The sequence below is a fragment of the Anabrus simplex genome, chromosome 1 (genome assembly GCF_040414725.1).
Source record: "Anabrus simplex isolate iqAnaSimp1 chromosome 1, ASM4041472v1, whole genome shotgun sequence".
In the NCBI taxonomy this organism is placed as follows: Eukaryota; Metazoa; Arthropoda; class Insecta; order Orthoptera; family Tettigoniidae; genus Anabrus; species Anabrus simplex.
The window spans coordinates 588,840,781-589,107,241 of record NC_090265.1 but is presented as its reverse complement, the minus strand read 5'-3'; the positions used below and the strand labels follow the sequence as shown (position 1 = coordinate 589,107,241).

Below are 266,461 nucleotides of genomic sequence, written 5' to 3'. Positions count from 1 at the left end.
TGAATTCCAACTTTATCTTTATATTGTGATATTTCCTACTTTTAAAGACACCACTCAAACTTATTCGTCTACTAACGTCATTCCACGCATATCTCCACTTACAGCTCAGAACATACCACTTAGTCGAGCAGCTCGTCTCCTTCCTCCCAAGTCTTCCGAGCCCAAACTTTCGAATCACTACTATTTTGTCGGAAATCACCCAGAACAAATCGAGCTGCTTTTCTTTGGATTTTTTCCAGTTCTCTAATAAGTAATCGTAGTGAGGGTTCCACTTACTAGAACTATACTCTAATTGGGGTCTTACTAGAGACTTCTATGCCCTCTCCTTGACATCCTTACTACAATCCCTAAATACGCCCATAACCATGCACAGAGATCTATACCTTTTATTTACAATCCCATTTATGTGATTACCCCATTGAAGATCTTTCCTTATATTAACACCTAGGTATTTACAATGATCCCCATAAGGAACTATCACCCCATCAACGCAGTAATTAACATTGAAAGGACTTACCCTGTTAGTGAAACTCACAACTTGACTTTTAACCGCGTTTATCAACATGCTATTGCCTGCTGTCCATCTCACAACACTGTCGAGGTCTTTTTGCAGTTGCTCACAATATTGTAACTTACTTTTTTACTCTATGCAGAATAACATAATCTGCACAATGCCTTCCGTTCTTTTCTCGTATCATTTATATATGCGTAAAGAACTGGAATCAGAGATAAAGCTTTTGGCGGATGATGTTGCTCTGTACGAACATAAAGAACCATGTCCGCACACCACTACTACAGATTGACGGGTAACTTGAAGCTACATTTTAAGAAGTCCATCCACATGCTGCTTCTTTGTTCGTCCCTTTACTAATAGAAGTCGTACGTCTGTCAGTACTGTAATGCGGGCATCTGTCCGTTACTCGTAACCTTGATCGATGTTTCAATCGTTGTGAGTGAACCCCAAGAAGTAGCTGATTCGTTTCAATGGTGACCCGCAGTTAGGACTGGCAGTGTTAGACCCTGCATTGTAGGGTACGAAATTGGAAAGAAATTGTGCTGGCGGGGGGAGGGGGGGAATGATCATAGTGCATAACTACTAGTGTTTATTTCAGGTAATACCCGGCGGGGGAGGGCAGGGTGCGAAATCGCGGGAGGGAAGAAAGGGCTTTTTCCCCTTCGACGATTTTATCTCAAAGGTTCCTCCCCACTAAAATTGCTTGGGGAGGGGGTGGCGCGGTATTCTTTCATTACAAAATAACGAGGAAAACGTAGAACACATATATTACTGAAATAATGTTTTACTGTGCATATTTTCATAAAAACATCACCAATAATAGGCGCCTAGTTCGGAGTGCCTACTGGTTACTAATACTTTTATTGAACTGTATAGTGACTAACGGCAATTAGTGACTAATTGCCTACAAGGAATAACTTTCCAATGTTTATCATTCTTGTTATAAGTACAGAATTCAAACAAAGAAATTTAAAAAATTACATTTCTTGGGGGAAGGGTGTAATTTACTTACAGGGGAATTATATAACCCCTCCCCCTGAATGCGAAAAATCATTCAATGGAATGAATGAAGTAATGACGAAGTAGAGAGTGACTGTACATGGGAGAATTTATGGGGGATCCTATAGTAAGGTGAGTAAAATCAAATAATTTATCCCTGCTAAATCACTGGTACTGGAACACCCTATCCTGATCTGTTACAGAATGGTATCCAACTTTTGGGACTATTTGAGAAGAATCTGGATCTAGGTAGAGGAGAATTTGGAACCAACGTGTTATTTAACGCATACAGTATCATTTAAAATTGTCATTTCGTCAAACGGTTCCAGATAAATGAATAATTTTGTCACCAGCCCCCACCCCAGTCAAAATCCCTTAGGGGTATATTGTTTTAAGGCCACTTCTTATTTAAAATCTAACACATCGAATGTTGTGTATATAGAAGGCAGCACCAATTACTCTGAGGATAATCGAAATGAAACCTCCTTTGATTTTTATTGTACCGGGAGGTACACCTCTACGCCGCACATTTAAATCTTGCTCCAATTAAAACTCCTCTACAGGAGAAACACGGAACTTGAAACTAGACCTATTTAAACGTTTCCTCTGAAGATGTCACTACCATAATTTTGTGATTATGAAGTTGCCAGTACTGAGTGAATTTCAACTTGTTTTTGTTTTCCGTTCATCAAGAAATTTGGACATTCTCTCAGAGAGGTCACTACAAAAACTATGATCATGCACCCTGGTGCGAAGTGAAGGAATTTTATTTGAATAAATTTTGTATTCATAAGTTTTTTCCTTTACTAAATTTCGGTCATTCATTTTTGGGTTGGCAATATTTATCCTTCTTTCCGCCTGTTTTGAATGTAACCAATCAAGAATTTCTGTAATTAATTTCCAACCAATCACGTATTTCTTCTTCGATTTTGAGTGCAAACTTTGTATCCTCCAATAAAATTCTGTGGGTGTGTCTTGATTATTCATGAAAGGTCTCGAACTTTCCCCGAGGGTTTATAAACTGCGGATTTTCACGGCTCTTGGCCACTTGATCAACATCTAACTAAGTGTGTGTATGTGAAGCAAGATTCGGGAGGTGCCACTTTCATCAGGCAGCAGGTCTTCAGAAAGGTAATGGCCGTTTAACCTCTTTATTTCTTGCTAGCTCCGCAGTTTAACCCGAGGGATAGGTCCGAAACTTTAACGATGTAACCTACTTATCTGTAATGTAATTTTCTGCCGGCTTATGTAAATATCTTTAACTGTAAATCGGGGACAGAGAGTGCTGTACCCTCTCGAGCTCCCCTTCACATTAGTTTGAGGTGACTACGTTTGTAACTGGTCTTTTCCTTTTCCGTAATGTCTTAAATTATTCTTATACGAGTCACCTCCATAATTTGGGAATAGCCCCTGTTTCATCGGCCGAGTGCCTTTTATGTTTTAGAATAAGTATCTAGGAGTTCAAGTACACGCCTCCATTCATTTTGGTATTTCGGGCCATTTACTTAACCTGTTCTTTTTCTAAGGCCCAGTAGGTTGGGTACAAGATACCCCCGTGTCATGTTTGTAAGTTGTGCCTTGATGGAAATTAATTGTAAAGTCTGGTATTGCCTTTAAGAGCCTTGAAAAACTAAGAGCGTGTCAGCTCTTTTTCAAGTGTTGTAAAGGTTCCTCTGGGAGGCTTGACATTGACATTTTGGGAGCATGTGCTCCAGGCATTAGGGGATTTCTGCCCTTAAGTAAGGTTATTAGGTTGAGCATGTAGCTCAGGAAGTGTAAAGTGAAGGCTTGAAGCCCAAGTTCTGTTTATGCCACCAATCTTGTCTTTCCTAGACTTGTTTTTTTACCTTGTTACTTGTTGTTTGTTTTAAAAAGGGAGAGAAAAAATATAATCTTGTTACAGTTTTAAATTAACTTTGATTTGGTAGTTAGACCCATTCCCCCCGGCACCTTCTTTCACCTCTGCTGATCCACTAACCACGGTAACATTTATTATGTGTATTAGGCTGGTGGAAATTTGATTAGTAATTTGAGAGTTTTAAATCTTTCAAAATATAGACATTCAGTGTGAACAAGAATACGTAGGTACCATTGAAGGTATAGAGTCTCGAAAATGTTTCTTCCAGTTGTGTATTAAGTTTAAGATTATTTCAGTTAAACTCCTCAGTTTTACAAATGTGGGGCTTGTTTCCAAAATGTATCAAATCCATCTCAACATATTTAACAGGAAATTAAGGAAACAAACATTGCGAAGTTCATACAATTAAATTGATATTGATAATTCATCCCTTACGTGCTGTTACTCCTAAGAATCATACTTACATAAGCCACTAAGATACTCGCTCGTTATTATGCCATTTATCAATTAATAAGATGGATTTTGTATTTTTTGCAAGCAATTTGGGATTTACTGGCGTGAAAATGTCAATTTCAGGAATAGTTACAACTCAAAACCAGATTAAACCGTAACTCTAATTTATTGGATTACTTAAGTATACTACACTGTGATACACATGTTACCGTATCCAAAACAAATATGATCTGACCTTACATACATTGAAAAAGAACAATACAAAACTATCAGAATCAACTTTCCGGAGCCTGTATTTGCTTTTCATGCACAGTAAAAACATCACTCAGTCATAATAAAAAACAGAAACATTTTCATCGTCCTTTCCTTCTACTTCATCAGCTGTGTTGCAGTCTAGAACGCATTTGTAAATTGGCAACTGATTTTAATCTTCGTACCCCATTGCTGCTAACAGTGCCACCATATCTGTCTATTTTAGCCTCTTAAACTAGACTTCTTTTAGTCTTCCTACTATCCTGTCATACCTCAAACAGATGCTGGATTATAAGCAGCATGAAGTCCAACCGTACCCGACTTTGTCTCAATTGTTATCATATTACCTTCAATCATTTTGAACGTCTTTGTTTTTGGCACTGAATAATTTGGTGTCTCTTGCCAGTTCAATAATTTAAAATGAGGTCGTAGAACTTGAACTAATCTCATAGTTGCAAAAGATTCACCACATTTCTCAGGTAATAAGACAGTTTTATTTTCCTTACCTTTTTCTCCACATTGCCAAAGGACCTATCAGCAGGCATGTAACTGTGACTACCGACAGGAAAGATCCACTAAATATGTAAATCATACAGGGGGCAGGGGTTACACAGAACATGATTAACATACAATAGTTTTTATACTGTGAGCCACAACTATCACAAAACACTCTAATGACTTTGGTATTGTTTGCATCAAAGTATGGTTTCAGAAAGGAATTGAAAGCATGCCATACACAATAACTAATTTCTGTAGGACCTCTACCACGTTTACACTCAAACCATCTGTAAGAGAGTTAGTAATTATTGCAGTATGGAAAATTGAATACACATTACAAGAACGCACTGATATTAAACTATGATTCTGCACACGTTTATTGCACTTAAATTACAGATTCCTTAACATGAGACACAATTACACACACATGCCGCCATTTTTCTTATTTTTTTCACAGAGATTATATACATCCTCCCACCTTGCAATTTTAAAAGTAACACAAAATTGCAACCTTTTCCAGTTTCCTCACAAGTTCAGTCTGTCAGGTATTTTCACACAACGCCCCGATCTTGTAGTTGTACATATCTTCCCTCCAACCTCAGACACCTCGGAATCTTTTGGCTGGACGTTCAATGAAGAATCAGGTTCCACAAGCAGTGGCTTCATTGTTGCACACACCTCCAAAGGATAAAGCCGCTGAAGTGGCCTAATCCTTTCACCATGAGCAGTCCTTACCTTTGCCACTCTTACGTTGCCATCTGCTCCTGGGTAGGTTTCTAACACCAGACCGAGGGGCCAGTTGAATTTCTTCACCCCATCTGACTCGATCAGCACAATCTCTCCCACCTGTAGAGTTCCCGGCTTCTGCACCCTCTGATGGACCAGCATGGCCAAATATTCATTGCGGAAACGCTGACGGAAGTCATCTCGGAGCTTCTGAAGATATCTCAGCCTTCTGTTCAGGCTGCGGGTATCCATTTCATCCAAGTCTACGACATCATTTCTTGGTAGACCTTGCACAAACATAGCTGGAGTCAATGGGTTCAGTGTCTCTGCCGTGTCTTCTATGAAGATCAATGGTCTAGAGTTTAATGTCGCTTCACAGTCACACAGTATGGTTTCCAACTCTTCAAAACTTACAACCTTTCTGCCTAGGATTCTTCGCAGGAGTTCTTTTACCATGCGGATTAATCTCTCCCACCATCCCCCCCACCATGGTGCGGCCGGAGGGTTGAAGATCCACTTGATTTTCTGTATGCAGGACATAGCAATTATTTCCTGCCAATTCAGTTGTTTCAGGCTGCTGCTCGCACCTACAAAGTTGGTGCCGTTGTCAGTGTATATGACCTGTACTCTTCCTCGTCTGGCAATAAATCTTCTCAAGGCCATCATGAAGCACTCTGTGGATAGGGACCTGGCAAGCTCAAGGTGCACTGCTCGGTAGACAGCGCACGTGAATAGTACAATCCATACCTTATCTCCCGAACTCAGGTATAAGGGACCTGCCATATCAAGGCCAGTCACTTCAAATGCCGCTGCACATCTAACGCGGTCTTTCGGTAATGGTGCAGAAGGGGGTTCCACTGGTTTGCTTTGATATCGTCTACAAATTACACATTTCCTCACTATGTTCCGTACTAATCTCTTGATGCCAATAATCCAGAACCTTTCCCTGATGTTGGCGATCATTATCTGGCATCCAGCATGCTGCATTTGACAGTGTTTCTCAAATACCATTCGATGGATTATGATGTCTTCCTGTGGTAGGAGTATTGGGTGCTTGAATTCCTCTGGTTCATCGCTAAGCAATAATCTTGTTCTGACTCTAATCAGCCTATGTTGGTCTTTGAATGTCTGGAGTGCCTTCGGGATTTTGGATTCATCATCTCTGAAGTGCTCTAACTGGATGCATTGTAACAACGTTATTTCAGCTTTCTCTACTTCTTCATAGTGAAGTTCTCCTGTCCTCTTGCTCGAACTGGCACAATTATGTCGAAATCTCAGTATCCAAGCAATCATTCTTAGAATCTTCACATAACTGGAAAAATAATGGAGATCATCACTGAAACTTGAGTTGCCGCTGGAAACAGTGCACAAAGTCGTCTTCTTTCTTTCTTTATTCACATCTTGTTCTGGAGCAAGTATCTCTAATTGTGGCCACTGTCCTTTCTCTTCCTGAAGCCATGCAGGACCTTCCCACCATCGGCTGAGGAACAAAACCTTTGCATCGCACCCCCTGGAAGGCAAGTCGGCCGGGTTGAGAGTACCAGAAATGTAATACCATTCATCTGGAGAAGTGTTTTGTCTGATCTCTCTGCATCCATTACTGACAAAGACATTCCAATCATCTTCTCTCCTTATCCATGCAAGAACGACCGACGAATCACTCCAGCAATATGTCTTGCATCCTTCTATTCCTAAGCTCTTCTTCACTTCACGGCACAACCTCGACGCAATAAGGGCTGCTATCAGTTCAAGTCGAGGGATAGACCAGTCCCTTAAAGGTGCCACTCTTGCTTTGGCCTGTGCGAGACGCACGGTTGCCTTCCCATCATGCTCTGTACGCAAGAAAGCACAAGCAGCGTATGCTTTCTTACTGGCATCACTGAAAACATGTAGGCTAACTGTTTCTGGCTTGATCGTGTCCTCTGCTAATCTTCGTTTTACCCGACATTTCCCAAGCCAATGCATATTTCTCAGCCATGCCAGAAATTTGCCCAATATCTCTGTCGGCAATTCTTCATCGCAAGTGGTATTTAATCTCCATGTTTCCTGTAGGAGTAATTTCGGCACTAACATCGTTGGACTAGCAAAACCGAGAGGATCAAAGACTTTCTGAGCGATGGACAGCAGCATACGTTTTGTAATTCGGTTACTGGTGAGCCCTATAGTATCGACATCACAGAAGATCTCATCCGCATTAGTTTCCCATAGTAGTCCCAGCAATGATACTGTACTGCTTCCAGTCTTTTCCACATCCTTATGAAGTTGTGTGCTAGTCCATCCTCGGAGCTCAAATTTGGCAGTGGACATCAGTTCCTTTGCTTCTTTGATGAATTTTCTCAACTCCTGCTCAGAATCAACACTTGTAACGCAATTATCAACGTAGAACGATTTCTTCAGTTTTTCAGCTGTTTCCTTCACTTCCTCTTGTGCCTGTTCCAAGTGATGGCGCAGAGTAGCACTTAGCAAGAAAGGACTTGGCGCAACTCCGAATACCACCCTACAATGTCTTAATGTTATCACTTCCCGCGAGTCACAGCTTTTCCACCAGAGAAATTTCAAAAACTGTCGATCCTCACGTGCCACGCTGATCTGTAGAAATGCTTTGGCTATGTCTGCAGTAACTCCAATTGCATTCTTTCTAAACTGAAGTAGTAGACTCGGAATCAATTCTATTAAATTTGGTCCTGTTTCCAAGCACGAATTCAGCGAGTTGCCTCGAGTATCTCGAGAAGAGGCATCAAATACTAGGCGTATCTTTGTTGTCTCACTAGATTCCTTGATCACTGCATGATGTGGGAGAAAGTATCCTGACCTGCTGTCTTCTGCGTCTGGAACTATCTCAATGATGCCATCCTTCAACCAATTTTCAAAAACTTCATGATATTCATTAAGCTTATCAATTCTGGAAAGATGTCTTGTCACCGACAGTAGTCTTTTCTCAGCTGTGGTCCGATTATCTGTTAACTCAGGATGTCCTTTCTTCCATGGCAAGCAGACTTCATATCTGTTGTCTTCAGCTGTAGATAGCTGCAACAATTCTGAAATCTCTTCTTCTTTTCGCATCTTAGATTTCAGCTCTGCCTGGTCTTGAATTCCTATGACATCTAGTTCCCACAGATCCCGCAAACTGAAATTCACATTGGTGAGCCCAACCACTTGTCCACCTTTTATATTCTTCCTGCATCCCATGATGGTCCATCCTAACCGTGTCTCAATTGCCATAATATCATCATCAATTTTCATGGTATTGCCAGTCCAAAGTTTACCGAGGACATCTGCTCCTAATAGGATTTCAACGTCGGGTGCATTGTGACCTTGATCTGTGAGTGTGATGTTTGCCTCTTTCAACTGTGGAAATATTTTCTGATTTTTCAGTCGAGGAATAAAATTACATATTTTACTTTGATCTAATACCGTCACTGAACACTCAAATTTCTGGTCTAAACTTCGTAATTTGATATCGTAGACCTTATGTTCCCGCTCCCTTAATTCGCCTCCACCAAAAAGGTTATGACTTAATGTCTCTTCCCCTAAACATTTCAAACTGAGTTCTCTGGGTATGTGATCCACAATGTATGATCTCTGTGAGCCGGAATCTAGAAGAACCCTTGCCAAGCGTGTCGTCCTACCAGTGACTATAGTTACGATAAGTGTCTGTAGCAATGTCTGTCCTCCCTGCTGAGATAGCAAACTGTCTGTTCCGTTGGTTTGTGAATCCCTGGGTGTATTGTTGGACACTTGTCTTACTTCCGTACACAACTGTGGACACATTATTGTAACATGGCGCTTATCACAGATCAAACATTTCACAAAACATTTACATTTCTTAGCATTGTGCCCTGCTCTAAGACACAAGTAACATCTTGCCTTTTGCTTTAGCAAATTCTTCCTGGCCTCTAACGTTAACTTCTTGGCACTAAAACACTCTACAGAAGTATGAGATGATTTATCACACCATAGACATGCATCCTTAGTAGAACACTTACTATCACTCGCTAAAATACATGCAGCAGTGGGTACTTTATCTATCTTTGACGCAGAACTCTTAGCATCAAAACTTAAGCTGAAACCAGATCTAGCGAGCGCAAAGCGTTCTTCACTTTCAACTTCTAACCTCAAAAATGCCAGTAGGCTAGCTAGAATATCCTGATCATCTGTTTCACTCCTGTTGTTTCGTGCTCTTTCCCAGGCTAACATTACATCTTCTGGCAATGAAGATTCCACTAAAGGGTATAACATGGCAGCATATTTCTCCCGGGTAACTCCTAAGGTTTCCAAAGCTCGCAGCTGAGTTTCCAGTTTATCATGTAAAGTGCTCAGTGCCATACTTTCCCCCCTAGTAGCTTGATTTAAAACAAGGGACAAAAGCTCACGTACATAAATTTCAATAAGGAGTTCATCCTTTGCAAGGCGAGATTTTAACTGTTCAATAGCATGACGATAATTGGCGCCTGATGGAGGGAAACTTTCCACCAGCTCCCTAGCTTTCGAACCTGGTACCATCGATTGCAAAAGATACTGAAATTTATCATCGTCGTCTAAAGATTTGTCGGCATCAATTTTATTAAACTGACCCCAAAATCCAAGCCAGTTCTTTACATTTCCGTCGAATTTCGTCAGCTCCAGTTTCGGCAGACGGAAATTTCTGTTAGGTGACTGTACTATGGCACTATTTATCTCGTAGACCTGGTCTGCAGCTACAGAATGAACTTGAATAACATTTTCATACCTTGTTTTGATGATAATATACTCATCTCTGTAGGCTTCTGCGTCATCGTAGTCTTTCTGGTAGGCTTCCTCTTCTGCTTTGTTCTCACATAACCAAGATTCACGGATTTCTTCATCCAGTTTGAAGAGACGATTTGCCTTATCTTCCAATATGTTGAACGACGACTCCAATTCCACTTTATCTACGATATTTTCCTGTAGATTTTGTTTCACTTGGCCGATAGCCCGCGTAAACATGCGTCTCACATGCGATCTTTCTTTCTTCAATTTTTCCCGTCCTGTCACCGTCGCCATTATGTAAGAGAGTTAGTAATTACTGCAGTATGGAAAATTGAATACACATTACAAGAACGCACTGATATTAAACTATGATTCTGCACACGTTTATTGCACTTAAATTACAGATTCCTTAACATGAGACACAATTACACACACATGCCGCCATTTTTCTTATTTTTTTCACAGAGATTATATACACCATCTGTAGAAATGCGTTCACTCATGATAATTTTTGTCCTGTTTATGCCATTATATAATACCAAACCTAAAATCTAAGGCATATAAGAGTAACCATCATGTGAAATTTCAAAGCCGCATGTCAAACGGTGAAAGATAAATGAACATTTTTGTCGTAAAGCCTCCCCCCAGTCAAACCCCCTTGGGGGATGTATTGTTTTAAGACCACTTTTTATTTAAAATCTAAGACATATAGGAACAACCATCATGTCTAATCTCAACCTCGAATGTCAAACAGTTTCAGAGAAACGAATACTTTTGTTTTCGGGTGTTGGCCTCCATGTAACCCCTTGAGGGATGATTTTTTTCTAAACATGTCTTATTTAACATCTAATAAATAAAGGAGCAATCATTGAGTGCAATTTCAACTATGTCCTATGAACGGTTTCGGAAGAATTAATAGTTCGATTTGCAGGGGTTTACCCCCGTTTTTGCCCTTAGGGATGGGATTTTTTGAAGCACTTCTTTAGTGAGCACCTACACTGTAATTGAAAAGTATCCCCAAAATTTAATTCGTTTATGTCCTGTATTTTGCCTGGGTGTTGGTTGACAATCAGTCAGGACATTGTATAGATGATGAAGAGTACTGTTCGCCTTGGTTACAATGGTGAAAAGTGATGTCGCTAATTCCAGATTGACCCTCAGACTAAACCTTTGGCGGCAGGTTGTCACTCTTGTAACGGCCGCGGGGTTTTGAGGGTTTCATAGACTTACTTATTAGAAATAAAAGACAAATAGTATGTGGATAATAGATTTTATTCAATAGAACGCGGTGTACTTGGATTATGGTGATAACTCGGTGTACCGTAGGTCTGTGATATAATTTAAGACTTACTTATTGTAAATTGTTTCGCTGTTTCAGTTTAATAATAATAATAATAATAATAATAATAATAATAATAATAATAATAATAATATTGGCTTTACGTCTCACTAACTACTTGTACGGTTTTCGGAGACGCCGAGTTGCCTGAATTTAATCCCGCAGCAGTTTTTTAACGTGCCAGTAAACTTACCGACACGAGGCTGTCGTATTTGAGCACCTCCAAGTATCACCGGACTGAGCTAGGATGCAACCTGCCAAGTTGGGGTCAGAAGGCCAATGCCTCAACAGTCTGAGCCACTCAGCCCGGCCTGTTTCAGTTTCTCATACTAACGCCTATTACGCTCTTTTTGTTTCATTTCTTTTATTCCTTCATCATTCACTTTTCTCCTTTCAGCTCTTTCTTTTGGACTTTTTGCCGAATCCTAATCAAACCGTTCTTTTCCGTTATTAAATTTGTTATTCTATACAACTGATCACGATGTATTCATAACGACAGCTAACCTCCAACTGAGTGCGCGAGTCAACACAGCGCCATCTTATAATAGAGTAAGCGTGTGACGTCACACATTTAGCACACATTTTGATTTATTTTAAACACTGTTTTTTGAAAACTACGTATCAGATCTTCATTTTGTTTTGCAACAAGTAGCCTTCTCCTTTACCTGTCAATTGAGACATTAAACATAATTAAAATACTGTCGGTGATATACGCATTCTACCCAAACACTAAAAGCGTCTTAAATTTTTTTTTTCATGTACCCGTTGTTGAGGGACGTAAGTCTACGTTAAAACATATCCATGTTAAAATAACAAAGAGGTATTTACGTATCTTTGAAAACTAGATTCAGTAAGGTTGTGAGGGCTATCACTTAATCAACACAACTACGGTTCGGCCTGAAGCCAGCTTGCTCTAATGAAATGATTTCATTAAGCATGGATTGATTCTATTGTAAATCCCTCAACCTAGTTAGTTGGTTTTTCAGACTTCGGAATCACAATGATTTTAGTTTCCTTGAACTCAGGTGGTAATTTTCGAGTTGTTAAGATATTATAAAATCCCATTTTGACGTCTATAAGAGCAGTATCTAACCCCAGCTTCGTGGATGGGCTGAGAAAGATACGGTGCTTGGAGATGAAAGCTGCAATAGTTTTTTAACTTAAACAGTGTTTCTAATCAGGATAAACGCCAGGGCTCAGCTCAAACGTGGTCGCCAACCCACTCTCCGAAGTTGAGAGTCCCTAGGGTCCCTTCTAGTCGCCTATTACGACAGGCAGGGGATACCGTGCGTGTTATTCTACCGCCGCACCCACAGAGGAATCCAACCTGTTAGTGAGAGAACATTGCGGCGGGAACTGCATGCAATGAACGTTTGGAATCGGTCACCTGGCAAAAGGCTATTGCTCACACAGGTACGTAAAGCTGCGCGTCTTCAATGGCATAAATCATCGATCGTGGACAGTAGCTGACTGGTGGAACGTATTGTGGTCTGACGAATCACGTTTTTGCCAGCATTTCAATGACGCACGTCGTCAGGTGCACTGAAGGCCAAATGAAGCATTACATCCTGCATCTGTGCAAGGTCAGATTCAAGCCAGAAGTTGGTACGTGATGTTTTGGGTGTGTTTCGTATCATGGACTGGGCTCGCTCGCTGAGGTGACCACTAATAACATGAACCAGAATGTTTATAGGTGTTGCCTTTCAGCAACATCTGCATGATGAGTATGCTATTGACACCCCGATTTTTCAAGATGACAACAGCAAAGTTGATCGGGCTGGGCAAATATGTGACTGGTTTTGTAAACACACCCTCCCCTATTACATCTCGATTGGCCTGCGAAATTACCTGATTTGAATCCCGTTGAAAATCTGTGGTACATTTTGGAACAGCGGCTAAAACGCCGACATCAATATCTCCGCAATTTGGTAGAATTGCGCGATCAAATCCTCAGCGAATGGCTTAACCTGGATGCAACGTCTGCACAACCTTGTGGACTCGCTTTCTAACCGAATACAGGCGGTTATCAAGTCCAGAGGCCGATTTACACGGTAATAAATTATGCTTGTAATGATTTCTCCAGGGGTGACTAAATCTTTGTCCAGTGAGCTTACTTGTTGTATAAAATGAAATGGCGTATGGCTTTTAGTGCCGAGATGTGTCCGAGGACTTCGGCTCGCCAGGTGCAGGTCTTTTGATTTGACCTCCTTAGGCGACCTGCACGTCGTGATGAGGGTGAAATGACGATGAAGACGACATAGACATCCAGTCCCGTGCTAGGGGAATTAACCAATTATGGTTAAAATTCCCGACCCTGCAGGGAATCGAACCCGGGACCCTTGTGGCCAAAGGCCATCACGCTAACCATTTAGCCACGGAGCCGGACTACTTGCTGTCAGAAATCGGGGTCAATTCGTCAGATGTTTGTGGTCTATAAGGGTCCGTATATTAGTTGACCAGCCAAAGTACGGACCTCCGTTCTACTGAACAGCGCTGGGAAGAACTAGAATGGCGACTTTGGTCCAGACCCCAACAACCCATATCACTACTTGTGACTATAGCGCTGCTTGAGTAATGGTCTGCCATCCCCCAAGAGACGTTCAGACGTCTGGTAGAAAGTGTTCCCCGCAGAGTTCGAGCTATAATAAGAGCTAAGTGTATCCACTACTGGGCAGTATATCTGAGAAACACTTAGAGGATAGTCTCGAGTAGGTGTATGGATATTTTCGATCAGACAGTATATACCCATGTGGGCTACTAAAATAAGCTATGGCTGCTATTCTCATGGAACTTCAGCAAAATGTTCGTTCCTTTGATGGAGCGATGGAAGCGTGTCACTCAGCCCTTATCATCATAGATGCCTATTCCGAGGAGCTTCGTGAAATTTATCTACAGTAGACCTCATCATCATCATCATCATCATCATCATCATCATCATCATCATCATCATCATAATTTCCCTTTATCCAGCTGTAGCCGGGTAGGGGCAAATCTGGTTCCTCTCCACTTTCTTCGGTCTTTCCACCACTCCTCCTCCAACACTGTGTCCCATTCCTGGTTTCTTTCTATAATACTGCATTGGATTGTGTCCTTCCAGCTCAACCATGGTGGTCCTCGTCCTCTCCTTCCTTGCATTTGCATTTCCATCGCCTTTTTTTCATTCTTTCGTCACTCATTCGCTTTATGTACCCAAACCATCTTAGTCGGTTCTTCTCTATTCTATCATTCATTTCTTCCACTCCAATTTTTCACCGGATTTTCTCATTCCTTATTTTGTCTCTTCTGTTCTTCTGTATCATACTCCTCAAGAACATTTCGGCTGCCTGTATTCGATTCTTGTCCTTCTTTGTCACTGTCCAAGTTTCTGCTCCGTAAGTTGTTATGGGTACGTAATACATCTTGTACATAGCTTCCATTGGCACATCTTTGTCCCATAACATGTTTCTTATCCTGTGATAGAAACAACTTCCCGCTTGAATCCTCTTACGAATCTCAGCATCCAGGCGAGCATTCTCCATTAATTCACTCCCCAGGTATTTGAACGTTTCCAATACTTCCAGGGGCTTGTCTGCAAGTCTAATCTAACCGTTCCCTTCTTTCTCCTCTCTAGTCATAACAAGAGTTTTACTCTTTTCTACACTTATTTTCAATCCACATTCTTTGATCTTCCCATTCACCACATCCAACTGTTCTTGAACCTGTCGTCTTCTCCCCAAATCAAAATATCATCTGCAAATAACAACATGTTATTAGCATGTAATAGTGTGTTATTGGTATATAATTCTGAACGTATTTTAACCTTTCAATGACGTCGAGGTCGAGAGTAAAGGATTCATTGAAAGTTATAAAATAAACAGATTAAAGAGAACGGCACAGAAATACGTGAATCGCCGAAATACGGCCAACTTATGCGTTCCATCACGTATAAAAACCGATACAACTCGCATAGTTATGGGATCTTACGGAATAAATTGGAAAATCAAGCTCAGAACCCCGTGGTATACAAAAGATTTAGTTAAGAATAATTCAGATATAAGCGGAGATCAGTAATGAAAACTATGTCAACAGCTGTGAAGAGAAAAGGTCATACATAACATTTAGTCCGGGAAACGTCATAGCGGAGGCCATGGAATGAATTAAAATCATGCACGACTAACCATCAAGAAGGCGTGTGCGAAGTGACGTATCATATGTGCTGGAAGAGTAAATAATTGGTAGAATGTTTTCCTTTGCGAAGTTCTGCGAGTGAAGAGAGTGACTGTAATGTCAAAGTTCCTCAAATGTCAGAAACAGGTGTAATGGAGATCATAAGATGGTAGTTCCATGAGTCATGAAATGTGAACCGATTATTATTGTAAGATAATTAAAGTGGAATTTTGTTTTTTCGTGGTCATTGTATAAAGAAAAAGCAGAGAGTAGGTCGACATTGGAAATAGCTCTGGTGTGTACTAAAAACTGAGGAGATCTATAGGATATTAAGAGAGCATATCGCTTAAATAAGATTAGTAATTGAATATACGACACCGATATATTGCAGGGGAGTGTTATTCAATGAAAGTGTGGATATAAAAATCTAATTAAACTCTGTCTAACAAATTTTGTACGAGTTTTAGGATTGGAATCCAGCAAGATTACTGTCTATTATGATCCAGAATACCAATAACATGGAGATGTGCGCTTAAAAGCTAACTGGATCCCTGATGGATCCGAGCTCTGCTGGAATGACCGGAATAACGTAAAACAGATGTCCAGAAAGCTGATAACCTGAAGGATGGGATGAACGTCTGTGTCTTCAATGATAAGTACCCCTATATTGTCTTTCCTTGTTCTATTTGTAGCAGCTTAATGTAGAGCTAGGTTTTGTCATCACATTCAGGTGACTTTAAGAAACGACTTGCATAACCTAACGGGCCGGTTGTTGTTATTTTGTGAAGTGTTGGTCTGGCCGTCTATGAGATAGGATTTCAGCTTACCGTCAGTGTTTGATAGGGTTAGGCGTTTATAATTCATTAGTTGCTCTTACGCTAGTGAACTAATTGTGGAAGTTAATCGCGGTAAGATAATGTCGAGTGTCTACAGGTAAGTTCTCTGAATGCGTGTGTGTAATATTATTAATGTTGTGATCCTCTTACATGACTTGTTCCGCAGAACGTTGGTGAAGTGTTTATTAAGTAGGAATTGTGTGATATTCATATGCGCGGAATTAAGGCTCTTCGATGCCTATGCTTGTTTATTCGAGTGTTAATGTTGATATGGTGCGCATTTTTGATGAAGTGTGGCGAGCGTAGAGTCGTCAGATATTATGATTTGATGCGGTAGTGATAGTAGACGAGATTTATTGAATTGCATGCTACAGTGGCGCGTTTGATCTTTGAGATGGTCAATGAGTTAGGGTAATGTTGTTGAATGAAATGTTCGCTGCATATTTTGAGTATTGGATGGACAAGCGATGTATGCAATGTTAGAATTTGAAGGTATTTCGGAGAAGTGTCGAGCGCATAGGATTTGTCATGATATGTATTATGGTACAGCATTAAAATAATGAATAGACGTGCGGATGAATAGATAGGATCTTCAGTAATTAATACACCCGAACAGTAGACAGATGTGTTTTAGGATCAATGTCACCTGATATCGTGTATTGCATTCGACATATTGCTTTATGTAGTTGTTTGAGCATTAGAATTATTTTTAGCAGACATGGAGAAGAAGCTGATGCATCGCAGACCTTCCAACATTGTATTATTTGATCATGTCAGTAGTTAGCAGATATTATTTTCCAGGTACGGCAATACTGAGAATCCAGACGAGAGTAACGACACCGTGATATTTATTTATGGAATTATTTGTGTCTTGTTGATTAATAGATATGATTCTGTGTCATATTAGATAAATGACCGTTAAGGGAATTCAAGTTGTTCATTAGCTAGGTAGGTGTTTGAATGACGACATAGATAGAACAGGGAAAGCAAGCTACAGGTAAAAGTGATTTTTTAAGATGAATGAACAAACAAGCAGGAGAAGTGAAAGACTTCCGATTGATAGATGTTTCTTGTGTGATTATTTTTTTTTCCTTCATAATGGAAGTATCAGAAAGACAGTTACGATTTCTTTTAATATTTGAATCTAATGTTAAATAATGCCTCAAGAATAGATTTTTAGAGCCAACAGAGTGTGATAGGACTTATATAATGATAACTCTCCATGATGTTGCTTATTCAGATTATTATTATTATATTTTCCCTAGGATTATTTCATTAAATTTAATATTCTTCCAAACTTTTATTGTGGTTATCATTTCTTGAATGAGATTTAAGAGCGTAGATATAATTAGGTAGGATGTTGAATCATTAGGTTTTAGTTATCATTTTGATGAGCTGTGACCGGTACTCGTCGAAGGGCCATGCCCTTGTGTGGATTTTCACACGAACCGCTGAATTCTAGCCGAGGCCCAACAGAAGAAAATTATCATTCTCCAAACCATACGCGTCCACGAATGGTCACAGTATACGTATGTAAACCTATGTACAAACTTCAAGCCATTTCTGCTTGAAAAACACGGATTAATGAATGTGTTTGTTGTGTGTTTAATGTCACATTAAACATACCGAATGTTTGCGGCGATGGAAGGATGGAAAGGGCTAGGATTAGAAATATATCGGCCGTTGCCTTAACTAAGGTGTGCCTGGTGTGGAAATGGGAAACCACGGAAAATTATCTTCAGGGCTACCGACGGTGGGATTAAGGCCCACTATCTCCCGAATGCAAGCTCACAGCTGTGCGATCCTAAATACACGGCCAACTCTCTCAGTAGTTAAAAGGATGTACTACAGAACGTATACTCTTCATCCTATGAATATGTCTGTACATTAAATGAAAGTACTGGAAATGCTCTCCATTACCTTGTGCAGATAAGCGTTATAACATGAAGTGATATTCCGGTTTACCCTCTGATTTTCGGCACCCGTTAGTTTCAAAATTTTACTGTGGGTCGTATGTTTCAGTTGCTATTTTAAGTGATACTTACGGCACTTTTGTGGATTTCGTCTTTTAAAATACTTCACAAACAAAAATCACAAAGTATAAAATAAGGAAACTAAGGAGGCCATACACTTATCTCTCTCTGATAACACTGTGCAATTCAGAGACGAATTGCGGTGCCATCTGTTTATTCCAGTGTCCTATTTCTTCAGATAGTTACAGGAGAAATTCATTATGAATTAATTTTAAATTATCTGTGTTACCTTGTAAAATTTCAGCACCATTTTAATTACTTTTTTATTCTTGCAGTCTGTGTCGAAGCATCTGAAGTGTTAGCTTTACCGACAAATGTTCTAGAGAACCGATCTAGTCTTTTGCAAATTGGCTCCAGATTTCCATGTATTAATACTGTCGGATTTGTAACAATCCTTTAATTTAGCATTGAACCCATAGTTTAACCTTTGTTCACATTTTTAACAATTCCTTCATTGATTGATAGTCGTGTACAGGAAAACTGATCACGAAATTCCCTCCTAACACATTTCTGCTTTAATATATAGCACATGTTGAACAGTAGTTAGACGATAACTCCTCAGTCTTAAAAGGTACGAAACGAATCACTTAATACTTTTCAAAACGCAACCACCATTTACAGAAGGTTATGTCAGACCTATGAATCACACGGCTTTGAGATGGCGGTTGTTGCTGTGTCAGTCATGTGGAAACCTCTTCACGCACGACTAAACATTACAATAAATGCTTTTACAGAGTGCCACATGGGATGCTGGCTAACACAAGAATGGGATCTGGATGTAGAAAACAATACTAGAATCGGCACTGAAAAAATGTGTTCCTGAAATTAAAACATCTTGAGGTTAACCGTGACCTCCACTTGCTGGCGTGTTATGAAGTGTTGTGAGATACCGATGCTGTTTAAAGATGTCGAAGGGCGGGCACTAAAGGCTTCGTCAATGGACCACTTGCATGCCTTTGAACTGTGGATGTAAAGCAGAATGTTCAAGATCCCATGGATAGACTACGTCACTATAGTCCAAGTATTTTGTAAACGTTCTGCGCGAGAATCGGCTGCGCATGAGGGGAGGGGCAATCGAAGGTAGCTGACTCGTCTCCTATACCTCTCGCTGCGCAGTCTTCATCTACAGATCATGCTAAGCACTGTACGCAATCGCTGAACACAACGGGCCGGTTGCAGAAACGATGAATAGTTTTAAGCTTTAGACAACGTGTACCTAAACAACGTCTAAGTCGAACACGATCTTCAATTGCACAAGCAATGGCCAGCCGGTGTTTAGCTAAACGTCGTTTAAACTTTCAATATTGGTTCGAAACTGGAAATACCTAGAAGTATCCTCCATGCAATTCTTTTGCTTGTCGCAACCAATGAAATTCGTTGGTGCGTGCGCAAAACGTTAGTCAGCTGGCGTCTTCCTACACATTACTCAAATATAGCTAAGCATGAGCATGACTTGCCCACAGGTAAGAATATCGCTTTCGGTGGAAATAAAATCTCATAATATTATCAACACTAAAGCGATACGCCACCGGACGAGGAAGTGTAGCTTTGATTATAGTGTTGTTACGGTGAGTGTAATCTAAATAGCTTCTGCGAAGGGAAGATGAAACTATATTACTGTATAACCAAATGAGTTGTACGAGCCATGTATATGTAGCTTTCATTCAGAGATCATAGGTTTGAAACTCACTATCGGCAGCCCTGAAGATTGTTTTCCGTAGTTTCCCGATGTTTACATCAGGCAAATACTAAGGCTGTTATGGCTACAGCTCTTCCTTCCCAATCCTTGCCTCTTTCTATCTCATAGTTGCCGAAAACTTATCTGAATTAGCGCGACGATTATTCGCAAAGAAAAGGAACCCCACCCACACACAACCTACTTTTTAGTGCCACTATTATGTGTATTGGCAGTAAATGTAATAACTGAATCCCTTCCGGTTGATGTTTGTGACAGCCCTCTGACGATCGGGACAAGTTATTCTGATAAGGATGTAGTCGAAGTGACCTATAATTAAGGGAAAGTATCCCAAATATCTGTTGCCAAGAGTTGTAGTTAAGTTGGCAGTTACCGGACTGTCCCTTGTGTCATTTTTTTCATGGTATATAACCTCGGGTTGTGATTCACTCCTAAAATTTGAGGTCAAACAGTGTTTAAACATGGCCGGTTGAACATCGGTGTTAGACCGTGTCTAAGTGATAACGTTTTTGCAATGCGGCAGCCATACTTACACGTTGTTTTACCGTAAAGATCGTCTAAATACCGTTTCTGCAATTGGCTCAATGTGTCAACAAGCGAGTTAAGAGATAGCGAACCGAGAAGAGAGAGAGAGAGAGAGCTAAGCAGACTTCCCACACTACCTACGTGACCACGTCCCGCCGGTCAGTCAGGAGGATGCTTACGAAGTATTTGGACTATAACGAGGAGGCACATGATGGTGTCGGGAAATCATTGAAAGCCTTAAGCCTTGCTAAACGGAGGAGACTGGCCTGTTTTGAGCACATTTCTCTAAATGACAAATACAGCCTGATATAACTGATCATGAAAGGGAAACGTGGACATGGGCGGAGAAGATTATCCTCGACGCGTAATCTCCGACAGTGCTTCGACATCCACAATACGGCATCTCTGATGCGGGAAACATAAAATAGGAGGACCGACTGCATGATGGTCCATGAGGAGGTGGCATCAGAAGAAGAAGAACAGGAAGAATCCAACCAAATATCCTATCATACTACGAGGGCTGTAAATAAAGTAGTAGCAACGTAGTCTAGACACTCTCAGGAGATCGGGCATGCGCAAATAGGATATGAGAGCGGACAGGTGGCGCTGTTGTCGATGTGTAGTGTGTATTTCATAGGAATCCAGTTGGAAGTGTTGGTGCTGTGTGGCGTTGAAGTGAATAGTGTCGATTTCACCGCTCTAAAGCATGTTTTTAAAAGGTGATGAGTGTTCGTGGATTAAAATCGAGATTGCCCGTGGCAGAAATGCATCAGTACGTTATCGAGGATTACGTAACGCCTGTGGTGAGAATGCATTACCGTATAGGACGGTTGCACCATGGGTCAAGGCGTTTCGTGCGGGTTGGAATGAGACTGCGGGCTTGCACCGTACAGGTCGGCCGTCCATTTCGCAAGATCAGATTGACATCGTGAGTGGTCTCGTTTCCGTAGACCATCGATGGACTGTCCGGGAATTATCCGTAGAAGTTGGTCAAACGGTGTGTCACATACTGACTGAATGTCTTAACATGAGGAAACTTGCGTCCCGTTGTGTTCCACATCAACCCATCGACGTACAGAAATGGCACCGGTATGCACTGGCTGGTATCCAATTGGACATATACCGCAACGACAGAGATGCATTTCTGCAGCTTATTGTCGCCATTCATGAGATGTGGGCACGAGCCTGCGAGCCTGAATTAAAGCGTCAGTCGAATGAATGGTGTCACCCAGGTACGCCACGTCCACAGAAATTTCGACAGGAACCCAGTCGGGTGAAGCTGTTGCTGATTGTGGCATACAACTATGAGGGTGTTATTCTCACGCATGCTGTACCCGAGGGACAAGCCGTCGGCAGTGACTTCTATTTCCTGAAGCGACATCTGCGTCCGGCTATGCGGCGTGAACGTCCACGTGTATTGCGAGACGACCGCCCTATCATGTTGCATGTTAACGCACGTTGTCATATCGGCAAACAATGTCAAGCTCTTATTCTAACGGTGGTATTGGGAGGTCTTGGAACACCCTCCGTACTCGTGACATGAGTCGTTGTGGCTTCGACCTGTTTCCGAAGTTGAAGGAACTCCTTCGGGGCAGCCAATTTTCTGATGTGGCATCTGTACTCGGCGCAGTAGGGTGCTCCATCGCTGTCATCAACAGAGAACGCTTTCCCAACGGTCCCAAACGGCTTCCCGACATTTGGCAAACGATAATAATAATAATAATAATAATAATAATAATAATAATAATAATAATAATAATAATAATAATAATAATAACATTGGCTTTACGACCCACTAACTACTTTTACGATTTGCGGAGACGTCGAGGTGTCGGAATCTAGTCCCTAGTCCCTCAGGAATTCTTTTACTTGCCAGTAAATCTAACGACACTAAGCTGACGTATTTGAGCACCTCCAAATACCACCAGACTGAGCCAGGATCGAACTTGCCAAGTTGGTTCAGCAAGACAGCTCCTTAACCGTCTGAACCACTCAGATCGCCGTAAAAGGTAATAGACTTTGCAGGTAACGACACTGAAGGAATGTAATGCAATTCTACTTGTTAGCGATTTAAATATTGCGTTCTATCAATGTTGCCAATACTTTTTATATAGTCCTCGTAGAATATCCACAAAGTTAATATCATCAAAAGAGTAAAAAAAAATTGCCACCTTAAAACCACGGAACACCATCTTCAGGGCTGCCGACAGTGGGATTCGAACCCACTATCTCCCGGATGCAAGCTCACAGCTGCGCGCCCCTAACCGCACGGTTAACTCGCTTGGTAAGATGAGATTTGAACCCACCTGTCTCCAGATCATATGCACTTATTACACTGAAGTTCCCTGAACACAGATGGTCCTCAGTAGAATCAACATTTTGATTTGTTTTCCCCTTTTATTTTGAAAAGCGCGCCTTCCTGATCAAGTATATATATATATGAATTTACAAAAATGTTAAGAAAAAATACGAAGCCTTCTTCTGAGACGGGTGTAACACAACCTTTAACTTCAGTGCATGACAAACTCACTTGTTTCAGATTTACTCTCACATAGCATGTGAACTATTATACGCTTATCCAGATATATAAAAATTATGACTGTAATTTATCGCACCGAGTAGCAGTGCGTGTTAACTTGCTACGCCTATGGAGCCAAACTCAGCATTTGTGAGACGGGTGGATTCGAACTCCACCGTCGGCAGTCCTGAGAATACAGTAGTTAGCTGTGGTTTCTCATTTTCACTTGCAGGAAACGCCGGCACAGTTCATATTCGTAGGCCACAGCCGAATCCTCCCACCTCCTTACTCAATTTCATTCACCATCATTCATCTCATCTTCATTAGCTCCTGAACTGAGGTCGGCGTCAGAAAGAGCATCCGGCCGTAAAAACGGCCACATAATTTCATCTCGCTTCATTCCCGACCTCGTATAGAGAAATGGGACTGACGAATGATTACACTGTGGCACTAAAGCTGCATAACTTTTATGGAATTCTAAACTATTTGCTTTAACGTCCGACTATTTTGACGTTTCGGTGACGTCCAGATCTCCGATTTTAGTCCCGCAGGAGTTTTACGTGTCAGTAAATCTACCGACACGAGGCTGATGTATTTGAGCACCTTCAAATAGCAGCGGACTGAGCCAGGATCGAACTTGTCAACTTGAGGCCAGTGGACCAGTGACTCAAACGTCTGAGCCACTCAGTCCGGCGAAATTATGCTACTTCTTGAAATAGTGTCAAAATTTGTAGTGAGAATGTGAAGATCCGAATTCAAACTCAAGGCCATTCCAACGGTCATTTTTGGTGGGAAGCCCTGTGATTGGTTGTTCTTGGCGGTTGTAGATCTAGATCAAAGTCACGTGACTGCTCTTGGCCAAAGAGGGAGCAGTGCAGGAAGATTTAGCAGGGAATGCTGAGGATGGAGGCGTGGTTAGTCGTTTGGAGGGAAAACCGTGAACGGTGACTGGCCGCTGTGGGAGTTCCCGGCAAGCGTTGGCTGTTTGCTCCCACCAAGGCGCCATGTTGGGCGTTTGTTGCTGTTTCCCGCCAAGGCGCCATGTTGAGCGTTCCAATGGGAGGGCAGCGCGGGAAGATTTAGCAGGGAATGCATTGGATGGAGGCGTGGTTTGTCGTTTGGCGGGAATATCGTGAATGGTGTTTGGCCGATGTTTCCTGCCAAGGCGCTATGTTGGGCGTTAGCTGTCAGTTCCCGCCAAGGCGCCATGTTTGGCGTTGGCTGTCGGTTCCTGCCACGACTCCACTTTGGGTGTTGTCCAGCGGTTTGTTGGACTGAGCTGTTGAGCGGAGGCATCGTTATGGTGGGAAAGGCTTTGCCACGGTAGCGAATGGTTAAAAGAACAACTTAGACATTGCAATGAACTGTTGGAAAATAAATACAGTTGGTGATATTTGTATGAGCAATTCTTGATTTTAAAAATGTGTTACAGAGTATGCTTCTGTTACTAGAGGTATATATATGCAACGAACAAGTTACTGAGGGACAGTGTTTGAGAAGGTATTGTGAGTGGTAGATGTGTGAAAGCTTCTGCGAATAACTATTTTGCAAGCTACAAGTCTAAACAAGAAAAATGGCAAGAACATTGATTGTAGATATACAAGGGTTTAAGGTGAATGGGAACACGTTTGTACTGAAGAAAGTTGCTGTTGTATATTGTACGACGTTTTGGTGGCCAAATATTAGAGGTGTTTCTTTTGAAATACCATATCCGCTGCGTATGCAGTGTGAAGAAGGTAGAAAACAAACAGCATGCCTAAGGAAACATCTAGGATTGAGATGGGAAGACGGAAATAGTCCCTATAGGTTTACGTTAAGATTATGAAGGCCTATTTTTTGGTTCTCATGTAATATTTGTGAAAGGTAGCGAGGACAAGTAATGGCTACGTCCTTATTTGCGAACATCGTGTCTGGTTGATTTACCTGATTTGGGATGCTTTTCACTACAAACGCTTGGTCAAGACATTTGCGGGAATAAAAAACGTTCATTACTACGTATATGTGTGGAAGTTATTTGAATGGTAGTATTACAATACATGTCGGGAGTTAGGTAAAGCGGTTAAAACATAGTGTGGGAGCGCAGAACAATATATCGAATAAGATAGTGGCGTTGTGTAAAGACGAATTTGTTGTTTGTGCGAGAAAAAGAATCATTTGCGCTGCATTTTGTTTGATGACTTCCACAGTATGGATGTTAGTGGTACTGAGAAAATAATAGTGAAATATTTTGCTTGTAAGAAAAAGTTGCATACGTTTACCGAAAGCAATAAGACCTAATGAAACAGGACGCTCCCGCTAAGATAGATATGCACAATATGACATTAATAATTAATAATTTCGTGTGGCTATTTCTAGCCGAGTGCAGCCCTTGTAAGGCAGACCCTCCGACGGTGGGCGGCATCTGCCATGTGTAGATAACTGCGTGTTATTGTGGTGGAGGATAGTGTTATGTGTGGTTTGTGAGTTGCAGGGATGTTGGGGACAGCACAAACACCCAGTCCCCGGGCCATTAGAATTAACCAATGAAGATTAAAATCCCCGACCCGGCCGGGAATCGAACCCGGGACCCTCTGAACCGAAGGCCAGTACGCTGACCGTTCAGCCAACGAGTCGGACAATATGACATTAAAAATAGGTGAATAGTGGCATGGAATTAAATATTAAATTACCTAGATAGAATGTAAATGTGAAATGTACGTAGCTGCTAATGCAGTAAAAGATATTTGAGACAGTGTATCTCATGAGTGGAAAGAGGATCCTATGCTTTTGGAACTACAGGTCTGCACTCAACACCAACACCATCATGAAGTGACATCGGTAAAGCAGCCTTTTGTGAGACAGTGTCGTTCTTTCCAGTTTATCAAACTTTACCACAGGGGTAATAAAAGCGAGTGTACAGACTATGTGACATCATACTTTGGTTGTGAAGCGAAACAGACGAGCAAGGCGACGTTCAGCGAGGAGGATTTTTGGTGGTCGTCGAATCATTAATACAGTGATTGTCAGGCTTCCTTTTTAATTGCATTTGCCAATTTTTAGTACTGTGTACCTGGTACAAAGCTTGACCTCCAACTGGCACGAGGTGATCAGGGTGTTAATGCCATAGATGTTGCCTGAAAAGAGCATTATTTAGCGTATCGTGCTAGTAAACGTGACAACCCAGAGCCATACCCCACAGATCCACAGTCCGCCGCCTCCCTGCACGTTCGTCTGTCTGAAAGAACCCATGATCACACATACGCCCCAAAAGGGCTTGGGACGTTGTGTGATGTGGTTGGTGTCTGTGAGGGTACTTCTTTTGGTATAGCCGTGCTGCCTCTCGACCGTTTCCATTGGTTTTGCCGTACACAAACAACATCTCGGCTTGTTCCCGACATGAATACCGGACCATTCTGCTTCCGACAGTACGCTGCTTCAATAACACCATCTGCAACAGAAGAAACACACTCCAAGTAGTCAGATAAAATTGCATTCGTCAGTGTCATCTATCGTCGCATTTCCGGATACATGTTCATAGGACATTTTTCCCCTCCATTTCCAGTCAAGAATAAGTCCCTGCAGTTTGTCGGTTTTGTTAAAGTTCACCCTGTATATGCGATAGTGTTGTAATTTATTTGTATTTATTAGTGTTGCACAATCGTTTGGCTGTTGTTGGATTGCGAGATTTCCAAACCTCCGTCTTATGCCCACGATATCGTGTATTAGAATCAGTGTTCTCTTGGTGGTTTAAACTTAGGGCCAGTCCCAAACGAGGTGTTCCTTTCTTATGATGTTTATATCCGACAAATACGGAATTAGTGCAGTTAGGACAATATTTGAATCGATCATTATGTATTCATGGAAGAGATGGCACTTAATCGCAGCCTGCGGGCTAATCAAAGTCGAATTATCTCGATCTCCGTCACAAATAGGTAGATTTCACGTTTCCGAATTTATTGAACTTTACATTGTAAATTTTCTTTGTTGTATATAATTTGGTGTTTTCATTCGGGTTTAGTTTTTGTTTGAATTTGAACTTTATGTTTTAATAATAATGTTATTTGATTTACGTCCCACTAACTACTCTTTTACGGTTTTCGGGGACGCCGAGGTGCCAAAATTTGGTCCCGCAGGAGTTCTTTTACGTGTCAGTAAATCTACCGACACGAGGCTGACGTATCTGAGCACCTTCAAATACCACCGGACTGAGCCAGGATCGAACCTGCCAAGTTGGGGGTCAGAAAGCTAGCGCCTCAACAGTCTGAGCCACTCAGCCCGGCACTTTATGTTTTAGACGGAATAAATTATGCTTTTACCTCTTTTGTCTTGCTGAGTTCTCATTTACGAATATGTATTCTAGATCCTGTCCCGATCTTATAGTATAATTTTTGTTAGACATATGTGTTTTACGAAAGCACCACGCAGTGTCTCCGCTGAGCTAGGCCATCTGGGATAGGGGAAAGGTGCACTATCCTTACGAGAACATGGAACTAAAATTCGTAAAAAGAAAATTTAAAAAAAATCAGATCACTATAAGCTATGTTCTGCAATTTTCAGTTCTCATACTATGAAAAAGAAAATCATGCTCTGTTTTCTCCAGAATAGTTTAAAACTCAAGCACCTTTGGTAGTAATAGACTGTTCGTGCCTAGAAACAGCTATAAAGCATCCCAAGTAGACATTCGTCTCGAATTTGAAACTGCAGAAAACATTCCTGCAAACAGAACGGTTTACTGTCTTATTAATCACGCTTATCACCTTCTAATATTATAACACAGCTGTAAAAATATATACATAAACAATGCATATATCAGTCTTTGAAGAGACATGAACTCGTCACACGTCATGAACCGCTCCGATTGTATGGCCATGGAAGAAGACAACCAAAGTTTTAGTAACTCGGCTACTAGAGAAGCAAGTCTACATACCAACCCGTCTTTATCATGCGTGTGTGAGGCCTGCTTCCGTAAACAAGTGAACAACATATTAGTGGCTGAGGCCGTTGGTGCCTTTTATAAACATACCTTTTTGCGGCATGTGCCAAAGCATTTAATACCCTTTTTACCATCCAGTTTTGTGGTAAACTGTGCCTCCTACGATGTAGGATATACATCGAACCTGCCACCACCTCACCTTAAAATTTCACCAGATGTGGCACCTTGTCGGCGCTGTAATCAACACTATAATTGCCGTAGTGAAGATGCATACGACGATGGGGATGGACCTAACCCTGTGATCAAAAACTATTCAGAATACATCTCGCAATTTTTGTTTCCAATGTAATCTATTCATGTTATGTATATATATATATTGCACCCATAAGCGAATTTACCTAATTAATCTACAAATTAAAAGTTGAATATTTCGCATATGGGATACTACAGGAGGCTGGGAGTCCAGCAGTCACAAAGGAACTTTCTGGCGCCAGTCAGACGGCGAGTAAAATCCACAAAACTCTTCTTAAAGCACGACCAACTTGTAAACCACCCTGAGTACTCCTTCCAATAAATTTTATGACACCACCTAGGAGTGGCGACTTTCTGTTGGTTCTCACGAGAAAATCACGCGTTGAGGCTTGACCTACTTAGCTAGGACAAAAGGGACAACGACAATACCCGCCAATCCTTGGGAGGAAATGGAAGCATCCACGCTACGAAGAGCGCGAAAGTCTCAGCCAATCACAAAATTCTAAATTTGAATGAACTGTCACAGCGGGAATCTACAGGCAGTATTTCGCTATCTGAAGCCCGGTGTGGTGGTGAAAAACAGTGTCCTGATTTCGTTATAATATTTGGAAAATTATCAGTGCGAATCTGCGGTTAATTAGTGCCTAATTAATAAAATTTAACTTCACACGGAGGAGTAAGTGTGCCCAGAAGAATGAACTGTCATGGCAGGATGGAGCCATTCACCGGAAGAAAATAACACCAGTGACGCGCGCCGTCATGTGGATTATCCGGTGATCATTTCCCACGACGCAATATTACATGTAAGTCAGATCGGAATTAGGGAGTTTTGTACATAAATTTTAAAAACCTTAACCTACGGATGTACGATAAAGTGCTCCCGAGGGCTAGATCATTACGCCACATCCCTTCCACGGAACTATTTTCTAGGTGGGGGGAGAACTCTTTACAAAACCCAGCGACCAGGGGGTAGAATTCTCAGTGTTTGTTGAATTCTCAGTGTTTCTTGAGAATTCTCAGTGTTTCTTGAATTCTCAGTGTGTCTTCAGAATTCTCGGTGAAACTTCAGTTTGACAGTGCGAGTCAGAGCGACAGTATGACAGAGAGTGACAGCTAATTTAGTTAGTCAGCTTTACTTTTGGCTGGTAAGAAAGTGATTAGAGACACTTGTAGGCATTTTGAGAAGGCCTTGTATTATTTCACTTGGGAGAGTAACATTTCAGAAATGAACACTTTAACAAACTTTTGCTATTTATGCAGAAACAACAGACAAGAGCTACACTTTCAACACTTGGCTTAAATAAACTCACATTACGAGTCGAGAGGAACAAGTCCATGTTTTCAGCATAATTACATAAAACCTCTCTAACCCACGGGTGGTTTCACATTTGTTATAAGCATAAATTTCTCCACAACATTGGAACTGTATTTAGCTTGCTTTTACCATTTAATAAACTGTTTGGCAGGCGAGATGTTTACGGGGAGAAACTTGTAGAGGCAGACGGGGAGGAGAATGACTTTTCTTTAATGAAGGCCGCAGTGGCAGACCTTGAACAAACAGTTATGTCCAGTTGGGGTTAATGTTCGATAAGCTGTGTGTGTAAACAAAGCTGAGAGACCGGTGTGTAGACCAACAGGTGATTTCCAGGCAGGTAGCTAGACAACCGTCTAACTTCACGACAGGAGTCTGCAGTGGCATCGTCTAACCTTCACTGGAGTGCGAGAAATGCGAGTGTTTTATGTCAACGTAAGCGTGTGTTACGCCATGGCAAATATGTGTCAAATTTGCGTGTGTAAAAATTTGGAATACCACATCAGCTTGAAGATGGAATTCTAAATTCACCATGACCGAGGCCGGAGGGTGAGACAGCATGCCTCCATCACACAGGTATGAGCATCAATAAATAATGTAAATAAATATGTAGGACCGTGACTAATCGATGATCAATGTAGCTTAGAGTATTAGATAGGATTGTAAATAGTTCACATTTTTTTAAATAATTATAATAATAATCATAATTATAATGATAATAATAATAATAATAGGGTTATTTGTGCACTTCGTTTAGGTAGATGTTGTTTACGTGTTCTGTAGTATGTCACTTTGACAGTTTAGGAAGCTATGATATTTGATCTATGAGTGTAATGCCGATTTATAATTAAGTATAATATTCATCATGTTATTATATCGTTGGTTTTGAGTCATATTTGTTGGAGTTTTGATCTTGTAAACGCCGCCTAGATGATTTTAATGTTTATTTTTTGCTATTTTGCGCTTACAGCTTGTTTTATGTTGTGTATTTTGCGACGATTTTTGGTAGACGCGAGTATTTACTTCCGTGTAGTTGCGGTTACACATCTTTCAACATCTGTGTTTTGAGAGGCAATCTCGTCACTTTTTTTATATATAAACAGTGAGTGCTAGGAAGCCATTGATGAGTCAGCTCTGATATTTTGTGATATGTGAAGCAGAGAACGATCAAGAGATCGAGCTAGATGATTAATATCCCTGATGATCTACGTTGATAATGGAAATATGATATTTGGACCATGTCATGAACTGTCGTAAGAAGTCGTAATATGCACGACAGATATTTTGCCCGCCGGATACGAGCGAGGCCGTGTTGTGAGAATAATGAATAATAATGACGTCGAGAATGAATGAGCCAAGAGAATTGTGAAATGAATAATTTAACCTAGAGTGTTAAATGTGTTACGACATGGGTTATGATTGTAGGCAGAAGCCTGTATTTGTTTAAATAATTCCAGGGAAAGTAGATGCTCGGCAAATATGCTAGCCATTGTACAATGTGAGCAGAGCGACGAGTCAATGTGTTTTTTTAAATAATCATGTAGAGTCATGGATGACATGAAATAACAGTAATTATTGTCCACAAAGGTTAAATAGTATCATGGCCAGACATTTATCGTCTGAGGTTAGAGATTGCCGTCAAATTCACAATATTTATATTTTGCTACTCGCAGCGGGGTATATTTTTATGGAGACTCCGATCTTATTGTGCGCATTCCATCCTTATTAATTTCCAGTAGGCCGTGATGGTGGGATCTAGTTTTGCTTATTTTATTTCTTTCTGAGTGTACTTTATTACCGTTTATTTGTAGGACGTAAGCGTATGTGAATTATTTATATTTGATTTGATGTAAATAGATAGGTGTAGATAGGCTAGTTTTGTTTTCTGTATTTTTCTTTATCGGAGCAGTGTTTCTCCATTTAACAGATTTAATGATGTAAATAAGATTTCAGATGTTAGGTTAATGGATCGTCGATTAGGTCACAGTCGAAACGATAGTAGTGGTATGCTCATACCAGGCATTTAAGTAATTACCAAACCTTTTTTTTTAAATCCACTACATTTTATTTAGAAATGAAGCGATCTTTAATAAACCAATTGTATAAAACTGCCGCAATGAATGAGGTAAACAAGATGGCATCTGCCTCCATCTAGTGGTGGTACCACAAACAATGAGTTGATAATGAAATGCAGTTAGCGGCAAATTCAATAGAAATTTTAATGTACAAGGATCGCTGTCATTTGAAATGTTAACATCAGGCACTTGGCCTAATCTTTTGGATTATTTTTAAGCAGTCCAGTCTATCACAGGTATGCAAGTGAAGTTTAAAAATTAGATGAGTGGTTGTAACACTCAGATTGATGTTTCAATAATTTATTTTGTTTAATCATGAGGTGTTTGAATAAGACAATGGTTATGTAGGAAATGAAGGGTGATGTTCATGGTTGTTTTTCTTCGAATTTCTTTATGTGATACACTTGGTTAGTGCAGTCCATGATTATTTAAAGTGGGGTGTTTTCCCAAATGAGCCACAAGTGATAAATATTTGACAACTCCTATGAGTCAGTGGATTGATGACGTAACTAATTATTTTATTATGATTCAACTATTTTAATTTAGTTTGGAGAGATATTTTCTACGTAATAATTCTGTATTGCAAGAAGGTGGTCTGTCTGACCAGAGTTTTAAATTGATTCATGCTATCAACTTGAAGACAGTGTCAACATAGTCTGGAATATATTTTAATTAATGTGTTTGACCTTCAGTCAGTTATTAGGCAGATAATGGTGTTTTGTAAGGCAGATCCTCAATCTTTAATTTTCTTAGTCTCATTTATTTCATTTTGTTTACATTTTTCCACCAGTTCAGTTTACGTTCATTTTTTTTGGCACTTTGCATTTTTATTCAATAAATCAGTCTTTTATTTAAATTTCAATTCAGTCTTTGGGTACCGTTATTTTTAGTTAGTTTACCCCATCTTTTCATTTCCTCACTCCTTGATCGGCGGGTGGCCTCTCTTCGGGGATAGCGGACGGTCACGACTGAGGAAGAAGAGTCTACATGCAGCGGTGAGTATGATTTACATGTCATTTATTACAGGAGCAGCCGGCGCACAGAAGAAGGAAGAGTTCACCGCAGTTGTTGCCTTGAAAAGGGCACAATATATGTTTATTTTTCAATAAAATATTGCATTGAATTATCTACCAGTCTCATTGTTTTCTTATAGTTCCTATACTACGAGCAGTTACATCTCAATCTGCTTAACGTAATGTATGTTCAGAGATAATAACAGCAAAACCGCATTTAAAGAATGTACTATGCTGATATTCCTATTATTGCTAGCACAAGCACACGGAACTGGTGACCGTGCCGTTCTAAAACGGAAATTAAATCTTGCTATTGATCGTACTATTCCTAGCACAAGTATACAGAATTGTTCACCATCCTGTTAGAAGCGGAAATTACACCGTGCTAATCTTCGTACTATCCCTAGCACAAGTATACAGAACTGTTCACCTTTCTGTTCTGAAATGAAAAATACACCGTGCTGATGATCGTACTATTCCTATTACAAGTACACGGAACTGATGACCGTGCTATTCTAAAACGGAAATTACACCGTGCTGATAACCCTACTATCCCTAATATAAGTACACAAAACTGTTCACCGTCCTGTTCTAAAACGAAAAGTACACCGTGCTGATGATCGTACTATCTTTAGTACAAGTATACAGAACGGGTCACCGTCCTGTTCTAAAGCGAAAAGTACACCGTGCTGATGATCGTACTATCTTTAGTACAAGTATACAGAACGGGTCACCGTCCTGTTCTAAAGCGAAAAGTACACCGTGCTGATGATCGTACTATCTTTAGTACAAGTATACAGAACGGGTCACCGTCCTGTTCTAAAGCGAAAAGTACACCGTGCTGATGATCGTACTATCTTTAGTACAAGTATACAGAACGGGTCACCGTCCTGTTCTAAAGCGAAAAGTACACCGTGCTGATGATCGTACTATCTTTAGTACAAGTATACAGAACGGGTCACCGTCCTGTTCTAAAGCGAAAAGTACACCGTGCTGATGATCGTACTATCTTTAGTACAAGTATACAGAACGGGTCACCGTCCTGTTCTAAAGCGAAAAGTACACCGTGCTGATGATCGTACTATCTTTAGTACAAGTATACAGAACGGGTCACCGTCCTGTTCTAAAGCGAAAAGTACACCGTGCTGATGATCGTACTATCTTTAGTACAAGTATACAGAACGGGTCACCGTCCTGTTCTAAAGCGAAAAGTACACCGTGCTGATGATCGTACTATCTTTAGTACAAGTATACAGAACGGGTCACCGCCCTGTTCTAAAGCGAAAAGTGCGCCGTGCTGATATTCCTACTATTCCTATTACAAGTACACGGAACTGATGACCGTGCTATTCTAAAACGGAAATTACACTGTGCTGATAACCCTACTATCCCTAATATAAGTACACAAAACTGTTCACCGTCCTGTTCTAAAACGAAAAGTACACCGTGCTGATGATCGTACTATCTTTAGCACAAGTATACAGAACGGGTCACCGTCCTGTTCTAAAGCGAAAAGTACAACGTGCTGATGATCGTACTATCTTTAGCACAAGTATACAGAACGGGTCACCGTCCTGTTCTAAAGCGAAAAGTACAACGTGCTGATGATCGTACTATCTTTAGCACAAGTATACAGAACGGGTCACCGTCCTGTTCTAAAGCGAAAAGTACACCGTGCTGATGATCGTACTATCTTTAGCACAAGTATACAGAACGGGTCACCGTCCTGTTCTAAAGCGAAAAGTGCACCGTGCTGATATTCCTACTATTCCTATTACAAGTACACGGAACTAAAGACCGTGCTGTTCTTACGTTTTAAGGTGAATTTTGAAAATTACATTATTCAGAACTGGAACGCGACAATGTTGTTCTAAAGCAAGGTGGTAGTGCTTAATAAATAACTATAGTATTGAACGCGTAGCCACAACTCAAGTGGCTTCCTCTTATCATAGCACTAATATGTGGGTCAGTGTCTAAAATATAGTTTCACTTTCTATGAAACAGGGGCGCTTGTTATATTTATCAGACAAAAGCGGTTAACATATATTCTTACCTTTCTTTTACGCTAGTAGTTCCACGTCGCACTAACTGAAAGAAAATATACACAAAACAATACTTTGCGGAACTGACAACTCAACCTATCTAAGCGGACTCCTCAATCACAGCCCAGCCTTACCCGCCATTTTCATAGCCCACACCCAACATGGCGGCTTGGCGAGAAACAGCAGCCGATGCTCAACATGGCGCATTGGCGGTTCCCGCCAAAAATGACCGTTGGAATGGCCTTGAGTTTGAATTCGGATCCTCAAATTCTCACTACTAAAATGTACATTTTGGTAAATACATTTTAGTCAAAAAGTGTAATAAATATTTATCTATATATATAAAATAACATGTCCTGACTGACTGACTGACTGACTGACTGACTGACTGACTGACTGACTGACTGACTGACTGACTGACTGACTGACTGATTCATCATCGCCGAGCCAAAACTGCTGGACATAATTGTTTTTAAGGATACATTTATATTAGGGTGTAGGTGTTCACTAAGGAAATATTTTTGGGTATTCCGTCGCTAACGGGGTGAAAAGGGGGTGACATTTTTAAATGAGGATATCTATATCTCAAAAACTTAAAAGTTTACAGACGTAAACACTGGTGTTTGGAATCTCTTTTAAAAATAAGAAAACACGTATTTTCCTCCGCAAAATCCCATTGGGGGGGGGGGTGAGAAAAGGGGGAAAAGGGGTTGAATACCTTTGATGAGGATACTTATATATATGAAGATGTTAGAGACATGAAAATTGGTATTTGGAATCACTTTTTAAAAAAACGTATTTTTTGTTTTTGGAAAATCCAATGAATAGGGGATGAACTGGAGTGACGAACGGGGTGAAATTAAAAACAAGAATATAACTAGGCCTACAATATATCTCTGACATTCAACATGTTACAGACTTGAAAACTGGTACTTGGAATCTCCTGTAAACGTAACGAAAAACATACATAATATTTGATCCGGAAAATCCACTTAAAGGAAACTGAAAGAGGGGGTGAATTTTTAAAATGGGCATATCTGCAGGAAATCTCAAAAGCTTAACATGTTACAGATGTGAAAATTGGTATTTTTAATGTATTTTAAAAATGAAGATACGTGTATTTTTTCGGAAGAAGCAACAAGAAGCAAGACTCAAAAGGGTGTGGAATTATTTTATTAGGATAGTGATATGTCAAAAACTGAAGATGTTACAGACGTGAAAATTGGTATTTGGAATCTCCTTTAAAAATAAAGGAATACGTATTTCTTTCTCTTGGAAAATTCACTTTAAGGGGGGTGGAACAATTGAAAAATTAGTTGAATTCTTTGTATGAGGATGCTTATATTTCAAAAACTGAAGATGTTGCAGACCTGAAAAATTCGCATTTGGAATCTTCTTTAAAAATAAAGACGCATTCTTTTGATTTCGGAAAATCCGCTTAAGGGGGCGGGGTGAAAGTATTGAAAAAGTAATTGAATTATTTGTATGATGGTACTTACATCTAGAAAATCTAAAGATGTTACAGACGTGAAAACAGGTAAGTGGAATATATTTTAAAAATTAAGAATCACGCATTTGGGGGGGAGGGATCAACTTGGGAGGGAGAAGTTGAATTCTTTTTATGAGGATAAGTATATCTCAAAAACTGAAGGAGTTACAGTCATGATAAATGGTATTTGGAAGATACTTTAAAAATAAAGAAACACGTATTTTTTTCGGAAAATTTTCTTAAGGGAGAATGTGAATGGAAGTGAAAAATGTTGATTTCTTTTTGTGGAGAAACTTTTGTATCAAAAACTGAAGGTTACACACGTGAAAATTCGTATTTGGAATCTCCTTTAAAAATAAAGTAACATGCATTTTTTGGAAGCGGGGGGTGAACTTAACGAGCGGGAGGGGGGGCTGAAAAATGAATTGTATTATTTTCATGAGGATACTTATATCTCAAAAACTAAAGATGTTACAGTTGTGAAAAGTGGTATTTGGAATCTCCTTTAAAAATAAAGAAAACACGCATTTTGGGGGGGATCAAATTAACGGGCGAGGGCGGTGGCGGGTGAAAAACGAGTTGAATTCTTTTCATGAGAATACTTATATCTCAAAAACTGAAGATGATACAGACATGAAAATTTGTATTTAAAATCTTATTTCAAAGTAAAGAAATGCATATTCGTTTGTCTTCGGAAAATCCATTTAAGGGGCGAGGGCGTGAATGGATTGAAAAATTAGTTGATTTTTTGAAAGGATACTTATATCTAAAAAAACTAACGATGTTACAGACGTGAAAATTGGTATTTGGAATCTCCTTTAAAAATAAATAAACATGTTTTCTTCCGGAAAATCGACTTAAGGGGGTTTGAAAATAAGTAAAGAAGGAGATGAATTCCGTGCATGAGGATACTTATATCTTGAAAATGAAGCTGTCACACACGTGAAAGTTGGTATTTTGAGATTCTTTTAAAAATAAAGAAACACGTACTTTTTGTTTTCGGAAAGTCCACTTAAGGGAGTAGAGGGGTGGAAGGAAGTGAAGAAAAAGTTGAATTATTTTTATGAGAATACTTATATCTCAAAGACTGAAAGTGTTACAGACGCACAGACGTGAAAACTGGTATTTGGAATTTCCTTTAAAAATAATGAAACACGCACTTTTTGTTTCCGGAAAATCCTTTTAAGGGGCTGAAAAGAATTGCAAAAAGCGGGTGAATTATTAAAATGTGTACCGGTATATCTACAGCATATGTCAAAAAGCAATTTCTCAGACGTGGTTTACAAGGAGTTTCTGGGGTAAATGGAACTCTATTTTTCGGTGAGTTTTTGTACTTTAGGGATTTTTAGATGTCTTAATGTAGTGCCGAGGAACGATTACATTTATCAAATTACGAAATCCACGCGAGCGAAGCCGCGGGTAAATGCTAATCATAATTAAAATGTACAGGGTTTTGTGTATGAATACATTGCCACGTGGTAAATGGTTGGAGGCAGTGGGACGAAAACTTCAGTAGATTTACTGACATGCTTCAAAGAGAGCATTTTTTAAAAGATGCTTAGAGCAAACGAGAAAGCTACATCCACGAACTGTATTCATTGAAATCAGCAAAGTTTGACTTCATTCAGTAAAATGTGCGCTTTTTGTAAAATTTGACGGCAAATACAGTGAGAAAGGTTATGTTATGTTTAACATAGTTTCACCGTGCGCTCATATCTGCCTGAGCTATCACAAGTGGAGCTGTTGGACCACACGGGACGAATACTCGTGACAAACCGCTACAGAAAGACATGCGGAAGACCTTTTCACAATCAAGGGATTAAATATGCTCATGAGTAGTAGTAGTAGTAGTATCTATCCCCTTCTACCGGCGTGAATACGGACTGGATAACATCGAGGTGATAAGCCTCATGATCGGTGCAAGAGGAACAATTTCTAAGTTCTTCGAAGAATTCCGTTCAAGATAAAAACTACCAGAGTCTTTGACGAAGAATGCGGTCCTCAAAGCCTTAAAAGGTTAATTATCAATACTGACAAATAATTTATATAGTCAGAAATGTACTTGGTATACTTGGTGTTACGTTACGTTTACTCGTTTTCATTCCCCACCTTGAAAGGGTGGGGCGGGCCACCTAGAGGGTGACGCCCACGCTCTGGCCAAGAGTTGCGGGTGGGTTGAGGAGGTTTGATGGATGAATACTTGGTGCTCATGAGCAACCTCTACATGGGGGAAGTGTTTATTCTTTGAATAAATGTATATAAAATAATACCATGCCCTTGCTGACGAGGTGTAGTGTTTACAGTGCACTGTCTTCTGGTATGGTATAGAATAAATTTGTTACTTTCATTCACCTGTCTCAGTTTCATCCTTGGCTTTGACAATAGGAAAATGGCCGAGGTATGAGCGATGCTAGGAATACCATTCCTTATGCAGTCAGTCCCTGTTATGAATGATGTGATAATATTGCTCATAGTGTCGGTTGGTGCATGCATTTCAGTGGGTTTGGCAGGCTGATATGTAATAGCAACTTCTGGCTCAGTGAGGAAAGCATGGGGAAACTACCTCACTCCTCATTTTCCTAGTACGCCTCTTCAGTGTCGCCTAGGCTGCCTATGACAGCTGTTGGTGGAACTGTGGAGGATCAAACCAGCCTTCGCTCGACATACATACATACATACATACATACATACATACATACATAACACCACCACCACCACCACCACCACCACCACCACCACCACCACCACCACCACCACCACCTCAACAACAACAATATTTGAATAATTGGAATCGGGTTTTGTAGCTTGAACTATGTATGCAATCACGGAAATCATCTTTCAGAGTTATACACCAAGTTCTCCCTGCTCGGTATTACAAGGCCACGAACCTACTACGCTGGCGTAGCAGGGGGAGAGGTGATACCCCCACGTGGCGGATAGGGGGGTCCTAACCGGCTTGCCGGCGGACTTGAGGGAAATAAAATACCTCTCGCTGATCAAACACACTACCCCCTGTGGGTGGGGGACGCAGATGAAGAATACACCCACGGTATCCCCTGCCTGTCGTAAGAGGCGACTAACAGGGGCCCAAAGGGCTCTCAACTTGGGAGTGTGGATTGGCGACCACGGGGCCCTTAGCTGAGTCTTGGCATTGCTTCCACTTACTTGTGCTAGGCTCCTCACTTTCATCTATCCTATCCGACCTCCCTTGGTCAACTCTTGTTCTTTTCCGACCCCGACGGTATTAGAGCATTCGTGGCCTAGGGAGTCTTTCATTTTCACGCCCTTCGTGGCCCTTGCCTTTTTTCGTCCGTTACTTCATTTTTTGAAGTGACGGATCCCTTCTTCCTTCTTCTTTTTTTCTCTCTCTACCCCCTGTGGGTGGGGGACGCAGACGGAAAATACATCCACGGTATCCCCTGCCTGTCATGAGAGATGACTAAAAGGAGCGATCAAGGGATAATTGTCTTAGAACCATGAAACTACTTTTGATTAGTACCATCACGCGGGGAACACCATGGGTCGCCTTTACTTGCGAGTAGTACCACTATATTAGGTACGAAATAGGTTTGTGATTAGTATAAGCAGAAAGTAGTACCATCATGTGTGGACCACTGTGAGTCTTCGTTACTTTTGATTAGTACCCCAACATGACAAATACCATGGTTCTACTTTACTAGCGATAAGTACCATTCTGAGGGACCTTAGAACTGGATTTTGGACCCCTTTAGACATCAAGCATCCTCGATTCAGGATTGTGCTTTAGAAGTGGTCCCTTGGTCAGTACTACTCTTATTTATGATTTTTTGAGTCGGATCCACTGTATTTTGTTTTTTTGGTTGTTTTTTTTTGGGTTCATGTCCATCCATTCATTCTTCATGACATTTTTTATTTTGGTCAGTGGATGATTTTGAACTTTTTGTTGACATTTCATTTCGTGCCATTAGGGACCGATGACCTCGATGTTGGGCCCCTTTGAACAACAAGCATCATCATCATCATCAGCGGTATTACAAGGTCCACCTGGAAGAACAGTTTCTTATATTGTATCTGTAGTGTAATTTTTAACTCCTCTATTATTCTCCAAAGAATAATCCGGTGTAGCACATACCAGTGTTCTCGAGTTCTGGAGCGGTCCATACTGATAACGAGTAGAAGAATCTCGACTTAACTGGCTCCATAGTGCGGAATCTTTTATGTCCGATCAAGTTTTCCAAGGTCATTGGTAGGTGTAGTTATTATTATCCTGTTGAAATGTACGATCCTTCACCTTTTAGAGGCAATCTGTTGCACTTGATTCTCTCTTGACTTTACCTTCGAATTGTATAAATATAATTAGTGAGAAGTAGATCCTCAGAACCTTCACGTACAACGTGTTAACACCTTGGCCTTCTAACAACAAAACCAAAGCGATGGCTTTCCAAGGTTTAGATCATAGACAGCTGTGTTCATCATCTTCTTCCTCTTTCTGGTCTTATTTCCTGCTTTATTAGGCTCGGCTCTTGATGTGAATTTTAGCTGTTTTACGGCCGGACGCTCTTCCCGATGTCAATCCTGCGTGGAAGGTTGTATTCACTGTTGCGAGTTTCTGTGGTGGTTGGGATCCAAACGAATTAACTATAACTGAGCGAGTTAGTCGTGCGTTAGGGGCGCGCAGTTATGAGCTTACATTCGGGAGGTAGTGGGTTCGAACCCCAATGTCGGTAGCCCTGAAGATTATTTTACTTGGTTTCCCATTTTCATACTAAGCAAATGCCGGGGATGTACCTTAATTCAGGCCACGGCCGCTACCTTTCCACTCCTAGCCCTTTCCTATCCCATTGTCTCCATAAGAGTATCTGTGATGGTGCGTCGCAAAGCAGATTGTAAAAATTGAATTAACTATATAAACCCTACAGTTAAAATCTTCGACTCGGCCGGGAAACGAACCTTCTGAACCGAAGGATAGTATGCTGACCATTCAGACAAGGATTCGGACGTTGAAAATAGTTAATAATAATAATAATAATAATAAATAATAATAATAATAATAATAATAATAATAATAATAATAAACAATAACGTCCGAGCTTAATCCCTCAGTAGATGATACTTGCGATAAGTGTAACTTAATCTAAAAAGGAATTAGTCTAATAATAAAATATTAAAAATACAAATTTTCTTTCATATATCTTTGTCGATAAAATCGTATTTTACGTATTATGTCTTCATGACAACTGTTTAAATTTTTTTTTCTATAAAATAGGTTAGAATACTTACAAAATATGAAACGTTAGGAAAATAAGTTTTTGTTATTCGCTTATTCCGTAAAAGGAGCAATTAAAAGTGGTTGGTTGAGCAAATGAATGTAACTGCTTTTTTTTAGCTATTTGTTTTACGTCGCATCGACACAGATAGGTCTTTGGCGACAATGGGATAGGAAAGACCTAGGAGTTGGAAGGAAGCGGCCGTGGCCTTAATTAAAGTACAGCCCCAGCATTTGCCTGGTGTGAAAATAGGAAACCACGGAAGCCATCTTCAGGGATGCCGACAGTGGGGCTCGCACCCACTATCTCTCGATTACTGGATACTGGCCGCACTTAAGCAACTGCAGCTATCGAGCTCGGTTAATGTAACTGCAAGATAAAAACATTAGGGTTTCCTGTAAACGAACAGAGACAAGCAATGTAAATGTCAAATTGATGTCTCTAGAGACCCTTTACGTGTAGTACAATTGGACCAGCCAGCCATCCAGCCAGGTCTGGTATTGATTGTTGTTAGCGCATGTGCGTCGCGTTAAGGACGCAGTATCCTACAGGAGTATCCAAACAAACACAGGAGGCCTTGGAGCCACTTCCAATCTTCGTACAGGTTGTAACTTCATACCAGCTAAGTGTGGTGATATGACGACAGATGTCTCCACTTGAAATACAAGCCTTGTAGTGTACTGTACAAGACCACAAAGGTGAGTTTCAAGTAAATGTTGCTATTTATTTTGGGAACCAAAGCACAATTACCACCAAACGGGAAAAATTATAATACAAAGTAAACCACTCCTAAATTTTCTTGCACGGAAAGGAAGTTTTGGACTAGTTAAAAAATATCATTAAATTCTATTCAAACAAGACACCAATTATAATAGAATCTATTATATATATTATTGCATATCTTCATTTCTTGTTGGAATTTTAAAGATAATGCTCATTTATATTTTGTCAGCATTTCTTTTTTTTTTTTTTTTTTTTTTTTTTTTGCTAGTTGCTTTACGTCGCACTGTCACAGATAGGTCTTATGGCGACGATGGGATAGGAAAGGACTAGGAGTTGGAAGGAAGCAGCCGTGGTCTGAATTAAGGTACAGCCCCAGCATTTGCCTGATATGAAAATGGGAAACCACGGAAAACCATCTTCAGGGATGCCGACAGTGGTATTCGAACCCACTATCTCCCGGATGCAAGCTGACAGCCGCGTGCCCCTGGCCGCACGGCCAACTTGCCCGGTTTCATTGTTCTTGTATACTAGACATATATATATATATATATATTACACACACAAACGATCATAATTTGAACGTTTTTCGTCATATTTTGCTTCTTAACTTCTGATTAGTCCGCCTCTGTGGTGTAGTGGTTAGCGTGATTAGCTGCCACCCCCGGAGGTCCGGGTTCGATTCCCGGCTCTGCCACGAAATTTGAAAAGTGGTACGAGGGCTGGAACGGGGTCCACTCAGCCTCGGGAGGTCAACTGAGTAGAGGTGGGTTCGATTCCCACCTCAGCCATCCTGGAAGTGGTTTTCCGTGGTTTCCCACTTCTCCTCCAGGCAAATGCCGGGATGGTACCTAACTTAAGGCCACGGCCGCTTCCTTCCCTCTTCCTTGCCTGTCCCATCCAATCTTCCCATCCCTCCACAATGCCCCTGTTCAGCATAGCAGGTGAGGCCGCCTGGGCGAAGTACTTGTCATTCTCCCCAGTTGTATCCCCGACCCAAAGTCTGAATCTCCAGGACACTGCCCTTGAGGCGGTAGAGGTGGGATCCCTCGCTGAGTCCGAGGGAAAAACCGACCCTGGAGGATAAACAGATTACGAACGAACGAACGAACGAACTTCTGATTAAAGTAACTACCAGGTATTGTGGGATCGACAGTGGTGTAAGTATTGAAACAGAGCGATTTCGGCAGTATTGGAACCTAATCATTTCAAGATATTCGATTTTCTTATGCATACTTTTCTTCTGATAACTAAAGAAAATATTTTGGACATGAAATGGTCGTAGGCCTACTACTTTGTTATTTCTGACTTGATATTTTGCCATGTTTACGAAAGAATGTCCTTCGAACGTGCTTTGGACTTTATGTGCTGTTTTCTCTCACGGTATGCACGTTCATCCCACGTGTGTTCAATGAGACAGTCTGGGGACTGTGATGGGGGTTCTTAAGGTAAATGGCACACTATCCATAACAGAACAATTCCCGACGTATGCATAGGATCTTTTTTTCTTGGAAGCAATAGTTGTTTCCTATGCTCAACTTCTCAGCACTGCTCTTGAGATTATCCTGAAATATATTCTTCTATTAAAACCTTTCCATATTTACATTTACTATTAAAGATTTCGAACACCACTTCAACCCTACATCATTAGCCCTTCAACCCATGCTTAATAGTATCTATCATGTTCTTGGGGTCCCATTAGGTAATGGCTTTACTCCACACACATATCCGCCCTTCATTCTGAAAGATGTTACATTTGCTTTCATCTGATCAGAGGACTTCATCTCTAACTCGGCGCTTTTAATTATATAATTATTTGCAAACTGCGAGCATTTTTTTCTGATTAATCAGGAAAAGAGTGAAGCAGTGTTAGGTATGTCAAAACATTGCCGTGACCCAGAAGTACACCAGTCTCATAGAGGCATATTCTGAATCATATAAGTAAGAGAAAGCCTATGTATATATTCGGTGCTGTAGAGTAGTAAACTTCCATGAGCACCCTTCTCCTGCCCCATGTGGACCGGTTGACGCAGATTATTCTTGTAATAGAAGTGTCTTAATAAAAGAACTAAACGATTATTATGAATTATAACATGCAATGAAATCATTTTGAAAGTGATATCTGTGAGGAAGAAGGAAATGTTAAGCAATACTTAGGCCTAAATTAGTACATAGAGAAATATTGTAAACATAGACCAGATTTTCAGTTATGATTTGTTTATGGCACTGAAATTTGAAGATTATAAATAGCCGTATCCAAATACAAGCTTTTAGCTAGAGACCAGATCTTTACTGGATAAAAACTATTAAAATATACATGCAATTATGCACTAAAATGTAGCAAATATGCTTTCAAATTGAAAAATATGCGCTTAAGAATAAGCCAATTTTATTGATTTACATTATACATGCGCCATTTACTGCAAAAAGAAGCATCGCGTTAGATAACTGCAAGCTTTTCAATGTTTTGTGGAGATAAATGACGTCTATTATCTGTAAAAATATGTTTATAAGCCGAAAATGACCTTTCTACAACAAAAGAAATGATGAGACAAAATTTATACGAGTACACTGTCACCGAAAGTTTGGAACATTCATCTGGCAAAGATGAAGTACTGACTAATTGTTTGAATATTCTTTAGTCCTGGGATATTTTGGTTTACACGATATTTCTTCAGGAATGATTGTAGAACTGGCTTGTTAATTTTATTCCACGGCTTATTGCTGCATACTGAAACGTTATAAAGATCGGCTGAAAATGTTTTACATGCTTAAGGGGTAGTTGTAGTGTGTTGTTCTTACTTCCCTCTTTTGCCGTAATATGTGCAGTCGTTTTTTCATGTTGTTTAAGTTGAAATTTCTTTCCACATTTCAGTTCCTTCGAGCATACTTGACAATAGACGACAATGTCATCAGCTGAATGTTCACGATTACCTGACACCCACTGATTTAATAAATACTTTCTGCTGCTCTTCTCTTTAGGCATGTTGAGTAAAGGATATGCAGACGAAGAATAAAGTAAGTGATTAACTGAAGAAATTCTTCAAAACTAATTCCGGGCTACTGGCTGCCCAGATGGTGAAAGTAATGTCCCACCTCACCCCTTTCTTGAAATAGCCAGGCAGCTGTTAATCAGAAAGTTGCTTACAATGGATGTCCAACAAGCAAGCAAAGCCATTTTTGTTCCAGGTGTTTTAAATTATATTTCATTTCAAATGTACATGCTGAAATATGCTGTTATGTTTAGAATATGCAATAAATCCAATAAATCCACAAAATATGCATTTGCATATACGCATATGCATTTTCAAAAAATCCGGTCCCTGTTCATAGCTCAGCGCGTTCTGGCAGCGGGGTTACTGAACGTTGTTATTCACCATTTTTATCCTTTCCTGCTGCAAGGAAATGCCAGAAAAGTGCTTTATTTGAAGTTTATACCTGGTGTAAAAGTGGGGGATCTACTTCTGTTATAAATTATTTAAATATTTCATATTCTCACAGTGAAAGAGCCTCCGTGGCTCGGGCGACAGTGCGACGGCCTCTTACCGCTGCATTCCGTGGTTCAATACCCGGTCAATCCAAGTCAGATTTTTGGTGGACAAAGTGGAGGCGGGACATGTTTTTCTCCAGATACTCCGGTTTTCCCTGCCATATTTAATTCCAGCAACACTCTCCAATATCATTTTTTTTTTGCAAGTTGCTTTACGTCGCACCGACACAGATAGGTTTTATGGCGACGATGGGACAGGAAAGGGCTAGGAGTGGGAGGGAAGCGTCCGTGGCCTTCATTAAGGTACATCCCCAGCATTTGTTTGTTGTGAAAATGGGAAACCACGGAAAGCCATCTTCAGGGCTGCCGACAGTGGGGTTCGAACCACTATCTCCCGAATACTGGATACTGGCCGCACTTAAGCGACTGCAGCTATTGAGCTCGGTATTTCATCTGTCAGTCATTAATCGTTGCCCCAGAGGAGTGCGATAGGCTTCGGCAGCCGGCACAATTCATACCCTCGCTACTAGATGGAGGCTTCATTCATTCCATTGCTGACCCAATCGAATGACTGGAAACATCCTAGTTAAACAACTGATAGCGAATCTGACATAGGGTAGATCTAAATGCAGATCCATGGTAACTGATTGATCGTACGGCGATATGGAGCCGTTCTTTGTGGAAATCATTCAGCGTACATCTCCGCAGAATTATTTTCATTTTGTATTCTTACAGTATTTTCATAGTTTTAACAAAAATAATTATACTAATTAAGGATCCATTATTTTCTCACTCATAATGTCAATTAAAGCAAAGAAAACACCTTGCCGTATAATGAAGTTTTTTTTTTGTTGTTGTTGTTGTTGTTGTTGTTGTTTGACTGGGAGTGGTGATGGTGCTGGTGCAATTCTACGGCAACAATGGTAATCAGAAGGGACACGTTTCACATAGACAGAAAGGACCGAACATAAACAAACTCGGCTGGGTAATCATACTACTTCACATAAACGTTTGGCGGTTTGCCGATACAGCTGGGCGACAGGTTATTTTATTGGTTTTCACACTCGGTCACACAGAACTCTAGTTCCAGACGACCATCTCCAAAATGTCAGCTCAAAATTACATGATGCGTACTTCATAGCCAGCTCGTTTGGTATTTAATTCAAATGTTGTAGATAATGCACAATAAAATGGCGAGAATAGATCTCTAGCAACAATGGCAGGAAGACGTAGGGGCACTACCCTGAATGAAACTTTGTGGATTTGGCACTGAAGTAATATGACGCGAATGGTGGATTAGATACTTAGAGTACTAATGGATTAGGTTGTGGACGTTGAGCTTCATAGAGGAAGACCTACGGGACGATGGTTAGACTTGCTGTTTAATTACTTCCACTTAGAGTAAGAGATGTCTGAGTCAGTGGCGGCGTAAAGGACCCCGTAGACCCCGAGAGACGGGGGACCATGGCTTGTGAGGGGCCCATGACTGTTTCTTAATTCAGTAGCTGAAGAGTGATTTTACATGTTGATAAAACTACAGCACACAACACAGTATTATTTATATTACAGAAGGTTATTCCAAACTTAGGCCGTTGTAATGCAGAGCTTCTTTTGTCGATAGGAGTACGGTAGTTATTTCTGAAAGAATGTGAGTTTCCCAACCTGTTCCAATAATAACCATCCCTTGTTGCCTTTCACAACAATCAACAAGGCTTATGAAGTAATTAGCCAGTTCCGAGAACCCAGTAGTCAGCGAAGATGCGATAACAAAGACATCCTCCTTGTCTAAGCACTGAAGTTTTGAGCTTGCTTATCACACTCGGCAGTTAGTGTAGCTAAGTAAGCCTACGATGGACGGTTGAGTTGTTTATAGTAGTAAGTTATTTGCTCCTAGGAACGGGATTATTTCTTAATATTGTGACGATCAGCGTGCTTTGGTTACCATCATCAGTTACTGTACTGGATTGATGTCTCATTTGCGGATTTCATTAGTATTCAGTTAAATATCATATTGTCATTTATTTATTATTAGTGTTATTGTCGTTGCTACTTCGAGTGATCTCCGTTAGTGAAGCGGTTAGTACAGTAGCTGTAGCTTTACCGTTGAACCCCGGTTTCGATTCCTGGTCGGCTCATAAGCAGTTTTTGCTGATCAAAACGGAAGCTTTGTAGTCGAGTGACCTGAATGCTGGTCTTGAGTTCGATTTCCGAAAGTTCTTAGCCGCGAATGGCAAATTCCTCTTGCTCGGGGAATTGATGTTAGTAGGCTATCTGTCGTACTTTAGCCTATACCTCTTCATCTACATACATAACAACATCACAGAAACGTACAATAGTGAATATATATATCACATTAAGCCTATAAGCTCCAGTGCTATATCACTTTCTTTAAAGCGTAGGCGATGCATGTTTTCCGGTTTAATTCTGCTCATACACTCCACTACCAACTAGTTTCACCCAGTTCACCACTGCTTTCTAAGGAAAGGCGTATTGACCTGAAACCTGTAGCCTATTATGTGAATCTCGCCTCAACACTCAACTCCAGAGTTAATATCCGAAACCGGACTAAATGGCAAAAAGGACATTATCAGCTTCAACCCACTTATGTCAGAGCGTCCGTGTGCTGTCTACGTCTAGCAACGCTCTCGGGAGACTTCGGATTCAAATCCCACATTGGATGTCCTTCAAATGCCTTTATCATGTTCATTACCAGAGAAGTACTGGAACCAGGAACGGTACTCTTACGAGGGCCGCAGAAGTTTTCTTTACGAATTCTTAACAAAATCTGAGCTAAAAGAAAAACTATGAATAAGATAATCGGCGCCTTAAAAAGTGTTATCTTCTTCTGTGAATCTATCGTGAGACAGGTATCAACTGGACATCCTCAATAATTCTCTGTCCCGAACATCTTGCTTCTGTTGTTCATAGCTTCTCCGTTGTTTGACATCTGCTAACATTCCAAACCTTCTTATTCGTATTCCTTTTCTTCCATATATTTTCCCCTCTATCGCCCTCTGTTGAATACAATTTCTACGTAGTAGGATATTTTCCTCTTCCTTATCGTTTTCATCAGGTGTCTCTTCTCTGCTCCTTTTCTTAGCACTTTATCTGTCCACTTCACGCTCTCCATTTTCTCCACAACCATATTTCAAAACTTTCCAAATACCAGTCCTTTGTTTCTTTCTTTCTTTCTTTCTTTCTTTCTTTCTTAATGTCCATGTTTCAGCTCTGTATGACATTACACTCCACACAAAACACTTAGCGAACCTCTTTCTTAAATCAATAAGGATTGCCTTAGATGTCAAATGCCCTTTCACCTTTCCGAAAGCTTCTTTTCCCATAGACATTCTGCTTCTTATTTCTTCTGTGTAGCTTTCATTCCATGTTAACAAACATCCCAAATATCTGAATGATTTTACCTGTTCCAATTTATTTTGCTCTAGTGTTATATTAACAGGTATCTTCTCCTTTCCTATTCTCATCACCTTAGTCTTCCCAATGTTGATCTTCATTCCGAACTCTTTGCCCACTTTCTCAATATTTTCCAACATGACTTGCAGGTCTTTTTCTGATTCTGCTAGTACCACCACAAGCGTTATACAGATTATTTATTATTATTGTTATTATTATTATTATTATTATTACCATCTTCATCGTTACGTCGTTGTTGTTCATTGTAATAATATACAACCTTACACCACGAAATAAACTTGTAACTTTCCTTATCAGGAAACGAAGGACCCATTTTCAATTAATGCAGGGGGGGGGGGGGCGAGCTTCTTTGCCCCGCTACTGGTGGGAGTGGAGGAGAACGTGCTGCTAGAGGTAAAAAGTACTATTATGGAGGCACTTAGTCCATTTACAGAGGCTTGCAAGAATGAACACTGAAGGAGTTCTTGAAACCTTTTAAGGGAATGCAAAGGAAAGAAAACACGTTGGCAAACTTTTGTGGTGTTCTCTGTCCAGTTTAAAAGATGATCAAAAATAGGGTCAAAGTCTTTTACAGTTTCGTTAATTTTTATTTCTGTTGCATGAAAGAGGATTGGAATTGTTTTTACACTTTTCAGTTTGGTTTGATTATTTTTTGGATCCTAAGTAAACAACTAATAGGCAATCTGCCACCTGGACGACAGTTCTAAATGCAGATCAATGGTGACTGGTTGATCATACACCGATACGTAGCCCTTCTTTGTGGAAATCGTTCAGCGTACATCTCCGCAGCTGCACGAGTATTCTGTCCTACTTCGTTGTAAATTAAAATCATGTCAAGTATTTCCTCGATGTGAACTGTGCCATGGATGTGTTCACTAGCTACACACTAGTCAGGTCCGGATTGTAAATATTACGTCACGGATTGCTCCTCTCCCCCAACAAGTCTTCCGACCTTGTGCACCAATTATTTCATCGTAGTTGCGTTGCCACATGTTCTTTGCTATTATTAAAGTCATAACTTCTTAATTTACTACCGTTAAACGCATCGAGATACACGACAAATAACCAATAAGCATATGTTCTGACATTTATTTCTTGGTGTTTTGAATCCATCGTCTTGCGTTTCGAGCCATTTACCTTTGACATCACTGACTTCATTGTGATATTATAGCCAAACGGCGCAAGCTACAGATATCGAACTGGCAACATTGTGATCATCTCCCCAAGATCTATTACTTGTGTTAATTTGGTACATCAGTTACTTTCCACTCTGTATATATATATATATATATATGTATGTGTTTGTGTGTGTGTGTGTGTGTGTGTGTGTGTGTGTGTGTGTGTGAGTGAGGATAAGCGTATTAGGACGAATACAAACACCCACTCCCCGAGCCCGAGGAATTAACAATTAACCGTACACAGTTACATCTTCCGCTAGGCCGGGATTTACAGCCTTGTTAACACTACGCTACGCGTTATGTTACAAACCGGAAAGAATTGCGAATAATCTTCGGTAGTTTCTGAACTGTTTGACATTCAGGTGCAATGATCTAATTTCGACATTATTTCATTGATAGTCGACCGTGATTGGTTGAAAGTAACACGAACTGTAAATTGTATTGGTCAGTATTCATTGCGTGGCGGATGAGGTAAATATTCATTCAGATGTGCAAGTTGTTCGCCATATATTGGCGATGATTGGTCTAAACTGATTAATGAATTTCAACTTTTTGACGTGAAACATTCTTACGCGTATACGATTTAATTTTAAAATGAACTGTTAAGACATTAAGTTTATGAAAATTTAAGCAAACAATGGTGTCAAATTTCCCTTTGGGGATATTAAATGATCAAAAATATAACTTTCAATAAATGAAGCTCAAATTGTTAGCGATTAATTTATGTGCATCTAACTAATAGTTTTCGAGAGACATCTGTGTGGAATCTGGACTTGACAACTGTAGCATTCAGTGCATTGAAAGGGGGGAACTGACTATAAAACTACCACGAATGACATAATCAGTCCTCTAGAGTGTGGTGAGATGAGGCCTCTTTGATAAAAGAGCCTTCTATATGTCTCTCAGTCATGGCCATCCATCAATACTTCACATCACAGCCTGTACAGTTGCTAGGTAACATTGCGTCACCACATTTGCATCGCTAATTTAGTGACGCAAATTTTCAGATGACCCCTAACCATAAGATTTATGTTAAGAAATAGGAGAGGGGAATTCCCGGAAAGTTCAACAACAGTAGCGCGCAAACTACCATCAGTCCATGGAAAATGGTAAAATCAAATGATCATAAATATGTGTTAATATCTCTCGGTCATGGTCATCCATCAACGGTTGCTAATTTCAGCCACAAGACACAGCCTGCACTGTGCTAGGTAACACTGTCTGGCCATCCATCCACAACTTTAGATCACAACTTGCATAATTGCTATGTTATACTTCCGCCACACATTTCGTTACGTAACACTATTTCGTTATGCAAATTTTCGGATGACACTTAGCTTTAAGATGGTCTTAAAAACATGTTCTTAACAATATTTTACCTATTTGGAAATGCCTAACCGTTATGAATATATACAGTACCGGTACTTAAAAAAATTGTTCTTATACTCCTTCCATTACTTCTACTGAGTCCATGGAGATCAACCAACAGAGTAATATATTTGATGATATTGGTCAATATCATCCTCTTTGAAGTTGCATCATTTATTTTCTTATGCCCATTTCTTTTCCAGTGTGGGACGGAATGAAGAGCACAGTATAAAATCAATAGTATAAAGTCTCTGTGGTAGATTACTCGAAGAACCTATTAATAGAGTTCCCACGATGGCCTGCAGGCAACTATTATCCCGTATAAAATACGCTACCTTCGGTTTTTCGCCTATTAAAATGGGTCCTAAAGGTCAGGCGGGTTTTTATACTGTATACGGATATTTACAACTTCACATCGGATATTTTTTGAAGGAATTCGCAGTGAAAGATATACCACCCACAAAACATGCATGTGTTCACCGGTTGCTTACCGTAGAATTAGATGGTGCGTATTTTCTCAGCGACATACTGTAGAATAGGAGGTGGTAGGGCCGATGATCTCCAGAAGATGTTAGGCCCCTCAATAATAATAATAATAATAATAATAATAATAATAATAATAATAATAATAATAATAATAATAATAATAATAATGTTGTCGTCGTTTGGATCATCAGTCCATAGACTGGTTTGATGCAGCCCTCCATGCCACCCTATCCTGTGCTAACCTTTTCATTTCTACGTAACTAATTCATCCTAAACCTACTCTGTTTGTCATGTCCATGCCTTGGTTTACCTTACCGTTCTTACCGCCTACACTTCCATCAAAAACTAACTGAACAAGCCCTGAGTGTCTTAAGATGTGTCCTATCAAATTGCCAAATCGTTCTCCTTTCGCCAGTTCGATTCAGTATCTCTTCATTCGTGAATCGATCTACGCATCACACCTTCAGCATTCTTCTACAACACCACATGTCGAAAGCTTCTATTCTCTTTCCTTCTGAGCTAGTCTTTGCCCCCGTTTTATTTCCATACATTGCCACGCTCCAGACGGAGTCTTAAAAATATGTCTAATTCAAAGGGCACTAGGAAAGTTTTGCAATACGAAAAAACGGTTGGCTGGACACCCCTGTTACGATGAGGGATGAAAAGAGGGGTGAAAACCGGTCTACAAGACAGCAAGGCGCGACCTTCACATCAGTTGTTACCAAGCAGTGGGATTGAAAGCAAGTTGAATATCGCGCAATTATCCGCTACAATTTTGCTCGTGGATTAACTGTTGATCAGTGCCTAGAGGAAATGACTCCTGTGCTGGGGAAAGACTGTCCACATCGGACAACAATTTTCCGCTGGTTCAAAGAGTTCCAGAGGGGAAATTTTGGGGTTGAAGACGACCCTCGTTCTGGGCGACCGTCTGAATCAGTGGCTGAGGAAAACATTGAAGCTGTGAGGAAAATGTTGTAGCAAGAGAGGCTGTTGACATATCGGTAGGTAGAAGGGACCCTCCACATCCCTGCACCAGCTGTCCGTTCAGTTCTACACGACCATCTCTATGTTAGAAAGGTTTGTTCCCTTAGGGTGCCCCATTCACTTTCAGAGGAACAAAGGGCACATCGAGTGAAATGGTGCCGAGAAATGCTAAAACTGTTTGAAAATGGGGCTTCGTGTAACGTCAATAGCATCGTTACATGTGACGAGACTTGGATTTATTATTACGATGTCCCAATAATATCCTAGAACAAGGTGTGGCTGTTTGAAGATGAGGGTACTCCTGAGACTGTGCGAAAGTCAAGGTCGGTGAACAAAAGGATGATTGCAGTATTCTTCACTAAACGGGGCATCCCGACTCGGGTTGTGCTAGAAACACAAAGGACAGTTACTGCGAAGTGGCACAGTCGGACTTGTCTGCCGAAGGTCATCCAGGCTCTCAAGCAGCTCCGTCCAATGTCACGGCTCAACACTTGACTCTTGCATCACGACAATGCTCCAGCACATCGTGCTAGTGTAACAATGGATTTTCTTGCCAGATCAGAGTTGACTGGGCTTGATCACCCTCCATACAGTCCTGATCTTGCCCCATGTGACTTCACACTCTTCCCAGAAGTGAAGATGAAGCTGAAAGGGCGGCGTTTTGCATCCGACTAGGAGCTTCTGGCAGCATGTGATTAAGAGTGTGAAAATGTAACCGAAGAGAAGTGGCACAGTTGGTTCAGTGACTGGTTTTAATATATGGAGAAGTATATTGAGCGTGATAGAAATTATTTGGAAAAAGTCTAAAGCGTTCACTCACATTGCAAAACTTTCCTTGTGCCCTTTGTTCTTATATCAGTGTTCGAAGTGAGCAAATTTATTTTCTTAAGCAAGGCCTTCCTTGCTTGTGCTAATCTGAATTTTATGAATGTCCTCCTTTATTCTGTCATCGTTAGTCATTCTACTACCCAAGTAACAATATTCATCTACTTCCTTTAAGCCTCCACTTCCTAACCTAATATTACTTGCATCACCTGACTTCGTTCGACTGCACTCCATTACTTTTGTTTTAGATTCATATATTTTCATCTTGTACTCCTTTTCCAAGACAGTGTCCATACCCTTCTGCAATTTCTCGTGATATTCTGCAGACTTATATGAAATAACAAAATCAACAGAAAATCTAAGAGTTCTGATTTCCTCTCCTTGGATTGTGGTTCCCTTTCAAAATTCTTGTTTTTGTTCTTTTTTGCTTTTACCGCCTTTTGTATATAAACATTGAAAGACAGAGAGAAAAGGGGACAAACTACAGCCATGCCTCATTCCTCTACGGATTGCTGCTTTTTCATCTAGCCCTTGATTATTACCACTTCAGACTGATTTTTGCACAGATTTTAGATACTTCTTCTTTCTCGATATCTGATCCCGATCACCTTTTGAATCGTATATACAGTAGCTTGGTCCACTATGTTATCGAGTGCCTTTTCTAGATCTATAAAACCTACAACCTGTTTTCCAATCAGTGAGCGGGTCAGGGATGGAATGAATAAAGCCCCCATCTTGAGGCGAGGATAGGAATTGTGCCAGCTGCCGAGGCCTGTCGCACTCCTCTGGAGCAATGATTAATGATTGACAGATGAAATGAAATAATAGTGGAGAGCGTTGCTGGAATAAAAAATGACAGAGAAAACCGGAGTACCCGCCGTAAAACCTGTCCTGTCTCCGCTTTGTCCAGCACAAATCTCACATGGAGTGACCTGGATTAGAACCACGGAACCCAGTGGTGAGAGGCCGACGCGCTGCCGCCTGAGCCACGGAGGCTCCCCTTTTCTACATCTAAGAATGCCATTTAGGTGCATTTGTCCTTCTTAATTCGATCCTCCAAGATCGGATGTAAAGTCAGGATTGCTTCAGGTGTTCCTGTATTTCTTTTGAAGCCAAACTGATCTTCTCCCGTCTAATACGTGTTAATATTTTTCAAACGTGAGATACTAAACTAATGGTGCGGTAATGTTCACACTTGTCAGCACCTACTTTCCTGTGAATAGGTATAATAGTATTCTGTCTAAAAATCAGCTGGCAATTCTCCTGCATCATGCATCTTACGCATTAAATGGAATAACCTCGCAATGCCGGTTTTTTTACAGACAGATCTTATGGACTAGGATTGGGAAGAAGGCAACCGTCACCTTAATCAAAGTACAGCTCCAGCGTAACTGACGTTGAACTCAGGAAATCTGCTAGGAATGTTCAGGTATTCCGGAGATCTTTGATAACGTGGAGCGGAGCAATTTGTTTTACGTCGTACCGACACAGATAGATCTTACGGCGACGATGGGATAGGAAAGGGCTAGGAGTTGGAAGTAAGCGGTTGTGGCCCTAATTAAGGTACAGTCCCTGCATCTGCAAGGTGTGAAAATAGGTCCCATAATTTCGTCACTCCGGAAATTCCATTCATGTACAATACGAAAACAGTCGTCTGCTACACAAGTGTGAGGAATGACTTAAATTACCTTCAGCATGATTCTTTAAGCATCAAAGAAGCACTCAAAAGGCTCCAAACTTCACATCTATCACTTTCTAAAAGTTTCAAAATTATGAATAATACTGAGTAATAACTGGATTGTGGTATATATAAAGTCGCAAATGTAGCAAAAATAAACATGGACACTGTACTTTCAAAGAACTCTGGCTATAAAGAAATGGGAAGTGAACTTCACAATGTCTCCTGGGTTTACGTCCATCGTTAACTCCACACAGCATTGCAACAACTTTTCCCATTTGCTTGGGTTCATTCAACTTTAATATTAAATAAAAACGATCGTTGTTTATAGTTTCAAGCCCATGTATAATTCCATCAATAAAAATGAATTCTTCCTTTCTTAATCTGTTTACCCTCCAGGGTTGGATTTCCCTCGGACTCAGCGAGGGATCCCACCTCGACCGTCTCAAGGGCAGTGTCCTGGAGCGTGAGACATTGGGTAGGGGATACAACTCGAGAGGAGGACCAGTACCTCGCCCAGGCGGCCTCACCTGCTATGCTGAACAGGGGCATTGTGGGGGGTGGGAAGATTGGAAGGGATAGGCAAGGAAGAGGGAAAGAAGCGGCAATGGACTTAAGTATCATCCCGGCATTTGCCTGGAGGAGAAGTGGGGAAACCACGGAAAACCACTTTGAGGATGGCTGAGGAGGGAATCGAACCCCCTCTACTCAGTTGACCTCCCGAGGCTGAGTGGACCTCCTTCCAGCCCTCGTACCATTTTTCATATTTCGTGGCAGAGCCGGGAATCGAACCCGGACCTCTGGGGGTGGCAGCTAATCACATAACCACTACACCACAAAGGCGGATTATTTAATTAATTATTACATATAAATCCGTTCCCTGAAGATGACACTGCGAAGGGCTACACAGAGCCAGGAAGCGAGTATGTCACGGCAAGCCGCTGACAGACGTATGTCCATAGAAGTGCCTCAGAATTGCAGGAACAACTTGAGAGGTCGACAAAAATAAAGTACATTCAAAGTGACAGCTATTGTTAAATAAAAATATGCTTCATATTATTGGAAACAGACGCGGTACCATGTAATTCATATAAACGAGCTTGTAATGTTTCTAATTCCTGCCCCAGTTAACCAAAAATGTCAAATCGACAATCATTCTCTCTAAAAATAATAATTTTTTTCAAAAGCTAGGTTAAAATCTCACCAAATCCTACAGATAACACAAAAATACAGAATATCTATCAATAATCTTTACATATCTCTAGTGTTTTCCCTTCTGCTATTTCTTGATGTATACAATATTCTTGCATCAGAGCAAAATGTAGCTTCCACCGAAGTCTCGGTCAGTATGGAAGCTGCTACGTTATGGATGGGCTGAGTACTGAGATTTGGAGTGGGTCAAGAGTGTTTGAATGTTATGAAAAAATGCTACTCTTAGATATGGTTGTACCGCAATAGCACTTTCTGGTCCAGTGAGGAAAGCAACGGCAAATTGCCTTACTTGTCATGATGTCTTGTACACCTTGTTGCAGCGCCGCCATCGATTTGAGTGGTTTTCTTGTAACTACATAATCTTCGGTGGTGCTATTTGAGATCCAACATACACAGACAGACAGATCTGTAGTGTGATATACTTTATCCTCTGTAAATCACTTTTTCTTTCTTAATCCGTCTAACCTCCTGGGTTGGTTTTCACTGCCTCAACGGCAGTGTCCTGGAGCGTGAGACTTTGGATCAGGGTATACAACTGGGAGAAGGACCAGTACCTCGCCCAGGCACCCTCACCTGCTATGCTAAACACGGGCCTTGTGGTGGGGATGGGATGATCGGAAAGGATAGGTTAGAGAAGGAAGAGGAAAGGAACCGGCCGTGGCCTTAAGTTAGGTACTATCCCGGCATTTTTACCTGGAGGAGAAGTGGGAAACCGCGGAAAAACACTTCTAGCAAGGCTGAGGAGGGTGTTAACCTTCCCCCCACCCCTCTTGACTCAGTTGACCTCCCGAGGCTGAGTGAACCCCGTTCCAGCCCTAGTACCACTTTCAAATTTCGTGGCAGAGATGGGAATCGAACCCGGGCCACCCTCTCCACGCAAACCACTACACCACATCCTCTCTACATAGCCTTAGTTTTATTTTTCAATCGTTATGCAAAAATAAGGAGCGCGTTTGAACTTATTATCACTTTTATGTGTTCTTCTTCTTAATCTGTTTACCCTCTAGGGTTGGTTTTTCCCTCGGACTTAGCGAGGGATCCCACCTCTACCGCCTCAAGGGCAGTGTCCTGGAGCGTGAGACTTTGGGTCGGGGTATACAACTGGGGAGAAGGACCAGTACCTCACCCAGGCGGCCTCACCTGCTATGCTGAGCAGGGGCCTTGCGGGGGGCGGGAAGATTGGAAGGGATAGACAAGGAAGAGGGAAGGAAGCGGCCGTGGCCTTAAGTTAGGCACCATCCCGGCATTTACGTGGAGAAATGGGAATCGAACCGCCCCTCTACTCAGTTGACCTTCCGAGGCTGAGTGGACCTCGTTCCTGCCCTCGTACCACTTTCCAAATTTTGTGGCAGAGACGGGTGGCAGCTAATCGCGCTAACCACTACACCACAGAGACGGACTTTTTCTTCTCTTCTTCTCTTTCCAGTATCTCTTCATCCTCTCGCTGTATTCCTTTTTACGTTGTTCAGTCCATACTTTACCTAGTCGTGTGGGCTTTACAGAAAATTTTTGTTTGTGAATAAAGGTTTTGAATTTTGTTCTATCTTGAATGTTTTCAATATCATCTAGGTCTTCGCTGATTTCTTTTAGCCAATTATTGTGATTTATCATATATGTTGTATTTCTTTTTAATTACAGGATAGCTGTCTGAAAATGTCATCGCAGTGCAAAGAAAGAGCGCCGAGTTAATTGCGAGTTCCTGTATGGTGACTGTAACTCTTTCTGCTGCACAATACTATGTTTTCTAATAGCAGAAGTAATGCAATGTGGAAGCTTGCGATAGTTTTAAGTGTCATCTTAATTCTTGTAATAATATTGTGTATCTTGTCACGCGTATACATTTCGAAACGTTCATCAGTGGTGCTGCAGTCTCGCAGTGGAGGAACGCAGAACTCTTTGAAGCTCTATCTACCAGCGCAGGTAAGAACCAATCACGGCCTTATGGCACTTATCATGAACGTTACGCAAACAGTAGTGGCCATGGAGACTCAAGGTCATCATTTAGATGAAGAACTCCAACGAATTCAGGAGAAAGCACAAGTCTTACTGGCGCAGCGGAAGAAAACAGCGCTCTGGACCAAACTACACAAATGCATCTTCTTCTACAGCTGTGAAGATGAAAACAGAAATTTGGAAGCCTTTCCGAAACAAACTAACCAGATGTCAAACAATACACCGTCAGAATATGAAACGTTAGGAGAAGAAACAGATGAATCTGTTTTAAGCATTCGAAATATTGAAAGAAAATATGCTATGTACAGAATTAGAAAACCTGCATGAGAACGGCCCCAGTATTCTGTGTGAGAAGTTGTATTGCATATGTCCCGATAGGAATGAATGTAAGTACGGTAAACCAAAGAAAACAGGCGGAGGGAGAAATGCTTGTGAAGAAATGAACCATACACCATACATGCATATCGTAAAATTCGCAAAATATATTTCTGACCCTGAGGTAGTTACGGTAGGATAACCTGCTCCTTTCTGTTCCCCCTCGCCTATCTGCAATACACAGTTGTCTAACTGGTCGCCTACTCAAGAACAAACAAGTACTACTGTAAAGTTGCTTAATTTACCATGAGAACACCGATAAGCCAGCGTGTAAATGTATAAGTACATAATATACGAAGAAAACATTTTAAAAATATAAGGTGCATCTAGACTATCCAACATATTCAGAGCTTGTTCGTCTCTTAAAATGAATCAAGCTAACAAAGTCCATCTCGAATCCAATAATAATAATAATAATAATAATAATAATAAACTCGTGGTATTAGGCCTCCAAGGCCTTCCAGATAGATGTCCTGCAGATAATGGAGTTCCACGTTGACAGCGCGACGATATCCTCTGCCTATTGCTTGGCTTTCTTGACCTGTCCGCTACGTTTTGTATTAAACTGCTCCTCAGTTGGTCTCACGACGCTGAGTGAACCCCTCAGTACAGAATTAAAACATGGCCGGAAATCGAATTCACGGTCTCTGGTTTGTCTTATAATAATAATAATAATAATAATAATAATAATAATAATAATAATAATAATAATAATAATAATAATAATAATAATAATAATAATTGTTACGGGAAACCCGTGGAACAGTAGAGGTGAAAGAAAGTGCGGGCTGGAATGGGTCTAACTACAAAGCTGAGATATTGATCAAAATTGAATTAAAGGTTATATTTTCAAAAATAGCAAAACTTAACAATTTTGACATAGAATTTGAACATTCAACGAATAACAACAAGTTAACAAATCAGCTACAAGACCAGGAAAGCCAAGATTTCGAAACACTTTAACGATCTGGGCTTCAAGCTCCACTTTTTACAATTTCTGAGCTCTCAGCTCACAACCACATATTTATCAAAGGGCAGAAAATCCCTAATAACCTGGAGTATTTGCTCCCACCTAGCACTGTCAGGCCTCCTAGAGGCACATATCCAAATACAAGAAAGAGCTGACCCGCTCTCAATTTTTCAAGCCTATCAAAGGCCATAACGGACTTTACTATTAACTGCCCTCAAGGCACACTTACAAAGAAACAGGGGTATCTTGTACCCAACCTAATGGGCCTTAGTAGAAAAATAATAGGTTAAGTTAATGGCCCGCAACACCAAGTAGAATGGAGGCGTGTACTTGCACTCCTACATGAAATCTTTTAAAACCTAAGAGGCACTAGGCCGATGAACCAGGGGCTATTCCCAAACTATGGAGGTGACTCGTATAAGAAAATTTAATACATTAAGGAAGAAAAGGTTACCAAAACGTAGTCATCTCAAGGCAAAGATGAAGGGGAGCTCGAGAGGGTAAAACACTCTCTATCCCCGATTTACAGTTAAAGATATATGAAGTTTTACAAAAGTGACGGCAATTTACATGTTTGAAGATAGGTTAGATAATAAAGGTTTTGGACCTTCCCCGCGGGTTAAACTGCTGACCTAGCAAGAAATAAAGATGGTTAAGTGGCCATTACCTTGTTGAAGAGCTGCTGCCGGATGAAAGAGGCGCTTCCCGCCTCCTGTTACACTTCCATACACTAGGCTAGATGTTGTCGAGTGGCCGAGAGACAGGAAAATCAGCAGTTTCGAGACCTTTCAAGAATAATTAAGACACACCCACAGTCGTTTATTGGGTAGCTTAGCGTTACAAAAAAAAAAAAATCGAAGAAGGACACGATTGGTCAAAAATTAATTACAGAAATTCTGGATTGGCTCAATTCAAAACTGGCGGAAAAAAAGATTAATATTGCCAACCCACAAATGAAAAAAAACGAAATTTAGTAAAGATAAAACTTATGAATACAAAATTTCTTCAGAAAGTTCCTTAACTTCGCACCAGGGTGCATGATCATAGTTTTTGTAGAGACATCTATCAGAGAATGTCCACACTTCTTGATCAATAGAAAACAAAACAAGTTGAACTCCACACAGTACTGACAACTTCGTAATCACAAAATTTACGGTAGTGACCTCTTCTGAGAAAACTTATGAGTTGATACAGTAGTTAAAGTTCAGAGTTTCTCTTGTAGAGGAGTACTTTAAGGCGGAAAATTCAAATGTGCGGCGTAGAGGTGTACCAACCGGTACAATAATAATAATAATAATAATAATAATAATAATAATAATAATAATAATAATAATAATAATAATAATAAATAATTTGGGTGGTTTATATGCCTATTGTATTACATTAATACTGCAGCTAATAATAAGCTATATTAGTTATTTTTTAAGTACAAAAAGCAGAACTTTGCCGAATGAATCCTAGATGAGTACGCAGAAGTTATGTGCGTACGTGGTGCATACTATATAGCCTATATAAGGTCTCTAAATTATACGAGCCGAGCAATCTAAAGTTGTTTTTTGCTATTTGCTATTTGCTTTACGTCGCGCCGACACAGATATGTCTTACGGTGACGATGGGAGAGGAAAGGCCTAGGAATTGGAAGTAAGCGGCCGCGGTCGTGGCCTTAATTAAGGTACATCCCCGGCATTTGCCTGGTGTGAAAATGGGAAACCACGGAAAACCATCCTCAGAGCTGCCGACAGTGGGGCTCGAACTAAAGTTGTTTTAAAAGTAAAAGAAAATGTAACATTGGGTAAATATCTTCTCGTATTGAATGCACATTTAAAATGAAGCATTTTTCTATGCAACGATATAATGGCATTTTGTTTTAAAAGTCCTCTAAAGTGTAGCCGCTAGAAGTTTAAGTTGAATTTTTCGAGCCCGAAAAGCAATCGTTTTGGAGATCATGTACTAAAAGGTGCATTACGTTACTCAAACAGGTCCCGCTTAACAAGAAATGAATCTTAATTGTAATCATTCCTATCAATACACACTCAGATCAATCGCATCATCTGGGCCATGCATTTACACTAGGAAGTTCGATGCCAATTGAAGTTTGAATATCACCAGTCTACGTCACGTAGGAAGGCCCTTGAGAACTTTAGTTGTTGAAGTGTGATGGGATATAGCGCTTCAGCAATTTGTCTCCGTGATGTGTCTAGAAATTAAAAAGTCGTAGGACACAAATAACCTTCAACTTGGGACAGTACGCAAGACATTTTTAATAATTGTATTTCGGATGAGATTTTAACAAAGATACGCATTTTCGTTAAATCATGTCACTGTAAAATAACATGGCGCACATAACACTGCAGAGTCTATGTCTACTCTCTTCAGCGCAATGATTCCAATTAGAATCACTAACTTTCATGTTTTCTGTAAGATTGCAAGGTAACCCTTTTATATTACCCAATGATTCCATTTGGAATCACTATTTTATTTCCTTATTTTTCCTAAAATTTTATGAATGTTTACTGTAATTATTCATAGTTATCTGAATGGGATTTTCAAGAATTTACTTTTTCATGCGTCAAATATTTTTGGGCTGGAGAGGGTCTTAAGAGCGTCTCAGTACCGTCACATACTTGCGCCATGGCACTACAAGATGTCTTTGTGCGTGACGCAAGGTTTTTTTTTTTTTTTTTGCTAGTTGCTTTACGTCGCACCAACACTGATAGGTCTTATGGAGACGATGGGACAGGAAAGAGCTAGGAGTGGGGAGGAAGTGGCCGTGGCCTTAATTAAGGTACATCCCCAACATTTACCTGGAGTGAAAATGGGAAACCACGGAAAACCATTTTCAGGGCTGCCGACAACGCAAGGTTTAGGATGCAAGTTATTAAGAGCAACAATAACAACAACAAAAAATCAGCTTTGTTATTATATACTATTTAACCACTTTTCAGAAATAAAATGAAAAACCTGCAAGGGAGTACAGTTCAGTGATAATTAACATGCAACCCAAATTATTGTGGAAGATTTATTTAGAATTGTCCTTCCTGAATAGCGTTTTAGTGCGGGACACGAACGATGACGGCTGAGTTTAACGAAGCTCCGGGCAGTTACGTCATTGTTCTGCTGGAAGACTCAGTAAACATCTTTTCTTTTTTTTTTTTTTGCTAGGGGCTTTACGTCGCACCGACACAGATAGGTCTTATGGCGACGATGGGATAGGAAAGGCCTAGGAGTTGGAAGGAAGCAGCCGTGGCCTTAATTAAGGTACAGCCTCAGCATTTGCCTGGTGTGAAAACGGGAAACCACGGAAAACCATTTTCAGGGCTGCCGATAGTGGGATTCGAACCTACTATCTCCCGGATGCAAGCTCACACGCCTCTACACGCACGGCCAACTCGCCCGGTAGTAAACATCTAGATCATGACATTAGTAACTAGCTATGGAATGTAATATCTATGAATGGTACACTGTTATTGTCTGTAATTTTTGATACAATTCTTAGGTTAACTAATACACCGTGACCAATAATACACAAGCAAGCCAGAGTAAAAGTTTTTTTTTTTTTTAATGTTTATAAATGGGCCGATGACCTTCGATGTTAGGCCCCTTAAAACAACAAGCATCATCAATGTTTATAAATACTTCAAGCGGGTAACAGATTCGCCGATTCACGATGTAGTCGAGGTCATTTCTTTTATTTCTAACCGCTAGCCTTTGTCCTAGTTTATATGTTTTTAAATATAATAACTTCAGAACAGATTGATGTGCTTTTGGCTTGGTGACGCGGGAAATTTGGCTAAACGACCTTTGTTGTGGTATATAGTAATGACTAACTTTCCATTGTACAGATTATAGTTTTCACTTGGATTAGTGTACAAAGACAAAGTCACCTCCGTACAGGCCTTGCAGGCCATTGGAGGAGTGGAAGGTAAAGGCTTCCACCATTGTTAACCGCGGCACGTGATTGGGTAGAGTGGTTAGCTCTACGCCCGGCCGCCTGTGTAGGCTGAGTGAACCTCAGGGCCATATGCACCTCCGGAAGTGGAAATCTCGTTTCTTAAATTTTACGACTTCCTGACGGGGATTCGAACCCACGTCCTTCCGGGCGAACCGAGAACGCCTTTACCGCCTCGGCCAGGCAGCCCCTGGATTAGTGCACAGCAGACAATAATTATCTGATAGTAATCAGCCATGAACATCTCGAGAAACAGAACACAAGAATGTTTTTTTTTCTATTTGCTTTACGTCGCACCGACACAGATATGTCTTATGGCGAGGATGGAATAGGAAAGGCCTAGGAATGGGAAGGAAGCGGCCGAGGCCTTAATCAAGGTACAGTCCCAGCATTTACCTGGTGTGAAAATGGGTAACCACGGAAAACCATCTTCAGGGCTACCGACAGTGGGATTCGAACCCACTATCTCCCGAATGCAAGCTCATAGCAGCGTGCCCCTATCCGCACGGTCAAGTCGCCTAGCTGGCCCGACCTAAATGCGGGCAGCGTACCTAGCAACCATACGTCACAGTGAGGCGAGAAAGCGAACAGACTTAGCGAGGAAGGGAGGGAGCATTTAAAACAAACCCTGACCTTTCCAAGATATTCCGGATTGATTTATATTGAGCTCGATATAAAGTCAGTTTTATTTTCTTATATTTATTCATTCAAAGAAAACTGACACGTTATAATTTTTTTGTTACAATCTACAAAAGTACAGGGTTTAAGCGTACAAGCTGCGATTTACAATTCCTTGGATGGACATGACAGTATTTCCATTTTTTAAAAAGTAAAATTCCTGTTATTCATTAGGCAAAACCTAATATAATTATCCAGTTCCTGATTAATTTCCACATATCTGGGAACACCTCATATATTTAAAAATAGTTCTCTTACACTTATACGTTACTTTACAAAATTATTTGAAATAAATCATTAACTGCGCATCTAAGGAATAAAAAATGGCCTTCTGCGGGCTTGTAGGCCACGGTCCAATTTGATTTGGGTTTAGAAGTTCGCAACGTTTCACGAACGCTGCGCCGGTATTTTGAAGAGAATATTATTATTTGCGAAGGTTGGAAGTGGACATCACGTCAAGCTTGCTTCTTCAATAATAATAATAATAATAATAATAATAATAATAATAATAATAATAATAATAATAATAATAATAATAATAATAATAATAATAATAATAATAATAATAATAATAATAAACTCAGATGGTACAAACAAAGTCCGAGGGTATTTAAAGGAGCTCAAATACACCAGCCTCGTGCCAGTAGATTTATTAGCATGTAAATGAATTCCTGTGGGACAAAATTCTGACATCTCGCCGCTTCCAAAAGCCGTAAAGGTAGTTATTTGGGCGTAAAACCAATAACATAATAATAATAACAAGTTATCACTGTCCTACGGATATAACGTACCCTTGAAAGTGCTGGTTGGAATATCTGATGAAATGTTAGGAGCTTGAAATTCATTTGGAGAAAGCAAGTAAGCTTATAGTTTTGCGTGACTGTCATGACCATAGCCACGTTAACTGCAGTTATAAGTTGAGACCGAATTACACGGACATGACTTTTTCATTTCAAAAATTCCACATGCCTTGGACCGGGATTCGAACCAAGCCCACCTTGGTAAGAAATCAGTGACTATTCTACTCGCCTATCATGTGCTCATAAAATCCACTTGCACCACAACCTACAGTCTGGTAAATTACTATCATCATGCGTAAGAAGAGTTTCTCATACACAAAGAATAATTTTAAGTGTCGATTGGAAGCATGAAATGATACAGCAGAAAATTTATCTCGAATAATCTCACGAATGTTTAAATGGTGATGGAGGCATTCTTAGCTCAAGCATCCTTCTCTAGGTCGTTTCAAGATAACGTTAAAGCACGCACAATCAAAAAGAAATCACTATATTAAAATTTCTTAACTCTGTCTGCCTTAATGCACATCTTCTACTGCCATAGTGTTCTGTAATGAATAAAGATACTTGGCTTATTGAAGCAATAATTTTCACTCTTGCAATGTAAATGCCATAGGTAGTGCTGTGAAATAGAGTGAAATTAATTTGATGCCTCTTTCTTGTAAGAACATATTCCACGTCTAAACGTTTCCAATAAAGCAAACACGTTTGATCAGAGAATCGTAATAGTTCCAGTGTTTGGCGAATTGCAGTGCCACATTCATGTACTGTTAAATGAGAGCACAAAATGTAAGGGTGCAGAATGAAAGGTTCCAATTCAGCACTCGTCCATCATGTGAGTCGTCTTCCGTGGTTTCCTCATTCTAAATCGTTTTACTGCACGTTCATGAAAAGGTGGGAGATGAAATTCATCCATTTCCGACTGCGACACACTTAAAATAAGCCTCAAACTTTCAAGACACTGTTATATATGTAAGTTAAAGATATTTTTGAATGCAACCAACCTCACCTTCCAGTTTGGGTTTGCCCATACCAAAAACCCTAACTCGTATTGAAATTAGTCATCCCTACCTCCAAAAGCCGAGGCAAAGGTTTGAAAAACTTCCCTTTGGATCTCCCAGGAAGAATTAGTGGTCTTTGGATCGGCTACCGTATTGCAAACGTACTCCTGTTTGTTGGAACATAAGACCTCTCTTGCTATACCTGCGGCGCACGTCTGACCGTGGTACACATTCTCCGAGTTCGAATATCTGGCCCTGATCTAAAACTGTCTACCACATCCCTCGTACTTCGAGATGGTGAGAAATCAGCAGACATCATCATCCTTTTCACGAGGGTTAGTGGTTTAATTTTTGATGTTTAACCGGGACTTCAAATTAGGTTAGTACTTTAAGATATTTTTTATTTTAATCGAAACCTTTTTAATTATATATTTGTAGTGAATTGTATTCTAAATATAAGTTTTACTGCAGCGAATACGTTGTAATTTTATTTCACGTGTATTTTTGTATCAATTTATTGTACTTTTAAATCATTTTATCCGTTATTTTAAATTATATATGCCACTAACTACAGTATTCTCACGTAATACCCGTTTTTGTCACTGACTGTTTTTAAATGTGATTTTCATTAATGTAATGTCATTAGAACGGATGTTCTTGCTGTTTGGATCTTCAAACAAAAATCATCGTTATCATCTTTTATGCGGATAGGATTATCCACTTGTTCACGTTTTGTTCTTCACCAGGGGACACTGAATCTCAGGTGGATACTTTACATCTTCCACACAGACTGCGAGACTTGTAGGTCTGGTCCATCTCACCATTCATACCAACCCAAAACTGTACTGCAGTGCAAAATCATGTTTATATCCGGCTTATCAAAGTAAAGTCTATCCTAGTCTAAGGGTTTTAATGCTTGTTTGAAGGCTGGGACTAGGTTGTTTGAGGAGCTATCTGATTAGAGATGTTGAAAAATATAACAAGCGCACTCGTAGTTTTACATAGCTGTTCGTATCGTGATCATAGAAACGAGACCCTAGTCTTAATTGGAATCTGAACTACAAGTCGCAGCTTTTTATTAAAAAATCCCACGTGTATTGGCTGGGATTCGAACCGTGGCTACCTTGATGGAAAACCAGTAATTATATGACTCGGCTAGAACGTCCCCTAAAGCCAAACAGACGGCTGAAAAATTTGCAATGCTGAATAGGTTACGCCCTAATATTTGAGCCACAGATGGCTTACTTCACTGAAGGAAAACTGTTATCACTAGTTTACTTCCGGGTTCAGTGTTTTGAACATAGCCTCTAATTTGTGACTTCCTCTTCTGCTGATTTATCATTATGACGAGCGTTGTTTGGTCAAAGCTGTTCAAAACAAGAAGTTACACGAGCCTCACAAGTCGATCAGCTGACGGCTGGAATCTCTCTAGCCGAAAAGCACTCGCTGCACAACGAGCATAAGTATCTGGTATTTCCGCTTTGTTTGTTTGATAGTTTTCTTTTTCAACCATCCGGTACAATACATTAGTCACATGGCCATCGCAGTTTCATCTTCAACTGATAACTGACAGCTTATCATTTTCAGCCCGCCCTGTAATCTAGTTGAATGTAAATGTGTACACGTTCTTCGTGGGGAAAATGGCATCTATCTATCTATCTATCTATCTATCTATCTATCTATCTATCTATCTATCTATCTATCTATCTATCTGGTTACGTGCCAGATGCGACCCGGTCATTATCGTGCCAACAGCGACCGAGCGGAAAAGCATCGTGCCGCATGCGACCCATCAATCACTTACAATTGATCTGCATTAAGGGCTGTCACCAAGTGGCAGATTGCTTATAAGTAGCTAACTTGGTCTTCTCTAAAATAAAGGTGCCGGGCTGAGTGGCTCAGACGGTTAAGGCGCTGGCTTTCTAACCCCAACTTGGCAGGTTCGATCCTGGTATTTGAAGGTGCTCAAATACGACAGCCCCGTGTTAGTAGATTTACTGGCACGTAAAAGAACTCCTGCGGGACTAAATTCCGGCACCTCGGCGTCTCCGAAGACCTTAAAAAGTAGTTAGTGGGACGTAAAACAAATAACATTAATTATTATTAAAATAAAGGTCTGACACCGTTGTTAGCAGGTTCGAGTGCCGTTGGTCGAAAGAAAAATATAATAATGTTGCTGGCTTTACGTCCCAGTAACTACTTTTATGGTTTAAGGAGACGCCAAGGTACCGGAATTTAGTCCCGCAGGACTTATTTTACGTGCCAGTAAATCGACACAAAGCTGACGTATTTGAGCACGTTCAAATACCACCGGACTGAGCCATGATCGCATCTGCCAAGTTGGAGTCGGAAGACTAGCATCTCAACTGTCTGAGCCACTTAGTCTGGATGTAAAAAAAAAAATCACCATCAGAATGTTGGCCGGCAGGGTAGAAAAGTTGGTTGGTAGACAGTTTCTAATCACTAGATTGCATGCCAAAAACCTGGATTCAAATCCAAACCTCTTCGCAGTGTTCAAATGGAGTGAGGGGATATGATGCTGTTGATGGTGATTCGGCCGTCGGATGGCGATGTAAAGCATTGAGCAGACCCCATGGTATTATTCGAAAGGAGTAGGCTACGCGCCGAAACCGGGTTTCATCTCTCCCTACTTCATTATAATAATCCCACATCCAGACGCGCAGGCCGCCCAAGGACGTCAGGTAGAAAGACCTGCACCAGGCAAGTCGAACACGTCCTTGGACACTTCTGGTACTAATAGGGCACGATAAGTAAGTCGGCCTAAGTCGTAAATAATTTCAGAAAATTAGGATCTTTTTTATTGCTAGTGGCATTACGTCGCACCGACACAGACAGGTCTTAAGGCGAAGGTGGGATAGGAAAGGGCTAGGAATGGGAAGGAAGCGGCCCTGGTCTTAATTAAAGTGCAGCCTCAGCATTTGCCTGGTGTGAAAATGGAAAACCACGGAAAACCATCTTCAGGGCTGCCGACAGTGGGATTCGAACCCACTATCTCCCGGATGCAAACTCAGGGCCGCACGCCTCTAACCGCATGGCCAACTCGCCCGGTGTGAAAAGACGTAAACGCATCACCATGATTCGTGTTGTAAAACGAGTTTCCCCCAGAAGTGTTATGTAAAGTAGGGGCAGTAGCTGCGTAATAGGACTTATTGAAATGGCATTGCATTTCGTTTAGCTTACCCTATCTTGGATGATGACACAACTTATCAAATGACAATTTGCTTGTCAACGCCGGTCGCATCCGGCACGGTTACAGATTATGCGGTCGCTAGTGGCACGGGTCGCATGCGGCACGGTCGCATCTGGCACGCCACCATCTACTGTATCTATCTATCTATCTATCTATCTATCTATCTATCTATCTATCTATCTATCCATCTATCTATCTATCTATCTATCTATCTATCTATCTATCTTAATGTTGCATTGTGTGACTATGCTGAAACTATGCTAAACAAACATAATGCACATTGTACACATTTCTTATTCATTATAAATGTTTTTATTTCCCTCCCTGAAGGAGAGGGGCGGTCCACCTGGCGGGTAACGCCCTCTCTCTGGCCAGGAGATTCGGGCAGGTTGGGGATAGGTGAAGGATTAAGTAGGTGGGTAAATGATGCGGAGAGTGAGGAAGGGGTATCCAACATCTTGGCAAATTATTTGTGTACTTTTATTACAATTAAATGTGGTAATATATTTTATTCCTTTTAAAAAATGTATTTCTTTGTCGTTGCTTTGTTTTTATTGTTGTCGTTGTTGTGGTGGTGGTGGTGATGGGACTGAATAGTGTGGGGATGATAAATATTGGGGTAAGCGATTGGAAGTGAGAAGTACGAAAGATGGACGAGCATTTTTTCTTTATTTTTATTTAGTTTTCTTTCTTGTGGCGAATAGTTTTGGATAATAAGGAGACGCGGTAAGCGGTTGGATGTGAGAAGTATGATTGGATGGTCATTTTTATTCCTTTCTTCTTCTTCTTCTTCTTCCTCCCAACCACTAACCCAAGTCCCTTCAGCTGATAGCCATAAAGGTGATGAAAATATACCTCCACGCCCTCCCCGATTACTCACTCGATAAGAATGGTATAAATATATATAAATAAATGGCTGAAAAAAAGATGCTGTAAATAGGCCGGGGGCTGAGGAGAATTAAAGAGCTTAATTACAGCAGAAGTGGCAGGGGTCTTGTTTATACCAGAGTTTCAAGTGGTGTGAAAGTGAAATGCATATTTTGTCCTGATTGCGATGTTCGAAAATGCAGATTCAAAGTTTGGTTAGCATATGCAACGATTTCATACGTCTTAAAGGAGAGCGGAAACGACGCAGTGTGTGTTGAACAGGATTGTACTACACCCGTTATGTTAAAACATTATTCTTCATGTGCCATATCCGGTCCCCCAGACGCTGGAGATCACCCTGGAGAAACCACTCGTTTCTTTAGCTAACATGAAGAGTTGTTCGGTGTTGTTGATGCAAGTCCAGTCTTTGATGTTTTGGAGCCATGACATCAGCTCCTCCCTTGCCTTCTATCTTGCCATGTAATATCAGGTGTAGAAGCCCGTAGAACATGGCCTAAATAAGCTGTTTTCCTGGCTTTGATGATGTTTGACAGCTCACGCTCAGCTCTAGTGTCCTTAACACTTCAGTATTTGTTACAAAATCTGTCCGGGGCATTATGAGCCTTCTCCTACATAACCACATTATAAAGGCCTCTTATCTGTTCATGGAGGAAGCTTTGACGATCTAAGTTTCTAATTCATAAAGCAGTGTTGACCAGATGAAACATTTCAACAGCTTTTGCCTGAGTTGAGGCAAAAGAAAGACCTCTGGAAAAATGATCGGGAAATCTCAATACGGTGTCTGATTTATTTTTCAAGGTACAGATTGTTTGTTATAGTGCTCTCAACGTATGTTCAATATTTTGATTATTTAATGAAATGGAGATTCTTCATGGTTGCTTTGCTAAATACCATGAACTGGGTTTTTGAGATATTGATATTTAGACGATTAAAATTACATATCATAATAATCCACTTCCTTTCCCGATGCTTTAATCATGTCCAAGCCTCAGCTCCTCACATTAGTACAGAAACGCCTCACTATTCGTGACGATTCTAGATATCCATAGACATTATTACTGGTATTCACTATGAGAGTGAAATTCGCTCAGTAGATCACATGTCCACAGTAGTGGGAAATGACACAGATAGACCTCATAATACTTTCTCCAAGACGAAGAAAGTGAATTAAGAATAAAAATTGGTACAATTCGCGAATGGTGCTTTCTTAATAGATACTGTTTTACAATGAATGATACAACATTTAGGTATGAACATTTGGTTCATTTCCATGAAATTTCGAAATGTGAAGTAGAATTTTCATCGTCATTTAGCATAAAAACAGACTATAATTTCCCATGATGTGTAACACTGCATTACTGAAGAACAAGTTCTCATTTATACTTCTTTGACCATATTGTTACCATTTTGAATTCATCAATATGTAGAAAAACAGATAAACAGAATTTCTATGATCAAAATGTGAGTGATGTAAACTGTAAGATAGATTTGAAAACACACTTGCAGAGCTTGTGCACTGACAGATAGAAAGAAAGAAAGAAAGAAGGTAAGAAAGAAAGAAACTTGGATCATATATTTTTATGTTGTTTGCTGCATATCTTTCCGCCATTTGAACTTTTCATTTTATTATACCATAAGGGCCAAAATTTGATAAATTAGCTAAATGCTTATGAAGTATTTAGTTAATTAATCCATACCTTCTTCCAGTAATATGGCCTTTTCTGAGGCACATCTCTTATAATGTTGTAAACATGTTTGCATGTTATGAAAGCAGTGCAGGGAGTACTTATCCTTAAAAAGGCTTCAAACCTATCATGAAGTTAAACTGAAATTGGAAACGTTTAGAAATATTATTGACAGAAGTATTTTCAGGAATTTTACAAAGTTAATAAGGTGATATTGATCTTGTAATATTGCACATTTTTATAGAACAGTTGTTTGATGTGTATAAGGAATATTCTTGTTAGTAGTAACTGATATATGAAACAGAATATGTTTTAGTGATTTAAACTGAATTATGAAAGCACATCAATATTGTATTTTGTACTGTACTCTGACCACCCTATTCTACGGACTTCCATTTCTACCCTGTCAGTCTGGCAACGAGGAGTAAATTACTCTCCATATTTAGTTTCTATAAAACACATTCTTATGTGTAGATTTTTCCAAGTAATTTTTATGTAATGACTTTGAAGAAGAGCATATATATTTTATTAAAAGTTTACTCAAGCGGCTGTAAATGTATTATTCATATCCTTTTATTTTCATAAGCTACATCGATGTCCTACCTCTAGAATCTTGTAAGTATACATAGTGCATACATCGTCATTACAGACTATTATACGTATCTTCAAGCGTACAGTCTACAAGCATATGCAATTTAGCTATATCCCTTCATTTACAACTAGCCCCGTGCCCTTAGTTAGTTCTACAACTACTGTATTACCTTCAAATCATCAAAAGGTGAATCTAACCATCACCGTCTTCGTTTCTCGCTGCTTCTCTTCCCGCCCATGTTCGAGCTCATTATTCTCTTTCTCCATCGGTGTCACATGACTCTGTAAATAAACGGATCATTGTCAAGTTGTGTCATTGTGTATATCTCGAAGTGAACATTTTGTTGATATGGGACTCGAGATGTAATATTTCTAGGCTGCCAGGGAAAACGAGTAGAAGGCAGAAAATGTTAGAAATAAGATAAGTGTGAGTCCTGGACGGATTTCGATCTTTGGTCTAAGTAGTACAAATTAATGAATACTGATTTTTCACGACCGCATTGTAATCGAAACCGACTTTCAACCTATGAAGTCGTGTTACGTACATTTAGTACGTGTTGAAGAGATGTTAAGTACAGAACAAAAATGGCTGGTGTCTGGTTGGCCATTTTTGTTCTGTACTTAACATCTCTTCAACGCGTACTAAATGTACGTAACACGACCTAATAGGTTGAAAGTCGGTTTCGATTCTAGTACAAATTACATTACATTTTCCCTGGCGGCGGAGATTTACTAATGCCTTTTATAATTCTCACATCTGGTCATTCCGTTTACGTAGATTATTTTGTTTACATTGAGAACAATAATGAAATTACTGTATTGCCTCGAACTGCGTTATTGTTATTATTGGTTATTATAATTTAAGTGAAATAAAAAATGTTAATTATTATCTTCTCTAGGGCAGTTAATGTCACTTTTAGGACGAAGTTTTGAATTCCATATTCGAGAACTCTAGATTTTGTTTTGAGCAATATTCAAATTTGACTTAAACATGATGATTTTCCACTGGTTTCTGGAGACTTACAGCGATGAGCCATCACATTGTGACCACCCCAACCCGGAAATATTAATCTCACCTGGTGCAAGGAGAGGCACACGTGACACGCTGGCAGTACGTTATATAGAATAAGTCTTCAGGCTTATTGTTAGTTCTGTCTCCGACGTCAGAATGGGAAAACCGGGCAAGATCAAAGTGGTATGGCACGGTGGCTTGGTACCAGCATATCGTCGTTGCGCCTCGAAATACCGTTATGTGACAATGTTGAGGGGAGAAATACTGGCCCGCAGCACAAAAATTCGTAGATGCAGTTCATGCAATACCGAACCGTAGATGACAGACCTTTCTAGTCACAGTTCTAAGCTGAAATATTATTACATAGCGGGTTTTCTAGGTGCAACGACAATATCTGAAATGACACGGCTTGCTTCTTACTCTCGTGGCGCGAGCATGTATCGAAAGAGGTGCAACGATGGCCGAACAATGACACGTCGTACAGCCTAGTGCTGACAGCTGGTCTTTCATCCCAGAGGCCAGCGGAGGCCGTCGCACGTAGTTCAGAGCGACCACAGGGCCACAGTTTGAGGAACTGGCCAGAGGTACAACATGGTTCAGCTCGCGTATACTGCTGCGCGTGGGACAGCGGACTTGAAAACTCAGTCGTAATGCAATGATGACTGCACTCAGTCGACAGCAGCGCATGAGGTGGGCACACAATCATCGATACTGGACTGCGAATGAATGGAAAAAGTTGTCTCGTCCAACGAATCCAGATTCCTTGTTCATCTTGTCGACGGTTGAGTGATTGTACGCCGATAACCATCGGAGGCTATGGCACCTGCTTGCAATTTTGGGCGGAGACAGACCAGTGGATGAGGTATAATAGTCTGTGCAATGTTTTTATGGGATTAATTGGGTCCCATTATTTCAGTGCACCAATCCTTGACACCTGCGCGGTATCTGGCAATTATAGGGATCTAAGTTCATCTATTCATGTTGAAGTGTTCCCTGTTTTTGATGGCCACTTCCAGCAGAACAATGCGTCATTTCACACTGCCAGGATTGCGAAGGACTGATTCGAGGAACATGATAGTGAATTTTCTGTAATTCCATGGCCTGAAAATAGTCTAGATATGAACCCAATTGAACTATCTTTTCTTTTTTTCACAATTTTGCTTTATTTCGACACAGATAGGCCTTATGGCGACAATGGGATAAGAAAGGGATGGGAGTGGGAAGGAAGCGGCCGTGTATGAAAATGATGAGTGCCTGGTGTGAGATGGGAAACCAGGAAAAAACCATTTTCAAGGCTGCCGACAGTGGGATTCGAACCTATTATCTCCCCGAATGCAAGCTCACAGCTGCGTGTCCCTAACCGTACGTCTAACTCACTCGATCTGAACTGAATACATGTGGTTCAATTTGGAGAATCGGGTTCGTGTTACATCACTACTACCCCGCAGTGTACACCACCTGAAAGACCAGCTGTTGTTCTCAAGGTATGATATACTCCAGAATAGGTTTTGCCACTTTATTAAATCGATATGCACCGAGCTCGATAGCTGCAGTCGCTTAAGTGCGGCCAGTATCCAGTTTTCGGGAGATAGTAGGTTCGAACCCCACTGTCGGCAGCCCTGAAGATGGTTTTCCGTGGTTTCCCATTTTCACACCAGGAAAATGCTGGGGCTGTACCTTAATTAAGGCCACGGCCGCTTCCTTCCCACTCCTAGCCCTTTCCTGTCCCATCGTCGCCGTAAGTCCTATCTGTGTCGGTGCGACGTAAAACAAGTAGCAAAAAAAATCGATATGCCTCGTTCACTGGCCGCAGTTCTGCGGGCTAAAGGTGGCCCTGCACCATATTAGGTAGGTGTTCATAATGTAATGGTTCATCGGTGTATATCACCCTGCATTAGACATATCAATATTTTCAGTACAAAAAGCATCAGTTTCTACTATCTCAATGCATAAGTATTTTAACTTCAAAAAGTCGGACTTGAAACAACTCTGTATTCGCATACGTGAGTGCGTCTGGAAATTCTTATACAGTCCATGTTGACGGTGCAGTTGAATACTTCAGTCAATCACTCTATAAGTGTTTTGATGAATGTATCTCCAAATGTAAGGTTAATAAGACAGAAAAAAATACCCAGTTTGGTTTAATTGTGACATTATACAAAATATAAAGTTGAAGAGGAGATGTGCAAAAATGAGAAAGTTTCCTAAATATGATGAAAAATTTCGACATTTAAGATCAAATTTGAAAATGAAAATTGATGAAGCCTATGCAGTTTACATAGATCAAATTACAGAATAATAATAGTACGGTAAACGATATATAAATAACCGAGCTCGATAGCTGCAGTCGCTTACGTGCGGCCAGTATCCAGTATTCGGGAGATAGTAGGTTCGAACCCCACTGTCGGCAGCCCTGAAGATGGTTTTCCGTGGTTTCCCATTTTCACACCAGGCAAATGCAAAACCTTAATTAAGGCCACGGCCGCTTCCTTCCTACTCCTAGCCCTTTCCTGTCCCATCGTCGCCATAAGACGTATCTGTGTCGGTGCGACGTAAAGCAACTAGCAAAAAAACAAAGATATATAAATACGTTCTGATAGTATGTTAAATCAGAGCGATTGTCCAGAGTTTTCAAAGCTGATATGTTCTAAATAATCAAGAATTCACAAGCGGGAATATTTCTGAAGGATTCGCTCAGTAGTTTTCCTCGGTTTGCGACAATTCCAGATTCTAATACAATACTGAATACATACATTTTGGTACTGTAAACATTTTCCCCGTGCTAGACCTCTTGAATATAACCCAAACATCGGTAGACGACGTCAGGGCGTTTATTAAAAAGAAAATAACAAAACATTTGATGGTATGATAATCATGAAGCAATAATGTGTCCCATATACAAAAGAAAGGAAGACAGATCCAATACAAATAAATATAGGGGCATTACTCTGTTGAATACAGTTAGTAAGATTGAGGCCTATGCTGGGATATTAGCAACACTAATTATAAAATGGATGGAGGATCATTCTACACTCTCACTTGTTAGCCATGGTACAGTTCACGTCGAGGGAATATTTGGACATTATTTTAATTTACGGCGAACTAGGACAGAATGTTCGTGCAGCTACGGAGATGTACGAAGGACGATTACCACAAAGAAGGTATCCATATCGTCGTACGATTATAATAGCTATACAGGGAATATTTAACTCATGCCCAGGCGTGAAGATCGTGATATTCGTCCGTATTAGAACTTATTATAGATGACACCGGCAGGAGTACTCGCCAATGGCGGCAATGGTAGGAACATCCCATTGTACCGTCCTACGAACATTACGGAGAAACGGCAACATCCGTACCATCTGCAGCGTTTTCATCACGTATCGGAAAGAGATCATGCATCACACAAGGCCTCCTGTGAACGGATCCATTGCCATCCCGAAGACTTCGTGAAACATATTTTGTTCACAGACGAGGCCTCGTTTACGAGGGGAATTTTCACAACACGGATGTGTGGCCGGAGAACAACCCCCATGCTATGAGACGTTCCCACCACTAAGTTCCGTTTGCCATTTTTGTTTGGGCAGGGATGTTGGGAGGCATTATCATAGGATCTGTGGTATAACCTTATAGAGTGACTGGCAAATCTTATTTACAGTTTCTGTAAGACACTCTACCACTACTACTAGAGGATTCCCATTCCATATCCGACGGCACCTGGAGCACTAAACGCAGTACGCCACCACCTGGACGGCACCTGTCCGCACAGATGGTACAGAGGCGGGTTCAAGAGAATTTTCTTAGAAGGTGCCGAACATTATTACAGCCAACGGTGCACATTTCTAACACCTGCTGTTACAATGTACAGCATTTCCCACGACCGATATGGTGGAGTGTGCCACCTTCTAAAAGGTACAAAAACGATTTGCCGCGGTGTTTCATTTTTTCTATTAAAATTGTAAACTACGCTTGGAGTTTTACGTGACCTTTACTTTTGTGATTATAAGCCACGGGATCTCCATGTTTATGTGGAATCCGACCCATAGGACTAAATATTTTCTTTCGTAAATCCCACACGCACTAGCCGGGAATCAAACTCGGACTGCCTTGGTGAGAGGCGAGCAGCGATACCACTGGGACTGCTTCTGTTACACCCCATTTTATCTCGTTATTCCTGCAGGGTCAGGGGTTGTGGGAGATTTGGCAGAGTTTTCTGGCCGGATGCCCTTCTTGACGCCAGCCATTAAAGGAGAAATTCTGAGTGTTAATGTGGTGATGGTGAGTGTTGTGTATTGTGTGCAAGTTCTGAACACCCAGTCCCCGAACCATAGGAATGCACTTATTAATGTAACAATCCCTATCCCAGACGGGAACCGAACCCGGGTCCTAAAGGACGGAAGAGTAGCACGTTAGTCATTCAGCTATGCAGCTGGATAGTTGTGTTCTCATGATGGTATTGAATCCTTTTGGTCCAAGGTCATGGGTTCAGTATTATTCATTAACGGGCTGGCCAACCCAAGGAGCATGGCGCAGTTGTCAGCGGCACGCTATTCCGACGAGTTTGCTGCATTCGGAAGGTAAGTGATTTGAATCCCACTGTCGTCTTGAAGACAGTGTACCATGGTTTCCAGTTTTCATCTTTAGCATAAAAATAAGGGACTGGAAGCATCAGCAGTGGAATAGGCCAAGTTACGCTTTATGTTATATTGTTAAATAGTTACCGAACGTTCATTACGTTTGCTGACTTTAAAACGTAAAGTTACGCCCTGTACTGCCATAGAAATCGGTCAATGCACTAGTGCTAGTCGTTCATCTGGCAAGTAGATATGAATGGTTTGTTGTTGTTGTTGTTGTTGTTGGCAGTGGACTCTCGTCCTTCAAGATACAACAATAGGCAATCGATTTAAACAGTTGCTCAAGCACTTCGGAGCCTTATCAGTAGTTACCGCGAGTCGCTGCGTTGTAATTCTTGCAATTCAGTAAACGCGACCTTCTTCGAGAACAGTGCAAGCTATGGATTTAAACTTGCCACATTGTGATCCTCTGATGGTGGTGGTGGTGATTATTGTTTTAAGAGGAAGTACAACTAGGCAACCATCCTCTATAAAACACTAATCAGAGGTGAAAATGGAAGGGATCCGACACTTCGAAAAATGAAGATATCGGTCAAAGAAAGACAAGTGCCACGAAGGGCGTGAAAAGGAAAGACTCCCTACCCCTCGGAAACCTAATAGCGTCGGGGTCGGAAAAGAACAAGAGTTGAGCAAGTGAGGTCGGTTAGGATAGATGAAAGTGAGGAGCCTGGCAGAAGTAAGTGGAAGCAAGGCTAGAACTCAGCTAAGGTCCCCGTGGTCGCCAACCCATGCTCCAAAGTTCAGAGCCCCTGGAGCTTGTGATCCCCTCCCCAAGATCTATCACTTGTGTTACTTTGGTGCATCAGTTACTTTCCACTCTGTATAGATTTGAAAAATAGGCCTTGTAAAAATGAATAATGGAATGGAATGTAAGTCCTGTGGCTTTTAGTGCCGGGAGTGTCCGAAGACAAGTTCGGCTTGCCAGATGCAGGTCTTTTGATTTGACCCCCGTAGACGAACTGCGAGTCGTGATGAGGATGAAATGATAACGAAGACGACACATACACCCAACCCCCGTGCCAGCGGATTTAACCAATTATCGTTAAAATTCCCGACCCTGCCGTGAATCGAACGCGGGATCCCTGCGACCAAAGTCAGCTCGCTAACCATTTAGCCATGGAACCGGCCAAAAATGAATAAATTAAAAAATATGAAACTAACTTTTCCCTTGCATTTTGTTTCGATTGGTTTGAAGTTTTGAAATTTGTTTTTAAATTGATTTAAACGCAGCCATCACAAGAAACTAATTACTTGCGTTGAACTGGGAATGAAGGAACTGTCCTTAAAATCCGCTGCGATAGAACAGTTTGGGCACGGTTGTGATCAGCACCACCTCTGGTTCATTTTGCCGTGGATGTTCTAGGACAGCAATAAATATTCCATGATCTCAAATATGGATAACAGCAAAGCAAGCAAAGTCATCTCCGTACAGGCCATGAAGACCCCGGGAGGGGTGGAAGGTAAAGGCTGCCCCTATCCGTAACCTCGGTACTTGGTGGGGTGGAGTGGTTAGCTCTATGCCCGGCCACCTTTGCCCTCCGTATTTAACCGGGTGCTCGTTTTTGGTGTAGGCTGTGTGAGCCTGTACCGCCTCGGCTAGGCAGCCCCTCAAGTACGGATAATACCTGAAAGAAAATATTTGACTTTCTATTTTTCTTCATCTTCCGATAGATAAAAACCGATTTTATAACCCATCGGAGTACTTGCCAAACAAGAATGCAAATCCGATGAACAACACCATTTTTTCGTAGCCGCCTTGGCCATAGTACTTATGTCATTATTATTATTATTATTATTATTATTATTATTATTATTATTATTATTATTATTATCAGTATTATATTCAGCTTCATTTTGCTGGAGATATACTGTTTTTCATTCTAGCATTTCTGAGCTCTAGTTTTGTCTTACTTTGCCTACATTACTTACGACACTAAACTGAAACAAATATTCAAAAAAAAATGTTTTAATACTTTTTCATCTTTATTTAGTTAGATATTATTGTGAAACGTTTTCAATAAACATGCCTTATTCATTTACAGAAATTTAACTCATATCCTTTTCTTTAAATCAATGCATTAAATGCCATTATTAATTACCAATGCAAAAAAAAATATCAAAGTTCTAATTTGGAACTTTTCGTCGGAACCACACAGCAGGACACTTAAAGAGTTAACGTACAATACTTACGAAATGGCCTTGAAGAAATAAACGTCACATATGTGACTGAGTATATCAAATTGAACCGTGTATAAGTAGTTTCTGTCTGGATGGATGAAGAGTTTGTTTGAGGCTTCTTACATTTTAAGGTGTATTATTAGCCCAGTGCCTGTCAAACCATATTTAATTCATTCACTTCACGTAATAGGTCATAACTGAAAACATTTCAGTTTTAATATCTGGTAAGTGGAATCTTACGATTGAGAATAAATATTAATTAAAAGAGAACCGTGTAAATTATTTGATCTTTTATAGAGACATTTTGAGATCTTGAGAATATTGTCCGTACAACTGTGAAAAGCGTATTAATGGAGCTGCGTTGTATTTGAACAGTAGTCTTCTTCCTGTATTGCTTTTCGCACATATGTATGATCGCGGGTGCGAACTGTGTCGCCCATCTGAATTTGGCCCTTTCTTACGGACGTATACCCTTCCTGATGCCAACACTGTATGGAGAGATGTAATCACTATTGCATGTTTCTGAGATGGTTGGTAGTGCAGTGTGTTGTCTTAATTTGAAGAGGAAAGTGTTGGGACAAACACAAACACCCAGTCTCCGAGCCAGAAGAATTAATTAGACGCGATTAAATTCCCGACCCGGACGGGAATCGAACCCGAGATCCTCTGAACCGAAGGCCTCAACGCTGGCCATTCAACCAAGGAGCCGGGCAATAGGGCATTTGAGTAATTGTATGTGTTACAGTTGACTTTACGCCACACCGACACAGATAATTCTCATGGCGACGATGGGGCAAGAAAGGGCTGGGATTCGGAAGGAAGTGGTCGTGGGCTTAATTAAGTGGTGGTGATGATTATTGTTTTAAGAGGAGGTACAACAAGGTAACCATTCTCTATATAAGACCAATCAGAGAGAAAAAATGGAAGGGATCCGACACTTAAAAAATAAAGGTATCAGCCAAAGAAAGACACGGGTCACGAAGGACGTGAAAATGAAAAACTCCCTAGGCCTCTACACGTAGGCCTAATACCGTTGGGGTCGGAAGAGAAGCAAGAGTTGACCAAGGGAGATCGGATAGTATAGATGAAAGTTAGGAACCTAGCACAAGTAAGTGGAGACAATGCTAGGACTCAGCTAACGGTCCCGTGATCGCCAATTCACGCTCCCCAAGTTCACAGCCCCTGAGGCCCCTTTTATTCACCTCTTACGATAAGCAGGGGATACCATGTGTGTTGTTCTACCGCCTCCACCCACAGACGGAGGCCTTAATTAAGGTACATCTCTAGCATTTATTGTACCTGGTGTGAAAATGGGAAACAACGGAAAACCGTCTTCAGGCTGCAGGCCGACAGTGGGGTTCGAAAGCGCTATCTCCCGAATGCAAGCTCACAGGTGCGCGCCCCTAACCGCAAGACCAACTCGTTCGGTATATACATATAGAACATTTGGGAGATAAATACAAATAACCTACAGAAGGTAGCGATGAATGTCCGCACTTCGTAAAATATGACTTTCTTTCTGATGTAGTGAATAGCTGGACTGAGGGAGGAGCTTCAAGGCGAGTGCGATGTTTGTGAGGTAGGTAGTAGCAGCCTCATTTGCCCCGCGGCTTATACCTCCCGCCGTACCATGCTTCAGGCAGTATGCATACATAATGTGTAAGAAGCAATTCTAAATAGGTTAGGCTACATCGCTGCACTGCAGCTTCAGGTATTTTGAAAGCGTAAGTTGTATAGAAAAATTCTACATTTAAGAAGCGAATACTTTCACACTGCGAAACACTGTAATGAAAGTCAACAAAGCTCTAAGTCGTTCATCATTAAATATTACCTTAGCTACTAACATCAAATTTTCAACATTTATTTTTGAAATAGGACATTATTTTGACGTCACGTGTATACTAATACTAATACTAATACTAATACTAATACTAATACTAATACTAATACTAATACTAATAACCAGCATAAAAATATATGTTCTTATCTCCCAAACACCCTGTATGTATGTAAACCGTAAAAGCTTTTGTTCGCGGCTCTGCGTGCGCGAAGCAACGTTCAGAAAACATAAAATATCGCAGTTAGTTTGCACGTGAATAATACTTTGTTTTTGTTTTTTGATAGTGATTTAACGTCGCGTTGAACGACCTGCATAAGCAGAAACGTATCAGGAAGAAGAAGAAGATTACACGTCGCATTAACATATCGAAGGCTTTCGGTGACGCAAAGATGGAAAAGGGCTAAGATTGGGAACGAGTGACCGTGGTCTTAATTAAAAGAACAGCTCCAACTTTTACCTGTTGTGAAAATAGGAAACCACGGAAAACCATCTTCAGGGCTGCCGACAGTGGGGTTCGAGCCCAGTATCTCTCGAATGCAAGCTCACAGCTGCACGCCCCTAACCATGCGACCAGATCGCTCGGTACGAAGGATACTGAAGAGTATGGTTCAGTGCGATTGGCTTTGCATTCCACACGGCGAGCAGAAGGCATCACGTATCAAATAAAACCGCTTCTGTTAGCAAGAAACCAACGCTGGATCTCGGGGTGATATCAGTGGCCCGCGACTCGCGAGGGAAGTCGCTGAAATATTTCTTCGCTTCTCTCTGGCTGAGAGACGGTGTTCTCGAGGTTAAATATGTTATCTCTCAGTTCCTCATTTACGGACTAAGATAAAAAGAAGTGCACAGAAATTCTGGAGCCTCTTCTTTGGGAGGTCTTACGAAAATAAAGATGTGCAGTGTTACCAAGTAAACAAATATTATTATTATTATTAATAATAATAATAATAATAATAATGTCCGCCTCTGTGGTGTAGTGGTTAGTGTGATTAGCTGCCACCCCGGGAGGCCCAGATTCGATTCCCGGCTCTGACACGAAATTTGAAAGTGGTACGAGGGCTGGCACGTGGTCCACTCAGCCTCGGGAGGTCAACTGTGTAGATGAGGGTTCGATTCCCACCTCAGCCGTCCTCGAAGTGGTTTTCCGTGGTTTCCCTCTTCTCCTACAAGCAAATGCCGGGATGGTACCTAATTTGAGGCCACGGCCGCTTCCCTCCCTCTTCCTTGCCTATCCCTTCCAATCTCCCCCCCCCCAACAATGCCTCTTTCCAGCATAGCGGGTGAGACCGCCTGGGCGAGGTACTGGTCCTCCTCCCCAGTTGTATCCCCTACCAAAGTCTGACGCTCCAGGACACTGCACTTGAGGTGGTAGAGGTGGGAACCCTCGCTGAGTCCGAGGAAAACCAACAGTGCAGGGTAAACGGATTGAGAAATAATAATAATAATAATAATAATAATAATAATAATAATAATAATAATAATAATGTTTTTTACAAGTTGCTTTCCGTCGCACCGACACAGATATGCCTTATGGTGACGATGGGATAGGAATGGGCTAGGAGTGGGAAGGAAACGGCCGTGGCTTCAATTAAGATACAGTCCCAGGGCTACCGACAGGGGGTTCGAACCCACTATCTTCCAGATTCAACCTCATAGCTGCCACACGTCCACGTCGTTCGGTATAATAATAATAATAATAATAATAATAATAATAATAATAATAATAATAATAATAATAATAATAATAATATATTATTATTATTATTATTATTATTATTATTATTATTATATATTATTATTATTATTATTATTATTATTATTATAATTTCAACAACGATGTTCCCAACGTTATCCAGTCAAAATTCTACCCCGCTATTGATTTTTACAGGCAACTATCGTAGAACCGGTAGTAGAATTAAGCAAATTTGACGGCTCCGCTCCTATCGTTTGCAGCAGTCTAACGGCTGTTTTTCTATGTGGGGGCAGCGTTGACAACGTCGAGATCGTCAGGATCGTACAATAACCCCAAAAATGTCGTATTTTTCAAGAGAGGATCATATAACTTAAAATAACTATTAAAATATTCGCTATAAGTCTCTTTACAGACGCAATGGCTTCTCAGGAATCTGACTGGTTCGATTCTTGGTTAATAATATGAGATTTCCGAAAAGTCGAGTACCTCTGGTTCGAGCCGCACGTAGACTAAAACTCCACGTCGGCGGATTACCTGTAACACGATAGCTGGGTGTCCTACTGCAGCAACTCCACATTTAAACAGGTTAGGCGGGAAAAATAAATATAAGTAATTGTGTTAATATGTAAGATTCTGTATCAAGGATGCGAAAATAAATTTTATTGAGGTAGATTACACAAGAATAGCATAATTTGTAAGGAAGTACTCAACATGACGTATAAAGTCACTGAAGTGCGTTACCTCATAGCAGGAAATCGTCATTATCATCTTCTATGGAACCTCCAGGCACGTTCACAGTAGAAGGTTCTGAAGTACCATTACTTGAGCTTGCTGGTTGATTACACAACAGTGCTTTAGTAATCCATCTGAGCATGTTCTCCGACGGTTTAAAATCTTTACACGTACCACTTACTTGAATACACTGACTGGCCAGCAAGCAACTATTCACCATAGAAGTAATTAGCCTATTCCTGTTTTTAACTTCAATGGGATTAATTTCGCTGAATATTCTTTCAAAATCAGCATTCGAGTGAGGGGGTGAGAAAACAGAGAGTGAAAATTCTGGACGTGCGGGAAACTCAGATTCATCAAACATGCTTTTCACCTGCAGTAACTTAGCCCAATTTTTTTAAATTTTGGCTTTCGATCTCAACGACCATTTAGCCAGCTACAATTTTGTATGTTTCTGATTATTAATTATGAATTGATAATTTTTGTATGTTTCTGATTATTAATTATGAATCGACTTTGATGAATTGAACTTATACATGTAAGACGAACACAAACAGTCGATTCCCACCTGAGCCATCCTCGAAGTGGTTTTCCGTGGTTTCCCTCCTCTCTTCCATACACCTATGGCATATAAGTCACTGGTAAGACCTTGGCCATGAAGTCGGATCAAAATTAATTTACTTAAGAACAGGCTTAAATATCATCGTTGATGTTGACAAAGGGTAATTTGTTCCAGTCATTGTCAATCTGCTGAAGGCGAATGCTATGATCTGCAGGCGCGAGAACGTGAATTAACTTAGGAAGGAGTCAATTTGAAAATTTCCTTTGGAAATCTCATTATTCGAAAAGGCTCTCTCTCTCTCTTTCCAACTTGTCATCTATGACAGAACATAACTAGCACGAATAAAAGAAACAACAAAATTCTACGCATTTTAAAGAAAAAAGACAAAAATTCACGATACATCGTCCGGCTCCATGGCTAAATCGTTAGCGTGCTGGCCTTTGGTCACAAGGGTCCCGGCAGGGTCGAGAATTTTAACTATTATTAATTAATTTCGCTGGCACGGGTCTAAGTGTACGTGTCGGCTTCAAATTCTCATCGCGACGCGCAGTTCGGCTACGGGCGTCAAATCGAAAAGACCTGCATTTGGCGAGCCTAACTTGTCCTTGGACACTCCTGGTACTAAAAGCCATATGCCGTTTCATTTGTATGATACATCATAGGATCGTACAATAAGCGTACGATCCGCGGATTGGATTGTACGATAGCACACAGGATCGAACTATCGCACATGAAGGATCCAGATCGTACGGTTGGCAACCTTGCGTGGAGCACGCTTGTAATTGTGCGGAAATGGGAAGATTAGCACAGGACACAGGGCGAGGACCTGAAGATTGACACAAACGACACTTGACTGAAGGACGATATCTGCGTACCTCACAATCCTAAGAGACGAGAGCCAGACCAGACTGGATAAAAAGAACCAATTTTAGATCAGTAATCTGTGCGTGTAAAATTATTACAATATTGTCATAAACATTTCGTCCTTATCCCAAAGGTCGTCTTTATCACGACTCTTGGATGGAATAAGGTAAAGTAACCTAGATTATAATGACTCATTTATTTTTTATCTCTTACACCTCTCATATCCAAGGTTTTTGATAAGGTAGATTATGGGAGACCACTAACGGAAATGAGGGCTATTGGACTGGGCAATTGACGGATACATTTCTAGAAAACAAAACTCAGACAATTAGTGTATGTGAGAGTGTGATCCTGTAATGATTAAGAAGAGTATGATTAAGGCAATATTAATTGGACTTCATGTTTTCTTGTTGTACAATATAAATTATATGCGTAAAGAACTGAAATGACAGATAGGGCTTTATACGGATGATGTACTGTATAGGGCAGGGATGGAAAAATATTTCCGACAGCGTATCCATTAAGATCTTGTTTATCACATTTTACTGTCTAGTGTGCAATCGGTTATTTTCCTTTAAAATCATCATAAAACCACCTCATTTGACTTCGTTTGGGTCAGGACCTCCCAAACGCCCAAAATCTCCACGCGTGCAAACGGAGGCGCAGAGTTCCTGTGCACAGTGCATCGGTCCCACTCGACTCGGCTCGGACCAACGCTTCATCTCGGGGCGACTCGGCTAAGCTCGGCTTAACTCGGCTCGGATTTGGAGGGCTACGGAGCAAGTGAGGAAGAGGGAGACAGCGGAGCGAGCAAGACAGGCGTGGGGAAAGAGAGAGGCAGCGCTATTGCTCCAAATCGAGGCGTGGGGGTCTGCACTCTGGTCAACCAAGCGAAGTCGTCTTATGCCCCGTGCACAGAGCAATGCAACGGTGCATGCACCCTGAGAGACCCTGGTTTAGGTATTAGAATGAACCACGTATAAATGCATTCGACTGAATGTTTCATGGTTTTATTTTGCAAACATCACTGAAAATTACAGTTTTTAAAAAGGTAAATTTTTAGGAATAAGATATATCTTTGCTTTTATCTAATAAAATTTGTAAAAAATATTTTTGCTACTTGCTTTACGTCGCACCGACACAGATATGTCTTATGGCGACGATTGGATAGGAAAGGTCTAGGAAGTGGAAGGAAGCGGTCGTGGCCTTAATTAAGATACAGCCCCGGCATTTGCCTGGTGTGAAAATGGGAAACCACGGAAGTAAAAAAATATGTATGGCCAAAGAATTAATTATAACATACTTCTTTACTAAAGATTGGTGTTGAAATGTGCTATATTGCAAGATTTTCGACCTATTTATTACATGTTAAAAATATTTTTAAAATGTCAGTATGTTGTGCGGCGTGCTAAAGAAGTCGTGTTCGCATGTCATAGGTTCGCCATCCCTGGTATAGGGTAACAAATAACTTACAGGATTGTGAGTGACTCCAAAAAGACCTCGACAAAGTTGAGATGGATGAATGGTAAACGGGGTGAAAAGTCAGATTGTGAACTTCACCAAGAGGGGAAGTCCGCAAAGTTTTAATCGCTGTGCTGATGGATGCTCATGGGGACCACTGTAATCACCTAGGCGTTACTACAAGAAAATAAATGCACTGGGGTAATCAAATTAACAGGATCTATTCATATAATTATGAAGGTATTTGGGAAATGTAGTAAGAATGTGAAGGAGAGGGCATATAATTCACTGGTAAGACTTTTATTAGAGTATGGTTCTCCTCCACCAGAGTTACTTATTTTTTTGCTAGTGGTTTTACGTCGCACCGACACAGATAGGAATTGCGGCGAAGATGGGATAGGAAAGGGCTAGGAGTGGGAGGAAGCGGCCGTGGCCTTAATTAAGGTACAGTCTGATGTGAAAATTGAAAACCACGGAAAACCATCTTCAGGGCTGCCGACAGTGGGGGTTCGAACCCACTATCTCCCGGATGCAAGCTCACAGCAACACACCCCTAATCACACGGCCAACTCGCCCGCTACCAGAGGTACTTGACTCGAGAGCTAGAACAGATCCGGCGGAAAGCAGGACGATTTATTCTGGGAATTTTCGACTCCATTTCATGTACTCGAGTTTCAACTTTATTTATTTATTTATTTATTTATTTATTTATTTATTTATTTATTTATTTATTTATTTATTTATTTATTTATTTATTTATTTATTACTAGTTGCTTTGTCGCACCGACATGGATAGGTCTTATGGCGACGATGTCATAGGAAAAGGTTGCAAACTTTGGGCTGGGAAGACTTGAAAATATGTAGACGAGCTAGTCGACTAGGCGGTATGTTCCGAGCTGTCAGGTGGCCGCTACACGCGGTGAGAGGAAGGTAACGTGCCTGCGCTTCGTGTGTATGTAGTGTTCTCAGTGTGTGTTGTACTGAACAGTATAATAGTACTATAAACAATTCTAATAATTTTGAAAGTTAATTCAAGTGATGTCATTATGTTACTACTCAGAAAACAAACATGGCAACAAAATTCACACTTAAAAATATCATGAAATATACTTTTGAACGAGACAACAGACCTTCGACATGAGAAACTCACGAATGGATACTTCTTGAAACTGAATGCGGACCAGATAGAAATGATTCAGCTGGACAACCTGGAAAATGCCGCCTTCATCAAGGTAGTATCAACTACTCTTTTTGAAAGACTGATTTATAACTATCAAGGCACACACAATATAACATTACAGGATGGTCGGATAGGAAACGTTCCTTTATTTTTTTTTTTTGCTAGGGGCTTTACGTCGCACTGACACAGATAGGTCTTATGGCGACGATGGGACAGGAAGGGGCTAGGAGTGGGAAGGAAGCGGCCGTGGCCTTAATTAAGGTACAGCCCTAGCATTTGCCTGGTGTGAAAATAGGAAACCACGGAAAACTATATTCAGGGCTGCCGACAGTGCGGTTCGAACCTACTATCTCCCGAATACTGGATACTGGCCGCACTTAAGCGACTGCAGCTATCGAGCTCGGTGTATCTGTTTTCATATTCGTAAATGGTACCCAGGGTCTTGTAAAATAACGTGCCACTTAGTCTCATGGGGTGATTAATAAGCGAGATATTGGTACTAACTCCAAATTTTTAAACGGAACGGCACAAATTTATACAGCTGGACTAAAAGTTCACCTGCGTACAAGTTAAAATATGTGTTTTAAAAATCGGTCAAGTACGTTTTGAGATACAAATAAGAACAGCAGAGCAAAGCAAAGTCACCTCCGTACAGGCCATGAAGGCCCTTGGAAGGGTGGAATGTAAAGGCTTCCACCATTGTTAACCTCGGCACGTGATGGGGTAGAGTGGTTGGCTCTACGCCCGGCCGGCTTTGCCCCCATGAATTAACCTGGTACTCATTTTTGGTGTAGGCTGAGTGAACCTCAGGGCCATATGCACCTCCGGAAGTGGAAATCTCGTTTCTTAATTTTACGACTTCCTGACGGGGAATCGAACCCACGTCCTTCCGGGCGAACCGAGCACGCCTTTACCGCCTCGGCCAGGCAGCCCCTACAAATAAGAACAGCATGTGCGGTTTTGCATGCCGCATCAGACGGCGTGAAGTCGGGCAAGGACATATTGACGCGCAAGCAGTTTCCTGGGAGTGAGTTCAGCCTCAGAATGGATACCAGGCATGTAAGCACCTCGTACACATGTGATGTGTTTGCAAAGTGTGTATGATGACAGGCAAGCTCATGACAGGACAGGGAGGGTTGATGTGTTTAAAAGGAAAAAAAATAAGTACTTTGCCTTGAAAGGAATGTAACGAAAGCTATAATTGTCACTTGTTTTAGTGTACAGTACATACTACTGCATGAGTTGAGAAATAAGCATAACACAAAACACCGGAAGAGCTTCTAGGAAAGCAAATGAATAATGTCCGAGGTAGACTTCATTGGAAATGATCCTAAGGGCGTAAGAATGGGAACATAACAACGTCTCGTCAGTGTGATTGTTATGAGGCAGGCATTTTGTAAGTGGAGACCGTGTTGGCAACGAGTTCAGTACTTTATGTGGCAAAGCTATTCGTGGCCAATCGTTGATTGGCTGGAGGCCGAATTATCACAACAATAAAAATACGGGGTAGGTGATGTTTGAATACGTGCGTCTCAGTAAAAAAATGAAATGGGGTATGGCGTTTAGTGCCGGGAGTGTCCGACGACAAGTTCGGTTCGCCAGGTGCAGGTCTTTTGATTTGATTTGACTCCCGTAGGTGACCTACGCGTCGTGATGAGGATGAAATGATGATGAAGACGACAAATACACTCAGCCCCCCTGCCATTGAAATTAACCAATTATGGTTAAAATTTCCGACCCTGCCGGGAATCGAATCCGGCACCCATGTGACCAAAGGCCAGCACGCTAACCATTTAGCCAAGGAGCCGGACTGCGTCTCAGTGATCCGCATACACAATGTGTCTATTTAATTATGTGCTCGAAATGTTGACCATCAACGGCAATGCATATTTGCAGTCGTGTCGCGAGGGATGTCGTCACAGACCAAAGAGTTTCCCTCGATATTGCAGCACATGTTGCGATGATATGTCGCTTGAGATCCTGTGGTGTTGTTGGAGCTTACGCGTAGACTATGCCCGTGCAGGTACCCCTGAGGGAAAAGTCCAGCGGTGTCAAATCAGGTGACCGTGCTGGCCACCTGATGGCGCCTCTACGTCCGATCCATCGACCGGGGAATATCTCGTTTAAGACTTGCCGGGCCACAAGCGAATAGTGGGCAGGAGACCCGTCGTGCTGGAACCACATAATGTTAAAGGGAACGTTTTCCAGGAGAACCGGTAGCACTTCTGATAGAAATTTGGCATACCTTTTCAAGAAAATATGGACCTAGTACATGTTCGCCGATTATCCCGAACCATACATTGACACTCCATTTCCGCTGATGATCCACCTGCCTGAGCCAGTGAGAGTTCTCACAAGGCCAATAGTGCATATTCCGTAGATTGATATGTCCATGGTTGCTGAAGGTCACTTCATCAGTGAAGAGAAGTCTCTGCAGGACGTTTCTTTCATCCCGTGCTCGCGAAAGAACAACACGGCAGAAATCCACACGTTGTCCATAATCTCGCTCATCAAATTGTTGACGCAAAGATACGTGATAGGGATGAAACTTGTGTCGCTGTAAAATGCGAATGACACTTGCCTGGCTTATCCCGGCATCACGCGCAATTGCGTGTGAGTTAGTATGTGGATTATGGGAGACGGCCGCAAGAACATCTATTGCCTTCTCTTCCCCTGTCGCTGGTGTGCTCCTGTTTCTCTTCACATTATTATTTCAGTGTCCGTTCTGCAACAGCTTGCGGCAAAGGCGTCGTATTGTCATACGTGACAGATGGTCCTGGATGGTATACCTCTCAGCATACCTGTTCCCCGTGAAATTACTTTCAAGAAAATATGGTCCTACTACATGGTCGCCGATCATCCCGCACCATACATTGACACTCTCCTAGAACTCCTTCCACACTCTCCGTACAAGAGAAGCATGCCCAGTTTCTGTTGGTTTGTGTAGGGCATTGCGTAAGTACTCCAGACGTACTCCAAAACTCTACTGTATGTAACATGAATCCCATGAGACACAGGGCGGACAAGACCTTCCCTTCCTACGCCCTCTGATAGCAGCTACACTACCTTACCTTACTATTTCCATTTGTTTGCAGGACGTGCGTCATCACACTGCGATTGCATGACAAAATCCACATTTTCAAACACCAAGTCTACTCCAGAACAGTAATGCTAATACGGTCGCACTTTCAGTAATGCATCTTATTGTTCGGGTTCCTCTCCAGACGTACGTGATTAAGACACTGGAAGGGGTACAGAGAATAGTTGTTGTTATTTCATTTCCGGGGCTTAGACATCGTGGTCGTGTTGCCCCATGTCCTTGTGTGTGTACTATATGTCTGTTAGAATGTGTCTGTGTTATTGTGGTATCTGTAGTAGTGTGCTGTACTTGTAATTCAGGTGAGGAATTGGGACGGAGGCGGCCGTTGTAGTAAGTACGGAACCATCCCGACATGTGCCTGGAGTAGCGATGAGAAACCACGGAAACACTTCCAGGATAGCTGAGATGGGTACCGAACCCATATCTTCTCCGTTTTGCCTCACGAGGCTGAGTATACCCCGTTCCAACCCTCCAACCAGAATTAAATGGCTTATCAGAGGTGGGAATTGAACCCGGACCACCGCAGCGACAGCTACGAATACACGTGATTAAAAAACTTGACAGACTGCTCTGCATTAGGGAGAGCGCAGGTTCGAGTTCTGCCTCGCCCAACATGAAAGTGATTTGCATGGAGTCCCATGTTCAACACCAGGCAAATGCCGGATAGGTATCTTTGGGATAGGCCACGGCCGACGTCCTTTCCAAATCCTTCCCATTCCTATCCGTGGGAAAAGACGCTAAACTGAGCGCAGCCTATTACACATGGATCTCGAAAGGAAACGAAACGAAACGAAACGAAACGAGACAAAACAAAACAACCTTAGTTTCCCTTCCCCGTTGTGCGTTTGCCAGTCATACAATAACTTTGCACACCCAGGGTATGTTCCAGTATCAATCAATCAATCAATCAATCAATCAATCAATCAATCAATCAATCAATCAATCAATCAATCAATCAATCAATCAATCAATCAATCAATCAATCAATCAATTCTAATATGCATTTCGGGCAGCCGCCGAGGTGGCAGATTCCCTATCTGTTGTTTTCCTAGCCTCGGTACATCACATTATGTTTACAATACATGCCTGGAATCCGTTCTGAGGCTGAACTCACTCCCAGGAAACTGCTTGCGCGTCAGTAGTTCCTTGCCCGACTGCACGCCGTCTGATGCGGCTAGCGATACTGCGCATGCTGCTCTTGTTTATATCTCAAAACGTACTTGTCCGATTTTGAAAATACATATTTGAACTTGTACTCAATTGAACTTTTAGGTCAGATGTATGAATTTGTGACGTTCCATTTAAATATATGGAGTTAGTAACAATATCTCGGTTATTAATCACCCAGTGAGACTAAGTAGCACGTTATTTTACAAGACTCTGATTACCATTTACGAATATGAAAAGAGAATGCCGAATCTTTGACGGTTCATAAGTTATTTCCGTGTAACGTGTTAGGTGAATAACCCTGTATATTGAAGGATACAGTGCGCAAATTATTTATAATAGACAAGTGCGTGCATATCTAGCCTGTAATTTCACAACTCATTTGCGACCAGAATGTCCCTTACGTTAGGCTAGGTTAGTCGAGAGGACGTTTGTAAATACTGCAGATGATATAGGTGACTCAGGCGGGTTAGCGACTTATCAACCGGACCCTGCTCCAGTGACCTCGCCTGACAACGCAGCGAAACCAACTCAGCGCTCGAAGTGCGGAACGTAAACAACACACAAGTTCGTAACAGTTGACCCCACAGAGTTTCCTACTCTTCAAGAAACAACGACTAAATATATGAAAATAGACCGTAGTGTATCCCATTCCCAGAATTCCTTTCTGTCATCGACAAATGAACTCACCGGTGACCCTGCACCAGGGTGCGAAATCATAAAGAAGTGGTGGGAGGAGAAGGAACATAGGGCTTAACTACTACTGTTTATTTCAGGCAGTATCCGGCGGGGGGGAGGGGGTATAAAATTCCCCTGTAATTTAATTACCCCTCCGCCCAGAGAAACGTAAAGTGTAGATTTTTGTTTCAATTTGGTAGTTATAACGAGAATGATAAACATTAGAACATTATTCCAATCAGCTGAGAAGTTTATGAGAGACTGTCGCTTTCATAAGAAAGGCCAGACGAGGCGCGATTTGTCCTGATTTATTGCTATATTAGTGCAACCTTCCTCTAAAAGGGCTAAGTGTTGACTGAACAAATTTGTCAGTTTGTTCACTCCTTAAGTGAATATTGTCCTATAGGCTACCTGTCGGAAACACACCCTCTCCAAGAAGTACAGGAGTGGTGTAAGCTCGAGCTACTTAGAGCAATGACAAAGGAGGAGAGCTTCAAGTAATTTACATTTTTGCCAGGTTTCAGATGGACTTGTCAGAGTGAAACATGAATAATAGGCTGCAGGTCCGGACTGCCACTGCTGCGTTGTTTTACTGCTCAAGGTCTGTCAGTCATTTGAATTATTGCTGATGTTTTTATGAAAATATGTACAGTAAAAGTTATTAATTTCAGTAATAAATTATGTGTGTTGTAAATTTTCCTCATAATTTTATAATGAAAGAATCCCCCGGGCAATTTTAGTGGGGGGGGGGACATTTTAGATAAAATCGTTGGTGAGGGTAAATCCCTCCTCCCCCCCCCCCGCGATTTCGCACCCTGCCCTGCACCTTCTTCCCAGGATACTGATATTTCCATCCCATCCTCTGAGCGAAATACGCGTATGTCTCAATAACGCGTAGGTACGGAATCAACTTCTGATCCTCTTCACTCTAATGACATCAATCAAAGCAACAATCTTCCTGTATGCACTCTCACCACACCTACATCCCAAGGGAATTATACACGTATTTCGGGCCTGATGGCCACTGATCAAGTAGTAGTACAGCAAGACAGTAATATAGCACAACCCTAACAAAGCAAGCATACCTTGAACTCACAACAGGTGCAACGCGAGGCGGTCTCCCACGAGGTGCGACCGGAGTTGACAGTGAAAAGTAGTCTCGCTTGCGTACGCCTCGGAAAAGTGTTGAGCGGAAGGAAGATCACCCTTAGTCACATAAAAAATAATAGTTCAAGAGAAGGTCATTTTTTATGTCGAAAAAGTTTATGAATGCCATGCCTCTATCGTTACTCTGTCTTCTCTCTATGCCTTCAGTTCTAGCGACCTTCGCCACTCTTAACATAAACGGAGTGAGAAGTGACACAACGTTAGGTCTGTTGGGACGTTTCTTAAAGGAGGATGATATTGATATTCTTTTGTTACAAGAAGTGAAAAGCAGTCATTTAGGATATTTATTTAATTATGTAGTGAACATGGGTGATAGTGCTCGAGGAACTGCTATTGTGTATAGGAAAGGGATTAACCTAACGGACATTACAAGGGACCACACGGGAAAAATATTATCAGCCTCCTTTAATAATATCAAGATCATTAATGTGCACAGTACATTTGGTTCCCTGTTTAAACAGGAAAGGATTTCATTTTTCACTCAGGACATTCTACCACATATAGCGACACCGAATACTGTTCTTCTGATGGGCGACTTCAATAATTGCATTTTACAACCACGTGACTCAACAGGTTTCTAACTTCTGCCCAGGCCTGCAAATGCTAGTACAAAGAATGCAGTTGGCTGATGTCTGGGAGACACTTTATGCTCCTCGTGTTGAATACACATTTTGCCGCGGTGATACAAAAACTAAAATAGACAAAGTGTATATCTCTGCAACAAAGGAAAATATTCTAGAATACTGCAAAGTCGTACCAGTTACTTTCAGCGATCATCATAGCGTAATATTCACATTAAACTTCGCCAGATTACCTATTTCTCAGCCAGGAAGGGCGATTTGGAAAATGAATAAACATGTTTTTAGGAATGAGGAATATGTTCAGCGATTTAGTGTTACGTATCATCAGTGCAAAAGTAGCCTTTCGCGTTATAGAAATGTTATGGACTGCTGGGTGGAGAAATCGAAACCGGCTATGAAATCGGTTGCAAGAAACATAGATTATGAACACCGGCTGGAACGTCATTGTAGTTTAGAACTCTATGTACGATTTATATTCCAAAGAAAAACGTGGAGAAAATATGTCCAATGAAATGAAAACGATTAAAAGAACAAAATTTACAACGCCTTCAGCAGCACGTTAAAATATCTTCCCTCTTGGAAAAGGAAAGGATGTCTTTACACCACATAGCAAAGATGCGTAAATTGGGTAACCGGAAATTTATACACCAGTGGATAGACTCTCAAGGGAACATTCTTAACTCCAAAGATGAGTTGGTACTTCCACGAAATGTTTGCAGAAGATGACGTGTCCGACATAGGTGAGGAAAACATGCTTTCCCTTGTAGAAACATATGTCGATGAAGAAGATCGTTCCTTCCTCACGAGACCTATCACCAAAGAGTAATTAGAAGAGGTCTTCAAGAAAGGTGCTCCTAATATGACACCCGGAATGGATGGATTCCCTTATGAATGGTACAAATGCTTCTGATCTATGATTGGATATGACCTTACCCAAGTCCTTAACTACGTATTCCGTGAAGAATTTACGCCCGCATTTAGGGAAGGCATTATTATAATAATTCCTAAGAAAGTAAGCTGCCGATATGTGTCGGATTATAGACCAATAACGATACTATATACTGATTATACATTATTTGCTAAAGTGATAGCCAATAGAATAAAACATATTATTCCTACACTGATTGATACTGGGCAAACGTGTGGGCTTCCAGGTAGGACTATTATGCGTAAATTGTTGGCAGTCTGTGACTTAATTCTTCATTATTCTGTTTTTCCTGAAGAGTCTGCTGGAATTTCGAACATAGATTTCAGCAAAGCCTTATATAGGATTACGCACAGTTATCTTTGGAGATTCTACGTCATCTTCGGTTTCCTGAACAACTTGTAACAGCCTTGGAGCGCATGTACCATTGTGGTACATCACGGTTGCTGATCAACGGCCATTGGTCACGTCGAATTCCAATTAATAGGTCTGTACGTCAAGGATGTCCACTGTCAATGTTGTTCTTTGTCTTACCATGGAACCACTTATCCGAAGACTGGACATCACTTTGAATGGCCTTCGTTTAAACACTGAACACTTTACGTTGCGAGCTTATGCAGATGATTAGACGTTACTCCTTACCGATGGCGATGACCTATCAGACGTGCGTCGTGTGCTGGTGAAATTTTGAACTGCGTCAGGGGCAAGGGTAAACTTTCAAAAGTCACCCATGCTCTTTCTAGGATTTGAGCAACGCATTATTCGTGCAGAAGAGATCGGTATTTCCCCGACCAACAAGTGAAAAATCTGGGCAACACATTCTGAAAGAACTTACTAGAGACAATAGAACTAAATTGGAATGATCTATTGAACGGCATTCCTTCCAGTTTGCAGAAAATCTCGCACAAAGGCTAAATTTATTTCAAAAAACTTGATTTATTAACACTTACGCCTTATTTAAAATATGGTACATCGCACAAATACTACCTGCTCCGCATGTTATCTGTCAGCGCATAGAAATGTCAATCGGCTTCTATCTTTGGAAAGGTTTTCGGTACAGAGTGCGAAGAGAACAGTTGAAGGAACATCTTGGCGGATTGGAATTGTATGCAGTTGAACTGAAATGTAGTTCCCTCTTCGCCAAACACGTCATCAAGGCAATGCATATTAGGGGAGAATCCTTCGATTGTAAATTCAGTCAACTCAGAGAAGATCCCGTTTCCGAAGAACCTGCGAATTCAAATACCGTTACAAGAGCGCTAGCAATTATTGAAAAGCTTCCGCGTAACCAAGTCTTATACGGCTCCTTTGATCAAGTTAAAAAGCTCTACAACTTCCTGCTTCAAAATAGAAACTTGGAGCCGAACATTCGACTAAAACACCCCGCCAAAAACTAGCACCTAATCTGGAAAAAATACATGCAATCAATGGCTACCCATAGAATGGCAAGTGTCGGTATACATCTATCTAAATGAGATCATTCCTACTGGTGAAAAAGTGAAAAGTTATGAGTAGCTAGTGGATGACAGGTGTTCTCGATGTGATTCTACAGACACTTTGGTTCACCGGATTTCTACGTGCCTACTACATGCTGCTGTAATATGGAAATGGACGTCGAAAGTTATAAAAGAATACAGAGCATAACGTTTGATAATTCTCTGCAACAAGAGATTCTAAAATTTGAGGTTCCACAACGATTGAACATAAAAAGGAACGCAGTCCTATGGTTTCTAACCGCCGCCATTCAATATAACCTTTCTGGCTATAAACAACCAATGTTCCTCATCCACACTGGCTTTCTGGATCATCCGAGGAAGAAACGATGGAAACTTTCCCGACATCGACAGCTTGATGCAGCCTCTGGTCGCCATTCATATCACTTTCGATCTTCATCAACATAATGGATGTCCTGCAGTCGTGGTATATTTAGTACATATGTTTCAATGACTAACTAAGATGCTAGAGACGTAGAAAGTCACTTCAGTGACGGAACATTCCAGACATAAGGTGACCAAATTCCTCAGAAAAAGTTTCCTTTCTCTCACCGAACTGAATGGCACACTTGAAATTATGAGTATTTTAGATATATTTCGTTTCTAAAATATTTGGTTGAAATTATGTTTATAAATAGCTAATATTCTTCTCCTTCTTAATCTGTTTATCCTCCAGGGTCGGTTTTTCCCTCGGATCCAACGAGGGATCCCACCTCTACCGCCTCAAGGCAGTGTCCTGGAGCTTCAGACTTTGGGTCGGGGGATACAACTGAGGAGAATGACCAGTACCTCGCCCAGGCGGCCTCAGCTGCTATGCTGAACAGGGGCCTTGTGGAGGGATAGGAAAGGCAAGGAAGTGGGAAGGAAGCGGCCGTGGCCTTAAGTTAGGTACCATCCCGGCATTTGCCTGGAGGAGAAGTGGGAAACCACGGAAAACCACTTCTAGGATGGCTGAGGTGGAAATCGAACCCACCTCTACTCAGTTGATCTCCCGAGGCTGAGTGGACCCCGTTCCAGCCCTCGTACCCCTTTTCAAATGTCATAGCAGAGCCGGGAATCGAACCCGGACCCCCGGGGGTGGCAGCTAATCACACTAACCACTACACCACAGAGGCGGACAAATAGCTAATCTAATAAAACATAAAATGTACAGGTCTGAACAAGAAAATATAAATTTATTTGCTACTTTCATGTTGTTTATTATTACTATTGTTATTTTTATTTAATACGAATATTACCATTTTATATATTATATTCATAATGGTTTATTATTATTGTTTCTATTATTCCTATCTCTATTTTTATCTTAATCTGTATTATTATAATTTTCCCACAGATCCATTATTGCATTTGTTGCTGTGTTGTTACTTGTTCGTATTTTCATATTGTTTTATAATTTGTATGTTGTACATTGTAAATCCCAGCTCTGCCACGAAATTTGAAAAACGGTACGAGGGCTGGAACGGGGTCCACCCAGACTCGGAAGGTCAACTGAGTAGAGGTGGGTTCGATTCCCACCCTAGCCATCCTGGAAGCAGTTTTCCTTGGTTTCCCACTTCTCCTCCATGCAAATACCGGGATGGTACCAAACTTAAGGCCACGGCTACTTCAGTCCCTCTTCCTTGTCTCTCCCTTCCTATCTTCCCATCCCTCACCAAGGCCCCTGTACAGTATAGCAGGTGAGGCCGTCTGGGCGAGGTACTGGTCCTCCTCCCCAGTTGTATCCCCGACCAAGAGTCTGAAGCTCCAGGACACTGCCCTTGAGGCGGTAGAGGTGGGATCCCTCGCTGAGTCTGAGGGAAAACCAACCCTGGAGAGTAAGCAGATAAAGAAAGAAAGAAAGAAAACAAATAACACAGCTTTCTGTATAAACAATGAGAGCAATGTTAGTGACTAGAGTCAGTTATGACCAAACTCGTGTGGATTTTTTCATAGGATTTTGGAGGAAAAAAATGCTGAAGAAAATTCAGTACACTGATAAATACGATGTGTTTGCTGGCCCTCCTTGTATGTCCTTATCTTAGAAGATAAGATTAGTTTAATATATTGTTTGCAACAAATGGTGGTGAGACTGGAAATCTATAAGTGGATGTCTAAATATTTAACAAAGCTCTAAAGAAAGCTGTGATACTTGATCCAACCATTCGATTTAAAACGATAGTTCAGCAGGCCATAATGACTGATGATGGGTAGCGCCCCCGATTCTTATGTAATTACTGTACATATTCCATTCCCTTACTTGTACACAACTGAAAATATCGTCTAAAACATTCATGTATATTGCCCTCTCTAAGCTGCATTAGTGCTTAAATAGTCTAAAATTGAATGAATTGAATAACTGGAAGAATGTCTGAGTGCCTATAATTAATTCACATGCAGTTTAATAGCTTACTTGAGAAAAAATTAATAACGACGCTACAAGACAACAATTTATCTATTGCTATGTTTAATAATATATTTACAGCTACACGTAATTATGTATCTTCTCCTTCCTTATTTTCTCTTATTTCATCCTCTTTTAATTTATTTTCCCACAATTCTCTTATGATATTACAAAGTTTTGCTGTTTTTCCTGGTACCTTCCATTCTCTGTCTATTAATTTAGCAATGGTGTAAAATTCATGTTCATTATCAATTTTACTTATATCCTTTCCATCTATATATTTCCCTCTTACCTTTCTTGTTTCTTTACAGTCTTTTAGTAAGTGAGCAACTTCCATGTCCTTATTGCATAAAATGCAGAGAATTTCCTATTTTTATGTCTTACAATACTCCCATCAGCCACCAAATTATCCCTCTCATTTCCCTTTTTGTTAACATTTCAGTCCTTACTGTCATATTTTCACTTATTTTAGAAAATTCAACCAGTGTTCTCTTGATATCTTATGAATATTACATTTACATATGTCACTGATATTTACATATTCCGCACTTTGATATTACATATAATTCTTATTTACATAGGCCACTGATATTTACATATTCCGCACTTTTATATTACATATAATTCTTATTTACATATGCCACTGATATTTACATATTCCGCACTTTGATATTACATATAATTCTTATTCACATAAGTCACTGATATTTACATATTCCGCACTTTGATATTACATATAATTCTTATTTACATAGGTCACTGATATTTACATATTCCGCACTTTGATATTACATATAATTCTTATTTACATATGTAACTGATATTTACATATATTCCGCACATTGATATTACATATAATTCTTATTCACATATGTCACTGATATTTAGATATTCCGCACTTTGATATTACATATAATTCTTATTTACATAGGTCACTGATATTTAGATATTCCGCACTTTGATATTACATATAATTCTTATTTGCATATGTCACTGATATTTACATATTCCGCACTTTGATATTACATATAATTCTTATTTACATATGTCACTGATATTTACATATTCCGCGCTTTGATATTACATATAATTCTTATTTACATATGTCACTGATATTTACATATTCCGCACTTTGATATTACATATAATTCTTATTTACATATGTCACTGATATTTACATATTCCGTACTTTGATATTACATATAATTCTTATTTACATATGTCACTGATATTTACATATTCCGCACTTTGATATTACATATAGTTCTTATTCACATATGTCACTGATATTTACATATTCCACACTTTGATACTACATATAATTCTTATTTACATATGTCACTGATATTTACATATTCCGCACTTTGACATTACATATAATTCTTATTTACATATGTCACTGATATTTGCATATTCCGCACTTTGATATTACATACATATAATTCCCGCCCTAAAGATAAGAAGCGGCCAGTTATCCCCCGCGTTCTTCTCACTTGAGTCAGAGATATAACGCAATTGATTATACAGGGGAGGTGAGGAATTCTTATTTACATATGTCACTGATATTTACATATTCCGCACTTTGATATTACATATAATTCTTATTTACATATGTCACTGATATTTGCATATTCCGCACTTTGATATTACATACATATAATTCCCGCCCTAAAGATAAGAAGCGGGCCAGTTATCCCCCGCGTTCTTCTCACTTGAGTCAGAGATATAACGCAATTGATTATACAGGGGAGGTGAGGGTTCTCCTTTTCGGTGTTGTGGGGCAACTTTTCTGTGGACCAGGAAGATTCTCAGTAGACTAGGTCTGTCCAGGAATATAAGAGCATTTTTAGGGGAATCTTGAAGGGTTCTCTTCATTATAACTTATTTAAACACTCATTTGTATAATAATAGATGAGTTTGTATGTGTCATAGATTTAGATAATACGTTGTCTCATTAACTATAGACCTAAATTATATAGAGTGGAAAGTAATTCATACACAAAATTAACACAATAATAGATGTTGTGGAGAGGATCAAAATGTCGCAAGTTTCGCGTCTGTAGCTTGCACCGTTCTCGAGGAAAGTCGTTGTTTGGGAATTTCAAAAACAGCAACGCAGCGGCTTGCGATAGTGTCAATGTACGGGATGCGTTGTGAGATTTCTCCATATGTGGTGCCAGTATAATTTATCCTTTAAGACAGCTAAGGAAAAAATATGCAGGGGTGGTTAAGCCATTACCTCTCCGAGATGAACAAGCTTTGTCTGTCCATCTTTATCAGGACAGAAAAATTACAAAATCACCGTTTTTCAACGTCGGCGGCCTCCTCCGGCGTTTTCCAGACCATCCACCTCCCATCCTTATGAATTCAGCCACACTTGATCGCACCATGTAACGATAGTCCTTTATCTGGCAGCTCTTCTACAGCAGCGGTCCGCAAAGTGGGGGAGGGGTTGCCCCACCCGGGAGGTTTAGAGAGTTATGCAAGGGGGCGCGGCTATGATCTGACTCTTAATTCACATTTGAATGTTGTTAATTCACTTTTATACTGTACATGTTATTTCGCGTTTTGGTAACATTATTAACATTCATAAGCTTTCAAATGATAAAAAAATGATAAATGAACTAAGCAACATAGATGTGAACTAGTGAAGAACTAGGCTTTCAGCCCCAGCATTTCTCTGGTATGAAAATGGGAAATCACGAAAAACCATCTTCAGGGCTGCCGACGGTGGGATTCCAACCCCCGTCTCCCAAATGCAAGCTCACAGCTACGCGACCCTAACGTTCTCTGTCCCACCACGGCGTAGGGCTACGTTTCGAAAAACTAGTGGCTTTACGTCGCACCGACACAGATAGGTCTTATGGCGACGATGGGATAGGAAAGGCCTAGGAGTTGGAAGGAAGCGGCCGTGGCCTTAATTAGGGTACAGCCAAGGAATTTGCCTGGTGTGAAAATGGGAAACCATGGAAAACCATCTTTAGGGCTGCCGACAGTGGGATTCGAACCCACTATCTCCTGGATGCAAGCTCACAGCCGCGAGCCCCTAACCGCACGGCCAACTCGTCCGGTGTTTCGAAAAGCAGAAAGGCTGTTTCACGGGAATGCTAGCTGAAGTTCTAACATTAATAATTTGTAATAAACACTCATATTCTGTAAGTGGATTTGATAGGGAGCGTTGCTATACACAGATCATAGGCTATTTTGCTATTGATGGTAATCCAGTTTACACGTTCGGCATTCCATTCTACGGCGGGGTAGAAGGTTGTAGGTAAGGTGTAGCTATTCTGAAACGAAATTTCGATAGGAATATGATCAGATCCGTCGTGCTGCCGTATATAGGTTGCCAGCAATTGTATGAAAACAAATGGTTACATTCACTGCCGAAGGTGGATGTGCAGGGCGCGATATAAGGGTAGGACTGCTGTCGTCGAGTATAACCAGATGGTTGTCATCCATCGTGGCTCTGTGACGAATATTGTTGCCTATTAGCAGACCACTGCCTCCATATTCGTCATCTCTATCCGATCGCAGAACGATATATCCTGGAACAATAACCGGTAGCCAATGCTTGAGCGAAACTAAGTGTTGTATTATAATGTAACCAAGGGGATGTGTCTTTCGTGTAATTATTTATGAAGGCTACGTTTATAAGCTAGTGCTGATTGGGTATTTCAACGTAATTTATGTTTATTTTAGAAGCTTCCATGTATCTTATGTGTTATCGTCTAGCATAATTTCGATGCCCGCCTGAGTGGTGTAGTGGTTAGTGTGATTAGCTGCCACCCCCGGAGGACCGGGTTCAATTTCCGGCTTTGCCACGAAATTTGAAAAGTGGCACGAGGGCTGGAACGGGGTCCACTTAGCCTTGGGAGGTCAACTGAGTAGAGGTGTGTTCGATTCCCACCTCAGCCATCCTGGAAGTGTTTTTCCGTGGTTTCCCACTTCTCTTCCAGGCAAATGCCGGGATGCTACCTAACTTAAGGCCACGGCCACTTCCTTCCTTCTTCCTTGTCTATACCTTCCAATCTTCCCATCCCCCCACAATGCTCCCGTTCAGCATAGACGGTGAGCCCGCCTGGGCGAGATACTCGTCTTCATCCCCAGTTGTATCCCCGGCCCAAACTCTCACGCTCCAGGACACTGACCTTGTGGCGGTAGAGGTGGGTTCTAGGACATTTCGTACCACTTGACCGGCTGATTACCTGCGAAGTGTCAGTTAAATATTTAGGAGAGGACATTCCGTACCACTTGAAAGAGAATGGAAGTATTACGAAGTTAAAACGATTTCCTAATGAATGTACTGTATTCATTTGTATATCCAGTGTCCACTAATGGCGCAGAAGTCTCGGCACGGTGTGACCACTGCTGATTGTTCCGTAATAATAAATTTGGAGCTTAATCTATAAGGAAAATAATTTATTGTACAGGAATATTTCCTAACACCATTATTGACAAAAGCACTTCCACTAGAACATAAAAACACACGCCTTGCGCACTTCACGACTGTCATCTGTTTTGAAACAAAACTTAAGGGAGGGCTGTCATGATACCAACCACTACAAACACATAACAGGATAGAAATCAAAATTATCTTAACATCCTCCCCACCTTGCGATTTTGTTTACACTAATCCACAGATAAAATTGCAACACAATGAAAATAGACAGCAGCATTCTACAATAAAACATTACAATCTTTCATTTGACACTGATTTTCATACAATGCTTGTCTCTTCTGGAGTATTTATAAGTCCAAACGTTTTGGTGTTTTCACTATTCTACCACTTCTTGTAGACTTCACTTGTGGATTTGCCACTGCATCCGATGATCCGTGCGAAGCCTTCTCTTGATGTATCTCCAGGATAGAATCTGGCCGATTGCTCTGCACTACTGCAGATTCATCTGATGAGGCGACTTCTAAGGGATAAAGCCTTTGAACTGGCCGCACCCTCTCGCCCGCAGCCGTTCTCAGTTTGACAACCCTGACGACGCCATCCTTACCAGGGTACACCTCCTGGACGACACCTAGTGGTCAATCGGCTCGTTTGATGTCATCAGCTCCGATCAGCACAACGTCTCCAACGTTCACTTTGTTGGATGTCCTACCTCCCTGTTGAATAAGAAGAGCCAGGTATTCTTTGCGGAACCTCTGCCGAAGATCGTCCCGCAGTTTCTGTAGATAACGCCATCTTAATTCTATTCCTTTTCTGTCGATGGCATCCAAATCTGGCACATCAGTGCTGGGTATCTCATGAAGAAAATCAGCTGGTTTCAGTGGTTTCAGATCGTGTAACTCATCGGATACATATGTCAATGGCCGTGAATTTATAATAGCTTCACAGTCACACGGTATCGTGCTTAACTCTTCGAAAGTAACCGAAGCCTTGCCCAAATTACGACGAAGTAGCTCTTTCACCATTCCAATAAGCCTTTCCCACCACCCTTCCCACCATGCAGCAGTGGGAGGGTTGAATTTCCAAGTTATTCTTTCTACAACACAATTGGAAACTATTTCTTCCCAGTTTAACCCTTGCAAAGCGTGGTTAGCCCCTGTGAAGTTTGTGCCATTGTCGGAGTAGATAACCGACACCCTGCCCCTGCGTACAATGAATCCTCGTAGGGCTTGTAGGAATGCGTTTGTTGACAGAGACCTGACAAGCTCAATATGAATTGCTCGATAGACGGCGCAGGTGAATAACACGAGCCACGCCTTTTCTCCGGTCTTCATGGTCCAGCAAGATCTACCCCGGTGACTTGAAATACTGCGGTGCAGTTAACTCGCTCCTTGGGAAGTGGGGCAGACTGTGTCTCCATTGACTTGGACCGATACCTCTTACATCTGACACAGCTCATTATGATTCGCCTAACCAACTTTCTTCCTCCTATGATCCAGAAGTCTTCTCTAAGCATTGTTAATAAAGTTTGAAGTCCAACGTGCTTAGAGAGGCAATGTTTTTCCATTACCATTCTCTCAACGACGATGTTATCTGAAGGCAGCACAATGGGGCACTTGAAGTTTTCTGTATAATCACCGTAGGCTAACTTTGTTCGCAGCCTTAGAATTTCCTGACTATCTTCAAAAATCTGAGGTTTTTTTTTTTCATCTTTTGCTCTATGATCTCTCTGTTCTCTGTTTGAACACATCTTATCAGACACTTTTCTGCCTCGACTACTTCTTCTACAGATAGTTCTCCATTCCTTTTGGCATCTCGGTTTCGTAGGTTGTAGACAAATCTCAGTGCGCAGCCAATCATGCATAACGTTCTATGGTAACTAGAAAAATAGCAGAGTCTCGATGTAAACTCTTCCTTATCAAATACTGCATGCGTTAAGAGAATCTTTCTCTTCTCCTTGTTGACTTCATCCTCAGGAGCCGCAATGTCCGATTTAGGCCATCGTTCAGTGTCATCCTTGAGCCATGTGGGACCTTCCCACCATTTACTTTCTACCAGAAACTTTGCGCTCATGCCTCTGGATAGTAGGTCAGCAGGGTTTAAAAACCCTGGAACATGATGCCAATCCTTCGGGTTACTGAACTTGCGTATTTCCTCACAACGATTTCCTACGAATACACTCCAGTTTCCTTTCATCTTGATCCAGGTGAGCCCCACTGTAGAGTCACTCCAAAAGTATGTTTTACAGTCTTGGAGGTTTAATGCCCTTTTCACTTGTGTGCATAACCGAGTGGCTATGACCGCAGCTAATAATTCTAGGCGGGGTATTGTTATTGGTCCTAAAGGTGCAACCCTAGCTTTAGCTTGGACCAACTGTAATGATACAATAGAGTCCTTTTCTGCCCTTAGGAATATACACGTAGCATATGACAACTTGCTGGCATCAGCAAACACATGAATAGTTAATCCCCTGCTATCAAATTCCCATGGTACAAGTCTTCTTGGAATCCTGCATTGTTTCAACAAAGGTAAGTGTTTCACCCAAGAATGGAATTTGTTTGTTATTTGTTCTGGTAATTCCTCGTCCCATCCACATTTTTCTCTCCAGGCTTCCTGCATCAATAATTTAGGGATTAATGTTACTGGACACAGATAACCAAGTGGATCAAAAATACGTTGTACAATTGACTGTAAGCTTCTCTTAGAAGTTGAAAGTGTGGTTAGCTCAACTGTATTAATGATACAAAACATCTCATCTGACCGAGCATCCCACATAAGACCAAGTATTGAAACAATGTTCTCTGACTCTGATTTTTCTGGTGAATTGCTTATCCACCCTCTTAATTCAAAATGTGCTGAACTCATTATTTTAGTAGATTTTTCAATGAATTCGCTCATCTCTTCTTTGGTTTCACAGCTAGTGACACAATTCTTCAGCTTCTTGGCCGTTTTCAGATCTTCAGCTGAAACTTTACTCAGGTGATGCGCTATCGTTGCTCCTAATAGGAATGGGCTGCACGTAACCCCAAACACTACTCTGCAATGCCGCAATGTGATGACCTCGCCTTTGGAATAATCTTTCCACCAGAGAAATCTTAGAAAATCCCTGTCATCCTCATAGAGGCTTATCTGCAGGAATGCCTTTTTAGTATCAGCCGTGACCCCTATGGCATGCTTTCGAAACTGCAAAAAAAGTTTGGGAATAATCTCGATTAGATTTGGTCCCTTCTCCAAGCATTTATTCAGCGAATTGCCATGTCTGTCCTTTGCCGAGGCATCAAACACGGGCCTAATTTTGGTAGTTAAACTTGATTCCTTAATTACTGCTCTGTGCGGTAAATAGTGGCCTGACGCCTCGTCAATCTGATTTACAGTCTCCACGATTCCACATTCTATCCACTCCTGAATCACATCATCATAACCTTTAAGCTTGTCCAAGTTTATCAGTCTTCTAGTGACTGCTTCCAACCTCTTCTCAGCCAACTTCCTGTTATCCAACAAATCTGAATGGTCATCCTTCCAGGGGAGACGAACCTCGTATCTCCCTTCTTCATTCATCCTTACAGTTTCATCGAAGTGTTTCACGACTTCCTCTTCCATCTCTTTCTTTGACTGGGACTCTGCAGGGTCCTTTATGCCAATAGTTTCTAACTTGATCCATTGCTTTACTACAAGTGAGACTGAGTAGTGACTGATTGCCCTGAGCCAGATCTCGCTGACCCATCACTGTCCAACCTAACCTGATTTCCAGTGCATACATATTTTCATCCAGCTTAATCAGAACTCCTGTAAGCAGCTTCCCCAAAACATCTGATCCAAGCAACAAATGCACCTCTGGAACATTGACCCCAACATCTGTTAACTGAATGTTTCTAGTTGCAAGTACAGGGTAAACTTGTTGAGTTTCTAACCTTGGAACATAACCACATATTTTCTTCTTATCAAGCACCGAGACTGTGCATTTGAAATCCCCTTTTAGTGCTTGTAGTGTTACATCATAAACATTATGGGTCTCTTTGCTAGTTTCTATACCCCCAAACAAACAATGAGACATCACTTCCTTTCCCAGTTTTTGTAGTCCTAACTTCCTAGCGCTTTCTTTGGTTATGTAAGCCATTTGTGACCCAGAATCTAATAAAATTCGTGCAAGCTTGACCGGTCCTTCACTACCAGAAACCTTCACAACAAGAGTCTGTAATAGCGTCTCTGCATTTTGATAGGCAGTTAAAGTCTCAGTGTTTTGATTATTTTGATTATCCTTTCCCTTTGAACTTTCCCTCTACTCTTTCTTAGTAACTAAATCAGGATATAAGATAGCACAATGATCCCTTTTTAAGCAAATCATACACTTCACAAATGCTTTATATTTGCTCGAGTTATGCCCCTTTCTTAAACAACGAAAGCATGCACCCCTTTTCTTCAAAATATCCTTCTTCTCTCCATTCTGGAGATTCCTCACTTTAAAACAATCAGCAGATCTATGGGAACTCTTGTCACACCAGATACAACCTGTTTCAGTTTTCTGACCCTCACGTGAGTACAAAGCAGCAGCACTGGGAAGTCTCCCTTGTTTACCTGGCTTGCATAACACGTCATCCCTCTTCACAATAAAACTAGAGCGAGCAAGTGACAAACGTTCTTCGTTCTCCACTTCTTGTTTTATAAACAGTAACAACTTGCTTAGGTGATGATCGTGATCATTTTCTGATATATGAGATACACGAACTCTCTCCCATGCCTTCATAACCTCTTCTGGTAATGCAGACTCCACCAAAGGATACAGCATTGCTGCATACTTATCACTAGTGACTCCTAAAGACTCCAAAGCTCTCAGTTGTGTTTTTAATTTATCGTAGAGGCTTCCAATACTAACCTTCGGTAGCTTGAAGCAGAACAAGATTTAGAAGTTCTCGGACATATACTTCTATAAGTAATTCTTTCCTGGCATACCTGGATTTCAGGTGATCTATTGCTTTTTGATAGTTCGCTCCGGACGGAGGGAAACTCTCAACTAGCTCCCTGGCCACGGAACCTGGAACAGTAGCCTGTAGAAGATACTGAAATTTATCTTCCGGGTCGATATCACTATCGTCGTTTATTTTCTTAAACTGTCCCCAAAAGCCAATCCAGTTTTTTATATCTCCGTCGAACTGTTTAAGCTGTAGCTTGGGTAAACTGAAATTCCTTTTCTTCGTCGTCTCGATCTCACTCGCTAAGGCCTCACCTCCACCAACAGATAAATTCACTTGAAAATTACTTTCGAACCTAACCTTAGCTTGTAGCCACTTCTCCCGGTACGTTTCTGCCGTGTCGAATTCCTTGGCGTCGTCTTCTTCTGTCGTTTCTTCGACACCCCTAAGTGCTTGAATCTTTTCATCCAAAGATAACATCCGCATTGCCTTATCTTCTAAAATACGGAAGTATGGCAACATTTCTTCCGCATCTACGACTGCTTCAGATATTTTTGTTTGAAACTCGCCATGTGCTCTCGTAAATAGTCTACGTATTTGTGATCTTTCCTTATTATACTGTTTAAGCTCCTCCATCTTAACTAAGTCCTGTCACGGTCGCCAGAAAATGTTCCGTAATAATAAATTTGGAGCTTAATCTATAAGGAAAATAATTTATTGTAGGAATATTTCCTAACACCATTATTGACAAAAGCACTTCCACTGGAACATAAAAACACACGCCTTGCGCACTTCACGACTGTCATCTGTTTTGAAACAAAACTTGAGGGAGGGCTGTCATGACACCAACCACTACAAACACATAACAGGATAGAAATAAAAATTAACAGCTGATGTTAACCTTCCGTCGGGCGTAACTGACCTGATTGGTGCACGTGTTCATTAATATCTCGTATTAGTCATTCGCGGGGACCTAGCTACTTCCACCTTTCAGTAGTTTACTGTTTCCGCGTGACCTTCAAGCCCATATCGGTCAGTTCATCAGAATCTTTTGTTTTACTTACTTGATAATGAAACAATGCATTACTTTATACATACTCACGATAATAGTAATGTTATCCAACTTTGTGCTGGTCAGGCACATTGCGCCCGAACATAATGTATATTTATATTGTATTGTTTTGTTTCAGGCTTTATACTTCAAAACAACCGACTTTCTTATGATATCTACGTAAACATAAGTGATAAGCATAGTTTAAACGGCACTTATAGTTCTCTTCAGCAGATGTTGTAAATTATTTTTGTTTCTGATTTCTAAAGTGTGTCTGTCAGGCTCTGGCGCGGAAATGGAATTCCAATTTGACATCAACTGGTACGGAATGTCCTGGCGGAAATATTTGGGGATTACGGGATAACCGTTCTCAGGTAGATAAGGACTTAGGTGGTACGAAATGTCCTCAAAAATCAAGTGGTACGGAATGTCCGCGGTACGAAATGTCCGGACACCGTAGAGGTGGGATCCCTCGCTGTGTCCGAGGGAAAAACCAACCCTGGAGAGTAAACAGATTAAGAAGAAGACGAAGATGATTCCGATGCTGCAGGACAGTGGTCCGCAAACTTTTTATGTTCTTTAAGTTTCGCAGAGAACTTTGTCCCGCGTCATAAGAAGAAAATCTCACTGTTCAAGAGGAAGACTTCTCCCTGACAAGAACGCTACATCCAATACTCTCTGCTATCCCATCTCCCCCGATCAGCGTCATTGGACATTTAACAAAATATAGACACGCCAAGATTTTTTAAAATTTAGAATTTGCTTTACGTCGCAGGGACGACGGGACAGGAGGACAGGAAAGGGCTAGCAGTGGAAAGGAAGCCTTAATTAAAGTACAGCCCCAGCATTTGCCTGGTGTGAAAATGGGGAACCACGAAAAACCATCTTCAGGGCTGTCGACAGTGGGGTTCGAACCCCCTATCTCCCGAATGCAAGCTCACAGCTGCGCGCCCCTAACCGCACGGCCAACTCGCCCGGTACGCAACTCAATTACTCAAATTGCCACCCCTATTCTGAAACATGGAAAGGATCCTAGTAACCCTTCTTCTTACAAAGCAAATAACTGATCTTTATTCAGGTATGGTGAAGGCTCTGGAAAGGCCGTTTTAAACAAATCGGCTCGAGTGTTAGTTGGAACACGCCCATTGACTCCTCAGTCGCAGTATGGTTTCCTCCGTGGAAGAGGAGCGTTACACCATCTCAGTATATTCACTACTGCAGTAAAACATGCTACCGCTATTAATGAATACGTTACGGCTTTCTCACTGCTTATCAGCTCTGCTTATGATAACGTAAATATATCCGTTATCTTCAGATAACTCCAAGCATTAGCCCTTGTTTATATAACTTATGTGCCCTTGAGACATCGTTACATGAATGAAATATATACGTACGAGATGGACTTAGTCGTTTATATGCCTATCACCTTGTGCTGTGCTCATCATGATTCTGTATACACTTTATATCGCTGAACTTGAGCACCTGACTAGTATCCAGATTCACATTTTACAGTACGCTGATGACTTGTGTATCTACAATGCGTCCACCAGCTTTGATGTCACATCTTTTCGCTTACATCATGCGACTTGTGATACGGCAAAATGGTTGCATAACAACGGACTTGAATTGTCTCCATCAAAATACTGTGGTGATTTTTGTTCGGAAGAGGCCTCTATCTCAGACTGCTGATATCCATTTAGGGCCATTCACATTTCGCTTGAAATCATCATCATGCCTTTTTGGTCTGCACATTGACAGTCGGTTAACTTGGAGTTGCCTTATTGCACGCTTTCTTTTTCAATTAGCTTTACGTCCCACCGACACAGATCGGTCTAATGGCGACGACGAGATAGGAAAGTGCTTAGGAATGAGGAGGAAGCGGCCGCGGCCTTAGATGAAGTACAGTCCCATCATATTTGGCTGGCGTGCAAATAGAAAACCACGGACACAATCTTCAGGGATGCTGATAGTGAGGTTCGAACCCACTGTCTCCCGAATGCAAGCTCACAGCTGCGCGTCCTTAACCACACACAGTCTTCTAAAAACCACACGAGCTATTAATGTTCTCCGGTTAGTGATCGGTACCTCGCGGGGAGGTAATCTATATATATAAAATAACTTGTCCTGACTGACTGACTGACTGACTGACTGATTCATCATCGCCGAGCCAAAACTACTGAACATAAAGAAATGAAATTTTGTGTATACATTCATATTAAGATGTAGGTGCTCGCTAAGAGAGGATTTTTGGATATTCCTTCGCTAAGGGGGTGAAAAGGGGGTTGAAATTTTAAAATGAGTGTATCTATATCTACAAAACTTTAAAAGTTTACAGATGTAAAACTTGGTATTTAGGATCTTCTTTAAAAATAAGGAAACACATATTTTTTTGTTTTCAGAAAATCCCAATAGGAGGGGTGAAAAAGGGTGAAAAAAGGGGTTGAATGCCTTTAATCAGGATACCGGTACTTATATCTCAGAAACTGAAGATATTACAGACCTGAAAATTGGTACACTTGATCTCCTTTAAAAATAAAGAAACACGTATTTTTTTGTTTATGGAAAATCAAATTAATGGGAGGGGGAAAAGGGGGGTGAATTATTAAAATGAGTGTATCAATATCTCAAAACTTGGAAAGTTTACAGATGTAAAAATTGGTATTTAGAATTTTCATTATAAATAAAGAAACACGTATTTTTTTTGTTTTCGGAAAATCTCAATAGGAGGGGTGAAAAGGGGTGAAAAATGGGTTGAATGCCTTTAATGATGATATATCTCAGAAACTGAAAATATTACAGACCTAAAAATTGGTGTTTGGGATCTACTTTAAAAATAAAGAAACAGGTATTTTTTCGTTTTTGGAAAATCTAAATAATGGAGGGTGAAAAGGGGGGTGAATTTTTAAAATGAGTGTCTACATCTTAAAACTTTAAAAGTTTACAGATGTAAAAATTGGTATTTGGAATCTCCTTTAAAAAGAAATAAACATGTATTTTTTTGTTTTCGGAAAATCCTAATAGGAGGGGTGAAAAGGGGTTGAATGCCTTTAATGAGGATACTTATATCTCAGCAACTGAAGATATTACAGACCTGAGAAAAGGTATTTGGGATCTCCTTTAAAAATAAAGAAACATGTACTTTTTGTTTTAGGAAAATACAAATAGTGGAGGGTTGAAAAGGGGGTGAATTTTTAAAATGCGTGTATCTATATCTCAAAACTTTCAAAGTTTACAGATGTAAAAATTGGTACTTAAAATCTACTTTCAAAATAAAGAAATACGTATTTTTTTGTTTTCGGAAAATCCCAATAGGAGGGGTGAAAAGGGGTGAAAAATAGTTTAATGCCTTTAATAAGGATCCTTATTTCTCAGAAACTGATGATGTTACAGACCTGAAAATCGGTATTTGGGATCTCCTTTATAAATAAAGAAACGTGGTTTTTTTTTAGAAAATCCAAATAGTGGGGAAGGGGGTGAAGGGGGGTGTATTTTAAAAATGAGTGTATCCATATCTCAAAACTTCAAAAGTTTACAGATGTAAAAATTGATATCTAGAATCTCCTTTAAAAATAAAAGAACACGTATTTCTTTGTTTTCGGAAAATCCCAATAGGAGGGGCGAAAAGTGTGAATAAGTGGTTGAATGTCTTTAATGAGGATACTTATATCTCAGAAACTGAAGATATTACAGACCAGACAGTTAGTATATGGAATCTCCTTTAAGAATACAGAAACATTTGTTTTTTGTTTTTTGGAAAATCTAATTAATGGGGGTTAAACAGGAGTGACAAATTGGGGTGAATTTTTAGAAAGACTATATCTACAGTATATCTCAGAAACGTAAAATGTTGCAGACGTAAAAATTGGTATATGGAATCTCCTGTTAAAGTAAAGAAACAGGTATTCTCGGAAAATCCAATGAAGTTTTGGGGGGGGGGGTGAAAAATTGAAAAATTTATTGAATTAATTGTATGAGGATACTTACATCTAATAAAAAGTAAAGTTGTTACAGGCGTGAAAATAGGTATTTAGATCTTCTTTAAAAATAAAACGACGCGTTTTGGGGGGAGGGGGCGGAGAATCATTTTTGGGGGCGAGTGTGAAAAGGAGTTGAATTCGTTTCATGAGGACACATATCTCAAAAACTGAAGATAATCGGTATTTAGAAGATCCTTTACTATTAAAGAAACAAGTATTTTTTGCCGGAAAATTCACTTAAGGGGGGCGGGGAGTGTGAAAGTAAGTGAAAAAAGTTAATTATTTTTATGGGAATACTTATATCTCAAAACTGAAGGTAACACACGTGACCATTGGTATTTGGAATCTCCTTTAAACATAAAGGAACACGTTTTTTGGTGGGGGGGGGTAGGTAAATCAACTTGACCGCGGTGGGGTGAAAACGGAGGTGAGACCAGTTGATTTTACTGTTCCTAATGTACTTATACGGAGCCTCCGTGGCTCAGGCGGCAGCGCACTGGCTTCTCACCACTGGGTTTAGTGGTTTAAATCCCGGTCACTCCATGTGAGTTTTGTGCTGGACAAAGCGGAGGCGGGACAGGTTTTTCTCGGGTACTCCGGTTTTCCCCGTCATCATTCATTCCAGCAACACTCTCCAATATCATTTCATTTCATTTGTCATTCATTTAATCATTGCCCCAGTGGAGTGCGACAGGCTTCGGCAGGGCTTATTCGTTCCATTCCTGACCCGGTTGAATGACTGGAAACAGGCTGTGGATTTTCAATGTACTTATTCTGATCATAAACCGATCATTTTAAATCTCTCCTGGGTTCGTTTTCAAGAGCCATCTTTTCCTTTGGAGAATCTTCTTAGATTACAGTAGATTCTTCTGGCATATAATCAAAAATTTAAACATATTTGAAATAAACGATACATATATGATTGACCGTGCAATTGTTCACCTCTGTAATAAGGTCAATAATGCACGGAAGTATGTCATTCGTATCGCGCACTTGCCTACGGGCGACAATGGTGGTGGTCATACTGACATTAATGACAACGGCAGCAGATGTAATTTACCGCAAAGTAGAGGTTCAGTACCGCCAAGGCACCCAAGACGACACCACGCTGGATCTCCTCAAGGATTTGATGCTCATTAAAAATGCTTATAGGAAAAGATGGCAAAAATTTAGGGACCTAACTGACCGGGTGGAATACCTGGGCCTATCCCGGGAAGTACGAAACCGATTGCTGGAGAAAAGATTGAAAAATGGGAGGAACGTTGCCGTAATCTCTCAGAAAACGAGTCAGATCGCGAATTTTGGCGGAATCTCTCAGAAAACGAGTCAGATCGCGAATATCGGTGGGTTATATATAAAACGATAAGCATTCAATTATAAATTTCAGTATAATACCGTAGCGAAGCACGGGTATCTTGCTAGTCATGTTATACTTTCGACTTAGTATCGTTCCATTATACGCTCCATCATCGACTATGGGGTCCGGCTCCATGGCTAAAAGGCTATCGTGTTGGCCTTTGGTCACAGGGGTCCCGGGTTAGATTTCTGGCAAGGTCAGGAATTTTAACCATCATTGGTTAATTTTGCTGGCACGGGGGCTGGGTGTATGTGCTGTCTTCATCATCGTTTCATCCTCATCATGACGCGCAGGTCGCGCGCAGGTCGCCTGCGGGAGTCAGATTAAAAAAGACCTGCACCCGGCGAGCCGAACATGTCCTCGGACACTCCCGGCACTAAAAGCCATACGGCATTTCATCGACTATGGGAGATTTTATATGGGAATGCAATTGACATATAATTTCGGGCGATTCACGTCTGTTTTCGGTGCCATGCGATCCACGCCAACAACTGAGCTGGTAAATAGAAGCGCACGAAATGACTTTGCACATGCGTCGAGAAATACTCGGTAAGAAATTTCTGTTATAACGTTCGGCCATTTCACAGCATCCCTTTCTTTCTTTCTTTCTTTCTTTCTTTCTTTCTTTCTTTCTGCTCTGCAACGATTGGCCGCCATCCATGAGAGAAATGGTTACCGTTCGTGACACAGGCCATGCCTTCTGTTATGCTGTCACAACGAACTGAGGACTATTTTCCCATTAGATCTTAAAACACGAAGCATAGCCTGTTTCGATGTTACCTTCCAGTGTTCTACATATCGTCTGTCTATATACTGTTTACCTAACTACCTCAACAAGGAGACTTATACACAGAAGTAAGTCCAGCCTACAATATTTTGCTCCATGTGGCCTAAAAGTACCACGGATAGTTTCAAATTCGATGACTCTTTCATTTATTATTATTATTATTATTATTATTATTATTATTATTATTATTATTGTTGTTGTTGTTAAATTCCTAATGCAGTTGTAATTATTTTATAAGTTGTTTTTTCCAAAATTATTTCCTAGTTACTGTAAATTGTATTAGTTTCATGCGTTTGGTTTAGTGTAAGAGAAGGCCTCATAACCTTAACTACGCTAAGCAAAATAAGACAATAAAATAAATAAATAAATAAATAAATAAATAAATAAATAAATAAATAAATAAATAAAAGTAATTGTAGTTAACTAATAATAATAATAATAATAATAATAATAATGTAAATAGACCTGAAGCACTATATATGCAGCAGAATTGTTAACACTTCGAACATACAGCCTGCTTGAAAAACTGGCAATTAAGGAAAAGAGGATTATCCGAAAAATTCTTGTTCCCTACCTCAAAGATGGTGTTTACAGACTTCGGAGCAACTTAGAAAAATACACTCATACCGAAAAGATATCAAGCGTAATCCGGAAAAGAAGGATAACTTTCTACACTCACCTCTTCAGATTGTCAGCTGAAAGAATCTGTAAACGTTTGTTATCCTACTTAAGAAATCTGAAAACGATTCCTCCTTGGTTGGTGGAGATCGATAAGGATATTTCAAATGACAGAATCACAGAAAGAGACATTCAACTCCGAGCACCACTCAGACACAAACTTAGACAGGTTCATCAAGAAGAAGTCCCAACTCGACTGAAGCATGTCCATTCTGATGCATGGAAGAAAGCACACTCTGAAAGGATGAAAACCTGGTGGGCCCACAAGAACACAAACAGTTGAGATCTCGCGGTCCTTAATGGCCGTAACGATGAAGAAAGAAAGAAAGAAAGAAATAATAATATAACCAGATCCTCCCTAACATTCTAACAGAAGCAAATCACAATGAGACCAGGAAATGGTCCGAGGAACACAAGATACAGTTCGGCAAGAAGATGAAAGATTACTAGGCCAACATACAAGCTCAAAGTACCAAGAAGAAAGCAGCCACCAAACCCACCATCAAGAAGCTCTACCTTAATTAAGGCCACAGCGGCTATCATCTCACTCCTATCACTTTCCCATTCTTGCGTCGCCGAACAATTAGCGCGACGTACAACTAGCATTTTTTTTTTTTTAGAATTAATTTTACGTCGCACCGACACAGATAGGTCTTATGGCGACGATGGGATAGGAAATGGCTAGGAGTGGGAAGGAAGCGACCGTAGCCTTAATTAAGGTACAGCCCCAGCATTTGTCTGGTGTAAAAATGGGAAACCACGGAAAACCATCTTCAGGGCTGCCGACAGTGGGACTCGAACCCACTATCTTCCGGATGCAAGCTCACAGTTACGCGCCCCTAACCGCACCGCCAACTCGCCCGGTTAACAACTAGCAAAAGACAATTGATAACTTACCTGTTAGTACTCCAAAAAACTTACCGTAGCAGATCAATTTTTAAATTCTCAACAGGGTTCTCCAAGAATCTGTTTTAAAGGTAACAACTAAGTTCTCCAGTAATTATTATGTTCTTAATATGTTTTAAATACACTGTATTGTCAACTTCAACAATAGCTACTGGAAACATGTTAATAGTCACCTACTTACGATACCAATATCGCAATGTTAAAATATGAATAACCGAGCTCGATAGCTGCAGTCGCTTAAGTGCGGTCAGTATCCAGTAATCGGGAGATAGAGGGTTCGAGCCCCACTGTCGGCAGCCCTGAAGATGGTTTCGAGTGGTTTCCCATTTTCACGCCAGGCAAATGCCGGGGTTGTACTTTAATTAAGGCCACGGCCGCTTCCTTCCACTTCCTAGGCCTTTCCTATCCCATCGTCGCCATAAGACATATCTGTGTCGGTGCGACGTAAAGCAAATAGCAAAAAAAAAAAAAAAAAAATGAATATCGTACAGCATATTATCTACTTTGACCTGAAATGAATTTAAATTTACAGTTTGAAGTATTATTAGAATCAAATGCACTGTACGTCCACCAATATGACTGCATATTTTCCTATAGCTATTTTGATACGGTATCTTGGTTAGGCCTACGTAAGGTGACAATACTGTGAAGTAAGCTTTGAGCGTTGTAATGTTAGACTTTAAAACACTAAATTAGATAATAATAATAATAATAATAATAATAATAATAATGTCCGTCTCTGTGGTATAGTGGTTAATGTGATTAGCTGCCACCCCCGGAGGCCTGGGTTCGATTCCCGGTTCTGCCACGAAATTTGAAAAGTGGTACGAGGGCTGGAACGGGGTCCACTCAGCCTCGGGAGGTCAACTGAGTAGAGGTTGGTTCGATTCCCACCTCAGCCATCCTGGAAGTGGTTTTCCGTTGTTTCCCACTTCTCCTCCAGGCAAATGCCGGAATGGTACCTAACTTAAGGTCACGACCGCTTCCTTCCCTCTTCCTTGTCTATCCCTTCCAATCTTCCCATCCCCCACCAAAGCCCTTGTTCAGCGTAGCAGGCGAGGCTGCCTGGTCGAGGTACTGGTCATCCTCCCCAATTGTATCTCCGACCCAATGTCTCACGCTTCAGGACTGAGGTATGAGCTATGCTAGTAATGCCATTCCTTATGCAGTCAGTCCCTGCTATGAATTGTGTGACGGTTAGTGCACCCATTTCAGTAGGCTTGCCAGACTGATATGCAATAGCAACTTCTGGTTCAGTGAGGAAAGCAACGGGAAACTATCTAACTCCTCATTTCCCTAGTACGCCTGCTCAGTGACGCCTAGGCCATCTATGACAGCTAACGGTGGAGTTGTTTAGGATCCAACCAGCCTTCGGGCTGAATACCTAACATACATACATACATACATACATACATACATACATACATACATACATACATACATACATACATACATACATACATACAATAATAATAATAATAATAATACACACTTTTCACCTTCAGTTATTATTTATCTGATATCATTGATAGATAATGAGCTCAACCTTTTCTTCCCCCGTTTTCTTTCCATTTAAAGTGGTCGGTATTTCATGTGGTTTGAGCCCAGCCTAACGGCCTGTGTGAAACGATGTATTCACTGTTTGTGTTTCTGTGGGTGTTGATAATGTGGTGTGTTTTATGTTGACGAAGAGAAATGTATTAAGCCAGAGGAATTAAACATATGCAGTTAAAATCCGCCATCGGACCGGTAATCGAACCTGGGGTCCTCTGAACCAAAAACCAGTACGCTGACCATTTAGGCAAGGTGATGGACGAGCTATGAGCCGTTATTTTAAAATGAGCATAGGATAGGTCTATACCCCAGTCGTAACGTTAATCAAACTATTATTTACTTGTCCCGTGAATCCGATGGATAACCACTCCGTGATTTCTCCACAGTACGTTATACACTACATCTTTCTTGCATATACTCTTATTATAATTAAAGTTTTATATTTCAAAAATCATATTTTCAAAGGTATAACCTAGATTTCAATTTAGTGAAATTTTCCTCGTTTTGTCTATTCGCTGTTTAAAAGTTTAAAAGCTGTAGTAAGTCCACGTTTATTTTCCATTCTATAAATATATTCCTTTCTTTTTCTCCCGTGTACAGTCTTTGAATTTTTATATCTCTTCCTTGTCATTAATAAAACACATTAATTTTATTTATTTCCTTTCTCATTTATCTGCAATTCCATCAATCACCTAATTATCCTCCTCCTTATATTTCTATGCCATTTTATATTTTTACTTAATTTACATACTTTTTTCACAATTTGCTTTACGTCGCACCGACACAGATAGATCTTATGGCGACGATGGTATAGTAAAGAGCTGGGAGCGGTAAGGAAGCGACCGTTGTCTTAATTAAAGTATGTCCTCAGTATTTGATGGTGTGAAAATTGGGAAAGCACGGGTTCGAACCCCCTATCTCCCGAATATAAGTTGACAGCTACTTGACCCAAACCACTGAGGCACTCACTTAACAATTTATATCACTTTATTTAGTGTTCTTCTGCTGCACTTTCTGTCCCGTCAACTCTCCTAATCTACTAGCTGACATGCACCCCATGACAGTTACACTACTTCACCATATTTGACACTTGGACGTAAATTGCTAGGTTTCATCTCCTCAGTTGGTTTCCTCCAGACAGTAACCTTTCTATCTGATCCGATAAGACGGCATTTGCTTTCATCTGCAAAAATGATGGTCTTCCAGAAGTCAAAATTGTTTTCTGTATACTCCATCATGAAGCTCAACCTTTTCTTCGTTTTAATCTCGCTAACAAATGTTTCTTTCCTAGCCATTCTTCCATCCCTGTTAATTTTCCTTAGAATAAGTCGAATAGTTTCTGGATGTGCTATCTTGCTGGTATGTTCCTCAGCCATCACAGCAAGTTTAGGAGCACTAATCGTTGGATTTTTCTTCACTTGTCTTACTATCCAACGTTTCTCCCTGAAGTCGGACATCCCCCTCCTCCACTCACTTTGTCTTTATTTTTAATGCTACGTGTACTTTTATATCTATTTATAACACACTGTACAGTTGCATGTCTACTGTTTACATGTTTACCAATTTCTCGGAGTGATTTTCCTCTCTTCTTTCGAAGATTGTCCTCGTTGACGCCCCATGATAAGACCGTAACTTGTCTGTAATTCACAACTCTCCACAACAAACTAAATGTGGTGTAGAAACACAAACGTACAGTATTTATACTGCCCTCTTAGCTGCCCATGTAGAACTGTATGAGTTTTATTTTGACGTGCCCCAGCAACAACCTGTTATACAGTAGGACCGCAATAATCCGGCATGTTCGGGGATCTGCCAATGCCGGATTATCAAATATGCCGGATTATCAAATATGCCGGATTATCAAGGTCAGTTTATTTTTGCTAGGGGCTTTACGTCGCACCGACACAGATAGGTCTTATGGCGACGATGGGATAGGAAAGGCTTAGGAGTTGGAAGGAAGCGGCCGTGGCCTTAATTAAGGTACAGCCCCAGCATTTGCCTTGTGTGAAAATGGGAAACCACGGAAAACCATTTTCAGACTGCCGATAGTGGGATTCGAACCTACTATCTCCCGGATGCAAGCTCACAGCCGCGCGCCTCTACGCGCACGGCCAACTCGCCCGGTAGGTCAGTTTTTAAAACCTATTTTAAACAAGGGGATATAAATATAAACTACAGTTTTGACGCACAAAAACAAATGATTGTTATTTTAAACACAAGAGAAGATATTACAGTATAAAGTAATTAAAAGTATTTAGTACTGTAAAAAAATGGAATTAAAATTCAAATACAGAATTACACAGTTCAATTAGTTTAAGTCACAATGTTTAAGCAAAGTTCAATATAAATAATTTTTGTAGGCCTATTATGAAACAAAATAGTACCATGGCTTTGAAAAACCAAGAACAAGTTAATTTTAATAAAATAATCTATATATATAAAGTAGCTTGTCCTGACTGACTGACTGACTGACTGACTGACTGACTGACTGACTGACTGATTCATCATCGCAGAGCCAAAACTACTGGACGTAACGAAATGAAATTTTGGGGATATATTCATATTAAGATGTAGGTGCTCGCTAAGAGAGGAATTTTGGATATTCCTTCGCTAAGGGGGTGAAAAGAGGGGTGAAATTTTAAAATGAGTGTGTCTATATCTCGAAAGTTTAAAAGTTTACAGATGTAAAAATTGGTATTTAGAATCTTCTTTAAAAATAAGGAAACACGTATTTTTTTGTTTTCAGAAAATCCCAATAGGAGGGATGAAAAAGGGTGAAAATGGGGGAAAATGGGTTGAATGCCTTTAATCAGGATACCGGTACTTATATCCCAGAAACTGAAGATATTACAGACCTGAAAATTGGTACTTTTGATCTCTTTTAAAAATAAAGAAACACGTATTTTTTTGTTTTTGGAAAATCCAATTAATGGGAGGGTGAAAAGGGGGTGAATTTTTAAAATGAGTGAATCTATATCTCCAAACTTTTAAAGTTGGCAGATGTAAAAATTGGTATTTAGAATCTTCATTAAACATAAAGAAACACGCATTTTTTGTTTTCGGTAAATCGCAATAGGAGGGGTGAAAAGGGGTGAAAAAGGGGTTGAATGCCTTTGATGAGGCTACATATATTTCAGAAACTGAAGATATTACAGACCTGAAAATTGGTGTTTGCGATCTCCTTTAAAAATAAAGAAACACGTATTTTTTTGTTTTTGGAAAATCCAATTAATGGGGGGTGAAAAGGGGGTGATTTTTTAAAATGAGTGTATTTTTATCTCAAAATTGTTACAGTTTATAGATGTAAAAATTGGTATTTAGAATCTCCTTTAAAAATAAAGAAACACGTATTCTTTTGTTTTCGGAAAATCCCAATAGGAAGGGTGTAAAAGGGTGAATAATGGGTTGAATGCCTTTAATGAGGCTACTTATATTTCAGAACCTGAAGATATTACAGACCTGAAAATTGGTATTTGGGATCTACTTTAAATGTAAAGAAACACGTATTTTTTCGTTTTTGGAAAATCCAAATATTGAGGGGTGAAAAGGGGGGTGAATTTTTAAAAATGAATGTGTCTACATCTTAAAACTTTAAAATTTACAGATGTAAAAATTGGTAGTTAGAATCTCCTCTAAATATAAAGGAACACGTATTTTTTTGTTTCCTGTAAATCCCAATAGGAGGGGTGTAAAAGGGTAAAAAATGAGTTGAATGCCTTTAATGAGGATACATATATCTCAGAAACGGAAGATATTACAGAACTGAAAATTTGTGTATGGGATCTCCTTTAAAAATAAAGAAACAGGTATTTTTTTAGTTTTTGGAAAATCCTATTAATGGCGGTTAAACAGAAGTGACAAATTGGGGTGAAATTTTTGAAAGATTATCTTGGAAACGTAAAATGTTACAGACGTAAAAAGTGGGTGTTTGGAATCTCCTGTAAATGTAAAGAAACATAGGTGATTTGTTTTTGGAAACTCCACTTAAGGGGAACCCAAAAGGGGTGAAATTTTAAAATGAGAATTTTTACAGTATATCTAAAAAAACTTAACATGTTACAGAAGTGAAAAATGGCATTTTTATCTCTATTAAACATAAAGAAACGTGTATTTTTAATTTTCGGAAATACCACTTGGGTGGAATGGGGGGGGGGGGTGAAAGTGACTGAAAATGGTGTTGAATTCTTTTAATTAGGCTACTGATATCTTAAAAATGAAGATGTTACAGACGTGAAATTTGATATTTGCAATCTGCTTTAAAAGTAAAGAAACACGTATTCTCGGAAAATCCAATGAAGCGGGGGGAGGGGTGTGAAAGAATTGAAAAATTAATTGACTTTAATTGTATGAGAATATATACATCTAATAAAAACTAAAGTTGTTACAGACGTGAAAATTCGTATTTGGATCTCCTTTAAAAACAAAGAAAAACGCGTTTTGGGGGGGAAAATATCTTGGGGGGCGGGAGTGTAAAGGAGTTGAATTCCTTTCATGAGGACACATAAATCTAAAAGTGAAGAAGTTAGAGTCGTGATAATTGGTATTTAGAAGATCCCTCACTATTAAAGAAACAAGTATTTTTTTTTCGGGAAAATTCACTTGGGGGGGGGGGGGAGTAGTTTGAAATGAAGTGACAAAAGTAAATTATATTTATGGGGATACTTATATCTCAAAACTGAAGGTAATAGACGTGAACATTGGTGTTTGGAATCTCCCTTAAACATAAAGAAACACGCCTTCTTTTAATTTTTTTTTTGGGGGGGGTTGGCAGTAAAAACTAACGGCGGTGGGGTGTAAAAGGAGGTGAGACCAATTGATTTTACTGTTCTTAATGTACTTATAAGGATCCTCCGTTGCTCAGGCGGCAGCGCGCCGGCCTCTCACAGCTGGGTTCCGTGGTTCAAATCCCGGTCACTCCATGTGACATTCGTGCTGGACAAAACGGAGGCGGGACAGGTTTTTCTCCGGATACTCCGGTTTTCCCTGTCATCATTTATCCCAGCAACACATAATAGTAATAATAATAATAATAATAATAATAATAATAATAATGTTCCGGACCGTCGTCAAATATGCAGACCGCGCTGGAAACGGCTCCTGGACGGGTAATGACTAAGAATGCAGTCCGGCCGCGGGTTCAGTGCCGCCAAGGCACCCAATATGACACCACGCCGGATCTCCTGAAGGATATTATCCAGATTAAAAATGATTATAGGAAAATACGGTATGGCAAAGATTTACGGACCCAAGTGACCGGGAAGAATACCTGAGCCTAGCCCGGGAAGTAGGAAATCGATTGCTGGAAAGGAAGATTGAAAAATGGGAGGAAACGTGCCGTAATCTAATTGAAAACGAGTCAGATCGGGAATTTTGGTGGATTCTCGCTGAAAACCTGTCAGATCGCGAATTTCGGCGTATTATGTATCTAAAACAATAAGCATTCAATTATAAATTTCAGTATAATACCGTAGCGAAGCACGGGTACCTTGCTAGTTATTAATAAATACCAAGAATTTGGTACAGTTCAACCTGACTACTACTAAAATCTTTTCATTCCTCCCCTGAAGGGGGAGGCGGGCTTCTTAGACGGTGACGCCGTCTCTCAGTCCGGGAGATTTGTTACGGTGAAGGAGATGCTCGGAGAAGGTGAAAGGGTTGGCAACCGTGGCCTATACTAGGAACTGTCCCGGCATTCGCCTTGCTGCAGGAGAATGGAAAACCACGGAAAACCATTCTCAGGACAGCCGACGGTTGAGGCCAGCCGTGAGATCCAGCCCTGTCCCGTCTCCCGAATGCAGAGGCGTAGAGCCACAGTAGAGCCGTGACGACCACTTCTCTGCTCGGTTGGCCGGTCAGAGTGTAGAGCAGCTGGACCACGGACTAGCCGTGGCAAATTGTGGGCCGGGACCCACTCTGCACCTACTGACCTTCAACCTGAATCACTGTCTAACAGGTCTAGCATAGGTGTCTGATAATGTCGAGGGCATGGAACCTGTTGGACTGGTATCTACAACGACGGGATAGCTTCAATTTTCTTCTGAGCCCTCTGAAACATTGTAGGGATGTTTAATTGTTTCTTGAATGGAGCTCTTCTTTTGACAAAGATTGAGAAAAACCTACAACCTGTTTTCCAGTCATTGACCGGGTCAGGGATGTAATGAATGAAGCATATGTAGGCTGTTAGTACGATGGGATCGCCACTCCCAAAGTGATTTATTAATGACTGATAGATGCTATGAAATGAGAATGGAGAGTGTTGCGGGAATGAAAGATGACAGGGAAAATCGGAGTACCTGGAGAAAAACCTGTTTCGCCTCCGCTTTGTCCAGCACAAATCTCACATGGAGTGACCGGGATTTGAACCACGGTATCCAGCGGTGAGAGGCCGACGCGCTGCCGTCTGAGCCACGGAGGCTCTTGACAAAGATTATTTTGTATAATTTAATGTGCAGATTCCAGCAACGTCGTATTGTTGGTTCCCTGCGAATTTCACAAAAGTGTTTAAGGCTTGCGAAGTGTCATTCAAGGAGACGTGAGTTGTGCGGGGAAAAACGATCTCTGATGCTTGCCGGACCTATCGGGTCTGCTGGACTACCGAGTGCCGGATTATCGCGGTCCTTTTGTACCTTGCTAAGTTTAGGGATACGCTAACTAGCCTGTGGTGACTATAGTTGGGCCCACGAGAGTTGAAGTCTGTCATTTGAGCGGCGAAACCAGTAACTACGGAATACGATGCGTTCTCTGTAGCATATCACCCTTTCATACAGGCTGAATATTTAATCAACTATATGGGCCTAATGCAATTCAATAAACTTTGACCCGCTCCTAAGTTCGTGCTAATAACCCTGGCAGAAAGAACACGTCATTGCCTATAAATATGAGATTTCATATTCACTAAACTGACAATAACCTCAAAAAATGCACATGTTAAGTAGAGAATAGAACTGTAAAGTCCGCCTCTGTGGTGTAGTGGTTAGCGTGATTAGCTGCCACCCCCCGAGGCCCGGGTTCGATTCCCGGCTCTGCCACGAAATTTGAAAAGTGGTACGAGGGCTGGAACGGGGTCCACTCAGCCTCGGGAGGTCAACTGAGTAGAGGTGGGTTCGATTCCCACCTCAGCCATCCTGGAAGTGGTTTTCCGTGGTTTCCCACTTCTCCTCCAGGCGAATACCGGGATGGTACCTAATTTAAAAAAAGGCCACGGCCGCTTCCTTCCCACTTCCTTGCCTATCCCTTCCAATCTTCCCATCCCTCCACACGGCCCCTGTTCAGCATAGCAGGTGAGGCCGCCTGGGCGGGGTACTGGTCATACTCCCCAGTTGTATCCCCGACCAAGAGTCTGAAGCTCCAGGACACTGCCCTTGAGGCGGTAGAGGTGGGATCCCTCGCTAAGTCCGAGGGATAAACCGAACCTGGAGGGTAAACAGATGATGATGATGATGATGATGATGATGATGATGATGATGATGATGATGATAGAACTGTAAATCTAGCCACTGATTTATTTACAAAAAAATAATATTCAGGAAACGAACACTTAAAAGATTACATAAACCAGCAACAACTAACATAGCTAACACAGTTCTACTCCGAATAATACCACAAAAGCGACTGAGATCAAGCCAATCCACGAGGCGATAGCTTCTTTAAATGTGGCATCTCTGTTATCATTGCCATAGCAACAGACTGTTTTCAAGCAGCGTTAGCCAACTTTTTCCCGCCAGTGGCGCAAAAAGGTCAGACTACAACTCTCGTGGGCCCAACTATAAATCGGCCAAGAAATACCTTTATTATTCCATACATAAAATTGGAACATAAATTATTGTCCAGATTTCTGTTCATAAACACATACTAGTGGTGAATGAGTTTCACTTTGACTCAATGTATTTCATAACTAAAAATATAGCGTTGTTATTTGCTGATGGTGATGGTTATTGCTTTAAAAGGAAGTTCAACTGTGCAACATCTGCCTTAGTAGCGTAACTATTAGTGCTACTAGCTGTCGCCATAAGAGGCCCGGGATTGAATTCTGGTACTACCAGATATTTAAGAATGACAGGAGGGCTGGTATGAGGTTAAAATGACACGTGCAGATTACCTCCATTGGGTCCGTGTCTTAAAAGAGCTTTACCACCTCGGTATGAGGACGGGAGTTTTTTTTCTGGCTTCATTGTTAAATGGTTATCATGCTGGCCTTTGATTCAAGGAGTTTCAAGTTCAATTGCCGGCTGAGCAGGGGCGGCCGTACCTTATGTGCTGTACCTTATGTGCTGAAGTGTTGCAGCACATTGTCTATTTGAAAAATAAATTACTTCAATAATATTATCTACAATCAAATACAGTGCAATGAAAAAGACGCCAGCCAAAGAATAACAAATCATTCAACTCTCCTCACAACCACGTTAGTCGTGCGCTCCACGTCGGGTGCTGGCTGTGCAGATCACAGCTCAGCGAGGCTCAGCGAGAATTTCTAAGCCTTTTGCCACAAAGTAGGAACTCCGCCTTTTGCGCATGCGTGCCTAACTTCTTCGATAGGCTGTGGAAACAACAGCCAAGACATCACTTCACAGCGAGTCTTCGTTCGACCACATAGTGGCAGCACTGGTCACACCAGAATTTTGATCGAAGTGAGAACGTGGCAGGTGACTCAGCGGTAGTATTTAAGAGTGGATCGCTCAAAGCAAACGGGAAACAAAATACTGTAGAGAAAGCCATCAGCTGCAGGTCTTTTAATACTCCCAACTTGCCTATTCCATAGCCACATTTGTAAATAGATGAACTGTAAAAGAATGTACTTTTTATGTTGTCAAAATAAAGACATGTTATTGTGATGTCCTTTAATTACAAAACGTCTAGTTTATAAATTTCACGAAGTAAACTCGTATCCTCATCCCGAAGTGGTGCAGCTCTTCGCAGGCACACCCTCAATGGAGGTGAGCTCATGTACCATTTCAACCACATACTAGCCCTCCTGCCATTCTTAAATTTCTGGCAGTACCGGGATTCGAACCCGGGCCCCCGAGGACGGCAGCTAATAACACTAACCGTTACACTACGGAGGCGGACATAAATTTCACTATAACAACATAACATGTAATTTTGCATTACGATGTTGCTGATTTTATTTCAATGATATTTATAACGTTGCGAAGTTCTGTTTCTGCGCGCTCACACCAAGTGTTTCTGAGTTCGTGAATATTTTGTGATTGAAAGTGTCATTGTGTGTTTAAATACTTTTGTATGAGGAATGTGTATATGTGTTGGGGTTGTTTGCGTGTTTGCTCAGTATGAAAAACTCAGTGGAGAGCCTCATGAAAACCGCTTATGTTTCTAAATATTTTTATTTTTGGACGGGGGATGGGTTACAGCACACAACTGATTTTCTGCACCAGCCGCCACTGTGGCTGAGTCGGGTATTTTAACCTTCATTGGTTAATTCTTCTTGCTCGGGGGTTCAGTATCTGTGCCGTCTTCATAATTATAATTCATCCCAACCTCACAGATGCGCAGGACGACTATAGGGCGTCATCTCGAAAGACCTGTTCCACGCCGCTCCGGATGCAATAGCCTACGCCATTATTATTATTATTATTATTATTATTATTATTATTATTATTATTATTATTATTATTATTATTATTATTATTACAGGGCAACCAACTTCTATTAACACTAATCGGAAGTAATGTGGAAGATCCCCAACCTTCGAAGTATGAAGGCATCGGCAAAAGGAAGAGAAGTCGAGAAAGGGGGTGAAAATGAAAGACTTTCTAGGCCTTGCAAACCTAATAAAACCGGGATGAAAGTGAACAAGTGTCGACGAAGTGTAGTCGGATAGGAAACATAAAACTGAGGAGCTCGACACAAGTAAATGGAAGCAATGCCAGACTCAGCTACGGGAACCCTGGTTGCCAACCCGCTCTCCCAAACTGAGAGCCCCAGGCCCCCTTTTAGTTACCTCTTACGCGGGTGGTATTAATAATAATGTTATTTAATTTAAGTCCCACTAACTACTTTTTACGTTTTTCGGAGACGCCGAGGTGCCGCAATTGAGTCCCGCAAGAGTTCTTTTTACATGCCAGTGAATCTACCAACACGAGGCTGGCGTATTTGAGCACCTGCAAATACGACCGGACTGAGCCAGGATCGAATTTGCCAAGTTGGGGTTAGAAGGCCAGTGCCTCAACCGTCTGAGCCACTCAGCCCGACCTTACGCAGGTGGAGGATATCGGGGGTGTATTCTACCACCCCCATCTACATTATATTTTATTGCTCCTATAGTTTTTGCCTCTGGAGCCCCGCCCCCAGATAAAAACAATATTTCTGGGTATGGCCTTGACGTACGATATAGATACCATTTTGTTTACCTTGATTCCCTACCCGGCAGGCAATGACATGCTAAACTGCGACATCTTTAGTTTTAGTTGAATGGCCCATGAGTAATCATTAATCCAGCAAAGTTGTGATGTAACTTTCGGAGTAGTGGGGAGACCGGAACACTGGCCGGTGTGAGTAGGGATAAAGCGCGGAGTGGAGTGGGAAAACATTTCACTTAGCTTACTCTGTTCTTGTGCGTGCTGCTTGCTGATCGACAGCTGCTGTCCGCTCTGCTGCCCATTGACACACTTGGAGTTAGCAGCCAGTAAAATGTCTAAGGAAGGTAAGAAAATTCCTAAGTATCTCAGCTGAGTATCTTACAAAGGAGACGCATTACATATTTCTATCTTATGCCAAGTTCTATAATTCTTGTCGAAGATTGAGACAATCTACTTGTCAGAACATCATACGTGCAAGTCCACTTGTCTTTGGAGGAGGGAAGGAAGGTCACTGAGCAAGCAGCTTAGTACAGTATTTATCACAATAAATAACGACTGAAATATCTCCCAGCTTGCATCTTTCAGTATGCTATATCTAGCCGCAACCATTGGCGGAAAGTTAACTGTTTCCTTGAAGAGACGCCGGTCAGATCAGGAGTGGAAAGCAGAGCGGAAGTAGATTCTAAAACACGCAATCTTACGTCCACAGGATCAAGAATCGTCGGAAGAAAACTTACGAAGGTTGTAAAATGCTGTACGAGACTACACACGAGCTTGCCGGCTGTGAGGCATATGCTCTCGACATTCGGGCGGGTGGATCCCGGCCGCTGACTTCCAATGGAGCAATCGTGTTGCACCACGCTGTATTGTTGATACCGTTTTCTTCTACTAGGCGGAAACTGAAAGACTTCGTGCGGCATGTAAAGTTTACTAGGTGACTTTCCGTTCCCGAGAATGTTTCTGTTTACAACATTCAATGAATTTAAATGTTTAAGTGTAACATTTTGATAGCATGCAATGGAAGTCGTAAGAGGTGGCCGGGGGATTTTTCTAGACCGTGAACACATTATCAGGCTTTAAGCAATACTAATTTATTATTGTAATTTAAAACAACATAAATTACTATTATTATTATTATTATTATTCCATGGCTAAATGGTTAGCGTGCTGGCCTTTGGTCACAGGGGTCCCGGGTTCGATTCCCGGCAGGGTCGGGAATTTTAACCTTAATTGGTTAATTTCGCTGGCACGGGGGCTGGATGTATATGTCGTCTTCATCATCATTTCATCCTCATCACGACGTACAGGTCACCTACGAGCCGAACATGTCCTCGGACACTCCCGGCACTAAAAGCCATACGCCATTTCATTTTATTATTATTATTATTATTATTATTATTATTATTATTATTATTATTATTATTCTGGCGCTGTCTCTTCACAGAAGAATGATAGCCACTATGAGGTAATTTTTCCTAGTTTGTGTTTTCCGCCTTAAGGCAGGCGGTACCGTGGGTGACAAAACACTGTCGGAAGTGCCGACGTCCAGGATAATCTTCTCCGTCCACATTCATGTTCCCCGTCTATCCTGCCTTTCATGATTATTAGTATCGTCAGGCTGTATTCGTCATTTCGGAAGATGTGGCCAAAATAGGCTGTTTTTCTCCGTTTTGCGAGGAAATCTTCACATTATTTTTTCAGCGCGACTTAGTATACCTCACGGTTACTAGACTAGAAACCGTGGTATACCTCCTCGTTGAAGACTGAAAGACCTGCAGTCAGCTCATTGACGACCGGATGCCAAGTCAATAGGGAGGGATGTGTTCATTATTGCATGTTTCTGTGGTGGTTGGTAGTGTGATGCGTTATAGTACATGAAGATGAATGTGTTGGGACAACCACAATCGTCCGATTCCCGAGTCAAGAGAATTAACCAGACGTGATCAAAATTCTCAAACTTGCCTAGAATCGAATCCAGAACCTTCTGAACTAAAAGCCTCAACGCTGACCATTCAGGCAAGGTGCTCGAATTCGTTCTTATTTTTGTTAAGTTATGAATTGTAAAGGCACTTTTATATTTTTATGAATTTTATGAAATTGTTTATAGCCAAAAGTCTTTCATTTAATACTAGTAAAGATTAACGTAATTTTTGCATTTGGTTAATATTAGCGCAGTAGGAGGTTGCTTCTTGTACATGGACTCCTGTATGTTATAATTTTAACATCTGTCACGAATTCATTTTTCAAAAACATGTAAATGAGGATTATTAAATGTAGTTTTACCGTAAAAAATGTTTCCTTTTGACAAAATGTTGTAATGAATAATTTATTCGCACCATTTTTAGATTTATATTCCACAATTCATACTTTTTAAATGGAAAAGAATTATTACTTTTCCTTGTATAGAGAAAAAACTTCAGTAAGAAAGGATTAATACTTCAGTAATTAATCGAGTACACAAAAGTATAAATATTACTAGGCAGCGAATTTACTGTAACTGTCTAATTACGTATACTTACATAAGTATATAGCAAGCAAAAGCAAAGTCACCTCCGTACAGGCCATGAAGGCCCTTGGAGGATTGGAAGTCTTTCCATCGTTGTTAACCTCGGCACGTGATGAGGTAGAGTGGTTAGCTCTACGCCCGGCCGCCTTTGCCCCAGGAATTAACCTGGTACTCATTTTTGGTGTAGGCTGAGTGAACCTCAGGGCCATATGCACCTCCGGAAGTGGAAATCTCGTTTCTTAAATTTTATGTCTTCCTGACGGGGACTCGAACCCACGTCCTTCTGGGCGATCCCAGCACGCCTTTACCGCCTCGGCCAGGCAGCCCCTAAGTATATTGTATACAACCTCATTTCATGCCCACACTCCAATAAACTATAACACTTAAAATTAAATATATAACGATAACGTTTGTTATTTGTCCGCCTCCGTAGCGTAACGGTTAGTGCTATTAGCTGCCGTCCTCGAGGGCCCGGGTTCGATTTCCGGTACTGCCAGAAATTTAAGAATGCCAGGAGGGCTGGTATGTGGTTGAAATGGTACATGCAGCTCACCTCCAATGGGGGTGTACCTGAAAATAGCTGCACCACTTCGAGTTGAGGACACGAGTTTACTTTTACGTTTGTTATTTATATATTACCGGGCGAGTTGGCAGTGCGGTTAGGAGTGCGCAGCTGTGAGCTCGCATCCGGGAGATAGTGGGTTCGAACCCCACTGTCGGCAGCGCTGAAGATGGTTTTCCGTGGTTTCCCTTTTTTATACCAGGCAAATGCTGGAGTTGTATCTTAATTAAGGCCACGGCCGCTTCCTTCCCATTCCTAGGCCTTCCCTGTCCCGTCGTCGCCATATGACCTATCTGAGTCGGTGCGACGTAAAGCAACTAGCAATAATAATCAATAATATTTATATATTTACATAAAACTTGTGGTTGAGTTGTAATGTTAAAATAAGTAATTCGTGAGATCACGATCAAACAGTTGTCAACAATAATTAACAACTTGACTGGCAGTTCAAACAATGCGATAGTGAAACTTGCGATGACCGAATACATTTTCGGACCAACTAACTTTGCTTAATTTCTTCATTTACTTACTACAACGATAGGTAACCCTTGACATGAGTGAAATAGGGCGGGATGGAGACTCAAATGAGTATGGTATGCTAAGAAAAATTTGCCCCATAAATGTTGGTATTTTTCTCATATTTGTGTGCCTCTGAATCTGTGCTACATCTGTTCGTTTTTCTGGGCTAAAGACTAGAGGTTCTATCTTCGAGCCTTTATTTTTTACGTGGTTCTGAGTTGGGGATTGGCCTTTTGTTAATCGGATGACTTAGGTAAGGGTTTAACAAATACAATTTTATTGCTGGCAAGAAAATTTTATTAAATGATGAAATAATTTCTTTAAGTGATCACCAAGAACTATTTAAAAATAATTCATTTTCATTTATAAACATGAATGCGCATCACCTATTCGGGATGAAGTCTAGCAGGACATTGAAAAACTGAAAACAAAGAGATGAATGTGTTTCACCGTAGACTATGGAAAATGCTGTAAAGAACTTTTATTTAGGCCTACTACTCTGAAAGTATGTCCATGCCTAGCAAGCAGCAGGTTTTATTCCTATTGCTCGCGTGCTTGATATTCAAATGTTCTAGACATTAGCTTCCATGTATCAGGAAGCTGCAGTTCAGATAACTGTGACGAAAATCCTTTCAAAGTGTGTTCCTGGTGCGATAATAAACTGTGCATCGAAAGTCGTGCTCTACATTACCATGAAGTGCCTTCACATCACATTAAATTTCCGTTTTACAGTCAGTTCATACTTATTATTATTATTATTATTATTATTATTATTATTATTATTATTATTATTATTATTATTATTTTACAATTGGCTTTACGACGCATCGACACAGATACTGTAGGTCTTATGACGACGATGGGATAGGAAAGGCCTAGGAGTGCGAAGGAAGCGGCCGTCGCTTTAATTAAGGTACAGCCCCGGCATTTGCTTGGTGTGAAAATGGGAAACCACGGAAAACCATCTTCAGGGCTGCCGATAGTGGGGTATGATGCTAGCTCACAGCTACGCGCCCCTAATCGCACGGCCAACTCGTCCGGTAAATTATTATTATTATTATTATTATTATTATTATTATTATTATTATTATTATTATTATTATTATTATTATTATTATTATTATTATGTTCTTGTAAGATGCATGTTCCGATAGGAATCGAGCTGAGATAATGTTTAAACGTAATTTCCGTATTACATATTTTTACTAAGAGACTCTTTCAAGTTGCCTAACTACTGGGAGGAGTTCCAAGTTTTCTTTAAATAACACTAGTTAAAAAAGAGCTCATGAATATTACTTTGTCACAACGCACGCATTATTACTAAATTTGATAATAATCAAAGGGGCTGCCTGGCCGAGGCAGGAAGGACGTGGGTTCGAATCCCCGCCAGGAAGTCGTTACATTTAAGGAAACGAGATTTCCACTTCCGGAGGTGCATATGGCCCTGAGGTTCACTCAGCCTACACCAAAAATGAGTTCCAGGTCAATTCCTGGGGGCAAAGACGGCTGGGGGAAGAGCTAACCACTCGACCCCATCACGTGCCGAGGTTAACAATGGTGGAAGCCTTTACCTTCCACTCCTCCAAGGGCCTTCATGGCCTGTACGGAGGTGACTTTACTTCGCTCGATAATAATCAAAAGCGATATAGTCATGGGTTTCCCTTGTTATTGTAATTCAACGTGGTGCATAAAATATACAGAGCCCAACCCGAAACATTTGGAAACCATGAATGAATCGTCTTTTATTTGCATCCCTACAATTAAAACTACTTCGACTTCCATCCTTTTGACATAGAAATTTACACCCACTATTCTGTTGTTTAAATACCAGATTGCGTAATTTTAGGATTAACGTGATGGTATTGGCCCAGAATGTATTTTTCATGTATGTGATTTGTTTTTTCTTGCTGCATGTTTAACGTCGCACAAACACGTCGAAGGTTTTCGGTGACAGGGCTGGAAAGATTGCAGCCGTGGCCTTAATTAAGATAGGCCAACCTGGGCTGAAAATGGGAAACCACGAGAAACCATCTCAGGGCTGCCAACGGGGAGATTCGAACCCACTATCTCCCGAATGCAAGCTCACAGCTGCGTGATCCTAACCGCACGGCCAGCTGGCTCGGTATATTATTATTATTATTATTATTATTATTATTATTATTATTATTATTATTATTATTATTATTATTCACATACGGTACCTGGGAAGTGTACTGCCACAAGAAGGGAATATGGAACAGGAAATCAAGTCCAGAATTTTACGGGCTTTACGATTTTACCAAAGCTTTAAACGAGTCTTGTTACTGAAGAAAGAAGTCACCTGTTGAGTGCAAAAGAGCAGTTTATAAGACACACTGTGTGCCCATGCTGCAGACTTATGGACACTGACTGCGAAGGAAAGGATAGAGTACAGGTTATCGACATGAAATTCCTGATAGGCTGTCTTGGAAAACTTGAAGAGATAAAATTCTAAATGACAGGAGGTAGGTTATAGTTGAAGAACTACAAACTAAAAAAGACAGAGAGTCATTGAAATGGTATAGAAGTATGATCAGGATGGAGGAGAGAATCTTGAAAATGATGTTCTTGAAAGAGGAGACGAAGAAAATACCTTGAAGACGACCCAGAAAACTGGGGAAAGATAAACGGAAAATATTGAGAAAAGGGGGCGTTGATACTTAATGTGATGAGTCTTGAATATGGTTTCCAGTGGTTTCCCATTTTCACACCAGTCAAACGCTGGGGTTGTATCTTAATTTAGATCTCGGCCCGTTACCTTCCCATTTTTACTTACAATTGGCTTTACGTCGCACCGACACGGACAGGTCTTATGGCGGCGATGGGTTAGGAAAGGGCTTGGAGTGGGAAGGAATCACCCGTGGCTTTAATTAAGGTTCAGCCCCAGCATTTGCCTGGTGTGAAAATGGGAAACCACGGAAAACCATATTCGTGGCTGCGGACAGTGGGGTTCTAACCCACTATCTCCCGAATGCAAACTCACAGCTTCGTGCCCCTAACCGCACGGCCAACTCGCTCGGTGCTTGCTACCTTCCCATTCTTGGACCTCCCCCATACTTGCATTGTCGAAAATATTTGATGTGTTAGTGCGTCGTTAAAACACTAGCAAAAAAGAACAAACCTTAACGTCGTGCGTGAACAATAGTAGTTTGGCAGACTGAGATGGATGACCTTGTTAATAATGTTATTGTCTTTTACATCCCACTAACTACTTTTACAGTTTTGGAGACGCTGAGGTGCCGAAATTTTGTCCCGCGGGAGTTTTTTTACGTGTCAGTAAATCTATCGACACGAGACTGATATATTTGAGCACCTTCAAAAACCACCAGTCTGAGCCAGGATCAAACGTGCCAAGTTGGGCTCAGAAGGCCAGCGCACAACCGTCTGAGCTACTCAGCCCAACTAGGGATTTGTTACACTAGACCTAGTTGTCTAGAAAAGGGTGAAGATGATGAATACTTATCGTCAAGATGTACTACATGTCTTTGCAATCGAATCCGCGAATCTACACACAAGAGAGTTTCTCCCTACACTCCGACAGTTTGCAGTGCGGGAATGTGAGGCTCACAGTATCAAAGGGATTATGTAAACATTCCCAGCCCATATCTGGTGAGAAGATAAGGATACGTGTTCCCGTGATCACAATTTAAAGGCGGCACCTGTACAGAGTAATGGCTGAATACATAGACAATAGAATTACCGCACTCTTTGCAAATGACTTAGACAAATACATACAACGCAGAAACTTTTTTTTTTTTTTTTACAATTTTGCTTACGTCCCACTGACACAGATAGGTCTTATGGCGACAGTGGGATAGGAAAGGCCTAGGAGTGGGAAGGAAGCGGCCGTGGCCTTAATTCAGCCACAGCCCCAACATTTGCCTGGTGTGAAAATGGGAAACCACGGAGAAACATCTTTAGGACTGCCGACAGTGGGGTTCGAACTCACTATCTCCCGGATGCAAGCTCACAGCTGTGCGGCCCTAACCGCACGGCCAACTACGCAGGAAATTAGTTCTTGGTAGATTTCTGATCAGGTTTTGGGGACACGAATATCTAGGCCATCACCCCTAGAGACACTGGGAATTGATCGGGGTCAACACAATAGAAAATAATTGCTTTTACTAGATATTTGCTTAAATGAAAATTGAATTGAAGTAAGAAACTAAGAACTAATTAATCTTTCCATGATCACTATTTTAATGATGATGTTGATGATTGTTTTCGTGGACATAACGAGATAACCCACAAATTTGTAAACCATGGTGACCGAGCTCGATAGCTGCATTCGCTTAAGTGCGGCCAGTATCCAGTATTCGGGAGATAGTGGGTTCGAATCCGACTGTCGGCAGCCCTGAAGATGGTTTTCCGTGGTTTCCCATTTTCACACCAGGCAAATGCTGGGGCTGTACTTTAAGTAAGGCTACGGCCGCTTCCTTCCCACTCCTAGCCCTTTCCTGTCCCATCGTCGCCATAAGACCTACTGTGTCGGTGCGACGTAAAGTCAATAGCAGAAAAAAAGACATTGTAACCACAGAGTTCTAAATGCGTCTGGCATTTTCAAATTTATATTTCGTAATGGTTTTACATTGCGCTCACGCAGACAGGATTTCGACGACGAGGGTGTAAGAAGGGACTGGGAGTGGAAAGGAAGAGGTCGTGGCCTTGTTCGAGGTACAGCCCCGGCATTTGCTTGGTGAGGAAAGAGGATGCTACGGAAATCAAACTTCACGACTACCGATGATGGGGTTCGAATCCACCATCTCTCGAATGCAAACTAGAGCTACGTGGCCCATACGAAGTCGTCCACGCTAATGAGAAGTCTCATGGTCGAATGTCTGGAGGACATTTATTCTGACGTGATAAGAAATTACAATTCTTTAATTCTTTTCAAATCTTGTACTCGATGAGTTGCGGCTTGTGAACAAAGCCTTTTGGATTCGGACAGGTTGTGCTGGCTTACATTTTGATCCAGACAATGGGAAATCCGGTTACTATCACGGGACGTATATTTGGTCTACTTACAGCAGATAATGTCTGAGTTGTGCACTCGGATTGTAAAAGAATTGAGAACACCTCGACCTATGTCTTTTGACACGAGAAATGATCCAGAGATATATGGAGAAACATTCTTCAAGACTCTTGTCACGATCTATTCAAGGTCTTCACACAGACAACATACCGTAGAATCAATATTGGCACCGTAAATCTTATCCTTCATGAAAATGGTGGTATGGGACTACACACCTAACACAAATACTGACAGATTAAAAATAATCGATATGCAATCCTCTGGTAAAAAAAAAAAAAAAAAGAAATGGCGTATGGCTTTTAGTGCCAGGAGTATCCGAGGACAAGTTCGGCTCGACAGATGCAGGTCTTTTGATTTGACACCCGTAGACGACCTACGCGTCGTGATGAGGGTGAAATGATGATGAAGACGACACATACACCCAGCCCCTGTGCCAGCGAAATTAACCAACTAAGGCAAAATTCCCCGACCCTGGCGGGAATTGAACCCGGGACCCCTGTGACCAAAGGCCAGCATGCTAACCATTTTGCCATTGGTTAATTTCGCTGGCACGGGGACTGGGTGTATGTGTCGTCTTCATCATCATTTCATCCTCATCACGACAAGCAGGTCGCCTACGGGCGGCAATTCAAAAGACCTGCATGTGGCGAGCCGAACTTGTCCTCGGACACTACCGGCACTAAAAGCCATACGCCATTTTCACAACCCTTCGGTTTTGGCCTGCTTGTATCACACATCAAAACACAATTCCTCGTAAAAAAAATAATAAACAATATTTACACTATATAATATATAATCACTTTGTGTGGCTACTACTAGCGTGGTGCAGCCCTTGTAAGGCAGACCCTCCGACGAGGTTTGTGGTGGTATTGGTGGAGATGGTGGTGGTGGTGATTATTGTTTTAAGAGGAAGTTCAATTAGGCAACCATCCTCTATATACCACTAATCAGAGAGAAAAAATGGAAGGGATCTGACACTTTGAAAATTGAAGGTATCGGCCGAAGAAAGACAAGGACCACGAAGGGCGTGAAAATGAAAGACTCTCTAAGCCTCGCGTGCTTTAATACCGTCGGGGTCGGAAAATTACAATAGTTGACCAAGAGAGGTCGGATAGGATAGATGAAGGTGAGGAGCCAGGCACAAGTAGGTGGAAGCAACGCCAGAACTAAGCTGAGGGCCCCGTGGTCGCCAACCCACGCTCCCAAGTTAAGAGCCCCTCGGGGCCGTTTCAGTCGCCTCTTACGACAGGCAGGGGGTACCGTGGGTGTTATTCTACCACCCCCACCCACACGGGGTCGAAGAGGATGGGCGGCATCTGCCGTGTATAGGAAACTGCGTGTTATTGTGGTGGAGAACAGAGTTACGAGTAGTGTGTGAGTTACAGGGATGCTGGGGGCAGTACAAACACCCAGTCCCCGAGCTAGGGGAATTAACCGTTTACGGTTAAAATCTCCGACCAAACCAGGAATCGAACCCGGAGCTCTTTGAACCGAAGGCGACTATGCTGACCATTCAGCAAAAGAGCCGGGCATCTTTAAACTGAATATGATACAATAATTAATAATTTCTTACAATTTTGTTTTATTTTTCTATCGCAGCAAGTGAAAATAAATACTTGCACAATCATATACGACTAACAATCACGTCGACGTACCACAAATTGTAATTTGGACCTACATTGCACCAAGCAATACATCAGTCCTTTCCATTTGCCAATCCCATAAACCAACCTATTGGAGTTAGGACATTATTCCGCTGATAGCAACAACCTTCTCCTTTATACAGGATATCTTAAAATATGTTGCGGAAAGTTTATGGGCACCGAGCTCGATAGCTGCAGTCACTTAATTGCGGCCAGTATCCAGTATTCGGGAGATAGTGGGTTCGAACCCCACTGTCGACAGTTTCCGTGGTTTCCCATTTTCACACCAGCCCTTTCCTATCCCATCGTCGCCATAAGACCTATCTGTGTCGGTGCGACGTAAATCAACTTGTAAAAAAATGTTGGGCATAACAAACCAAATAATATAATACAGGATTCGTCATCCACTTTTTCCTAAAACCTTTAGTTAAATCGCCAGGGGTAACTGGTCCATATCTCTTATTTCCTGCGACGTAGTGCTCTGAATTCGCAACAGAACGTTAGCGATGAAATGAAATGGCGTATGGCGTTTAGTGCCGGGAGTGTCCGAGGACAAGTTTGGCTCGCCAGGTGCAGGTCTTTTGAACTGACACCCGTAGGTGACCTGCGCGTCATGATGTGGATGAAATGATGATGAAGACGACACATACACCCAGCCCCCGTGCCAGCGAAATTAACCAATTAAGGTTAAAATTCCCGACCCTGCCGGGAATTGAACCCGGGACCCCTGTGACCAAAGGCCAGCACGCTAACCATTTAGCCATGGAGCCGGACAACGTTAGCGATGAAGTGTGTTCATAGTAGCATTCAAAATTCCCAAGGAAAAATGCATGGGATACGCAGAAATGATCAGAATCTCTTCTAGCGAACGGAGTGCAGATGTGAGGGCATGACTAAGGAACGCACGGTATCAGGTGTTTACATGTGCTGTGCAGTTGGCAAGCAATACAGTAGTGTGTATTGCGTGGGAGTGGACAAGCGGGGCATCGGGAAAGATTAAGTTTAAAGCATCATTTCCTGTAAGCTTTCGCGTTTGTGCCTTGCACTGCGTGAAACACACTGCAAAAATGTAATAAAGATGCTAATGTTCACAGTATGTACGATACTAATTAACAGAACTCAGTTATCATTAAACATATACCCTCAATGGTCTAAGGACTCTATAAAGTCGAACTGGGAAGGCCCGGCCTGTTACGTTAGACAATCTAAATAACGTAAAGAATATATTTGGCATGAATAGCGTTGCACATTTCTGATACTACTACTACTACTACTACTACTACTACTAATAATAATAATAATAATAATAATAATAATAATAATAATAATAATAATAATAAAGACGCTACGTTATCCGGGCATGATGATCAGATGTTGCTCAGTGATACGCCGCCAGTACTAGCAAGGTTGCATGTGAGCGAGCGACACGCCAGTATACTACGTTAGCGCACCGCCTAACGTTATCAAGAAAGACAGCTTGGCCGGCTACACGCTGCATAAGCTGACACAAAAGTAGCTCACGATTAAACTTACATTTCTTTGTCTATTTTCCGGTGAACTTTCACTAGGAGGGAATAAAAAACGCCGCAGATCGCGTTTTGTTTCAGAATACTATGTCCTCTTACAAAATTACGTAACATAATTTTTTAACATGTTAAGTAGTTTTGGAAATAAGCTGAACACTTCACGCATACGCACATGTAGACAATTCTTATGGACAGTTTTGTTACTTACTCTCTCAATTGCAATTGTTACATGTTATGTACCTGTAGCAAACACGGGGCCTCAGGTGAGTCTGGGATTGTTTCAATTTATTTGTGTCAGACACTTTTTTAATTTGTATTATCTGACCTTCCTAGTCAACGAATGTTGCCTTCTGACCTCTACAGTAGATACTATTAGGTTTATGAGGACTAAGAAGTATTTCGTCATTGCGTCCTTTGTGGCTTTTCCGTTTCTTTAGTCGATACCTTCATTCTTCAAGTGGTCAAATTTATTTCTCTTTCGGTTATTAATGTTGTAATCTCGTTAAAACAATCATCGTTGGCATTATACCACCGTCAGGTTTTGTGTCCATGTGTTACCATTCGTCCTTATCACGGTTCAGTATTTTGATACGGCTTCTATTTCTGCGGTACTAAAGCAGAACCCAATATATTAAAAGAAATCGGATTTTTGGTTTTAATGGCAATATGGTAGATTTTTGTCCGCCTCTGTAGTGTAGTGATTAGCGTGATTAGCTGCCACCCGCGGAGGTCCGGGGTTCGATTCCCGGCTCTGCCACGAAAATTTGAAAAGTGGTACGAGGGCTGGAACGGGGTCCGCTCAGCCTCGGGAGGTCAACTGAGGGGTCAACGGGGTTCTATTCCCACCTCAGCCATCCTCGGAGTGGTTTTCCGTGGTTTCCCACTTCTTCTCCAGGCGAATGCCGGGATGGTACCTAACTTAAGGCCACGGTCGCTTCCTTCCCTCTTCCTTGTCTATCCCTTCCAATCTTCCCATCCCTCCACAAGGCCCCTGTTCAGCATAGCAGGTGAGGCCGCCTGGGCGAAGTACTGGTCATTCTCCACAGTTGTATCCCCCGACCAAGAGTCTGAAGCTCCAGGACACTGCCCTTGAGGCGGTAGAGGTGGGATCCCTCGCTGAGTCCGAGGGAAAAGCCGAACCTGGAGGGTAAACAGATAATGATGATGATGATGATGATGATGGTAGATTTTGCAACGAAGAGTATGATGGCAAAATTCCGTATGATTCTGGTGCCCGTAGAATATGCAAACCCCAAAATAAAGATTCCGATATGTTTAGTAATAGATTTTGAGGCAATTGAGTGTTTTGTTCCCTGAAACAGCTGAAGAACTAAGAATAAAACTTGTTCCTTCTTTTCATTACCTTCACGTCCGACTCGTTGGCTGAATGGTCAGCGTACTGGCCTTCGGTTCAGAGGGTCCCGGGTTCGATTCCCGACCGGGTCGGGGAATTTAATCTTCATTGGTTAATTCCAATGGCCCGGGGGCTGGGTGTTTGTGTTGTCCCCAACATTCCTGCAACTCACACACCACATATAACACTATCCTCCACCACAATAACACGCAGTTACCTACACATGGCAGATGCCGCCCACCCTCATCGGAGAGTCTGCCTTGCAAAGGCTGCACTCGGCTAGAAATAGCAACACGAAATTTAATTTATTTAATTACCTTCACAAATGATGACATTTCAATTTAGAGGTCATTGAAATTCTTTCTTTCTTCTTCTTAATCCGTTTACAGTCAAGGGTTGGTTTTTCCCACAGACTCAGCGAGGGATCCTACCTGTACCGCCTTAAAGGCAGTGTCCTGGAGCGTGAGACTTTGGGTCGGGAGAATGAAACTGGGGAGAAGAACCAATACTTCGCCCAGGCGGCCTCACCTGCTATGCTGAACAGGGGCCTTGTGGGGGGATGGAAAGATTGGAAGGGATAGACAAGGAAGAGGGAAAGAAGCGGCCGTGGCCTTAAGTTAGGTACCATCCCGGCATTTGCCTGGAGGAGAAGTGGGAAACCACGGTAAACCACTTCCAGGATGGCTGAGGTGGGAATCGAACCCACCTCTACTCAGTTGACCTCCCGACGCTGAGTGGAGCCCGTTTCAGCCCTCGTACCACTTTTGAAATTTCGTGGCAGAGCCGGGAATCGAACCCGGGCCTCCGGGGGGTGCCAGCTTATCACACTAACCACTACACCACAGAGGTGGACAACATATTTAATCTACTGTACATATATATACCGAGTGGTACAGCTGCCCCTGTTCACTCAGTTTTATGCAACCCGCAGATTATAGGCTAACCTTAAAACATTGACCTTGGCTACTCACAGCGATGTCTGGTCTTACTACGCTTTCGATAATTCGTTTATTCGTGTCAACTAACTCAGCATTAACGATAAAATTCCGAATGATTGTAAAGAATCGTGAATATTCTGTATCAGAGAAACTTCATGTACAGAGAATATGACGGCTGAATGACTAAAAGTAGTGTTGACATAACACTAGCAAACGACAGCTCGTGGTAGCTGAGCGTGCTAGAAGTTACAGGAGTGAAGCGGTGGTCGTTAGTCGTAGGTTCGAGTCCTACTTAGGATTTTTTTTAAATTTCGTTGTTAAATGTTCGTGTGAGTCGCGTTGTCGAAGACAAATCTAAATCATGATCAGTTTTCATGTTGCAGGTACTCTGTTATGTTCATTTCTAAGTAGCTCTTAAAGGAGCTATTTGCAGTAAAATAAGCTATTACCCACAGAGGTGAAATGGGCTTGGACATGGCCATTCGATAAATGAAGGAAATGTTCAAAATGACCACCTCCTTCGTTAATGCATATCTGAGTACGGTAGAGGTGAGTCATTCTTGCTTGCTGCAGCGTATGTGGTAGATCCTGCCTGCACTTTGCTGTAAAGGTTACTATGTGCTGTTTCATGTGCCTACGTGTGAAGTCCAGTCGTTCTTCGAGTCGAACGTGCGCAGTTGTTTTGTTAAATCGGTTTGTCATAATGCTGACAATAAGTGCAGTGCGCTTCACTCGTTGTAGCCGTTTGCCATATAAGAGTCTGATGTATGCTTTCTTTCTAAAGGTGAAAAGTGACTTTTGAGACTTAAGGAAGTTAAACCGCAATATAAGTTAACTACGAATGCCTTAAGAGTATAAAAATAAAAACCTCGTAGCTAGATTCGAACTCTGAATCCCTCGGTAAAATCGCATGTTGCCTGCGATTAGTACCACGTAGCCATTCCAGGTAACAATGAGTAGGTCTCGTATCTCTGTACTAATGGAAACATGAAATGGCATATGGCTTTTAGTGCCGGGAATGTCCGAGGACAAGTTCAGCTCGCCGTGTGCAGGTCTTTCGAATTGACTCCCGTAGGCGACCTGCGCGTCGTGATGAGGGTAAAATGATGATGAAGACGACACATACAACCAGCCCCAGTGTCAGTGAAATTAACCAATGATGGTTAAAATTCCCGACCCTGCCGGGAATCGAACCCGGGACCCCTGTGACCAAAGGCCAGTACGCTAACCATTTAGCCATGGAGCCGGAGTGTACTAATGGAATAATCTACGCTATCGCTTCGAAACTGATCTTGTATGTTACAAGTTCTGAACTCGAATGTGCAGACAAGTTTACCTTGCTGCAAACACCACAGTATGTTAAAGAATCATGTCTCTCATAAGCCCAGATAGTTGCAACCATTCGCTACGAGTACCTATTACTTGATTAAATGAGTTCAGCATTATGATGATGATGATGATGATGATGATGCTTGTTGTTTAGAGGGGCCTAACATCTAGGTCATCGGCCCCTAATGGTACGAAATGAGACGAGATGCAATGACAATTTAAAAGTACAAAATTCATCCACTGACCAGAATTCAAAACGTGAATCATCATCATCATCATCATCTGTTTACCCTCCAGGTTCGGCTTTTCCCTCGGACTCAGCGAGGGATCCCACCTCTACCGCCACAGGGGCAGTGTCCTGGAGCTTCGGACTCTTGGTCGGGGGATACAACTGGGGAGAATGACCAGTACCTCGCCCAGGCGGCCTCACCTGCTATGCTGAACAGGGGCCTTGTGGAGGGATGGGAAGATTGGAAGGGATAGACTAGGAAGGGGGAAGGAAGCGGCCGTGGCCTTAAGTTAGGTACCATCCCGGCATTCCCCTGGAGGAGAAGTGGGAAACCACGGAAAACCACTTCGAGGATGGCTGAGGTGGGAATCGAACCCACTTCTACTCAGTTGACCTCCCGAGGCTGAGTGGACCCCGTTCCAGCCCTCGTACCACTTTTCAAATTTGCGTGGCAGAGCCGGGAATCGAACCCGGACCTCCGGGGGTGGCAGCTAATCACGCTAACCACTACACCACAGAGGCGGACATGAAGAATGAATATGAATTTAAAACAATCAGTGGACCCAACCCGCAATGCTCACCCGACCAGAAACAATATTACGGGCCAATGGACTGTTTCCAAAGCACAGTCCTGAGTCAATGATGCTTGTTGTCTAAAGGAGTTCAATATCCTTGTCAACGGTCCCTCATAATGGCACTTATCGCTAGTAACGAAGAACCATGGTATTTCTCAGGTTGCGGTACTAATCAAAGGTAGCGTAAACTCACGGTGTTCCAAACATTATGGTACTACTCACAAGTATTGTACGTCATACAGGTAATGCAGACCTCTGGTGTTTCTCACATAATGGCGAATCTCATAGGCAACGCAAACCCACAGTGTTCCTCAACTAGTACTAATCACGTGCGCCGGTATTCCCGTGGTGTTCCGCACATAGTGGGTACTAATCATAGGCAACGAAAACCCACGGTGTCGCTCATATTGTGTTACTAACCACACGCAACGCCCAGGTCCGTGGTGTTTCTCACTTAATGGTACTAATCACAGGCAACGTATGACCGTGGTGTTCCGCATTTAGTGGTACTAATCACAGGTACTGGAAACCCACAGTGAACCCCGCTCTACTGCTACGAATCACAAAACTCTAGAGTACCTAACAGAGTGGGACTACTCGCAAGTAAAGGCGATCCATGGTGTTCCCCGCATGATGGTACTAATCACAAGTAGTTTCATGGTTCTGTTGCAATCATCCCTTGGTCATCCCTTTTAGTATCCTCTTACGACAGGGAGGGGATACCGTGAGTGTATTCTTCGTCTGCATCCCCCACCCACAGGGGGTAGACAAAGAGAAAAACGAAGAAAAAAGTAGGGTTACGTCACTTCGAAAAATGACGTAACGGTCGAAGAAAGGCAATGGCCACGAAGGGCGTGAAAATGAAAGACTCCCTAGGCCTCGAATGCTCTAATACCGTCGGGTTCTGAAAAGAACAAGAGTTGACCAAGGGAGGTCGGACAGGATAGATGAAAGTAAGGAGCCTGACACAAGTAAGTGAAAGCAATGTCAGGACTCAGCTAAGGGCCTCGTGGTCGCCAACCCACGCTCCCAAGTTGAGAGCCCCTTTTAGTCGCCTCTTACGACAGGCAGGGGATACCGTGGGTGTATTCTTCATCTGCGTCCCCCACCCACAGGGGGTTCAGCGTTATGTTTCAGGTATTATTCACGATGAATGTTTCCGTAGTCGGTGCTTACGTGGCGATAATTATTATGTCTTTATTATAACTTCCTTAGAAGAATATCTGAGACTTCAGAAAAATCATATCTTCGTAAAGGATCCCTAGAAGAGTACGAAATTAAAATTAAAAAATGCATGGCTCAGTAAGGTTTCGAACCTTCACTGCTCCATGTAATTTATCTACGTACATCTCATCATCATCAATGTCTAAAGGTAATGCCTTGTCGATTCAACCATTGTCTTCTGTCTTCAGCTTGTCATTTCATCTCACAGTAGGAACTACATCCAACGTTTTGCATCAATACTTGAAGGAATTGCTTCCTCGGTCGACCTCTTCCCTTCTTTCCTAAGATCTTTCCTTCTAGTAGATTGGTCAGAAAGGTATTATGACGCACTGTGTGTCCATTGAATGTAGCTGCCCATCTATGTATTATCATCAGCTGTTTCTTCTCCTGTATTTCTCGGAGGACACTTCCGTTGTTTGTTTTTCCAGTCCCAACTGATTTCTAGCATTCGCCTCCAGACCCACATCTCAAATGGTTCAAGCCCACGTACATCTAACATCCCTAACTGCGCGCAGCTATTTCCTGCTTGAAAATCTAGCTCTTACAACTCTGTATTCACGACGAGAGCGAAAGTTCTCGCTTCGTAATGTTACTGATGTGTTACAGCCCTATGGTCCAGTTTTATGACTTTATTGAACTCTCTAATTGTAGTAATTACATGGCGTAAGCTATCACATCTGCTGTGAAGCATTTGCGTGCCATAGATGATAAAATACTGTGAAAAACGCGTTTCGATGTGATGAGACTATACAAAATGGCGGTGAATTGACATGTCTGTAATTGGTCCTAACCTCTCACGTCTTCCATGATACGGTGACCACCCTTTTCTGTCAAAAGAAAATGCCCTCTTGAACCAATCAGGTGCGCAATTCTCTACCGACAGGTAAACCCATGGAGCCGGACGCTCTAGTCATTACCGATCTGTAGAAGTCGAGTAAGGTAGTATATACAGTACACAAGATTACTGATTGTTTAACTGTGCCCTGGAGAAAGCCATGCAAGAATGGGTAAATTTAGTGTTCAGTTATAAAATAGCATATATTTTACATCATGTTATATAGTTAGCTTACAGGACGTATTTTTCTGAAGAATGGAGTTTCTTCAGAAGTTCCTCATTTTGCTTCAAGTAATTGAAAAACTCAAAGCAACTGTGTTGTGTTTTTATGATGTCCATATTTTTTGCATGCTTGCAAATACTCTCTCTAACAGGTGTATTAATACCCGGCAATGATAAACCAAATTCTGCAAGCTTAGAAAAATTACTGAATGATAATTTTTGAGAAGTTAAATACTGAAACATTTTTCAAATGGGCTTCTTTTCCATCATTATTTCATTGAGTGATTTTATCTGCAGTAGCAAATTGCTTAACATAAACAAATTCACTGAAAAATGGCATTATCATCAACATTTGATTCACCAGATACCTTTTTAATCGTAGGTAGGCCTATACATATTTTAACATCATTCCATTTTAGGACATTGTTAAGCAAAATCCATTCAAATTTCTTATATAGGCCTACGTTACTTCAAATCTGCCAGTCCAAACTTTTAAGTACTGAATACATGAATCATAGAAACTTTTTACAACTTTTTTGAAATCCCCTACTTTCACCTCACCCTCACCCTCGTCTAAAATTAAAATTCATTTTCTAACAAAATGGGACAATGAGGCATCCCAACAAAATTATATATCGGGACAGCGGGACAAAAAACTGTTCACTTTATTTATTGGAGCGTGAATATTATTGCATTCTGTTTCAAATTCGTCATCGCCAACAAAGTAGAAGAAAACTGATAAAATCCTCGACTAATTATTGGTACTTGATGAAAGTGTGTCACAATAATGTTATACCATACATAGGATATGGGTCTTCTTCGAATGCTTTTAATGTAGACTCACTTTCTTAAGTAAAAAATGCAGGGGAGGACGTTATTTCGGCAGCCATCATGCTCGAAACAGAGAAAATAACTACTACTATTACTAAATATTTCATTCCTCCCCTGAAGGCGGACTCGTAGACGGTGACGCCGTTTCTCAGACCAGGATATTTGTATCGAAGAAGGTGTGCGGAGAAGATGAGAGGATTGGCGGCCGTGGCCTATACTAAGGACTCTCCCGGCATTCGCCTTAAGGCAGGACAATGAAAAACCACAGAAAACCATTCTCAGAACAGCCGACGGTGGAGAACAATCCCTCTCCGTCTCGAGAATACAGCGGCGTGGAGCCACGGTAAACCCGTAGCTACCCCCTCCTCTGCTCGGTTGGCCGGTCAGAGTGCAGAGCTGTCGGACCACGGTAAAGCAGTTGCCACTTGTGGGCCGAGACCCAGTCTGCATCCGCCGACCGGAGAAGCGTTGCCAACACATATACGAGGTGGTCGGAAACAACGTGAACAGAGTATATGAGCGTTCGAGCGTTGGTCACACTGATAACTAATTTTAAAAAATCACGTCGATTATTTATCAGTATGGCCAACCCTCTAACGCTCATATAGCCGGTTCACGTTGTTTCCGACCATCTGATTATTGTATTGACTATACAGAGTGTAACAAAAATGTACAGCACAGATTGCATGGCACGTTCCGCACACGTATACGAAGAAATGATATCATATGAACATGGGTCCGGAAACGCTTTGTTTCCATGTCACACCTCATTTTTTTCAACTCATTAATCATGGGAAACATGGTTACGTCATTATCGTAGGTCCACCGCCATTGTTTTATTTTGTTTTACACTCCTTGTTGCCAGCCAACGGCCGTAGCCGTGTTGAAACACCGGATCCCGTGAGATCTCCGAAGTTAAGCAACAATGGGCGTGGTCAGGAGTTGGATGGGTTGCCACGCGCTGTTGGTGGGGGTAAGGGAATGGAGGAGCGGAAAGGAACTGGCCACCCTACCGCACGTAAACTCCGGCTCAGGAAGACCTCTGCGGAGGTACGGACCTGCCTTCGGGCAGAATAACCCTTACCTTACCTTGTTGCCATGCGACTTACGTCATTGCTTGTTTGCAGGTAACATCAACTGTTCCAGTGATCAGTACGCCCTTGACAAACATGTATCAAAGCTCACGGAGGGGATATTGAACATCTCCTGTGAGAAAGAGTTGCGTATGTTTTGTCCTTGTGTGTCCCCCATGATTAATGAGTTGGAGACAATGAGGTGTAACATGGAAACAAAGCGTTTCCGAACTCATGTTCATATAACATAATTTCTTCATCTATGCATAAGGAATGTGTCCTGCAATTTGTGCCGTTCATTTTTGTTACACTCTGTATGTCGTGTTGCTTTCTGAACGCAGTCATGTTATCCCAGATAAGGCACATCATCAAAGTTTTGCTCAGCATAATGGAGTGTTTGTTTAAGCGTGTAGGCCTCTAGGATCAAAAATGGACATAGTGCCATCTGGTAGAAGTGGGGACTTAGACGATTAATTTTTACATAGTTAGTGGCGAAAAATGTACGTGGTACTGCATGTAATGATTTCGAGGACTTTAAATTTAAAATGTTCTTATTATGATTTTTGTTAAGAATTCACATTGAAACATAAGAGTGGCTCTAATGAAACACGCTCATGGTGGATGTCCGTCTTTGATACTAGTCTAGGGTTAGCGTACCTACCTCTTACCTGGAGGCTCCGAGTTCGACTTCAACCTCTTCAGAGGTTTTTTTATCTGGATCTGAGGGGTGGTTTGAGGTCCACTCTGCCTACGTAATTACAATTGAGGAGCTATCTGACGGTGAGATAACAGCCCCCAGTCTAGAAAGCCAATACGTTCACAACAGTAGAAATTAAAGCATAGCCTATTATCATCAATCAATCAATCAATCAATACTGATCTGCATTTAGGGCAGTTGCCCAGGTGGCAGATTCCCTATCTGTTGCTTTCCTAGCCTTTTCCTAAATGATTTCAAAGAAATTGGAAATTTATTGAACATCTCCCTTGGTAAGTTATTCCAATCCCTAACTCCCCTTCCTATAAATGAATCTTTGCCCCAGTTTGTCCTCTTGATTCCAACTTTATCTTCATATTGTGATCTTTCCTACTTTTATAAACGCCATTCAAACGTATTCGTCCACTAATGTCATTCCACGCCATCTCTCCGCTGACAGCTCGGAACATACCACTTAGTCGAGCAGCTCTTCTTCTTTCTCTCAATTCTTCCCAACCCAAACATTGCAACATATTTGTAACGCTACTCTTTTGTCGGAAATCACCCAGAACAAATCGAGCTGCTTTTCTTTGGATTTTTTCCAGTTCTTGAATCAGGTAATCCTGGTGAGGGTCCCATACACTGGAACCATACTCTAGTTGGGGTCTTACCAGAGACTTATATGCACTCTCCTTTACATCCTTACTACAACCCCTAAACACCCTCATAACCATGTGCAGAGATCTGTAACCTTTATTTACAATCCCATTTATGTGATTACCCCAATGAAGATCTTTCCTTATATTAACACCTAGATACTTACAATGATCTCCAAAAGGAACTTTCACTCCATCAATGCAGTAATTAAAACTGAGAGTACTTTTCCTATTTGTGAAACTCACAACCTGACTTTTAACCCCGTTTATCAACATACCATTGCCTGCTGTCAATCTCACAACATTTTCGAGGTCACGTTGCAGTTACTCACAATCTTGTAACTTATTTATCACTCTATAGAGAATAACACCATCCGCAAAAAGCCTTACCTCCGATTCCACTCCTTTACTCGTATCATTTATATATATAAGAAAACATAAAGGTCCGATAATACTGCCTTGAGGAATTCCCCTCTTAATTATTACAGGGTCAGATATAAAGCTTCACCTACTCTAATTCTCTGAGATCTATTTTCTAGAAATATAGCAACCCATTCAGTCACTCTTTTGTCTAGTCCAATCGCACTCATTTTTGCCAGTAGTCTCCCATGATCCACCCTATCAAATGCTTTAGACAGGTCAATCGCGATACAGTCCATTTGACCTCCAGAATCCAAGATATCTGCTATATCTTGCTGGAATCCTAATTGCCTTCTATCGAACCAGTTATTAATTTCACAAACATGTCTAATATAATCAGAAAGAATGCCTTCCCAAAGCTTACATACAATGCATGTCAAACTTACTGGCCTGTAATTTTCAGCTTTATGTCTATCACCCTTTCCTTTATACACAGGGGCTACTATAGCAACTCTCCATTCATCTGGTATAGCTCCTCCGACCAAACAATAATCAAATAAGTACTTCAGATATGGTACTATATCCCAACCCATTGTGTTTAGTATATCCCCAGAAACCTGATCAATTCCAGCCGCTTTTCTAGTTTTCAACTTTCGTATCTTATTGTAAATGTCATTGTTATCATATGTAAATTTTATTACTTCTTTGGCCTTAGTCTCCTCCTCTATCTCAACATCATCCTTGTAACCAACAATCTTTACACACTGCTGACTGAATACTTCTGCCTTTGAAGATCCTCACATACACACTCCCCTTGTTCATTAATTATTCCTGGAATGTCCTTCTTGGAACCTGTTTCTGCCTTAAAATACCTATACATGCCCTTCCATTTTTCACTAAAATTAGTATGACTGCCAATTATGTTTGCCATCATATTATCCTTAGCTGTCTTCTTTGCTAGATTCAATTTTCTAGTAAGTTCCTTCAATTTCTCCTTACTTCCACAGCCATTTCTAACTCTATTTCTTTCCAGTCTGCACCTCCTTCTTAGTCTCTTTATTTCTCTATTATAATAAGGTGGGTCTTTACCATTCCTTATCACCCTTAAAGGTACAAACCTGTTTTCGCATTCCTCAACAATTTCTCTAAACCCATCCCAGAGTCTGTTTACATTTTTATTTACCGTTTTCCACCGATCATAGTTACTTTTTAGAAACTACATCATGGCTGCTTTATCAGCCATATGGTACTGCCTAACAGTCCTACTTTTAAGACCCTCATTTCTATCACATTTATTTTGAACTACAACAAAAACAGCTTCATGATCACTAATACCATCTATTACTTCAGTTTCCCTATAGAGCTCATCTGGTTTTATCAGCACCACATCCAGGATATTTTTCCCTCTGGTTGGTTCCATCACTTTCTGAATCAGCTGTCCTTCCCATATTAACTTATTTGCCATTTGTTGGTCATGCTTCCTGTCGTTCGCATTTCCTTCCCAATTGAGATCTGGCAAATTCAGATCTCCCGCTACAATCACATTTCTTTCCATGTCGTTTCCCACATAGCTGACTATCCTATCAAATAATTCCGAATCCGCGTCAGTGCTACCCTTTCCCGATCTGTACACTCCAAATATATCAAGTTGCCTATTATCTTTAGAAATGAGCCTTACAGCTAGAATTTCATGTGTCTCATCTTTAACTTTTTCGTAGCTTACAAATTCTTCTTTCACCAGAATGAACACTCCCCCTCCCACCATTCCTATCCTATCTCTACGATACACACTCCAGTGCCTTGAGAAAATTTCTGCATCCATTATATCATTTCTCAGCCATGATTCAACTCCTATTACAATATCTGGTAAATATATATCTATTAAATTACTTAATTCTATCCCTTTCTTTACAATACTTCTACAGTTCAACACTAACAATTTTATGTCATCCCTACTTGATTTCCAGTTCATGATGAGTATGGAATTAATTATTTATTTCAAATAATATTCAAACATGTTTTTTACATATCCCAACATTATTCCTCTACGAATTAAATTAAATATCTTTAATTGATCCTTTTAAATTATAAAAAGCAATTAACTCATAAACAATTCAAGTGTTAATCCTAATATACTTGAACGAAGAATAGATTCAGAACTATCAACGGCGTTGATATTCTCAAAATAAGGCAACAAGGAGAAATACCCAAATTAAGACAATGAACCCCGTCGCCAGTGTCCGGTAACTCTCCACCTAAATACAAAGTGTTCCTAATTGCAATGAACTTGAATAAAAACGTACAAAACAACACTACACATAAATAACTCTCGGATATAACAACGATGGACTCCTCTCGACAACACTCTCTGGTACTCGAAGTTCCTGGTTCATTTTATAACGCAGATTGTGATGGAATAATACATCAGAATCTACCCTACATGGTAATCTACATTTGATACTGATGTTATTCTACTCAGCATTATCCCTCCATGAGAGAGTATTATATGATGAAATTCATCTTTATAAATTCATAACACATTGAATATTCATGATGACTGACTGTTATCACATCTATATATCCACACAAATCGTCTTAATTAACCATCTGACGCACAACCACGTATCCAATATTCCGCTGTTATCGCTTTTTTACGACACGATTCAATTCTCCTCGTATCAACTTAACCCATTACAACACTCTGACCTCATCTTAATCACCATGTGTCAATACAGTTATATTTGTCTGTTGTCTGCACATTCCTATCTATCACTTCAGCATGAACGATCGATCCATAAATATCCACAATGTTCTACGTTAATATGTTCTAAAATTCCTAAATACTATCCACTCATGATGCAGTATCACAATCAGTAGCTACATCATTCGTGCACTTATGCTTAAGCTCTATTACCACTCCCTATGTTAGCTGGATTGATCCATCATTCTCCTTCAAGTATTTACATTTCAGTAATTAACTCAATTAATTCGTTACAGGGAAATAAAGAAAAATTGTACAGAGGAATAATGTTCACAACATTACAGGACATAATAAAGCTACGTTACTTATCTTTGAGATCCATGCCGTCTCGTCCGGGTTTATCATCGATATCCGCCAGTCGCCATTGCATACGTTCTCTCTTACCTTATTACTACATCCTCATTACGACGTGCAGGTCGCTTACGGGTGTCAAATCAAAAGACCTGCACTTGGCGAGCCGAACTTGTCCTCGGACACTCCCGGCACTGAAAGCCATACGCCATTTCATTTTCAGTACATACCCATTTGAGCATTCAGTAATACAGTTTGCTCTCTCATACTTCGCTCTTCAACCTGAAACTTAAAAGAAGAATGTCAGTCCATCTTATATACACAGATACTCCACAGATGCTGGCTAATATGCACATGCCTTTTGAATCTGCACTTTAATATCAATCAGCTGATTTTGAAATATGGCTTGTTTATCACGTCTATAACCTCTAATATTCTTTAAATAACCTCATTTATAATAATATTATCACACGATACATTATTTCTTTGGCACTTGATTCTTAATAATATTCCGCTTCTTTAATTCAACCAACTTGCTTGCACTTCGCCTTGGAAAATCGGATGACAGTAAACATTTCTGACAATTAGCGCCATGAAACATAAACAATATCAATAATAATAATAATATTAATAATAATAATAATAATGACATTATTTCATCGTAGTTCATGCATAACTATTCCGTGATTAGACGTCACCTTGATCCCATGCCGTATGTTCTTTAAACAGCTGTTTGACAGCAAAGTTCATCGGGCTGGGCACATATGTGACTAGTTTTATGAACACTCTCCCATCCTATTACATCTCGATTGGCCTGCAAAGTCACCTGACTTGAATCCCATTGAAAATCTGTGGGCCATGTTGGAACAGCGGGTAAAATGCCGGCATCAGCATCCAGCAATTTGGTGGAATTTCGTGATACTCAGCAAATGGCTTAACCTGGATGTGACGTACCTGCACAACCTTGTGGACTCACTTCCTAACTGAATCCAGGCGGTTATCAATGACAGAGGTATTACACGGTATTAAATGATGCGAGGGTGAAACCCGGTGCCGGTACATAGCCTACTCATGTCGAATAGCACCAAGGGGTCTGCTCATGGCTTTAGGTTCCCATCCGACGAACAAATTACCAACAAAGCGTCATATTCCCTCACTCAATACGAGAACTGTGGAGAGGTTTGGCTTTTAATCCAGACTTTTGGCACGCAGTCTAGTGATTACAAATTATATAGGCCTACCGTCACTTCTCCGCGGTGTCACACAATACAGACTTCACTCCTTAACGATCACGGCCAACAGGCGGGCTCCTCCAAGCCTTACTATAATCAATATGCTGTACCCATTTAACAGAATCAGGTATCATTTTGAGTTACTAAGTACTCAGAACTTCATCTGTCGTACGTGGCCCTGCGAGTACTTGTAGTTTACATAACAGCTGACTCAGTTTCGGTGTCCTAACCCATCAAGCGTGTAATACGGCCATCTTCTTGTTCATTGAATCTAATAGTAATTCATTCTTTTGCCAGGGAATATATACATTTGTTTTACCAGCTTTAACAATATTTTTTAACATAGTGTACAGCTAGAAGCTCAGATCCATCGTTGAAGGCCAGACTGATTGGTACGGACGAAAGATAACAACTGCCGAGGGACAAAATGCGGGCTCCTCAATGTCTCTAAAGACCGTGAAAGTATTTTTTTCTTGCAAGTGGCTTTACGTTGCACCGACAAAGATAGTTCTTATGGAGACGATTTGAGAAGAAAGGCCTAGGAGTTGGAAGAAGCGGTCATGGCCTTAATTAATGTACAGCCCCAGCATTTACCTGGTGTGAAAATGGGAATCCACGGAAAACGATGTTCAGGGCTGCCGGCAGTGGGATTTGAACCCACTATATCCCGGATGCAAGCTCACAGCCGCGCGCCCTTAACCGCACGGCCAACTCGCACGGTGTGAAAGTAATTAGTGACACGAAAAACCAAGAGTCCGTCTCTGTGGTGTAGTGGTTAGTGTGATTACCTGCCACCCCCGGAGGTCCGGGTTCGATTCCCGGCTCTGCCGCGAAATTTTAAAAGTGGTACGAGGGGTGGAACGGGGTCCATTCAGCCTCGGGAGGTCAACTGAGTAGAGGTGGGTTCGATTTCCACCTCAGCCATCCTGGAAGTGGTTTTCCGTGGTTTCCCACTTCTCCTCCAGGCAAGTGCCGGGATGGTACATAACTTAAGGCCACGGCCGCTTCCTTCCCTCTTCTTCCCTCTTCCTTGTCTGTCCCTTCCAATCTTCCCATCCCCCTGCAAGACCTCTGTTAAGCATAGCAGGTGAGGCCGCCTGGGCGAGATACTGGTCATCCTCCCCAGTTGTATCCCCCGACCCAGAGTCTGAAGCTCCAGGACGCTGCCCTTGAGGCGGTAGAGTGGAATCCCTCGCTGAGTCCGAGGGAAAAGCCAACCCTGGAGGGTAAGCAAATTATGAATGAATGAAAGAATGAATGAAAAACCAAGAACAGCATTATTATTATTATTATTATTATTATTATTATTATTATGGTTTAACGTCGCGCTAACACACTGAAAATTTTCGGCGACGCAAGGATGGGAAAGGACTTTTTTTTTTTTTTTTTGCTAGGGGCTTTACGTCGCACCGACACAGATAGGTCTTACGGCGACGATGGGATAGGAAAGGCCTAGGAGTGGAAGGAAGCGGCCGTGGCCTTAATTAAGGTACAGCCCCAGCATTTGCCTGGTGTGAAAATGGGAAACCACGGAAAACCATCTTCAGGGCTGCCGATAGTGGGATTCGAACCTACTATCTCCCGGATGCAAGCTCACAGCCGCGCGCCTCTATACGCACGGCCAACTCGCCCGGTGGGGAAAGGACTAAGACTGCGAAAGAAACTGCCGTGTCCATAATTAAAGTACAGTCCCAGCGTTTGCCTGGTGTGAAAATAAAGCAAAGTCATTTGCGTACAGGTCATGAAGGCCCTTGCAGGGGTGGAAGGTAAATGCTTCCACTATCCATAACCTCGGCACTTGATGGGGTAGAGTGGTTAGCTCTACGCCAGGCCCCCTATGCCCCCAGGAATTAACCTGGTACTCAATTTTGGTGTAGGCTGAGTGAACCGTAGGGCTATGTTCACCTCCGGAAGTGGAAATCTTGTTTCTGAAATTTTTCGACTTCCTGACGGGGATTCGAACCTACGTCCTTCCGGGCGAACCGAGCACGCCTTTACCGCCTTGGCCAGGTAGCTCCTCTGATGTGAAAATGGACATTATTATTCTCCACTTCTGGTGAGATACAATGTAGGCATTACACTTCTTCTGATATGAGCAAGGTCTTCGGCCTGTCTTATTGTGATCTTTAAGACATACGCTTTCCAATATATAAATGATATGAGTAAGGAACTGGAATTAGATATAAGGCTTTTTGTGGATGATGTTATTCTGTATAGAGTAATAAATAAGTTACAAGATTGTGAGAAACTGCAACAATACCTCGACAGTGTTGTGAGATTGACAGCAGGCAATGGTTTGATGATAAACGGGGTTAAAAGTCAGGTTGTGAATTTCACTAATAGGAAAAGTCCTATCAGTTTTAATTAGCCTACTGTATTGATGGAGTGAAAGCTCCGTATGAGGATCACTGTAGGTACCTAGGTGTTAATATAAGGAAAGATTTTCATTGGGGTAATCGCAAAAATGGGATTGAAAATAAAGGGTAGAAAATTCTGCACATGGTTATAAGGGCATTTAGGGGTTGTAGTAAGGTTATAAAGGAGAAGACCCCAACTAGAGTATGCTTCCAGTGTATGGGACCCTCACCAGGATTACTTTATTCGAGAAATGGAAAAAATCCATAGAAAAGCAGCTCGATTTGTTCTAGGAGATATCCGACAAAATACAGTAGCCTTAGGAAAATGTTGCAAAGTTTGGGTTGGAAAGACTTGGAATAAAGGAGACGAGCTGCTCGACTATGTAGTATGTTCCAAGCTGTCAGTGTCGAGATGGCGTGGAGTGACATTAGTAGACGTAGTAGACATTAGTACTTTGAGTGGTGTTTTTAAAAGTAGGAGAGATGACAATATGAAGATAAAGTAGGAATTCAAGAGAACATATATGGGCAAATATTCGTTGACAGGAAAGGGATTGGAATGATTTACCAAGGGAGATGTTCAACATCGGGCAAGTTGGCCGTACGGTTAGGGGCGCACAGCTGTGAGCTTGCATCCGGGAGATAGTGGGTTCAAGACCCACTGTCGGCAGCCCCGAAGATGATTTTGCGTGGTTTCCCATTTTCACACCAGGAAAATACTGAGGCTGTACCTCAATTAGTAGTTAGTGGGACGTAAAACAAATAACATTATTATTATTATTATTAGTACCTTAATTAAGGCCACAGCCGCTTCCTTCCAACTCCTAGGCCTTTTCTATCCCATCGTCGCTGTAAGACCTATCTGTGTCGGTTTGACTAAAACAACTTGTATAAAATGCTCAATATATATGTAGAAATCCTTTGCAATTGTTTTAGAAAAGACTAGGTAAACAGCAGATAGGGAATCTGCCACCTGGATGGCTGCCCTAAATGCAGATCAGTGGTGATTGATTGATTGATTGATTGATTGATTGATTGATTGATTGATTGATTGATTGATTGATTGATTGATTGATTGATTGATTGATTGATTGATTGATTGATTGATTGATTGATTGACACAGCGATTCCTAATGAATAGTGTGAGAGAATGGTGTGTAAAGGACGGTTGGTATATTCGTTTCAGCGGGCTTTGCAGATTTATACAGCGTATTCAAAATAACGACAACGCTTAGCATGTTGTGCGGGACGCCAAATTGCTCATTTTTCAAGGGGGAATCCCATTTCCGGAAATACATGGTTTGGGCGCTGTGGTGAGTCTGTATGGGAAAGTTGTGCGTTGCCAATTTTGGCGAGTAACCTCCACGAATCCAACAAGAGCATCATGTCGTGCATTTGATTACAAATTGGGGGGGGGGGGGATGTTTCAAGTGTCGACCTCGAATACAGAGCCTACATCGGGAGTGTAAAGATTGACTCACATTGTCAAATTCTGTACAGTACGTGGTAACAACTGTGTTGTCACATCCATCACAATTCCAGGAATGGTAGAAGTTATATTTTAGAAGTACAGAATTGTAAATACGTAAAATACTGTAGTACACTTTTACACATAATTTTCTGTAAAAAATTTAAGTTATGTTCGCTATTCACATTGGCACTAAGCAAATTCGCACTGTACCGAACGAGTAGCTGCGCAGTTTGGGTCATGTAGCTGTCAGCTTGCATTCGGGTCGGTCTCGTTGGCTGAATGGTCAGCGTACTGGCCTTCGGTTCAGAGGGTCCCGGGTTCGATTCCCGGTCGGGTCGGGGATTTTAACCTTCATTGGTCAATTCCAGTGGCCCGGGGGCTGGGTGTTTGTGCTGTCCTCAACATCCCTGCAGCTCTCACACCACACATAACACTATCCTCCACCACAAGAATTGGCAGTTACCTACACATGGCAGATGCCGCCCACCCTCACCGGAGGGTCTGCCTTACAAGGGCTGCACTCGGCTAGAAATAGCCACACGAAATTATTATTATTACCCCACTGTCGGAAGCCCTGAAGATGGTTTTCCGTAGTTTCACATTTTACATCAGGCAAGTGCCTGTACCTTAATTAAGGCCACAGTCCCTTACTTCCCACTCCTAGCCCTTTTCTATCCTATCGTCGCCATAAGACTTACCTGTGTCGGTGCTACGTAAAGCAAATTGTTAAAAATAAATACATTTTCCCTCCACTGGGACAGTAGATGTGCCTAGTTGGGGCTCCAGTTGCGCAGAACTCATCTCATGACGCTCAGCCGCCTTAAATTTCAGACACTACCGATAATCCTTTTCGCGCTCAACATTTTGGACTTCTTGTAATTAGTCTATAAAAAACGCTTTGTCTTCTAACACGTGTTAAGAAAATTGAAGCCATTATTGTCCAGTGGACGCACTTCTTCGCACCACAATTTTCTCAAATAGTCACTATTTAATTTTCACCACAATATATTTGTAGACCACACTGAGACCAATCAAACGACATCTCACAGGAGTACACAGCTACATTAATGGATAGAAGTGCGGTTGGGCGCTTTTAGTAACTTAAGATGGCGGCACTATTATATCATCTAGTAAAGTCATATAGAGGCCAAATTCTTGTTATTACTGGACTTCTCTAAACCTTAACATGCGGTGCGGCTTTGATGTTCTTCGCCTTGTGCCGCGGCAGTAACAGCTTCGATAGACTAGGGGGAAATCGTCTTCTACTCAGGCTGCACCAGTAACAGTCGTGCGGTACCCAATAAAAACCTGAAAATGCTTAGCTTAGGAAAGGTTTTTATTCCCCTCCCCGAGGGGAAGGAGCGGGCCACCTAGAAGGTAACGCTTTCTCTCTGGCCAGGAGTTTCGGCGAGGTTGGGAAGTTTTATGGAGTAGGGTGGGGGAATGAGATTTGAACACTGAAGGGGGAGGAGGAGGGGGGCATTCTTGACGTCTTGGCGTAGTGATTTATTGATTCATTTTGTACATTGTTGTGCGATTGGTACTTTCCAGAGTTCAAAATGATATTGTTCCGTTCACAGTAATTTTACATATTGTTGGTTATAGTGAATACAAATAGGGTGCTGCGGTTCCTCTGATATTTTACAATTGTTATTTACAAGCATATTAATGGTTACTGCTGGATATTTACAATACAGTATATGGTTGCAGTTACAGGGCTATTTTACAATTTGGCGTTTTATAATATTAATATAGCTGCCTCTGTGGATCCGTGGTAGAGTGTCGGCCTCCGGATCCCAAGATAGCAGGTTCAAACCCGGCAGAGGTAGTCGGATTTTTGAAGGGCGGAAAAAAGTCCATTCGACACTCCATGTCGTACGATGTCGGCATGTAAAAGATCTCTGGTGATACATTTGGTATTTACCCAACAAAATTAATTAAATCTCAGCCATAGACTCCCAAGAGAGATCCGGTTTACTCTGTCTGCCATCTAACGGACCTAGAGTAAAACGGAACGTCGAAATTGACGAGCAGACAGCCAGATGGCGTCAAATCGACATGTCTGCACACGGTAGCTGAGGCCATACGATTATTATTATTATTATTATTATTATTATTATTATTATTATTATTATTATTATTATTATTATTATTATTATTATTATCTTAATATGATTATGAGAATGCTGGATGACAGCTGCTTGTCAAGTCCACTCGGAGCGACGCGCAGTGTTGCGATATCTTCTCTTGTTTCACACTGTGCCAGTTCGCTTAAATAACGAACTTGAAACAAACGGACACAGCAGTGCAGAACAAAAACTGACAACTTCGCTTTCTCCTCTCCCCACCCACCTCTCTCTCTCTCTCTCTCTCTCTCTCTCTCTCTCTCTCCTCTAGGCAGCCCTTTGATGTGCCGGTTGTTACCGTTTAGGCCAGTATTCACCATCGTCAGTTTCTTTTACTGTTATCTTAGATGACCAAAACTTGGATAATGACATTAACTTGGATAATGTCATTATCTCGGATAACGCTCACTTCTGTATTCACCACAGCTTTTATTATCTCGATTTATCAAAACCAAGTTTTTTGTTTCAATATGAATATGAACCTTGAATTTTTCTTACTGACGCACGGAAAACAAATGAATACGTGCTGACGCCACTATAAAAATGTAAACAAGTTCTAATTACGTTCGGTGTTTGCAAGTAACTTGTCTTAAATCATGTCCACTATAGACCAGAAACGAAGAAAGAAGCCTAATATGACGTTCCAAGAAAAGGAATTTTTAACTCACTTTTGTGGTAGAAAGCATTAGCATAAAAGAGAATAAGAAAAATTATAGCCTACACATTGCAGATTTTACTAAAAAAAATAAGGGATTGTTCCGTACTTCTTCATTAAAGATCATACCCAGTTGTGTACCATACAAGATATAAGCTATAATCGAGAATTCATCTTAAGCCTACTTATTTGTTGGAAATTCCAGGTTATGGTCGATCATGGATGAGACTACAGTTCGAAGTTTTAAATAGCCTAAGATGTGTTTCAAAATCAGTGTCATCGTAGTCCTCAAAGTACGTATATAGCGCGATTTTTTTTTGTATTCACATAGGATTTTTTTTTTTTTTTGCATAATCTTGGTCATATTCTTCGTCGCTATGATTTTCTCTTTCAGTTGAATATTCCAGTCATTTACGAGCTGCTAGCTTGAAAATGAACGTAGATTTCTTATTTTACCGGCCAGCCTTTCTCCGGTAAAATTTTAAACCGAGATGATGATGTTGGTGATTAGAGATTAAACTGTTATCTCGGTTTTCTTAGCTTTAAACCAAGATAAAATATTTTATTCGCGTTGGTGAAAACGGCATGTAAGCCAATACAGTAAGGGTAAAAAAAACTTACTCTTTCTCCCCTATTTTCTAACTGTTGGGCTCGATTATAATAATAATAATAAGAAGAAGAAGAAGAATGTTAAGCACTTGAAATACTTAAGTTGTGTCTGAATTTGTATATGATCATGCCGGATTTAGAATCTTAAACTAATAGTATTTCTTGTAATATTTTCTTTCCATGGAATTGCTTGTTGTTATTGTTGCTGTTGTTGTTGTAAATCATAGTGTAAAATTTTGAAATACTTAAGGTACGTGTGAATTTGTGTATGACGGTGTTGTATTGTTAAGCTAGTAGTAAGCTCAACCTATAGTATTTTAAGCCGTAGTGTTAAGCACTGCAAATACTTAAGTTGTGTATGAATTTGTATGTGATGGTGCTGGATTTAGAATGTTAAACTACGTAGTACAGTCATTAAGTTCTGAGTCCGACTCGTTGGCTGAATGGTCAGCGTACTGGCCTTCGGTTCAGAGGGTCCCGGGTTCGATTCCCGGTCGGGTCGGGGATTTTAACCTTCATTGGTTAATTCCAGTGGCCAGGGGACTGGGTGTTTGTACTGTCCCCAACATCCCTGCAACTCACACACAACACCTAACACTATCCTCCACCACAATAACACGCAGTTACCTACACTTGGCAGATGCCGCCCACCCTCATCGGAGGGTCTGCCTTACAAGGGCTGCACTCGGCTAGAAATAGCCACACGAAATTAAAAAAAAATTAAGTTCTGAGACGTGACGCCTGAAGGATAGGCACCCACACGGCTCTGTGTGTTGCGCACGATGCCGCATTACACGGCGTACACCTACACAGAACCACATCCACCCTCAATATAGTCGCCGTTGGCCGTTAACCACTTAAACAGAACGACATCCACCCTCAAAATAGTCGCCGTTGGCCGTTGTGCACGTCTGCCAACGTTGGTATAGCTGGTGAAAGCACCGCTGAAAGGAAGCACCATGTTTCGTCTCCAGTTATTATCCGGTTGAGAAACGTCGGATCATCGTCAGCACTAGTGATGAGGTCACCACAAATCGTCATGCGATCATCACGTTGGTCTTGCGACAGGATTCGTGACACACTGTTCTGGGTAACACGAGACATGTTGAGGTCATCCGTCAGAATTTTGTAGCAAGTACCATGGTTGACCCCTATTGCTGCTGCGAGATCGTCTATCGATTGGGAGTCGTTAGCACGCACCAACGTTGCAACTTCTTGGGTCTTGTGTTCCGTTCGACCTGTTTGTGGCCGACCAGTACGCACATCATCTTCCAAAATGTCCCGTCCTTGCACAAAACGTCGGTGCCACCTAAACACAACACTGCACTTAGTGCATCCTCACCGTAAACCTGCTGCATCATTTCAAACGTTTCGGTAGCGTTTTTGTCTAATTTCTGGCAGAACATGATGTCTGCCCATTGCTCAAACTGTGTCTTGTCAAGATCCGACAGGCGCGTTCAAATCACCGTCACAACAACGACCGTACGTCTGCTTCCAGTGCATGTACTCAACTGTCTCTTGCAGGGACGAGAGATTAACTGACATGGTACCATACCACCTATGCGCTATAGTGCACCACAGCGCCATCATGCGGTCAGTCTCAGAACTTAATGTCTGTACTACGTAGTAGTATTTCTTAAGGCTCTCTCTTTAGAGAACCCTAGTATTTCTTGTAATATTTTTATGGAACAGCTTGTTGTACTCTTGTTGTTGTGTTGGGTAATTATGTTTTAACTTTATTACCATACTACTGTGAGTGACTATTACCACCAGGATATTTCCCAATTACGATGCATTTGTTAATAATAATAATAATAATAATAATAATAATAATAATAATAATAATAATAATAATAATAATAATAATAATAATAATGTTATTTGCTTTACGTCCCACTAACTACTTTTTTCGGTCTTCGGAGACGCCGAGGTGCCGGAATTTAGTCCCGCGGGAGTTCTTTTATTTGCCAGTAAATCTACCGATACGAGGCTGACGTATTTGAGCACCTTCAAATATCACCGGACTGAGCCAGGATCGAACCTGCTAAGCTGGGCTTTAGAAGGCCAGCACCTCAACCGTCTGAGCCACTGAGACCAGTTTTTGGGTTCGATTTAGTTTCGCCAACCAGACAGTTTATGAACCCTACTTGTCGATACTACATCTTAGAGTTACCGTTCATCTAGCATGTTGGCACTATGTAGTCATATATTTTCGTGACTTGCGAGATTATACGTACTGCCACTGCCGTGTTGTGAAAAACACTACTGTTACATTTGCGAGTGTAAGTAAAGCATATTTTCTTTTCCTATTGTATTATAAATATATTCGGATAATACCAGGTAAGTAGAATTGTAGCATGTTCGGATAATGCATTTAATAACATAGTTTGAAATGTCGAACGCAGCATTTTATTAAATCGGTCTTATTTCGTCCAATTCTTAAGTATAGAATTAAATTAGTATATCTAAGAAGCAGTCCGCCTCTGTGGTGTAGTGGTTAGCGTGATTAGCTGCCACCCCCGGAGGCCCGGGTTCGATTCCCGGCTGTGCCACGAAATTTGAAAAGTGGTATGAGGGCTGGAACGGGGTCCACTCAGCCTCGGGAGGTCAACTGAGTAGAGGTGGGTACGATTCCCACCTCAGCCATCCTGGAAGTGGTTCTCCTTGGTTTCCCACTTCACCTCCAGGCGAATGCCGGGATGGTACCTAACATAAGGCCACGGCCGCTTCCTTCCCTCTTCCTCCACAAGGCCCCTGTTCAGCATAGCAGGTGAGGCCGCCTGGGCGAGGTACTGGTCATTCTCCCCAGTTGTATCCCCGACCAAGAGTCTGAAGCTCCAGGACACTGCCCTTGAGGCGGTAGAGGTGGGATCCCTCGCTGTGTCCGAGGGAAAAGCCGACCCTGGAGGGTAAACAGATGATGATGATGATGTCTAAGAAGCAAGAAAAATCTGCAATAAATCCTCCGAAAAGGAAAGCAACGTTACCTCCTCTACAAAGATCACTTAAGAAGGCTATCATAAATTGCTACGAGATATTGAAAAGGGAACACAACGATCCACTCATAGTGATACGGAACTTATGATAAGAGTTGCAACATGAACAGGGGATTATTCTAATCTTGTTTCTATGATAAGTTTCTGACATAATGAGAATCAGCTGAAACGGAAGGGAACTCCCTTATCAATCTTACCTAACCTTGTCTTGTCTCGACTTTGGTACGGTTTACAAACTGGGCGTCTTTGTATTCTTATTGACTACGGCATATGTTATATGTAATATATTGATTTGCTTGTATGTAGTAATACAGCGTGGTTTCACTTCACTCTGACAAGTAGGCCTAACAGAAAATTTCAAGAAGGGAGTTGAATTATTTACACCAGGCAAACACCGGAAGAATACGGTTATAGTAATGCATGTATCAAAATAAAGGCAAAAGCAAAGTCAAAGTCACCTCCGTACTGGCCATGAACGCCCTTGGAGGAGTGAAAGGTAAAGGCTTCCACCATTGTTATCCGCGGCACGTGATGGGGTAGAATGGTTAGCTCTACGCCCGGCCGCCTTTGCCCCCAGGAATTAACCTGGTACTCATTTTTGGTGTAGGCTGAGTGAACCCCGGGGCCATATGCACCTCCGGAAGTGGAAATCTCGTTTCTTAAATTTTACGACTTCTTGACGGGGATTCGAACCCTCGTCCTTCCGGGCGAACCGAGCACGCCTTTACCGCCTCGGCCAGGTAGCCCCTAAAATAAAGGCAGAAATATATAACATTAAATTGAGTGAGGGTGTGAGAGTGTTTATATCCTTAATTCCTCATTGAGTTTGAAAATCGACTTAACTACGAATAACTTATTTTGATGTATCATTTACTTGAGGTTAGTTTGTTATAGTTATGTTTGGTGATTTCAATATGTAACTAGTCATGTTGGCAGCAGAGATGAGCCATTTAAGGGAGGACCGACATGTTTGACCAACCAAAAATGCGATTTTTCAGTATTGAATTTTCCTCTTTATAATAGTGCACATTTTTTGTTAATATCTCTAATACTTTGGGAGTTATGACCAAAAACGCAAAGCCCTGTCATCCAAGATCGTGTAGTTGCTTGTTTCCCGTACCTTTTGTTTTACAGAACCCTTTCCGTGATAACTCCGGAAGTTTTCAAGATATTAAGATGAAATTTCGCATGCATGTATATTTCATAGACAAGAAGAAGATATACTAGAAATATTGAGTTAGATTCATTGGTTAAGTTTAAAAAATCAGTTGAAAATGAATGAAAAGTTGACTACTTGAAAATAACTATATGAAAAGAAATATGTATTCGTGATCAGAGCTGCTCACTCTGGGCATTACGTCCTGCGGACTGACAGGCGATGAGCGCAGCGTACGCTATTCAACCACAGTGACGTTGTGGCTACGTTACAGGCCGTGAAGAATGGGCGAAGTTCTTGCAAATACAGTAGAGACAATACGCGACACGGATTTAGCCTTGTTAAAATCCCGGCTTTAATCTGAGAAGAGGGATAAAAGAAAGAAAAGTATGAAAATGTTGTCGATAGTGATGCTTTGAGGAATATTTGCGTACAATTAGAGTAAAAATGTAACATACCCTTGGCTGTATAGTCGAGGATTTCTAAAGTCGCTGGCCTGGAAATGATCTGAAACAGATCTTATAATTCTTATATAAGCGTAACGTCCCTTCTTTCGTGTACACCTTATCCAAATCACTTCTATGACATTTCAAAACCCACAGATCACACCTACAACAACACATCGGCATTGAAGGTTAACTGCTGCACTATACAATAAAGTATGCGTATTATATTTTAAGCCAGTTAAAATATGGGTCGGGCAGGTCAGAAAATTATGAAGTACTATAAAAATATCTTTGCCACTGGAAGAATATATATACAAACACAATATTACTTACATTTTCTTGTCACGAGAGTAGCCAAAGAAAGACCAAGCATTCTTCTCTACTTCATAGTTACTGCAGCCAAACATAGCACATACCTTTCCCCTCATGTTGAGAGGAGATATCAAGGAATGATACACGCTACTGTTTAATTATGTCAACTCTCTGAAAACTCATAAATAACACCAAAAACTTCGCACACAAATACACGTGCTCTTATGACAGAATCAGTAGTTCTCAGGTCTACCCGCTAGAGAGAGCTCTAATAGCTGTCCCTCGATATCTCGCTCAGTGTCGCGTATTGTCTCTACTGTATTTGGTTCCTCCAGCCACTCTCGATCGCTGCTGCGATATCCGGGTTTGAAATGGGGGCAGAAAATAATGAAAGAAAGAGGGCAGAAATCCACGTCATTTTCAATTTATGCTGTAAGAAATAAGTTATTTATGTTCATTGCACTTTATGTGTTTTGACCGGATACAATAAAGAGTTAGGCCTACAACCTCAAATATTTTATAATATACTTTCATCTTGGATAGTAAATAGCGATGTCCTAATTCGTGATGAAACTCCCCCTCGCCATTTAGAGGCTAGCTATTAAAAACCGGGGGCCTGTTGAATTTTTAATACTATTTACATAAATTCAGTAACAGGGAAAGTCACACACAAACTGTGCAAAATCATTATTGCATTATGTAATTATATTACTTTTTCTTTAATGAATAGAAGGAATTTTAATTTTTTTTAATATAGAAATACTGCCTTTCCCATCCAAGGAATTGTAAATCGTAGCTTGTACGCTTAAACCCTGTATCTTTGTAGATTGTAACGTGTCAGTTTTCTTTGAATGAATAAATTTCGGAAAATAAATGTGGCTGTTTATATCGAGCGCAGTTTAAATCAAACAGGAATATCCTGAAAAGGTCAGTTTTTCTTTTGTTGCGATTATAGTTTTATTTTAAATACTGTATCCCACTCAGCACTTCGCTGAGTAGTGGAGGAGAGCTTCGTAATCACAAGTGAACGTCAGTGCTTCCTCGCTTCCCTGCTAAGTGTGTTCGCTCTCTCGCTTCACTGTGACGTATGCTTGTTACGTAAGCTGTCCGCATTTACGTCACGCCAGCCCGGCCGCACTGGGCTAGCCTCAAGGGGCGCCCAGCTGAGCACCTCTGTTCTTGATGGACTTCCCTTATTCTAGTACATGTTGTAGCTTTAACATTACTCATCATAATGAAAAAAGGCATCATAGAAAAATATTCATCTGTTTGGAAATTGACAGGGAAAAGGCAAAATAGTGGCCATGATACGCCGCCATTTTGAATAATAAATTATATATAATGGCATAGGTTTACATTATTTCTAAATATTTTGGGCATATTATTAAGGAATACTAAGTTTCCTTTTAGAATTCATATCCATTGCTGCGAAAAAGAGAGGTTTAATACACCCCATTGTTCTATGTTCAGAGGCGAACGTCCCCCCTTAAGAAAAAGAGAATAGTGTATAGCCTTACGTTCGACTACTATACAATGACCCTTCCTCTCTACAGTGAGATATTAGTCACTGTTATCGCACATGTTGTCTAGAAATTATTTCAACTGAAAAACTTTCATGTTTTTGAAACGCTCACCGGCCCTAGACGTATTCTACAGACGTCAGAAAAGAGCGATAATTACGAATTATTGAAATCACCCTGGATATTTACAGTGAAAGGTCCACAGTCGATCATTACTCGATTGACTGTGAGACGTTACTGCTCTTGAATGTTCAACTGATCTTTGTGTGGTTATCTGAATTGCAGAAATGCTGTGACACTTATAAATTATTAACGAAAATCCGCGTTTATTGACAATTTCCTGACCATCCTAGCGGGACAGTAATTTTTGGCTCTAATTATCGGGACTATTTTTCAATTTTTTATGGCAACTCTAACTGATGTGGGATGAGGCATGTCTGGACCTACAAATAAAATATTAGTGTTTGCAAATTGCCCAAAATATTTCGATTTCCTTTCTTTCGGAAAGATTGGGAATATTTTCTGGTCCAGCTGAGTGGTTCAGACGGTAGAATGCTGATCTGAGTCCAAGAAGGTAGGTGCGATCCCAGCTTAGTCCCGGTGGTATTTGAAGGTAGCCCAAATACGCTAGCCTCTTGTCGGTAGATTTACCGGCACGTAAAGGAACTCCTGAGTGACATCATTCTGGCTCCTCGGCGTCTCCAAAAATCATTAAAATAGTTAGTAGGACGTAAAACATAAATAGAACATTATTATTATTATTATTATTATTATTATTATTATTATTATTATTATTATTATTATTATTACCACCCCATTATTTCTCTCTTTTCGACGAATTCAGTATGTCTCGAAGAAAGTCGGTTGTTTTCATATTTGGTCGTGATAATCCTCTTGTCTTACTCCTTAAAATAACACAGTCAATAAATACTGAAGAAATGAAAATTATTATGATGATTTGACGCCCATGGGCGCGCTTGTGTGCGTTGAATATAGTGAGGTAGGGAGGGGGTGAAACTCGGTGTCGGCCCATAGCCTACTCCGGTCGAGAACATCAAGAGGACTGTTCAAGGCTTAACGTCCCCATTCGTTGGACGAGTTGCCATCAACAGCGTCATATACCTTCAAGAAATTATAATAAGAGGTTCGAGAGGTAGTCTTCATGACGAAAACTTCTTTAAGTCTGAACGTGAAATTGTCCCAAGCAACAACTTACGTAATGCCTTTGTGATGTTAGAAAGGAGTGTGTCATGTTTACCGACTTGCTGTACTAACATCTTGTTTATTTTAGCGAATGGCTGACAACACAGCTGCATCAGCCTCTGTTTGTATATGTAGCGTCTGTTAATGTAATAATCTCACATACAGTACTGCGACAATCCGTTGCTGTAGGAAGATCCTGCGTGGCTGGTTCTTGGTTCTGCTACACAGCCGTTTCCTTCCCCGATATTAGCCCGAATTAATTACAAACATAATAATAATAATAATAATAATAATAATAATAATAATAATAATAATAATAATAATAATAATAATAATAATAATAATAGTCTTAAGTCCACTGACTACTTTTACGGTTTTGGAGACGCCAAGATGCTAGAATTTTTGTCCTGCAAGAATTATTTTACGTGCCAGTAAATCTACCGACACGAGGCTAGGGTATTTGAGCATTTTGAAATACCACTGGACTGAGTCGGATGTAAACCCTCCAACTGGAGTTCAGAAGGCCAGTGTTCTACAGTCCGATCTACTTAGCTCGACTTACGAATACTCGCCCACTATTCTCTCTCTCGGAGCGCTTCAGATTTAACATACAGTAAACAGAGTTACGTACAAGCGTACAGTGCTACCGACTTTTGCATAATCATTCGCTCCTTCGCCCTGCGCTGCACTTTACAAACATTAAACTAGACTTTACAAGGAAGAATAATAAATAAATCTAAGAATTTGCTACTTAAACAAACCCCATGGCACTACAGCCCTTGAAGGGCCTTGGCCTACCAAGCGACCGCTGCTCAGCCCGAAGGTCTGCAGATTACGAGGCGTCGTGTGGTCAGCACGACGAATCCTTTCGGCCGTTATTCTTGGCTTTCTAGACTGGGGCCGTTATCTCGCCGTCAGACATCTCCTCAATTCTAATCACGTAGGCTGAGTGGACCTCGAACCAGCCCTCAGGTCAAAGTAAAAATTTCTGACCTGGCCGGGAATCGAACCCGTGGCCTCAGGGTAAGAGGCAGGCACGCTACCCCTATACCACCGTCACCGGCTTAGTTTTTAATACATTTTCGGAGACTCCAATAACATGCATGCACACATCTTAATCAGTTAGGCCCCTTTCACACTATATAGGTTCCAGGAGCCCAGTCTCTACGTAACTGGGATTCGCGGTCTCTCGGTGACTCAGTCTGAAGAGAGAACCATTGAGAGATGGTTCAGGCTCCGTGCGAGCTAGCGACTTTGTTTATTTTTCAAACATGGAAGTTACTGGAATTTGATCTCTCATTATACTCAAAAGGGAAAGGGAGGTTCACAGGATATTACATTTTCTCTCAGCACAATGATGGAATCCGAGAAAGTTAGCGCGATGTTGCTGCTTCTTGCAGAGAAGAAGAATAGAAAGATCTTCATTGAAGTAATCAAATGAATAGGATTGTAAATAAAGGGAAAAAATGTCTGCACATGGTTATGAGGGTATTTAGGGGTTGTAGTAAGGATGTAAAGGAGAGGGCATATAAGTCCCTGGTAAGACCCCAACTAGCGTATGGTTCGAATGTATGGGACCCTCGTCAGGATTACTTGAGTCAAGAACTGGAAAAAAAATCCAAAGAAAATCAGCACGATTTGTTCTGGGTGATTTCCAAGAAGAGAGTAGCGTTACAAAAATGTTGCAAAGTATGGACTGGGAAGACTTGGGAGAAAGGAGACGAGCTGCTCGACTAAGTGGTATATTTCGAGCTGTCAGGAGAGAGATGGCGTGGAATGACATTAGTAGACGAGTAAGTTTGAGTGGTGTCTTTAAAAGTAGGAAAGATCACAATATGAAGATAAAGTTGGAATTTAAGAGGACAAATTGGGGCAAATATTCGTTAATAGGAAAAGGAGTTAGGGATTGGAATAACTTACCAAGGGAGATGTTCAATAAATTTCCAATTTATTTGCAATAATTTAAGAAAAGGCTAGGGAAACAACAGATAGAGTGTCTGCCACCTGGGCGACTGCCATAAGTGCAGATCAGGATTGATTGATTGATTGATTGATTGATTGATTGATTGATTGATTGATTGATTGATTGATTGATTGATTGATTGATTGATTGATTGATTGATTGATTGATTGATTGATTGATTGATTGAAACAGAAGGTTAGTATGGGTTCAACCAGTAATAATTCGAAATCGTAATACAGAAGCCTATAGGCATTACTTCCGTCACAGTACCGACGTTCCAAGTGACTAAATGGAACACCCAGATGCTACTAATGCTGAATCATTATTGTGGGCGAAAGTGAAATATGTATTTTTATCACGCAAAACTTCGTTGGATGCACTGGAGTTTCATCATTAACACCATGGGGCATGGGCGCCCGCAAGGGGGGGAGGCGCCCCCCCCCACTGGTATTCTAAAAAGGTTGATGTTCAATCGTTTAATATCACACCAGATTATTTCATAAACTAAACTTACTGACAGGCATCTAGCATTTGTTATAACCGGAAATAACTGTAAACAATTTAACGTTGCTGGCGTTATATTGGTTTTTATTGCTAATGTGCCCCCTCCTGGGAAAGATCCTGCGGGCGTCCATGCCATGGGGATCAGTACCCACGTTATTTTTCCATCACTCGGGAAGATGTGTTCGGTTTGGGTTCCAATAGCACGGAACTCCCCTCATAACGCTCGGTCGCCTTAGCTTTGGAACGTTCCCGATAAGCCTTTTGACACGCGGCATGAGTGATTTTGAACTTTTGGAGTTCTGATAACCCGCTCTATCCTCTCAAATACCAACGTTGAAGGCCTTTATTGTCACTATGTCGCGATAATTTGAGAAAGAATGGAATTATTTTCACTTCTTCACACTTCTGTTTTCTCAAATGCTCTCCGTTTGATTTGTTTCCACCATTTAGCCTACTTGTAAAACTCGCCGAGACGAATCAAACGACGCCTCACACAACGTGACGCCACGTTGGAGTCCAGAGCTACACTATTTGTTAGCCGCGTGGACCGGCGATTTTAGTATTTCAACATGGCGGAGCTATTGCAGCACTTGATAATGCCATACCTAGGTCAGACTCTTGTTGCTGGGTACAAAGGTCCTTCACATTTGCAGTCAGCTGTTGAACTCTGCCGTCGCATGGGTTAACTAGAAATTATTGATGATGATGATAATGCTTGTTGTTTAAAGGGGCCTAACATCGAAGGTCATCGGCCCAACTAGAAATGATGTAGATTTTAAAACGATCATGATTTTTGTAACGCGCACTGGTCCAAGTACGGTCCCGATTTTTCTTTTTACAATTCGCTTTACGTCGCATCGTTTTATGGTCGACAGTAGGATAGAAAAGGGGTAGGAGTGGGAAGAAATCGGCCATGGCTCTAATTAAGGTCCAGCCGCGGCATTTGCCTGGTGTAAAAATGGGAAACCACGGAAAACCATCTTCAGGGCTGTCGACAGTGGGGTTTGCACCCACTATCTCCAGAATGCAAGCTGACAGCTGCGTGGCCCAAACCGCACAGTCAGTCGCTTTTCCGGAACTATAGACTTATTCTCGTATACAAAGTGTCCCAGGAGGAATGGTCAATATTCAGGTATATGAGAGTTACGATCATTTGAAGCAGGAAAAAACTGCGTATGGACATACGCCCTATTCCGAATGGTTTCCTTACATTTAATGTAAATTTGTTTTCGGGCTAGGGGCGCGCCCGTATGTGTCTTACCCACCCAATCTTTTAGACGTTTTGAAATGGGTACAAGTTTTCCGCATGTAATGTTCGCCCTACACGTGTTCGTGTGACATTGATACGCGCAGAAAATCGCCGTGTGCTGGTAGTAGGACTACGCTACACTATTTCAACAATGTGTTGCTGTACCTGCACAGATTGTTGAACAACACGTTCAGAAGAAATATAGGAACTTGGAAGAATACCCGTTTTACGCTATGTTCTGAAAACTCTGGTAAACACTCTACGGTCAGGAATTCGAACGTGTCGAAAAACGCCGTCGGTATTCCTCGACAGCAGGAGGAGCACTATCATCGCAGAAGGCATAAACATGCACCATATCTGCATATTCTTCACTAGTGTAGATGTGCGGCATTTTAGCCAGCGCGTGTATAAATACAGTTAACCGATGCTTCTCTCTGATACACTCTCAGTCCCTCGCACTCACAACACACGATGGACAACTGCGCGTTCAACGGGCGAGTTTAATGGTAGAAAGACATTCCGAGCAAAGAGGTTGAAAGCAACGAGATAGGTAGAGCGAGAATAAAACGTCAAAGAGGTTGGGTGGGTAAGACACATACGAGCGCGCCACTAGCCGAAAACAAATGTATATTAAATGTGTTCTATCTCGGAAACCATTCTTAATAGGGCATGTGTCCATATGAAGTTTTGTGCTTCAAATGATCGTTCCTCTCATATCTCTGAATATTGACCATTCCTCCTGGGACAACCTGGATAAATAATGAATAACTACTTATATTGGCCATTGCAGACTGTTCACCGTATAAAAAGTCATAAAGTGAATTAAATTTTCTCACGAAACCAAGAAAATGTTTTGAACTGAATTCATAGGAAATAATTCTCAGAGAAAAAAAAAGATCACACATTCGTCCGACAACTCTTTCACATTTATTTTAACAGAGTCACTGACTGCCCATAATTAACTATGTGACAACAATGGAGCTGGAAGCACTTACCGGGAATGATTGGGAGTAGTGAACAGGGTACAGGCGAATCCGGCCAGCAGCAAACCGGCCAAATTCCCAATATACGGTATTTTTTAATCTCAATTTTTATAATTTGTTGCTCGCGAAATCCTTTACATTCAAACTTCATTTAACCGCAAAATATTTACAAGGAAAGAAAATTAATTAATCAACCAATCAATCATCTGCACTTAGGGCTGTCGCCCAGGTAGCAGATTCGTTATCAATTGTTTACGTAGCTTTTTAAACATTATACAAAATGACCAAACATAAACAAAATCACTTGATATTATCGACACAAAACGTGAATATCACTTGGAGAACGGCTAAAACTAGTAAAATATGATAAAAAATATGCATTAAATGACCAACAAAGTGTTCACAATAGCTTAAAATATATTTAATTATATTTTAATAATGTAGAAAGGGACCAGGATAAAAAAGTAACTTCGGGACTGATAATCATGATGATGGTTTGCCCCTAAAACCTTCAAACATCACATTAGTGGTAAAAAGAAACATTCACATTTGTATTCACTGTTACTTCTTCGAGAAATCTGGCTGACAAAGTGAAAATAATAATAATAATAATAATAATAATAATAATAATAATAATAATAATAATTACACGTCCCAATAACTGCTTTTGAGACGTCGAGGTGCCAGAATTTTCTCCCGTAGGAGTTCTTTTACGTGCCAATAAATACCACAGGACTGAGCCAGGATCGAACCTGCCAAGTTGGGGTTAGAAGGCCAAATATACCGGTGTGCTCGTATTATTACAAATATGAATATTTCTGCCTTATTGCATCCAGAGATGACCAGGAATATTTTCTTCTCTTAGGATGTTATCTAATAACGATATCCCACTCAATGACCTTACTCTTTATATATGATAATATAAATATTGCAGTATTTCTAGGAGTTACACTGACCTTTAACATGAAATATACATGCCAAATGATAATCTGTGTGCTTTGTCATAACACTATTATTGCATTCGAGATTGTATTGGTTGAGCGACTCTTTTGCTGTCTCATACGTTACTGATAAAGCCATATCCCTTATCGTAATAGCAAATACAATCTGTATTGTCGACACCAATTATGTGCCAGTATAGTTTTCAACGGCTCGTCATCTGTGCTCAAGGTTGCAAGATCGAATCCTAACTTAGTAAGTTTGCAGTTAAGAGAGAAACATTTCGGTCTGCGAGTATTTCTAAAAGCCGATAATAGCTGAAAGGATGCTAGCAGCTTTCCTTGTCCGGATCAGATTCCAATTCTCACTAGGGGACCGATGACCTAGCTTTAAACAACAATCATCATCATCATCATACTTCTCATTAGAAAATGACTGATGGCACTGCCGGATAAACTGAATTGAGGGAAATGAAATGACTTTATTTTACTGAATTGATTGGTTGCAATTTGTCGCTCAAGCTAATGAGACCGTTTTTGTAGCGACTACATTGAAGAACAATATACTACAATCATTATTTCAGATAATATGAAAGAGAAAATTAAACTAAAATCTTGAATATACACTAACTTAAATTATAAATAAAGTTAAATGTGTATTTTGAGTTGAGCTAGTAGGGTGACTAGATTACAAGCATGAAAATGCGTGACATTTCGACTACCGTTGTTTATTAGACCCTATGTAAGATTAGAATTTCTTAACACGAGCCACAGACCTCATGAAGAGTAGCATTTATTTAATGAAAACAAGTACTTATTATTTATTACTATTATTATTAAAATAATACCTATTAAAATGGAAGCGGCCCAATTCCTGTACATAAAGTGTTGCAAAAAGCAACCACTTTTCTCTTTGCGAAAATCAAATGATCATAAATATGTCTCCCGGACATGGCCATCCATCAACGGCTGCTAATTTCAGATGGCAACCAGCCATAAGACATAACCTGCACGGTTGCTAGGTAACATTGTCTGACCATCCATCCTCACCTTACATCACTGCCTGCACGGTTGCTACGTAACATTGTCTGACCATCCATCCACACCTTACATCACTGCCTGCACGGTTGCTACGTAACATTGTCTGACCATCCATCCACACCTTACATCACTGCCTGCACAGTTGCTAGGTAACATTGTCTGACCATCCATCCATCCACATCTTACATCACTGCCTGCACAGTTGCTAGGTAACATTGTCTGACCATCCATCCACACCTTACATCACTGCCTGCACAGTTGCTAGGTAACATTGTCTGACCATCCATCCATACCTTACATCACTGCCTGCACAGTTGCTAGGTAACATTGTCTGACCATCCATCCACCCACACCTTATATCACTGCTTGCACAGTTGCTAGGTAACATTGTCTGACCATCCATCCACCCACACCTTACATCACTGCCTGCACAGTTGCTAGGTAACATTGTCTGACCATCCATCCACACCTTACATCACTGCCTGCACAGTTGCTAGGAGACACTGTCTGACCATCCATCCACACCTTACATCACTGCCTGCACGGTTGCTACGTAACATTGTCTGACCATCCATCCACACCTTACATCACTGCCTGCACGGTTGCTACGTAACATTGTCTGACCATCCAGCCATCCACACCTTACATCACTGCCTGCACAGTTGCTAGGTAACATTGTCTGACCATCCATCCACCCACACCTTACATCACTGCCTGCACAGTTGCTAGGTAACATTGTCTGACCATCCATCCACACCTTACATCACTGCCTGCACAGTTGCTAGGTAACATTGTCTGACCATCCATCCATCCATCCACACCTTACATCACTGCCTGCACAGTTGCTACGTAACATTGTCTGACCATCCATCCACACCTTACATCACTGCCTGCACAGTTGCTAGGTAACACTGTCTGACCATCCATCCTCACCTTACATCACTGCCTGCACGGTTGCTAGGTAACATTGTCTGACCATCCATCCATCCACACCTTACATCACTGCCTGCACAGTTGCTAGGTAACATTGTCTGACCATCCATCCACCCACACCTTACATCACTGCCTGCACAGTTGCTAGGTAACATTGTCTGACCATCCATCCACCCACACCTTACATCACTGCCTGCACAGTTGCTAGGAGACATTGTCTGACCATCCATCCACCCACACCTTACATCACTGCCTGCACAGTTGCTAGGTAACATTGTCTGACCATCCATCCATTCACACCTTACATCACTGCCTGCACAGTTGCTAGGTAACATTGTCTGACCATCCATCCACACCTTACATCACTGCCTGCACAGTTGCTAGGAGACATTGTCTGACCATCCATCCATACCTTACACCACTGCCTGCACAGTTGCTAGGTAACACTGTCTGACCATCCATCCACACCTTACATCACTGCCTGTACAGTTGCTAGGTAACACTGTCTGACCATCCATCCACACCTTACATCACTGCCTGCATGGTTGCTATGGTTACACTTCCGTTACAGATTTTTTCGCGTCGCATTACACAAATTTTCGGATGACCCCCAGCCATAAGAGATATTTATGTCAAATCAATGTTCTCTAGGCAGGATTATAAATTGCCATTTTTACATTTTATATACGTCTGTCTCACTGGTTTGTTACATTTAGTGCCAACCAAACTGCAATTTACTTTACACAATGAGAATTATACATCATAGTTTAACAGACGTATTTTAAAATATACGGGACAATATGCGTCCCGTAAATTTTTTGCTGGGACAACGGAACACTTCAGAGAAATAAGGGACAATCGTGTAAAATAAGGGACGTTTGATCACCCTTGAACTACATATAACATTAAATGTCAAGTATTACAACGTTTACCGAGATTCAATGCGCGTTAACTTGTTAGCAATAAGGTACTGTGTTGATGGTGGAGGAGGAAATGTTAGTTTAATTATCTTAAATGATGATTTACGAGAAATCTCACCATGTCTCCCTTCTTACTACTGAAACGATTGATATCTAGCTATTTTTTTAACTGTTCGTTTGCAGTCTGCATTGTTAGTACAACTCGTAGTTATCTTTAACTTGCATGTTGAAAACTTGTTTGTGATTAGCGAAGAGAATGTAAATATGTGGAGTAACTGATGGACTTTGCTACTAGTACTATTGTTTTTTGTTTTAGTTTTGTGTTTGTTTAACACATCCAAGGGTTTCGGCGACGCAAGGATGGAGAAGTGCTCTGATTGGGAAGGTAGCAGCCGTGGCGTTAATTAAGGTTCAACCCCAGCATTTGCCTGGTGTGAAAACGGGAAACCACGAAAAACAGTCTTCAGGGCTGCCGAGGTGGGATTCGAACCCACCATCTTCCGAATTCAAGTTCAGTTACACGATCCTAACCGCTCGGTTATTGTTTAAATACGGGAAGTAACTGGTGGATTGTGCTTATTATTATTATTATATTGTTTATTTTCCCCTTGTAGGGGAGAGCGGTAGAATAACACCCTCGGTATCCCTGACTGTCGTATGAGGTGTTAATTTATTAAAATCAAATTACGGAACGGAAAAGGAAATTCGAGGAAAATATGGTTGACAATAGGTTTACAGAAAGAGTAAAGGAATTTGCATAATACTTTGCCCGAGCTATCCATATTCTTCCCGGACTTTAGCACCCTGCTCGAAGGTATTGTGAACTGAAGGAAGCTAGGAATATTCAGAGGAAATACAATAATCAAACCCTGAAAGCCAAACAAAGCAGGATAGAGCAACGAGACAAGCAAAATACGAATATACCTACCAGTTAACGCAATATCAGTATTATACTCAAAGGAGAAAAGCAGTTCGCCGCGTTCTTTGCAATAGTGGAACCTAATGCAAAATTTCAGGATATAGAAACACATTTTCCCCCGAGTTTTCGGTTAGTAATGACTGTATCAAAAGTTCCTGTCTAAATCATTTACCTGATCCTCAGATAATTATTTTAGATGATACGTATCAGTACATCATTTCGAAAGAGGAAATACCAGCAATTCAGAAAATAGCAGTTGACACGCCTCCCGGTCCTGGTCACGTTTTAATGCGAGCAAGGTCTGTCTAGGGAGGTCAAGTCACGAATGCTACTTATGGAGCCGCCATATTGGGTCTTTAAGCGAGCGTAACCAAAGGCAAGTGTATTCGAATTTAGAGGATTTCGGTACCGTACATTGAAATAAAAACAAAATACCAACTATATTTCATAAAGAATTTAATTGGGCATCTACTAGTCATGTATATATAACTGTATAACACTTAAATGATATGAATACATTCACAGATATTTGAGTAGGAAGATAATTAACAGAGCCTGAAAGTTTTTCTTTTTTCTTTTTTGAGAAACAAGAATCAATAGAAAAGCTCATGTTCTTCTCTTTTACTTCATTACAACTTGGTCTTACTGTGTTTCATATTAATATAATCTGTCAAATACGAAATCTTATTGACAGAAACATAGAAATCTGTACAGTACCTGTGTCATATTATGATTACCGGTACATGAAATACTGAATTTGAAGTACTGTATTTAAAGTACTAAACGACGGTTGTAATAAATTACCTTCAGCGTTTTCTTTATTAATAAAGTAATTTCCGATACTGCGTTTCTAAAAGGTTACCCCAGTATGTTGACAAACACTGAATGCCTCTTGAGTTCAGTGCATTAAATTATGTATGCTAACTGTTGTTATCCGTTCATGTGGTATTTTTGTTTTGTTTTGGGTTCTAAGGCAAAAATATTCTGCACATATGCAACAAGGATGATGTTCTTAGCTACTCTTAACTAGTTTATTGATAACCCATGCAGCTATATAGTACAAAGTGGTGATGGTGATTATTGTTTTAGGAGGAAGTACAACTGGACAACCATCCTCTATAAACACTAATCAGAAGAAAACAAATGGAAGGGGACCAACACTTCGAAAAATGAAGGTATCGGCAAAAGATGAAGGCCGCAAAGTGCGTGGGAATGAAAAACTTCCTAGGCCTCGAATGCGCTAACGCCGTCGCGGTCGGAAAGAATCAAGTGTTGACCAGGGGAGGTCGGATGGGCTAGAACAGTGAAAGCAGTGTCAAGACTCAGCTAAGGGCCTCGTAGTCACAACCCAAAATAGATCTCCCCCGTGGGTGGGGGGCAATAGAACAACACCCACGGTCTCCCCCTGCCTGTCATGACAGGCGATTGAAAGGGTTAAGAAAATTAAAGCCATTGGTAGACACGATTCCATAAGAAACAGAAATTCAGTCACTATTAAATTGAGTTAATCTAGGTTATGCTATTTTAGGGATTAAATTAGGTTATTATGTTAGGTTACGGTACATTAAATTACAGTAGTTGGTTAGTGCGAGTGAAGCGAGTGTTGTGATCTTTAAGTATTTTTCCAGCCATATAAAATACTCTATAGAGCATTTAAGATGAATGAAATTTAGCTGTAAATAATAACTACAGTACAGTATAAGACTGCTATTATTAATAAAATTGTTGTAATGATGGCCAGCTGGACATAAATTGTTGGTTTGAAGTGATAGGCCTATTGTTTGTTGTGATTATAATTGGTAACTGAACAGGAACAAGCATTTCAAATATCTGTGAAACATTTCTACGTTGCATGCAGAGTTAGAATGATACTGTCTGTAGTTTACATGAAAAGGAATGGAATGAAATGGCGTTTGGCTTTTAGTACCAGGAGCGTCTGAGGACACGTTCGGCTCACCAGGTGCAGGTCTTTTGATCTGACTCCCGTAGGCGACCTGCACGTCGTGATGAGGATGAAATGAAGATGACGACACATACACCCAGCCCTGTGCCAGCGAAATTGACCAATTATGGTTACAATTCCTGAACCTGCCGGGAATCGAACCTGGGACCCCGGTGACCAAAGGCCAGCACACTAACCATTTAGCCATGGAGCCGGACACATGAAAAGGAAATTTTCATAAACATCAATAATACTATTACACATTTCCTGTTACTTTTCTTGTTTGTTTTGAAAGACAATTCTCTTTCTTTGGGAGGTTTCCTATTATATGTTAAAGACTTAGGTGGATTAGGGACGTTGGAAATTATTGGGATTGAATTCCACTTGAGTAGTTTCCGTCCATCTGCCCTCTTTAGTTCAAATTGCGATTCTTCAAAATGATGCTAGAAGAAAATCCATAATAAGACCTATAAATATAAAACATCGTTCATATGAACATACTATTATTCAGAAATAATACGAATGTATAACTTCACTAACCTCGCAGAAGGAGCAATTATCTGTAGGTTGCTATTTGTCACGCCTACAGTTTTGTACCCACTGAGCTCTCCTGTGCTTATCTCTCGGGAAGCGAAACACTCTAATTCCGTCAGTTGTCTTATTTTGACAATTTGGTGCGGCACAGTAACCCGTTTTCCTTCAAAATACAAGTAATAACTCACATCATTACATCGGGCACGCCCACATAACAACGATATTTGAGACCCAATATGGCCGCCACCGCAAAGGATTGTGGTAGCGTGACCAGACCTCCCTATACAGACCTTGAATGCGAGTTGTCAGAGAGGACGTGGTTGCTGATATAATTGCTCTTATAGCTACACGTATGTTAGTCACATCACATGTACCACCCTGTTTCAGGAAAGCAAGAATAGTATAATATTGTGAGATGTCAAGTTCAAATTAGCCACCAGTCACAATTGTTTTAGTTCTCAGAAGATTGATAGAGCGAATACTCGACCGGAGGTTAAAGGAATTCTTAATGTTTAATGAAGACCAGATGTTTCATAATAATTCACCGGGCACAATAGTGAACACATCCTTACAGAAGTGGATATCAAAATGTGTGAAGAAGAACAGAAGCAATGCGTTTATATTTTTTCTTGGCATTCACAAAGCCTTTGACAACACGGGCCACGCACATCTTAGGAGAACTGTGGAAAATTCCATTGCTTCCTCAAACCTTTCTTCTCCAGTTTCCTCATTACTAGAAGGAAATCAAACACATAGGCTATAGAAAGTAACCACTTAAAAACCACGCCATACCGGTGCCGCTTAGAAGAGACGTTTTGCAAGGATCTCCATTATGCAGTCTTGCAACGCATCATATTCTGAAAAACTCAACGAGGAGCCTGTTGCAACAGAATATGAATTTCCCTGAAGGGGAATGTCAAAGGCCTATCCTGATAATGTTAAATTTAACGTTTACATCCCGGTTTCTCTGAAACTGTCCAAGGTAATAAAACTAAATATTGGTAGAATATAGACTCATATCTATATATATATATATATATATATATATATATATATAATTGGATGTTGGTATGTTTGAAGCTAATAGACTCAAAAACTACTGAACCGATTTCGCTGAAATTTTCACACTTTGTTCTTATTACATCTGAGAGGGATTATGAAGTGGTTTGAACAAAATCTGATTGGTGGTTCGGCACTGAGGGGTGAAAAATAAAATGAGGGATGATAAGCAAACCGCAAGACAAGTCCGATTAGCGGGTTGCATACCCAACAGTATGTTCCTTAAAACTTATTTCTGCTTTTATCTGAAAAAATTACTGTAGGGGCGAGAAACCTCTAAAGGAAGGGGGTAAAACTTAAAAATCCGAATATTAGTGACGAATTCATAGTCTTTGGGGTAGCTGATATGAACTGTGACACTCTGAATGCCGTTTAAGTCAAAGTTCGTTTCCAATCGGTATGGTAAACATATTATGACTTACTGTTTGGGAAAGAAAAATGTAGGGTAAGACACACATACGGGCGGGATCGTACAAGTGAAGATGTTACAGACGTTAAAATTGGTATTTGGAATCTTCTTTAAAAATAAACACATTTTATTTTTTATTTTTGGAAAATCCACAAACTTTATTATCAGTATTAAATGTTCATAAAATTATTGAAATGGACAGGAAAAACAATACGACTACGACAGGCATATCAAGATGATCTGACCTGTTTATAAGGAAGGCTGTGGAGCAGTGCACGGGTCCACTAGTCTCATATATTTACTGATCTGCTTTCTTGGTTCTATCTTTATTAGAAATCAAGGTATGGACTTTTTAAATCAAGTTCTTCATTTTAAAATTAATTTTTAAAATATTTATTATCAAACTATGTGGGATATCTGTATCCATATAAAATCAATAATGCAATTAATGAGCGGTAAATATTTCTGAGGTCTAGCTTAAGTAGTTTCTGAGAAAATGGGAAACGTTCGCAAAAAAATGTGGTATGTTTTAATCACACTTGAAAGTGTAATGTCGCTAACAAAATGTGGATGATCCATGTTTCTCACCACATAAAGACCAGATAGGAAGTGATATCATAGCAACCAATGTAGCCAACTTATGTGACAGGATTTATTATAAATCAACATAAATTACCGTCTGCTAGAGCAAATAGTTTTCGATATATCTTGTCTTAACTGAACAAGTGCTCACTAAATCTGGAGAAATGGCTTGTACAATAACTTTTTTTTTAAATTTATAAATATTTTCAGTCCTGCAAAGTCAATTAAATAATATTAGCTCTATAAGTGGCATAGAGTTAGAATAATGCTGCATAATTTTTCTTTCTTCCCTCACTTGGTCTGTTTGCATGTCATTTCTCGTAAATTGTGTCTTGGATTATTATTTTATTACTAGTTGATGTCTCCGTGCTTCGCTACGGAATTCTACATTGTATTCAGAATTCTAGGTTAGGTAGTGTACTCGTTGTGAGTAAGACTGTATTAAATTTCATAGCTCTTAGAAACGCGACGGGGAAGTCACCAATTTTTTTTTTATGTGAAGACCATCAGTCACAATCAAGTTGGGGAATCGTCATTGTAATGGCAGACTCTCACTCTCCACCTGCATTTTTACATCCTCAAAAAGACTGCCTTAGAATAAAAAAAACACCTTTAACGAACAGTAGAGCTGGAATGACCAGGCCGCAGATAGCTGTGAGCCGCAAACACACTTTTATTTTCGGTTGGAGGGGGGCGGGAAGGGGGCGAAGAGTGGGGAGTCCCAGGTCAAAAATTAAAAACCATGCCCTTTTACTCATCCGTTTTCTTGGAGTATCCGATGAGTGGGAAATCCTCAATTCTCTACACTGACGGGGGAATATCCATCTGGCTTGGAGGCAAATTTTTCCTCCAAGCCAGAGGAGAAACCCCCTCTTGGCTGCTAATTTGGAATAAAATTAATGAAGGGTTTAATAAAAGTGATGAGGAAGAAGGTGTTCTTAAGAAACTGCTCATTTCAAGGTTAAATTTTGAGTTATTTAGTGAATGGTAGAACTATAATTTGGAATAGGCCGAAATTGTAATTCTACACCATGTCATAAGTGAGCCTTTACCATTATTCCGTTAATTGTGCACACTGATCAATCCAATCAGCGTGTGAGAGTAGGGATCGAATAGCTGGAATACTATGATGAACCAGTGTGTTACGTACCAGCAGTATCAGAAAGTGTATGAACCAGAGGAATAGTATGCTAGAGAAGAAAGTTATCTAACTCCCCTGGTATTTCCCTCCAATATTCAAGCAGGCTCTTATACTCGGTACGCAGCAGTAATCCCATCTATCGGAGATGAGTGGCAGCATAAGAGACAAAGAACATCACAACAAACAATGGTTAACGTAATGTTAGTGCTGATCAAATTTCTGAGCTTTCGATATTTTAGGCCTTCACATTTAATTATCTTCCGACTCTGAAATACCACTTTTACCATAGTCGGTACGGTAAAACTGAATAAAACATAAATGATCGGAAATTGTATTCTCTATAAATTCTGTTATGTACGGTAGGTAGTATTTTTCGATAGGACCCATAACATAGGTATTTAAAATTAAATGTTAGGTGCCTTCCCCTAAACTACCATTTCATCCAGCATGAATAAATTTTTTTATAGCTTATACTGTAATTTTTCATTCTCTGGCTCTATATACCGATTTTCATTAAATTCTGTGTACGCATGTTCTCGAGGCTCGGCGTTGATATGGTCTTAGCAACAAAAATACAAATTCATGAATATCTCTGTTATCACAGACGGTCCGGTAAAAATGTATAAGACATAAATGATCGGAAATTTAATTCTATATAACTTCGGTTACACAGTATTTATCGATAGGACCACTAATAACAAATATTTGAATTAAATTTTAGGCCTTCCCCTAAACCACCATCGTGATCAGCGTGAATCAAATATCTACCGCCCAGATTGTAGTGGCTCATTCCCCGACTTAACATACCGATTTTCATTAAATTATCCTCAGCCGTTTTCTCGTGATGCGTGTACATACGTACATACATACATACACACATACATACAGACAGACAGACAGACAGACAGGCAGGCAGGCAGACAGACACGAATTACGGAAAGGTAATAATAATAATAATAATAATAATAATAATAATAATAATAATAATAATAATAATAATAATAATAATAATAATAATAATTTCGTGTGGCTATTTCTAGCCGAGTGCAGCCCTTGTAAGGCAGACCCTACGATGAGGGTGAGCGGCATCTGCCATGTGTAGGTAACTGCGTGTTTTTGTGGTGGAGGATAGTGTTATGTGTGGTGTGTGAGTTGCAGGGATGTTGGGGACAGCACAAACATCCAGCCCGTGAGCCATTGGAATTAACCAATGAAGGTTAAAATCCCCGACCCGGCCGGGAATCGAACCCGGGACCCTCTGAACCGAAGGCCAATACGCTGACCATTCAGCCAAAGAGTCGGACTACGGAAAGGTAAAAAGTACATTTCCTTGTTACTGTCGACACGACCGATGCAGAAATATCATTATTTTTAAATTCTGAGCAATGTACAGACAAAACTCTTATTTTATATATATATATATATATATATATATTAGTATTGCTTTTATCTTTTATTCGTAGTGGCGAAGTTAGTACTCATGGTCATCTATTACACTTAACCTCATATCGTTATAGTAAGTACAGTACCGTAAAACGGGATAACTCTGGGACACTTTTTCAGTTCTTCAGACTCTTCTCAATACCTATCAGCTAATTCGCTATGAAGCTGACCTTCCTCTTATCAAACATGGACATGATTTTCCTCAACCACAAATGATTGCATTATAGTCTCCTTCTATCGGTGTCCCAATCTTACCCCACTATGTGGGGAAACTTCTGCACAGTACAATTTTTCGCTCAGAAGGACTAGGAGAAATCAATTTGTCCCAATTTTACTCTTCAGCTATTTATTTATGAACATCTGAGACAGTAAAAATAAAAGTAAAATTTAATTTCGTACAGTTTCTTTCTGTAATTAACGGACCTAAATTTTCCATGAAAAAATCTTACGTAAATGACAGAGTTAACATTGATATTAATTAGATGAATGTTCAAACTAAAAATAACTGCTTTAAAAACTGAACAGTTCGTTATAGGCCTCGAGCTCATTCGCACTGTAAATGGCCTGACGGCCGAGTTATTTGGGCAGGTTGATCAGCTGCACTATTTCGTCTTTCGAATAGTAAATTTCCAGTGTACTCCGGACTTCTTCAAGGCAATGATGAGTACTTCGTCACTGTTTTTCATCTCAGTGATCTGTCCCGGATAAAGTTGCCCCTCGTAATTCATCAGAACGCACTGCCCCACGGTCAAACTCTGGAGGCTACTTTCAGGTTGTGGGCGTGAATTCGAAAGAGTGGGTTCATCGTCAAAGTCGCTGAATTCCTTGTTTAAGGGCATGCTGTCATCAATGTTTTGTAAAGATAAACCAGTGCTACCATCATTGCTACTGTTGCTGCTCTCTTTTCTTGGTCTTTTCTGCCGCGGTACCGGTACTTGCTGTCGTGCTCGCGCACCGTCCACGGTTGATGGTTGGGGTTCAGATGACGCTTCAGGTTCTTCCGCTGAAATACTCTTTCCCGGTGGAACGTTATGCTTCTTCCTTCTCGTGGTTTGACGGCGGCCTTCGGTAGCTTCTTCCCATTTCTTCGTAATTTGCTCCAACAATAAGAAACTGTCCCCCATGACCCATGATGGAAGAAAGGGACGAATCCAAGCTCTGCGAAGGCAACCCTTTCAGGATCGGCTGTCTGTCAGTAGGATAAATTCCCAACTTGCGGAATCCGGCGATCAAGTTCTCAGGATCCGTATGCAGGCTACCCCAGAGTTTTTTCAGCAGTGTGGGAAATTGTTTCTTGGGTATAGATGTACACCGACTTCCAGCGGCCGTCTCCTTCCACTCTTGCCAAGCAACTTTCATCGGGCGAAAAAATGCCACGTCTAGTGGCTGCAGAGGTGTAGCATTCGGTGGAAGCGCTGTGCATTTTATGTTGTTTTACTTGCAGAGTCGCAGTACTCCGAAGTTAATGTGGGAGCCAAGGTTATCTCCAATAATGGCCTTCGGTCCTTCCTGGCGTTTCAGAATAGGCAACAGTAATGATTGGAACCAATCTTCGAAGGTGTGCCCATCAAACCAACCTGCCTTGATTCGGTTGTAACGAGCTCCAGGGGGACCGTTTCCGGTCCAGGTTGTCCAAATTTTCTCTGCCTTGTAGTTTACGTAAGACCGGGCGAGTTGGCCGTGTGGTTAGGGGCGCGCAGCTGTGAGCTTGCATCTGGGAGATAGTGGGTTCGAATCCCACTGTCGGCAGCCCTGAAGATGGTTTTCCTTGGTTTCCCATTTTCACACCAGGCAAATGCTGTGGCTGTACCTTAATTAAAGCCACGGCCGCTTCCTTCCAACTCCTAGGTCTTTCCTGTCCCATCGTCGCCATATGACCTATCTGTGTCGGTGCGACGTAAAGCCACTAGCAAAGTTTACGTAAGGCGGCGCCACATCTCCTGCTGCATTTCCACACACCATGATTGATGTGCACGCTTTTGACGAATTTTGGATCCTCTCGGGGTACTTGGTGGTAATTTTTCCGGCGCCAGGATCGTCGACAAGGTTAGTTGCGTCGTAGTTCCAGATATTGCTGGGAGGAATTCCTCTCAGCTCCTGTTTCAAGTTACCGATAAAATTGTTCACGACCTCTGCGTCCGTCGCTGCTCTCGACTGAGAAATGTTTTTTTTTTTTTTGCTATTTGCTTAACGTCGCACCGACACAGATATGTCTTATGGCGACGATGGGATAGGAAAGGCCTAGGAAGTGGAAGGAAGCGGCCGTGGCCTTAATTAAGGTACAGCCCCGGCATTTGCCTGGTGTGAACATGGGAAACCACGGAAAACCATCTTCAGGGCTGCCGACAGTGGGGCTCGAACCCACTATCTCCCGATTACTGGATACTGGCCGCACTTAAGCGACTGCAGCTATCGAGCTCGGTAGAAATGTTTTTCGCGGTTCTCTGGCATTCCATAATCCTTCCACCCAATATTCTTTCCTGGGTAGTTGTTTTTAAAAACGAACTTCCTTCTTCCCACAGCAGTCCAGGTAGTACTTCACAACGCATCGAAGGTCAACCGTATCAACGGGGAATCCGTAGTTTGACACGGCAACAATATGAGCTACAAATTGCAGCTCCTCATTTGTAAAAACAGGAGCCCGACCTACAGGCTCTGCAGGTGCAAGGTGCTTTTCGGAATGCCAAATTTCGATGCTGCTTGGAGAGGAGGCAAAGTTTTGTTTTTGATCGCTTGCAAGGCCCCCCTCAAACTTTCATCTGTGTAATTCTTGTATGGACGTATTCCAAGAGCACGTTTGGGATTTCTCGGTATGATTGGTCAGCTTTGATTCTGAAAGAAAAAAAAAGATAATTAAATAAGACTTAGGATCGCTATGTGGGGTAACCTGGGCATCCCACTACTACTACTGAAATGTTTTCCTTCCTGCCCTGAAGGGGGAAACGGGCCACTTAGACGGTGACGCCGTCTCTCAGGCTGGGAGATTTGTTACGAAGGAGATGCTCGGAGAAAGTGAGGGGGTTGGCGGCCGTGGCCTATACCAGGAACTGTCCTGGCATTCGCCTTAGTGCAGGATAATGGAAAACCACGGAAAACCATTCTCAGGACAGCCGATGGTCGGGGCGGTAAAATGAGTGTAATATGCAAGTATGTAAGTGATACAAATACGTATAAAATGAGTTAAGTGAACGTCGGTGAAGTACAGGTGTGAGGAGAAAGAAAGGGAAGAGAAAGAAAGTAAAAGGAGAAAATTCTTCAGTAACTTTTAATTTCTCCCCACCCGAAACCCCTACTACCTAGAAGGTCACGTAAGTATGTCGCCATAGCAGTGCTGGCGGATTCTGGCCTTGTTCCAAAGGCAGGTCTCTTAGACGGTAATGCCGTCTCTCAGGCCGGGAGATTTGTCACGGTGAAGGAGATGCTCGGAGGTGAGGGGGTTGGCGGCCGTGGCCTATACTAGGAACTGTCCCGGCCTTCGTCTTAGTGCAGGCGAATGGAAAACCATGGAAAACCATTCTCAGGACAACCGACGGTTTGGGCCAGCCGTGAGGTCCAGCCCTGTTCCGTCTCCCGAATGCAGAGGCGTAGAGACAGAGTAGAGTCGGCTTTCTCCACAGCAGGAGAGTTGATCTCTGGACAATTGTTCCTGTACACCCCCCCCCCCCTCCAGGAAAATATTCTGCGGGCGCCCATGCTCGTTTGTGTTAAGACAATGGAATGTTGTAGCTATCAGTCTTCTGTGTGTTGTGCTGACTTGATGTTTTGTGCAGGAATTATACAGCTTGCTCCCTATTCACTCCTTTGTTTACATGGCTTGCCTGCTTCCTCCATCAAGTCAGTGCTTGTTCCACATCAGACATTAGAGATTAACTTCTTTGCCTGAGGTCCTAAGTCAATTTAAGGACATCATATTATGACAAGAAGATCATCACTATGATTTTTGTTATTATATGTATTTTAATGTTATAATAATTCCTGCAACATTGTCCTTGTCTGGTATACATATGTTTTAGTTATAACATAATCTGTTTAATTTTATTTGGCTGAAGATGGCCACTAAGTGGCTGAAATTGGTCCCAATACTGATGTAATGTTATTTACTTGATATATTGTATGGAAAAGGTGGACCATCTTGTCAATTTATTTCTTTTAATTGCACTTCAATACGGAATAAAAATGAAATTTATAGCTTATAATTAGTCACTGTCCTAGTCATAAACTTTACCTGGTAATAAGCAACCTCAATTAACTCTTAATTGTGAATAATATGCCAGGGACCATAAAAGAAATCATTTTTTCGTGAAAAGGTCCACTTCGAACGAAAAAGATCTGCAGAAATGGAAAGCCAAACTTTTATTGTCAAAAACTGTGAACTAAAGCTAAAATATCTACCCATTCTTGTCATAAAGTAGCCAATGATTTCAGGGCAGTGAAATGCTACATTTAATGAAGCAAGTAAGAAATGAAACAAAAGAGAGAGGTGGCGAGGGGGGAATGTGTCTCATCTTCATCTAGTGACAAGTACGTAATGAAATGGAAGAAATTGATTTCTCTATAGCAGGAGAGTTGATCTCTGGACAATTGTTCCTGTGCCCCCCTCCTGTAAAATATTCTGCAGGCTTGTTTGTGTTAAGTTGATGATATATTGTAACTATCAGTCTTCTGTGTGTTAAGTTGACTTGCATATGTTTTGTGCAGGAATTATACAGAGTGTTGTAGCGATTGACACCCATGGGAATTTAGTAGTGTTTTAATAATGTCCAAGCTCCACCTTTTGCTGCAAATGCCTAAAATTTTAAGCTCATGATACCTACAAATGTTATCCTAAATTGTTTGCTAAAATCCTGGTTATACAATTTACTAATAGCTCATGTTTACATACACATTAATTTTGCAGAAGTTATTGTGGCAGGAGGGTTATTACAACATTCAACCATTCAAGCCAGAGACTGCTTCAAAGTTGTAATCGCGAATCATATGTTACGTGCCAACTTTCTGTGTTTATCCCCCTTCGGTATTTTCTGGAAGATAAATATGATAATATTAATCAAGACTAGTCTCTACAGCAATGATTGCATCTGGTTGTTTGTGCTTTAAATGGGGCACCTCAGCTATCCAACAAGATCCGTATTATGAACAAATCATTATTAATGAGTTATATTTCTCATAATTCAACTTAGATATTATTTGATATATCACAATATTCATTACAATTTTAACATATTGTGAGACGTCAAATGGACGTAAGTTTAATACAGAAGAATTGAATTTTAATTTATATTCTGCATGGAGTAAATCATAAAGTTTTAATACAACATGTACCATTAGATTTTAAGACTTTCAGTTTTATAATTGTTTTAATGAATACAATGTGAATATATTTGTCAATTTTAGATAATGTGGCTGAAGATGACCTAGGTTTAAGGTTGAAACTAGTCCCACAAGTGGGATGTTTATATAGTCACATCAATAAAGTGTATTGGTTAGGTTGATATTCTTGTTCGTTATAATTGTTTATCAATATGGATCAACATGAAGATTATTTCATATGATAAGAGAGGAATGGATGGTTATGTTTGTTTTGTAGATGTAGAGAAGGTGTATGCCAGAGTACATATCTAGGGAAAAGATGTTAGCCATACTGAAGGACTGTGGAATTAAGGGTAGATTATTGAAAGCAATCAAAGTCATTCATGTTGACAATTGGACTGCAGTGAGAATTGATGGTAGAATGAGTTCTTGGTTCAAGGTACTTACAGGGGTTAGACAATGCTGTAATCTTTCACTACCAGGTGAGTTGGTCATGCGTTTAGGGGCGCGCGGCTGTGAATTTACATCCGGGAGATAATGGGTTTGAATCCCACTGTCGGCAGTCCTGAAGATGGTTTTCCATGGTTTCCCATTTTCACACCAGGCAAATGCTGGGGCTGTACCTTAATTAAGGCCACGGCCGCTTCCTTCCAACTCCTAGGCCTTTCCTACCCCATCGTCACCATAAGACCTATCTGTGTTGGTGCGATGTAAAGCCAATCGCAAAAAAAAAAAAAACTTCACCTTTCTTGTTCATAGTTTACATGGATCATCTACAGAAAGGTATATAGTAGCCGGGAGGGATTCAGTTAGGTGGAGATGTAGTATGCAGTTTTGGTTATGCTGACACCTTGGTCTTCATGGCAGATGGTGCAGAAAGCCGGCAATCTAATATCTTGGAACTTAGAATAGGTGCAAAGAGTATGATACAAAAATTTAGCTTTTTTAAGACAAAAGTGATGTCAGTAGGAAAGGAACCTAAAAGAATTAAATATCAGGTTGGGAATAGAAAACTGGAACTGGTAGATCATTTTAAGTATTTAGAATGTGTATTCTCCCAGCATGATGGTATAGTAAGTGAAATTGTATTGAGGTGCAGCAAAGCTAATGTAGTGAGCTCACAAATGCAATCAATAGTGTTCTGTAAGAAAGAAATCAATTCCAAGACAAAATTTTCTTTATACCAGTCTGTTCCAACTTTGCTGTACAGGAGTGAAATTTGGGTGGACTAAAGATATCTTATTCATAAGTTAGAAGTAACAGACATGAAAGTAGTAAGAATGATCACTGGTACAAATGGATGGGAGCAACGACAAGAGGGTACTCAGAATGAAGAGATTAAGTCCAAGTTAGGAATTAATTCGATTGATGAAGCTGTACACAAAAGCCACCTTCTGTGGTGAGGTCATGTGAGGCAAATTTAGAAGGATAGGTTACCTAGGAGAATAATGTACTCCATCATGGACGATAAGGAAAGTAAAGAGAGAAACCGAGACGATAATGGTTACACTCGGTTTCTGATGATTTAAACATAGGAGGTATGAAACTAAACGAGGCCACAGAGCTAGTTACAGCTGGAGGATTGCATAGGCGATTAGTAAATTGGCAGAGGCTTGCACGCTGAACACTGAAAGGCATGACAGTCTATAACTTATGGGGTTGGGTAAGAAGTGAGATGAATCTTTGTAGCAATTTTTAACGACCGAATGCCCTTCCTTCTATCAACCTCATCACAGGAGTTAATGAGATGAGATGAATGACATGAGATATGATAGTAGGAAGGGAGAGGGTGAAACCCACTGCCGGCATATAGCCTACTCTTGTCAAATAGCAGCAAGTGGTCTGCTCAAGGCTTAATGTTCCCATTCAATTAACAAATCACCATCAACAACGTACCGAGCTTGATAGTGCAGTCACTTAAGTGCGGCTAGTATCCAGTATTCGGGAGATAGTGGGTTCAAACCCCACTGTCGGCAACCCTGAAGATGGTTTTCCATGGTTTCCCATTTTCAGCCAGGCAAATTCTGGGGCAATACCGTCATTAAGGCCATGGCCGCTTCCTTCCCACTCCTAGCTTTATCCTGTCCCATCATCGCAATAAGACCTATCTGTGTCGGTGCGACGTAAAGCAACTTGCAAAAAAAAAAAAAAAAAAAACATTAACAATGTCATATGGCCTCGCTCCATATGAACACTGTCGAGAGGTTTTGAATTGAATACAGGCTTTTCGCAGACAATGTAGCGAATACAAATTGTACACCACCACCTCTCCTACCCTGCCGGCTAACATTCCGATGGTGAAACTTTTTCAACCAACGCAACTCGAACCAGCCAACCATGGTGTCAGACCGTACAGACTTGACGCCTTAACAATCATGGCCACCAGGTGAGTAGTATGTATGCATGAATATATGACACCCAAGCACCCTTATTTTTCCAGATTGGCCGCGGCTGTGCGGTTCACACTGTAGAACACTGGTTTTCTGAGCTGAGATTGGTAGGTATGATCTCAGTAGTATTAAAATGTGCCCAAATACACCAGCCTCATGTCAATAGATTTACCAGCATGAAAAGGAACTCCCATGTGACAAAATTCTGGCACCTCTGCATTTCTGAAAATCATAAAAGTCATTAGTGGAACGTAAATCAATAACTTCTTCTTTCTAGCCATTTTCCCCAGTTTACTGCGGTTAGTATTTCATTGGATCTGGCCCAATTGTACAGTCAGATGCCCTTCCTGATGCCAACCCTGTGTAGACAAATGTATTCACTATTGCTAGTTCTGGTGTTGGTTACATGAAACCAATTATATTATATATAAAGACTTCTGCATACACCTGGTATTATATTCAAAATTCCCCTCTTACAAAGACCACCAAAAGTTGTATGGTTAAGGTGGATCACTCAAGTTTAAGTCCTTAGTTGTATATGAGTTAAAACTCATGAGCATGGAAATCAATTGATGGATTTTGAATATTTCATATGGTACCAATTGTCAAAGTATGGTGTAACAATATTTGATATGTTTCAGGATGTCACTGCGGTCCAGGCTATGCAACACCATTGGATGCCATGCGCAAAGGACCTCGTGAACGTATCGTGTATATTACTTGCATTCAACCTGACCCTGAAAACTCAAAGAAGCCTGACTATTTGGTAACGGTAGATGTGGATCCCGAAAGTGCAGATTACTGCAAGGTAAGCGACACTTCTACTACTAAATGTTAAAGAGCTAATCATTATTGATGCATCAAGTTATGAATACAATTTCCTAATAGATACAGAGGAAGATCTAATAGCAGTCTGCCAAAATAACACGATTGTGTAATAATAATTGTATAGCCTCAGCAATCGTGTGCTGGCATTTTGATCTCATATTACAGAAGGCTGGCAGGATTCACAGCAATAGAGCCAAATAAGTGGAAGGGAATGAAAAATGAAAGAAATGACAAGAGTGAAGGACACAAGGAAGGATAGTAGTTTCCCCTAAACTATCTCCTCCTCTTCAATAATTATTTCTCATTGTCAACTATTTAGTTGATAATTGTATTTTATTTTGTTCCTCAAATCAACTACCTCCAGTATTATTAAGAGGGCACTAGCAGAAGATCTAGTGAAATGGTGGGAAATATTATCATTGCCATTTTTAAAAGCTCTTACATTTCTGTATTTAAATTGGCTTATCTTTTGCTGATATCTCTATTAGTTTTCATGTTGTGGGCTTTTGAAGTTGATGCTGTAATTTGGGCATGGCATTTAAATACTCTAGCTGTACAGGTACATGCTACATGCTTTACTTTACTTGTTACTACCTAGCATTTACATTTTTTCATACAAAAGTCCATTTTTTCTGGAAGTTTCAGGTCCTTTAACCTGAGATTTTAAACATGACTTCTTCCATAGTTGTGTACAAATCTGAGCTAAGAGTTAGTCATAGGATGAAACATTCCCAAAAATAGAAATATTGTAAAATCTCAGCTAAATATATGCATTATTTAAAAAGAAGGTTATTGAGAAGCAAGTTATATTATTAGATATTACTCCCCTCACCTTGAGAATATAGCAAAAAAAAATATGATCGCTGCCATTGATGGTTTCAGAAAACATTATTGGAGAAATAAATGATCAAGATACAAATTTACAAATGAAACTACCAACTGCTCTATGAACCCACTATACTTTGTTGAAGATTTCATACAAATCAATTGAATTGTTCCAGAGATATTTGTTTATTCTTTTCCTCTGTTGCTAATGTACTATCGTGAATGATGATTCAGGACATGTTGTTGAAGAACAACAAAAAACAGAACAGCTCATCAAGGAAGGGTTTTGGCCTGCCAAAATGACTGTTTCCAACCAGATGGACTGCAGGTATTAACGTGCCACATGGTCAATGTGATGATGTCCAAACAGCATTGCTTACCTTTCATGACTGTATCCATTGCCTTTCCTTTAAACAGCTCCTCAATCGCTATCAAGAGGCTGAGTGAATCCAGTTCCAGACCTCAGTTTGGAATTAAAATGCATGGACCACGAACCTGCTACGCAGGCGTAGCAGGGGGAGAGGTGATACTCCCACGTGGCGCGTCCCAGGTGGCAGATAGGGGGGTCCTAACCGGCTTGCCGGCGGACTTGAGGGAAATAAAATACCTCTCGCGGACCAAACACACTACCCCCTGCGGGTGGGGGACGCACATGTAGAATACACCTGCGGTATCCCCTGCCTGTCGTAAGAGGCGACTAAAAGGGGCGACCAAGGGCTGACTGAATTAGAACCATGAAACTAATTTTGAATCGTACCCTCACACGGGGAACACCATAGGTTGCCTGTACTTGTGAGTAGTACCACTAAATTCGGTACAAAATAGGTTTGTGATTAGTAGCAGTAAAAGCCTGGCCTGGTGGATTCCAGTACCCGTGCGTCGTACCCATGTGTGCAACACCGCGGGTCTGGGCGTAGCCTGTGAGTTGTACCACTATATGAGCAGCACCGTGGGTCTGCGTTGCCTGTGATTAGTACCCACTATGTGAGGAACACCACGGGAATACCGGCGCCCGTGTTTAGTACACCTAGGTGGGGAACCTTCTCGGTTTGCGTTGACTCTGAGTTGGGCCATTGTGTGAGACACACCATAGGTCTGCGTTACTTGTACGTATTGCAATACTTGTGAGTAGTACCATCTTTTGTGGAACACCGTCAGTCTTCGCTACTTCTGATTAATACCCCAACATGACACATACCATGGTTCTATTTTACTCGTGACATGTACCATTCTGTGGGGCCTTAGACTTGGATTTTGCACCCCCTTTAGACACCAAGCATCATTGTGCTTTATAAGTGGTTCCTTGGTCGGTAATAATGTTATTTTCGATCTGTATTGAGTCCGATCCACTGGTTTTTGTTTGTTTGTTTTGTGTTTTGTTGAGTTCCTGTCCATCCATTCATTCTTCATGCCATATTTTATTTTTATTTTGGTCAGTGGATGCCTTTGCAATTTTTGTTCTTTCATTTCGTACCATTAAGGGCCGATGACCTTTGATGTTAGGCCCCTTAAAACAACAAGCATCATCATCATCATCAGAATGCACGGAATGGCTGGGAATAAAACCTGGGACCTCAGAGTTAGAGCCACACATGCTACCATATACCACAGGGCTGGGTATATAACGGAAGGCTGATGGACGAGAGATGGAAATGGAAGAATCGTAACCAACAGCAATACAACTAGGTACATTGGGAAATAAAAGCCAAGATCAAAGCCACTCAAGAAGAAGAATGGTTGTCATCAAAGTATCTGGAAATTGAAGAACTACAGTACAAGAGAGACATGACAACTTCAACCTTCAGAAGAAGATCAAAGAGATGTTAGGAATGAATAGAAAACACAGCACCATCATACTGCATGACAAGAACAACTGATTGGTGGTGGACACAGCTGATAAGCTGAAGCTGTGCAGCAGTTATTTGAGGATGTCAGACCAGAGCAGCATGGCATGGTTGAAGCAGACACTGGTCCCGACATCTTCCACGAGGAGGTGGGGCGAGTTGTTTGATTATTGAAGAGTGGTAAGACCACAGGGCCAGATCAGATGTACACCAAAATCCTAGAGCTGGTGGACAACAACAACATTGACATCCTAACAGACCTCTTCAATGCGATGTACAGTAGCTGGGTTAAAAACCTCTCCCAATGAAAACATACAGAGGTTTAAAGTCAACACTGTAGTTATTTACAAAATATGCCATTATTCATTTTGTGGTATACATTTCTATTTAATAACTGTTTTTGAAGTGTTTCAATTGGTCACCTTACTAAATTTATTTGAAAATTTATCACATGTTCATCAAATGAAAATACTTAGCACGTCCAGAAAGTGAGTTCCATTTTTAAATGTTGTCCTAGCATCACTGCCATCGCAGTTCGGCGCATGCATTGTAGTTGCTCTGAGTCAAGGAGAAGGAGATGTCGCCATTTTGAGATCACTGTCTGTTGTTTACGCTTTATAGTGCTCGGTTAGAATGGTGAAGTTGATTGAAAATCTCACCATGTGTGAAATAAAATAAAATCAAAATCACTTTATTTGCAAATGAGGTGTCTACCTCGGTGGCAAATGATACATAAAAATACATTATTGCATTAAATTTTTACTTAAAAAGAAAAGTCATTCTCCTAAAATACAGTATTATACAATTTACACTAACTATTTTTATATTAAACACACAGCTCATCCTTCATAAATTTATACTAAAAAATTCTACTCATAATACCGGTATCTTCTGTACTTACATAATCAACTCATATACAGTATGTGGAATCACTTCAAATAATACTATACAACTGCTATATTTAAATTTACATTGCATTTTTTTTTTTTTTTTTTTTTTTTTTTAATTTTACCCATTTTGGTAGATCTGTCATACATTTTCTGAATGCAGAGAACTTGAAATGAGTTGATATTCTTCAACAGATTTGCAAGAATCAGATCAAAAATTAGATGTATGGCTTTTCAGGCGTTTGCTCTATTAACCAGCATTTCGTCTTAGGTCTGACACTAGACTCTTCAGAGTGGGATGTGTCAGACCCTACCCACTGATGCTGGGTGTATGCAGGTGAACTTATCAGAAGCCTATTTAAGAGGCACAGTCTGATAACTGCATACGGGAGATAAAACTCCACAATGGAATTAATGCCCGCCTAGCAATTCCGAATGGAAATTCTAAGTTCCCATGGAGGGAATTAGATATTTTACCACCAATAGAGCATATCAAAAGTCAGATAAAAAATTAGATGTATGGCTTTTCAGCGTTTGCTATATTAACCAGCATTTTATCTTAGGTCTGACTCTAGACTTTTCAGAGTGGGATGTATCAGACCCTACCCACTGACGCTGGGTGTATGCAGGTGAACTTATCAGAAGCCTATTTAAGAGGCACAGTCTGATAACTGCATACGGGAGATAAAACTCCACAATGGAATTAAAGGAAGAGTCTAGTGTCAAACCTAAGACGACCTAAGACGACCTAAAACGAAACGCTGGTTAATAGAGCTGGTTAATAGAGCAAACGCCTGAAAAGCCATACATCTAATTTTTGATCTGATTTTTTATATGCTCTATTGGTGGAAAAATATCTAATTCCCTCCATGGGAACTTAGAATTTCCATTCAGATTTGCAAGATGTATGGAGAAAAGGTGATGAGTGACTCAATGGTAAGGAGATAGGTCCAATAGTTCAATGAAGGGTGTGATCAAGTGTATAATGATGAACGAAGTATGCATCCATCATTGGTTAATGAAGACTTGGTTCGTGCAGTTGAAGAACACATCAGGGGAAAACCATAGGTTTACACTATCTTGTATTTCTACGCACTTTCTGTAAATTTCCAGATCACTTCTTCATGAAATTGTTCCTGAAAAACTGAAATTTCATAAACTGTGTTATTGTTTGGGGCCAAAAAGGCAGTGCACTTTATGTTTTGACACATTACAATGAAGATGGTGGTAATTTTCTAAGCAAGATAATAACCAGGATGAGACTTGTGTTGCATTTGAAACCTCTGAATCGAAACAACTATCAATGGAAAGGCTTTTGGGATCGACATGGTATTCTACTGGTGGATATTTTACTACAGGGTGAAACAATTAGTGCAAATGTTTACTGTGAGATGCTTAGGAAACTGTGTTGCACAACATAGAATAAGCACCGAGGAATGCTCACAAATTGTATTGTTTTCATTCATGAAAATGCCAGGCCTCACACTGCAAACAAGACACACCTCTTACAGAAGTTTGGCTGAAGCCAATTTGACAGCCCACCATACAGCCCTGACCTCCCCCTAGCAACTTACACACCTTTTTGCACCTCAAAAATGTTCCTGGTAGACAAAAATTCAATAATGATGGTGAACTCAAAGGACATGTTACCACATGGTTGACAACACAGGTGGCAATATTTTATGAAAAAGGCATATAAAAACTTGTGCCATGCTATGACAGGTGCCTCCAAAATGGTGGGAGCTATTTGGAAATATAGTGTATGAATTGTAGTTTGTTTTACAGTAAATAGTTTGTCTGTATCTGTATATACTCATTTTGTTTTTATTACCAAACAGAACTTACTTTCTGGACTTCTATCAAATTGTTATATCTACTCTTAATAATGAAAATTATGGCTTCTAAATCAAGCTTAGATAGAGAGAAAAACCAAACCCCATGACGCAATAGCCGCAAAGGTCCATGGCCTACAAAGTGGCCGCTGCTTAGCCTGAAGGCCTGCAGATTATGGGGTGTTGTGTGGTCAGCACAACAAATCCTCCTGGCCATTATTCTTGACTCCCTAGACTGGAGCTGCCATTTTACCGTCAGATAGCTCCTTGATATTCATCACGTAGGCTGAATGCACCTCAAACCAGCCCTAAGACCCAGGTAAAAATCCCTGACCTGGCCGGGAATTGAACTTGGGGCTTCCAGGTAAGATGCAGGAATATTATCCCTACATCGCAGAGCTAGTGCTTAGATAGAGAGAATCATGCAAAATTCACTGACATTTCATTTAGATGTTCCTGACATCCAATCAAAACACTCAAATTTAGAAGAGGGGTATAACAATTCATAAGGTACCTACAGTACATTATATTGACAGTCTGCCAAAGGAAACTAGTCGGTTTACTATGATTAAAATTATGTCTACTCAGAATGCAGATGCATGAGATCGGAAACCTGTGGTTGTTCTTTAGTGTTGAATTTGAGTAATGACACCAATAGTAGCAATACCAAGTAATTCCATGGATAGAGTACAAAAATGGCACTTTGATAAAATACAAAAAACAAAAATATAAGCAAAATCTGTATTTCAGATTGACTGAAAATCTTCTCTAAAGACATTCACCGGTTTAAAGTCGATACTGTATTTATATCCAAAAGACTTTATGCCATGTGTTAGGTCTACTCCGTTAATGTTTATGTTAGAGTAGGACTAATTCATGGCGTTAAAGTACAGTAAACTTTCTCGACAGACTTATTAAATGTACGTTTATTAGGAATACTTGGTTCAAAATTATTATTAAAGAATTACTATTAACGTGTAGGTAGTCGATGGGAAATCAGAAGTTACTCTACATTATGTTGCAATAATTGAGTTGTGCATAAGGTTAAACAATGAAGAGTAGTTTGTGAGAAACATGGGAAAGGTAAAATGGTCTATATTGTGTAATTAACAAAGGTATTAAGCTTGGTACACACACAGTCAGTGTGCTCCTTTAGTTTTGTTAGGTAATATAACAGTGATGAGCAGTTGAATTAGAGATGCTGTGGTCAGCCTGGCAAATGTAATAGTATGGTGTGGCATGAAACTGTGATGATGCCTGATGTTGTACTGGTCGTGAGAGTAATAATTAAGCAAAGGATGGGTAAAACACGAGATCTCAATGAATTTGATCATGGGCAGATTGTCAGAACTGGTACCTAACTTGTACGCTGTTCCATCTCCAAAGACGTGGAGGCACTGGGCTTTCCAATGGCCACTGTGCCTAGTGTGTACTGTATGTGGATTCAGGCAAAACCACTGCTGTCATGATCAACTACTGTAACATACAACATGTTGATGATAGAGGCTGCCATCAAAGAGCTGAGATGGTAAGTGCAAATAGGTGATCCACAGTGCAGCAGGTCACTCACCATTTCAAAGCTGCACAACAATGACGCGTGAGTGACCATACTATCCAGAACCATCTCTCTGCAATAGAGTAGAGAAGCCATTGTCCAACTAGAGTACCACTGTTAACCGTACGTCACAAGGCATAAAGACTGACATGGGTAAAATATCACCACCAATGGACACTTAAAGCATGGAAAAAGATCTTTTGGCCAGGGATTTGAGGTACCACTTGGTATATGTTGACGGTAGGATAATAGTGAGTCACCAAACACATGAGGGAATGGATCCCTTTTACCAGAAGGGAAAAGTTCAGGGCAGTGGTGATGGTGGTGTCCTCGTTATGAGGACTGTTAATGTGAGTTGAAATGGGACAACTGGTACATTTGCTAACTTCCCTCGCTGTCAACCGATCAAGAAACTGCTATCAAATCATCCACCCTGCAGGAGACATGCAACTTCAGTAAGACAACTTATTGGTGAATTACTCCTGGTAAAAATACTGCCTGTGCTTATCAACCTTAGTAGCATTATTAGGAAGTAGAATTTAAGCAAATCTTACTTAGAACTCCTTTTAGAGCAGATATGTGTTCAATGCAATGTCCTGGAACCCACCATCCTGCCCCAAAATCTACATTTACTTTTATAACCTAAGAAAGAGGAGCACTCACCATTGTCCACTGCTAAACTACAAATTGCATTCCTACTGGTCAATGCAGAGTCACATGTGACATCATTCACATCAATCATAATAACTAGATTGTATTACCAACCCTGACAGAGTAAAAAGACAAAGAAACAGGACGTATAAAGGAAATAATGCTGAGTACAGGATAGGAAAGATTTTATATCAAACTTACCTTAACGCAGAGGAGGGTACAGCACTGCAGTGGTGGTAAGGAATTCGTGCACTCTCTGTTCTAAGGGGAAGGAGCTCTCGAACAGGGAACTAGAGGCCTAACGCTGCAAAGCGGCGGTTCTATCCTGGGCGCTTATGCACCCAGACACCCTTTACTTGCCCCCAAATCACTGCTCTTGTATACCCCTACCATAACCTATCCAGACCAATGGCCTTGTTCACCCCTACCCTAACCTGTCCGGACCAATGGTTTTGTCACCCCTACCCTAACCAATCTAGACCCATGATCTTGTCCAGGCCAATGGTGTTTACACAGGAGACAAGACGCCTAACACCGCTTCGTGGCGGTTCTAACCACGGGGCTTACGCCCCCAGACCCCCTTGTTTCTCTTCTTAACTAGAGAGGTTGGCAGCCTTGTCGACCACCCCGACCACGTGGTCCGCAAGAAAGTAGTGAGAAATAAACAAAAGGAAAAGACAGTCACCCCACGCAGAGCTGAGGTACTAATATTGGTGAGCACGAACAGTAGTATTGATTCACTCTCGAATTTTGGCCAGTTGGTTCAATGAACATTCCACACACTTGAAAATACTTGCATGTCCCAAGGTCATCCAACCTCTATCCCATAGAGATCGAGAAGAATGTGTATGCCTTGAACCATGCTTTGACCAAAATTTGTGAATTATGGGAGGCAGTGTAGCGATCATGGATCAGTGTGGCTCCTTAACATTTCCGATGTCTTGTGGATCACATGTCATACCATATTTCTACCATTATCAAAGCAAAAGTGTGTTTTAAATGCTTCCAGCCAGTTAACTTTAATTCAGTCACATATCAGTGTACAACGTCTTTTGGTTATAATGAAAATATCATCTCATTTAGGCCTTCTTGTATGTTAATATTACATACAGATCAGTTGCTTAAATGTTTCCTTACTATCCTTGAACATTTTACTTATCATGCACCCTAAGTTCCACTTTTAATCCTTTAATGCTCAAATTAATAAAAAGAAACACGCCTTTACCTATAAACAGTGAAACCTCTTACATATGTCTAATTATATATAGCCTACCCATCTAATTTTATTAACATTAGGACTTTCTTCCTTTCTCCCTAAAAGTGTCAGTCTCTCTTTACCTCCGAGTTAGGTATGTGCACTTAAGCCATAACAGTTGAAATTTATCAAATCTGGTAAAACTGACTGAAAATGAAATCTGTGGTTTGTTTAAAGGTGATCCATCGATTACCTATGAAGGCAATCGGAGATGAACTCCACCATTCAGGCTGGAATGTGTGCAGCAGTTGCTACGATGATAAGGACAAGAAGCGTGACAAGCTGGTGCTCCCATGCATGGGCAGCAGTCGAGTGTATATAGTGGACACGGGCAGTGATCCCCGAGCACCCAGGATCCATAAGGTAAGACCTGTAATTTTAGTTAAAAGGGGAGTAGAAAAAATGTTAGGCCTACTAGATATTTGTAGTTTTCATTCTACGATACCTGTGTAATACTGTAGGGAGGGATTATGCTGGTGTATCTAAAGTGGTTCACTTGGTATTGGAGTAGTACATTCCGTTTGTTGGATGGCTGCACTTAAATCATCATTATAATTTCCCCTTGTCTCCATGTAGCCAGTTTGAGATAAATGTAATTCTTCTCCATTTTACTTTGTCTCCATCATTAACACTTTTGCCTCATTTATGGTTTATTACCAGTACACATGTACAGTATAATAGAAAATAAGGAGAAACCATCTTTCATTCAAAATTACACTTAAGTGGGGGTCATCAAATGTAGCATGGCAGCTAACATGTTAAGTGTCTCATCGGCTCTGGAGGTAGGTTATAACAATATTTAGGGTAGGGATAGTTATACTGGTTTGTAAATAACAGTTACTATGTAAAATCTTACTTTTATTGATTTTGAAAACTTGTTTAATAAGATATTCACAGGTTTCTCCAGGTCTCTCTAAAGATTATGCTGAAATAGTTCCTGATATAAAATTACATATGCGCGGCTTGTTGTAGGTTATCGAGCCTGATGCACTGAAGAAGCTGAATGTCTCCTACCCTCATACATCACATTGCCTGGCTTCAAACGAGATCATGATCTCAACACTAGGGGACAAGGATGGCAATGGCAAGGGGAACTTTATACTTATTGATGCTAAGAGTCTTGAAGTGAAAGGTATGATAATTTGCTAATTGCAATCTAGATAAATGCTGAAAATAGTAACCACACTTATAGTTTGATTTGTGCGAGAAATACCTGTTGTGAGCTATCTTAACTTCACTTGAAATGTTGTTAATGCAAGTATACTCTGTAGTAAAAGAAAGTTTGACTGACAGGGCTAAGCCTCCGTGGCTCAGGCGGCAGCGCACTAGCCTCTCACCGCTGGGTTCCGTGGTTCAAATCCTAGTCACTCCATGTGAGATTTGTGCTGGACAAAGCGGAGGTGGGACATGTTTTCCTCCAGGTACTCCGGTTTTCCCTGCCATATCTCATTCCAGAAACACTCTCTCATTTCATTTCATCTGTCATTCATTAATCATTGCCCCAGAGGAGTGCGACAGGCCTCGGCAGCCGGCATATTTCCTATCTTTGCCACTAGATGGGGGCTTCATTCGTTCCATTCCTGACCCGGTCGAATGACTGGAAACAGGCTGTGGATTTTCATTTCACTGACAGGGCTGGATTTAGGTAAAAAGCCGTCCTTAGGCAGTGCTAAAATTTTCCATCCACCACTTCTAGAAACAATAGAATTCATGTGGCTATATACTGGACAACAACCAGTGACACGAAGAGTACAAGAAGAAAGTGACTGGGCTGAATTACAATTACCTGAGAAATATTTTAATTACAATTACAAATTATTTTTTCAGCAAGTAATCAGTAAAATTAAAATTACTTTACAGAACTCTAGTTACTGACTTTTCTTTGCATGTGGCTCTAAGAACATCAAATGCGCAAGGAAAATATGTTATCATTTCGAGATGTTTTTTTAGCTTGGGGATCATCACTTGGTGGGACTAAACATGATAGCTTGGAACTTTCAGCATTTTCTTTCCCCAAAATTTTTAATATCTGGCTCCTTGGCTGAATGGTCAGTGCAGTTTTCTTTGGTTCAGAGGGCCTGGGATTGGAGATTTTAACCTTAAATGGTTAATTCCCTTGGCTTGGGGTCTGGGTGTTAGTAGAGTCCCCAACATCTCTGAATATCAATCAATATCAATCAATCAATATCAATCACTACTGATCTGCATTTAGGGTGGTCGCCCAGGTGGCAGATTCCCTATCTGTTGTTTTCCTAGCCTTTTCTTAAAAGATTGCAAAGAAATTGGAAATTTATTGAACATCGCCCTTGGTAATTTATTCCAAACCCTAACTCCCCTTCCTATAAACGAATATTTGCCCCAATTTGTCCTCTTGAATTCCAACTTTATCTTCATATTGTGATCTTTCCTACTTTTAAAGACACTATCCAAACTTATTCATCTACCGATGTCCTCCCATGCCATCTCTCCACTGACAGCTCGGAACATACCACTTATGTCTCAAATATTATTACAATATTATAAGTCCACCTGTTCAATACAATACAATATGATCCACTATTTCATATGATCAAAATTTTTTAACATAATACATAAAAGTCAATGGTACATGTTTCACCCTCCTTACGGGCATCATCAGCCTATATCAATCTTAAAAATAATACATATGAAGTCATTCTAATCTTATAAATTATAGGTTAAAATGTTGAAAAATGATTTCGTAAAACATTATACAATAACATCTAAAACAACGATAATTAACCAAAGTATGTTAAAAAAAAAAAAAGTAAATTAACTGTTTTTTGAAGATTAAAACGTGGTTAAACATGAATTTTGAGAGTTCAAAACTAAAATGGATCCTTTTTTTATAATATCATTAAGACTGTGATGGCGTTGAATGTAAACACAATCATCAAAGGGGGATATTACTTCAATTCCCGTAGTTTGAATCCAAGATGGTAAAATCACAGTCAGTTATTTAAAACGGAAGTGTGAATGTAATAAACATGTTAAAATGTATACGGTTGGGATATCTGAAAGTAGAAAAGAAAATGGAACTTCTTGTAGAGGCGTTGCTAATGATAAAACGTATGTCAAAGCTAGCGGATGTCAGTAATTATGTTGGTAGTCAATTGGATTTAAAAGACAGTCAAGTTGATGTTAGAATTCCGTTGAAACATAAGTTGGAAGGGTGAAACATGTACCATTGACTTTTATGTATTATGTTAAAAAATTTTGACCATATGAAATAGTGGATCATATTGTATTGTATTGTATTGTATTGAACAGGTGGACTTATAATATTGTAATAATATTTGAGACATACGTCAACTTCAATACGGAACCAAAATGAGAATAGTTACTTGTAACATACCACTTAGTCGAGCAGCTCGTCTCCTTTCTCCCAAGTCTTCCCAGCCTATACTTTGCAACATTTTTGTAACGCTACTCTTTTGTCAGAAACCGCCCAGAACAAATCGAGCTGCTTTTCTTTGAATTTTTTCCAGTTCCTGAATCAAGTAATCCTGGTCAGGGTCCCATATAGTATGCGAACTTTTTCTTGAGCCCTAGTTCCCATTCAGCACTATGGAGTTCAGGGCTCAAGAAAAAGTTCGCGTACTATACACTGGAACCATACTCTAGTTGGGGTCTCACCAGAGACAAATATGCTCTCTCCTTTACATCCTTACTACAACCCCTAAATACTCTCATAAACATGTGCAGAGATCTGTACCCTTTATTTACAATCATATTTATGTGATTACCCCAATGAAGATCTTTCCTTATATTAATACCTAGGTATTTTTACAATGATCCCCAAAGGGAACTTTCACCCCATCAACACAGTAATTAAAACTGAGAGGACTTTTCCTATTTGTGAAACTCACAACCTTACTTTTATCCTTGTTTAACATCATGCCATTGCCTACTGTCCATCTCACAACATTATTGAGGTCACGTTGCAGTTGCTCACAATCTTGTAACTTATTTATTACTCTGTATAGAATAACATCATCTGCGAAAAGCCTTATCTCTGATTCCACTTCTTTACACATATCATTGATAAATATAAGAAAACATAAAGGTCCAATAATACTGCCTTGAGGAATTCCCCTCTTAATTTTTACAGAGACAGATAAAGCTTCACCTACTCTAATTCTCTGAGTTCTATTTTTTAGAAACAGAGCCACCCATTCAGTCACTCTTTTGTCAAGTCCAATTGCACTCATTTTTGCCAGTAGTCTCCCATGATCTACCCTATCAAATGCCTTAGACAGGTCAATCGTGATACAGTCCAATTGACCTCCTGAATCCAGGATATCTGCTATATCTTGCTGGAATCCTACAAGTTGGGCTTCAGTGGAATAACCTTTCCTAAACCCAAACTGCCTTCTATAAAACCAGTTATTAATTTTTGCAAACATGTCTTATATAATCAGAAAGAATGCTTTCGAAAAGCTTACATACAATGCATGTCAAACTGACTGGCCTGTAATTTTCACCTTTATGTCTATCACCCTTTCCTTTATACACAGGGGCTACTATAGCAACTCTCCATTCATCTGGTATAGCTCCTCTGACCAAACAATCAAATAAGTACTTCAGATATGGTACTATATCCCAATCCATTGTCTTTAGTATATCCCCTGAAACCTTATCAATTCCAGCTGCTTTTCTAGTTTTCATCTTTTGTATCTTACTGTAAATATCATTGGTGTCATAGGTAAATTTTAATACTTCTTTAGTATTAGTCACCTCCTCTATCTGGACATTATCCTTGTAACCAACAATCTTTACATACTACTGACTGAATACTTCTGCCTTTTGAAGATCCTCACATACACACTCCCCTCGTTCATTAATGATTCCTGGAATGTCCTTCTTGGAACCTGTTTCTGCCTTAAAGTACATATACATACTCTTCCATTTTACACTAAAATTAGTGTGGCCACCAATTATGCTTGCCACCATGTTATCCTTAGCTGACTTCTTTGCTAGATTCAATTTCCTAGTAAGTTCCTTCAATTTCTCCTTACTTCCACAGCCATTTCTAACTCTATTTCTTTCCAACCTGCACCTCCTTCTTAGTCTCTTTACTTCTCTGTTATAATATAGTGGATCTTTACCATTCCTTACCACCTTTAAAGGTACAAACATTCCTCGACAATTGCTTTAAACCCATCCCAGAGTCTGTTTACATTTTTATTTACCATTTTCCACCGATCATAGTTACTTTTTAAAAACTCCCTCATGCCTGTTTTATCAGCCATATGGTACTGCCTAACAGTCCTAATTTTAATATCTTCCTTTCTTTCACATTTATTTTTAACTATGACAAAAACCGCTTCGTGATCACTAATACCATCTATTACTTCGGTTTCTCTATAGAGCTCATCTGGTTTTAACAGCACCACATCCAGAATATTCTTCCCTCTAGTTGGTTCCATCACTTTCTGAATCAGGTGCCTTTCCCATATTAACTTATTTGCCATTTGTTGTTCATGCTTCCTGTCGTTCGCATTACCTTCCCAATTGACATTTGGTAAATTGAGATCACCCGCTACGATCACGTTCCTTTCCTTATCGTTTCCCACATAGCTGATTATCTTATTAAATAATTCTGAATCAGCATCTGCGCTACCCTTTCCTGGTCTGTACACTCCAAAGACATCAAGTTGCCTATTATCTTTAGAAATGAGCCTTACCCCTAGAATTTTGTGCTTGTCATCTTTAACTTTTTTGTAGCTTACAAATTCTTCTTTCATGAGAATGAATACTCCCCCTCCTACCATTCCTATCCTATCTCTATGAAACACCCTCCAGTTCCATGAGAAAATTTCTACATCCATTATATCATTTCTCAGCCATGATTCAACTCCTATTACAATATCTGGTAAGTATAGATCTATTAAATTACTTAATTCTATTCCTTTCTTTACAATACTTCTACAGTTGGGCACTAACAGTTTTATGTCATCCTTACTTGATTTCCAGTTCCCTGCTCCCTTAACACTGCTCCCTAGGCCACCCTGTTTCCCTGAATGTACCTCCCTATAACCCTTCTAAACAAATTTCCTAACTTATATGTACCACTGCAGTTTAAGTGAAGGCCATCTAAGCGCAGATCCCTATCTCCTGCCCACCCATTAGGATCTAGAAATTTCACTCCCAGTTTCCCACATACCCACTCCATAGTCTCATTTAAATCCCCAATCACCTTCCAGTCAGTATCCCTCCTCCACAGTATTCCACTGATAACAATCTCCGCTTCCTTAAACTTTACCCGTGCTGCATTTACCAGATCCCACACATCCCCAACTATGTTGGTACTTATACCTGCTTGTCTTATGTTGTTAGTATCAACGTGAAACACTACCACCTTTTCGTTTCCCTCCTCCTTCTTTTCTACTTTCCTCAACATCTGCCTTAACCTAATTCCTGGATTCCTGGATAACACTCTACTCTGGTACTCTTTCTTTCACACACTTTCCCGACATGTCTAACGATAGAAACTCACATACCACACACAACACTATCCTCCACTACAATAACATACAGTTTTCAATAGACTACAGATGCCGCCCACCCTCGATGGAGGGTCTGCCTTATGAGGGCTGCCCCAGGCCATAAATAGCCTACAAAAATTATTATTTATTGTCACCAATGAAGCTGAAATATGGACTATTAAGAAGGCTGACCACTACAGTCTTCGACGTTATCTTGAATACATGTACTTGTCAGTAGAGATCATTATGAAACTTATATCATATAATATTAAAGGCAACCAGGCACTTAAGTCTTGATGTCATGGAAATATGGTGCTATAGATGGCTGCTTCAAACACCCTGGACAAAACTTCACAGCAGTGAATCAGTATTTTGGCAGCTTAGACCAGTATGTGCCAGCAATACCTTGGATACTTCGGCCACATAGCCAGAAAACATGAGGTGTTGAAGTCCCTTTTTGTAGAGAGAAAAGTTGATGTCCGTTGACCAAAAGGGTGAATGCCAACTCGATGGTGGACCAAATTAAGAATCTGATTGGAGGGAACATGTATGGAGTCTTCTATCTCTCCCAGGACTCAGACAGTCTGACTCGTTGGCTGAATGGTCAGCATACTGGCCTTCGGTTCAGAGGGTCCCGGGTTCGATTCCTGGCCAGGTCAGGGACTTTAACCTTCATTGGTTAATTCCAGTGGCCCGGGGGCTGGGTGTTTGTGCTGTCCCCAACATCCCTGCAACTCACACACCACACATAACACTATCCTCCATCACAATAACACGCAGTTACCGACACATGGCAGATTCTGCCCACCTCATCGAAGGGTCTGTCTTACTAGGGCTGCACTCGGCTAGAAATAGCCACAAAATATTATTATTTTAGGACTCAGACACATGGAAATGAATAATACAACTTGCTGTGTGATGCCACCATACTCTTTTGGAGAGTTGCACTGAGACGAGAGTAGTGGTGATTATTGTCTTAAGAGGAAATACAACTGGGTAACCATTCTCTGTTAAAACTGTATGGAAGAGGTCCAACACTTCAAAGAATGAAGGTATCAGCAAAAGAAAGACAAAGGCCATGAAGGGTATGAAAATGAAAGACTACCTAGGCCTCGCAAACCTAATGTCATCGGGGTTGGGAAAGAACAAGAGTTCACCAAGGGACGTCGGTTGGAAAGATAAAAATTAGGAACTCGACACGAATAAATGGAAGCAATGTCAAACTCAGCTAGTGGAACCATGATCTCCTTTTCAGTCACCTCTTATGACAGACAGGGAGCACCATGGATATATTCTACCACCCCCACCCACAAGGGAATGAATTGCCAATACCATTCCATATGAGCACTGTGGAGAGGTTTGGAATTTAACTCAAGGTTTTGGCACATAATTTCATGATTAAGAATTATACACCACCACATTCCTACATAGCTGGCCAATACTCCGATGGTGAAATTGTATTCCATTGGCTAGACTTGAAGCAAATAACCACAGTGCCAGACCATAAAGGCCTGATGCCTTAATGATGACGGCCATCGGGCAGACCTCTGAAGAACACTAAATGATAAAGTTTATAAGAATCTGAACACTTAAGACGAACTGAAGGAGTAGGCTATGTCCTGACTTTGATTTCCACCCTCTCCCTACTTCATTATCATCATACACACCCAGATGTATAGACATCAACTAGAAAGAACTACACCCGGCCTCTCTAGAGGCCATGTGATATAACATTATTGTTGCTATCACCAACTCGCAGACTCTCTAACATCTTAAGTTAACCTGTTATAATTTGAATATGCCCAAATACAGTTTTGAATTATAGTGTAGTTTATTTTATTACAGTAGAACCTCAATTATATGTTTCTGGAAACTATGTTTTCCCGGATTATTCATTCAAATTACGTGGTCCCACAAGCATCCTAATTAAATCACGTTGTAAATATCATGCATTATTCATTCCTTGAAGAAATGAATTCCTGGATCAACCGTCCAGAAATTTCAGCCCCATCAACGCTAAATCCTCGTTCAAGCATTTTTGCAAGAAACTATAGCTCATGAAAGGACGGCTACGGTATACTTATGGATCTCGGTGTTAAGGTCGCATCGTTGCAATAATTAGAGCAAGTACTGTACTGAAATAGTGATCGGCGGTGATTTTGCTTGATGGACCCACGGTGTAGGGTAGTGTGCCTAACTTTTACCCAGAGGCCCCGCGTTCAATTCCCAGCCAGGTCAAGGATTTTTACCTCGATCTGAGGGCTGGTTTGAGGTCCACTCAGCCTACATGATTACAATTAAGGAGCTATCTGACGGTGAGATGGCGGCCCCGGTCTAGAAACCCAATCGAATTGGAGTTCTTCAGCATGAATAAAATTATTTATAGCCTAGGTTTTAATGCCTCATTTCCTGACTTTACATACCGATTTTCATTCAATTCTCTTCAGTCATTTTCCCGTGATGTGTGAACATACAGAGACGGACAGACAGACAGACAGACAGACAGAGTAGACGGAAAATTAAAAAGTGCTTTTCCTTGTTACTGGGGACACGACCAATACAGAAATACCATTCCTTTTAAATTCTGAGCAATGTACAGGCAATTCTTATTTTATAAACCGTATATAGATTATGATCTTTTCTACTTTTAAAACCTCCATTCAAGCTTATTCGTCTACTAATGTCATTCCATGCTATCTCTCCACTAACAGCTTGGAACATACCGTTTAGTTAAACAGCTCATCTCCTTACTCCTATGTCTTCCCAGCCCAAAGTTTTCAATATTTTTGGAACACTAGTCATTTGTCAGAAATTGTGTCACTTTCCTTTAGATCTTTTCTAATTCTCAAATAAAGTAATCCTGGTGAGGGTCTCATACACTGGAACTATACTCTGATTGGGGTTTTACCAGAGTCTAATGTTCCCTCTTTCACATCCTTACTACAACCCCTAAATACCCTCATAACCAAATGAAGAGAACAGTAACCTTCACTTACAATCCTGTTAATGTGATTATCCCAATTAAAGTAATACAGTAAAGTGATCTCATTCCTATTTATGTTCTCATCTTTCCATGTATGACAAAAAAGCAGATATTGTTAACTCAAGTCTTTATTTGCTGCATATATTATGTACACATTTACTTCAGTTAAATCTTTTTTGTCTGATTGTTTCAGGATTATGGGCACCTGACGGCCAGAGTGCCCGTTTTGGCTATGACTTCTGGTACCAACCTTACTTCGATATTCTGGTGTCCAGTGAGTGGGCTGCTCCCAAGTCCTTCTCTAAGGGTTTCATTCCTGCTGATAGCCAAAATACCAGTAAGTGATATACATACTATTACTCCAGTTGTTTTTGTGGCTCTACCTCATATCTTTATAATAATGAACACACAACGTAGGCTATGGTTTGTACACATTAAAATAAAATTGGAGGGATATGATTGATGATGTTGATGATACAGTATTTAATTAGCTAAGTAGTGGCCCTAGCATTTGCCTGATGTGAAAATGGGAAACTGTGGAAAATTATCCTCAGAGCTTCAATCGGTTGAGTTCGAACCCACCACCTTCCAAGTGTAGGATTATAGCTACAGACCTGTCTGCACGGCCAATATGCTTTATTATTTTTTATTATTAGTAGTAGACTCTTTTGTCATAGAGCATTTAATTTGCAAGGCAGCTTCCATGGCCTTAATTAAGGTAAAACCCCAATGTTTGCTTAGTGTGAAATTAAGAAACCATGGAAAACTAATCATTGGAGTCTTCTGTTGATGAGATTCAAACCCACCCCCATCCCAGCTGTAGAATAATTACAGCTATAGACCTGTCTGCATAGCCAACTCACTTGGTTGAAAGTGAACTGTGTGGAGTAAAAATACTAAGAGGAGGGTAGGGCATGAATATAAGAGATTAAAGCAGTATTATATACTACTACAGTATATATATATATACACTAAATTGCCAAAAATCGTTGGAAGGCACTGAATGTGATGTTAATAATGAGATGCTCTTCCGCAAGTCCTCAAAACTATGACAATACGGTGAGGTATCAACTCTACAAGGTGTTGGAATCGTTCTGGAGGGATCTAACCCCACGCATCTTGCACTGCTACCCACAATTGGTCTTGTGTAGTTGGTTCATAGAGAGTACACCAGCATCGACAGCATCCTATAAATGCTCGATTGGTTTAAGATTGGAGGATTTGGAAGGCCAATCCATGGTCGTATCTTCACAGGAGTGTTCCTCCAACCACCTGCGTGCCATGACAGAGTGGGGGGGACAGCGCATTCTCCTGTTGAAACATGGCATCTTCATTAAGGTACTCTAGGGCCAGAAATGGATGCAGATTGTCTGAAAGAATGTCCTCATAATGTGCACCTATCTGCGCTCCCTGCAGCCGGACAATAGGGCCTAATTGTGACCATGAGAACACTGCCCAGACCAGAACTGAGCCACCTCTCACCTGGACACAACCTTGTTGACACACAGGATCCATAGCTTCATGGGGCATACACCACACTCTCACGCGCCCATCAGCTCAATACAACTGGAACTGGGATTCATCGGATCATACCACATGCCGCCACTGTTCCATGGTCCATTGCTGGTGTTTGCCGGCCCATGCACGTTGTTGAGCTCTGTGTCGAGGTGTCAGCAAAGGGACATAAGTTGGGTTGTCGCCATAAGACTTATCTGTGTCGGTGCGACGTAAAGCAAATAGGAACAACAAAAACATAAGTTGGTCATTGGCTAGTGAAGCCTGTGTGCTGCAGTTACCTCCTTACAGTCCTGGTAGAAATGGGTTCCTGACTCCCACCATTCAACTGGGCAGTGATCTGACTTACAGTAGCCCGTCAAGCGCCCAGTATGGTTCTGCAGAGGCAACGAGTCTGTTTGTTAAACACCTGTCGTCTTCCCGTGTGGGAGTTTACACAAGTGGTAACATTCTCTCTGTGATATTGAAGATCCACCCTCGACTCTGTTGACCTCGGAAACCTGAATTTGCGTGTAATCTCCACAGTGCTATGACCCATGCGCCAATGATTATCCCACGTTCAATGTCTGTTAACCTGGATCCGCCCAAGATTGAATTTTTTGAGAATAAATTTGTAGCTTTTAGCGTTGGATACGGTGCGCGCGGTTTCAATAATAAGAGTCCAAGAAGACTGTGTAGTTTGCCGTGCCATATATGGCACGCTGGGCGGATTCAGGTTAACTCGCGACGTGTTGCCATCTTCACGACACTGGTGTCTGTGACAGACTGCTCAGCTATGCCACTGCTAGGAGTGGCTCAGGGGTCATACATGGCACATTTTTTTAATGGGACACCCCTTCCTGTGACTTCTGGTCACTCACTGTATATATTTTACAATTTGCTTTATGTCACACCAACACAGATAGGTCTTATGGCAGTGATAGGATAGGAAACGGCTAGAAATGGGAAAGAAGTGACTGTGGCCTTAATTAACCCCTCAGCACAGTGTATTTAAATGCCCAATTGCCTTTGTGCTGAGGGATGAGTTCTGAGCGTGGTGTTTAAACTTTGTCATATTCGTGCAAGGCTTTATTCAAAACAACACAACTTTGGGTACTACTGTACGGATTTCAATAAAATTTTCACATAAATGTTTACAAAACTCCACTCATTTGGAAAATATAGTGCTATCTTTCCTTAATTGTTGAGTTTGGTGTGGAACATCTTGAAGCATCCCACAACGCAGAGACCCGCTTCGCAGTCTGGACACCAAAACACTGTCTCTCTCTGAATTTTATGTTTGTAGCACACGACACATCGTTTGGTTGGCCTACCCTTTCCCTCTGCTGGTGGGATTCAGAGAAATGCCTTTCAGTGAGATGGGCACATTTTTGTCTGAAGAATGACGTCCAGACACTTTTCTTTCAAATGAACCTGAATGTTCCACAAGCAGTGCCTGGACGACATACACCCTAAATTTCAAATGATCTATTCTAGTTTTGGGTGAATTTCTGCAGCAAATGATCATTGCGTTTAGACTTGCAACATTCATTAACCTCCTGAATAACCTCCTGTACCACTTGGTCATCTTCTTCCTTTCTAAAAGATAGCCATAAAGTAGCTGATCTTTCAGATCGACTCCCCCCCCCATGTGATCATTATAGTCGGCAATAGAAACAGGCTTTACTTTTTCCTTACCACACTTTGTTTTCTTTGTGACAGTTTCTGCCTCATGGAATGTAGAATTAATTGTGACATCTTTCTTATCACGCCACTTTAGGACGGAAACCTAGTCAGAATGCCGAGCTATAATTTCCCCCTTCTTTAGTTTTGCGCTGATCACATCTTTCAGGACATCCTTTCTGTTGAGACGCAAAGTTCCTACGCAGTCAATTTTCATTGATTTTAACTTATGAGCCAAAGCAGGTGAATTATAAAAATGGTCCATCCACAACGTGTACCCTTTGTTGAGAAGTGGCTCAACAAGCGATAAAGCAATAGCATAAGTTTTTGCTGTGTCTGTTGATGTGTGTGTTGTTTCCAACACGGTATCTTTGTCTGTGTATATTATAAATTATCAAAGATAGCCTGAACTTGACTCACATAATTCATACAATTTTATGCCAAATTTTGTGGATTCTAGAGGTATATTTTGCCCAAAAGACAACCTACCCTGCCATAGGATTAGTGACTCATCAACTGTGATGTTCTGTTCTGGTATGTACAAAGTCTGGAACTTATTTTTTAGGTAGCACATAATCAGATAAAGGTTGAAAAATTTGGAGGGTCCCTGATATGTATCAACCACCTCATTGTTGAAATGCATAAAATTACTAATTCGCTAACTCGTCCGAAAAGATTATCTTAAAAACTTTCACACCATCACATTCCCCAACTGCTTCATTCTGAAGTCCTGGGTTCTCTATAAACTGTTCTATTTGACCCACATAATTAGACATGTTTTCCCATTGAAATGTATTAGAGCTGACATGTACATTGTCAATCTGCATGCTGTCACTCATTTCAGATTCCGAACCGAAGACTTTGCGTAGAGATATCATCCACATCACTCAAATCACTATCTGAATCTAACAAACTTTTGTCAGAACCATTCAACTGTTCCAAAACATCCTCTATTTCCACGCTCGATAACCCGCACTTGCTTGTAGAAGCCATCTCCACTTACGACCGACGGAATGCAAGACAGCGTGTGATAAGGAAAAAGGACGGCAAAAGACAGTCTCAAGAGAGCCCTGAATAGATAACATTTATTATTCTGTTGACAGTCAAGTTCTTCCCCAAGAGGAAATGAAAGTATAATGCAAGAAGTGTGCATAGTAGTTGCCAGATAGATGACAAAAACAGTGCTTGCCCCTGGTGGCAGAGATAAACATTCCTTGGAATATCACTCGAATATCAGTGACAAAACACTATTGAAATAGGGATCAAGGTATATCGTTCGAAAGCCTACACCTTTTGCTTCAAGGAGAAATGAGTTAATACAAACTGCTTCAATCGTAACCACTAGATCGCAGTACAGTACACGTGTGTACCGTGCGAGCAGTGCTCGTCACTCCACTGCACGTGACGTTCACTGCACGACGAGCAGTACTCAGCACTCCACACTGACAGGTTAAGGTACAGCCCCAGCATTTGACTGGTGAGTAAATGGTAAACCATGGAAAACAGTCTTCAGGGCTCTTGACAATGGGTTTCAAACCCAGTACATCTTCAATGCAAGCTGACAGCTTTGTAACCCAAACGGCTTAACCATTTGCTTAGTGCTACAATAATTAGATGAGATTGTAGAGTTAGTAGAGACCTGAAAGACAGAGAGACCTATATGAAGCAAGTTTATGAATTAATACTCAAAGACAATCATCATCGCAATATTTTTATTTTATTTTTTTTCCTTATCCAGATACAGCCGGCTAGGACCTGAAATGTTTCCCTGCCACTTTACTCTTATCCTTTCACTATACCTCATCTTTCACCTTTGTCCAGTTCTGGTCCTATTTCTTCTTAACCAGGTCCATCCATTGTAATCTGCTTCTTTTCAGTCTCTCCTTTTCTTACATTTGTAATTACAGTTTTGGGATTCTTTCTTTACTCATCCATTTAATATATCAAAATGAACTGAAACTATATTTCTGTTTTATTTAGCCTTTTCACCTTTGATTCTTTCCATATGTCTTAACTTCTCAGTAACTCCCCTTTGTCTAGTATGGCACACTTTTCAGAAATATAATTTCTGCGACCTGTATTTGAATATCATCCTTCTTTGTTCTAGCCAGATCTTAACTGACTATGACATAATATTATTTGCACACTATTTCTTTAGTGTTTATTTTTACTTCCCCCATATACAAAATTCCTTCTTAACCAACAGAAAACACTCTCAAATTGAATCATCCTCCTTATTTCCATATCCAGTCTTGAATTCTCCATTCAGTCACTTTCTAAATAGTAGAATAGTTTCCTTTCTCTATCATTACACACGTTGTCACTTCAGAATTGAAATTGCTATCTCATTTCTCAACGATTTTGATATCTTTGACTTGGATCATTATTGATCCTTTTTCTTATCTCTTTCATGCTATCCTTTCATTATCCTTAATTTCTCCACACTCTCGTTCCAAATTGTTCATTCTTCTCGTTTAGTTCACCAAGTTTTCTTTTAATTCTCTCACGTCCTCTCTCAAATCACAATATCGAGCATAGGAGAGCATGCTATATGAAGCATCTTTATAGATATGCCTGCTACCTCTCTTGATATGCTTCTCTTCAGATCAGCACATGTGTAAATATTCCCCTGATACACCCTGTCATTACAGATTGCTCCACAACCAGAAATCGCAAGCATTCAGGTCGGATGGTCAGGGTGACCAAGCATGTGGAAACAATCAGCTAGGAATTCAGTCCTCACCAAATGTGTTACAGAGATGCTCTTGATATGGATGAGTGATTTGTAGCAGAGTCCCATTGTGCATAAAAACAGTAATGTCCAATGCATCTCTCTCCTATAGTACCCTGTGTGTGAAGGCAGTAGAATAACACACACAGTATCCCCTGTCTATCATAAGAGGCGACTAAGAGGTTCCGTGGGGATCTTAACTTGGGAGCTTGGGTTGAGCGACCACGGGGCCCTTAGCTGAGTCATGACATTGATTCCACTTACTTGTGCCAGGCTTCTCACTTTTATCTATCCTATCCGATCTCCCTTAGTCAACTCTTGTTCTTTTCCCACCCTGACGCTATTAGGTTGCAAGGCCTTTCATTTTCACGTCCGTTGTGGCCCTTGTCTTTCTTTGGCTGATATCTTCATTTTCTAAGTGCCGGACCACCATTTCTTCTCTCCAATTAATTATATATAGAGGATGGTTGCCCAGTTGTACTTCATCTTAAAACAGTAATCACCACCACCTACCTCTCTCCTTTCGGCCAAGCATCGCATGTTGGCGAAGCACATTGCAGAAACATTGACCAGTCTCAGTGCACATCCTTGGACCTTGAGTGCCATCCTCTTCGAAGAACAATGGACTAATGATGAAAATGGATGTGAAACCACACCACACAGTCACATGTTCACTATGCTGAGGCATTTCATACACAAGGATTGGAGGTGATAATCTCCACACTTGGCAGTTCTGTGTATTCACCACATCTGTAAGCATAAAATGTGCTTCATCACTCCTTAAAATAGTCTAAGCCCAGGTCTCATCCATTTCAACCCCTGCAAGGGAACAAAGAGCAAAGTGAACATGTTGCTCTGCATCCTGTTTTGTCAGCTGCCATGCATTAGAATCTGGTATGGATACCATTTCAGAATGGTTCGAAGTAGCTTCCGAATAGTGGACCATGGAATGTTCAGCTGCCATGACACAGCTCACGCACTGCTTGATGAGCGGGGTTTGTCACACAGCGTTGTCTTCTACAGCAACAGAAATTTCTTCAGCTTGCTCTGGTGCAACCCATCACTGGCCTCTTCCTAGAGCCACACCCAACTCTCCAGTTTCTAACTATTTCATCATGTTCCGAAATTCAGGTGTAGAAAGAGGGACCCTCCGCAGCCCTTTCATCCAGCGATATTCTCGAAGTGTAGACACTGTGTTGTTATTTTGATCAGCAATATTCTCCAATAACACCATATTCTTCTTGTCTAAACACATGTTGATTGTTTGCTGTTTGCACTGTTTATTTGTCTCTGTGGCTATCAATACCTGGTGGGTAATCATGGTATTGATGGATTCGGTTAACCCTGCGCATACTTTGGACATTATTCCTTCCTTGTGTGGTACCTGTACTATAACCCGGTTCCTGTCTAGCGTGAGTTATGTAGGAAAAGTTTAATTATGACCATCCAATTAATTTCCATCAGTCCAATTTGAATTTCAAACTATGCTGTTTTATCCATTTACTTGAACAAGTGCTATATTTAAAATGCATCACTTCTACTATATTTATTGTTCCTTTTGTACTGTATACAGCAAAACAAGTGACACTGAAATATTATTTACCAGTAATTGCACTGGGATACTGTGTGTTCAAGATGTGAACTATCATGTGCCACATATTGTTCATAATATTTCTGAATAATATTGAACATGTTGATAAACAAATGTTGCTGTAAGAATGCAAAAAGTGACTATCTTCTCGAGTAATTTAGGAATATTTGTAGGTGGGTTATACGTCTTGAAAACTGATTCTTTTAGCATGCTTCTATCTGTAGGAATATGGGACTTACAAGATCCAGGGAGCAGAAAGGCTGTGTAAATGGAGTCCCATGAGAAAGTGGGAATCTCCAAAGTGATGCAACACTAAGAATAACACCTAAAACACTATATGTATCTGGAAAAATTAAAATAATGTGCATTGTTATATTTAGTGTTCGACAGACTGAAAAGCTTTAAAATTATGTTAACTGAGTCACCACTGAAAAGTATGGCCTCCTCCTTAACAAATCTCCAATGTGTCATTGCAGAAGGGTAAAGAACTCCCCCACAGTTTGGGTTGTAGCTCCATCTTGCTGCATCAATTGTCGTTGGAGGCATAAGTTTCTGGTGCAATAAAAATGGTGCAATCTCACATGAATGGGATAATAATGAGGTCTCTGTAGATGACCTGGTCCACCAAATTTGGATTCTGTGCAGCATCGTTGATGAAATAAGGACCCAGTATGCCATGACCAGACATGTAACGCCTGCTGGAGAAATCGTCCATGATTCTTGTTTGTGGTGACTGTTTTTGAGGACCTGTTGTCTCCTTGCGTTGATATAAGACTGATCCTGTACTGTATGATGGAAATTGTCAATGACAGCTAGATGGAAATTGTCAATGACAGCTAACATTCTTTTGTTATTTGGTGCCTCCTTATAAAATTGCTCCTCAGATTGCTCTTTAACAACTAGCAAACTTGGCCCATTCTGATGCCCCATTCTGTATGACCTGAAATAATGTTCCGAGATAAACAATTCTTCCTCTGCTGTGAAAACCATAATTGCTGAAATCAACACTACACTGAATTCACAATATATCAAACTATTCTATACAATAAATACTGTATTTCTCCAAATCCAAGATGACTTTTTTTCTGCGAATTTCATATGAAAAATCACGGGTGAACTTGGATTCGCAAGGTAACAGTCATCGCTGGCAACTACCACGGTAACCATGCTGCTTCCCTTCATCACCACCATCCCCTCTGCCTCCCCAACTTGTGTGCAAAAAGCTCTACCTTCAATGAGTGAAGACAGAATGACATTCTACTAGCCTCTATAAAAACTTTTCTCAAATCTGCAGAATGGCATCAAAACATTAGGCCTACTTTCTTGAGCTAATTGCAAGGTTGAACTTAATGGACAGTACTGTACTTCTGAGCCAAATTGAAATAGCAAGGATGCAACCCTTAGAATTCTTAGAAAGGCCACGGTTACTCAGTGATAGAGATATAACGCATCTGCTGTACCTGACGCTTAGTAAAAGTAACCGTTTTATAGACAGCAGAAATATTTCTGCGATGAATCATCGTAGACACATGGATCAGGTATTGCCAGCAGATTTTCAACGGATTGTCATCAATATTATGATGCCAATTTTAAGTTAATGGTAATTAAACACACGTAAATGAAGAATAATTGTGTAGCCGCAAGAAAATACGGCATAACTAAAGCCAATGTTCGGTGTTAGCGTGATTTCAAAGATAGCTTAAAAATGCATACTGTACAAAAATTGCATTCAGTGGCCAGCAACAAGGATGCTTTACTGAAGTCGAAGATGAAATTGTGGGCTATGTGCGCGATGAGCACAAGGGCAGAATAGCCATATCACGGCGTACAAAACTCATTAAGCTTCGACGTATGTGTCTTTATTATACTATACAGTACATTGTGAGCCGCTGAACCGGCCAAAGCCGGCAAATTAAAACAAACATCTAGCGGAGCCGTTGTTGTACCTGATGCTTAATAAGACTTTTATAAACAACAGGAATACTTCCATGATGGATCATCATATTGTAGAGACGCGTGGAAACAGAATTGCTGGCAAATTTCCAACAGGTACTCTTTGATGTTATGATGCCAATTTATAATTAATGGTTATTAAAAATGCAGAAATAAAGAATAATTGTGTAGCCACAAGAAAATACTTCATAAATAAACAATGTTCGGCACTGACATGAAGACAAAAGGTAGTCTAAAAATGCGTACTGTACAAGTCAGTATCAGATACTTCTAATGAAAATGATTAGGGAAGTAGGTAGGATTTACATGGTACTTATCTGTGTTAATTTTATTTCTCAAATTAAATTTGAAATTTGTTATAAATAAAATTATCATTTCACAAAGCACTTTTTAAGCCTGATTTAATTTTTTTGAAGGAGAAGTTGGGGGGTCATCTTGGATTTGGAGACATATAGTACCTTGTTGCTAGGGAAGCATAGACAGCAGGTGAGGAAGTATTTCTGTGTTGTTGTAATGCATACTGTAATACTTTTTGGTTTTAGATGCTACCAAACTTTTGCTCTGAAGATACTATTATTGATCTCTCCTAAAAGTATGGCTTCCTCCTTAACAAATCTTCAATCAATCTTCAGACAATCAATATAACTTCTTTCTCATATTCCCAATGTATTTTCTAAACAGGGTAGTTGGAAACGACATGAACCAGGTACATGAGTGTTAGAGGGTTTGTCATGCTGATAAATAATTTTAAAGAAATAATTTGAAATCTTGCACTGTTGCCATTTGATCAGCTGCTCAAATTAGCCAATCAGATTGCTTCATGAATTCAAATGGGCTTTATGTGATGGTGTTGCTAAATCTGTACATGAATTAAGAACAGTTAGTACACTAGTCTGTTGACCAGGTAGTTGCAAGCTTCTAAAATGAATTAATTCTTGTATTCTCACTACATTTATTTTGTAGTATAAATTATATGGATAAAAATAAAAGCTATAGCAAAGGAGGATTTTGAAAGTTGAAGGTGCTATATAATTAGGGGCTGCCTGGCCAAGGTGGTAAAGGTGTGCTCGGTTCGCCCGGAAGTACGTGGATTTGAATCCCCGTCAGGAAGTCGTAAAAATTTAAGAAATGAGATTTCCACTTCCAGAGGTGCATATGGCCCTGAGGTTCACTCAGCCTACACCAAAAATGAGTACCAGGTTGATTCCAGGGGGGCAAAGGCGGCCGGGCGTAGAGCTAACCACTCTACCCCTTCAAGTGCCGAGGTTACATATAGTGGAAGCCTTTACCTTCCACCCCTCCAAGGGCCTTCATGGCCTGTATGGAGATGACTTTTGACTTTTGCTATAATTACTTTGGAACTATCTTGCCATCTGTAACATCTAACTCCTAATATGGAATGAACATCCTGCTGATAGTAACATAAGGTGTACCCTTTCTTTTTTTTCTTTTTTTTTTTTTCCCACGTTTAGGTCATTTATTTCCCTCATCTCCTATTTCAGATATCTATGGTAGATCCCTGAATTTCTACTCCTGGTCTGACAGGAAATTACTCCAAACCATAAACCTTGAGGACCAGGGAATAGCACCTCTTGAAATTCGCTTCTTGCACGATCCAAAGCAACCGCAAGGGTTTGTGGGATGTGCGCTGAGTTCCACAATCTTCCGGTAAGTACTTCTTCCTGTAGAATGATACAATAATAGTTTAAGATATCACTAAATTAAACTATACATAAACATTCAATCCAATGAACTTGTCCATTCAAATCATGTTTATCCAAAGATCTGGAGTTTTCTGTCTGCAGACAGATTTCTCTTTCACTATCCTAGGCTTAGAGATACTTAGTTCACTGCAGGTCTGTATCATCCAAAATATCCCTGGAATACCTGCACATCCCAGCTGATTTCTGGAATTCAAAGTCAGTTATGATATAGCCTGTTATGAATCTGGTGCTTCTACCCTCCCATATGTAGCAGTGAATTGCCTTGGGCTTGAAGAATGTTTTTTTTTTTTTTTTAACTGTTAATCCCATATTAGCACAGAGGATAGTAAACACTTCCCCTTCTTTTTAGCATCCATATCTTTCCCACATTTACCCAATAACTTGTCATATCTGTTCTATTGCCAACTCTCACATCAAAATCGCCCTGTAGCACTATCCTATCCTTGCTGGTGACCCTAACTATGTTGTCACTCAGTGCTTCATAAAACTTGTCAGTTTTATTCTCTTATGCACCCTCACATGGTGAGTAGACTCAGAAAATTCTTGTCCTAATTCCTCCAGCTGCTACATTTACTTCTATCGTTCGCTCATTTATGTACCTAACAGTATTCCTGATGAACAGTCCTACCCTACACTCAACCCTTCCCCTTTTTAACATCTGTTAAGAATACTTATCTCCTGTCTCTTCATTATTATCTCCCCTTACATGAATATCACTAACTCCTAACACATCCAGATGTATCCTCTTTGCTGACTCAACCAGTTCTACTTTCTGTCTTTCTTTCTTCCACGGGGCTCATTAATATGGATAGCTCCCTATCAATTTTCATTTTGTTCACCAGGTTTTTTTTCTCAAGGAGTCCCTTGCCTTTGAAGTGAAGGTGGAACTCTGTTACTCCTGCTTAAAACTTTCTGAGTGTGCTTGGTAAAAATTCTGTGAAGCAGGGTGTTACCTTACTTACATATAGTTCCAATGAGAATCTCTCCTCCAACAGATTAGGGATGACCGGTTGACTGTATAATCCTAGCCATCTGAGCGCAAGGAGAACCATGACTCAGAATGTGTCCGAGATGCCCACTCCTATTCCATCGTAACTGGTATCCCAACTTTCAAGACCCCTTACAAGGCCATTTACCAACGTCTTAATAAGTCTTGACTGTCTGGAAGGATGGTGCTTTCGTCAACGGCTCTCAGTGCATCTGCTGAAGAGCGAGAGGGCCCAAAAAGTTCCTTTAGGTTGTCGTAGAAATTCTGAAGGTCTCTGGTATCTTACATCAGCATGACATTTCATCTTAAGCTCTTGGAAATGTGCTTTCTTCAGTTCAGAGGAAGGGTCTTGTGTAAGGGATAAGTATGCTTCCCTTTTTTTACTGATTAGTTTCAGAATGTTTTCATTATTATCATCAAACCAGTCATTTCTCTTCCTTTTCTCATAGACAAATGTTTTTTCAGCTGAATCTTTAATAATAGTTTGAAGAGTGGCCAATTCCAACTCTACATCTTTGGTATTTATCAATAGTTTCATTTTGAAGTTTGGAGGTATTAAACTTCTTCCTTGAAGGGTTTGTGAAATGAATATATGGTTTCTGGTGCACCAAAATTCTGAGCCGGCTGATAAGAAGTCTATGATCCATCCAACAGTCGTTGATGTTTCTAGCTGTCTTTGTGATGAGGACATCTTTCTTGTCGCATTGTTGAGTTATGACATAATCAATGAGATGACAGTGTTTTGAATGTGAGTGCATCCATGTAGTCTTGTATCTGGTTGGTAAACAGAATTGTGTGTTGGTGATGAAGAGTTCATGCTCAGCACAGAGGCCAAAAAAGAAGTAACAATTTTGTATGCCTTGACTGCCCATGATTTTACCCCATAGTTGATTATCTCGACCCACTCTAGCATTTAAGTCACCAAGTAATAATTTATCTATGGTGGGCACTTTGAAAAGTATTGTATTCAGTTGATGGTAAAATTGATTCTTAGAATTTTCAGAGCTGTCTAAAGCAGAGATGAGTGTGATGAATTTATCTACAGAGAGTGGTATGCGGAGGGTCTAAGCATGTAGGATGTTAAAAGGTTTGTTTTTTTCCACCTATTCAATACATATAAATTTTATAATTTAGGAATTTATTGTAGATTCAACTTGAGACATGTTTCGCCCTTCATTGAGGGCATCATCAGTCAAAATATCACCTCAAGGTAAAAAATCAGGTAACTGGTTAGTAGTAGACATGTACAAATTAATACATATTATTAACAACATACAAAAATTAAGTATGGGAAATAGTTGCACAAAAGTGATGGTTGAACATGTAGGTTTATAGATGAAAGGTCAGCACCAATGCCTAAAATTAACATAGTAGAGTTCTGCAGTGGTGCTCTGGAGAAACAGTTGACGCAATCATATGATAATAAAAAGTTAAAAATATTTACATTATAACAATTAAGGGAGAAAAGGTGTAGTGTTTGGCGTCAATGTTTTTAACCTACAATTGATGTCAAAGGTTGGTAACTATACAGTATTTACATTGTTCTATTGAACAGTTGAGAAAAAGTTTTAAAAAATATTTACATTTAACATTCAGCGTAAATGTTTGTAAATAAAAACTAATGTCAATGGTTGGTAACTATATAGTGATTACATTATCTAATTGAATAGTTGAGAATTTACAATTGAATACATATTTGCACAAGAGCAGTTGGTGCGCAAGGATAAAATATTTTTAGTACCAAGTGCGTCCTGATGTTTTAGAGGTTGGAAGAAGGAAATAGCATTGACATTTCAGAAATATGTAGAGCAGCTCTCCACTCCTCCCGCCGCCATTGCTAACCGTATGTGCGTATTACCGACTAAGCCTCATTCATAGTCCACCAATTCTCATCAACAATTACCTCTCAGCGACACAACAGGTACGTAACATAACATTCACTCTTCATTACTTACCATAAACCTTTCTTACACACCAACTAATACTATTAACATCTCAATTACAGATAGCTTCCACTTCATACAATACAACTTTCAACAACTCGCCGGAACCCAGCGCACATCGGCACAAATATGGCGTGCCACTACGGCTCCTCTTCGCAGTCAGAATAAGAAGATGCCTCACCCCAGCTTTAACGCTCTGACTCTGCAGTTGCCGTATACTTTCTAATTTCTCCGCAGCAGTCCACAACACAAGCAACTCTATTCTATCTCACCAGACCAGTAAAGAACAACAACTTCATCCCGTAGTCCGCCTTACTTTATTCCACGGAACAATATCATTTTGTCTCACCGGCATTTCACACCGATGTCTTCACATCACAACCGATGCTACAGAAGTCAACTAAAAGATTAAGCGGAAGTCTCAACCCGCAACATTTTTCCTAATTAGCAATTACCCACTATTAACTGTCACCATTGTTGCCGTTCAAACGCACGGATTACCCATGAATCTCCAGCCACACTGACCAGTCTCCATCCCGATCTCGGCGCTGCAACTGGAAAACTTTCAGTTTGATGCCTAAAAAACCTCATACGGCTATGAAATTTTCCCTACCCCCGGTGATTTTTAACTAAAATAAACTGCTCTACATATTTCTGAAATGTCAATGCTATTTCCTTCTTCCAACCTCTAAAACATCAGGACGCACTTGGTACTAAAAATATTTTATCCTTGCGCACCAACTGCTCTTGTGCAAATATGTATTTAATTGTAAATTCTCAACTATTCAATTAGATAATGTAATCACTATATAGTTACCAACCATTGACATTAGTTTTTATTTACAAACATTTACGCTGAATGTTAAAGGTAAATATTTTTTAAAACTTTTTCTCAACTGTTCAATAGAACAATGTAAATACTGTATAGTTACCAACCTTTGACATCAATTGTAGGTTAAAAACATTGACGCCAAACACTACACCTTTTCTCCCTTAATTGTTATAATGTAAATATTTTTAACTTTTTATTATCATATGATTGCGTCAACTGTTTCTCCAGAGCACCACTGCAGAACTCTACTATGTTAATTTTAGGCATTGGTGCTGACCTTTCATCTATAAACCTACATGTTCAACCATCACTTTTGTGCAACTATTTCCCATACTTAATTTTTGTATGTTGTTAATAATATGTATTAATTTGTACATGTCTACTACTAACCAGTTACCTGATTTTTTACCTTGAGGTGATATTTTGACTGATGATGCCCTCAATGAAGGGCAAAACATGTCTCAAGTTGAATCTACAATAAATTCCTAAATTATAAAATTTATATGTATTGAATAGGTGGAAAAAAACAAACCTTTTAACATCCTACATTCAGTATCTTCAATACGGATAACAATGATTTTTATCACTTGCAGGGTCTAAGCATGTCTACCAGTTAAGTTTTCACCGCAAAATCCAACACCATGAATTCGATGTTCACCTTCATTTTTCCCATTCCAGAAAATGGTATAGCCTGAACTAGATTCAGTAAGCTTTCCCTTATTCAGTGATCTAATTTCACTTAAAGCAGCAACATCAGTGTTTAGCCTTGATAGCTTATGTGCAAAAAGAGCTGTTCATCTTTCAGTAAAGTCTAGTAAAGTTCTGATATTCTACAATCCTATATGCAAAGTTCTCTCATGTTTACGGCCGCAAAATTGGGGTGTCCCTCTGGGTGTGGTTTCCCAGCTGGAATCTGAGTGTGCCTACCGATGTTTAGCCCACATTTTCTAGGGCCTTCCCCATTTGGGGTGGGCAGCAGTAATTCTAAATAGGCCTGCCCAGACACAGATGCAGGATCGGATCCATGAGCAGCCACTAAGTCTCAGGAAGGCGACCATTACACATAGGCCGCCAATGTCCAGACTAGAAACTCCTGATTTCACCCTAAATCTGCTTCTACCATCCTTACTCCAGCACCATTGGACTTTATAGGAGTAGCAGGAGAAAATGCCACAAGCATGACTTTGTTTAATGTGGACCTCAACTTGCAGGGAGAAGGCCCACACACTATGATTTCAGAGCCTTTCACTGCGGCACATGTAGTATGAGACAGGCAGCAGCAAGCTCAAAAACTGCAACGGACTGCTGCAGACTCTAAATTAGTTGATTAGCGCCTTTATAGCCATTCCATCTGGCTTTATACTCTTCCACCTCCACAGCCGTTGGGAAACTATTATATTGGAAATGGATCTTCTTCTGCCTGTTTTGCCATTGGGCACATTACCTGTTCTTCTGAATGAAGCACTTGAAGTGTGTAACGAGATTGCAAATCACCAACAATCAATCTAGAAAGTTCTCTTTGAATTTCTACTATATATATCACCCCTGATGATGGGAGCCTTGTTTGTGAGAAGCAGTGCTAAATCTTGCAATGAGAGGTAAACATCAAATGTACTTACCTAGTTACTTAATAAGTTGGGCAATGTAATTTATTACATAAGAGCTTTTTCATCCTTATGTAATAGGCCTAATAAGTCACATTAAACAGATGTAATTTGTTCAATTTAGTTTAGTTTTTGTCATAATGTATAATAATTACTGTATGTAACAATTGGTACATATACCGGTACATTATAAAATTAATATTAACAATATAATATTAAATAAGCATGCAGCATGTAAACCACTCCATTATGACTGTAGTGGCCCCTTGTCAGGAAAGGTTGGACTCCCCTGTTGCAAATGATGATTTTGACAACAAAGACATGATGATTTTAATTGATATTATAAAAATCAAGAATGGTATATCAAAGATGTCCCCAGAGGAGAACCATAATTTAATTTCACCTATTGCAAATATTTAAGCATTCATGTCCTTTTAGGCCTTTTCAGTTGTAGAATTACTAGCAATTGCCTTAGTGTGGCAGTGGATTCATCAGTTAGGGCTTGAATACATCAAGGATGTATTCACATGTCAGCATTCACTTGGAAGAAAGTCACACTGGAAAACTATAAGGGATGCCTGGAAAAATCTATGGTTAGAAATGCAGTAAAAAATCATAACAATACCAGTGAGATTGCAGAAGCAAATGAAAATTCAGAATTTGTGAAAATATTCAGACACATTGAATAGTGCATACAGTTACAAGATGACATACTCAGGGAAAAAAAGAAGAGTTTTCTATTGCCTTGCTTTGTGAAGGAATATTCTCCTCACATTAAAGAATATTGAAGTACTTATTTCTCTGTTGACCTACTCTATAATTTGTGTATCTATTACACCTTTCTTTCATTTAGTAGTCTGCATTTTACATTCTTTTCTTACTCACCCACTTGAAATATCTTTTTTAAATTCTGATTTTTTATTTAAGTTCTATTCTCTGTGATTTATTCCCCATCAAGCTATAAATCTCTTTTTCTGATATTCTAATGTTTTGTTTATGATGTTGCAGATTCTATCGTAAGGATGATGGTACATGGACAGCAGATAAAGTCATCAGTGTACCACCAAAGAAAGTTGAAGGTTGGGTTCTGCCAGAAATGCCAGGTTAGTATCATATATCTAACAGAATGGTAAAAGATGGGGTATAAATTATATCTTCCTCCATAACTGAGAACAGCAACAACAACATTATTTTTCCTGGCCTTTTGCCATTTAGTTGAGGCGACTATTGGTGCAGATAAGGCTCAGTTTTAAGGCCGGATGCCCTTCCTGCCACCAACCTCATGTGGAGGGATATATTCACCATTGCTTGTTTCTGCAGTGGTTGATAGTATGGTGTGTTTATATACTGGTATGAAGAGTTGTGTATTAAGATGAACACACCCAGACCCAGTCTTCGAGCCTGAGGAATTAGCCATTTGCAGTTAAAATCACTGGTCTGGCTGGGAATGTAACCAGCGGCTGTCGGACCATTCGAATAATAATAATAATAATAATAATAATAATAATAATAATAATAATAATAATAATAATAATAATAATAATAATAATAATAACATTATTATTATTATTATTATTATATGACCTTTTCCATGGGGTACATGTATTTTAATTTGAAACCATTTAAGCTACCTTCATATTGGTTTCAACACTTCATTTTACTTTACCAGGTGACAAGGAAACACTGCACATTTCTTGAGCAACTTAATGTGAAAGCACGTGCATAGAATCAAATGAGCCTGGCTTTACTAACCTTGTACTGATTGTGACAAAATTTACTGGAAACCTTCTGTAGTAGTCTTAATAATGTTTTCTGGTGTGGTATGTTGGGTACCAATGATCTCGGTGAAGGGACACACGGCAGCTTGTACAGATTTCATGTTGTTTTGAAGGGTTATGTCTTCAGCATCACTACTCACACATTTCTCAGAAGAGTTTTTAGTATCGAACTCGCGTTCTGCAACATTACTTGGTTATTCCAAATAATTATCTCCATACAGTTCATTAAATATTTCTCTTGATTCTAAATATACAGTCAGTCCGGGAAGCAACATCTTACACACCACATGGCTTTTTGAACAACATAAACATGAGGTTGGAAAACTAAGAAAATTAATCACAAAACAGAATAAGAACGAAAAAAAAAAGGTAGATGGAATAAACAAAACATTAAACATCGAGATTCTATCAACCTTCACCACTGACTAGTTTCAGAAGTTTCAACAGATGTCACTGAATGTACAAGTCTCATGAACATGAGTTAACTCGGGACCCGTCAGCGTAGACTCGAATCCCATCAGCAGCGTGTTAAGTCTTTGTCTCGCATTTGCTCTCCTGTGTATATCCAAATGATTATCACCCCTTGCTTTCCTCTTTTTTATCCAGGCTGAGTGGCTCACACAGCAGAACGCTGGCTTTCTGACCTTAAGTTGGTGAGTTTGATCCCATCTCAGTCCAGTGGTATTTGTGTGAGCTCAAAAGAACTTGTGCAGGACAAAGTTCTGGCACCTCAACATCTCCAAAAACCATAAACAGCTGATAGTCGGACATTAAAAAAAAATATATATATTAATATTAATAATAATAATAATACCAATAGAACCAGCTTTTGGGTGGTTAGGCCGTGTGCATTATGCAGAGTTTCGTCCAGACGTGCCATTTGGACTCATCAGCTGGAATGGCACGCCCCTCCAGGACTCTGCTTAGCAGTGGCAGACCACACTGTGTGGCCCCGCCGTGTTAGCAAATCAAGTTTGCTAACCTGCTAAAGGAGAAATGACTTCTCCGTTTAAAAAATGCTCCCCCATTTTTGATAATAATAATACCATTCTGATTTTCTGCATTATATCTACTTACAGTCTTGAGAATATGAACTATTTTCAGTTAAGTGAGTTCTTCCCTTTGCCTTGATTGTTATATTCCATTACATTGTTGCAGGTATGATAACCGATATCATCCTCTCCTTAGATGACCGTTTCCTGTATTTCAGCAACTGGCTGCATGGAGATGTCAGGCAGTATGACATTACTGATACTGCAAACCCACGCCTAGTGGGACAGGTTTTCTTAGGGGGCAGTATATTAGAAGACAGAGCAGTCAAAGTGCTTCATGATGAAGAGTTAACAGTATGTATTATAATCATAATTTATCTATGAATATTTTACTTAATTAACTGTTTGGAACCAGTCTTGTGGTATAGCGGTACATGTTTCTCTTTCACCTAGAGACTGTGTGTTTGATTCCTGCTTATCCAAGCATTTTAACCATGAATTGACCATTTTTGAGATGTAACACAGAACACCAGGCTATGCTACTGGACTTTAAAGTTCTGGTTAGTGCTCAGCATTAAACTGGGCTGGAGAACAGCAAACAAAACCAAAATGCATGCATACATACATCTTCATTATAGACTATTATGCCTTGTAGTGTTCAGTCTGCAAGCCTCTGCAAATTTAATAGCTGCCGCCACAATCGTCTATTTGTAACTAGTTGTGTGGCCTTGTTTAGTTCCCTACCTCTTATCTTTGATTTGTTAGAAACAGAGTCTAACCATCGTCCTATTGGTCTCCCTCTCTTACCCTCCATAACAGAGTCCATTATTCTGCTAGGTAACCTATCCTCCTCCATTCGCCCCGCATGACCCCACCACCGAAGCCATTATCTCCTCGTTCTGCATACCCTCCTGTCATTGTTCCCACCTGTTTGTACCAGCAATCAATCTTGCTACTTTCAAGTCTGTTACTTCTAACTTACAAATAAGACATCCCGAGTCCTTCCAGCTTTCAATCCCATAAAGCAAAGCTGGTCTGAAAACAGACCTGTGTAAACATAGTTTTGTCCGGGAGCTGACTTTCTCCTTACAAAATACTGTTGATCGCAACTGCAAATTCACTACATTAGCTATGCTGCACCTTGATTCAATCTCGCTTGCTATACTACCATCCTGGGAGAACATACTTCCTAAATAAACTCACTCGCTCCATAGGCTTCTGAGGGACATGTAGTTCCCGTGCCGATCTCACAATCCTCTTCCATCCTTTTCAGTCTTCAGCCTGCTCTTCCCAGTTATCAATTTGGAGGGTCCGGCATACCTTGTTGATTTCCTTCTTCCAGGTGCTTTGGGGTATTTCTGAAGGTCTTTTCCCATTAAGAGGAAGGATGAATTCTACTGGTGCTCTGTTATCCTGCATCCTCAGTACATGTCCAGCCCAGTGCAGTCTGTTGGATTCTATTACACCCATTATAGTGTGTTGTTGATAAAGGATGTAAATCTCATAATTAGATCTTTTCTGCCAGCTTTGAGAGATGGGATCAAACCATGGGCCAAATATTTTTCTATAAACTTTATTTTCAAAGACTTGCAACTGCTGCTGCTCTTTCTTGGTTATACTCTATATCTCAGAACCATACAGAAGTACTGGTCAAATGATTGTATTGCAGATAATCATTTCTGTATTCCTTGTTAAAAACTTGGAGTCTAATATAGGGCCCATAGAGTAAAATGCCTTATTTGCATCCTTAATTCTAGCTTGGTGTTCCTGTTGCCTTCGGTTTTGCTCATCGATTAATACACCAAGGAATTTAAACTCCTCTACTCTGTCAACCTCCTCATAATTCGGTCTCTGTACAACCATGTAATGTGTCTTTTTTATCATTTACCCGTAAGCCAAGTTTTGCTGACATTTCCTCTAGTTCCACAAATAACTGTCTAATTTCTAATTCATAGCAGCCAACAAGAATAATATCATCTGCATATGCAAGGACTTTGTGTTGTCTCCCCAATATGATGCCAGCAGGTACAAGAGCTAATTTCCTGATAATCTTCTCCAGTGTAATGTTGAATAGAAGAGGAGATAGTGCATCCCCTTGTCTCAACCAGTTTTATTCCGGAAGGAACTTGATTTTCTGGCCTTGAGCGAAACACAGCTAACATTACTATACATACACAGTTTGCACATGTTAATTAATTTTATGGGAAAGTCAAACTCCATCATGATGTTCCACACTCCTTCTCTATGGATTGAATCATATGCCTTGAAGAAATCTATAAAGAGATAATGAACTGACTCCTTGTGTTCCCACACCTTATTAATGATAGTCTTAATTGCAAATATGTTGCCTGTCGTGGATCTGTTATTATGAAAACCATTCTGATAGTCCCCAACAACATTTTCAGCAAATGGTTTTAAATGCTGTAAAAGAATAAAAGACAGAATTTTGTAGGCTGTGTTTACAAGAGATATACAATGATAATTTCAAGTTATTCCCTATCCCCTCCTTTATGAACTGGGACAATAAGTGATTCTTGCCATTCTTTTGGAATAACTTCATCGTGCCATATCCTTAAAATGATCTTATATATGTATTTATGTAATCTTTCTCCACCATACTTAATAAGCTCAGCAGGAATGTTGTCGCTACCTGAAGCTTTTTTTTTTTTTTTTTAAACCGTTAATAGCTCGTAATACCCCTTGATTATAATGGCTCTGGTGTTTGTTCTTCTGATGGGGAACTAGATGGTTTACCAATACAGGTTTCTGGATCAGCACAATTCAGCAAGGAATCGAAGTATTGCCTACAGTAATTTAATAATTTGTCCTGATCAGCAATTAAATTTCCACATACCGGGTGAGTTGGCCGTGCGGTTAGAGGTGCGCAGCTGTGAGCTTGCATCCGGGAGATAGTGGTTTTGAATCCCACTGTCAGCAGCCCTGAAGATGGTTTTTCGTGGTTTCTCATTTTCACATCAGGCAAATGCTGGGGCTGTACATTAATTAAGGCCACGGCCGCTTCCTTCCAACTCCTAGGTCTTTCCTACCCCATCATCACCATAAAACCTATCTGTGTCAGTGCGATGTAAAGCCACTAGCAAAAAAAAAATGTCCAGACTTATCTCTTGTAATACTCGATCTTGCTTGAAATCCTTTTTTAATTGTGTTTTGACAGTTCCATATACCTTGCGGATGTTCCTATTTCTGTAGTCATCTTGGATTGATCCTATTTGTTGTCTCAGGTAGACTTTTTCTTCTACAAATTAATTTACAACATTCTTTCTGTTTTTCTCTGTATAGTTTCTCAACATCTGCATTTTTATTACACTGCAGCCGCTTATTTTACCATATTACCACTTGATTAACTGCATCTTGACATGCCTCATCATTGCTACTGTTGTGATTTTTCGTGTTATTCTACATTCATTCACAAACTTCATCATTTGTTTCATCAATGTCTTCTATAGGATCTTCTCCCAGAATATCAAATCTGTTTGTAATTTCCACACTATACTTTAATCTTTCATACTCCTGCTACAGTTTCTCAGTGTCAACTTTGCATCTTTCCTCAGTCTGTGACTTACAAGAGGTTTTCAATTTAATTTTAACAGAAGCAATTATCATATTGTGATCAGACCCTATCTCAGCTCCTCTGTAAGCTCTGATATCATTTATGGGGCTTCTGTGCCTGTTATCAATTATTATATGATCTATTTGATTGGCAGTCTTACCATCACACGAATACCATGTTTCCTTATGTATTTGTTTATGTTGAAAGGTGGCACTCCACACATTCATGTTTGTGGATGTAGCGAAATTGATTAGTTTAATGGCATTATCATTCTTTTTTCATGTAGACTTTGCCTTCCTATTGCTGGCACAAAAATTTATTCCCTTCCAACTTTTGCATTGAAATCACCCAAATTCATTTTGACATCATGTTTGGGTAATTTATTCCACAGTTCTAACAAATCCTCATAAAAGGAGTCTTTAACATGATCATCCTCACCCTTCTCACCCCTTCTATTAGAATAGAATTTGCTGGTTATAATGAATAGCAGGTCAGCCAAATATTTCTTGAGTTTTAGCAGGTACACTTACTCGACACGGGTGCACCCTCCAAGGTTCTCAACCAGCCAATGCTTGGGATACCCATTCAGGTCCTTAATGGAGTGGTTTCCCGTTCCCTTCCCCATTCTACGCTGTTGGCCATCTAGTGGCTCTTCCATCTTTAGGAGCTGTTTCTCACTTGAAGTGCAAGAGAGTGCCCCTCCTTCTACCTGCTCATCTGCCCTCCTAGGAAATTATCTACAGTATTTGTTCCAGCTTTGTATCCCCAATCTGACATTCAGTATACGTAAGTACAGTAGGCTAAATTGTTACACAAATACAGTAAAATTAAGCACCAACATGTCACACGAGCTACTGAAGTCTCATGAGGATATTGGCATCAAGTGAACTACAGTGTTTCTGACAAGGAAGAAGTGCTTAATTTTTAACATTCATAAGTGAATTGTGTAACAACGTACATAAATTAGGCCTACTGTACTTATGCATAGTGGCCTGTAGGACATTCAGCTATGGAGAAGAAGGAAGCTAGACAGTTTACAAATGACAAAAAATTAAAGTTTATTGAGAAAGCAGTTGCTAATCCGCACATGAAACGTGTGCAAATCGCCCATACGTTGAACATACCTACGATAATAAACATACATTGTAACCGACGTGTATAGTTCATGTCTTAAGTAAGAATGTTTTTCCTTGATGTTTTACTATGTTGGTGTTCTTAAAATTTATTTATTTATTTATTTATTTATTTATTTATTTATTTATTTATTATAATTGTATCACTTGTTTCTTTGTTTTCATTGTAATTATTTTTTACGTTGAAACCTAACCTTAAATTTAACAGCATAATTGTTTTTCATTTCATTATTTAGCGCATTCCCTCTTTATGACCCTTTTTTTTCTTCTTTTTTTTTTGGGGTCCTACAAAAACGTCCTAACCAGTTTTGGTTGTATACAATTCCTGGGCCTGCCACACCATACTGCTAGATGTCGTCACCATTGCTCTTCACACTCCTTTCAATGCTCTTGAGATAGAGCTGTCTGGTCTTGGTGTAGTATTTGAGGTGATCCGTTCCAAAACTTATCTTATTCAATTTAGAAAAAAAGAAGAGTTAGAGAGATCTTTGCCTTCTTCGATAGATTTGTGATAATTCGATTACAAAAGTAGGTGTCACAACTTGCATTTTCCCATATAAATCAGTTACCAAAGTTGGCTGCTGTTCCATAACTCACCTTATCAATGGCGCTTGTTGTTCCAAAACTTGCCTTATACAATTAACCAATAAAAAAGGACAATTTCAGCACGTGACTTCACACTACAATTTACCCGTGGTGTGTGTCCACTGTTTTAAACTATGTTAGTTTTTCGTGCAGTTTTGTGCTCTAAATATGGAGTATTAGGATGATGGAGAATATTACTCCTATTGCGGAAGGTAAAGGGAGAAGAATGAAGAGTATTTGGTTCTACTGTGAGTGCAGTGCAGTCAATCAAGGAAGAGTTTTCTCACAATACTGAGTGTCAATCGATAGGATGTAAACGTGATAAATCCACTGGAGTGTTTAATTTACTGTATTAGTGAAAGGTATATTATTATACTAGCATTTGAAAATTTTAAGAAATTTTGGGCTCCATCCAAAATTAATCAAATTGATAGAACTCACCTTTACCAACACTAAATCAAAAGTTCAGGGAATTCTCTGAGCCATTCATCATAAAGACAGGCTTAAGACAAGGAGATTGCTTGTCACCACTGCTGTTCAACTGCGCCTTGGATTATATAATGAGGGAATGGTACAAGAGTAACCCAAAGAACATCCGAATTGGAAGAGCCAAAGACAACATAAGTTTAAATTGCCTAGGATTTGCCGATGACCTTGCTCTCCTGTCCAACAATATTCAGGAAACCAGACAACAAGTTATATCACTACAGGAAATAGCACAGAAAATTGGTCTTGGAATATCTTTTGAAAAGACAGTAATAATGTTTACTGACCCACCACTCATAAACAAAATTGCCATAGGAAACCAAGAAATCAAAATTGTAGATAAATTTAAATATCAGGGAGAAATCATAACACATAACCTCAATGAAAAGCCAGCATGGCATAACAGAATAAACTGACCAGAGCACAATATGTCACCAAGAATACCTACAACAAAAAGGGCCTGCCAATAGCAACAAAATTGAAACATTACAAAACAGTCATTCAACCAGAAATAACATACGCAAGCAAAACTATCTTCAAAACAACTAACACTGCACAAATAGACAAAATACTCAAGATAGAGAGAAGAATCATTAGAACGTGCATCAACGAATCATACCAAATGGAGAGTAGCTTCTAATGAAACAGTCTACAAGGAAATAGAACCAGTAATGAGCACAATCAGGAAGAAACACATTTAATTTTTTGGACATCTAATCAGGACACCAGAGAACAGGATCATCAGGAGAATAGTAGAAAAATTATGGAATAGTAAGTGCAACATTAAGTGGATTACAGAAATCAAGGAAGATATGGATGAACTACAAATTACAGTAGAAGACCTAAGAAACAAAACTGACAAAATCAAGAAACTCACAGACAAGCAAACCAGACTGCAAATCAGAATCAACAAACAGACAATAGGAAGGGTGATTTCTGATGAAGAAAGAAGGATAAGATCAGAGAGAATGAAGAAGTACCGGTACTGGACTGACAGGAAACAAAAAAATTCTTTGTATAAAGTTGGCTAGAGTGGTCCAATGAAGGCCATAAAATGTAAATAAATAAATGCTAGCATTTTTTATTACAACATTGTATTCAAATCTCTTTCACTTTTCTTGTTTTTTAAATAAGTAGTGCAAGGTAAATACTTGATTTTCTCAATGGATGGTCCAAAACTCCCCTTATCCAAAATACAAATTTAATTTATTGACGTTTTGCTTATTATATTTCCTCCATAAGATCACACAATGACCTTAGACTTGAATGCATGCTAATACAATTAAATAAGTGAGACTTATACTGTAGTACAAAAATTACATATTTTTGGCTTTTCCTGAAGAATCACTTATGGTGAAGAAGACTGGTTTTGGAATGGACTGCCTCATTTGATAGCAATAGCTTTAGTAAAAATTTAAATTTATCTTACATCAGGCTCTTAACTGTTCTCATGTAGTGCAGAGGTGAAAGCTCTTCCTGGATCACATACAGCATCAAAGATATCTAGTATATTGCCTTGTGATGGAAAGTCATAAGTTATCCTACTTGTAGAACTTCATGAAGAAATCTGATTTCGTATCATTTTTTGCTCCTAACGACTTCAGTTTTGTCAGCCTATATACAGTAGAAGTCCGTTATAGCGAAAATTCATAACAGCGAAAAATTTACTCTCTATAGCGGATTGCCGTTATACCCGATTTTTGTATGAAAGTCGAACAAACCCCATAAACATTAAAATCGATATGAAACGGCAATCAGTTTGTTCAAAAGTTGCGTTTCTGCAGATGATATCCACACTATCGATTATTTGTTTGTTATTTTTCATGGAAGTGTGTATTTAATGTCATTCTGAAAAAAAAAAATATAGTACCGTATTTCTCCAAATCCAAGACAAATCCCACTTTTTCCTTCAAAAAATTTATATCAGGCTCAAAAAAGTGCTTTGTAAAATCATATGAATGCCTTTGTTGTACAGTACGCATTTTTGTTTCCGGCAATACCTATTCCATACGTCTCTACAACACGACGATCCATCAGGAAAATATTCTTGCTATCTATAAAACTGTTACTTTTACTCAGCGTCAGATATAACCGGCTACCGCTACACAGACGTCTCGCTTGTGGGGTTCGAACAACTTCAGCGGCTGGCGATGGATAGGCCTAATCGCGGACGTTGAAGGTCAACGAACGAGTTCATTGTGCACGGTACGGTATGGCCATTCTGCCCTTGAGCTTTTTGTGAACATACTTTACAATTTCATCTTCGACTTCGTTAAAGCATCCTTATTGCGGACCCCTGAATGCATTTTTTGTACAGTACGCATTTATTTAGCTATCTTTGTCTTCGCGCTATCGTCAGATATTGGCTTTAATTAGGCCTATGCCATATTTTCTTGAGGCTGCACAATTATTCTACATTTCAGAGTGTTTAATAACCATTAAGTTAAAATTGGCATCATAATATCGACGAGAACCCGTTGATAATTTGTCGGCAATACCTGTTCCACGTATCTTTACAATACGACTATCCATCACAAACATGTTCCTGCTGTCTATAAAATGTAATTTTACTAGGCCCTAAGCATCAGGTTAATGGCGTTATAACTCTGCCACTGAGTAACCATGGCCTTTCAAGGAATTCGAAGGTTGGCATGTTTTGATGCCATTCTGCAGATTTGAGAAACGTTTTTGTAGAGGCTAATAGAACGCAATTCTCTCTTCACTATTTCCCGAGATCCAGTGACGTTACACACAGGCACTGTACAACCGGTTGTCGCGGCTAGCGATGTATAATAAAGAGGCGGTCGTTTATTGTCAACGAACGAGTTTTGTGTGCGCGTGCGGGGGTGAAAAGAAGCAGCGTGGTTACCGCGGTAGTTGCCAGGCCGCATGAGATTCTGAGAAAAAACGTCATCTTGGATTCTGAGAAATACGGTATCACTCCAGAGGCTTCTGGGGCAAATATTTCAGTTTTATTATTTAAATGGCGTCACCTAACCTAACCGTATATGTATCATGAAAACATATTTGAAACGCATGTAGAGAAATGATAACTTCCTCGCTAACAATTTACATGTCAATAGCCTTTCCGAAATTTAACTAGACATGAGAAAATATTAACTATCCTCTGAAATCAGTGATGTACTCTGCCATATCTTAATTTCAGTATATGGCATTAAAATTAAGCGATCGTTTACTTCAGCCTCTATTTTTAACGAGTTAACAACTGCTATCACCCAGATTATTTATGCATTTATTACGAAAACTTGTTATCCTCTTTCATTTTGAATTTTCTTAAGAGAACAGCAGTCAAAGGGTAGGCCTATTACTAATCGACTCCAACATCGCTTTCGAATGTCTACGAGAGAGCTCGCAAATGGACATAGTGAGAAAACTATACCATACCGTACCGGTACCGAAGATGATCGATCGCATTTTGTGGCAAACGCTTCAGTCGTCCTGGTTTCAGTTTTCTAATTAAAACAGTCACCTATCCTAACTTAACCGTACTATATATATATGATGAAAACACGCATCAAGCGCCAGTAGATAAATTATAACCTTCTCGCTATAGGTAAATTTAAACGATAATAGCCTTTCTGTAATTTAACCAGATGCGAGAAAATATAAACTTACCTCTGAAATCAATTAATGCACTCTGCCATATCTTGAGGTGTATCCCATTTTTACTTAATCGCAGTATTTTGCATTAAAATTAAGCGATCGTTTAGTCAGCCTTTATTTTTAACGAGTTAACAACTGTTATTGGACACTTTATTTACGCATTTATTACGAAATATGTCCTCTCTCATTTCGAATTTTCGTTATAGAGCAGCAATCAACGGGTACCGTATTACTAATCGACTCCGACATCGCCTTCGAATGTCGACGAGAGAACTTGCTAGTGGAAATAGCGAGGAAACGATACCGAAGGTTATCGATCGCATGAAGCATAATCGCTGGGGTGAATAAATACCGGTAACGGAAAAAAATCGCACGCGCTTAATCACTCGTAATAACGGATGTGTCAGTGATTGGACTCTCGCTGTAACCGAAAGGATAATACACAGTTTAATATAGGAATTTTGAAGGGACAGCAAAAATGCCGTTTTAACGGGTCTCTCGTTATATGCCGTACTCGCTATAGCGGACTTCGACTGTATATATATTTTACCATTCATTTCCTTAGACCAGTCTTTATGATACTAATACTGTAGCTGGATCATCAGAATAGCTATCATTTGAGAATATGGCTTTTCTAATTCACGAAATTCAGAACAGATGGTAGACGTAAATGAAACTATGCGATTTCCTCTGCTTCGACTGTAGATGACTCTGTTGCCCTGTATCAGCTCCAATAGAGTTATATGGAAATGACTTAAAAGGATAACTATCTATTACTTTTGTATATGTATATAATGTTGTATAGGTATATGTTTGTAATGATTTTAAATTGTCTGTGTTAGTAAAAATGTTCATAAGATACAAAATTTCTGCATTACAAGCTCAGTGGACCTTTTCTTTTTCCCAACAGGAACGACCAAAGCCTGTGTATGTGAAGGGAAAGAGACTTTATGGTTCTCCTCAAATGTTCCAGCTCAGTTTGGATGGCAAGAGGCTGTATGTAACCTCGTCACTCTTATCTCCTTGGGATAAGCAGTTTTATCCTGAAATGGCTAAGTGAGTTGTGTTTGCTTTGATAATAAAAGGAATGGAACATTTTGTAGCATTAGAAATGGAAGAGACACAAGAAAAGTCTCACAAAGTCTATTTGTTAACTTTTTTATATCCTTGACTGTTAATATCTGTGAAACCTTTTGACTATGGTTCAGATGTTCAGGAAATGTCATATTCTCTTCTTGTCTTCTGTTTTGGCTATTTGTGGGAATTAAGCATGAATTATATGATTCTGAGCATATTTGTCTTTGTATTATAGGGTATATAAATGCATATTTTACCATTTTTATTGCTTTGGTCATATTTCAGTCATTTTAGTTATTTAAGGTCATATTTTGGTTATATTTTTCATGAAAAAATATACTGTATTTTGAATGTGATGTTCAATGTGACTTCTGTAAATGTGTTTGTGGCAATGTGATGAAACTTGAAGCTCTGGCCACAAAGCTGAATAGTTGACACATATTGTATCCATCCCAATTTTCATCATTAGTTTTAGAATAACTTCCTTTAAAGTAGGACTTGCAGTGTGGGTATGTCACCGTTGTTCAGAGACCAGGAAATACCACAAGGGCTCATTTTCTTATCTTTCTTAGTACTTGTGGCTCATGAACACTTCAGGTAGTAGTTAAATATTTTATTTTTAAGATCCACCTTTTCAATGCAAACTATGGAATGTTTACATTACATCTCCATTCAGGGACTAGTTTCGACCTAAATGTAGGTCATCATCAGCCATAAAGCAAATCACACAAATGCACTGAATAAAATAAACAATGTACAGATACAATGGCCTTAATATAAAATGGTATGCACAACCCATAGAATTCAACTTAAAAGTGGAGTGAAAGTGTTAAAGTAAGAAATTAACTTAAAGAGTTTGGGGAGGAATGTCTCTCTACCAAAAGAAAATTCTTTTCTCAAAGTGTGTAAAGTGTTACAAAGTTTTACTTAAAGTCCAGCAGAATAGCAATATTGATAGACACAAAAATGCTGAGTTATATGGGGAATAAGAGGCAAATATATATTTTCTATATTTTACTTCAATGAAATATTTTGTGCCCATGGCAACTGTCGGTGTATTCTTAATTGTGATAACTAATCTGATTTTCATTGGTTGCTATAATCTGTCAGCTTCATATTACGTGTTGACAATTTAAGCACACTAGTATGAAGGATGAGTTTTCCACCTAATCAATACTTTATTTTACAAAATGTTTAGAATTATTTACATTAAAACAGTACCGGTTTTGACCCGTAAATAGGTCATCATCAGCTGTTGGTGTACCTGCTTAATAGCATTTTAAAAGTCATATATATTAAAGTCTAATAGTGTTAAATAGAGTCAGCTTTTCAGCTTCGTCTTCCGCTCCCCAAAACTCCTTCATCCTGTCAGACCCGGCTGCCCTTTAGTTATCAGTAATGGTGTACTTCCTTCATTCAAATGTTATGAATTTGCATCGTAAGTGTTTATTCCTTAAAATCCTCTTCTCTTCTCTGCCTTCAATTTACAGCATTGATAAATTTAATTCTTCTAAATCATTCGTGATCTCTGTAAACCATGTGTTCTTTGTTTTATTTTTCAAAAGTAACTAAAAACAGTGGAACATTAGTGCATTTCTCATTAACACATCTTCCCGCTTAGCACATCGTAAATTAGAAGTCCCGATTCTCATCACATTAAATCTATATAAAAATAACTCATCGCATCACTAATTTTTGCTATTACTGCTTAGTACGGTACAATCCCATTTTTCCTAGCCCTGAAAATGTTATTTGTGAAAGAAACGTGATTTCCAACTCGGTTAAAAGCCGTCGCCACAGTTGCGTGATTATAGGAAAAGGTCTTGAATTCCTGAACTTCACAGTATAAGTTGCACCTTCAGGGAGCAAGCCATTAACCTCAGGAATGTTCAGTCTTGCTTGCCATTTAGCAGCGAGATTGCTGAAAGACAGTGAGCCTGTTCGTGCTCGTATTTCGCATTCCATTTACAAGTTAGAAATTTATTTTTTGTGTTGAGTGGTACAGTGAAGTGTAGTGAATATTTGTCGCGTTATATATCTGGATTAGGAACATATTCGTGTGAAACTGACTAGCATGGTGCATATTTGTCTTGTGATAGCCTAGTAACGGATACAGGCAAAGTCGTGAAGTTCCTTACTAATGAACACAAAATTAAAATCCATCAGAAAGTGGACTGGTGTCTGCATCTTTAAGCGCGCAGAGGTCACGAATGTTGAACTCACACCTTTGAGTTTCGTCACAATCACTGGAGTTGATTGAGGTGTTGTGAACTTCAAAATGGTGGCCAAAGTTATTCCTTCCAGTCGCACATGGTCGAGTGTAACCTCGAATTCATTGTGTAAGAGTGTGACCAGAAAATAATGCTTAATAACCCACTGCTTCAAAATAAAAGGCTTCTACTAACAACTGTTTTAGAAAGAGTGTGATCTGCGATAATACTCCTGATATTTGTATTGGCCCCGGTGCACATATTTTCATGTGTGTTGTCTGGTGTTTATTACACCTTTTGAGTAGGGTGTACACTTGTTATTTTATAAGCCCCAGTGGAAAAGGTTTTCATATTTGTTCTCTCGTGTTTTTTCATGCCTTTTAATACTTTCCTCTCAACTTTAGAAATTGTAGATAAAAGTTTCACTGTACCCACGGATACATGACGTAAAATGCCATGTCAGAAAAAATTGTATCTAGTGTTTCCATATCCCTGTTGGATAGTTTTAATTCGTAATAAAACTATATGTTTTCTCGCTTAACACGTTATTTTTCCTTGTCCCCTGCAGAAACATCTTAACAAGGTTTTACTGTAACTGCTTCACTAGTCGGGTTTCTGGTAGTCTGAATACAGTTTCCATTATTATTTTGAATACATTTTCCATTATTATTTATTATAAAATTTATTATAAAATTATTATAAAATGATATATATGTATTAGCTGCAAGCATAGTAATGGGTGCATTTTGACTTTTCTATTTGTGCTTATTTATAATGGAATAAATATGATAATATAAAATGGGATCTGAATAATAACTTAGTCCTTTCCCAGGGAGCTACTGCAATTTATTCCAAGAGCTATTGATCAAATTGAGCAGTGGTTGGGCAACAATGGGACTCGAGAAGGATCCTCTCAGAGACATACTAATTTGATTATTTCAAGAATTTTATCTACAATGGAGAGTAATGATATGCCATGATAGTTACCACAAACACCAGGGGGAGACATTTGTTATCTTGGGATTAATGAAGGGATGCACCAATATGAAGGCTTTTTTTCAATAGTGGTGTTTGTCATATTTTGTCCATTTTTTTGGAAAAGACTTACAATAATTGCCAGTTGTTAAATTTAAAAACAAACATGCATTCAGTGTTTATACTGGAAAGCAATGACGGAAGAAACTCTTGAAATTTGTGGAATGTTCTTGTTTAATTCAGATGTACGAACAAAACTTACAGCATTTGATCTTTTCTTGGCAACAATATTGACACTTATTACTGGTCTAGTTATTTAGCAGAACACTGCACTATTGGTTAGGTTATCTACATTCATTTATATAGACATATTTTAATTTAATTTATGTCTCACAGATATGCCCAGTAATATATCAAAACAGGTGACAGGTAATAATTATTGATATTGCTTTGAGTAATTAATGCTACAGAATCTTAATTTTAATGTGCATCAATCTTGTTATAGATGCAAAAAGATAATGGTGTAATTTCATATCTCTGTCATTTTATTATGTGATCCTTTTAGTAAAAATAATCAATTTTTTTGTTATGCTGAAGCTTTGCGTTTCAGACTAAACAAAGCCTTTTCTACTTGCATAATGTTCTCTTCATTATTATCACTTTTTTTAAAAAATTTGTGTGGCTATTTCTAGCCGAGTGCAGCCCTTGTAAGGCAGACACTCCGATGAGGGTCGGCGGCATCTGCCATGTGTAGGGAACTGCGTGTTATTGTGGTGGAGGATAGTGTTATGTGTGGTGTGTGAGTTGCAGGAATGTTGGGTACAGCACAAACACCCAGCCCCCGAGCCATTGGAATTAACCAATGAAGGTTAAAATCCCCGACCTGGCTGGGAATCAAACCCGGGACCCTCTGAACCGAAGGCCAGTACGCTGATCATTCATCCAAAGAGTCGGACATTATGATCACAAATATCATGCAAGTACATATAGGATTTCATCTTAGCTAAGACGGCGTGCGCTTCAGCAAAACTCGGGACGACTTCAGGCTCACAATCGTCTTCTTCGCCTTCATCACTCCCCTCCCCCATGCCATCATAACGTAGCTCTTCAACTGTTTCCACTCCAGATGTAGCTACATCGATCAGCACATAGTCTTCAAAATCAATGGGGACAGTGTCACTTTCACCCTTTGATTGTTCCCAGTCTTCATTAAAGGCGTCATCACTATCTTCACAATAAACACAGAGATTTTCAGCAGAGTCTATTTCTTCCGTGTGTAGCTGACAGCTGAAACCACCTTTATGGAAACAGTTCATGACAGTTGGCTGGGATACCTGCCTCCAAGTTGATATTGTGAAATGAATTGCTTGCAGTAAATTGATTTTCTTCCTCATTTCTTTCTCGGCATCCAACAGGTACACAGCAGTTTGCATTAGGCACTTACAGTATAGTTGCTTGAAGCATTTTATTAGCCCAAGATCAAGAGGTTGCAACACGCTGGTACAATTTGGTGGGAAATGCACAACTTTCACATTGCAAAGGAATGACGTGTCCTGTGGATGTGCAGCACAACTATCCACAAAGAGCATGACGTTTCTTCCTTGTGCACCCATGGAGGCATAAAATGACCTTAAAATTTGTGAAAAAATTTCAGTGATCATCCAAGCTTTTTTGTGTGCATGATACATCATGGGTAGTTTTTTCATGTTCTTAAAACAACGTGGTTTTAAAGACTTTACCACTATGACTGGCAATCTCTTATCACTGCCATTACTGTTTGCACACAGCAGAATGGTTAGTCTTTCTTTTGAACTTTTCCCACCATGACAAGATTCACTCTTCAGTGCCAGTGTTCTGTCCGGAAGGACATTGTAAAAATGTCCAGTCTCATCTGTTTTATATACGACACGCAGCTCGTACCCCTCCAGTAGCAAAGGCAGTCTCTCAATCCACAGCTCCTTAGCTTCTGCGACCACAGAAGCACTTTCCCCGGAAACCTTTTTGAAGAATAGTCTGTGTCACACTTTAAATCGAGGGATCTATCTATTTGATGCAGTAAAATTATCAATTTTCAAACTTGTAGCTATCTTCTTGGCTCTCTCTCCTGTAATATGGTTCCATCTATAGGGATATTGGAAGCCCTTGACTGCTGGTACCAAATGACAAGGATATTCTCCAGCTGAGCAAATGTGTAGATTATCTTCTGGATTTTCTGTTTTTACTTGAACTGCCACATTTATCAATTTGCTTTCTTATGTCATTCTTCTTAGCAATTATGGAGTTTAAAGTTGAAGATGCTAACTCAAGGCATTTAGCGGTATCTACTTGTTTTTCTAACAGATTTGATTCAACTTCTTCTATAATTTTCAGTCGTCCTTCCAGAGTTCTTACTTTTTTTTGCTAGGGGCTTTACGTCGCACCGACATAAATAGGTCTTATGGCGACGATGGGATAGGAAAGGCCTAGGAGTTGGAAGGAAGCGGCCGTGGCCTTAATTAAGGTACAGCCCCAGCATTTGCCTGGTGTGAAAATGGGAATGGGAAACCACGGAAAACCATCTTCAGGGCTGCCGATAGTGGGATACGAACCCTTCTTACATTTTTTTTTTTTTTTTTTTCATAGGGTGTGACATGTCATGAATAACAATAATACACAGGAACTAAAATGAGAAAAACAATCTAATTACAAATGATAGATAAAATTGTAATCGCTGCACACAACTAAGACACTCAGAATGAAACAAAACAGTACAATGACGGCTTGGCGCTTCGAGCAGAATCCTTGATGCCGGGAGGCTCGTAGGCATAGTTAGGCCTATATACTGCGGTTGTGCGTAAATAATCTGTGCACTGCAGTCCTGCCTACATGAACCTTGCTCCAGCCAAGAAACTTGCTCAAGCCTTGAAACTCCCAATCGCTCGTAGCGCATACATTCCATCATAACAGATTGCCACTATTCCATGCCGCTTTAAATTCAAACGAACGTTTGTGTATATTTTTCTCGTAAACAATCAATGCAGGAAAATTGTAGCCAAGTACTAGTAACTTTTTTATGATTGATGCATAAAACAATAGTTCGAGGAACGATAAATGCAGGGAAATTTAACATTAGTTTATATGGAGCATTTTTGGGATTAAATAAATTGAACGATGCATACAGGAAAACAACAGTTCCGGGAACAATGAAACCAGATTCTACTGTATATGCTAGCAACCACTTCATATTTTTCCCCTATACTAAAGTGAATAATGAAATGTGATCCGAGAACAAATATCTTGTTCTGAACTATATATATATATATATATAATAGATCACTTCTGAGAACTGGCTGCTTTAGCTTTGCTACTCTTAGACATTATTTCTCTCACTGTCTGTTACACTTCAAGAATTTGGAAAGGTGATCACATTCATTCCTGACCATCGATGTCAATATCCCTGTTTTGTTAGTTGTGTTCACTTTGCAGTTTGATTAACTGTAATCATTTGGCAAGATTATTGTAATATTAGTCACATCAACAATAGTAGCAAATCTTGGAATACTGGGTGAGTTGGCCATGTGGTAAGGGGCGTGCAGCTGTGATCTTGCATCCGGGATATAATGGGTTCGAGCCCCACTGTCGGCAGCCCTGAAGATGGTTTTCCGTGGTTTCTCATTATTTTCATACCAGGCTGTACCTTAATTAAGGCCATGGCTGCTTCCTTCCCACTCCTGGCCCTTTTCTGTCCCATCATCGCCATAAAGACCTATCTGTGTCGGTGCAGCGTAAAGCCAATTGTAAAAAGAAAAATTTTAAAAAATTGGTATCATATTGACAATCATGGAAACATATCTTGAAATACTCACACTAATAATAGTAGGATGACTTGAGTGCCTCAGAGGGTAGAGTGCTGGCTTTCTAAGCCCAAGTCGGCAGGTTGCAGGGTACAGCAAGTTCAGGCTGACTTGTAAATACGGCAATATAGTCAAATTTATGTCTCAATAATAATGAATTATGTTATTGGTTTTACATCCCACTAAACATTTTTTTTTTTTTTTTTTGCCAATAGTTTAATGTTGCACTAACACATCAAAGGATGTTGGCAATGCAAGGATGGGAAAGTGATAGGATTGGGAAGGTAGCGGCCATGGCCTTAATTAACATACAGCCTCAGCATTTGCCTGGTGTGAAAATGGGAAATCATGGAAAACCATCTTCAGGGCTGCCGATAGTGGCAGTCAAACATACCATCTCCCAAATGCAAGCTCACAGCTACGTGACCCTAACAGTACGACCAACTCTATCAGTATTATTATAAAAATAGTATTTACGCTGGATAATGATTAAAGAAATATGATTATTGTAAAATTATTTCAACTCTCTCAGAATGTATAGCCTCATGGAAATGTAGTTGCACTGTTATGATCTTATACATTATTGTGTTGTTTTTTTGTTTTGTTTTTTCAGGTAATTTGAAGGTATTGTGTAAAACTGCGAGCGTAAGTATTAAATTATATTTATGGCTTTTTTTTTTTTTTTTTTTTTTTTTTCAGAAAAGGAAGCTTCCTGGTGAAGATAGATGTGGACACAGAGAAAGGTGGACTCAAGTTAGATCCCAACTTCTTGGTTGACTTTGGTAGTGAGCCTGATGGCCCTGTCTTAGCTCATGAAGTAAGGTAAGAGAGCTCTTTGGGCTGTTGTTATGGTCTGATATTTGTTAGAAAGGAGATGACATGACAGATTTGGCAGGAGTGAATAAAATGGCCTCTGGCTTGGCTCCTATTCGCTGTTGAGTCACTGAGATGCCATTGTGTGGTGTTGTTATCAAATGGTCACTTTGAAAGTAACATGTGACTACAGTGTACTTCCAATTTCTGTATCTGTGTGCAAATTATCTAGTTTGCGGGTTATTGTTACAACCTTTAAAAAAAAAATTCTGAACTTGGCTAAGCTTTTGAAATTTAAAACAATCTCAGTTTTCTGTTGTTAATCAGTCTGCGTAGTATTCAGCATGACAGAAAAATGCAAGAAAACTGTTTTAACAATGAAACAAAACTTAGAAGTAATTAAAAAAATTAGAGAAAGGAGAGTCAGCTGCTAAGCTGGTGGTAGATTATGGAATAAGTGTACAAACTGTCCATGATATTAAGAACTGCATGGCAAAGCTGGAGGTATTTGTGCGGAAGAGTGATGGAAGTGAGGGATCTTCAAAATGTAAACTTTTTAAAAAAAACCTACATTTGAAGACCTAGGTGTAGCAGTTCTCCAATGGTCAACCCAAAAAGGGCAGAAGGGTTTATCATCATTGGTGTAATGTGTGCAGAGAAAGCCGAGCTAGTCTATGGGGCACTGAGATTAGAGGGAGAATTTAACGCTTTGTCGGGATGGCTCACAAGATTTAAGCAGCATCATGGGATCTGTGAACTTACTGTACTGGGGGAATGGCTGAGTGCCAACGTAGTGGCAGTGGATTATTTCTGGACTGAATTTTAAGATTTAGTACAAATTTAAAATTTACAACCTAAGCTTATTTATAATGCAGATGAGACAGGGTTGTATTGGAAATGTCTACCGACAAGGACATTTGTCTTGAAAATCCACAGCCTGTTTCCAGTCATTCGATCGGGTCAGGAATGGAATGAATTAAGCACCCATCTGAGGATAGGAATTGTTCCAGCTGCCGAAGCCACATTTGCCTTCAAGAATTAAATTAGTACTCCTGAACACAAATTGTCCAAGTAATGCGTCACTATTCAATGCTGCAGCAATGCAGCAGAAAATCACAAACATAAATTGTGTGTTATCAGAAAACCATGAAATCACGTTCTTTTAAGGGCACAGAAGCTAAAGATCTTCCATTGTGCTATTATAATTTTAAAAGGAGCCTGGATGGACAATGAAATTTGCATGGATTAGTATCGCAAGAAATTTGTGCCTGGCGTCTTCAATAATGTCCCTTCACATCTAGATGTGGGAGCACCTTGGTATTAAATGATGGCCTCATTTTTACCAAAGTTTTGCCCCCTATTGTGACTTTGGTAATCCAAACGACTGACCAAGGTGTATAGCATCCCTTAAGACATTATCAAACAGGTCTCCTGACAAAGTTAATGAAAGCATAAGAGACATTTCTCTGGTCATAGTGTCCTGATAAAACACATCTTTCTAAAGACTGTATGTCTGTACAGGGTCGTCATCTTAAATAGCACAACCAGAGAGAGAAACCACAAAACCCAATGGCAGTGCCAGAATAGTTAGTTGTAATTTTCTTTATGTCGCACCGACACAGGTAGGTCATACAGCAAAAATGGGATAGGACTAGGTACAGCCCAAGCATTTGCCTGGTGTGAAAATGGGAAACCATCTTCAGGGCTGCCAACAGTGGGGTTCGAACCCACTATATCCTGAATGCAAGCTCACAGCTCTAACCGCACGGCCAACTCGCTCAGTGCAGTGCTAAAATAAGATGTACTAGACAAGATGGGTGAGAGGTAGTTTACCATTGCTTTCCTTGTTTAAGGACTGATTGGATCAAAAATGTAAAATATGTATTGTTCCACATCATTATGTTCAGAGATACTGTAGCTCTGCCCTCTGTGTAATGGGAGTCAGCATTGCTCCAACATTTACCTATATAACGAGAAACACAACAAACCAAACCCCATGGGGCTACAGCCAAGATGGGCCTTGACCTACCAAATGATTGCTGTTCAACCCGAAGGCCTGCAGATTGACTGGACAACAACCTGTTGGCCCTTACCGAGTGGAAAACTCAGCCGCTGCAATCGTTAAACATTTGTTTGAACCGATTGAACATACTGGAAAGAACATCACAACCGACAATTACTTCATATCAGTTCCTTTCACCTTAGACTTGAAACAGAAAGGGTTAACTCTACTGGGAACTCTCAGAAAAAATAAGGCAGAGATACCTCCTGCTTTCTTGACAACAAATGAGCTTTATATAGCACTATGTTTGGCCATGGATGAGACATGCTACTTGTATCTTATGTTTCTAAGAAGCGCCTGTCTAGGAACGTCCTTGAGCTTTTGACGATGCACCACAGTGAGTTCATTGACAAGACTACAGATGAAAAGCTTAGGCCTGAGGACATCACCTTCTACATTTTAACAAAAGGTGGTGCTGACATCGTAGATAGCTTAAAAATCCTATATACAACTGTGAGAAAAACAAATTGGTGGCCGCTTAGGTTGCTTTTTACCCTGTTAGATATAGGAGCTTTGATAGCTGTTTGATACTGAGTTTCAACTAAGGTGATGTAGGTCCAAGAAGAGCTTACTTGCCAGGCTGAGTGGTTCAGATGGTTGAGGCGCTGCTCTTCTGACCCCAACTTGGCAGGTTCGATCCTAGCTCCATCCGGTGGTATTTGAAGGTACTCAAATACATTAGCCTTGTGTCAGTAGATTTACTGGCATGTAAAAGAACTCCTGCAGGACAAAATTCTGGCTCTTCGGCATCTCTGAAAACCGAAAAGTGTGTGAGACATAAACCCAATAACATTATTAAGAGCTTACTTGAAGACTTTCAGCATTGAGCTCTGTAAATTCCATATGATCAGAAGAGCAACAATGGACTACTTGCCAGTTTCTCTTCAACAGCAAATAAGAAGAGAACAGGTGAGTGGTTATAGGAAGTAGCTTCATAGGGAGCAGAAGGTCCTATTGGAAGGCAAAATTGTTACTTGTGCACAAAAAAGAAAAATCGATGCACAGTCAAAATTTGTATGGCATGTAACTGTCCAACATGTAAGGAACACACCCTACAAATTTGCAGAAACTGTGGCATCGAACAGGCCAGAGACAATGATTATGAATGAATTGTTCTGATCAGAAAGAAAACTATTACAGGAATGAAACCGTAAATAAAATTAATTTTTTTTATTGCAGGTTATAATATGCATAATTTTCATGAGGTATCATATACGATATTTTAAGAAAGCACAGTTTACCTAATAAGGGCATTATAATATTATGATAAGCAGTTACTAGCAATTAACAAGTTGTCAAACAAATGACTTATGTTTTGCTACTATATCTACAGTACTGTAAATTCTATTTATCATTTGTACAGTGCATTATTTTATAAACAAATCCTTACATTGTATTGCTTTATATTCTATTTCTGAATTATTTAAACTTTACGAAATAAATACATCATAAGTCCACTTCAAGACAAACAAATATAAAACACACTTCAAGACAAACAAATATAAAACACACTTCAAGACAAACAAATATAAAACAAACGAAAAGAGAGCTAAATGCTCACCAAGCAGCCACTAACAAGTTAGCAAAATGCTCATGTTGCAACCACTTTTGTATCGGAATGAATCAACATAATTCTCAAACTTAATTTATACTGGAAAATAATGCTGTAATAATCGGTGAGCTATAAGGGGCGATCAAAAAGTTTCCGTTCAACAGCCATACAGTCTAGAATCAGGATGCCAATTGGCAAAAATCGCCATGAGCAATTGAGGCACTCATCCCACCAATGCACCAGGTTGAAGATCCCCATGTGGTAAAACATAATGTCCTGCAGCGTGAAGAAATCCGTAACTGCCTGCTGCTGCACTTCCTTGTCCAACGGAAAGCGTCGACACTTCAAGACCTTTCTGAGGGGACTGAAGGTATGATAATCGCATGGGGAGAAATCAGGACTATAGGTCTCGTCCACCACTCGCTTGTTGTTGTCCGTAATGGATGAGGCTGGCCTCCCAGATCGACTGGCATCTTATATCAAAAAGCGACGCTACAGATCTTGGTGCACCATTCCTCAGCAGTGGTTTTCGACAGACATGGTGCCCCTTACACAGTCTTCATTCTCCGAAGGATGTCCACCAATGTTTGTGCTTCAGCAGCCAAGAACATAATAATAGCATGTTGGTTCTGTTTGAACGCATTTGGTAATAACATCGCCATAATTCACGTGGCAGCATTTAACGCACGCACCTCGGCATGACATGACTGCCACATTAATCTCTTCGCCTACATGTCCGTGCTTATATACCCGCATCAGTCATGCTACGTTGCATGTCCACTTCAGCAACGTCCCCAAATGGAAACTTTTTGACCACCCCTTATATTTACGATCCATTACATGATAAGGAATATGTCTATGAACACTTCAATATCATTAACAGACATCTAAGTAAACTACTACTTACAAATATATAAAACTTACTGGGTGAAGGAAAGCCTCAGATGTGTCAATTTGTGTCAACAATCACATAACCACTGCCGGATTAACACCATCCTAATAGTGAAACTGATGTAGAGGACATTACTTCCAGTTCACTGCACTGTAGGTTTCAACAAAAGTTCTGAAATGTTTCAAATTTAGACTTGAAATACAAGCATGTACCAATATTTTATAATTTCACTATAATTGTTTTAAAACTTTGTGAATACCCAATACTAGGATAATATGAAAGGTTTGATGCTCTATTACAGATACCCTGGTGGTGACTGTAGCTCAGACATCTGGCTGGCACAAGACTGAACCAAGAAGCCTATTCTGGTATTTTTATCGTAAACTATGATATTTTAAGAAAGCATAATTTACCTAATAAGGACATTATAATGTTATGATAAGCCGTTACCAGCAATGAACAAGTTGTCAAACAACTGCTTTTTATGTTTTGCTACAATATCTACTGTAGCTTTTATAGATTATTTTTACAATAAATCTCTGACTATTGCACATGTGGTGTTATTTCTGTTTGTGATGAATTCACCAAATCCTTCCTCCCCACCATTGGTACGAGTAACCATGATGATTAGTTATCAAGTGTGAGGGTGAGAACTTGAAACCTGTATCGAAAGTTAACTAGTATTATCAGGAGATACGTGCAATCAAGCATTAATGCACAAGTCTCTTTTTATAAACAGTTACAGCTTTTAACATTCAGCCTTATCTAATTTCATTACTTTTAACTTGGGAGAATTTATTACAAGTTGTCCATTTCATGACCGTATCGATGAATATAATCAAGAAGTTAGTAAAATAACCACCTAATCGATACTTTATTATTGCCTCAGGCAAAATTGAATATAAATTAGCACTTACAGGACATGTTTCAACCACTTCACTAAGTGGAGAATTTGTTAAAATACAAAGTATTTATTCATAAGGTGTTCTTTTACTTGGCGCGGTTAAGGCTATAAAGCCTTCTCTTAGAATGGACCAAGTTTAATGACTGTACTATACAAAATGATATGATTCTAACTTACACACACGTACAAACACACTACACTACACACACATCTATATGATATATATATAAATGAATACATACATACTGTACAAATTACTAAGCAATTATAACCAACCTATCGAAATAGTTCATGGTTTTATGTGAAATTGTCATCTTCAACTCTATGACTGAAGACAAACCTGCATAACTGGCTGATTCCAGGCAACATACACCTCACATTTCCCAGGTCAGGCTCAGGACCATTTCCTTTCCACTGAACATTTGCATGTATGGCTACATCATGTCCTTCCTCACAGCAGTCGCTGGCCCCTTCCTTTCTGCTGACCAAACGCAGGGACCACAGCTAAACAAAGTGACCAGCAAATTAAAAATAAATATCATTGTGCAAAAATCTTCTCTATTTCTGCCAAAACCTTCCTAGAGTTAGGTTTACACACTTAGACTGGCTGCCAAAATCTTTAGTATACTCTGTACTATGTACTTGTGTGAACACCTATTTTCTTGAATGAAATTGTGTAAAATCCAGATCTGTTCTACAATGTCATAAGTTCATGCCAAAATAATGGATTTTTCCATTAGAATAAAAACAACTGTCTGAGACAAACCAGTTTGACTTAAAACATTGAAAAACTCATCCAGTACGAAAGATGCCACATGTCTCAAAACCTCCCTGAACCAGTGTGATAAATACATCATTATTTACACTGTGAGCTATTTTTAGTTTCCTTAATCTTTTGGACTGTAACAGATTTTATTACACTTGTTTATATGTAATGTATGTTCATCACTTTTCATTATATTCAGTGAATTATTGAAACATAAATTACATCCGTTATTCACATAGGTTTTACAACAAGTTTGACCTTACAACTCACTTTTCTAATTCACAAATACAACTTTTCTAGTTTTTTTCTGTATCACTCATTTTGCAAATGTTTGTTTGTTTGTTTGTCCAACCCTTGTCCCGTTTCCCTACGGGGTCGGGTATGATGTGAGATGAATCTGTCGTGGCGGGTTTTTATGACCAGATGCCCTTCCTGATGTCAACCTCATCAGAGGAGGAAATGAATGATGTGATATATGATAGTAGGAAGAGGGTGAAACCCGGTGCTGGCTCATAGTCTACTCCTGTCGAATAGCACCAAGGAGTCTGCTCAAGGCTTAACGTCCCCATCCGACAGACGAATCACCATCAACCGTGTCATATGCCCTCAGTTCATATGAGCACTGTGGAGAGGTTTGGAATTTAATCCAAGCTTCTGGCACACAGTGATTAGAAATTGTATACCACCACCTCCCCTACCCTGCCAGCCAACATTCTGATGGTGAAAATTTTTCGACCAATGGGACTCGAACCGGCTAACCTCAGTGTCAGACCGTTTAGACTTCAGCGCCTTAACGATCATGGCCACCAGGCGGGCAAATATATGTCCCGGAAACATTTTCACGGTATGCACAGAAAGGAGAAACAGTTGTTTGACTCCATTGCCTCCTGGCATTTGGCCGTCTATGGCAGAGAAGGCTGTTTCCTGCATTATCTTTGTGCACTTGACATGTGCTAACTCATGCGATGTAGCCTATGCTGCAAGCATTGCCTTACTGCTTCCCATAGCTTTTGTCCTAGGCCAGCTGAATTGTGCAGGCTTTACCTAAGATTTTACTTGGAATCTCAATTGCAAAGAAGAGACTTTTATTTCAGATATCATGCATCCTGTGACCAGGATTAGACCTACCATGTTATCATCAACATTGTGATAATAGTGTCCCAAAACTATAATCTTGGCCTATTTACAGTTCTCCTTACATCAGAGTGAATTTCTCTTATTCTTATTTAATATGACTTAAACCTGCCATCTAAACTAAGTCAGTCTGAGTAACTCAACACTAGAGTACTGGCTTTCTGACCCCTCATTGGTGGGTTCAATCCTGGGTCAGTCCAGTAGCACAATGAGATCCAGCGAATTATGAACTGAGTGGCAATCGTTGCCATCTGAAGTTATTGTAGAGTGGTGCTGACACAACTATATAAGGACTTTCTTAACTATTTCAAAAGATTTGTCTTACAGCTTAATGAAAGGAGGTGCTGAAATGGGAGCATGAGACATTTGGTCGGGGATACAACTGGGGAGAAGAACCAGTACATCTCCCAGGTGGTGGTGGTGGTGGTGGTGGTGGTGGTGGTGGTGGTGGTTTAATAAGGTACAAAATTGGCTGATAATCAACCCATAATTAGTGATGAGGAAAATAATTAAAATAACCGTAGAAATTATGAGGAAAATGCAAAGAAAAATATGAGAAAAGGAAGTCATGAAGGAAGGTATAAGTGAAAGACTCCATTGATCTCAGATGCCCTAATAATATTGCTGAGCAGGAAGAAAACAAATTCAATACAGTGGTCTACAGTGCCCTAAACCCATAAAATTGATCAACAGTAACATTACTGTTGTTAATTGAGATGTGCTCTCACTTCGGCTGCCACTCATCTTTGCAATTATATAAAACGTAACCTGTCAATTACAGTTTTGGCAGTTAGTTAACAGTATGTCTCATCAGAAATTGATCTGACTGTAAAATTTATATTTAGGAAGAAATAAAACAACTGGACTTCTACAGGACCAACTCACGAGTCGTTACCTGGTAAGCATTAAATTGTGTAACGGGAGTAGGTAATATGCCTTTTAGTTCCCACTACCTCACATGCTCCTCAACTCAGCGCTTTACTGAAAAGTCCTACATCCCTCTCTCATTACAATATTACAAATATAGTACAGAGAAGAGACTAATACTGTACATGATGATGATGATGATGATGATGATGATGATGATGCTTGTTGTTTAAAGGGGCCTAACATCTAAGGTCATCGGTCCCAAACTAATAGCATAAGAATGTCTTGATAAAGGACAACAGTGTGCAAAGACCTATGCTTATACGGTGGTAACTCAGAATGGTCTATTGAAAGGTACTCAAATAAGCCAGCCAGCCTTGTGGTAGTAGATTTCCACATAAAAGTACACCTGTATGACAAAACTGTCTAGCAAACCAAGAAAGTAGTTACTGGGTCCTAGAACCAATATTATTAATATATTTTAGTTCTTTTTTTTCTTAAATATTGGTTTTATGTCACGCAGACACAGATAGGTCTTATGGCGACAATAGGAGAGGAATGGCCTAGGAGTTGGAAGGAAGCGGCCATGGCCTTAATTAAGGTACAGCCCCAGCATTTTCCTGGTGTGAAAATGGGAAACCACAGGAAACATCATCATCATCATCATCATTATTAATCATCATCATCATCATTTTTTTTTTGCTAGGGGCTTTATGTCGCACCGACACAGATAGGTCTTATGGCGACGCTTATTATTATTATTATTATTATTATTATTATTATTATTATTATTATTATTATTATTATTATTATTATTATTATTATTATTATTATTATACCAGGCGAGTCGGCCATAGTTCAGACCAAAAATAAAATAAGAATTCATCTCAATGAAAATTGAAGTCGATAATACAGATTCCTAGCCTGATAGTATGAATTCTAACATCATTATTTTCTGAAAATATGGTTTGTTTTGTTGTTATTGTATTCATAGTACACATTTTTGGCTCTCTGCATGTTATTTCTCTCTTAAACACGTCAACAAATTCCATAGGCATATTTATAACGCGTTGAACAAATCAATCTGCCAACTTGAGAGGAACAACTGACACACACACACACACACACACTTAAAAACTCATTATGTACAACGCTGACAGACCTGAAATAAGTAATGACAAAGAGACAGTCCCTAGCTCTCAGGGAGAGTAAAAAAAATAATTAAGTCAGGTGTTTTTCTTTCAGGGAAATGATTTAAAAGTCGATGTTACGTAGAAGTTGTAGTACATACCCTCACCAACAGGCAGAGTATACTGTGGGTTTTATTCTACCGCGGAATAAAAGTCGCCATTCATCTTCAAAATATTTTAAAAAACTACATACCCCATGTCTAGACCCCCCGCCGTACAAACTGTCATATGGGCGCCGATGATGGTATACAGGGTTATTCACCTAACATGTTACATGGAAATAATTTCTAAACCATTAAAGATATCGGCATTCTGTTTTCACATTTGTAAATGATACCCAGGGTCTTACAAAATAACGTGCTACTTAGTCTCATGGGATGATTAATAACCGAGATATTGATACTAACTCCATATTTTTAAATGGAATGGCACAAATTCATAGAGTTGGCCTATAAGTTCAACTGTGTACAAGTTCAAATATGCAAGTATTTTCAAAATCGGACAATTGCTTTTTGAGATATAAATAAGAACAACATGCGCGGTTTTGCATGCCGCATCAGACGGCGTGAAGTCGGGCAAGGACACATTGACGCGCAAGCAGTTTCCTGGGAGTGAGTTCAGCCACAGGATGGATACCAGTAGGGATGGGCGCGACTGAAGTCTGGAATCGAGAGCGTCGACTCCATCGACTCCGAACACCGGTCTCGGTTCGCATGAAGCCTCTCGACTCCAAGTTTACTTGATGCGCATTGCGGGGCCGCACGGCCGTTTCGCATGAAGCCTCGCGACTCTAAGCAAACTTGACTCTCATTGCGGGGCCGCTTACGTGTCGAGGCGCGGAAAATAACATGAAAAATCATGCATGTTGCTGCTGATTTGCCCATTGGGTTTTTTTAAGACTATTGTAGAGTGAAGTACGATATCGTTAACGAAGACGACAAGCGTAATGGTGTACTTGAAATAAAATTAAACGTGTCAAGTCAGAAAGTATCGGCATAGCAGACCACGGACATTTAATTTCACGTCTTTATTTGTCGTGATCAGGAAAGTGATAAACATATATCGATGGTAAATCATTATGAATTGCACATGAACGATGAAAACAAATCTAATATGGGTATATCCTCTAACATAATTCGAACATATATTATACCATTGAAAACCTCCGTGGCTCAGGCGGCAGGGCGTTGCCCTCTCCCCGCTGGATTCCGTGGTTCAAATCCCGGTCACTCCACGTGAGATTTGTTTTTTTCCGGGTACTCCGGTTTTCCCTGTCATCTTCCATTCTAGCAACACTCTCCAACATCATTTAATTTTATCTGTCAGTCATTCATCATTGCCCCAGAAGAGTGCGACAGGCCTCGGCAACCGGTACAATTCCTATCCTCGCCTTATTCCATTCCTGACCCGGTCACTGACTGGAAAACAGGTTGTAGGTTATCATTATAATTCAAGGACCACGTGAAGTCTTGTTGCATTATAATTATTATTATTATTATTATTAGTAGTAGTAGTAGTAGTAGTAGTAGTAGTAGTATTAGTAGTAGTAGTAGTAGTAGTATACACAAAAGCCCTTTTTTGCGACAGCCCTGGTAGGCCTTGGCCTACCAAGTGACCTCTGCCCAGCTCGAAGGTCAGTAGATTACGAGGTGACGTGTGTTCAGCACGACGAATCCTCTCGACCGTTATTCTTGGCTTTCTAGACCCGGTCTCTACCTCAACGTGATCACGAAACCTGAGATACAGGTAAAAATCCCTCACCTGGCCGGAATCGATACCGGGGCCTCCCTAGACTGCGGAGGCGGCTATTATGACGCATAATGTTTGGTAAAATATTTGTTGTAAAATCATACTCTAAGCACTCGCGTCTTTTTTATCTTTTTTATGCCCCAGGCCAGGGGTATTACTCATTTACAATTATAAAACTTAACCCACCCGAGAATCGAACCCGGGACCGCCGGATGACACGCGTACTCGTTGCCCCCTACACCGCGGAGATGAACATGTTGAAGTTAATATTGGCGATTATGTAAAGTTATACTGACAGATTATTATTACCACTACAATTATCGTCATCATTATCATCATCGTCGCCAAAATAGGCCTACAACATTAACACTAACGATGATAACATCCCGAAACAATATTTAATGTTTGCTGGCTAATAAATCATCATCATCATCATCATCTGTTTACCCTCAAGGGCAGTGTCCTGTAGCTTCAGACTCTTGGTCGGGGGATACAACTGGGGAGTATGACCAGTACCTCGCCCAGGCGGCCTCACCTGCTATGCTGAACAGGGGCCTTGTGGAGGGATGGGAAGATTGGAAGGGATAGACAAGGAAGAGGGAAGGAAGCGGCCGTGGCCTTAAGTTAGGTACCATCCCGGCATTCGCCTGGAGGAGAAGTGGGAAACCACGGAAAACCACTTCCAGGATGGCTGAGGAGGGAATCGAACCCACCTCTACTCAGTTGACCTCCCGAGGCCCTGCACTTTTCAAATTTCGTGGCAGAGCTGGGAATCGAACCCGGGCCTCCGGGGGTGGCAGCTAATCACGCTAACCACTACACCACAGAGGCGGACTGGCTAATAAATAATCATCTTGTATTCATCGTATCACGAGTTATCAAGGGAGGAACGTGGAACTATAATTCCAAGCAGTTCAGACAATAGTTGATAGATGACGTTACTGCATCAGTGGAGTCGACACTGGAGTCGAGAGTGTCGGTTCCAGAGGTAGCAGTCTCGACTCTTCGCGACTCCGTTCGCAGCCCATCCCTACATGAAGGCCCTTGGAGGGGTGGAAGGTAAAGGCTCCCACTATCCGTAACCTCGGCACTTGATGGGGTAGAGTGGTTAGCTCTATGCCCGGCCACCTAGGCTGAGTGAAGCTCACGGCTATATGCATCTCCGGAAGTGGAAATCTCGTTTCTTAAATTTTACGACTTCCTGACGGGGATTCGAACCCACGTCCTTCCAGGCGAACCGAGCACGCCTTTACCGCCTCGGCCAGGCATCCCCTACATAGAACGGTACATGTGAGAAACAGTCCTCTCTTAAGTCGAAAAAAAAAAAAAAGAAATTATTTTTAAAGGCTTCAAATACCTATTTCCACGTCTGAAACATCTTCAGCTTTTGAGATATAAGTATCCCCATAAAAAGAATTCAACCCTTTTATCAGTCCTTCCCCCACCCAACCCCCACCTAAGTGGATTTTCCGAAAACAAAAAAACATGTTTATTTTTAAAGGAGATTCCAAATACCACTTTTTACGTCTGTAACATCTTCAGTTTTTGAGATATAAGTATCCTCATAAAAATAATTCAACTCTTTTTTTTTCGCCCCCGTTAAGTGCCCTTTCCGAAAATAGAAAATGCATGTTCCTATAAATTTTTAAAGGACTTTCCATATACCAAGTTCCATGTCTGTAACATGTTACGTTTTTGATATATATACTGTAGATATAGAGGCACTCATTTTAAAAATGCACCCGCTTTTTCAATTCTTTTTTTGCAGTCGCTCAAGTGCGACCAGTATCCAGTATTCGGGAGATAGTGGATTCGAACCCCACTGTCGGCAACCCTGAAGATGGTTTTCCGGAGTTTCCCATTTTCGCACCAGGCAAATGTTCGGGCTGTACCTTAATTAAGGCCACGGTCACTTCCTTCCCACTCCTAGCCCTTTCCTGTCTCATCGTCGCAATAAGACCTACCTGTGTCGGTGCGACGTAAAGCAACTTGAACAAAAAAGTCAATTCTTTTCAGCCCCCTTAAGTGGATTTTCCGAAAACAAAAAAAAATACGTGTTTCTTTTTTTTAAAGGAGATTCCAAATACGGTACCAATGTTTTCAGATGTAAGTATCCTCATACATAATTCAACTAATTTTTCAATTCTTGCACCCCCGTAAGTGGATTATTGAAAACTAAAGAATACGTGTTTCTTTATTTTTAAGGGAGATTCCAAATACAACATCCTTAGTTTCTGAGATATAAGTATCCTCGTACAAAAAATTCAACTAACTTTCAATTCTTTCACCCCTCCCCCTTAAGTTGATTTTCCGAAAACAGAAAGGTACGAGGGGTTGCCGGCAAGTCAAAAAAATTAAAAATATCGAAAAACGAGTTAGAGGCGCCATCTTGTAGTGTTCAGCATCACGCACGTGATTACACAACCGATTCTGTCAAAAACACCTCAAATCGTACTGTATTAGCCTCTAAACATACGGCAATTCGGCATAAACCCCATAAGTCTGGGCTGTTGCTAGCGAGAA

At 40.4% G+C, this 266,461-nt stretch overlaps 1 protein-coding gene and 1 pseudogene across 1 annotated transcript; one reads left to right on the top strand and one right to left on the bottom strand.

The window, feature by feature from the left end:
- Window positions 1-130,705: 130,705 nt before the first annotated feature.
- LOC136870567 (methanethiol oxidase) lies at window positions 130,706-257,877 on the top strand. Its single transcript, XM_067144926.2, has 11 exons — window positions 130,706-130,859; window positions 196,678-196,844; window positions 205,891-206,076; window positions 206,686-206,845; window positions 215,396-215,539; window positions 226,157-226,322; window positions 232,754-232,848; window positions 234,682-234,869; window positions 244,825-244,970; window positions 252,709-252,831; window positions 257,630-257,877. Exons 1-11 carry the CDS (start codon window positions 130,847-130,849, stop codon window positions 257,676-257,678), a joined length of 1,437 nt encoding a protein of 478 aa, XP_067001027.2. The 5' UTR covers window positions 130,706-130,846; the 3' UTR covers window positions 257,679-257,877.
- LOC136858126 (piggyBac transposable element-derived protein 4-like) lies at window positions 217,894-218,644 on the bottom strand (annotated as a pseudogene).
- Window positions 257,878-266,461: the final 8,584 nt, after the last annotated feature.

Excerpts from the sequence above, each read along its gene's own strand:
- LOC136870567 (XM_067144926.2), top strand. Across the intron at positions 206,846-215,395 it reads TAAGAGTCTTGAAGTGAAAG|GATTATGGGCACCTGACGGC; the intron begins GTATGATAATTT and ends TGATTGTTTCAG. Across the intron at positions 215,540-226,156 it reads TGCTGATAGCCAAAATACCA|ATATCTATGGTAGATCCCTG; the intron begins GTAAGTGATATA and ends CTCCTATTTCAG.